This window comes from Ovis canadensis, chromosome 5 (genome assembly GCF_042477335.2).
Source record: "Ovis canadensis isolate MfBH-ARS-UI-01 breed Bighorn chromosome 5, ARS-UI_OviCan_v2, whole genome shotgun sequence".
Classification (NCBI taxonomy): domain Eukaryota; kingdom Metazoa; phylum Chordata; class Mammalia; order Artiodactyla; family Bovidae; genus Ovis; species Ovis canadensis.
In genome coordinates this window covers 58,716,684-58,936,300 of record NC_091249.1, presented here as the reverse complement: position 1 = coordinate 58,936,300, position 219,617 = coordinate 58,716,684, and the positions used below count along the sequence as shown (strand labels likewise).

Here is a 219,617-nt window from a genome sequence, read left to right as displayed (position 1 = left end):
GAAATCTGCATGCAGGTCAGGAAGCAGCAGTTAGAACTGGACATGGAACAACAGACTGGTTCCAGATAGGAAAAGGAGTACATCAAGGCTGTATATTGTCACCCTGCCTATTTAACTTATATGCAGAGTACATCATGAGAAACACTGGACTGGAAGAAACACAAGCTGGAATCAAGATTGCTGGGAGAAATATCAATCACCTCAGATATGCAGATGACGCCACCCTTATGGCAGAATGTGAAGAGGAACTAAAAAGCCTCTTGATGAAAAAGAGGAGAGTGAAAAAGTTGGCTTAAAGCTCAACATTCAGAAAACAAAGATCATGGCATCTGATCCCATCACTTCATGGGAAATAGATGGGGAAACAGTGGAAACAGTGTCAGACTTTAGTTTTTTGGGCTCCAAAATCATTGCAGATGGTGACTGCAGCCATGAAATTAAAAGACACTTACTCCTTGGAAGAAAAGTAATGATCAACCTAGATAGCATATTCATCCGTGTAGTCAAGGCTATGGTTTTTCCTGTGGTCATGTATGGATGTGAGAGTTGGACTGTGAAGAAAGCTGAGCGCCAAGGAATTGATGCTTTTGAACTGTGGTGTTGGAGAAGACTCTTGAGAGTCCCTTGGACTGCAAGGAGATCCAACCAGTCCATTCTGAAGGAGATCAGCCCTGGGATTTCTTTGGAAGGAATGATGCTAAAGCTGAAACTCCAGTACTTTGGCCACCTCATGCGAAGAGTTGACTCATTGGAAAAGTCTTTGATGCTGGGAGGGATTGGAGGCAGGAGGAGAAGGGGACGACAGAGGATGAGATGGCTGGATGGCATCACTGACTCGATAGACGTGAGTCTGAGTGAACTCCGGGAGTTGGTGATGGACAGCGAGGCCTGGCGTGTTGCGATTCATGGGGTCGCAAAGAGTCAGATACGACTGAGCCACTGGACTGAACTGAACTGAACGTGTCAGACATGTTCTAGATTCCAGTGAGCTTTCAATGTAGTGGCAGACATGAAGTGAAAGTTGCTCAGTCGTGTCTGACTCTTTGTGACCCAAGGGACTGTAGCCCACCAGGCTCCTCTGTCTGTGGGATTTCTCAGGCAAGAATACTAGAGTGGGTTGCCATTTCCTTCTCCTGGGGATCTTCCCATCCCAGGGATGGAACCCAGGTCTCCTGCACTGCAGGCAGATTCTTTACTGCCTGAGCCACCAGGGAAGCCCAGTGGCATACATAGACATTAATACAAATACTTGCAGAAGTTTTGCAACAGCAAAGAGATTCTACCATAGGAGCAGAATTCAGAAATAGAGTTCCCTGAGGAAGTGACCTTTGAAGTAAGATTTGAAGGCTGAGAAGGAGTTAACTCCGTGAAGAGGAGGAAGAGCTAAACATCTGTACACAAGACTATAATGGCTCTCTTGGCAGCATTCCAGTGCTTCCAATTCAGGGGTCCAGGTTGGGATCTCTGGTCAGGGAACTAAGGTCCCACATGCCACGAGGAGCCTCAAAAAAAAAAAAAAACAAAGATTATCATGGTTCTTAACATTGTCTGGACTTGGGAGCTTAAATATGTGCATACGGATGCCTGTGTTCCATCCTGACATTCTGATTTGATTGGTCTGGAGTCCCTCCTATGCATTGGGAATTTTCAAGATTCTCAGGTACTTCTGAAGTACAATCCAATCAAGGTGGAGAATGGCTCACCTATTGGAACACAGGCTGAAATGTTGAGTTGTTTTAGCATAAATCTATACAGGAGTTGGGGACAGGCTCTCATTTACTTTACATGTCTCTGTACTATTTTATGTTCTTACACATAAGGATGATAGTCAAGTTCCATATCTTCACTGTGGCAATCATTGCATGGATGTATGTCAAATTCATTGAACTGTACACTTTATGCTTTTTTTTTTTTTTTGGCCATGCCACAGTCCATGGGACATCTTAGTTCCCAACCAGGGATCAATCTGGATCCCCTGCAGTGGAAGCACAAAGTTCTAACCACTGGACGGCCAAGAAATTCCCTGAACTATATGCTTTGAATTGGTGTTTTACTGTATGTAAATCTTATCTCAAAAAATTTGAATTTTTAGAAAATGAAATCAAGACTCCAAGACAGGCTTCTGCCTTTCATCTGTGATTTACTGACCACTTGTGGCAGCAGTGCAGTCCACGCCAAGGGTAAGGAGAGCCTGAGCCAGTATGTGACAGAATGGACATCAAGGAGTCAGGTATCAGAGCCATTGTAAATTGCTTGTATGTGGCCTGAAGGTTAAGGAGTGTAGGTTTCAGTCTAAAAGAAGTAAGAAACTACTAAAGATGTAAACTGTGGAACAATGGAAAGTGGTCAGATTCTGGATGTATTCCCCAGGCAGCTTTCCAAACACTAATTGGTTAAAAGGATGTGAGATGCACTGATAAGGGGAGGAATAAAGATGACTCCTAGGTTTTAAACAGAGCTACTGTGGATTGCGATGAATTTGTGGAGATGAAAAAGGCCTGGACACAGCAGATTTGGTGGGAAAAGGAGAGAAAAATCAGTGTTTCTGCCTACTAGGTATCCAGAAGATGATAATGGCTGAAAGCGAATGTGTGAGTTTGGAGTTCAAAGGAGAATGTGATTGGAGAGAGAGGGATCATATTTTATAGACTGTATAATACAGATCTTCCTTGACTGAAGGTGGAGTTGCATCCTGATAAACCCATAGTTAAGTTTAAAATACTGTAAGTGTTAAATACATTTAATATAGCTAATCTACCCATCATCTTAGCCTAACTAGCCAACCTTAAATGTGCTCAGAACTCACACATTAGCCTACAGTTGGGCAAAATCACCTAACATAAACCCTATTTTATAATAAAGTGTTGACTATCATGTAACTTATTGAGCACTGTACTGAAAGTTCTAGAAGGTATTGTAGGTCATCATAGAACCGTTCAACTTCAGCTTCTTTGCATTAGAGGTTGGGGCATAGACTAGGATTACTGTGATATTGAATGATTTGCCTTGAAAAAAAAGAGATCATTCTGTCATTTTTGAGATTGCACCCACGTACTGCATTTCGGACTCTTGTTGACTAGGAGGGCTACTCCACTTATTCTAAGGGATTCTTGCTCACAGTAGTAGATATAATGGTCATCTGAATTAAATTCACATTCCAGTCCATTTTAGTTCATTGATCCCTAAAATGTCCATGTTCACTCTTGCTATCTCCTGTTTGACCACTTCCAATTTACCTTAATTCATGGAACTAACATTCCAGGTTCCTATGCAATATTGTATTTTACAGCATCAGACTTTACTTCCATCACCAATCACAACTGGGCGCTGTTTTCACTTTGGTTGTGTCTCTTCATTCTTTCTGGAGTTATTTCTCTACTCTTCTCCCATAGCATATTGGGCACATACTGATCTGGGGAGTTCATCTTTCAGTGTCCTATCTTCTTGCCTTTTCATATTGTTCATGGGGGTATCGAGGCAAGAATACTGAAGTGGTTTGCCATTCCCTTCTTCAGAGGACAACATTTTGTCAGAACCTACCATGACCTGTCCATCTTGGGTGGCCCTACACAGCATGACTCATAGTTTCATTGAGTTAGATAAGGCTGTGGTCCATGTGATCAACCTGGTTAGTTTTCTGTGATAGTGGTTTTCATTCTGTCTGCCCTCTGATGAATAAGGGTAAGTGACTTATGGAAGCTTCCTGATGGGACAGACTGACTGTGGGGAAAACTGGGTCTTGTTCTGATGGGCAGGGCCATGCTCAGTAAACCTTTAATCCAATCTCACCCTACTTATTTAACCTATATGCAGAGTACATCATGCAAAGTGCCGGGCTGGATGAAGCACAAGCTGGAATCAAAATTGCCATGAGAAATATCAATAACCCCAGACATGCAGATGACACCACCCTTAAGGCAGAAAGCGAAGAGGAACTGAAGAGCCTCTTGATGAAAAAGGAGTGAAAAAGTTGGCTTAAAACTCAACATTCAAAAAACTATAAGATAATAGCATCTGGTCCCATCACTTCATGGCAAATAGATGGGGAAACAATGGAAACAGTGTCAGACTTTATTTTCTTGGGCTCCAAAATCACTGCACGTGGTGACTGTAGCCATGAAATTAAGACGCTTGCTCCTTGGAAGAAAAGCTATGACCAACATAGTCAGCATATTAAAAAGCAGAGACATTACTTTGCCAACAAAAGTCCATCTAGTCGAAGCTATGGTTTTTCCAGTAGTCATGTATGGATGTGAGAGCTAGACCATAAAGAAAGCTGAGTACTGAAGAATTGATGCTTTTGAACTGTGGTGTTGGAGAACTCTTGAGAGTCCCTTGGACTGCAAGATCAAACTAGTCAGTCCTAAAGGAAATCATTCCTGAATATTCATTGGAAAGACTGATGCTGAAGCTAAAGCTCCAATATTCTGGCCACCTGGTGCGAAGAACTGACTCATTTGAAAATACCCTGATGCTGGGGAAGATTGAAGGCGGGAGAAGGGGATGACAGAGGATGAGATCATTGAATGGCATTACCGACTCAAATGGACATGAGTTTGAGCAAACTCTGGGAGCTGGTAATGGACAGGGAAGCCTAGCGTGCTGCAGACCATGGGGTTGCAAAGAGTCAGACACGACTAAGTGACTGAACTGCACTGCACTGCACTGAAAGTTAAAAGCAGAATGGCTTATGGAATAAAACTTTTAAGTGGATCATCACGGAGTGGCAGACTGGGAGCTGCAGCTCTCTGCCACTGCCCAGCATCACCAGAGAGTAGCGATGCTGCAGATGGCTAGCCCAGGAAGAGATCAAGATGCAAAATCTGAACTACGGTTTCTAACAAATGTGTCACTTTCACACCATCATAAAGTCAAAAAATTCTAAGTCAAACCACCCGAATTCAAGATCCTTCTGTACCTGGCATCTGGAGCCAGGGAACTGGATGAGGCCATGAAGAACTTAATGATAAAGTTGGAAGAGATTCTTTAAGTCACTTTCTCAAATTTCTCAAGTGAGGCCACTGAGACGTGGGAAACAAGTTCAATCCCAGATCACTAATTTTTTTGGAATCTAAACTGGAACCAGAACTCAGGTATCTAATACCCAGGCCAGAGCCCTTTCCCAGATAGTTCATTTCTAACTCCCTTTTAAGAGATTAGGACAATTCTAACTGGTTTTTTATGCATGCATGGCAAGTTTACAGAATCTCTATGTCCTTGAAGAAGTTACCTTTACCTCTTAGCAGAGATGAAAGAAATAATTATAGTCCACTGTGTCTCCAATACATCACTTATTTAACAAACTGACCTGGCTTCCAAAGCAGATTTTGATTCTAATTACCCTAGGCCTGAAGCTCATAACTCTCATTTTTAGTACCAACTTTGTGTCTACATGTCCATTTATACAAGTAATAAGATTAAAAAGCTACCGGTCACAGATGTCACCTCTCAACAACCATTCTTGTCAATCTAGTTTTAACTTATAAACATTTCAGATCCCTGAAATTTCTAAGTAAAAAGATTCTTAATTATCCCAAGTAGTAATAAACTTCCAACTCCATTTGACACAATTCAACACACTTAAGCAAACGCATGTCTTCTCTTTGAAATACATTTGATAATGATCTACCAATACAAAAACTGTGCATATGTCAAGTGACAAAATGGAAGAAATACAACATGTAATCAAAAACCCCAATATCTTCCCAGGGACTGGGGAGAGAGTGACAAATTCAAGACTGCTATCTAATCCTCTAGATATTAGATTTCTATGGACTTAGGGGAAAATGTGTGCTTGTAATCTCACTCTGAGTGAGAGGAATAGACTTAAAGTGCTATACTTATTGTCCATGATTGTGATTCAAAATAAAAAGGCTTTGAGTAATAAAAAAAAAAGGCATGTGTGTTTTTAATATCACAAGAATTAAAGACTATACAAAAAACTAGAGAAATGTAACACCAAATGACATTACAGTTGTGCTTTATACTCTTAAGACAAACCTTCCAAATATGACAGTGTTGCTGTTGCTGCTGCTAAGTCGCTTCAGTTGTGTCTGACTCTGTGCAACCCCATAGAGGGCAGCCTACCAGGCTCCCCCGTCCCTGGGATTCTCCAGGCAAGAACACAGGAGTGGGTTGCCATTTCCTTCTCCAATGCATGAAAGTGAAAAGTGAAAGTGAAGTTGCTCAGTCGTGTCCGACTCATAGTGACCCCATGGACTGCAGCCTACCAGGCTCCTTTGTCCATATGATTTCCAGGCAAGAGTACTGGAGTGGGGTGCCATTGCCTTCTCCAACGACAGTGTTAAGTTAGTTAAAAAAGGATATATTCCTATTGGGTTGCATTCCTAAGTCAATTTTTCAAAGCCCATTTTTATATCTAATCATTCTATTTTACTGGTTAAAAAAAAAAAACTTCTGAAAATCGAAAACTCAATTTTGAAGTTTGCTAATAAAAATTTTCAGAAAGATTTCATAAATACCTATTAATTTCACATGTATGACTCTTAATCATTTCCTCCATTAAATATTTGTGCTGGAATAAAAATGAAAATGCTGACTCAACATGGTTACCTTATGCAGCCCTTATAAGTTAAAATGTGCAAACTTAACAGACACTTTGAGTTCTTCCATTTTATTTTTAAGATGGCTCCATTTCTTAGGACAAAACAATACAAATACAAGAAGCAGTTCTTGGGACCGGCTGAGACCACATTCATCTGCCCTCTTAAGCACAAGCTCAGCTCCCAAAAGATAAATCACAAATCCAAGAAGTTAGGAAAAAGTGTAGACTAGGAATTCTAATCAAACAAGAAAAATCAATTTCTGACACTGGTATTCTAATCATCGCATCAGTATTAATACAAACTCAATCCTTTCTAGTCAGGTAACCAGTCACTCCATTCCTAATCAAGTGGTCTTACAAATCCAGAAAGTAAAAGAATTACATGAAGGTGTAAACCAATATTCTTCCTTTAAAGACACTGCAATATAGAAATTATTTTTTGTAAGCTTTTCTTGCTGAGTTCTGCAGGCGTCATGGTACCTCAGAGCCCCAATAATCAAGCAGTTCATGACAAAAGATAAAAGTAAAAAAGTAGACACAGAGATCTGTGAAAACTTCGCCCATTTTGCTGTAAGTATCCATTGATCGATTTATCACTTCAGCAGGAATTCCAGATAATAGAAGTGCAGCTGTTAGCACTGTTGTCTTTATCTTCTTTTCACTCTGCATAGAGAAAGACTTGAATAAATATTACAGCTTTCAGAAGACCACTTAAACTCGATAAAAAACATCAGTGCTGTTATTTTTGCCTGATTTCAAAACTGTTAATGAAGTTTTAAGACATCAATCAATAATATATTAACAAACATTTACTAAGCATATAATATGTAAAGGAACAAACTGCTTGGCAATAAGGAAAAGACACTATTCTTGCTATCAAAAGTTTAAAAAAATGTCCTATCTTGGAGGTTAGGATATAAATTTAAGATATATACAAAAGTTTAAGACAAAAATAGGAAAGCATTCCCAGACAGGACATAAATACTTGCTAAATAAATGACATGGATAATGTGTGCTATAGTGGCTCAAAGGAAATAGACATTACTTCAGTATTTTATGTACAAATAAAGCATAGAGAAGGATTTCAGGAGGAAGCAGAATTAAAAAGCAGGCCTTCAAATTAAAGAAAAAAAAAAACAGGCATTTGAGAATGAGCAAGATTTAGAGGAGCAGAAGTAAGTGGATAAATCTAATTGTAGGGTTAAGTCTCATGACAACAAGTCAGAAAAGTGATAGATGTTCTGCAGGACAGTCAATCATTTGTAACAGAATCAAAGGAACATTCTGTAGAGTCAAGCTTAACTGCCATGCAAAGAATTCACGTTTGATTTCATATGTAATAGGATGTGTGTGTGTGTGTGTGTGCACACAAGCTCAGTCATATCCAACTCTGTGACCCTATGGACTGTAGCCCATCAGGGTCCTCTGTCTAGGGGACTTTCCAGGCAAGAATACTGGAGTGGGCTGCCATTTCCTTCTCCAAGGATCTTTCCAAACCAGGGATCGAACCCACATTTCCTGTGTCTCCTGCATTGCAGGCAGATTCCTTACCACTTGAGTCATCAGGAAAGTCCTATGCAATAAGATACAAACATTTATTCATTAAACATTTATTTCCTAGTATAATTTTCTAGTCTCATTCTTTAAGAGATTCAAGGCTGAATTTTCATTTAATTTAATGATTCGGTATCACCAAATCCAATCACATGGTGCAAAAAATTTTAAAATATAAAAAGCTGTAGTTATCCATGGGGGAAATCAAAACTTATGTCCACAAAAAACTCATTCAAGAAAGTTCTTAGTTGCTTTAGTCATGCCCATCAATGGAAAATTAGATAAATAAGTGGATATACTCAGTCAATGGAGTATTACTCAGAAAAAAAAAGACAATGATTCTACTGATGCACTCAACAATATGGATGAATCTCAAAAATACAATGTAGAATGAAAGAAGCCTTGCATGAAGTATGTATTGGAACAATCCCATTTATATTAAGTGCTAAAACAGCTAAAATTAATCTATGATAGGAAAAAGAAAATCAGACCTTCATGGTACGGGAGCTGGGACTGTCTAGAAAAGAGCATGGTGGAACTTCCTGACAGTAATGTTCTAAATCTTGAAAGGATTTGGGTTTCACAAGTTGTCAAAACTCATTAAAGGTATAATAATAAAGACTTGAGCATTTCAATGTCTGGAAAATTTACCTCAAAATAAAGAAAAAGAACCATAAAGAAACACTGAATTTTTGTTGATATGTAAGCTGAAATGTGTAGCAGAAAAATATGTTGATGTCTTCATCTACAACATACTTTACAATGCACCAAAAAAAGAAAGATGTATTTTTAAAGAGTGACGCATTGAAGAGGTATAGAAAACTGAGTAAATATATGATACATATAATGAAATTTTCATTACAGAATCTAGGTGCTAACTAAACGGGTGTTAACTGCATAATTCTTTCGATTTTTCTTTTGAGACCTATTATAGCAAAATGTTTTATTAAAAGAAAATTGTACAGTAATTTCCCTTTTCACTCGCCCATTTCGCTAGTAACCAATACACACTCTATCATAAATAACCACTGTTAATAATTTCATGTAATATTCTTCCACAGTTTCTTTACACATACACAAGCAAAATAAAATACACATCATTTTCCTCCTTTTTACAAAAAAAGGAGTATACTACAGATGCTAGTCTATATTTTTATCTTAGTATTTCTTGACAAGCTACCATTATCAGCAGATGGAGACCTTTATCATTCTGAATGGATACATCATAATTTTTTTAAACTAGTCACTTATTAGTAGACGTTTAGGTTGCTTCCAAACTTGAGCTACTGGAAAACTAAAATCAATGTTTCAAGGGCAAACGTTTAAACAAATGTTTTAATTAAAATTACATTCTTGGAGAGGATCAATAAATATATATATATATTTATATCACAAAAACATTTCAATTAAAAAGTGAAATTACTTATCCTTCTTTACTCTTACTTTGAGTATTTGACGATACGACCCCTCAAAAATATGTTTCAGATCTATTAAACACACACACATGAGGTCTATCAGTGCATTGAGGCTCAGATGGTAAAGCATCTGCCTGCAACGCGGGAGACCCTGGTTTGATCCCTGGGTTGGGAAGATCTCCTGGAGAAGGAAACGGCAACCCACTTCAGTATTCTTGCCTGGAGAATCCCAGGGACAGAGGCATCTGGTAGGCTATAGTCCATGGGGTCAGAAAGAGTCGGACACAACTGAGCGACTTCACTTTACTTCACTTCACGCAAACAGTCAAGTAGCCATTTTTTAGCAAAAATCTCACACAAAACACAATTACTCAAATAAGCTTATCTTCTATACTGGCAAGCCAAGTCCCATAGTATAACTATAGTCAAGTGGACCAGGTCAACAATGATACTCCTCATAATTCTGCTAAGTATGGCCAACTGTGTTTTGCAAGTTATCAGACCCTTGGCATTAGAGATAAAGTGCCCTGTTATTAAGTGCTCAGGAAGGACCACACTAACGGAAGATAACTGAAGCCATTTTTAAATTAACTTTCGCTATTAGAAACGAAATGTATTACTAAATTTACTAAGTAATTAAACACTTTTTTAGACAAGTACTATTCAAACTCTGTAATGAGGCTTCCCCCCCAGTCCATCGTGGACTAACATTTTTTGTAAAATACAATAAAAACGTTACAGTAATGTCAAATTGCTATAAAAGTTACTAATTACTTTTCGAACTGAACTTAGTACAAATAGTTTGAAGATCCACAGTGGTGGGCCAAACAAATCTGAATAGCACTGATTTAAACCATAAGTATAAATACTTTTTTAAAAGTTCTTAAAATCAATCTAAATATATCATCCAATTTAGAAAAAAAATTAATTTACCTTGGGAAAATATTTGTATAGTCCCATGTATGCAAGTTGTAAAGTAAGAAATGGAGCAAATATGGACTGTGAAGATAGAAGATAAAGTTACATATTTCCAACATAATCATTCAAATGACAATAAATCAGACTAACAGCAGCGATAAAATTCCAAGCAAAAACACTGTAATAAAAATTTGATTTTAGTGGCTGAAAGCAGTCTTGTTTCTGCAAAAGGGTGACAAATACAGAGCTGTGATTTCCTTAACATAAAGCGTGTTTCTTGTGTTTTATGAGGGAGGATACTCCTTCGATATTCCCCAAAATGCCTCTCTCTCAAAAACTGACCTTTTAAGTAATTTAAAGTATTTGGTGGCCACTGATGTATACTACATTATGCAGAAACATCCCTCTCATCTAGAGGTATTTAACTGACAATTTGAAAGCACATCTATTGGGGGGAGGGGGGGCTCAGCTCTGCTGTTCCCCACCCCAGCGCTAGCCCAGCTTCCCAGGTTGTTCTCAGGGGACAGCAGGCTTCCTGCATCCTTCCTCTAAGAAGGCAAGTCTGGGATAGCCTAGGGGGAGTGGGATCACTCCCACTTCCAGTCCCTGGCAGAGACTTGAGACGAAAGCATCACTTAATAAAGACCCCTGAAGCCAAAAAAAAAAAAAAAGAAAGCACATCTAAAAGGCTCAGGACTCAAAACAGATGCCATATATTACCTCAGTCACACTTTGGGGCAAGAAATGAACTCATCTCTGGCCCTCAAATAATGAGGTGTTTCTATTATAGATAAAATAGCTTGGTTATCTCGCTTCTCACACAATGAAACAGAAAATATCAAAATAATACTTCAGTTACATTTATTTCTAAAACTAAAATATAATGAAGGGAGTAAAGGAGTAAGCATTACAAAATGGAAGAATAGTAGGAGCAATGATTAACAGCTGAAAATCCGACAGCAAGAAAAAAGTCCAGAAACCCAAAAAACCTCAAACGAAATGAGGCGCAAAAATAGGACATAATTTTAAAAACATGGAAGTGCAGAGGCCTTTCCATAAAAAAGATAAAAAGCTGCTATACATCTCACTAAATACTGAAAGCTACAATGAAAATTTGTCATCAGAAAAAAAAAAATCTGTTCAACAGAATTCTCTTTAAGAAAAAACTGGCATAAAGAGAGACTTTTAAAAACTTTTTTGCTTAATAACATTAACCTTAATTATCTGAAAATTTACTTATGTGCCTGGTACTTGGTAGGTATTCTTAAAATGTCTACTGAATGGAAACACCTCAAAGAGCAAGACACTGATCTACGAGTTGTGCTTTTCTTTTCTTCACATATTGTAAAACAGTAAAACACACCCTTCCCCTTCACTGAACAGCCACTGGCATCTAAGGGTACATGATGGACTGCTATTATGGTAACAGTACAACATTATAAAATGCTGAATGCCTCTGAACTCTAAAAACATTACATCACGTTCAGGACCAAAACTGCATTTTAGTATTTCAAGTTATCTGAAAAGCAGTAATTAATATATAGGATATGTAGGTAATTTACCCTTTGGTTTTGGAATGAAACTGCCTGGGTTTAATCCCAGTTGTCACTTAGTAATGTGACCCTGTACAAATGATTTCACCTGAGTCTTCATTCCCTTCAATCTACAAAACAGATTCAAATGCTACCTGGCTCATAAGGATGAGGTTAAATGAATTAATATATGTAAAGCACTTAAAATGGTACTTAGCATATAAAAAGATTTTAGCATTATCATCAGGCTCTGTATTTAACTGGAACACTTCACTCTGTACCTAAGGCAAACAGAATTTTATAACACATCTCCAAACAGTCACATGGATCACAAATATTACATTAATATTAGAAATGAATCTTATGGATTAAAAGCACTCATTACTATAACCAATTTTCATTTCCCACTGTTTCTTACCAAATATTTGCAGACAAAAGCTCTAACTCCAAAGGCAAGAAGAGCACAGCCCACCAATCTAAATATTCGAAAAGAGTCAAATTCTTCTGTTGTATTTCCATCTTCTTGACTGGGCTTTTCACTAATCAGCTGTTTCCTTAGCTTCATTGCTTCTTCAAATCTGGAGAGGTACTGTTCCAGGCCGTGGTGAGAACCCCTCTGGACAGAGTCGGCTGTCAGGTCCCCTCTGTTCCGCTGCCGGAGCTCAAGGCTTATATCATTACTGCACTCAGAAGGGCTAATGAAAGAGTCCAGTTTGTCTCCCAGCTGAGTTCCCTTTACCTCGGCCACTCCACTGTGGTCAGCCGGTCCTGTACTGACTGAATCACCCAGCACTACTCGCTTTGAAACCGAAGGAATGGTGAGGGAGTTCAGTTTATCACTGTCCTGCTGTTTTGATTTTGTTTGACTTTCTTCTTCTGAGAAAAGAAATTTAGAAGCCTTAAGTATTACATACTGGCCAACATCTTTCTTATTAATATTTAAAAATATGCCACTAGAGCTAAAATTTGGCAGTCTCTGAATTAATACTGATCCTTCATAAAGAAACAAATTCCTTCCTCCACACACAAAAAATGTCAAAGACAGTATTCTTTCAGAGGATATAACCCAAATTTTGGGGACAGAAGACAAAGCTAATAGACAAGTTGGGAAAGAGGAACGGAGATATTCTAAAACAACTATTTTTAATATTACATTTCTGAATCCAGAGTCCGATCAGCACAGGGTGTGGCATATCCTCCTGCTACCGGTTTGCATAACCCTTCTACTGTAATCTAGGAGACATTAGAAGGTACTTCAGCACTTTTAGGATGCTGTTCTAGTTTAAAACAAAACAAAGGGCGGGGAACCTTTAATGACAGACAAAATAAAAATCTCAAAGTAAAAGAAAAAAGAAAATGCTTTAAGAAAGAATATTCTGCTATTAACCATTAAAGGAGAAAATGTGTCTCCTAACAATTGTTCTAGAATTTGAAACACGGCTCTTACCTCTCTTGGCAGTTTTCAGTGGCAAATCTGTGAACTGTCTAAAAATTCTGAGTTATATATCTAAAGCCCCACAGAGCAAAAGTCACAAGGATCTAAGGAACTTGCAGCCAGTGACTGAAGGCCAAATATTAGAGGCAACACTAAATAGAAATGTAAGAGTGTACAGTAAATACAGGGGAAAAACCAATTTTTTTAAAGAAACCCATTGTACATGTCATTGGGGGAGAAATGAGGAACTCCTTTCAGTGCTGAAGGCAGTTCCTGACATCATTCATATCAATCTCTGCACATTACGAGATAAGGCCTCACATGGGCACGTTTCCCTTGTTGGGTCTCTAAAGAATGGTCGCTCCAATTTTTTTCGCCTGTTTAAGAAGGCCTGCAGATGAGTGTCGAGGGCACCGCACAGACACCCGGATATGGGGCCGTGGTTCACGTTGGACAGACTACAGGGGCAGTTCAGTAAAGACAAGCTCATGAGGGCCGACAGAGCAAAAAGAAGGCAGACGGTAAGGAAGGCACTGGAAGGGAAAGCATTGACAAGGGAAAGAAAGACAGGCAATCTTCCTGACGGGCACGGTAGGTAGAGCAGTCTGGGAATAAAATGTGCGCCCTTCAAGAGAGGCGAGGGGGTGACGAGGGCAGGGTTGGGGCCGCCTCAGGGTCAGTGCGCAGAGAGTATACCACGGCAGAGGGTCTCAGGATCGAGAGCATTGCAGTTTGCGGCGGAAAACTAAGGAGAGATACAAGAAACGTCCTGCGGTGAAGAAGTGAGAACCTGGGACTTCATCAAAGGGGCGGGGCCGGAGGAGAGGTCAGAGAGCCGGGCTTAGTCAGAAAAGTCAAGGGGTGGAGGAGGGCAAGGAAGAATGATCCCCGAGACGCAAAAGGGATGGGCAGGAAACTATGGGGAACGGAGGTTCTCACCCGCGCTGCTCCCAGGCCTGTGAAAGCCCATGATTCGGTTGATGCGCTGTTCCGAGTTCATGAGCAGCTTTCTCCGCCGCAGCTCCGCCCGACGCTGGGAAGCCGACAGGCCTGAACCAGCCGGGGCCCCCGGCCGGTCCCCGCTGTCGGTAGCGACGGCGGCCGGCTCCATCTTCCCCTCCACTGTCCAGGAGTGGTGGCGATGACGTGAGCGGCAGCCGCGGCGCCCCAGACTTCAGACTGGGCCGCAGGCCGCGCGTGCCCCTACCGCTGTGGACCCGCCCCCCAGAGCGCAGGGCCGCACATGCAGCGTAAACGGGCGCGCCGCCTGTCGGGACCAAGCGCGAGCTTTGCGCCGCCATCTTGAGTAAGGGCATCCTTGGCCGCTCTAATTCCTCCCACCTGGGCTGGTCCTTAATGCTCCTCCCCCGCCATCGGGCGCCGTTGCCGTTCACTCGGAGGTGAAGAAACCCGGCATCCGGTTTGACCCATTAGAAACATGTGAGCAAGGAATAGACTCCGCCTACCTGATGCCAGGAAGCAAAATGGAGCTTGGAGTGGCAGGCACTGGTTTCCAGTGACCTTCTTCGGGCTCGCTTAGAGGCGTCAGGAATACGTAACTTCGAGAGCGACGCTTTATGGAGCGTTGCGGCTGGGATTTGTTCTTGGTGCTGATTCCTCATCTTCAGCAGTGCTTCTACCAAATGCATGCCTGTTTTGATAAAGACTTTCCCAGTGAAGCCTACCCTGTCCACTCTATATTGTCGCCCCGACTCAACACTCTCTGTTCTCCTTATCTGCCCTTTGTCCTTAACAGTTATAACTGACTCTCAAGCTGAATGTACTTTTATTATCTGCTTCCCACTTCGTAAGATATAAGCTCCATGAAGACAATCACTGTGTTCTTAAATCTAGGGCTGCAACTCTTAGAACAGTGTAGGCCCTCAACAAGGGTGCCTTATCCATTACACCATGTTGACAGCATACAATAGGGGCCCAAGAAAATGTTTTAATTTGAATTTTTTATTGAAGCAAAGTTGATTTATAAGATTGTGTTAGTTTCCAGTGTACAGCAAAGTAATTGGTGTATATATGTGAAGGTGTTAGTCCTTCAGTTCTTTCCAACTCTGTGTGGCCTGCCAGGCATCTCTGTCCATGCTATTCTCCAGGCAAGAATGCTAGAGTGGGTAGCCATGTCCTTCTCCAGGGGATCCTCCCTACCCAGGGACTGAACCTGGGTCTCCCGCGTTGCGGCAGATTCGTTACCATCTGAGCCACCATATGTATGATGGGCTTCCCAGGTGGTGCGGTGGAAAAGAATCTGCATTCCAGTACAGGAGACAAGTAGGTTTGCTCCCTGGGTGGGGAAGATCCTCTGGAGTAGGAAATGGCAACCCTCTCCAGTTGCCTGGAAAATTTTATGGACAGAGGAGCTTGGCAGGCTACAGTCCATGGGGTCACAAAGAGTCAGACACAACTGAAGCAACTGGGCATGGCAAGGCAAAAGGGCTCTGGGACATCTCAAGAAAAATTTCCCCTGGTATCAGAACTTTACAAGGGCAAGTCCATCTCCATTTTAAAAAATTTTTGTGTGTTATTTTTTGCTTTTCCTTACCATTAAAAAAAAAAACCACTCTACCCCATGCCTAGCATTGAGAGCACTAGATTAAGTTTACCTGAATAGTTGCACAAATTTTTCTTTTAGAGGAAGTGTCAAAACTTGGCATTTTCAATGAGTTTTATAAAGATAAAAAACTATTTAGGCTTATTTGGTATGTACACACATATACATATATACTTCCCTATATTCTTTTTAAAATTATTCTTCCCATTATAGTTTGTTATAAGATACCAAATACAGTTCCCTGTGCTAGACAGTAAGTCTTGGCTGTTTATCAATTTTATATATGAAAGTGTGCATCTATTAACTCCATTACTTCTGATTTATCCCTCCCCTGCCTTTTCCTCTTTGGTAACCATAAGTTTGTTTTGTTTGTTTCTAAATAAGTTTGTTTAGTTTGAATTTAAATGAGAAGGAAAATGCAGTTATAATTTATATATAATGATGAATCCAGCCTGGATGGCAGGCATTATCATACTGACACAGTCATTATCATATTGACACAGTCAAGTATAATTTTAAGTGTGCTTTTATAGAGGAAGGAGCCCACAAAAGCAAAGTACTGCTACAGCCCACAAAAGTTGTAATGCAGCCCTGGTGGGCAATAATGACTAAGTGAATGAGTAAATGAGTGAACTGAATCCTTGTCAGCTCTTGAGAGATGCCATGGTCAGATCATATCTGAGGCTGCAGAGGGTGAAGCAGCCCAGTGTGTCCCCTGCAATGAAGCCTGCTACATGAGCTTGCTTCAAGTCAGGAAGCCTGTGAAATCCTGACTAGATAGAAGGTAATAAAATACTCTTTTAAACTGTTTAGTCACTTGACCCTTTCCCAGTCAGAAAAGGATTTTGAAAAAAAGTGTAAAAACAAATGGCAATCTTTTTTTGGATTCAACAAAAAAGGAGCTCAAGTATAAACACTGAAATTGAACATTTCCTCTTTGTTTGGATGATAGCTGAATCTCCAGGGACATGCCCTAGTTAGTAATTTTAAAGCATTAGAAAAGGTTTCCTTGCATATCTGTACAGATATACATCTCTCAGGGCCAGACTGTGCCTTTAAAAATTCTACAATTGAAATAATTAATTCCTGGTAATAAATGTGCAGAACTTGATAAAGTCCTGATGAGTCATGGTCAATTACAATTTGGGGACTTCCCTGGCAGTCTAGTGGTTAACACTCCACTTCCACTTCAGGGGGTATGGGTTCAATTACTAGTTGGGGAACTAAGGTCTCATGGTAAAATAAACAAATACAATTACAGGGTAAACAGGTTTTTTTTTCCACTTGTGATAGCATATAGAAACCAAGTTAATATTTTGATTTAGATAGATGTGTTGATGTATGATGATGAAGTCAGGTAAGAATTTAAAGGGCCAAGATTTCATATTACATGCTTGTTTCTGGGGAACTTTCTCTATGAGGTTTCTATAGTTATTAAATTTCCTAGTGCTTCTCAGTGGTATGATTCCTTGCTAAATGATGTGCATACTTAACAATTCATGTCTCCCTTACTACAGAACTTTACAAGGGCAAGTCCACCTCCTCTTTAATTTTTATGTGTTATATCTTGATTTCTTTTCCTTAAAAATATTTAAAATCTATGTTTTTTCCCCATTAAAAAAAAAACTGACCAATTTTACCCCATGCCTAGCACTGACAGCACTAGATTAAATTTACCTGCATAGGTGCACAAATTTTTCTTTTAGAGAAAGTGTCAAAACTTGGCATTTCAATGAGTTTGTGATTTTTATTTGACCCTGGCATTGTTCTTGCCTGGAGAATCCCAGGGACGGGGGGAGCCTGGTGGGCTGCCATCTATGGGGTCGCACAGAGTCAGACACGACTGAAGCGACTTAGCAGCAGCAGCAGCAGTAGCAGCAGCAGCATTGTTAAGTTAGGCTAATATTGATACTTTATTGACTAACTGTAGCTACAAAGCTGAATAGAGTCATAAGTAATAAAATAATTCAGATTCTGGGGTTAAAAGTTGGCAGTAAGTTCATGCTTGGACACTTCTCTACTACACACAGCAGCCAGTAACATTTAAAAACATAAAGGGAAAAAAATAGGACCTCAAAAACAAGAGAAACATTTCAACAGATATGAGTATCTGAAACATAGCACAGGTAGCTAGACAGGTGCCTGTTGGGCTACAGATCCAGAAACAGGCAGTGATGGCACAATCTATGTGTAAGAGGAACTCAAAGTGTTCCACATGAGACAAAGGGATGGACAGGACAAACTCATGCTTGAGGTCTGTCTGTGCATGCTACGTCAGTCGTGTCTCACTCTTTGCAACCCCATGAACTGTACAGGCTATACCTGCAAGGCTCCTCTGTCCATGGGATTCTCCAGGCAAGGTATGAGGTCTGCCCTCTCTGGAAAATATTCAAAATATCATTTTCTATTGGATTTCAGCTTAATAAATAGAAAAGCAGAAGACAGGGCTGTTGACTTCCCACTGTTGGTGACGAGAATGGTGATATCCTCAAGCATAATAGGAGCCCTAAAACATCACCAATAGCCCTGGTTTTTTGAAAATGCAACTAGAAAACCCATAGACAGGGAGAGGGAAAGCTTGGACAGAGAGAGATGTGCTAAACTGAAAAGAATAACCCTCTCAATCAAATAAGCCGAGAAATCCAAATTCTAAGAAACATGAAAAGCAAACATTCTAACGAACATTTAAATTCTGCCACCCAAATTAAAAATCAGAATTGGAATTCACTCCAGAATTTTATGTGTGTTAGTTGCTCAGTCGTGTCCGACTCTTTGTGACCCCATGGACTGTAGCCTGCCAGGATCCTCTGACCATGGGTCCTCCAGGCAAGAATACTGGAGTGGGTTGCCATTTCCTTCTCCAATGCATGAAAGTGAAAAGTGAAAGTGAAGTCACTTAGTCGTGTCCGACTCTTCGTGACCCCATGGACTGCACCCTTCCAGGCTCCTCCGCCCATGGGATTTTCCAGGCAAGAGTACTGGAGTGGGGTGCCATGGCCTTCTCCAATTAGACTTACAGTAGGCATCATATCAGTAACAAAAGGGACACAGGACAATAGAGTAGTAACTTGAACATATTGAGAATTAAAAAATAAAAAATTTTAAACCCTTTCAATCTAGAATTTTAAACCTAGCTGTTCTTGAAGAGTGAGCATCTAGAATTAGGATTATGAAATCCCAGACTCTGACTTAGGTTTAAAGCATCTTCAATAGTATTTTTCCACTGACTTAATCTGGATGTACAACATAGAACTACTCAGTGACTGTCAAGTTATTCAATGTCAATTTAAATACATAACCACAGTATGAAGCTCTTTCAATTAACTTTATTGAATAGCCAAATCGATAAGTTAGCACAGTTCAAACGATTATTTGCATGGGTTACAAATGACTTTTTTTTTTTACAGGAAAAAAACAGTGAGAATTACAAACTGTAAAAAGGAAGACATCTTGTCTCTAACATTGCAGAGAAGCAAGATTTAACACAGCACATTGAATATCAGTACATATTTGAATTTGAAAACAAGAATTTAATGTTACAATATTATACACTACTTTACAAAATTAAAATTTCTACATAAGGATTATACTTGTAATAGTTAACAAAATCCTGAAATCACATTTGGTGGTCCCCTAGATAACAGCTGTTATGCATCTTTGATTAGAAGAAAAATCTTTTATTCTAATTATTGTAAAAGTCTATCAGACTCAATACATTAAATTAAAACAATGAAATATAGGCTAACTAAATAAATGGTACAGCTTGAGTGAATTATTAATGTGCCAGACTTACAGAAATGTTATTTTAAAAATCCTAGAAATTAGAAAAATAGAGTACTTTTTATGGTAGAACTGCCACTCAGATTTAAACACCAAGATTGCCCTTGTCAATCACTTCAGTAGTTGTAGATCTGTAGAAAATTCAAGGATCTTTCATAATTTACAACTACAATAAAAAAAATACGGCAGAGTGTAGATATTAGTTGCTTTACATCAAAAAGTAATACAAGATGAGATAGCAGGTAGTGCCCTACTTAAAAAAAACTAAAGTAACACATTCAATATTGCAAAAAATAATTGCTTAATATCAATATCTCCAAAAGATTCATTCATTCCCTCATTACTGGGAGAACAAATATTGTGAATTCTTACTAAAGTTATGTTTTTTTATGACCTGGCTATTATAAAATTATTCTGGATTGCACATGTTATGCAATATCTAAAATAATTTTTTAAAAGTAAATTTGTGAAATATACCAACAAAGCATGTGGTAATAACAAGAGTCATACCCACTTAGGGATGAAAGTGAGGCACAAGGAAGATTACTGTCCCTAGGAGCACAAACTTTCCCCTCTGGAAGATTTATTACTACTATTAAAAAAGGACCTACAATATCAACATTTAAAATTCACATTATGAACAGAATTTTAGTTATTTTAAGAAACATCAGTGCATAATAATGACTCTCAGTTTCTTTAGAAGAGGGGAAAATAGAAATGCATTCTAATTAGCTACAATTTGAAAATTGCCTCCTAATAAAGGAAGCAGCTTTCAAGAAAATTTCCAGTTCAATGTATCACTTGCATACTGAAAATAAACCTTAACACTGCTTAAGGGAGATAATATTTTTATAGAACACAATTATTCTGATCTGGCTGGCAAGCAGTAGTATATACTCTAGTGGGACCTATTTCTTCCCTAACCCAAAACAATTCAGTTAAAGTCAGCTCATATTGATGTAAACCTGAAAGTTACTATTTCATTGGTGATCATGTAAGATCAAGATTGTAAACACATTTTTCTAATCCATTAAAACAAAGAAACAAAAATCTTTTCATCAAGTACTACTCATGAACAACTTTTACTTCAAAAAGTTCATACAAGACAAGATGAATCATTGAAAACTGGACCAAACTCTTTTTAAAGATATTCTATCACACCACTTTAAATATACAGATGTATAATTTACCTATTTGTAAACAAAATTCACTTAATAGTTTTTACTATAATATTTCTCTGGCCAAATCAAAAAGCAGTATCTTGAGCATGTTCAGAAATCAAGTGTCTTTTATAATCTCCATATATCGGATTTGTGTGATCTTAATATCCACTAAACCAAACAGCGGCATTCATGCTTTATTAAGTTTGAATGTTAAGAATAAATCTTATGAGCAACTTCCAATTTAATTATAAAACTCCTTAGAAAATGTTACTGATGAATTTGAGACAGCATTTAAGAAATCTTTAATTTCTTTCATTCATACTCATTTCACCAATATAATGCTTTTATTATACATCACAGAGCAGAAATGTACCAAATAAAACCCACTTAAAGGATCAAGATAACTAAGCTTCTCGTCTCCCGACTATTGCCAGTCCCAGCATATTTATGAAGACAGCTCCGATTTTTTTCACTGCAGAACAAGACAGTGTGTCCAACCAAGTCTTCTGCAGTCAAATCAGAAAACCACTTGAGAGTTTTCACTCCAGATCAGTGACTTTGTTCTTCAAGTATAGAGAATACTGACAAAGCTTGACTGTATCACTTCATATTCTTCTCAAGCTAGACTAGAGTTAATTTACTCTAGTTTTAGTTTAACATGATGATCCTTTTTCTTCCTTAAAAAAAAAAAAAAAGCAAAACTCTGGGGGATGGATACTAGTTTTCCAACATATGATTTACTTCAAAAATCTTTTTATTTTAAAAAGATCATTTAATCCTGTGAGGTTTTAATTGTAGCAGCCAAAAATTCAGAAAAAAATGAGAAATATACATTTGGAACACAGAAGTCTTTATTTTATAAAATGTACTTTGCCTCTGTGATACTGTCTTACTTCAATCCATAATAACTCAAACATAATTGGCAGCAAAGAACAAAGGTCATTTGTGTGATCAATCATATGCAGATATATTTTGATTTGAAAAATACAGTATTTCAGAGTTGCATGTTTGATTCTCCGCTGTGTTCCTTTATTTGCTACAGTTTGTTGAAATCACAGTGAGAACATATAATCATCACATTAGTCCACAAACCTAACAGGAAAGGAAGGTATTACACACTCTCAGGTGTTCTGTGTTATTGTGACTTTCCTTTGAAATTATTAAGTCGAGTATCTTCATTTGTTCATTTATTCACTTGCTGTTGTATATGCAAGAGGAATTCATAATATGATAAAGCAGATTCTGTTCTGTCTTCTACCATGTTTTGAAGGAAGTTTGCCTTCATTGGACTCTCATCTCTTAGGAATAAAAGACAAATATTTATATATATTAGACAAAATGTAATAGTAAAATAAACAGTGGATTTGTCACAAAGCTTTGACATCTATTTTGCTAATAAATGGATATAAAGCATAACTTAATACTACTAACTTGTACTATTTATTGAAAATACAATTTTTTTTTTCTATATCCTTCTAGAGTTTACAATAGGTTACACATACCTATGATTCAACTCAAAGGTTTCCTTGCAAAGCCAAGCAAACTGCTTTAGTATTGACAAATGACAAATTCAACTTACCTTATTACATAAAGTATTGGGTAAAATGGTCTCTGCTCTCTAAGCCAAGAGATGAAAGCTATTGTTCTGGCAGACTCTGGTGTATCAAGTTCTGGAAGGTCTGTCTGTTAAACAAAAACCAGCAACATACAACTTATTCTAAATTATCATCTGTAATACTTTTCAAACTTTATCTTGTATATGAGTCACCTGAGGATCTTACTGAACTGCAGTTGATTTAGGAGGTCTGGGGAAGAGCCTAAGATTCTACGAACCACGATTTTCTCACTACCCTAAATGGTAGGCAGACTTTTTAAAGGAACAGATAATAAATATTTCAGGCTTGCAGGTAATTTGGTCTCTGTTGCAACTTCTCAACTCTGCCACTGTTCCACTGAAGCAGCCATAGTCTATATACTGTAAGTAAATGGACATGGCTATGCTCCACTGAAACTTTATTTACAAAACCAGGTGGCAGGCCTCCTTAGGCATAGTTTGTCAGACACTGATCTAGACGAAAATGCTACCTCTTATCTTCTGATTATGACATCTAGAATTAAGTGATCCATTCAGACAGTTATTACAAATATAACAATTTCTTATCTCCTCATTACCTAAAGAGCCTAGTCATCTAGATCAGCCATTAAGCTAGTGCTTATCCCAGAAAGAACCCTTTGTCTTTTAAATACATAAATCTCCTAATGACTTCTATAAATGAAGTTAAACCCATAAATATGACCAAGATGCAGACATAAAATATATTCCAAAGTTGGTGACAAACTGATAGTTAAAACCAAAAAGTATGACATGAAATAAGACCATGTTATAATTAATTCAAACTTTAAAATTCACAACTATCTAAATGTTACACAGATTTAATGTGTGCTTTCTCATGTGTTGTTTCAAGTATTCCTCCATAAGCAACAGCGCTCTTATTTTTACAAATGAGGCTTTTAGTGACTTATTCAAGGTTACAGAGTGGGTGACAGAGTCCAATATTACGTTCTCCAATAATCAATATAAATCCAACTGATTTGGTCACAAGTCGTTGACTTGTGTGGCAGTTAGCTGAGTTCTTACTCTAAAGCAGCAGTTAAAAGGACTCTGCCAAAGAACAATGAAACTACTTGCAAAAAACACAAAACACAGAAACAGAAGAGCCCTAACACTAATGCCAACTCCTGCCAACAGCAGCACACATTTTTTGGCCATTAACTACGTTCATTACTTTCTCACTAAAATAGTATACACATATAAGAACAAGCAAGTCAAAAATGCAAAATAACCTATAGAATGCCTCTAAAATACAGCTATGATTTCAAAATAGGATGTTCATGTTTTTGCCATCATTTGAAACATCTTTTAAGCCTACCACCATCACTATAATTACAGTCTTACCATGGTCTGTGGAATTAATGCATAGTTTTCAACTCCTAGAACTTGGCTGAGAAAATTCTGTCCACAATTTCTTCCAACCCAAAGCATTAGTACCTGGAGACAGGAAGAAAATTATTTTGAGATACAGCTTAACAGTGAGATGTTGACTTAACCTTTAATCACTGACTGTGTTTTAAAAGATCAAAAAGGGAAGTTAGTTTATCAAAACTGTATAGCCTCCAACTAAAGTAATGATAACTACTATTTACCACGACAGGACACTGTATGCTCCGCATGCAAGGAGACTATGGAGGAGAAGGTGGCGAATACAAAACTATATAGATTAAAGAACACATAATCCGTTAAGAGAGAAACTAAGAGGAATGAGGGTAGTAGTGTACAGAGAGAAGTCAAGACTACTCACAGAACCTGCATCCATGAGAAAGGCCCCATCCCTGCTCAGCTTCTCCACCGAAAGCTGAAGAATAGGCGGCTGAGGTATAGTGCGATCATTGATGCTGATTGCTCCCTTAAAAATTGAGCAAAAGATTAAAGCTTTTAGCTATAACTATTAGGGAGCCACAGTTAAATAATAAAAAGAAATTTAATGAGTGTTACCTTTGAGACTTTGGAATTTATTTAGGTAAATCAGAATTATTCATATTTAAACATAAAGACGAGGAGGAAATATGTATCGTTTATCTAAACAAAGCCATCATGATCCCAGTCAAGCCAAATTACTCTCTGATCTTAATTTATTATTTTAAAAACTAACACAATAAATGCAATCAGTACTCATGTATCCTGATTAGATACATTAGTGACATCCAAATAAAGTCTGGAATTTAGTTAATGATAACAGATGATTGTGTAGTTTAGATCATATATACATCCTGATGTAAGAGTAAATCTAATGCAAATGAATTTTCTAGTTCTCTTCAATTTAACATTTATTTAATAAGTCCAGAAATGGAAGTTCATCATTTATCACTGACTATAATACTGCTATCTTAAAACATACACCCTTAATTATTCGTAACTACATCATTTTTGACCAAAATTTGATTTAAATACTAAAACTTGGTACTTAATGATTCTTATCTAAGGGAGAAAGTAAATAAAATACTGACCTATCAAGAGGTACTACCTTCAGCAGGCTTTAGCTCTACTAGGACCTATTAATCACAGTACCTTAAGACCTCTGGCCTTAGGGCATGTGGGGAACAAGAGAGACTATAGCCCAAATACAGTCAATCAGAAATTAATGTTAACTAAGAAAAGAAAGCCTTGTCCTTCCCTGGTGGTAAAGATGGGAAGCTATCAGTGGCTCTGTTTTCTAGAGCCACTGTTTTTTAAAGTGGCTCTGTTTTTTATCTAAGCTCTGTTTTTTAAAGGCTGGTCTGAAAGAATGAAGCAATGCAGAGTCTATGAATTTGAGTTAGACCTGAGTTTAGTTTAGACCCTCGCCTTTCCTGTGGTTTCTATTTGAGTGCCACATCAGTCAGTCCCTTCTTTCCTAAGCTCACTTGCAAAAGAGAGTCCTGATAAATATACCATTGAAAATCTTAATAGTGCTTGTCTCTGAATGTATATACTATGAGTGATTTATTTTTCTCCTGCTGCTGCTAAGTCGCTTCAGTCGTGTCTGACTCTGTGCGACCCCAGAGATGGCAGCCCACCAGGCTCCCCCGTCCCTGGGATTCTCCAGGCAAGAACACCGGAGTGGGTTGCCATTTCCTTCTCCAATGCATGAAAGTGAAAAGTGAAAGTGAAGTCGCTCAGCCGTGTCCAACTCTTCTTGACCCCATAGACTGCAGCCTACCGGGCTCCTCCATCCATGGGATTTTACAGGCAAGAGTACTGGAGTGGGTTGCTGTTGCCTTCTCCATTATTTTTCTCCTAGTGGTTTCCATATTATAGACATCTAACATACTGTGTTTGTATTTTTATGTTAATTTGCCACTTTTTAATTTGTGCAAAATACAGGTCCAGTCAGTTGAACTTGTCAAACACAGGAGTAATCTTAAGTCATTATTTGTGTAATACAAATTAATAATGTCATCAACAATTTTCATTTGCTTAGAAGTTATCTCCATATATGCAAGGTACCTTAAAATATTTAAACTCAAATGTTTTTAACCAAAATATTACTTCTAACATATATATTCTAACTTGACTACAATATATTATAGAAAGATTATGATTTAACATTTTCATGCTTGCAGCTTTAACTCTAGTAAATTTCCCATCAAAGGAGAATAATGCTACAACTTAAATATTTTCTTTTCAATTCAAGAACATTATTACACTAAACATTGACCTGGGCATTCAAGTGTAATTTCACACTGGATACTCCTTTCAGATCAACCTGTTTAAATAAATTTTAGGTTGCTCTAGTCAATTTGACAATGTCTTCATTTACTTAGATCTCTCTAAAGATTCATCTGAAACAAACAGTAAAGTTTATTACTTTAATAACTTAAATAAAAGCACTATTTTCAGGAGCTTCCCAAGTGAAAAGCTTGTAAGTAAAAGTGAATAAAAAAATGAATCAATCTTACCTCATCTGAGAGATTGTCAACTCTATACAAACTGGGATGAGTTGTGAGCATAAGGTAAACCAAGGGCTGATTTTTCACTTGACACATAGCAAAAATGCGTTCATCTAGACGTGCATTTGTCCCAGTCTGAAATGATTTCTATAACAAAAAAAATACCCATCAGAAAAAAGGTATTTAACAAATACATATAAAATTTTGCAAATATCAGCTGTTAAAAGAATATCTTCAAACAGAATTAACAAATTTACTGTTACTTGTTCTTACAAAAATATATTTAATCAGTCACACACATCTACTAAATTGTGGCTATATCCTCACCTAATGACATATTAATTATCTGACCATGGCAAAATCATTCAATCTATCTGGCGTCTGCTTCCTAATCAATGAAATAGATCTAAACATTCAATCTATCATAAAGCAATAGTAATATAAAAATCTAAACAACAGGACAAAAAGGATAAAGTTACATTGCAGATGCCAAAAAAAAAAAGGCATATGAAGTATGAAGAACTAAAGATCCAAGTATTCTGTAAAAGCTGAGTGATGATGATTGGTGGTTAACTATCCTCATCTCTCCCACAGCTAGAGAAATTAAATAATGTATAATAACAAAGCTCACAAATCAACCAAGAAAATTAGTAATTTGAAGACAGCTACTTAGTAGAATAGAATTAACAAGTAATTGTCAGTTGCAACTGGAATATTAGTTCCATGAACACTATATCAGAGATAAGGTTTGGGGCATTTCTATTGATGGAAAGGAGTAGAAAGAGGCAGAGAGATAACAGCAATGAAACTTTGCCTTAAAACAAATGCACTGACTATAAATAAGGAAGATTAGAAAACGCTGTTAAAGAAAGAATACTATAGGAAATGAAAGATGTTCCATTCATTCATTCAAAAAACTACTTACTGAGTGCCTATGGGCTTCCCTTGTGGCTCAGCTGGTAAAGAATCTGCTTGCAATGCAGGAGACCTGGGCTCGATCCCTGGGTTGGGAAAATCCCCTGGAGAAGGGAAAGGCTACCCACTCCAGTATTCTGGCCTAGAGAATTCCATGGACTATGTAGTTCATGGGGTCGCAAAGAGTTGGACACAACTGAGTGACTTTCACTTTCTTTGGTTCTCTCTGTCCTGGGGCTCTACACTTACTATTCAGAAGCAGTAATTACCCTAAACTCTGTCATCTAATATTTCACACCAGAAAGCGCGCAAATTACTGATGTTTTATTCCTTATGCATGACATTAAAGGTCACCTATCCTCAGGCTAAAATAACAGGAAGTGCACCATGTGCATGCCTCTTCTTCCAAGTTTTGTTTCTCCTCACATACATCCTCCAGATCCTTTAGGTAGTTAATTTTTTGTATTTTTTCCTTTAAGTAGTTAATTTTTTGCATTTTTTTTCAGAGTTTATAAATTATTATCTATGAGAAAGAGGTTCACAGGACCAAAATTTTGGCTGTTGACACTTTCACTGTGTTAGTTTCTGATTTTGATTCTTTTACCTGTTTAAGGAGAGCCAGCACAAACAGTGGGAAAAGCCGGAGAGAGAAAGGAACCATGAGTCCAGACTGCTGGTTACTTAGGGCTGAAGAACGATAAGCTGACAGGGAGTCTATGACGGCATTCACTAGGGCATCACGAGCATCACTCAGACTGGCCGTCACAGACCTGTCAACAGCTAAGAGAAGTTGAAGTAGGGACAAGAGAGAAAAAAAGATAGGAGTTTAGTTACCCCACTGTTAAGGATAGAAAAGCTTTTTTTAATTATACAAACTTTCTCTCAAGTTATTACATACACAAGGAACTAAACACAGCAGTTAAAAGCGCATAATTTGGAGAATCAAACCAACCTACGTTGAAATATTGTTTTGCTATTTCCTAGCAGTATGAAAATCTGGCAAGTAATTTAACCTTTATGAGCCACAGTATCCTTATCTGTAAAATGTATATATTGGAAATACAAATGGAAAATTGTATTTCGCCAAATCTAAGATGCTATTAATTGTAACCTATCATTTTATGTATCACTGAGAAAGAAAAAGACTGCAATTAAACACACATGCTTTTTTTTCGTAGCACATTCTTTCTTAATAGAGAATTTTTACATTTACTGAAAGAACAACTAGTTACTTAGATGATCTTCATCGTGTTATGCCACTCTATTTTAAGCTTTTCTATACACCCCCCAATTTTTTCCAATACCAAAAACACTGTAGTTCCTTTGAAAACTTCTCAAACTGTAACTAAACTCTATTCATGTGGTATCAAAAATACACTCAATGAAGTGACGTTATTAACTGCTATGACCAAATTTATATATAAGCAAAAAAGAATGAAGACTACTATTACATTAACTAAAGGATTTTGACAAAATGTGAGGGGTAAAAAGTACATATTGGGATCAACCAAATTTAGTAACAGAACTAATACTTGCTGTGAAGATTTTTTAAAATTCACAAATACTGCCTGACATATAGTTGCTGTTGTTAATAATAATAAAGATATAATAATTACACTGTTACAAAAATGTACTAGTTCAACAAAATATAAAGGCAATGGACTCTCAAATTTCTTAGGTTACAATTTTTAAATTTTATCACATGAGACTAAACTGAAGTTAATTATTTACCATGTTACATTAAAGAATTTTTTTTCCCAATAGGAAATTCAAGAAAATAGGTAATTATTCCTATTACAGGCATTTGAGTTTGAAGCAAATTGATGATTGAATTTGAAGCAAATGGACTCACTGGCAGTCATCCCTGAAGAAAGGGAGCAAGAATCAAGATGACATTAAGCTCCATGTTTTTGAAAAACGGATCCAAAAAGAAAACAAAAAAAAAATTCAGGAAGGCAACTCTGACACGGAAGACATTAAGTAAAACATGGTATTTAAGTCCATAGCAGGTAGACTGTGACGCAGAATATAGTTTGCATGTACGTGTCTGTATGCGTGTGCATGCGCTCAGTTGCTGAAAAAACAGTTTTGTGGTAGCCTAAGGCCAGTAAGGGAAGAAGAAGAGAGTAAGCAGGAACTGTTAATTAATGGGCAAGAGGTTCATCCAGGGGTGATTGAAATGTTCTAAAACTAGACTCAGGTGATGGCCATACAAATCTGTATACAAACTCATACATGTATATATGGAGTCATATACTCAAATGGGTTAAGTGATAATTATATCACTTATATCTCAACAAACTGAAACTAATTTCAATAAAGCTGTACAATTTAAAAAAGAAAAAAAGATCAGCTTATCTGCTGCTGCTGCTAAGTCACTTCAGTCGTGTCCGACTCTGTGCGACCCCAGAGACGGCAGCCCACCAGGCTCCCCCATCCCTGGGATTCTCCAGGCAAGAATACTGGAGTGGGTTGCCATTTCCTTCTCCAGTGCATGAAAGTGAAAAGTGAAAGTGAAGTTGCTCAGTCGTGTCCGACTCTTAGCGATCCCAGGGACTGCAGCCCCAGCAGGCTCCCCCGTCCCTGGGATTCTCCAGGCAAGAATACTGGAGTGGGTTGCCATTTCCTTCTCCAGTGCATGAAAGTGAAAAGTGAAAGTGAAGTGCTCAGTCGTGCCCGACTCTTAGCGACCCCAGGGACTGCAGCCCCAGCAGGCTCCTCCGTCCATGGGATTTCCCAGGCAAGAGTACTGGAGTGGCAGCAGACCCATGTATTCAAATAGTTACTTGGCAGGCAGACACTGAATCTTAAACACTGAAATTCTAAAGCTAATTATTTAAAGGAAGATACAAGTATATAGATTTCTCAAATGCTACTACTTGTAATATGTTTACAATAGGTAATAATTCTTACCCATATTGGCCAATAACCCTGAAATTGCTTGAACATCGGCTCCAAGAAATACTTCATTTAAAGTTGAAACTACCGGCAAACACAAAGTATGAACACGAATTCTTCTTTCGCCTTTGGAGAAAACATACAAATAATAGTGAGGGAAAACAATATTAAAAAACAAGTTTGTATTAAAGTTACTCAGAAAAATCACTTCAATTTGGAACCAAACAGGATTATGTGTAGTAAGTAGGAATAGTATCAAAACAAACTCTAAAGTGTTATTTTTTTACTACAAAAATTTTTTCAAAGTACCACTGAAAAGACAACAGAGATCATATCCAAATGATGATAACATGCTAGCTTCTTAAAGATTTCTTTTCTGAATTTTTTGATTAGTTTATCCTTTTTTGTAAAAGCAATTTTGGTAAAATACATATGATGTAAGAAAACACTACTCCAGGATATGTTCTACAGTCTGTTTTGATATTCAAACTCCAGAGAAATTTTATAGTGTTCTTTTTTTTTTTTTTTCACATATCCATACATGACTACTGGAATATAGTGTTCTTTTTAATCACAGGAAAAAAAAATTAAAAGAAATCCGCTAAAGATATTCAGCTGGTCAAATTAAAAATAAAGTTTTCATTAAAAAAAAAATTCAACAGTCAGAATACTTCCTCTTTGCTAATTACCCACCCAACAAAAATCAGTAAATACAAGAAACAAAAGTGAAAACCATCTGAGAACCATAAAATATCAAATATCAAGTGAGTCTCTTAAAAATTTTTAACGAGTAAGATCTTGAACACCAAAGAACAAGCAAAAAACTGGAATGGATACCCACACTACAACCTGTAGGGACACATGAAGACTAAGAAACCCTTACCTAGCAGGAGCTTATATAAATTATTTTTAAAGAGAAGTAATATCTATGTAAAAGGGTGACATTATTTACTGCTTCTATTCTAGATAAAAACATTGGTAACTAAAAGAAATAAGATACAACGTTTAGCCTATCATTGACAACAACTATTATATACTTAGATACAGATAAACTCACAAAATAAGAGGCTGATATTAAAAGGGTATTGAATGTGACTACAAATTGGTAAAATATTTCTGAAAAGAAACATGGCAGTATCAATATTTTTCTAAACATCTCTATATTTCTATTTCCAATTCAACAAATCCATCTTAGGGAAGTTTTTAGATGACAAAGATTTGTGGACATGGATGGAAATTATAATCACATTTTATTTAGGTTATTCCTAGAAAACATTAGGAATAACCTAAACTAATAACTGGTCCCATCACTTGATGGCAAATAGATGGGGAAGCAGTGGAAACAGTGTCAGACTTTATTTTTTTGGCCTCCAAGATCACTGCAGATGGTGACTGCAGCCATGAAATTAGAAGACGCTTACTCCTTGGAAGAAAAGTTATGACCAACCTAAATAGCATATTCAAAAGCAGAGACATTACTTTGCCGACTAAGGTCCGTCTAGTCAAGGCTATGGTTTTTCCTGTGGTCATGTATGGATGTGAGAGTTGGACTGTGAAGAAGGCTGAGCGCTGAAGAATTGATGCTTTTGAACTGTGGTGTTGGAGAAAACTCCTGACAGTCCCTTGGACTGCAAGGAGATCCAACCAGTCCATTCTAAAGGAGATCAGCCCTGGGTGTTCTTTGGAAGGAATGATGCTAAAGCTGAAACTCCAGTACTTTGGCCACCTCAGGCGAAGAGTTGACTCGTTGGAAAAGACTCTGATGCTGGGAGGGATTGGGGGCAGGAGGAGAAGGGGACGACAGAGGATGAGATGGCTGGATGGCATCACTGACTCAATGGATGTGAGTTTGAGTGAACTCTGGAAGTTGGTGATGGACAGGGAGGCCCGGCGTGCAGCAATTCATGGGGTCGCAAAGAGTCAGACACGACTGAGCAACTGAACTGAAGTATATAAAAAGATATCCAACATTATTTATTACAGAAACATGAAATAAAACTAAAAGTGATACATTATACTTTATTAAAAGGGCATAACAAGCAAAAATACCTCAAACCAAAAATAATAAGCAAAAACTAAACAGATAACAGTAAATGTTGGTGAGAATGCAGAGCAGCTGGAACTCTCATACACTGTGAGCACAAAATGGTACAGCTGCTTAGGAAACAGTTTGGCAAGTTCTTAAGAAGTTAGGCATAAGCTCACCATACAACCCAGACACCCATCAAAAACACTGAGAAGTATTTACCCAAGTGAAATTATAATTTATGCTCATATAAAAATCTGTACGCAAATGTTTATAAGGGCTATATTTGAAATTGCCAAAAACTGGAAACAACTCAAATGTACCTAAACTAGAAAATAAATAAATAACCTGGGTAAAATGGAATACTATTTAGGAATAAAAAGAAACAAACTACTAGTAGTTGAAACAACTTGGATGAATTTTAAATCCACTGTTTTAAGTGAAAGAGCCAGATATAAAAGGTTTACCTACTGTATGATTCTATTCATAAAACATTTTTGCAAAGGCAAAAGTATAGGATCAGAAAACAGATAACAGTTGCTAAGATCTGGGGATGGGAGACAGCTGACTATAAAAACACAAGGATATGTTGGGGGTAATGGAACAGATTGTGATACTTTAATAGTCAAAACTTGTGGAATTGTAACTTCCCTGGTGGCTCAGATGGTAAAAAATATAGCTGGAATAGAAAGAGACACATGTACCCCAATGTTTGTTCATCACAGCACTGTTTATAATAGCCAGGACATGGAAACAACCTAGATGTCCATCAGCAGATGAATGGATAAGAAAGCTGTGGTACATATACACAATGGAGTATTACTCAGCCATTAAAAAGAATACATTTGAATCAGTTCTAATGAGATGGATGAAACTGGAGCCGATTATAAAGAGTGAAGTAAGCCAGAAAGAAAAACACCAATACAGTATACTAACACATATATATGGAATTTAGAAAGATGGCAATGATGACCCTGTATGTGAGACAGCAAAAGAGACACAGATGTGTAGAGCGGACTTTTGGACTCTGAGGGAGAGGGAGAGGGTGGGGTGATTTGGGAGAATGGCATTGAAACATGTATACTATCATGTAAGAAACAAATCGCCAGTCTATGTTTGATGCAGGATACAGGATGCTTGGGGCTGGTGCACAGAGAGATGATATGGGGTGGGAGGTGGGAGGGGAGTTCATGTTTGGGAACTCATGTATACCCGTGGTGGATTCATGTCAATGTATGGCAAAACCAATACAGTACTGTAAAGTAAAATAAAGTAAAAATAAAAATTAAAGAAAAAAAAAGTAACATTAAAAAAAAGAAGAATATAGCTGGAATGGAGGAGAAAGTGTACAATTTGCTCAGTCGTGTCCGACTCTTTGCAAACCCATGGACTGTAGCCCACCAGGCTCCTCTGTCCATGGAATTCACCAGGCAAGAAGAAGGGAATGGTAACCCACTCCAGTATTCTTGCCTGGAGAATCCCATGGACAGACGAGTCTGACAGGCTATAGTCTAATGGGTCACAAAGTGAGCGTATCTCTTTCTATGCGGGTAATAGCTGTCATTGCCAATATGATAGGCTTAAACATCTTATTTGTTAGTTATCAATGTTTTTATATAGAATAGAAGCACTAAATAATGTTACCCTTTTAGCCGGTATTCAGTTCAGTTCAGTCGCTCAGTCATGTCCAACTCTTTGGGACTCCATGGACTGCAGCACACCAGGCCTCCCTGTCCATCAACAACTCCTGGAGTTCACCCAAACTCATGCCCATTGAGCAGGTGATGCCATCCAACCATTTCATCCTCGGTTGTCCCCGTCTCCTCCTGCCCCGAATCCCTCCCAGCATCAGGGTCTTTTCTAATGAGTCAGCTCTTTGCATCAGGTGGCCAAAGTATTGGAGCTTCAGCTTCAACATCAGTCCTTACAATGAACACCCAGGACTGATTTTCTTTAAGATGGACTGGTTGGATCTACTTGCAGTCCAACGGACTTGCAAGAGTCTTCTCCAACACCTCAATTCAAAAGCATCAACTCTTCAGCACTCAGCTTTCTTTATAGTCCAACTCCCACATTCATACATGACTACTAGAAAAACCATAGCCCTGACTAGACGGACCTTTGTTGATAAAGTAATGTCTCTGCTTTTTAATATGCTATGTAGGTTGGCCATAACTTTCCTTCCAAGGAGTAAGTGTTTTTTAATTTCATGGCTGCAATCATCATCTGCAGTGATTCTGGAGCCCAGAAAAATAAAGTTGGCCACTGTTTCCCCATCTATTTGCCATGAAGTGATGAGACCAGATCCCATGATCTTAGTTTTCTGGATGTTGAGCTTTAAGCCAAGTTTATCACTCCTCTTTCACTTTCATCAAGAGGCTTTTTAGTTCCTCTTCACTTTCTGTCATAAGGATGGTTATCATCTGCATATCTCAGGTTACTGGTATTTCTCCTGGCAATCCTGATTCTAGCTTGTGCTTCATCCAGCCCAGTGTTTCTCATGATGTACTCTGCATAGAAGTTAAATAAGCAGGGTGGCAATATACAGCCTTGACGTAGTCCTTATCCTATTTGGAACCAGTCTGTTGTTCCATGTCCAGTTCTAACTGTTGCTTCCTGACCTGCATATAGGTTTCTCAAGAGGCAGGTCAGGTGGTCTGGTATTCCCATCTCTTTCAGAATTTTCCACAGATTATTATGATCCACACAGTCAAAGGCTTTGGGATAGTCAATAAAGCAGAAATAGATGGTCTTTTGGAACACTCTTGTTTTTTTGATGATCCAGCGGATGTTGGCAATTTGATCTCTGGTTCCTCTGCCTTTTCTAAAACCAGTTTGAACATCAGGAAGTTCACGGTTCACATACTGTGGAAGCCTGGCTTGGAGAATTTTGAGCATTACTTTACTAGCATGTGAGATGAGTACAATTGTGCAGTAATTTGAGCATTCTTTGGCATTGCCTTTCTTTGGGATTGGAATGAAAACTGACCTTTTCCAGTCCTGTGGCCACTGCTGAGTTTTCCAAATTTGCTGGCATACTGAGTGCACTTTCACAGCATCATCTTTCAAGATTTGAAATTGTTCAACTGGGATTCCATGACCTCCACTAGCTTCATTCATAGTGCTGCTTCCTAAGGCCCACTTGACTTCACATTCCAGGATGTCTGGCTCTAGGTGAGTGATCACACCATTGTGAGTATCTGGGTCGTGAAGATCTTTTTGGTACAGTTCTTCTGTGTATTCTTGCCACTTCTTAATATCTTCTGCTTCTGTTAGGTCCATAACTTTCTGTCCTTTATCGAGCCCATCTTTGCATGAAATGTTCCCTTGGTATTTCTAATTTTCTTAAAGAGATCTCTAGTCTTTCCCATTCTATTGTTTTCCTCTATTTCTTTGCATTGATCACTGAAGAAGGCTTTCTTTTCTCTCCTTGCTATTCTTTGGAACTCTGCATTCAGATGGGTGCATCTTTCCTTTTCTCCTTTGTTTTTCACTTCTCTTCTTTTCACAGCTATTTGTAAGGCCTCCTCAGGCAGCCATTTTACTTTTGTGCATTTCTTTTTCTTGGGGATGGTCTTGATCTCTGTCTCCTGTACCGTGTCGCGATCTTCTGTCCATAGTTCATCAGGCACTCTATCTATCAGATCTAGTCCCTGAAATCTATTTCTCACTTCCATTGTATAATCATAAGGGATCTGATTTAGGTCATACATGAATGGTCTAATGATTATCCCCATTTTCTTCAATTTAAGTCTGAATCTGGGAATAAGGAGTTCATGATCTGAGCCACAGTCAGCTCTTGGTCTTGTTTTTGCTGATTGTATATCAAAAAGATAGGACACTGAAAGATGAACTCCCCAGGTCGGTAGGTGCCTAATATGCTACTGAAGATCAGTGGAGAAGTAACTCCAGAAAGAATGAAGGGATGAAGCCAAAGCAAAAACAACACCTAGCTGTCGATGTGACTGCTGATAGAAGCAAGGTCCGATGCTTTATGTAAAGAGCATTATTGCATAGGAACCTGGAATGTTAGGCCCATCAATCAGGCAAACTGGAAGTGCTCAAACCGGAGATGCAAAGAGTGAACGTTGATTCTAGGAATCAGTGAACTAAAATGGACTGGTTGGGTGAATTTAACTCAGATGACCATTATATCTACTACTGTGGGCAGGAATCCCTTAGAAGAAATGGAGTAGCCATCATGGTCAACGAAAGAGTTGGAAATGCAGTACTTGGATGCAATCTCAAAAACGAGAGAATGATCTCTGTTCGTTTCCAAGGCAAACCATTCAATATCACGGTAATTCAAGTCTATGCTCTGACCAGTAATGCTAAGAAGTTGAAGTTGAACGGTTCTATGAAGAGCTACAAGACCTTCCAGAACTAACACCCAAAAAAGATGTCCTTTTCATTATAGGGGACTGGAATGCAAACGTAGGAAGTCAAGAAACACCTAGAGTAACAGGCAAATTTGGCCATTCATTCTGTAATGAAGCAGGGCAAAGGCTAATAGGGTTTTGCCAAGAGAATACACTGGTCATAGTCAGGTATTACTTCTCTTTAAAAGTAATCTGTGGAACTATATATTAAAATGGTAGATTTTACCTAGTTCAATTATATATTAGGGGTTTTTTTAATATGTTAAGAAAAATCAATGAGAAAAAGGACCAGAATTTTTTGGTCAAATAAAAAATAATATCTAGATTCAGAAATCTATCTATTTTACTTTTATGGTATGCAATATTATTATAATCATAGTACAAAAAGTGGACATCTCTAATATTAATAGTTTTCATTAAAACATCTATTATATACTTTTTATAGATTTTGGCAGGGCTGCAAAAATCAGTAGACACAGCACAGTAACACTTTTCAAAACTTTTTTTAGGAGACAAAACAGAAATAAGGTGAGAGTTGTGAATCTTTAAAATAATAAAAATAAATTTAACCAGCCTTCACATCATCTTTTGGACAAAATATATTATAAATTAATTAGCACTAAACAAATTACACCCTTAAAAACTGTTTATCTTGCATTTGAACTCCTTCAAGGCTTAACTCAAATGTCACCCTCTGTAAGACCTTTCCTGGAAACCCCATCTTAAGAGACCATCACGTCTCAGCACCTTTTAAACCCTTTACCAGCTTTCTGTTTCTCATTAACTAATGTCATTGTATAAGAAATTACTATTTTACTGATATATCCTTTTTATTGTTTGTCTCCCCTACTAGAATACGGACTATGAGAAAAAGGGTTTTAATTCAGTTTGACTACTGTGTTGTCACATTTCAGATACTAAGTAGACTCTTAATAAATATCTGTTAAATACAATGCTTGAAAAATTAAACACCAAATATCTTAGCTTTATCAAGAATAACAAAACCTCTTAAGATTAAGAACACTTTTTTGGCTTAACAGAAACGGTAATTTCTTCCAAAGAAGATGGATTTTATCACAAGCTATAGAGTACAGTGGCCAATTCAAAAATCTTACCTTTGCTCCATCATTGTGCTTATAATTAATAATACTGTATTTTAGACATAATTTTGTTAAGAGGATAGATCTCATGTTATGTGTTTTTGCCACAATAAAACAAACAGAAAAACTTACCTTTGCTGGATGTATACAAGAGTGCTGACTGAAAGGAAACCAACTGAGTGTCAGTAAGACTTTCTTCCACTGACATCTGTACTGCATAGCCAGCATCTGGGTTTACATTGGGCAAAGACAGCAAGTCTGTTGACCGAACAAAGAAGTTCCCATGGAAAGTATGAATGGAAAGACCTAGAAAAGAAAAAGATGTCCAAACAATTAAAGTTTAGATGTGATATTGTGGTTTATAAAAAAATAAATCCTCAATCTTCACCCATTCCAGGTACACAGCTCCTAAAACCTTTAGAATTCCCTAAGTGTTGAGGATTATAAAGTTGTCTTTTGCTATGGTAACTAGGTGACTTCTAGAAAGGAACTAGGTTACCTAATGATGGGGGCTGGCTACCAGAGGATTCAACCATTTGATTACAGAGGATTAGAACTTTCAGTTTGACATTCCCCCTACCCCTACCCCACTCAGTACTTCCAGGGAGGAGAGAGGTGCTTGAGAGTGAATTAAGCAGTCTTGACTATGTAATGAAGCCCCATAAAACCCCATAGGACAGGGTCCTTAAGAAAGCTTTGGGATTGTGAATGGAAATTTGGGAAGAATGAAGCTCTCAGAGAGAGGAAGCAAGCTCCAGAAACTCCAGGACCCCACACCCTTTTCCTTTCCTCATATCTTGCTCTATGCATACTGTCTCTTTTTTTGTTGTTGAGCTATATCCTTTTAAAATAAACTGGTAATCTTTACTCAGCTATTAAAAAGAATGCATTTGAATCAGTTCTAATGAGGTCGATGAATCTAGAGCCTATTATACAAAGTGAAGTAAGTCAGAAAGAAAAATGCCAATATAGCATATTAATACATATATATGGAATTTAGAAAGATGGTAACGATGACCCTATTGCAAGACAGCAAAAGAGACACAGATGTAAAGAACAGTCTTTTGGACTCTATGGGAGAAGGCAAGGGTGGGATGACGTGAGAGAATAGCACTGAAACATGTATATTACCCTATGTGAAATAGATTGCCAGTCCAGGTTTGATGCATGAGACAGGGTGCTCAGGGCTGGTGCACTGGGATGACCATGAGGGATGGGATGGGGAAGGAGGTGGGAGGGGGCTTCAGGATGGGGAACACATGTACACCCATGGCTGATTCATGTCAATGTATGGCAAAAACCACTACAATATTATAAAATAATCAGCCTCCAATTAAAATAAATAAATGAATTTTTTTAATTAAATAAAATAGACTGGTAGTCTAGTAAATACAATGTTTCTTCTGAGTTCTATAAGTCACTCTAGCCAATAATTTCAACCAAAGGAGGGATTTGCTGGAACCTCCAATCTATAGCGAGAAGCATAGGTAACAAATTGGACTCACAACTGGCTTCTGAAATGTGGTGGTGTGGTGTGTGGGGAGGCAATTTTTGTGAGACTGAACCCTTAATCTGTGGGATCTGATGATATCTCTAGGTAAGCAATGTCAGAACTGAGTTAATTGCTTGGTAGTATGGGGAAAACCCACACACTGACACTGGAAACAATCATATTAAATAATACACAGTAGTTAGTAAGAATGAGGATGGGATAAAAGATAACTTCTTAAAGGAATTCAAATTTTCAAAATAACTTTTTTCAATAATAAGTTGACAATATCTTCCAAAATGCTAAATGGGTATTTACTTTAACCATAGTAATTCCATTACAAAGAATTTATTCTACAGATAGAATCATTCAAGTTCCAAATTTATATGTGCAAAAAAAATTAAGCATTACTGTTTGTGTCATAACAAAAAGAAAAATCACAAAAATCTTTAATGCTAATCAGTAGGAAAATAATGATATTTACAACAGTTAGAACTGGACACGGAACAACAGACTGGTTCCAAATAGGATAAGGAGTACGTCAAGGCTATATATTGTCACCCTGCTTATTTAACTTATATGCAGAGTACATCATGAGAAACGCTGGGCTGGAAGAAACACAAGCTGGAATCAAGATTGCCGGGAGAAATATCAATCACCTCAGATATGCAGATGACACCACCCTTATGGCAGAAAGTGAAGAGGAACTAAAAAGCCACTTGATGAAAGTGAAAGAGGAGAGTGAAAAAGTTGGCTTAAAGCTCAACATTCAGAAAACAAAGATCATGGCATCTGGTCCCATCACTTCATGGGAAATAGATGGGGAAACAGTGGAAACAGTGTCAGACTTTAGTTTTTTGGGCTCCAAAATCACTGAAGATGGTGATTGCAGCCATGAAATTAAAAACACTTACTCCTTGGAAGGAAAGTTATGGCCAACCTAGACAGCATATTAAAAAGCAGAGACATTACTTTGTCAACAAAGGTCCGTCTAGTCAGGGCTATGGTTTTTCTAGTAGTCATGTATGAATGTGGGAGTTGGACTGTGAAGAAAGCTGAGCGCCGAAGAAATGATGCTTTTGAACTGTGGTGTTGGAGAAGACTCGAGAGTCCCTTGGACTGCAAGGAGATCTAACCAGTCCATCCTAAAGGAGACCAGTCCTGGGTGTTCATTGGAAGGACTGATGCTCAGGCTGAAACTCGAATACTTTGGCCACCTGATGGGAAGAGCTGACTCATTGGAAAAGACCCTGATGCTGGAAAGGATTGGGGGCAGGAGGAGAAGCGGACGACAGAGGATGAGATGGCTGGATGGCATCATTGACTAGATGCACATCAATCTGGGTGAATTCCAGGAGTTGGTGATGGACAGGGAAGCCTGGCGTGCTGCGATTAACGGGGTCGCAAAGAGTCGGACACGACTGAGCGACTGAACTGAACTGAAATACTAGTTAGAAGTTAAAATACATGAGATTTTAAAAAAAGCATGATAGATCTACATAATTAATATTAATAGATCTTCAAGACTTGCTGAAAACCTGTACAATCTTATTTATGCTACTGCATTATACTATGTATTTTCCATGAAGTGGTACATATGTATGTAAATGCATAGAAAAAGTAACACAGCAATGTGGTTATGATGACATAAGGCTGGAGAGAAAGTGAAATAACACACACACAGTTGATACAAAAGGACTAGCTTCATCAATAATGTTTTCATTTTTTATAATAATAGGTATATATTTTGCTTGTGAAGTAAAAACCAACTTTGCAACAGTAATTAGGAAAAAAGGAAGGATGTAGATCTGTATATATAAAAACAGAAAGCATGTACAAAAAAAGAAGCCACATGTGACCCTCACTGCTTTTACTTGAAGGTGAAAACTTATACCCAGGTTTATATATGCATGGGAAAACTTTTCAAGAGCATATGAGAAACTCTAAGGCAGACTATACTGGCTTAATTTCTCATTTTACATCTTTTTGTAGTGTACCTTTTTTTGGTAGCTTTACCAAGAGCATTTTATTTCATGTGAAATGAAATTTATCATTAAAAAAAGAGAAATTTAAGCAAATTAACCACAAAGATACAGTAAATTAAGCACTATAGAAAGAAGGCATAGGTTGGTTTGTATGCCCAAGCTTTTTATGCAAAGTTAGGTACATATACAACAGCTTCTGTCCTGACAAGCAGAAAAAGTCATAAAAGCACTTCTGGGATGTACATTTCCCTTAATTTAGAGCCAGTATCTGCAGAAATAATCATGTCTGAGGTCCTTCAATCTTGGATAGGATACAAGTAGGCCCTTTAAAACATAAATGCTAAAAACCTGTTAGAATTAAGAAGCAAGTTCAACAAGAGTGCTGGACATAAGATCAATATGCAAAGGATTAATTATCCTTATAGGAGAAAAAAATTTTTTTAATAATTCTATTTGAAATATAACAGAAAAAATATTTAGGAATAAATCTGACAAAAGAAACAAAACCTACATTCTAAAAACTACAACATATTGTTGAAAAAATTAAAGAAGAGACATACCATGTTTTTAGATGGGAAGACTTATTGTTAAGATGTCAATATTCCCTCCAATTTCAGTTCAATTGCTCAGTCGTGTCCGACTCTTTGAGACCGCACGAACCGCAACATGTCAGGCCTCCCTGTCCATTACCAACTCCCAGAGTTCACCCAAACCCATGTCCAATGAGTCGGTGATGCCATCCAACCATCTCATCCTCTGTTGTCCCCTTCTCCTCCTGCCCTCAATCTTTCCCAGCATCAGAGTCTTCCAACGAGTCAGCTCTTCACATCAGGTGGCCAAAGTACTGGAGTTTCAGCTTCAACATCATTCCTTCCAATAATCACCCAGGACTGATTTCCTTTAGGATGGACTGGTTTGATCTCCTCGCAGTCCAGGGGACTCGCAAGAGTCTTCTCCAACACCACAGTTCAAAAGCATCATTTCTTTGGCGCTCAGCTTTCTTCATAGTCCAATTCTCACATCCATCCATGACTACTGGAAAAATCATAGCCCTGACTAGATGGACCTTTGTTGACAAAGTCATGTCTCTGCTTTTTAATATGCTGTCTAGGTTGGTCATAACTTTCCTTCCAAGGAGTAAGCATCTTTTAAGTTCATGGCTACAATCATCATCTCCAGTGATTTTGGAGCCCAGAAAAATAAAGTAAGCCATTGTTTCCACTATTTCCCCATCTATTTGCCATGAAGTGATGGGACCAGATACCATGATCTTAGTTTTCTGAATGTTGAGCTTTAAGCCAATTTTTTCCCTCTCCTCTTTCACTTTCTTTGAGAGGCTCTTTAGTTCTTCTTCCCTCCAATTTATCTACCTATTAAATGAAAGCTCTATCAAATACCAGCTGGCTTCTTTGCAGAAACTGACAAGATGAAACTAAGAATCATATAAAAATGTAAGGAACCCAGAATATCACAATAATTCTGGTAAAGAAGCAAAATGTGAGAGGACTCAAACTTCCTAATTTCAAACTTACTACGAAGTCACAACAGTCAAGAAAGTTTGGTACTGGCATAAGACAGACATATAGATTAAAAGAATAAAATTCAGAATCCAGAAATAAACCCTCACATTTACGATCAACTAATTTTCAACAAAGGGACACAGATGACAAGACAATTCAATAGGGAGAGAATGGTATTTTTTAATAAATGGTGCTGGGACAACTATATCTACATGCAAAAGTATGAAGTCAAACACCTACCTCATCAAAAACAAAAATTAACTAAAAATAAATCAAAGACTTAAACATAAGAATTATAACTATAAAAATCTTAGAAGACAACATATGTATAAATGTTCATGACTCTAAGTCAGTGGTTTACTGTTATGATGTGAAAGTGAAAGCCTCTCAGTCATGACTGACTCTTTGTGACACCATTGACTATAGTCCATGGAATTCTCCAGGCCAGATACTGGAGTGGGTAGCCATTCCCTTCTCCAGGGGATCTTCCCAGCCCAGGTATCGAACCCAATCTCCCGATTGCAGATGGATTCTTTATCAGCTGAGCCACCAGGGAAGGCCAAGAATATTGGAGTAAGGGTAGCCTATCCCTTCTCCAGCAGATCTTCCCAGCCTAGGAATCGAACCAGGGTCTCCTGCATGGTAAGTGGATTCTTTACCAACTGAGCTACCTATGATACCAAAAGTACAAATGAAAATGAAAAAAGATGATTAATGGGACATCACCAAATTAAAAATAATTGTGCCTCAAAGGGTACCATTAAGAAAATGAAAAAAGATGGACTTCCCTGGTAGTCCCGTGATTACCAATCCACTTGCAAATGCAGGGGATACCAGCTCAACTCCTGGGCTGGGAAGACCCCCCATGCCATGGAGCAGCTACGCCCGTGAGCCCTAAGTACTGAGCCCGCATTTAGAACCTGCAAGCTGCAACTACTGCAGCCCGGGGCACCTAGAGCCTGTGCTCTGCAGCAAGAGAAGCCACCGCAATGAGCAGCCCGTGCACTGCAGCAAGGAGTGACCCCTGCTTGCCACAAGCAGAGAAAGCCCACGTGCAGCAAGAAAGACCCAGAACAGCCAGAAATAGAGACAAATTCAAAACAAAACTCCATTTATGCCTTTGTAAATGTTTAAAAAAAGCGCCCCCACCTTTGGTACACCGAATCCTCATGACTGCCTCGAAGCCGATCTTCCGAGTGAGGTATCTCTGCAGTTCCTTCTGCAATTTCTGTACTTGGACTGGGCTGTGTTGATGGTGGTAAGAGGGATAATAATAGACACTACCTGCTGAATACCGAGAAATACAGCCTGAAAGAGAACACATAATCCTTTTAAATTCTATCATTACCTACTATTACTAACACAAAGTAACTACAAGCACTCGAACTGACCTTTCTTTACCTTCCAAGACACTGTCAAAAAAGAATTCGTTCCTTTAAATAGTAATATAGACATTTCCCTATTATAAACGTTCAGAGAAGAAGACTACCAGGTTAATTATAAACTAAACTGACTTCCCAAGGGGATAAGAATTCCTTCACTTTGTCATCTATATCATCATAAAAATTCCATTTTGACTTTCACCTGGAAAAATAATCACAAGGAAGAACTTACCCAGAGAAGCCAAATCAGAATACTGTCCACTGAGAAGGAATAAGTCAACAGCCACCTGCTGACCAGAACAGTCCAAGGCTAATTTCTTATAGAAGTCAGTTGATGGTGTCAAGTGAATTTCCTATTAATAATTACAAAGAGAAAACATTTTAAATCATTAAATTGTCATAAAATTTATATATCGTCTCATACATGCCACTGAAGTAACACCAGAGATGGAGGTTCAATCCCTGCATCAGGAAGAGCCCCTGGAGGAGGAAATGGCAACCCACTCCAGTACTCCCGCTGGGAAAACCCCATGGATAAAAGAGCCTGGCGGGGTACTGTCCATGGAGCTGCAAAGAGTTGGACATGATTGAGTGACTGAGCGCACACACACACACCATGTATACTGAGGGTTAACAATTATCTTTAAACATTCTATAAAATCCTTTATGTTTTGTAATATTTTCTCTTTTTTTCAGTAAGAAACATGTCCTGCTTAAGAATTTTCTAGTTTGCTTTACTTTTAAAAAGGAGTATACCTATTATACTTATTTTGATACTCTTTTAAATGCTTAATGCTGGAACTTCTAAACAATTCATATGTAATACTTTTCATCTATCCTAAGAGATAAGTACAATTGATACTTTCACTTTATAAATATAAGGAAACAGAGGGGCAAAGTAATTAAGTAACTATTCAAGTTCACACATTTAAAAAGCAGTGAAACTTAGGCAGACTTATTCCAAAGCTGACACCTTTAATCATTACAGTATATGACCACATTCTCATCTTTTGAGAAATATGTATCTTAAAATTAGTTTACACACACAAGGTGCTCAAAAACAATTTAGGACAGTCAATTTAACAAACCATGACTAATTTTACTCATCACACAGGGTCTACCTTGTCCCTAGCAAGCATATTCTCTTAGTTTCCCTGACTTGCTCATCAAAGGCAGGTGACATTGCTGTTGGTACTTAGTTGCTAAATCATGTCCAGCTCTTTGTGACCCCATGGACCATAGCCCACCAGGCCCCTCTATCCACAGGACTTCCCAGACAAGAATACTGTAGTGGGCTGCCACTCCTTCTCTAGGGGACCTCCCTGACCCACAATGAATCCACACCTCCTGCACTGGCAGGCGGACTCTTTTACTGCTGAGCCACCTGGGAAGCTACACACAAATTTGCTAGCGGTCTGCTAAAGATCTAACGTAAGGTAAGAGTGAATCAGACAGAAAATAATGAAAGAGAAATGACTACATAAAACAGAAATGATTATTCATTTCCTTATATTCCCTGTTCTTCATAACTGAAAAATAAACTTAAAATAATCTCTACAGTCGAAGGGACAAAACACCAGCATAAATCTTATCATACACTTGATGACTTTCTAACCTTAGCAGATGACCTTTGGCTGGGTTCCTCTCGAGGTTTCAGGGCTCCCACCCCAAGAGTTGGGAGTTGTGTTTGAAAAACAGACATTCGACCACCAGTTGGGGACATCAACTTAAAGGCAGCCTGAAGAGCTGGACCCAAGGCACTCTGAGTCTCCAAGGTCTTGGTGAACATTTGCGGCAAAGTTTTCAGTAAATCTTGGACGAGCTTGTAAAATAAAGCAAGAAAACTCAAGAGTGTTACAATAAAAAAATTTTTTTTCCACAATAAGTCAGTAAGTGATACAATAGACAGGACATTGAGTCATGATGATGGTCAGAGAATCTACAGACGGTACAGTAAACAATGAAGTTGGTCAAATGACAAGAAAGCCATTTTAAGTCAACATTATAAATTGGCAAGCAAGACAAATCAAAATTGGGGCCTTACAGTTCTTGCACATGCAGTAGTCCAGCAAGACTATAAGTCCAAAATATATCCAAAAGAACCATCACAGTTTAGAGATTTGACATATTTAAATGCCATGAAATATGGCCTTCACAATCACCTCTATACACTTTATTCTTTTCGGTTCCAAAGTGTATTTAACTCTCCCCTATTGCAAAATCTAAGATAGCCAGTAAATTTGCCAACTAATGATATTACTACAAAAGAAAAAGAAAACAAAAAAAACTGCCTCTTCAGGTTAGGTTGTACAAATAAAGAGAGTTAATGGGAAAGAAATACTTTGCACTATGGCAAAGTCACCATTGCCAACAGCTGAGACCATAGACTTGCTAGTTAAAATGTTACCCCTATGGCATATATGCATGTACAGGGTAGACAACATCCCCCCTTCAGACACATTCTGTTCACCTCTCACTGTATTATGTCATGGCAATTTCCAGGCAGGTAATAAGAGTTTCTTCTGAACTGACCTCAATGACACTCTGTGAATCAGAAAAGCAAAGGGCACTGAAAGCAGCCTAAAGTGCTTCTACGTAGTGACCAGAAGCTTATCTCAGCAACCCTCCCAATCTCCCAAATGGCTGGCAAGGCAGGTTTCCTGCATCTTATCCTCCTTAATGGAACAGACTTATCTTCTACCCTATCACAAACTGATATAGTAAACTTAAAAGCAATCAGTTCAAGGGCAAACTCAAAAGCTGTTCATCAGATGAATTTTAACTAATTGCAAATATAAAATGCTACACATCCTAGAAATGTCACAGAAAGAAGCAAAATTCTACATAAAGTTCATTTAAAAAATACATTCCTTCAACATTTCAATTAAACGTGTCAGATAGGAAAGTGTCCCTTACCTCTTTACTTTCATTTAAATTTACTAATAAGTTCTCCGGCATAGGTATAAAAACATCTGAAAAAATAAATAAATATTTCTTTTAAACAAAACAACTATCACAGATGTTCTAAATACGTAACACTGATATAATTAACCACCCCCACACTTAGAGAAAAGCCATATTCTCTACTTTCACAGCAATGTCTACCTATGTTCAAAAAGTTACCACAAGCGCTCTGTAAGGTTTGTACAAGTACTTTGCTTCTTAGATTAAGACAATTTAGAATCCTGCCTTAGAATTCCTGCTTAGCCCCAAAAGCAGTCAAAGAAACACTCTTGGCATTAAAAAAAAAACTTTATTAAGACGACACACAAAAATTCTGTCTTGAAATAGAAGTAATACAGCCCACTAACAACTCAGTCATTCATAAAGTGGATACTTTCTCACAAAGAAGACTACTATCCTACTCAGGGCTATAAAATTAAGTAAATTGCAAGGTATGCTAAATGGCCACATCAGAGGAGTTTTCCAACGTTCTAATTTATTCTTGCTTATGTATTAAATACCCTTATCTGAAAGGAAGCAAACTGGCAGGAAAATGTAGGTGGTGATGGAGTATTTAGAGGGGGTCTCAATTTTTACATTTTTGTACTGTTTCTCATTACAAAATTACAAAAATAAGGCTCATCATAATTCTTATAAAAATAATACCAACAGATAATCTGAAACATCAATTATTTAACTATCATATAAAAAATCTGTCTACTGTTTTTTTCTTTAAAATTAAGATTTTAATAAAAGTTTTGAAATATAATTCACACACCATGAAATCTTCTCGTGCAGAAGATACACTTCAGTGATCTTTTTACTATATGCAGAGTTGTACAACTGTCACCACTATCTAATTCTAGATCCTTTTCACCATTGCAAAAGGGAACCCCACACTGATTAACAGTCACTCCTCACTTCCCTACCAACTCCCACAGCTCTCGGCAGCCTGTAGTCTTCTGGTCTCTGAACAGGTCTATTCTGGACATTTTATAATAATGGAGTCACACTATGAGGTCCTTTGTGACTGGCTTCTTCCTCTTAGCCTAACATTTTCAAGGTTCACCCATGTTGTTTTTTACTGCTGAGTAACAACATTTCATTATATGGATATCCTACATTTTGTTTATGTTGGGTTGTTTCCACTTCTTGACTGAGTTGTTAAAAAACATTCATGTACACATTTTTGGGTAGACATGTTCTGTACCGTTTTAATAATTCATATTAACAATTTTAAAAATTGAAATATAGTTGCTTTCCTATTAAGTAAAATTGCTGGGTTATATGGTTAACTCTATGTTTACCTTCTAGAGGAACTGACAAAATGTTTTCCCTAATGGCAGCACCATCTTCCATTCCTACTACTAGTGAATGAGGGGTCCAATTTCTCCACACCCTTCCGAAAACTTGCTACTGTCCTTTAAAAAATATTTTGCTATGTGACACCCAGCAAGGGATATTCATCAGCTCTTGTATAAAATTGAGAGGCTGAACCATATCAGTAAATTCACAACTTGGCCCATTATCAGAATCACCTGATATGTGATTTTATTTTATGCCAAATAAGTAGTTGGAGAAATATGAATAGATAAGGGAAAGGGGAAAGACTGACTTGGCTGCTCTGTTATGAGATCTGGAACAACCAGGACAGAAGAGGGGCTCTATTCATCTACTGCATTTCAAAGATGTACAGCCAATTCTCATAATCCATAGATTTTATAGTTGTGAACATACCTATTTATTAATATTTGTAATCCCCAAACCAATACTCATGGAACTTAACCAGTTATTCAGACATGCTCAGAGTATCAGAAAATTCTGGTTTTGAGATTTTTTTTAACTGCTGTGATATAGCATTTCTTTGTGGTTTTCATTTGCATTTCCCTGGTAACTCATGATATGAGCATCTTTTCAAGGGCTTATCAGCTAACTGCATAGACAGAATGTTGAATATGGCGTACCAGAGACAAGGCTATTCAAACCCTTTGCCCACTTTTTAATTAATTAGGTTGTCTTTTTCATTCAGTTGTAGAAGTTCCTTGCATGATCTAGATATATATTTTGATCAGATATATAACTCGCAAATATTTTTTCTCATTCTGTGGGTGTCTTCCCTTTCATGATGGTATCCTTTTGAAACACAAAAAGCTTTAGTTTTTAAAAACATTTTCATTTTTTATATTATTGAAGTATAGTGGATTTACAATGCTGTCCTAATTTCTGCTGTACAGCAAAGTGACTCAGTTATACAAATATATATTCTTTTCCATTATGGTTTACCATAGAATATTAAATACAGTTCCTTGTGCTACACAGTAGGACCTTGTTGCTTACCCAAGGTTCTAATTTATAAGAAGCCCAATTTACCTATTTTCTCTTTTGTCGTTTGTGCTTTTGGTGTTATATCTAAGAAATCACTGCCTAATTCAAGGTCACAAAGACACCTCTATGTTTTTTTCTAAGTTTTATAGTTTCAGTCTCATATTCAGATTTATGATCCATTTGGAGTTAATTTTTAAACTGTGATAAATACATATAATACGCAAAATTTATCACCATAACCATATAAAAAATTTTGTCATTCTTTTTAAAATTTTCATTTATTTACTTAATTTTATTTTTGGCTGCACAGGCATTCTCTGGTTGCCGTGAGTCAGGGTTACTCTCTAGTTGTGGTGCTCAGGCTTCTCATTGCAGAGGCTTTTCCTGTTGCAGAGCACAAGCTCTAGGGCACTCGAGCTTTAGTAGCAATGGCTCATGGGCTCCAGAGCGTGGGCTCAGTAGTTGTGGCACATGGGCTTAGCTGCCCCACGGCAAGTTTTAACTTCCTGGACCAATGTCCCCTGCATTAGCAGATGGATTCTTAACAACCGGACAACCAGGAAAATCCTCACCTTAACCATTTTTAAGTGTACAAATTGTTTTCCATAGCACTGAACCATTTTATACTCCCACCAGCAATATACAACAGTTCCAAAATTTTCACATCCTTACCAGCCCTTGTTATTTTCCATTTTTAAAAATAATAGCTATTCCAATGGATGTTAAGTGGTATCTCGTTGCGATTTTGATTTGTATTTCTCTAATGACTAATGATGTTGAGCATTTTTTTGTATATTTATTGACCATTTGTACATCTTCTTTGGAGAACTGTCTACTCAAGTTCTTTGTCCATTTTTGAATTGTGGTTTATTTATTGCTGAGTTGTATGTATGTTTGTTAGTCATTCAGTCATGTCCAACTCTTTGTGACCCCATGGATTGTAGCCCACCAGGCTCCTCTGTCCATAGAATTCTCCAGGCAAGAATACTGGAGTGGGTTGTCATTCCCTTCTTTGGGGATCTTCCCAACCAAGGGACTGAACCCGGGTCTCCTGCATTGCAGGCAGATTCTTTACGGTCTGAGCCATTAGCAGCTCTTTTATTAATCCTTTATCTTATGTATAATTTGCATATACATGTGTTTTCTCTGTACTTCTGTACCTCTTTTTACTGTCTTGATAGTTTTCTTTCATGTACAAAAGTTTTTCACAGGGATCAAGTCCAATTTATTTATTTTTTTCTTTTGTTGCTTCTGCTCTTAGTGTCATATCCAGGAAATCACTACCAAACCTAATGTCATGAAGATTTCCCACTGTTTTCTTATAATTTCAGTTCTTACGGTTAGGTCTTTGATCCACTGAGTTGTTTTTTTCTTTTAAATATGGTTGAAGATAAGGGTCTAACTTCGTTCTTTTGCATGCTCAGTTTTCTCTGAACCATTTGTTAAAAAGACTGTCTTTTCCCCATTGAATGGTCTTGGTATCCTTATCAAAAATAATTACCATATATGTGAAGGCTTATTTCTGGGCTTCTATTCTGTTCCACTGGCCTATGTCTGTCCTCAAATACTTCCTGAATGAGATTTAACATTAACTTGTTTTTGTTACCTTGTTCAGAATTCACTTTACCTCCATAATTCTGTTTCCTCTTCTATAAAGTAAGAACTTTGACTGAAAAACTCTCACAAGTCCAAAAATCTTGTCACTATATACTCAAAGTTTTCCTCAATATAGTAGAATCATACCAAGTGATCTGAATTGGCTGAACAATCATGAAACATTTCTAAAACTAAAGTTTCCTCAGTTCATTAATTTAAGTATATAATATATACCTTCAATATCTGAAACTATTAGCATCTGAGGTTGAGAGAGACCTTCTTGAAGACTGTAGAAGTGGATTGTACTATCAAATGTTATGAAGCCAATTTTTGTCCTGGTGTTGCCAGGAAGCCTAAAAACAAATTCAGAAGATTATTTTATAAAGTTTTATGTTATACCTAAAATATCTGCAAAGAGTTACGTACAAACATTTGCTTCTATCCTGTGGAAAACGTCCCAACAATAATGTTTTTCATCCATGCAGTGTTTAATCACCATGGAAATACATACTACTCCAAAGAAAACACTACACATAACCCAAATAACCAACAAAACCAAGCAGTAATATAGCAATCCAAAACTCATTATACCTATATAAAGCTATATTAATCACTTAGCAAATGACATATAAAAAACGGAAAGGATACACGAAAGTCTGTAGATGATTTTAACTTATAAAAACACTTCAAAAAATTACCACATACCAACTCTAAAATGTAATTTACATACTGCATCTTTTTTTTTAATTGCTTAAATTTATTTTTATACTGCTTAATGCATTCATTTCAGAAGATCAGCAAAAAGACATTTTAAAGAACTTAAATATGTACACCTTAGTTTTACAAGGGGAAAAACAAACTAGTTTTCATTCTTGGGTAAGTTAGTGAACCCTCTCATCAACAAACAATTCTTATATACAACCTACAATATTAAAAGCAGAAATGCCGCTAAGAACAAAAATGCCTGCAACCAAGCTGAGAGAGTTAGTCCATTTCTGATGAGATTTGTTCCTGAACATTCTTCCTTACCATACATGAGCACAAGAATATTTCATTACACTGAAAGGTCATGCTAGCTTTCATGGGTTATACTAAGCATGTAAGAACCATTTAAAGTACAGATGTTTTAAGAGGCTTAAGAGAGATGACCAGCAAATGCAATGTGTAGACACTGTTCAGATTCTTTTTCCAACAAACCCACAATAAAAAACATTCTTGAGACAACCAGGAACAAAAATTGAACTGGATATTATATCATATTATGGAATTACTGCTAATTTTGTTTGATGTGATTCTCATATTTTAGTTAGGCTTAAAAATAATTCCACGTATTTTTAGGTAAAATGCTATGCTGATTGAGATTTACATTAAAATACTCTAGGGGAAAAAGCAGGGGTAGGGGTAGATGAAGCAAGAACAGCTGAACGCTAAAAATACTGAACCTGAGGCTAAGTGCCTGGAACTTCACTATATTCTTTCTATTTACCACATCCTTGAAATTTTTCCATAATAAAAGAACAAAAATAAAGTAGTTATTTCTCAGAGAAAGGGAGACCTACAGTTAACTATGGATTTAAGTGGACTTTTAGAACATAATTACATAGCTTTTAAAATATATTTTGGAACTACTTATTCATTTTATTAATATAAACACTGTTTCTAAATTAACCAGTTAAGATACTTACAAATCCAGATTGTCTAACAAACTCTGGCAAACTGAATTCAAGTATCCAGTTTCAATTGCATTGTGAGACACATCAAAAACAAAGAGGTACACTGGAGGTTGAGGTGGTCGTAACTGAAGGAGAAAAAGGATCTCATTAAATACAGTTAATAGGATTTAAGTTAAATTTACCATTTGTCATGTCTACATATAGCAAAACAATAAGATAAACCTTATTTACAGATCAAGTAGAGACTATAATAGTAATAGATGAAGAAAATAATATAGAAAGAAGTTTTTTTCAGATGCATACTTAGAAAAAGGAAAATGAGAATATGATTGTCATCTGTCAGAAGAGTGTTTTTTCTAGGACAGGAAGGAGAATACATATAATCAGAAAGCTTTTAGGGTGGTCCAGTGACTATGACTCTGTGCTCTCAATGCAGGGGTCCAGGGTTCAATCTCCAGTCAGGGAACTAGATCCCACAGGCCAGAACTAAAAGAGCCTGCACGGTGCAGCTAAGAGCTGGTGCAGCCAGGTATTAGGTTGGCACAAAATTAATTACAGTTTCGCATTGTTGAACTTTGTCATTTGATATTGGAAAAATTTTTAAGTAAATGTGATTACGTTACACATCATTTGCACATTTCTTGCTTTATAATTTTTGCTAATAAATTATTACTTGTTAATTGTGTATGTATTTTAGACTACGGAAATTGTTACTAGACAAAAAGCGAATTCACACAATTTTCTTATTGGAGTTCAAAACGGGTCATAGAGCAACAGAGACAACTCACAACATCAACAATACATTTGGCCAAGGAACTGCTAATGAACAGTGCAGTAGTGGTTCAAGAAGTTTTGCAAAAGAGATGAGAGCCTTGAAGATAAGGAGCACAGTGGCCAACCACTGAAAGTTGACCACAACCAACTGAGAGCAATCATCAAAACTGATCCTCTTACAACTGCACAAGAAGTTGCCCAAGAGCTCAATGTCGACCATTCCATGGTCATTTGGCATTTGAAGCAAACTGGAAAGGTGAATAAGCTAAATAAGTGGGTGCCCTCATGAGCTGACTGCAAATCAAAGAGGCTGTCATTATGAAGTGTCATCTTCTCTTATTCCATGCAACAAACACGAACCATTTCTCAATCGGATTGTGACTTGAGACGAAAAGTGGATTGTATACAACAACCAGCAACTATCAGTTCAATGGCTGGACCTGGAAGAAGCTCCAAAACACTTCCCAAAGCCAAACTAGCACCAAATAAAGGGTCCTGGTCACTATTTGGCGGTCTACTGCCAGTCTGATCCACTACAGCTTTCTGAACTGCAGTAAAACCATTAGCTCTGAGAAGTATGTTCAGCAAATCGATGAGATACACTGAAAATTGCAACACCTGCAGCCAGCACTGGTCAACAGAAAGGACCTAATTCTTCACAACAATGCCCAACCACCTGTCACACAATCAACATCTCAAAAGTTGAACAAATTAGGCCACAAAATTTTTGCCTCATCTGCCATATTCACCTGACCTCTTGCCAACCAACTACCACTCCTTCAAGTATCTTAACAACTTTTTACAGGGAAAACGCTTCCACAACCAGCAGGAGGCAGAAAATGCTTTCCAAGAGTTCGCTGAATCCTGAAGCATGGATTTTTATGCCACAGGAATAAACAAATTTATTTCTTGTTGACAAAAATGTGTTGTAGCAGTTCCTATTTTTATTAATAAAGAGCTGGTTGAGACTAATTAAAATGATTTAAAATTCAGGGTCTGGAACCATAATTACTTTTTCACCAACCTAATTAATAAATATTTTTTAAAAAGAAAATCTGAGAGTATTGGCAATGTTCAATTTCTTGACCTGGGTGGTGAAACAGTGGTATTATGATTACTTGGTAACCTATATATTCATGTTTCATAGGCTTTCATCATATTTCACAATTTAGAGAAATTACCATTCTGGAAATGACAAATCAAGTCAACTTGAGCTGGTTATTTAACCAACACATTTCAACCAGTTGCAGAAAAATGTACAAGTATATTTTAAACTTGCAGAAAAATGTACAAGTATATTTTTTAAATTGCAGAAAAATGTACAAGTATATTTTAAACTTCCAAGCTCAAATATTTGCCTTCAATTCAATAAAAAGCATCAAATAATCACATTCAGAACTTGATGTCTAGTATACTTTTATATTTTTTTGCACATATCACTTGCCAAATTCATAGAATCTGCTGTCCAAGAAGTGAGTCTGGAAGAAGCAACATCTCTTGCAGACCTAGGCAAGTTTCCAAATTTAAAGGAAGCCATTTTTACAAAAGCTAAGGGGTAAAGAAACGGAGGAAAGCCAATTCAAAAAAATAAATGCTTCTGATTTTTTGGCTTTAACTCAACAAAGGCACAGCTACATAAAGAAAGCTATTAACAGCCATTTAAGTGTCACAAAAACATTTTCTATACTGAAATTTCCATGTGGTGAAAACAGACTGAGTCCTCATAATTTCTATACTAAAATGGCCCCAATTGACCAGATAGAGAGTATCCCATAAAAATACACTAAAACAAAAACAGGATGAACAGTACTTAACTAAGAGTTGTTTGTGATGATCAAAAAGATATATGTGCTTTGTAAAATGGATAGTACTAATAAACATTAGGCATAATTATTATCTTTTCAAATGCAAGAACTCAGATACTCACACAAGTGTATCTGTAAGTACTTACAAGAGGATACACATCACATTATTATTTATAATAGCAAAAAACTAGGAGAGACCTGAAAGTATACTAGTATGACCCCAATATTCTATTGCAGATTTCTGAATGGATACCCAAGAAACATAAACAGAACTTCACATATACTTTTACTTTCCAAACTTACCCTTATATACAAATTAACTATGTTTATAATGAACAGGATAACTTTTATAAATTAAAAATGTAAAATTTTATTAAAGAACTATATGGTATATTTAAAACCCAGTATTATGAAAAATTTATGCTATATAAAAAGTGAAACTTTACCATGTATTCTGAAGGAGCCATAAACTCAATTGTAGCATTTTGAACTTCAGGTCTTCTGTGAGGTTCTCCATAGACTCTGGTCAAAGGGTTGTACATGAATTCTTCAGGAACTACATGAATTAACAACATACACTGTTAAAACTGAAAGGATTATGTTTAATACAACTTGCATTTGGTTGTTTTCTTAATTTAGGGATTCATATATAATTCAATATAAACTAAATATTAAAAGCTAAACGCACTTTTTTTTTTTAACTTGGCCATGCTGTGAGGCGTGCGGGATCCCAATCAGGGATTGAACCTGCTCCCCTTGCAATGGAACCACAGAGTCTTAACCACTGGACTGCCAGGGAAGTCTGGGTTAAATATACTTTATTTCTGAGTTCCATTCAATTTCTCTCCATAATGAATAGCACTAAGTATGTTTCGCTTTTACAATTACAAGTACTATGACTTTTCCTATTTTCTAATACCCTTTTTCTCTTAATTCCTGGAAAGCTGCTTTCCTAAAATAAGAGGATGATAAAAACTCATTAGGTGATAATTATTTTCTTAAACGCAAGACTAAACTTTGTCTTAAATTTCACAGTGGTAAAAAGATATTAACATTTGACGTCGTTTACAGACTCTGGTTGCCCCTGGAAAGCTATGGCAAAAATACTTCAAAGTATTTTTAGGGTTATCAGGGTATGGGGCATGGTGAGTTTCAAAAGTTATTAAGACCTCTATGGAATATCAGCTGCCTTCTGCTTAGTGCTCCAATATTTTCTAAATTATTGCATCTGTCTTCTCAATAACTGTTTAAAAATTCAAATCCCAATATATGCTGAAAGGTAAGCTATAGTTCATGAAATGCTCTGGGCTGCATATGAAAGTGACTTCAACTTTTATTACAATTTAATTTCATATACCAAAGCACATATACGTAAGATTTTAAAGGTGTACTAAACACTATACATACAGGTATTTTCTGAATTATTACAGAGTAAAAAGAATGCTCTTTTTCTATCCTCATTTTCTTCTATTCTAAAAATACAAACAGTAAAAGTGGTTTTCAAAAATCTCAGAAGCTCCTCCATTTTCCAATGCTTAATGAAATCTCCTTCTAAACAGATTTTTAGAAAAATTGAAAACTTAATTTTCAACGTGGATATCAGCATGCCCTTCTTCCCTCTCTAATCCTAAGAGAATGCTGTTAGTTAGGTGATATTTCTCAATATATAAATAGTGAAACAGTTACTGAAGGATATCTCCTCCTCATCAATTACTGAAAAAACTACATTCAACTAACCTTCTAGCACTGCCCACCTCCCTTCATACAGCAGTGAATGAAGCTAATGGCAGCTATTCTGTGGACTTATTTTTCTTTCACCCTAGAGAAAAGGCATGGGACAATTTCTAAATAAAAATATTTCTTAAATTATAGGCTTAAATAATACCATGAAATATGCCATTTATTATATGCCCAATATAATAAATGTAAAAAAGTGGTATCAAAGTAATATTACCATATTTTTTTGCTTAAGAAATATGTAATCATTTATATATAAGTATAAATGCCTAGAAAAAAGTAAAAAGAAGTTATATATGAATGGAAGGATTACACATAAATAAGACAGCAGGTTTTTTTAAATTTTTTTTGCTTTTTCAACTTTACATTTATATTATCCAATTTCCCTACAATGAATACAATAATATTAATTTAAAAAACATACCATCATTAACTCGGTAACATAAGTTACATTTCCATCTCCTTTGATCAAGAAAGCTGACAAAAGGGTTGATGTATGTCCTGCATGAACGGCATCTCACAATTGTACTAGAGGTAACCACAGGCAATTGCTGAGAAAAAAAAGAAAACCCACAACTAATTTATTAAAGACAGCAATCATCATGTCTAAGGGTAAAGCAATTAATCCATACAACTGTTACAATATTATAATTTTCGAGGAAAAACTAGGGTAAAAACTGTGTCCAACCTGCCACACAAAATATTATGTACTTGACATGTATTGATTTTTAAACTCTAGTGATTTTCCCCAAGACTATTCTCATTAAATTTTGCCTTTTAAACAGTATTTATTTTTTCATTAAAAGTTTACACTGCATATACAACACTGTAAAGCAACTATACTCCAATAAAAATTGATTTGAAAAAAGTTGACACTGCAAAATCAATATAGTAAATTTACAATGTATTTCTGAGATGAATGGTGAAGGATCAATCAACATTCTAAAAAAAAAAATCAATTAAATTATTAAGAAGTTTCTTCATGTTACATTAACAGGCTACTAAGTTCTCATAAAAGAACTATCACAAAGTAAGTTATGGTTTAAATCATATTTAAATGTTTTATTTGACTTGGCAATTATGCTATTTAAAGTTTATCCTACATATAAAAAGATCTAAAGTCTTAAAATCAAAAATCAATAAAGGCAATACAATCCTATTACCAAAAGGAGGTTGGTTATGGGAAAGTCACTTCACTTATGTACTGATTATCTCAAATGTACATGGTCACATGTCAAGGTCCTAAAACCTTAGGACAAAAGTAGAAGGCCTTTTTTGTTTTTCTTCCTTTTTTGAGAAGCAGTTTCTCAAAGCAACAGACTTTACTCCAAGAATAGAAGAACTGGGAGAATGGGTAAAGCATTTTAAAGGGTAAACAATTTATAACTTATACTATGGTTCACTTATTTTCTTCAGTACATCTATCCTACTCAGTACCTCCTGAATTTTTTCAACAATATGTCTATTTTATCTCATTGTAAAAGTGTTTGATAATAATCTTTTTAACTGAAATACAAATCAAGGAATTTGTCAATGGTCAAATTCCTAAAGACAGCTCAAACAAAATTCTTGATTATAAAAGATTCCTTACCACTATGATAATTTTCCACATTTACTTTCACTAATAAAACATACCACAAGGTCTTTAAAAGGATGAAGCAGCAGTCCCAAAGGAAGTTTGGCTTTATTCAGTAAGGCCTGAGTCTGAGGAATGCTAGTCAGTGTGCAGCGAAATAACCTATATCAAAGTAAAAATCATGTATCAGTTATTACTATGACTAGTTTGGAACAAAAAATTTTCAGAAGATTTAAAAGGTACACATTGTAACACTGGATCAGATTATAAATGAAGTATTTCAACAGGCTCTCACAAATTTTATTCTTTTAAATATTTAAATCCTATTCAGAAAGAATACATTTTATATAACAAAACACTTTCTTCTCAGTTTGTGCATAAGACAGTCTGGACTATCAAAGGACTTTTTCTTTATATAAATCTAGATTGCACTGGAATTACACCGACTCGATGGACTTGAGTTTGAGTGAACTCCAGAAGTTGGTGTCTGGACAGGGAGGCCTGGCATGCTGCAGTTCATGGGGTCGCAGAGAGTCGGACACGACTGAGCGACTGAACGGAACTGAACCCAAATGTAAAGTTATGTGTATTACCTGAAAGCTCAGTTTTGTATTAGGTTCTAAAAAGACTGTTTAAAAATAACAAATTCAATTTATCAGAAAGTCTTCATATCTTAAAAACTTCATGAACTTACACTCACAACCAAATTTAAAAGAGAAAAGCGTACTATAATTATGTTTGCTATGAAAAATAATTTAAAATAATAGCAAATAAAGGATTACATAGAATCAAATCTCCACACTTCGGACTTCGAAAATGTAATAGAGCCACCATAATGATAATGAATATCATAGTCCCATTAGAGTTGATAAGAGCAACTATCAGATCAGGCATTACAACCTTATTTCTTTACTTAGAACATTCCAAATATCAAGTAAGCAACTAACAAAGTATGTTTTGTGCATGGAGACTACTTTCATAAATTAATACACCTGCATAGCTTGCTCAAAATACATGAAGCTCAGAAAGAATCTGGAAGCCTTTTAGAACAAGTAAAATGTCAGATTCAATAAGAAGTACTGTCTGAAGCCTTACTCTGGGTTACAGTTCAGCTTCTGGATATCTTCATGCAAATTTGGAACTGGAGGCTGCAAAGGTGTCGATGGAAGCATGTTTCTTTCTTGAAGAAGATTGATAACTCTTAGCCCCTCTGGATGTAGGCTTAATCCACTCATACTTGCAGTTAAATGATTAGCACCTAAAGGAGTCTAAAGAAATATAACTTCAGAGTAAGTAGCCTTTACAATGTCTTCCATTGAAAAGAGATGCATACATTAATAACAAAACTGTAATCTCAATTTCCTGGTCAATTTTTTTGGTTCTGGAGACATGTAACAGGACAAAGGTCTTATGAAATATTCATTATCATTCTAATTTGGTAAAAAATGTTCATTGTACCTTCAGAAAATGCTTTCAGGTGAATGTAGTTTAAATCAAAAAGCAGAATACAGGTTATAAAAAAAAAGTATACCTGAGTAAAAGCCTGTGGACCACTTGGGTAATTCAAGGAAGAGAGTGGTATTCCTGTTCCTGTTGTACTAGGTGGTGGTGTGTTCTGATAACCAGGTGGTAAGGAGGGATATGAATATCCAACACTTCGGCTCATTGTGGGATTCTTATTAGTAGGCTGTGATGTTGCTAGAAACAAGGTAACTTTTAAGTTCTATTTTACACTCCAAAGTACTTTAAATCAACACATAGATCCATTAAATTTGTAACTCCAAAATCCTTTGGGTAACTTAATACTTTAACTCATCAATTTTGTAAAATAAAACAAACACTAGTAACAAAGAAAGAGCAATGATTAAAATCTAGCTAATGTGGTCTGTATCTATAAACACACAAAGGTTAAGTTTAGTATACTTAATTTACTCTCATGCCATGTGCTAAACATTGTATTCAGACTAAAATTTTCATTCAAAATAACTTTAATTGAAATATAGTAAATGTTCAAATGGATAAATTTAAATAGATCTAACTGATAAAAGTACTCTATAGTCATAACATTATAATAATAAAGCCCATAATCCCAATTCTAAAGCAGGGGGCAGAGGGGAACCTAACAAAAATTCTAAATCCATAGAGACAGAAAATGCTAACAGGAGATACCATTGCACGACCTAATTATTAAGTTTTCTTCTCTGTTTTCTATCAGGAACATATTTAAAAAAAAACTTTCATAGCATCTCACCCAAGAAGCCACCGCCTTCAATTTCATCATAATTATTGTGAACCACCATAGATCCATTATTGGTATTTGATATAATACCTAAGGAGGAAGTTTATTAACAATATTTAAATTAGGACCAGTATTACAATTTCTGCAAGATCTGATCTAGTATTTAAAATTTATGATAAAATGCTGGAGAGGGTGTGGAGAAAAGGGAACTCTCCTACACTGTTGGTGGGAATGCAAACTAGTACAGCCACTATGGAGAACAGTGTGGAGATTCCTTAAAAAATTGCAAATAGAACTACCTTATGACCCAGCAATCCCACTTCTGGGCATACACACCGAGGAAATCAGAATTGAAAGAGACACATGTACCCCAATGTTCATCGCAGCACTGTTTATAATAGCCAGGACATGGAAACAACCTAGATGTCCATCAGCAGATGAATGGATAAGAAAGCTGTGGTACATATACACAATGGAGTATTACTCAGCCGTTAAAAAGAATTCATTTGAATCAGTTCTGATGAGATGGATGAAACTGGAGCCGATTATAAAGAGTGAAGTAAGCCAGAAAGAAAAACACCAATACAGTATACTAACACATATATATGGAATTTAGAAAGATGGCAATGACGACCCTGTATGCAAGACAGGAAAAAAGACACAGATGTGTATAACGGACTTTTGGACTCAGAGGGAGAGGGAGAGCGTGGGATGATTTGGGAGAATGGCATTCTAACATGTATACTATCATGTAAGAATTGAATCGCCAGTCTATGTCTGACGCAGGATACAGCATGCTTGGGGCTGGTGCATGGGGATGATCCAGAGAGATGTTATGGGGAGGGAGGTGGGAGGGGGGTTCATGTTTGGGAATGCATGTAAGAATTAAAGATTTTAAAACCAAAAAAATAAAAAATAAAAAAAAATAAAACAAACTGAAAAAAAATAAAATAAAATAAAAATAAAAAAATAAAATTTATGATAATGTTCCAAACAACAAATAGCTTAAACCACATCCCAGGAAATGTCACATGTTGAAATAAAAATTTCAAACAATATAAGATTCTAAATATACAAAATGTATAAAAGTTTCAAATAACTTTATAAACCTCTAAAAAGAATGGTACTTTGTGGAGTTTATAAAATTATATACAATCTGAAAGTTTTACCAGTTGCAAGAGCAGCATTAAAAACTTCTAAGGAGCAGTACACACTACACTAAGTCACCAAAATCAATACTATTTAAGAATGAGGATAAATAAGGATGAGATACACTATCTATGAGGGTAAAAACCTTTAAAAAAATACAGAACAGAATAGAATCTAGAATTAACTTTAAAGTGATATATAGTAATTAGAACAATTGCTTTAGTCCAACAAACTAAACTAATAATAATAATTTATCACTAAAATTTATTAGCTCTAATTCAGGTATAGAAGAAATCAAATTAGTGAATAGCATCACCTCTAGCACCTACAAATAAATGTGTTAACTTTTAACAGTCATTTTAATACCAAATAGATAAGTTTAATGACTTCAATAAAGTTATTAACTCCTTTCCAATTCTCAAGACCACCACGACTTTACCCATGAGTTGATATATTAATAGAAAATCTTGGTAATCTTGTAGAAACAAACAAAAACCCTGAACATATTTTTATTTTATTTATTTACTTTTGGCTGTGCTGGGTCTTAGTTACTGCACAGGTTTTTCTCTAATTGCAGCAAGCAGGGGCTACTCTCCAGGTGCTATGTGAGGGCCTCTCATTGCAGTGGCTACTCTCTTGCAGCAAATGGGCTCTAGGGTGTGTGGGCTTCAATAACTGCGGCATGCGGGCTCAGCAGTTGCAGCTCCTGTGCTCTAGAACACAGGCTCAGTAGTTGTGGTGCTCAGGTTTGGTTGCTGTGTGGAATGTGGGATCTTTCCAGTCAAGAGATCAAACCCATGTCTGCTGCGCTGGCAGGTGGATTCTTTACCACTGAGCCACCAGGAAAGCCCTGAGCATATTTTCAGTTGGCTAAAAGTTTAAATACTTATTCTAGCTTGATTTTCAAAATTATCATGTGAGACACTACTTTACCATTTTGTTACTCATTGTTAACACGATCCTTTTCAAATTATACACAGGTCAGTTTTTTTCCCTACTAACAATACTAAAAAAAGGAAACGGTAGAAGAAAGTACAAAAATGGTAATATTGATGTACTGTCGTAGAATATGGGCAGTGGCTCTTCGCCCCCTTCATCTGTTTTCCTATTTCCAATCTTGTTACAATGGTTATATTATACCTAAAATTCAATTTCTTACTTTACGAAACATTTTAAGTTAATAAACTTGTATTTTAAAGTTACATCTGAAGATAATGGTTTAAAACTATAAAACATGAAAATGTTTTTACATTTTCCTTTTTATTAGGCTTATAAATGTTTGTTAACAGTGGCAGTCTGTTAACAGTAACAGTGGCAATCAAAAACCTGCTTCCATGAAAAAGAGCTGATGTATTAAAAATACAGCTTCAACGTCATGTCCAGAAAAGCAAAAGTCCCCCTCTCACCTCCCTCTACCAAGAGATACGTGACTTTATAGCCATGATTTTTAAAATCTGCATAGTAACAAAAAAAGTTAACAGTGATCCCAAAGGCTAGTCCACAGCTAGTCACAGAATAGAGAAAAGGAAAACTGAGTAATTTTTTTAAACCCTAAATTCCTAAGGGGCATCTCAAACCAAAACAACCAGATTTTCTGAAAAAATATGGCTTGAATGCACAGAGTTCAAATAATATTAATCCTTCCACCCTGAGTCAAAACTTTAGGACTTGACTTGGTTTTTGTCCTGCTTACCTTCTTGGTTGCTAGTTGAATTAAATGAGGGCTGGGGCACAGTTCTAGCTGTCAATTTCTGAGGAGTAAGGCCCCTCACTGGAGGTGGTCCTCCAGTTGGAGGGGGGCCAAGAGGAGCTCCTGGTTGAAAAGTAGTAGGCAGAGGTGGATTCGCTAAGGGCAGTGCAGACCCTATGGAAACAATGGTTTTTCACACATCACTTAAGAACTTAAGAAAAAGGCCAAAACAGCCTTTTACCAAATCTAAATAACTTCCAAATTTATATTTTCATTATAAACCACAAATTACTACAAATAAGTTAACTTCCCAGATTGACTGTCTAGTTTTATATGCATACTTTACACATTTCCAAATCTCTACCATAATTCTTGTGTGTGTGTGTATGTGTGTGCACGCGCACAGTCAGTTGCTCAGTTGTGTCACTCTTTGTAATCCTATAGACTGTAGTTCATGGAATTCTCGGCAAGAGTACTGGAATGGGTTGCCATTTCCTACTCCAGGGGATCTTCCCAACAGAGGAATCGAACCCGAGTCTCCTGTGTCTCCTTCACTGGCAGGCAAATTCTTTACCACGGAGCCACCTGGGAGGCCACCATAATTCTTACCTGCCAATTGTTAAAACAATATAAAGTCAGGATCAAATCACTTATAGAGTAGACACAATGCCCTGTTTATTGCTTAATTTTTCATTAACTGGTCACAGAGCTTCAACAGGCCATGTCAAGTATTGCAGTAGATATTAACATGAATAAAATTTTATGGAGTACTTATCAATATAGCCCATTCGATTACCATCAATTAGGGTTAGAGTTAGCTTTCTATAACTACGAAGTATTCTGGTTATCCTAAATTCTCCAAGTTTTATTTCATTTTGCTTCATTTTTATTGGGGGTATAACCTGTTAATATTAGATAATAAATGTATACACTGTTTAGTGTTTACCTAGTAATAATTAAAAGCAGGTTACTTTCAATAATGACTTACATCCTATATTAAGAATACTCCCTAGGCTTAAAAATCAGGAAATGATCCAAAGTCTATGTATAAACCTTATGAAACACTGCTATCCAAGATGCTTAAAAGTATCCATCAAACTAAACTAAAAAACATCATGGCATTTGTCCTTGTACCTACCAGTATCTCACTGCCTCAACTTCACCAATTTTCTATTAGGATAGTTAAGTTCTACTCTTGAGGAAATTCTGTGTGATATGGAAAGTTCCAAAACCCACAACCAACTTCTCATTTGCCAAAAAGGAGCAAATAGTCTACAAAGCTGATAAAATACTACTGATTAAATACATGTGATTTAATTTTTCATTATAATACTTTTTTTATCCTCTGAATTTAATATATTCTATCTGTGTTTTGAAAAAGTGAAGGAATAAGGACACCAAATATGAAAATTTTCAGTGTCTCTTCAACATTGTTGAATTCTCCAGTGCTAAGTAGCTTCAGTCATGTCCAACTCTTTGTGACCCCATGGACTGGAGCCCGCCAGCCTCCTCCGTCCATGGGTTTCTCTAAGCAAGAATGCTGGAGTGGGTAGCCATTCCCTTCTCCAGGGGATGTTCCCAACTCAGGAACCAAACTGAAAAACGATCTTGCAACAAGACTAGTCAGTGCCCTGTTGTCAAAAGTGAAGATAAAGATTACTGCCATGGAACTCCCTTATCAAAGAATAGAGACCAGTCAAAGGAACAAAAGGGCAAGGTACGTTTCCAACTCAGCATGAACAAGAATGTATGATACATCTGGCTACAAAGATGTAACAACCTAATGTTTAACAAAATACATGTGAGCTTATTGAGATTTTTCACAGCTTAAGAGGAATACTGTTGAATCCAGAATAAGCTACATTTCATAAAATAGACATTATTTTTTCAAGCTGAATGACCCTTATTTAGAACACCAATAGCTAGAGTTTCAGAATCTGGCTCCTGAGATCTCTAAAACTAATTACATGCTAAAAGGTGGCCTATCAGAAAAGAAAAAGTTAGAGAATTTTAATATGTGAACTATATATTTTACATAACTTAGATACAATTTTGAGATCAGACAATCAGGCACCTACCAACAATGATGAAAAAAGAGGTAAAAATGGGGAATTTTTTGAGGTCTCGTTAAGAAAAGAGAAGAGCAGTCATATAATTCTTTTAGCAGTCATATGCTTCTTTTACACAGAAACCTTCCTAAATTTTGGCATTTCCTTACATCTCTGTCACCACATCTGTGCTATAATCAAGGTGCTCTACCTGGGGACACCTCAGGGTGGTCTTCCTTCTGTTGTAGCCAAAAAAAAATTTCAGATTATTGATCACATGGTTTTTAATGAGAGGCTACACTTACTTCCAAATAGTTTTTATTTATTTATTTATTTTTAAATATTTATTTATTTGGCTGCATTGGGTCTTAGTTGCAGCATGTGAGATCTTTAATTGTGGTATGTGGGACGTAGTTGCCTGACCAGGGATTAAATGTGGGTCCCCTGCACTATGGACATGGAGTGTTAGCCACTAGACCACCAGGGAAGTCCCCCAAATAGTTTTTAAATAGTACTTTTTCCTAACCTATTTTCTGTGGCTTTGGGCAAATTATTCAAGCCTCATATTTCTTATCTGTAAAACATACTGCTATAAAACTTAAATAAGATAACACACATTCAAGTTTGGTAAAATGCTGAAAAATAACAAATATTCAATAAATGTTATCTACAATTCTTAATAAAGAAGTGAATGTTATTAATTTCAAATGATTAATGCTCACTCATAGTGTCAAATAAATAAGAATACAAGTAATCAGAAGGATTTTGGTTCTAACAATGATGGGTCAGAAGATCTCTCCAAAGAAACCAAGTTTCTAGAAGCACCCTTAATCTTTATAAGACCAAAATGCATTCACCAAGGTTAGTGGCTAATCAAGAGGCTAAGAAAAATAGATTCAGCAGTTAACAAACTATAAAATGCCTGAAGTACATGTAGTATCTAGATGCAGAAATACATATTAACATAAAAAGGTAACAACTGATAATACCATTTCACTTGAAAACTTTTCCTAGTTCATTTCCTTGAGGATGTGTGCTGAACAGAATCAATCTGCAGATCCCAATACAGAATCTGAATTAACAGCAAAAAAGCAACAGTAAAAAAAAAAAAAAAGGAATAGTGAAATAGTTAAATGAACCTACTTTTGAACCACATATGACCAAACAATGAGGTTAAAAAGATTTAATGATCAAAGTGAGTCCAAGAATACATAGCTTTCTTCCCAAATTGATGTACAGATTCAGCACAATCTCTATCAAAATCACAGTTATCTTTTTTTTCCCCAAACATTTACAAGCTGATCCTAAAATTCTTAAGGAAATGCAAGGGACTGAGGACAGATAGAACAATCTTGGGGAAAAAAAATAGTTGGAGGAGTCAATATTTCCACACTCAAAGCTTACCATAAAGCTACAGTATAAAAACAGACACACAGATCAATGGAACAGAATTCAAAGTCCAGAAATAAATCTTACATTTATGATCAACATAACCCTTATTTTCAACAAGGGTGCCAAGATTATTCGATGGGAGGAAGAACACACTTTCCATTAAAAAGTCCTAGAACAACTATATATCCACATGCACAAGAATAAAGTTAAATCCCTACCTACTAACACCATATGGGCTTCCCTGATAGCTCAGTTGGTAAAGAATCTGCCTGCATTTCAGGAGACCCTGGTTCAATTCCTGGGTAGGGAAGATCCCCTGAAGAAGGGATAGGCTACCCATTCCAGTATTCTTGGGCTTCCCATGTGGCTCAGCTGGTAAAGAATCCACCTGCAATGCAGGAGACCTGGGTTTGATCCCTGGGTTGGGAAGATCTTCTGAAGAAGGGATAGGCTACCCATTCCAGTATTCTTGGGCCTCCCTTGTGGCTCAGCTGGTAAAGAATCCACCTGCAATGCAGGAGACCTGAGTCCAATCCCTGGGTTGGGAAGATACCCTGGAGAAGGGAAAGGCTACCCACTTCAGTATTCTGGCCTGGAGAATTCCAAGGACTATACAGTCCATGGAGTCACAAGGAGTCGAACATGACTGAGCAACTTTCACTAAAAACACCATGTACAAAAATTAACTCAAAACTGATCAAACACCTAAACGTAGGAACTAAAGTTATAAAACCTTAGGAAAAAAACACAGGGATAAACCTCTGTGCATGGCTTTCTGACCAAAGATGTGCTCAATAGTACTCCTCACTCCAAAAGTAAGTCTGTTTTCACTGCCCCTCCAGGATTCTTGGATTTCTAGAGTCAAAAATTGTCTGTGCCCTTAACAAATAGATAAGCCAACCCTTAGATTAAGTTCAAAGAGAGACCACAGGGATTGAGCTTCCCTAGAATACAAGATGGAACCTTGCTAATGTAAGTATTGGCCAGTCCTCAAGGAAGTGATTCTGCACATATACCTGAAACCCTAAAATATCACAGGTGACCCAAAGAAACTCAGATAATACCTTCAAAGGAAAGAAGCAAAGCAGAAACAATCATGATTTTAACCCAAAAGTTACAGAAATAATCTAAAGATTAACAGTCATCAAAAAAAAGTGATAAAGTCTTCCATATGATTTTAAGACTGAAATAGTAATTTAAACATTTAAAATAAGCAAAATTTTCCCATTTCTAGCACTCCTATAAGAACTCTACCTGATTTTATGAAGTTGTTTTGAAGTGATGAATCTCCAGAAGAAACATATTGAGGGCTCATCAAATTTGTATTCCCAGTCATGGTTGGTTGGGATGACGCACGAGGACAATGGTTTGTCTGTGACAAATAGTTATACTGCCAATTCGAAGGTGATGGTACACTGGCTCCAGGAAGAAAGCTACCAGAAGGCATTGGTGTAGCAGCTGGGTTCTGAGAAGTAGGTAGAGGCATTTGGGGACTAGGACCACTACGGAGTGAAGGTGTCACTGGATGAGAAGCCACAGGTGGTCCATAAGGAGCTTGTCCAGGTCTCTGATAATTACTTAATGGGGAAACAGTCTGGGAACCACCAGAGTTAGACTGTCCAGAGACTGGATTCAAAGTCTTTGCTGGTATTAGATGAGGGTAGGATCCTGGAAGCTGAGAATTATACCCTTGGCTCACTGACACTTGTGAAGACATCAGGGCATTCTGGACAGGACCTTCCAATAAGAGCAGGAAAAATTAGTCTTACAAACAAACCAAGCAATACTTAAAAAAAATTAGTAAAATATATGGTACTCTTACAACTCAACAACAAAAAGACAAATAACTTAATTAAAAATGAGCAAAAGCTTTAAACAGTATTCAAATATACTTCCAAAGACAAAAACAAATGGCAAAATGTTCAACATTATTAGTCATAAGAGAAGTGCAAATCAAAACTACAATGAGATACCACTTACACTAGGATGGTTAAAAAAAAGAAGATGGCAAATAACAAACGTTGACAAGGATGTGGAAAAACTGGAACCCTCCTACTTTGCAAGTGGAAATGTAAAAGGAAAACAATCTGGCAGTTCTTCAAACTGTTAAACAGAGATATCATATAATCCAGCAATTCCACTCTTGGTCTCCATAAAAACTTGTAGACAAATGATGACAATATTATTATTTTTAATAGCCCAAAAGGAGAAACATCCAAATGTCCACTAACTGCTGAAGATAAACAAAAGGGGCATAACTATACAATGGAATATTACTTGGTCATAAAAAGGAATGAAGTACTGATGGCATGCTATAACACAGATGAACCTTGAACAGGAAAAGCCAAAGACCCAGAGGTAGATTTGCGGTTACAACAGCTGGAAGAGGGAATAGGTAGTAACCGCTAATGGGTATGGGGTTTCTTTTTTGGGGTGACAAAGATATTTTATATATTAATCTATTTTTTAATTTATTTATTTTAGTTGGAGGCTAATTACTTTATAATACTGTAGCGGTTTTTGCCATACATTGATAAGAATCACCCATGGGTTTACATGTGTTCCCCATCCTGAACCCCCCTCCCACTTTCCTCCCCATCCCATCCCTCTGGGTTTTAAAGGTGGTTGTAGCAATGGTTGCAATTTTTAGTTAAGTACACTAAAAAATCATTGAACTGTACATTTAAAAACACTTTCTTTCATTTTATTTTTGGCTGCATTGGGTCTTCACTGCTGCACACAAGCCAAGGCAACTCTCCAGCTGCAGGCTGTGGGCTTCTCACTGCGGCGGTTTCTCTTGTTGCAGAGCATGGGCTCTAGGGCACATGGGCTTCAGTTGCTTTTAGTTGCTCCGAAGATTCCACATCTTCCAGGACCAGGGATGGAACTCATGCCCCCTGTATTGGCAGGCAGATTCTTAGCCACTGGACATTATGGAAGTCCTGACTGTACATTTTAAAGCTGTTATATATTAAAAAAATTAATCTCTAGAATCACCACTTCTCAGGAATATATTGTCATTTCTGCCCATAAAACTAGAAAATGAAAGGAAATAAGATGAATATTTTTTAAAAGATGGCACTCACACAAAAGTAACTCCTGTGGACTCTTTACATTTAATAACAAAAAAATACTTATCTTCCAATCATGGATTGAGGGGTCAATCCATGCAACCAACATACCAATACCATTAGTTTAATTTGAGCGCTTTCATTAATTACACAATACTTACACAAACATACACAAGTATATATATATAGGAGAGGTAGGATTGGGAAGCCTACAAAAGCATATACACATAAGTAATATGTATCTGGGGAACGCTAGTCTATATGCATTCAGTTCAGTTCAGTTACGTCCGACTCTTTGTGACCCCATGAGCCACAGCACGCCAGGCCTCCCTGTCCATCACCAACTCTTGGAGTTTACCCAAACTCATGTCCATTGAGTCGGTGATGCCATCTAACCATCTCATCCTCTGTCGTCCCCTTCTCCTCCTGCCTTCAATCTTTCCCAGCATCAGAGTCTTTTCAAATGTGTCAGCTCTTCCCATCAGGTGGCCAAAATACTGGAGTTGCAGCCTCAACATCAGTCCTTCCAATGAACACCCAGGACTGATCTCCTTCAGAATGGACTGGCTGGATCTCCTTGCACTCCAAGCGACTCTCAAGAGTCCTCTCCAACACACAGTTCAAAAGCATCAATTCTTCTGCACTCAGCTTTCTTTATAGACCAACTTTCACATCCATACGTGACCACTGGAAAAACCACAGCCTTGACTAGATGGACCTTTGTTGACAACGTAATGTCTCTGCTTTTTAATATGCTGTCTAGGTTGGTCATAACTTTCATTCCAAGGAGTAAGCGTCTTTTAATTTCATGGCTCCAATCACCATCTATATGCATTACTCTGCCAAAAAATTTTTTAAAAATACAGGTATTCTTTCAGAACAAAAGAAACAGATACACGTTAGTTGCCTAATTGTTTATAATAATGAAAAATTGGAAACAAATTAAATATTCATCAGCAGGAGACTGAATAAATTGTAGATTATTCACACAACAGACTAATTATCAATAAAATGAATAAACCAGATGTACATCTACCAATTTAGAAAAACTACAAAAAGAATACTGAGAACTTCCCTGGTGGTCCATTGTTTAAGAATCTGCCTGCAAATGCAGGGGACATATGTCTGGCCTCTGGCGCAGGAAGACTCCGTGTCCTGAGGAACAGTGAAGCCTGTGTGCCACAACTGCGGAGACCATCATCCTGGAGCCTGAGTTTCACAACAAGAAAAGCCAAAACCGCCCAAATGAGAAGCCCACACATCGCAACTAGAGAGTAGCCCCTGCTCACTGCAACTAGAGAAAGCCCTCTAGTAGCAACAAAGACCCAGTACAGCCAAGAATTAATAAATAAAATATTTAAGAAAAGAATGCTGAGAAGAAGGAAGTTATAAAGAAAGAAGTATGATATCTTTCTTACACAAATCTTTTGATTATGAAAATTTTCATACATAACACAAAAGTTTAAGACCACTTTTTGCAGTCTCCCACACACAAAAAAGTGAAATATCCATAAGAAATATATTTGATTTATGTATTTATTTTGGATTGTTTGACATTTTCCGACAGAAAATTTTTCTGTCAGGAATTCTCTGACAGTCCATTGGTTAGGAGTCCATGCTTTCACTGCAGAGGGCCAGGGTTTGATCCCTGGCTGAGAACTAAGCAACCCCAAGCTGTGCAACAGTCAGTCTCACACACACACACACACACACACACACACACACACAAACTTTCTTTCTCTCATAAACATGATATGTCTCTCCATTTATTCAGAACTGTTTTTTATCTTCCAATTATATTTCATGCTTTTTTTGTAAAGGTGAAGTGAAGTCGCTCAGTTGTGTCCGACTCTTCACGACCCCATGGACTGTAGCCTATCAGGCTCCTCAGTCCACGGGATTTTCCAGACAAGAGTACTGGAGTGGGGTGCCATTTCCTTCTCCAGGGATCTTCCCCAACCAGGGATCGAACCTGGGTTTCCCGCATTGTAGGCAGGTGCCTTTACTGTCTGAGCCACCATCTTCCTTTAAATTAAATGTAGTTAACTTGCTGCCAGGGATTCCGCAGTTTGTAAATTACTATGAACAGAACATTTACTTTCACTTCTAACTAGTAAAAGGCTATCAAGTATTCAAAGTACCATAAATGCCCAATTATAAGGTGAGATTTTCCTCAAAAATTATTTCTCAAAAAAGAAGGCACCATACAAGTCTCTACAAACGTTCTCATTGTACAATAATGCTTTGTCCTAGTGGATTAAGTGCTTCAAAGAGTAGGTACGATAAATTCAAGAGTTACAAAATCAATAAGCTATAAACTATCTTTTTAGTTAAGAAATAGAAGACAGTTAAGAATGGAAAATATTGCAGGATATCACATGTAATAAAGGTTAAGTATTGTGAGGTTACATTACAAATATATACATATATGAATATGTATACTGGGTCACTATTTAAAATGTATTTCTTACTGTAGATTATAGTCAAAGTCTGAAAGCCTGTGATCAACTGATACCTTTGAATCTTCTTTTATCCCTCTATGATTTATTCCTTACACACCCTATTACCTTTTAAAACATGGATCAGATCAACTTCCTACTCAAAACTTCCAAAGTCCTTATCTTAGCTTATAAGATCCTCTATGTATAAGATCCTCTATGTCCCTGGCTTCCCTTCTGGTCTCACTTCCAACTTCCTTTGTTAAAAAATATTGAACATTCATTTTATTTTAATGAAACAGTGCCAGGATAATACATATGTTGTTTCTGATCTGGAAGTAAGTATCCTGTAGTCTTCTGATTCTATTTGTTTTTTCCTGTTCTTGCAGCAAATTTTAATATAAAGTTCAATTTTCCTTTAAGATTAGGTTTAACAGATTATGCCAGCTCAGACAAGAAAATAGCCAATGTCTTGAACCACAGATTCATTAGTTCTATACGTGTCATATTAATTACACATGGTTCTTTTCTTATTAGGCTGTTCCCATCCTAATTTGATTTTGCTTTCAGTTAATCATATCTGATCATCTGTATGGGCCAAGGGGTCTTTTAATCTGTTATCTCTAATTCTGGAAAGATGTCTATGCAGGGCTATATTTAAACCAAGTTGGCGCAGATTTGCAGTTCTAAACAAACACACACCATTATAACTACCTTATATCAGTGTATCATATAATCTAAGATGACTTAATAATTTCCACTAAAGACTAAAAACCCTTTTTAAATATATACATACAATAGAACCCAAAATCTTTGAGTGTAACTGCTTCTGGTAAGGTCACTATGTCAACTGACATCAATTACTCTAACAGCTAAAGGCCTTTTACTATTCAAATAATTTCCTACTGTTTCTCTATACTCAGCTCCAGTCACATTCACCTTAACGCTCCTTCAACAAGCTTAAAAATGCTTCTGCTTTAGGGTTTGTCACTGTTTTCTCCACCAAGAATACTATTCCCCTAGATATAATCTCACTCCATCTCTCCATTCAAGTCTCTCAGACAGTCTCCTCACACAGGCATTGTCTGAACACTACATCTAAAACAGAAACTCTTTCATTCTCTTCCCCTCTGACTCTGTCTTATTTTTCTTTCTAGTGTTTACCTGACACTGTGTTATTTATTTATAGTATCTACTTCACTGTAACATAAGCTCCAGGAAGGCAGGGATTTCTTTTGTTCATTACTGTATTCTCAGCACCTAAAATGTGCCTATTACATAGTTGCGTTTGTTGAATGTGTGCTCGATATGTGTTTGTTGAATGACTCCAAGAATAAATATTATAGCACAGAAACTCTTGTACTTTGAATAATAAAGTACCACTTGGGGAAAAGTGAGAATCTAATAAAGGATAATTTCAATTACTATAGTGATCACATGATGGAATCTCTTAAAGGTAAAGAAACTTTTCCACAATACAGCACCATAATGTTGCATATTCTTGTAAGCAAAACTTCTAAATAAACTTTAAAAACAAAACACAAGCCCTTTCCTGAAAAATTTAGTCCTAAAACATTAGGCAAGGTAAGCATTCGCATATGTGGAAACTGGAGTAGAGTAAGGGGGCAGCGCAAGCAATGACAGAATGGTGACATACCCTTGTTTTTGTTGTTCGGTTGCTAGGTCATGTCTGACTCTGCAATCCCATGAATTGCAGCATGCCAGGCTTCCCTGTCCTTCACTATCTCTCAGTTTGCTCGAACTCATGTCTACTGAGTCGATGAAGCCATCATCCTCTGCTGTCCCCTTCTCCCGTCCTCAATCTTTCCCAGCATCAGAGTCTTTTCCAATAGTCAGCTCTTTGCATACAACGGAACTGATCAAATAAATATATATGAGATAATGGGAGTAAGGTCTCTTACTCTCAGAGAAGGAAGTCACAAACACGGAAAAGGGAAAACGAGAATGAATCCAATGGTAGTGGGACTACAACAGAGACTACAATCGAAACTCATGGACTTCAATGGGTATATAGCAAAGATTCCCTAGCTCCGTCTGCTGAGACTGAGAGCAGAGACATTCTAATAGCACTGATCTCTCAGTACTTGTATTCTTGGTTTCTAAATACTATTCTCCATTAAAAGGAATCAAGGCTGATTCATGAGCTTGAAAAGTACAAGATGAGCCTGCAACACCTTACTGAGCCAGAAAGCAAGAAAGTGCCCAAGAATGATGACACATGACAAGAGGATACATGAAGACAGCCTAAAAGAGCACCCATAGGCCAAAACTGAGATAACCGAAGCATCAGTATAAACAATGATAACAGGGTATAACCCACTGAAATCACTGAAGTCATGAAATCAGAAGACATTGGCTTCTTGGCAAGAAAGCTAAAACAAACCTAGCAGAGACATCACTCTGCTGACAAAAGTCCGTATAGTCAAGGCTGTCTTCCCAATGGTCATGACGGTTGCGACAGCTGGACTGTAAACAAGGCAGAGTGCTGAAGAACTGATGCCTTCGCACTATTGTGCTGGAGAAGACTCCTGAGAGTCCCTTAGACAGCAAGTAGATCAAACCAGTCAATCTTAAGGGAAATCAACCCTGAATACACATTGGAAGGACTGAGGCTGAAGCTGAAACTCCAGTATTTCAGTCATCTGATGTGAACAGTCCACTCATTGGAAAAGTCTAACCCTAACCCTAACCCTAATTTGGGGGTAGGAAATCCCCTTGATACTGGAAAGACTGAGGGCAAAACAAGAGGGCATCAGAGGATGAGATGGCTGAATAACATCACTGATGCAGTGGACATGAATTTGGGCAAACTTTGGGAGATGGTGAGGGACAGAGAGGCCTGGCATGCTGCAGTCCATGGGGCCACGAAGGTTGGACAACACCACACTGGAATAGTCCACACCAATAAAATAAATGAATAAATTAAAATTCTAATAAGAAATGAGATATTTACAAAGTCTCAAACTACATCTCCCAAAATACTTTTCAATTATAAAGGAGAAAGGAGGAACATGACTGTGAAGAAGCTTGGCAGACACCCTTCTAATCAAGTGATCAAAGTGAACATCACCAATAATGGGGGAAAATGAAATCATGTGCCACCTAATGGGATGTGATGAGAATACAACACCTTTTCTGTCCTGCTAAAGTGCACAGTCTAAACCTAATCATGATGAAATATTAATATATGACAAACCCAAACTGAAAGACATTCTGCAAAATAACTGGCTTGTAATTTTCAAAAGCATCTAGGTCATGAAAGTCAGAGGAAGACTGAGAAACTGCTTCAGGTTGAAGAACACTACAGAGGCATGACACTAATGCTAAATGTGACTTCGGACAGGATTTTTTCGCTAAGGGTTTTATTGGGACAACTGGTGAAATCTGAACAGGGTCTGAAGATTAGACACTAGTAACATATTAGTGTTAATTTCCTAATTTCTTAGTTGTATTGTAGTTATTTAGGACAATTTTCTAATGTGTAGGAAATAAAAAAGCATTTAAGAGTGATGGGACACCATGTTAGCAATTTACTTTCTGATAGTTCTGGGGAAAAAGTTCTTTGCAGTGTACTTGCAACTTGTCTATAAAGTTGATGTGATAAAACTTTTAAGTAAAAGCAAATGAAGACTTTTTAGGTGAACTCTTTAGGAATAAATTATGTTAGGAATAAATATATTAGGACTGCCTACTTAAAAAGTTTCTCCAAATCTATTTGACAACTTGAAACTTAAGAGTTTTGCTAAATTAAGTTAAATGATGGAAAAAAGTTAAATCATTCCCAAGTCAAATAAGATACTGGGAATATAATTTACTGAACATAGGTTTCCTTTTATAGAGAAACTAAAGATATTTAGGACTATTAATGTTTGGTAACACACTAAAAGAATTTTCTTCCTCTAAAAGAGCATATAAGTTTGCCAATCTACAGAATGCTAATGTAGAAGACAGTTCATAATTGCTTACTTCTTGGTTTTCACTAGAAACTGAAGTTTTTAAAGGTTAAGAATCCTAATTAAACTATGTAATTAAAACTACTAAAAAATTTGAAGATATAAGGAATAGAGATGCATTTTGTTAAGGAAAAGGACAGTAATTTTGCACAGAAGCTGGTTATTTCTAAATGGGACAGAAAATAAGGGTCAAATTAATACAAATATAGAAACTTGTAGAGATTTAGAAGAAAAAAAATCTTTAGGACAGAATTCTATGGGGACTTCCCTGGTGGCCCAGTTGTTAAGACTGCGCAATTCCACTGCAGCAGGCATGGGTTCAATTCCTGATCACGGAGCTAAGATCCCTTATGCTGCAAGGTAAGGCTAAAAATAAACAAAAAAAAAAAAAAGAGAGAAGAAAAGGAAGAAAGGAATTCTATGCGTAATCAGAACTATGATTGGAATAAATTTAGTTGAGTAGATAAATTTTAATATTAATGTAAGAGGATACAAAGCCTCTTAGTTTTATTTCTTTCTCTGTTAAGAGGACCAAGTTTCTTAGAATACTGACCTGCTTTTAATACCAGATTGTAAAGTTTCTTTATCTTTTAAGTAATCTGTTATAACTTTCTACATTTGCCTTGGAAATCTAAAGTCACTTGGTTAAGTGAATAAGTATTATTTCACAGTGACCTATGACATTGTTTTTAAAAACTTTTTTATATTTCTGACAAAATTTTCAAAGATCAAATTTATATGAAGTTCATTTGACCTCCAGTTAACTTTGAGGTTTTCCAAGAAGGCCCTTGGGGCTTCCCCAGTGGCTCAGCAGTACAGAATCGGCCTGCAATGCAGGAGACACAGGAGATGCAGGTCTGATCTCTGGGTAGGGAAGATCCCCTGGAGAGGGACATGGCAACCCACTCCAGTATTTTTGCCTGAAAAATCCCATGGACAGAGGAGCCTGGCAGGCTACAATCCATGGGGTCACAAAGAGTCAGACACGATCAAAGCGACTAAGCAGAGCATGGCACAGCAGAAGGGTCCTAGAGAGAGAATCGTTTTATCTTGTTATCAAAGAAAGATATAAAACTAATTAGGCTCATTTGATATGCTAAATTACCTGGGAAGCACTGTCAATGAATGATAAACCTGTTTAAATTTATATTGTATGGGTAAATTCTATTAATATAGACATTCTAGAAATAATATGGAATACCTAAAAATCTGGTATGTCCTAGTAAATAAAATGTTATCAGCCATAACTCTAGTTATTATCCTAACATATTGTATGTCACAGTAATAACCAAATTCATCTGCCAATTACACTGTAATCAGATCTTTAACCATGCCTTTTAAAGTCTTCTGTCTTGGGGCTGGTGCACTGGGATGACCCAGAGAGATGGTATGGGGAGGGAGTTGGGAGGGGGATTCAGGACCCCGTGGCGGATTCATGTTGATGTATGGCAAAACCAATACAATACTGTAAAGTAAAAAAAAAAAAAAGCCTTCTGTCATCCACAGACAGTTATTGTTTTACTCTGCTGCTGCTGAAAAAAAAAAGAGGCTTCATCTTCAAGAACACTCACAGAAAGGACTTTCTGACGAGCACAGGTTTCTGACAACTTTCAGATAATACTGCTGAACTGGTAAGAAATTAAATAGTTACAATGGGAAACCTGATGACTTCATGAAACTGTTAACAGAAGATTAAGATCAAGTACTAAGTACATGATGAATATAATTGGGGGGATTTTTTTTAACCAAAATTATTACTGATTTTTAATCTTGTGCTTTCTAAATACAAGGAAACCCTTCCCCTCAAGCTAATTATGACTTACAGCAATTTGATAAATTACACTTTTGTAAGTACAAGTGAAACATTTACCTTTTCTCTCTACTTGATTCCCCCAGAAACTGGAAACTCTTAGGTTCTCAGCAGCCTTATCAGATGAATAATGAAGATTACCTCATGGCAGGTGCAGGAATCTCAAGATATTCTGGAGATCTTGAGAAGGGAAGAACCCACCCAAATCTCAGGTATCACACACTGAATCTTATAGTACACCCTTAATCTGGCTTTCTTGGCCTTGAAAGACCTTGAAGCGTTCAATATGAAATTCCTTATGAAAGTTCCAGCAGAGCTGAAAAGAGCCTATATGATCACTTATGTAAATAATCAGGCCAAGTTTATTGAAACCAGATTTGTTTTGCAAACAAATTAGCTTTAATCTGGCCATATTTGATGGAAACTAGGGTAATTTTAGACAGAAAATAATATATTTCAGTATATGTTTTGCTGAAGAGAGCACTAGAAAAAAATATTTCAACGCATATTACGTTTTAGTGTTGTCTTTAAAGTTTTTCTATATTTACTGCCTAAAGACTCACTTCCAAAATAACTTTGTTGTTATGTTATATTATTAGAGAATTTAATTACAACTTAATTGAATTTTAAGAGGACATTCTAAGTTTGTTTCTGGAGTTTATCACAGTAAATTATCTTTGGATGAGGATCAAATCCCCATAACCTGCAACCAGGATATTATGTATATTGGAAAAGACATCAGATAAAGGACTCTTTACAGCCACACTGGGAGGCGCCATATCAGGCTACCTCTCCTAAACAGACTGCAGCTCCTATTTCTGACACCCAGCTCTGACTAACTTAGGCCAGCCCTACCAGACCAGGATGAGAAGAAAACATCTGAAGTAGAGAGCTGACCCAAAATGCTGGACCAGACTTGTACACTAATTACTCTGACAACTGCTCACACTTCTGCTTACAAATCAAATATTTTTTTCTTGGGCTTAATCATACGCCAAGTTTCAAAAGTCAGTATGTTGGGTTTGTGGCCAATTACCAATGTCCAGTACACCTCGATTACCTTTGTGAATTTCTCCTTTTAAAAGCACTAATCGGATGGCCCTTAGAAATTTTATTTTAGAAGAAACTTGAGTACCATGCAAGCTACCATCAATATTACTAAATGGGACCCTGTTACCTGGCCAATTTATGACACTTGCTCTGAAACTGGCCACAAAATATATAACATCTCCTTTTTACTAGATGTTAAGTATCGGGTAGCTCCTGATCCCAGTGGATTTATGGAAGAAGTTTATGGCCTTGGCTCTCCCTGGGCTGGTTAGGAAGATGCACAACTGGTTTCCAGTGGGCTCAAGGTCATCTACAGGCAGCCTTGGAACCAGGCCCTGCCAATCTGCCTTCAATTCCAGCATGCTGGGTTCAATGTTTTCCAATGGTATGACCATTTAGCTACAGAATTAGCTATTTCCCAGTTGGAATATAAGATATCATTACTTACATAGAGGCTTTAACAAAATTTACTGAGTAGGCATTGAATGATATTTATTAAAGCCAGTAGCTTGCTCAATTCAAAAGTCTACATGACGAGAAAAAGTGGTGCTACAGAATTGTAATATGACCTTTGAGATTCTAATTGCTTCCCAAGGGGGAAATTGTGCTGTAATACATACTGAATGTTGTGTATCATATTCAACAGTCTTCTGATATAATTCATCTTGAAAGTCGAGTCTGACTCTTTGTGACCCCATGGACTATACAGTCCATGGAATTTCCAGGCCAGAATACTGGAATGGGTAGCTGTTCCCTTCTCCAGGGGATCTTCCCAACCCAGGGATCGAACCCAGGTCTCCCACATTGCAGGCAGATTCTTTACCAGCTAAGCCATGAGGGAAGTCCAAGAATACTGGAGTGGGTAGCCTATCCCTTTTCCAGTGGATCTTCCCGACCCAGGAATTGAACCAGGGTCTCCTGCATTGCAGGTGGATTCTTTACCAGCTGAGCTACCAGGGAAGCCCAACTCATCTTAAGACACATGAAGAATCAGATTTCTACTCTGAATAATCGTCTTCCCAATTTAGGGGAAATAACAGAAAAATGGATTGGTTTAGGAGGCTCTGGCTTAAAACTTTTAAACTACTGATCACATCTACAGTTTTCTATGAATTAATGAACATGCACAATGAATGTGACAAGATGAAACTGGCATATATCCTACTAGACAACTTGAAATTAACCATTGGTCTTTGCCAGATATCTTACCAGCATAACTGCCTAAAAGGAAAGAAGGAACCCGGCTATTAAGACCCCAACATCAAGGAAAATGATAAACAGGGCAGGTAAGCCATCACTGTAGCATCAAGGGACCAAATATTTGATTACCTAATGCTTTCTATCAAAAGATGAATGATTAAAGGGAAATTAATGAAATAAAATTCCTATTTTATGGCAAAACAAGAAAATTTTAAGTATAAATTTTTTCTGTCTGTCTGGGACTCCTCCCTTAAGTGTGTAATGTATATCTGCATTAATCACACATACTTAGGAGATAACCTTCCTTATTAATCTTGTAAAGAGTCATGATGATTCACTACTAGCTCTGTACATGCAGATCTGGATTGTGTAAACTGTCAATACGTCATTTGAAGTACAATCCTTTGTCTCAAAAAGGTATATGACTGTACTTTGACTTCTGACGGGGGAATATTCCTCAGAGCTTTCTAAAAGACTATCTCCCGGGTTATAATCCTCAGGTTGACTGGAATAAATTTTTCCGTTTCTTTCTTAGATATTAGCCTATTGAATAATTTTATTGTCAACACTATATTTTATTCCAAATGGTTAGGAACATACCATTCATTGCCTAATTGAAAAGACAGATTTTATGAAGAATCTTCTGAGCACACAAGGTGAGCAAGGTCCAATCCATCTGTGTCCTCAAGAAGCTATGCTCCGAACAGGAGAACAACCAGCTGAGGACAACAGAGAGTAAGATCTTAAGAGACAACAGGAGTTACAGGAAAAGGACTGCCAAGGGCGTCTGCAGAGAAAGGAGCAACATGGGCAATACCCCATGGCCATGAAACAGCATTCTGAAAAATCAGTGGGGCACAGCAGAGTCAAGTGATTACGTCAAGCATCTGAAGCAAGGCAAGAGGTTAGGACATCAAAAAAACCTCTTGGGGATTGCAGGAGAGATTGGAAGATACTGGAGTCTACAGCAGTAATCCACGTAAGAAATAACTGACCAAATAGTAGTAGTGGGAATACAGAGATCTTTCAATGAAAACATTTGTAAAAAGTACAATTATAAGCAAATTTGGGTCATCTGGATAGAAACCAACATCTCACAGCCTAGTACTGCCACAAGATTTCATGGCTCACTCTAATATTTTTATTTATTGTTTCATCACAGGCCATTATGCTAGAGGTCTTTAAGCCAAGTACAGTCAGTGAAAGCCAAGTATCATCAAAATGCACAAAATAAGCAAGTCTTACAGTATATCAATGAAGAAAATGAAAAGAATATGCAGTCATAAGACTATAAGGTAGAAAGACAAACACAAAAGAATCTGCTTTGGGCTTCAGTGGTGACTCAGTGGTAAAGAGTCCACCTTCCAATGCAGGTGACACAGGTTTGATGCCACATGCCTGGGAGCGATGAAGCCCACACACCACAGCCACTGAGCCTGAGCCCGGAGGCCCCAGCTACTGAAGCCCACGCGCCCTAGAGCCCATGCTCCACAACAAGATAAGCCGCCACAATGAGAAGCCTGCAACCAGTGGGTAATCCACTTGTTGCAATTAAAGAAAAGCCCACATGCAGCAACAAAGACCCAGCACAGCCTAAATTAATAAATTGTATATAAAAAACAGAAAACAAAAAACACAAGAATACTAAAAAAAAGAATGAACCTGCTTTGTAGTAGTCATTATCATAGATCCACTTATAGTGACTTATAATGTAAAAATTGTCTTTTTACATATGTATCAACTTGCAATAGTTTATTAGAAGTGCAGTAGTAAATGTGTAATGAAGTTTTCACCAAACAGTTTTAATTATATTATTTTGAAGTCATTAATTATACAATCTATCAAAATAATGGATCAGTGATTTTAAAGGGGTCCAGAATATACCACTGTGACATAAAAATTATTTTGAGTAGAGGGCATGAGAATCTGCCTAAAAGCACTTACCTGCCTAAAAGCGCAGCCTCCAAAAATAACTCAAAAGAATTAAGTTGTCCCACACCTAAACATACGTTGTCACAAAATGATCAAGTCTCCCATTTATTCTACTAAGAACTCATTTATTTCTCCTAAAAATCATTTTCCATAACTGCTCTTTTCTCTCTCCTCTTCCCCTATTAAGATGGTATATAAGTCCCAAATTCTCGAGGCATATTTTTATGAACCCTCATAATGCGTGAGTAAATTCTGCCTTTTCTCTTGCTACCCTGTCTTTTGCCAGTTTAACTCACAGGCTCACAGGCACTAAAACTAAGAGGGCAGAGGAAAAATTTTTCTTCTCCAACAACCTGAAGCTAGTTTCATCTTAAAAAAAAAGAGAGAAAAACAATAACTATAATAGTCACCCAAATGATGTTCTAACATGTTAAAAATATGAAGGCCAATCAATTTTGGCTTTAGTCAAACAATCTATTGCATTATGTATTAAGTTTGAATTATACTGCTTTTGTTGTAATGTTCTTAATTTGTTTTTGTTTTACAATGGTACAATAGCTAAAACATATGGAGTTTATACCTAGTTTTGTATCTGTATAAACACTTTATAAAAATTAATTTAACACTGAGGTTGCAAAGAAATATTTAGCACCGACACATTACTTAAAAAAACTGATAAAGGAAACTGAACTGATAGGATTCGTGGAATTGAATATGGAGACATAATAAATCTGTGGAACTGATGTGGAATTGAAGAAGGGAAAGAACCAAAAATGACTCCCAGGACGGACCTGTGCAACTCGGTAGATGACAGTGCCATATATTAGGACAGAAGGGGGAGAAAAGAACTGGGGAAGGCAAGGAATAACAAAACAGAGAATGAAGAATTATTTTAAATATACTTTAAGTGTCACCAAGAAGTTCAAGCGGAACTAGAAAGACATCTATTTTCAGTGAAAGAGATAGGTTTCAGCTTATGATATAACTTTGGAAATCACTGGCATATAGTATTTGATATCACAAGAATTAATAATATCATGCAGGGAATATGTACAGAGTAAGAGAAGAGCCAGCCGCAGAAACCATGTGAAATAATACATGTTTACTGTTAGTTTTTAAAATGCTATTTATTATGTATGTATTTTTACTGCACTGGGTCTTCACTGCTGCACACAAGTTTTCTCTCGTTGCGATGCTTGGGCTTCTTGTTGCAGTGGCTTCTCTTGATGCAACTCGCAGGCTTGAGAGCACGGGCCCAGTAGCTGCGGCATACAGGCTCAGCTGCTCTGAGGCATGTGGACTCTTCCCCAGACCAGGGATCGAGCCCATGTTCCTTGACTGGCAGGTGGTTTCTTGACCACTGGGCCACCAAGAAAGCTCATATTGTTTTGTTTTGTTTAGAAAGGAAGAAAAAGAGGGGAACTAGGTTAGAAAGCTCCAAAGATCACCAACATTTTAGGAAAAAGAAAGCAATTAGAAGAGAGGAACGAAAAATATTTTTTGTAACTTAATAACCAATAAACTATTTGTGGCCTTATTAAGGGCAGTTTTGGTGGATGTATAAAGTAGAAGCCAAATTAGAAATTATATTAAAGAAACAAATGAGAGATTAAAATAAATGCAGGTGACTGCTTCTCAGTCACCCAACCAGAAGCTTCAGAAACAAAGAGAACCTAGGTTCTACGTTAATAAATTCCTATTTTATACTTGATGGAATCCCAGAACCTAAACTAGTAAAATTTATGGTCTAAATTTTACTACTGTACATGTACTGGTGATTCTCACAGAATTACTTTATGAATTTATTCATATTACTTCACAATAAACTTTATGAACTTTATGAATCCACTGATACATAAAAGTGATACTCTCAGAATGGTTTCCCCCTACATTCCAAGTAAAACAAAGACTTGAGATCTTGTATTCTTAAACAACTCATTCACCAATCCATTCAGTAAATACATGCATGTGCTCAGCTGCTCAGTCATACCTGACTCTTTGTGACTTTATGGACTGAAGCCTGTCAGTATCCTCTGTCCATGGGATTTTCCAGGCAAGAATACTGGACTGGTTGCCATTTCTTCCTCCAGAGGATCTTCCAACCCAAGAATTGAACCTGTGTCTCCTTCACTGGCAGGTAGGTTCTTTACCAGTGAACCACCAGAAAGCCCCAGTAATATACAATGAACTACTACTTGCCACGGACAGTTTATACTTTCTACCTACCATTCATGAATTCAATGGACTAAACCAGTTCAAATTAATTCAAGGCTCTCTTGAATATGGTTCCATTAGTTATGGCGTCCTACATGAAATTAAATAAAAGTTACAGAAAAGTAGCCAAATATTCAAAACATTGTGCTTTAGATGGCAATGTTTTACTTAACTTTTGAAAAGTTCCTTCTGTGTATGTGCTTTTAAATACAATATATTTGGAGGACAAGTCAAGTATAGAGAGGAAAAAAAAAAAAAAGATTTAGCACCTCTCCCGGTTCATCAAAATACACTCTGATCACTTACAGCTGACCAATTGACACTATAAGTGCAACAAACGGATGCTACTGCATGAGGACAACTTGTGGATCAGTGACTAAATATAACGGCTTTAAAAAAAGCAACCAAAGGGGCAAGGGCAAAGGCTAACAATCAAAGCGGGGGAACTGGCAATTTCAAGATGTACAAGATATTCATGAGATGTGATGCTGAAATAGCAAAGAAATGGACTCAAAATTAACAAAAGCGAGGGTCTGGTCATGTATGAATTATAATCCAAAGGAAACTATGCTGGGTGGCAATTTCAAAAAATATCAGAAAGTGTTTATCTAACTATATATATCAACCTACACAAAGAAACCAAAGAAAAGGTTCTGTTCCTTGATCCAGGCATAACCACCAGGCAAGCTGAATAAATAAATAAGACTGCCAAGTTTAAATCTAGGTTCTACAACGTATTAGCTGTGTAACCTCGAATGATTGCTTGACCATTCATCTTCGTTTCCTGGTCAGCAAACCTAACAGTTCTCATATCACAGGGCTGTTATGAGGATTAAATGAAATGATGCTTATAATATAACCTAGCACAATGACTAGGAATAGAGTAAGTACACGATGAATGCTACTTCTTATTGTTACTATTTTATGTCTTTAGGAACTCCCAGCCTATCAGCAAACTCCAAACAGAAGCTCAATGTAGTAAGTTCTATGCAAAGTCTTATGGGCTCCCCTGGTAGCTCAGACAGTAAAGAATTTGCCTGCAGTGCAGGAGATGAGGGTTGAATCCCTGGATCAGGAAGATCCCCTGGTGAAGGAAATGGCTACCCACTCCAGTATTCTTGCCTGGAGAATCCCATGGCCGGAGGAGCCTGGCAGGCTATACTTCATAGAGGCTATAGTCCTTGGACATGACTGAGTGACTAAGCCTGCACACGTGCAGTCTTATAGGACTCCAAAGTTACTGTGCCCACTGAAAACATTAAAAGGAACTCAGACACAACAATCAGTGTTAGAGATCACATGCCAATTTTAGTCTCAGCACTAAAGACTTCATATGGGACTTCCTTCCCTGGTTGCACAGTGGATAAGAATGTCTGCCAATGCAGGGGACACCGGTTCAATCCCTGATCTGGCAAGACCCCACATGCCTTGGAGCAACTAAGCCCCTGCACCACAACTCCTGAGCCCACGCACCCTAGAGCCACAAACAGAGGAAAAGCCCACCACACAAATCAAGGAAGACTCAGCGCAGCTAAAAATAAATAATATATTTTTAAAGACTGCCTATATTAAAAATACACAATCGTAATTATGGTTTACCTCATAGAAACTAAAAGAGATTTACATTTCTGCCATGCCTAAAATAGAGATATGAGCACAAGTCTAGCATTTAAACTGATGACTAACCCATACATCACATTCTACTGTTTCAGCTGACAATATCAGACACAACTTGGTGACCGAACAACAACACATATAAACATCCACAGAAAATTTCACCAGAAAGAAAACAGTTGAAAACGAGCTCAAATCTTATAATGAACAAGTCAATACATATTTAGTGACCTAAACTGCAAATACCCAATTCTAAAATCACTCAATAAAACCGGTAATTTCTTAAATGTGTTAGACACCATGTGAATCTGCTGGAGAGAAGATGATGTGCAAAAACAGATATTCTTGCCCTTACAGGACTTACAGTCTAGAGGGAAAACATATTATTTTATAAAATTATAATGTAACAGGGGAATGAATCTGGATGGAAGAGAAAATGTAGAATATTCTTCTCACTCTTAACCGATAAGAGGAAAAGCTGAGTATTACATAAATATTACAAAAAATAATGTTAATAAAACTACAGTTTCTAACTGCCTTGACAAATTGACTCAAATAGTCAACAAAGGAGCTAATTACAAGTGGGAGTCATGATTTGCTTTTAGTCTTTATTATATGGTAATCAGATGAAAATCTGCCAGTTTAAGTAGTCTTGCAGTTTCACTATCAACTTCTGCAAAGGAAATGAGTGCACCCAAATCTACACAGAGACTTAGAAAAACCATTCCAGACAATTTTTGGATTGTAGTGCAATGTAACAATCAACCACAGAAAGAAATGTCCAGATGTGTGAGGTATTCTGCAATATAGTAACACTATACAACACGAAAGTAAGTTACAGAAAAACCAAAGAGCTGACTACTCAATCAACTTTAAAATTAAAAATGGAAGACCCAACTAAACTGTAATGTGTAATTTAAGCATGCTACATTAAACCTAAAGCATGAGAATTCAATAGTATTTAAGCAGCATAAGTGCCTAGAAAGAGTTAACCAAAAAAAAAATTAGATACGGCACTGAACTTTTTTTTCACCTTTTAGAGAAATATCCTTCCCTCCAATTCTCCACCACATCCCTACTCTCTTTATTATTAGTGGAGTGAACAATGTGAACAATAACGGAACCCAATACAGGATATTGGACATTTTACTGAGAATACTTTAACAAAAAACTTTAGAAATAGGGTTTATAAAAAGAACGTCAAAGTTATACCTTAACAAGGTTGTATACCATATGACCCAGCTATTCTACTTTTACACATTTATCAAAGAATACAAAAGCACTAACTCAGAAAGATCTATGTACCCCTATGCTGACTACAGCATTATTTACAGCAGCCAAGACATGGAAATAACCTATTTGTCCATCAATGGATGAATGGATAAAGATGTGATAGACAGACACACACAATGGAATATTAATATAATTCAGCCATAAATAGAAACTGCAGCCGATTATACAGAGTGAAGTAAGCCAGAAAGAAAAACACCAATACAGTATACTAACACATATATATGGAATTTAGGAAGATGGCAATGACAACCCTATATGCAAGACAGGGAAAGAGACACAGAAGTGTATAACGGACTTTTGTACTCAGAGGGAGAGGGAGAGGGTTGGATGATTTGGGAGAATGACATTCTAACATGTATACTATCATGTAAGAACTGAATCGCCAGTCTATGTCTGACGCAGGATACAGCATGCTTGGGGCTGGTGCATGGGGATGACCCAGAGAGATGTTATGGGGAGGGAGGTGGGACGGGGGGTTCATGTTTGGGAACGCATGTAAGAATTAAAGATATTAAAATTTAAAAAATGAAAAATAAATAAATAAATATTCAGGGGAAAAAAAAAAAGAATGAAATCCTGCCACTTGCAAGAACATGGATGGAACTTGAAGGTACTATGCTAAGCGAAATAAGCAGACAAAGATAGATAAATACCATATAATTTCACTCATATTTAGAAGCTAAAAAAACAAACTAAGTGAACAGACAAAATAAAACAAAAACTCACCAATACAGAGATCAGATTAGTGGTTACCAGAAGGAGGGGGTTGGGGAAATGAGTGAAGGGGTCGAGTGTATAGTGATGGATGGTAACTGGACCTGTGGTGGTGATCACTTTGTGGTGTATACTGACGTTGAATTATAATGCTGTACACTTGAAGCTTATTTTCTAGAAAGTGGTGGTATATATTTGCAGTCCTATGGCTCTAAGCAAGCTGTGTACATGGACTCCTTTTTTATTCTCTTTTATAATCCGAAGGACAGAACTGGAGCATGCAACAAAGGTCTGCTGGACTGGATCAAATCAACACAGTGACAACATCTGCAGTACAGCACACACAATGGCTAAACTGCTTTACCATTTCAAAATTATCAAAACTATACTTACATATAAGTTTGCAAGCATATTTGCAGGATTTACCATTTAAAGCTCGTGTAAAAGTGCAACTTAAAGAAAAAAACACAGTCATATGGCATCATGCTTAAGAGTTTTGGCCTTAAAGTAAATGTCTTAAAATAATTTCATCCTCAGTGAAAATGTAACTAAATAGCCTAGAATAAAAAAAAAATAGTTTACATAATCTGTTACCATAAGTTTGAGAAAAAACAACTGATTCAATTTAATACCATTTCAGTGCTTACTCTCATTTAGTCTTGCTACTGCCTACATACCTGCCTACTCAGAGACATTTTTTAAAGTTTTTTGGGGCCTTCTTTGTAAAGAAAACAGTAGTCTCTAAAAACAATGTAAATTAGCTATTTTAGTCCGTGGCTATTTTCTCGAATTTCACAGCAATCTTAGATTTCAATGGCAAACTGAAGCATTTTAATATTATTCTACTAGTTTTGTTTCCAAGAACTAAAGATTTATAAGTAAACTGGTAACCTGGAAAACTGTTGGGAGAACATCTGTCTTTATTATAAGTTCTTTATAATCATAAAGAACTTAGCAAATCACAACATAGGACAATTTAAAGAATCCTAGAAAGAGTATAAAATTAGAAGACATCTTCACACCGAATGACAAATTATAGTGCCACATGTACACTCTGGTCAGAGGTTCAGAGACTTTGTGTCCAACCACTTTCCAAGTGATGTAATGACCTCTGGAAATCAAACAGGAGAGCCTCCCGTTCTAAAGTTGAAAAACTGAACAGGTGGCCTGGGTACAATTCGGGGAAGGTTCGAGGAGAGAGGAGCAGGCCCTAAAGAGGCAAAGCATAATCCTCCATTCATCTCCGCAGATTCACACTGAGTACGACCCTCACCCTAATGCAGGCCTGACGGGACCGAAATGAATCAGACCCCAAACCTTGCTCTCCAGAAGACGCGGGTGAGGTGGCGCGGAGGGAAAGGGCACATAAACAGATCCCATGAGCCTTGCATGCGAGTTCTGAGATACAGACGGGAGTCTGTGTTCTTTACCCATGTATACCCAGGGCGTTATATACAGCAAGTGCTCAGCAACTGTGTGCTGAACAAAAGACTAAATAAATAAATATGAAACACTAAGACGAGTCTCGGTCCCTGTGGCTCAGCCTCCCAGTTCCAGGCGCTACTGACCCTGGCAGGGAAGTCACTCTCGCCTACTGTCCCCTCAGACGCAGGCAACAACCAAAGGTTAACTCGGGCCGGGGCCCAAACTTCGCCTTCCCTAACTCTCAACACCCAAAGGCACTTACCGTTCGTGTAGGGAGACCCCGAGGCAGAGGCGGCCCCGTTCTGGGCCTGGAGGCCGGTGGAGGCGCCGCCAGAGGCAGGTATCCCGGGCTGGGACATGACGACGACGTTTATAGGGGTCTGGCCGGGGTCTGCGACAGCCCCAAGCCGAGAGTTGAAAAACGACGGCTGGAAGCCAGGGAGGGGGCTACCGACTTAGGACTGGAAGCCGGATAGAGAGAGGGCGGCGCAAGGAGCCCTACGCATGGCGCCGCATTCTCCCCAGTCCGCAGGCGGTCAGAGCTCGGCCTGGGGGGCGAGGCTCGGGTGTCGGGCCGCTGGGGCCGAGAACGCCGGGATGGGAAGCAGCAGCCAAGCGGAGAGGGACCGAGGGAGGCCCCGGCCGGAACTGCCTGTCAGCCGCTGTGCGCGCAGGCGCAATCGGGACACGTGGCACTTCCGGCTCCGGCCTCGCAGCGGCAGCTGCGGTCGGTGAGCTCTTCTCTCCCGCGGGGCTGCCCTGAAGCCACCTGACAGCTCCGGGTGTCCCGGCCCGAAGGACCGTGCTCGGCCTCTCCTGCCACGTCACTGACTCTCTCCGTCGGCCGGAAGTGGCGTGTGTCACCGATACGGAAATCCCCGCCGTCGTGAACGCGGCAAGGCCGGGATCTGAGGACAGTCAGGGTTTCAGTGGCAGCTTTGGAGGGGTGGGACTGACAGTTCTTCTCCTCCAGTTTTTGTGAAGATTACCTGAGAGGACAGACTTCATTGTCCTTTGTTGAAGCTAAACCTCAGGTAGCTGAACCGATTAATGTTTATTACGGTATTTCATTTCACATTTCATCATATTCCAGGTGTAAATTGTAAGGGATTTTTTTTTAAAGGTTAATTAGGTATAAGTGTTCAAAGTAATCAAATCGAATTGGAGGCCTTTGCTTTTTGACCTGAAGATTCAAAAGTAATTTTAATTTTGAAACTCGCTGATTCATACAGCAAGTCATGCCAAAGTTCATTAACATTTAAATAGCAATTTTATTTCCTCTTCTAAGACTTTACAGTAAGGTACAACATTCAGACTTCCTTTCTAGGCAAGGTGACTTTTTTCTTGCAAGTAGACTTTTTTTTTTTTACTTTTGAGACTAAAGGGAGGTAGAAACTGGAATGATGAGACAACATAGTTAATGACATCAGTGATCACGGTAGCCACCTTCCTTATACTTAGGTTTTTCCAGTTCTGAGCTGATGATAAAGCCCTTCTTTATAGATTTGTATTGTTGACTAAAATGTCATGCCAAGGGTTTCAAAATCTGTGAAAGGTGAAATACATCTTAACCATTCTTAATATCAAATGCCTACTATGGAATGTTATATTACATACAAAAAGAGTAAGAACTAAACTGCTGTGAGAGGCTGGAAAACAGTAAGAATTCAAATAACTACCTGTTAACTTTTAGCTTTTTTTTTAACATTTGCCTCAGATGTGTAAAAATATGTTTGCTGTGCATGAAATTGAAAAATTCAACCTCTGTCCAAGATACAAATACAAAGTCTTTAGGATGAAGATGATACTTTTGGTCAAAATGTTTTTAGCTTAGGGCCCCATAACAAAAATCCCAAAGCATATGTCCCAAGACCACTTGAAAAGATACACAATCACAAGCCTCTCAGTGGTTTTCAGATACATAAACACAAGTCTATTTTCTGAGAAAATAGACCTCAGAAACTGAGCCTCCCTGAGCTTAGACAGTGTTATCTTAAAAAGAGCAAATCCTTAAGCCTGGAGTCAAACTGGCATTAGTTTAATTCTTTTTTTTTTAATGCAACATTTTAATGATCTTGGTTTACTAACCTTAGCATTGGAGTTTGATTTGGTTAAATCAACTTTTCTTTGGACTTTGTTATGTTTAAGCAATATCTCTGAACAGCAAAAAAAAAAAAAAAAAAAAAGGCAACAACTGATGAAGAATTAGCCATTTTAAAAAGCAAATAACCTCTGGTTCAATCAGGTTAAATAAACATAAATAATTTGCTAATAAGTAAACAATGCTTTTTCTAAAATGTGTCCCACCCCTATGTATCCCTGTTGCTATTATCACCCCCACTCCAAAAACAATAACAAGAAACAAAACTATGGTTACGTCTTTCAAGTGTTTCTTACATTTTCAGAGTAATCAGCTTTAAAATATTGATGGAAAAGGCATTATTTGTCATCTGCACACCCTGAGGAATAGTAGGAAAGTAACTGAGTAACTGAGATGAGAAAACATATTTAAACAGTTAAGTGCTTTTCGTATTTAAATATTATCCACACAGTGCCAAAGTGCCAGATCCTCTGGCTTCTTAAAGTGTGGCCACATAAATTTTACGGAAAAATTATTACTATTACCAGTTGTTAAACGTATTGATATTTCTTTGATCAGTTATTATATCTACTCTATACTACCATACACTTTTCTAAACGAATGTCAATAATATATTCTACTTTGTAATCCTTGATTTCCAGAACAACAGGACCCTTCTACCACATATGCCTCTCCACATACCTATGTATCACATTTCTGTACATTATTTTCAGAGCCTTCAACCCTGTTCAAGAAAATTATAAACAATAAAATAAGTGACACAAAAGTGTTTCAGTAAAGACACAGCATTATAATAAGAATATTTCATTGACTTAGATTCCTTATTTAGACACAAAAAAGGGAGATGCATTCCTAATAAAATTTGCTGATGTGCAGAAGTGGACTTGGGCTGGCATGAGCCTGCTCATAACTACTGAACTGTCAGCTAATAAGCAGGATCAATTCTGCTTATTTTTCAGGATAATGGAAATTATTTTAGGTCTTCTAGTTATTTTTTAAAGTTTGTTCTATTTCAAACAAAGAACTAGTTTCAATTACAAATATCAGGTTTCTTTTGAAACTGTCTTGTGGTTCCATTTTAGAAATAGTTCCTTTGGCCTCATTTGCCATTCACAGGACATCTGTTTGTATCTGAAGTCAGTGCTTCTGAAGGTACAAGTTCAGTTATCCCACACCAAGACAGTAAATTGCTTTCTTTGAAAACTTCAACTTTATGTAGTTCTCACTGCCCACTCTAGTTAATGGTCTTTCTGCTTTCAATCTCTCCCACCCATCCTTCATGTTGAACTGAGCTCCGAAGTACTGATTCCATTTTTATTTTCCTATACCTCTAAACCTGTAATTGCTCCCTTTACTTGCTCCATCAAGTTAAAGTTTCTCTGCATGCGTTTTCTCTTCTCATTCTGAGTAAAATCCAAAGTCCAACTCATAGCCTTCAAGGCTTCAGATCACTCAGCCAGCCTTGTTATTTCTCTCATTATCTTCTACACTCCCTCTCACTCACTACTCCAGACACACTATTAGTTTTCTTAGACCTAAAGAGACACTGTACAAAGAATATTTCATTGACTTTGATTCCGTATTTAGAAATAAGGAATCTCTCTAGGCATACAAGCACAAGTCTGCCTTAATTCTTATTTGCATTACCTGGGATGCTCTTCCCCAAGACACTCATCCAGCTCAATCACTCACCCTTTCTTTAGTCAAATGATACCTTATGGTGAGGCCTTTTCTGAACACCCTGTACAACAGCATACTCTTGCTGCTGACTTTCTATCCCTCCCACCATCCTTTTTTTTTCTTCACAGCACTTACCAACATTGTTATATATTTGTGTTTATGCTTATCTTTCTTCAGTGGAATAAAATTCTATATACCTCACGACAGTTTTAAGGTAATCATATTGATTTCATGTCTGTCTGCTTGGTTAGACCATAAGAGAGCCCAGGGCCTGTGTCCTGTTCAACTCTGTATTCTCAATACATGGTTTGGGGCCTCACACTTAACAGGTGTTCAATAAACATTTTTGAATGGATAAATTTAAAGTGTCATCTCTTCCAATCTTCTATTTGGAATATTTTGACCCTCATTTGTTCACTACTATAAGTTCCTATTGCACTTGGAGACTAAATCACACCAGAGTCGGACACGACTGAAGTGACTTAGCAGCAGCAGCTTCACTTATTTCTGAAGTATCATGTTCTCTAATTCTTTTATTTTTAACTATTATGCCACATTGTGTCCCATCTGATGCTGACCTGTAGGGTAGCTGAAATACTGTCAGCGTCTGGTCAGACCTTATCTCCTCTGGGTAGCTGGTACAATGTCAAACGCCAACTCTTTCCTTATATATCTCTCTGTCCCTGCCTATCCACACATACTCTGGCACCATGGTATCAGAAATATGAAATATAAATTCCCTTCTAAACTATCTTTTCACCATATTCTCTACTGGATGACCTCACCAGCTCCTTCATTAGTTGATTTCTTCACTCATTCAACCAATACTTATAAAATGGTTTCCGTATGACAGGCACCAAGAAAAAACAGAACAGGACAGACAGGGTCTCTTCCTTCTGTGGAGTTTTCAGTGGAGGAAATGCAATAAAAATGTAAATAAATATATCTTTTTACATTTTGAACTTAATACATGCTGTTGCTGCTGCTGCTAAGTCACGTCAGTCGTATCCGACTCTGTGCGACCCCATAGACAGAAGCCCACCAGGCTCCTCTGTCCCTGGGATTCTCCAGGGAAGAGCACTAGAGTGGGTTGCCATTTCCTTCTCCAGTGCATGAAAGTGAAAAGTGATGAAAAGTCAGTCATGTCAGACTCTTAGCGACCCCATGGACTATGAGCCTATGAGGCTCCTTCGTCCATGGGATTTCCCAGGCAAGAGTACTGGAGTGGGGTGCCATTGCCTTACGTGCTGTTGAGGTCCTGGTAATAAGATAGAGACTAGGAAGCAGGGAGTTGATGTGGATAGAAAGGTTAGGACAAGAGGTGACATTTAAGCTGTCATCTAAAGGACAAGGAAGTTAGCTATACAAAGGGAGAATATGGGGAGAAGTAGGACCCTGGGCAAAGGGAACAGCACCTACAAGAGCTCAGACACAGGAATGAGCTTGCTGTGGTGAGCAAGACAGAGTGGCACAAGCTGAGATTGAAGAAATATAGGAAGCAGAGCAGCAGGAGCCTTATAAGGCATTGTACAGACTTTATAGACTTTGGGAAACAACTGAAGAATGGTAAACAGTAATTAAATTCATGCTTTAAAATGAATGCATCAAAAAATCAATCCAACAGCTGGGAAGATAACCAGTCAATGGGGAAAGAAGAGCCGCTGCAGTAGCCCAGGCCACGGACGATAGTGACTTGCAGTGAGGTGGCTGTAGGGGAGATAGAAGTAGACTCACTAAGCCAGGCTAAAACCTGGAGCTTTGATATTTCCTTTACTCTTGCTACCAACATGTAATCAGTCGTGTGTAGGTTCTGACTTCTACAATTTCTCACAGCTGACTCTATTTCTTTGTTCCCACTGACCCAGCACTGCCCCATACCACCTCTCACTTCTGTGACTGCAGCTGTCTCATTACTAATCTCAGTTTTCAGTCCTTACCTGTTCTAATACAACCCACACACGGCTGCCAGAGCAAACTTTCAAAAATATGATTCTGACCCTGTTCCTGTTCTGCTCAGAACCTCCAAAAGACTCTATAGTTTGGGAGTCTACATCCCTGGTAGTCCAGTGGAAAGCTATTTAGTCAAAGCATAATGCTTGCCTGGTGCTTTTCCCATCCCTGTTCCTTTCTGAATGTTATTCTCACATTATGATATTATCCCTGCTGGATATTAATCCCCATTTTACATATGTAGTAACTGAAACTTCAAGTGGTTAATAATGTTAGAACCATAATCTGTAGCTGTACTCTATTAAAATAGTCATTAAAATTAATGATTTAGAAGAATACTTGATTACATTGAAATGTTTTTAACTTTAAATGCTTTATAAAACTGTTCATAGTATGATTATAATCTTATAAAACTGTTTATATCTGCGAGGTGTGATAGAGGGTGATTTTTGTTTCCATTTTTCTTGACTTTCCAAACTTTTTAACCATGACTGTGTATTACTTTTGTCATGATAATAGTCATCAAAAAGCTCAAGGGTAAATATCTTACATATCCTGTAAGGCTCTCCTCAAACACTGATATCTCCTGCCTCTCCACTCCCTCACCCCTACCAGAAGTTTGTAGTTTGTTATCCTTTCTCTCCTCCTACCTTCTTTTATAGTCAGTTGTGAATTAACACATCTCCCAGCCAAATCAAAAGGTCCTGGAAGAAAGAGACTGTCTTGCTTATTGTCATTCCCCCATTCCTGATCGATTTACAATCTATTGCTGAAGTCAGCAGGAATCATAATTTAGATTTCTATCTAAAGGCTAACTCAAACGCCAAGGATATCAGGAATATCTTTTCAATTTCTGGAAAAGAGGTGTGGCGTAATCTTGAGAAGCCCGGTGAAGTGCCTCAAGCCACTTAAAAGTATTTATTGTGGGGGAAGAAAGGCTCAAGAGGGAGACAATATATGTATAATTATGGCTGATTAGCATTGTTGCATGGCAGAAACCAATACAACACCATAAAGCAATTATCCTCCAATTTTAAAAAAGTATTTATTAAACCAAACTGAAGACTAGATCAGTGGAAAGGAGAATAAAGGGAAACCCAGACTAGAACAGCAGGCTCCTCCAACCTAGACCAATCGACTCCAGGGAAATTCTTTAACCCTCTGAGGACAAAAATGTACCAGAGTCCTTTATACTGAATCACTTGCTCGAATGTATTCAGCACCTATAGTATGCCAAGCACTGAAAATATGTTCAACAGGAGAAAAGGCAGATATGGTTCTTCACCTAAGGAAGCTGATAGAATGCCTGTTGGGGAAGCTATAGATAAATAATCATACATTTTAATTGTAAAATTATAAGCAAGATGATTTCAATCAATCATAAGATAAATTGCACAGTTACTGGGGAAACCTGAAATAAAGGGCTTAACTGAATCAGAGGGAGTCTGATGAGAGAGCTATTGGTGCGGAGACCTGAAGAGTGTGTAGGAGTTAGCCAGGTGGAGGGAGATATCTGCGGAAGCAGTTCTGGCAGAAGGATGACAAGTGAGAAGCGAGGACCAATGGAGTAAGTCATTTCCTGAGGCTGGGATGAAAGAGGGGGAGAGCCTGTAATAGGCTTGTTGGGAATCTATCCAATAACTGCTTCAGTCCCCAAGCACCTCCTTGTTCTGTCTGTATCCCCGAGAAAGAATCGTAGGCTTGGGAGCAATCTTGGAAGCACTGCCATCACATTTTCATTCAAGGCACCCGAGTATTCCTATTTGAATAAATTTAAGAAAAGTAACATCCATGAGCAAAAAACAGCGGAGTCAAGACAGTCTTGAAGATCAACATTCTTTAGTAAAGAACGTTGGAGTAAAGATAGCCTGATGAAAGCTCAATACATTATCTGGCACATTTCGTAAATTACTTGTTGAACTCAAGAAACAGGTGCACTTTGAAAATGTAATTTATTATTATTTTGTAAAGAAAGAAAGAAAAGAGGATGTCACGTATAATTTCCCCAAGCTAAGAACCGGTGTTACCTTCTCTGCCTGAAACTCCTTCAGGCCTGTGTGGGCAGCATGTCCCAGCCCAGAGCGCAGTCAGCCACGGGACTGTCCGCGGAACCGCCGGAAGGCGGAACTGCAGGTGCGCGGCACTGCTGTCCTGCGAACCTTCGGGAGTGAAGCACCCGCCGGCCCGGAAGGAGCTAACGCGAACTAAGGCCGCGGTAGCCATCGCTCTTTGCAGTTCGGTGTCGGAGTGAATAGGGCCGACTCCAAGCAAGGAATTGCGTTTTCTCCAACCGCAGGTAAGTGGCGGCCTCTCGTCCCGGGAGAACTGGCTGGCGGCAGCTGTCGATCCCGGGGAAGGAGCGCCTTTGGGGCTGGGCCCACTCGATACCCCTGCCTATAGCAGGGCGGGGAAGGGGCTCCTGTTTTTCGCCCTGGAATCTGGCGGCGGGAAAGACGACAGGTTCCTTTCGTGCTTCGCGGGGCCACTCTGACGACCATCTGGAAAGGACACCACTGCTGTCAAATGGGTTATTTCAGGAATCAAAGAGATGACTCTGAACTGCAGCCAAGCCCTTGCCTTTAGCCTCAGTTTCCTTACCAGGTAAGGTGAAGGCTGCGGGGATCATTGACAGCTCAGAGGCAGTGACGCGAGGTGTTGTTTTCAACTCTCCCACATACTGTGGGGACAAATCGAGCTTTCTCTACTACTAGTAGTTAACGTTTTCCCATTGCCCAAGTCCCAGTTGAATGGGGAAAAGATACACTATACTCTTGGGGGAAAGCTGCAATTATTTACAGACTGTCCCAAGAGTTTCCAACAAGGTTTAAATACTTTGACAACAGCTGAAACTCTTGACATCGTTGACCAAAAGAACCAAACTCGTCAGGAATTTTAAGGTATTAGGTACATTGGACACAATGAGCTGAAGAAATACTTTTAATTTGAAAAAGTAAACCTATTATTAGTTGCACATTTTTATCTCACACTGAAGACTGTCCTGCGTTCAGTGTTAGAACACCAATTAGAGTCGCAATGAGGCAAATGAAAAAGGGACAGGAACATTTGTTGTCTACTATGTGTAAGGCGCTAATGTACTTTTTGTTCATTACACGAACCAAAAGGTTTAGTTCCATACAGCAGTCCACTGAGGAAGTAGTAGTATCTCTATTTTACAGATGAGGAATAAGGAAGGTTTACATTTTGTTAACAGTTAGTGGTGCTATTTCAAAATAATCTGTATATCAAATATTTTAGTGGACTTGCATTGTCATCAAAATATTTTTAATTTTTAAAACTTTAGGATAGTTCTTTGATGTTTCCTGAGTTTGTGGAAGAGGAAGGTGTTGCCATCATTTTAGGAATATTAGAGAAGCAGTCATTAATTATGCAGATTAGCAGTTTATATAGGGTACATTTTAACTCCTTTGCCTTGCACTTTGAGCAAGAATTGAGACCAAAGAATAGGCTATCAGAAATGGAAATCAGTGCAATATATTTGAAGCTTATAAATCAGAATTCTGTAGTAATGATTATTTCTCCACCCTCTTAAGTACACTTGCTGAAAGTCATTTAAATTATTTTTATGCAAAACGTTACTAAGCAAATAATTTTCAGATCATGGTATTAAAAAGTACTTTCCCTGTATGTAGCTTTTAGTACAATTTGAGTTAAAAGTATTTTAATGATTGAATTAGCCATTGCTTATGTCAGTTTTTATTTTAATTCATTATAGGTGTTAGTACTTTTACGCTTTTTTTGACGTGAGCCATTGTTACAGTCTTTATTGAATTTGTTACAGTATTGCTTACGTTTTTATGGTTTGGTCTTTTGGCCACGAGGCATGTGGGATCTTAGCTCCCCGACCAGGGATCTCATCCACAACCCCTGCATTGGAAGGCCTCTAAGTCTTAACCACTGAACTGCCAGGGAAGTCCCTCACAGCTTTTTAAAATACATAGTTTTTTCTCTCTTCCTCTTAAAAAAATCCAACTTATATCTGTCATAGATTTAACCTTATTTCAGTCGAGCATCACTTTTCCTTAAAGAAAAATGGAGTATGTACTTTTTGTTCATTACATGAACCAAAAGATTTAGTTCCATTTTTATAATGGCTAAACATTCAGTCCCCAAATGTTTTCTTGAGTTTTTTATTTGCATCACTATTTCAGAACTTTAAAGGATATAAAAAGAAAATCTAATAATTTTAGGGGTGGGTATTTAAAAGCAGTCTTATTTTTAAACATTCAACATCGTCAATGTCCAAACTTTTAGTATGGACATTGGCCCTCCTTATCCATGGATTCTGTTTCTGAGGATTCAAGAATGGATGGAAAATATTTGGGGAAAAAAAATTCCAGAAAGTTTGAAAAAGCAAAACTTCAATTTGCCAAGTGCTGACAACTATTTACATGGCATTTACATTGCATTTACAACTATTTGCTTGTGTTAGATACTTTAAGTAATTGAGAGATTATTTAAAGTATATTAGAGGAAGCGCGAAGACTGTATACAAATACTATGACATTTTTATATAAAGGACTTAAGGAGAGTGTGTGGGGTGTAGAGGCCTGGAAACAATCCTCTAGATCCCCAAGGGACCAAGGCCGATGGCCTTGTTGAAATTCTACAAAACATGGCCAGAATTTGGCCTTTGTATTTCTAGTACTGTTTGAAACTGAGAGAGGGGTATTTATAGTTCCTAAATTGGTTTACAGATAGTATACTTATCTTATAGAATTTGTGCACTTTGTAAGGCTGACAAAATTGTGTAGAAAGTTGTGATCAATCTCTTCTACTGAAATTTCCTTACCTGGATTTGAAAGAAACTATTCTAGTGGTTTTCTGGTGACAGTGATGTTGTTGTTAATATTTAAAGTAAAATCAGAACATCATTAAAAATCTTTTTCTTAGTAGTAATTAATATTGAAGTTGATTTCAAAATTTGCATTGAAAGTTCTGTGCTTTGATTTTCAACCGATTTAGCCTAAATTAATACCACCTTATATGGTGTATTCAAAGTATTTTCATGTATGTTATCATATTTAATCATTCTTAACACTCTGTGAGGCAGGCGGTATTTCCCCTACATCGAAGAGCAAACTGGGGCTCATGAAGATTGGCTTTCCCAGGATGAAATTACAGTATTTCAAAAGAAGCACATTTAGGACTTCCTGGTGATCTAGTGGTTAAGACTCCATGCTTCCACCACAGAGGCACAGGTTCAATCCCTGGTGGGGGAAGTTCTGCATGCCATGTAATACGGCCGGGTAAGAGGCAGTGATGCACATTCAGTTTAGATTTTTTAAAATCTAGGACATCCATTCTACTCCATCCATTTTACCACAGCTCTACCATGCTTTGCTTCCCAAAGTTATTAATGTATTTACTCTCGAATCCTATTCTCAATAGGATTTATCTCCTTAGAATATCCTAGTTTTTATTTTCTACCAGCACTGCTTTTTGGAGTATTTGTATCTTGTCATCTTATGTTTATTTTTTCTCTTTTTTAAAAGTTCACACCTAAATGATTTTGCTAAATTACTTATATTGTTGTTGTTTAGTTGCCAGGTCATATCCGACTCTTTTGCAACCCCACAGACTAAAGCCTGTCAGGCTCTTCTGTCCATAGGATTTCCCAGGCAAGAATACTGGAGTGGGTTGCCATTTCCTTTTCCAGGGGATCGTCCTGACCCAGGGATCAAACCCATTCTCCTGAATTGGCAGGTGGATTCTCTACCACTGAGCCATCTGAGAAGCCCAAATTACTTTGTTGTTGTTCAGGCACTCAGTCCTGTCTAACTCTTTGTGACCCCATGGACTGCAGCACACTAGGCTTCCCTGCCTGTTGTCTCCCAGAGCTTGCTCAAACTCATGTCCATTGAGTTGGTGATGCCATCCTACCATCTCATCCTCTGTCATCCCCTTCTCCTCCTGCCTTCAGTCTTTCCCAGATCAGAGTCTTTTCCAATGGGTCAGTTCTTTAATTTTTTAATAATAATTTTATTGAAAGAGAGTACATACCATAAAAGATAGTTGTACATATGCTACTTAGCATTGTAAGTGTACAGTTGAGTGTTTTTAGTTTAATCATGTTGTGCAACCATCACCAGTAACTCCAGAAATATTTTCATCACCCCAAAAGAAACCCAGTACTCATTAGCCACTCCCAATTTCACCTTCCCCCGAGTCTGACAACCACTAATGTACTGACTCTAAAGACTTGACTATTCTGGACTATTTCATATAAATGGAATCATCCTTATAAGTTTAATGTGGCAAGGCTTTCAGAAGTTATTTGTAATCTGTGAATTTATTTTCCATTACACCCTTTGCACTGATTTTCGTATTACTTGAGTAAGATCACTTTTCTAATCTGTGGAGCGATTTTTCCTGTTTGGTGTTCATGCAATAAATAAATCTGCTGACGTGTATATGTTTCCTTGTTCTTGACCTTTGCTTTTCACATGTCTTAATAGTGTATCCATGGTGTTGTGTAACCTGTTCTCAGGGCTCAGGTATCTGATTGCGGCTAAGTAACTTTTACTCTTAGTTGGCATTTTTACCTCTACTTTAAAATGACTAATAACTCCTAGGCTTGTTTTAAAGATCTCAGAAGCCATGACTTTATAGAAATATAAATATCTCATTAATTTCTGAAGAAGAGTTTCCCCATATATGTTATCAGTTATCTTGGGACAAATTTTACAAAAGCAAATCCTTACACCATAAATGCATTTACCTGCATGGCTACCCTCTCTACCCTCTTACCCTCTCTACCCTCCCTGTCTCTCACCTACCAGCAGTCTTCTCCAGTGAGGACTTTGCACTTGACTCACAGTCCTGCTTTCTGTAATGCTCCCCTCCAATCTTCTGGTGATTCCACTGCCTGTCAGCGTGGACAGTACTCTGGAGCTTGCCACCACTCAGACCTCCCTTAAATTCTGAGCCCACATGTTCCTCCACTTTGCTGGCACAGTTCTGACCACCTTTCACTTCTTGCACCCTTTCACTACGTCTGCATCTGCCATTTTTAGCTGAAGACTCTCCCTCTGTCCTTCCAGTTTTATTCTGTGAGAAGCCTGCTTTTGATCCCCACCCATTTCCCCTCTTTGTCTACCTTTGTAACTTTATCCACGCAGCCTGAACTTCTGATCAGACCACTTCAGCCTCTGACACTAGTGCTCTCAGATTCTTGTTCCCCTTTTCTGATTTGCTCTTCTGAAGTCCCTAATACACATTTGCTCCTTATTCTCTAAAGCTGAGCACTGCTGGGGCGGGGCTGGGGAAGCAGCGGGAGGGATAGAAGTCCGTGCAGACTGGCACTGCTCTGAATGTTTCAGTCTTAGCAATTGGCTCTTTTTAGTCATCTTTTAACTTGATCTTTCCCCCACAGTAGCTATTCTAATCCTCAATCTGCTCCTCAGAATTTCTCTACACTCCTTCACCTTTCCTGGCCTTCCTTCCTTTTCATCTTAGAGAAAGAGAGCATGCTCTCTGCCCGGGCTCCTCTTGAGACCTTGCCCCTTTTGGTCAATTCCTTCTTTCTCATCTTTAACTTATTCCTTGCCACAAGCTACTTCCTTTCAGTTTATCAACATTATCAAGCCTCACCCTCCCCTAAGAAGAAAATCTCACTTCCCTCACCCAAATTATTTCAAATTTTTTGCCAGAAGAATTTCCTCACTCCACCTGCTAACTTCCATCTCATTCTGTTCTCAATAATATTAACAACAGAGGCCACATTTTAAATACTTACTTTGTGCATTTTGTCTTGTTTGCTCATAAAACACCCTGAGAGATGGTAATTTGCTCAAGGGCACACAGCTCTGCTAGACCCCTGGCTGGAAGCTGCTCATGCTCCCAGCAGCTGCCTCCGTCAGCAAAGCAAGCAGTGACACCTGTGCATATCCTGTGACTGACTGCTTTTCTTGCCTGTCTCTTCTAGTTCTTTTACCCTTCCTGGGTTCTGTTGGTTCTTCCACCCGTATCTGTACCTTGAAGACTATCTCAAGTGAGAATTAATTTCTTCCATAGCATTTGGCAAGGAGACTTTAGGCAGAGATGATGGGAAAACATTCTGATGCCTGGAAGGATAATGGGCAGATGTTTTAAGGTAAAGCACAGGTCGCCAGCAAGCAGTTTACTTTAGCCCAGGGAAAGCTACAAGTAGGGAAGTGATATGTATTATAAGCTTGGAAAGGTAGCTACAAGTAGGATGTGGAACACTAGACCAAGGAGTTTGACTGTATCATTTCTCAGCTCACAAACCTCCAGTGGCTCTCCATCCACAGGCAGAACGGCCATATAATTTAACACTTCAATCAGGACCCTTTTGAGAAGGGAAGCACTATTAATGATTACACTGAAATAACTTTACTGAGACTGTCCCCAGCCAACTTAGAGTTACAGTCACCCTGACTATGCAACAAGTCTGAGATGACAGTTTGGTGAAGCTACTCTGGAGGGCATGTACAACTGGGTAGAAACACATTTTGATGTTAAGATGGTAGTTTAGGGAACTGACCATAAGGATTTTAATCAGGTGGCTCCTGTGAGAATCAAAGAAAATGCAGAAATTGATAGAACTAAGGAATGACTGGCCATGGGATGTGAGGCAGAAGAAGGAATTACATGTCAGAGTCATGAGCTGGAGTAATTTTAAAATGTTATATAATGATTTAAATAACTTTAAACCTTTAAAACTATTTTCATAAAGCTTTAGAGAGCCAATGCAATGTAAGGAAAAGGGGATGGATGTGGAAGTCAGACTCATGTTTGAAACGTAGATGTGCCAATCACTAAAAGTTGAATTTTACTTACTAGTAGCTTCAGCTTCTACAAAATGGAGTCAATAATGTATTTATTCTGAAAGGTTGTTGAGGTGTTTAGTGATGATATTTGTAAAGTGCCTAGTACTGTAGGCCATGTAGTGGAAGAAATAATAGTAATAGCAGCTAAAATTGAGTGCTTCCTCCATACTCAATTCTAAATGCTTTGTGTGTAGTAATTAATCTTCACAACAACCATCTCAGATAGGTATTGCTATCCCCATTTTACAGATGAGGAAAGTGAAATAAGTTACTTAAAATATTAGTAAAGTCTTAGCTCCAGAGCTGCTGCTCTTAACCTCTAGACCATACTGCTCACAGAGGTTTAATAAATGGTAGCTGGTATTTTTTTGTTTTGCTCCGTTTTATTAAATTGAAATGCAGATTCAGCAGTTTCTTATGTTCACATATTAAAAGTAGCCAGCATGAAAACCAAATGTCTAAATTTAATCTCAGATTTGTTTATCAATCTGGCTTCTGCATCACTAATTAGCACCCATTGATTTTAACTCTCAGTCTCAATCCCCTAATCCCAGTTACATCATCTAACAGTTCCTGACATTTTGCTGTACCCATTCAGGCTATGGGCACCCAATCACCATCCAAGAAACCTTTCCTTAGCTGTACCCTGCTGTCACCACTCCAGTGCTCTTGCCTGGAGAATCCCAGGGACGGGGGAGCCTGGTGGGCTGCCGTCTCTGGGGTCGCACAGAGTCGGACACGACTGAAACGACTGAGCAGTTGTCACCACAGAGCTGTGAAAATAGGATTCTGAATGTTGAGACAAGCAGGACTGGTTTTCTCTTGTTTTCATACATAATATAAAGTGTTACTTGTGAGCATAATATACCTCTTTCAGGATTCCCTTGTGGCTCAGCTGGTAAAGAATCTGCCTGCAATGCGGGAGACCCCAGTTCGATTCCAGGGTTGGGAAGATCCCCTGGAGAAGGGAAAGGCTCCCCACTCCAGTATTCTGGCCTAGAGTATCCCATGGACTGTATAGTCCACGGAGTCGCAAAGAGTCAGACATGACTGAGGGACTTTCATTTCACTGTACCTCTTTCTGTTAGCATGCACACACATACCTCATGTCTTTTTTTCATTTATAATTTCTTTTTGGCTGTGGTGAGTCTTTGTTACTCCATGGGCTTTGATCTAGTTGCAGTAAGCACGGGAAACTCTATAGTTGAGGTACACGGGCTTTTATTGTGGTGGCTCCTCTTGTTGGGGAACATGGGCTCTAGGGTTCACAAGCTTCAGTAGCTATGGCCTGTGGTCTCAATAGTTGTGGCTCCCGGCTCTACAGCACAGACTCAATAGCCGTGGTGCACAGGCGGGCATAGTTCCTCCCCAGTTTGTGGGATCATCCCAGCTCAGGGATCAAACCCGTGTCTCCTGCACAGGCAGGAGACATAGGATTCTTTACCACTGAGCTACCAAGGAAGCCCACCTCATCTCTCTGTTATTTATTTTTATTGTTTTGTTTCTATGCTCTTATGATCATTACTCCCCTAGTAGCTTAGGATTTACAATATGGGCATTTCCCCCCCTCCCCTTGTGCTTGAATAATCCTTGAAACTCTATAGGGTGAGTTATTACTATTTTAGATAATATCCTATTCAGTTTTAACATTTTTTAGTTGTACTTGTGTAGCTAATTTATCACTCTATAACCTTTTTGAGAGAATGAGCCATGTTTGTCATCAGTATTTGTATTCCCCATAATGTCTAACTTAGGACCCTGGATGTAATATGAGCTAGGTGAGTATGTATTGAATTAGAAAGAAAAAAAACTCAGCACACCACTGCTTTATTTGATTCTCTACAGTGAAAATTATTATAATTATAATATATTATACACCATAACATATATTAGATTTTATATTAAATATACTTATATTTAATGTAAAATTAAAATATTTTAAATTATTAAAATTTTCCTTCAAAAAGCATATACCTAAAAATTTTCAGAAAAGATAAGCCACTTGTATATAGTTTCTCTTAAGTCTCAATTTCTCCATGACCTAAAATGATAATAGTAGAAGAAGTTGCAATTTTCAACTTATAAAATAATAACTTCTAAGAAATTAGAGATACCAAGGGAACATTTCATGCAAAGATGGGCTCAATAAAGGACAGAAATGGTATGGACCTAACAGAAGCAGAAGATATTAAGAAGAGGTGGCAAGAATACACAGAAGAACTGTACAAAAAAGATCTTCACAACCAAGATAATCACGAAGGTGTGATCACTCACCTAGAGCCACACCTCCTGGAATGTGAAGTCAAGCGAGCCTTAGAAAGCATCACTACGAACAAAGGTAGTGGAGATGATAGAATTCCAGTTGAGCTATTTCAAATCCTGAAAGATGATGCTGTGAAAGTGCTGCACTCAATATGCCAGCAGATTTGGAAAACTCAGCAGTGGCTACAGGACTGGAAAAGGTCAGTTTTCATTCCAATCCCAAAGAAAGGCAATGCCAAAGAATGCTCAAACTACTGCACAATTGTACTCATCTCACACACTAGTAAAGTAATGCTCAAAATTCTCCCAAGCCAGGCTTCAGCAATACGTGAACTGTGAACTTCCAGATGTTCACTCTGGTTTTAGATAAGGCAGAGGAACCAGAGATCAAATTGCTAATATCTGCTGGATCATGGAAAAAGCAAGAGAGTTCCAGGAAAACATCTATTTCTGCTTTATTGACTATCCCAAAGCCTTTGACTGTGTGGATCATAATAAACTGTGGAAAATTCTGAGAGATGGGAATACCAGACCACCTGACCTGCCTCTTGAGAAATCTGTATGCAGGTCAGGAAGCAACAGTTAGAACTGGACATGGAACAACAGACTGGTTCCAAATAGGAAAGGGAGTACGTCAAGGCTGTATGTTGTCACCCTGCTTATTTAACTTATATGCAGAGTACATCATGAGCAACGCTGGGCTGGAAGAAGCACAAGCTGGAATCAAGATTGCTGGGAGAAATATCAATAACCTCAGATATGCAGATGACACCACCCTTATGGCAGAAAGTGAAGAGGACCTAAAAAGCCTCTTGATGAAAGTGAAAGAGGAGAGGGAAAAAATTGGCTTAAAGCTCAGCATTCAGAAAACGAAGATCATGGCATCTGGTCCCATCACTTCATGGGAAATAGATGGGGAAACAGTGGAAACAGTGTCAGACTTTATTTTTGGGGGCTCCAAAATCACTGCAGATGGTGACTGCAGCCATGAAATTAAAAGACGCTTACTCCTTGGAAGAAAAGTTATGACCAACCTAGATAGTACATTCAAAAGCAGAGACATTACTTTGCCAGCAAAGGTCCGTCTAGTCAAGGCTGTGATTTTTCCAGTGGTCATGTATGGATGTGAGAGTTGGACTGTGAAGAAAGCTAAGCACCAAAGAATTGATGCTTTTGAACTGTGGTGTTGGAGAAGACTCTTAAGAGTCCCTTGGACTGCAAGGAGATCCAACCAGTCCCTTCTGAAGGAGATCAGCCCTGGGATTTCTTTGGAGGGAATGATGCTGAAGCTGAAACTCCAGTATTTTGGCTATCTCATGCAGAGTTGACTCATTGGAAAAGACTCTGATGCTGGGAGGGATTGGGGGCAGGAGGAGAAGGGGACGACAGACGATGAGATGGCTGGATGGCATCACTGACTCGATGGATGTGAGTCTGAGTGAACTCCGGGAGTTGGTGATGGTCAGGGTGGCCTGGCTTGCTGCGATTCATGGGGTCACAAAGAGTCGGACATAACTGAGCGACAGAACTGAACTGATGCGACTTAGCAGCAGCAGCATACACCAGGTTAGACTGGCCTGGAAGAGTATTTAACTCTTTGTAGTTAGGTTGCTGTAGAATTATTTACTCACAGTTGATGTTTAATGTCATTGCTATTTAATATTGACTACGAAATCCCACTTTTTTTTCCAGACCCTATCAGATTTGGCTATGTCCTTCATATTTGACTGGATTTACAGTGGTTTCAGCAGTGTGCTACAGTTTCTAGGTAATGTTGGCCCTTTGTTCCCTTTTGTTATCCCATTTAATCCTACTTATATAAAAGTGTCTTTTATTTGTCTAGAGCCGCTTTATATGTAACCCAGTAGTCACGGATGTGGGCTTTGGAATCATACAACACATTCAGCTACTCATTATACCTGTTATGAAGTAATCTTAGATAAATTGCTTTCTCCACTTTAGCCTTAATTTCCTTATGTGTAAAATGATTAACAATTCCTACCTCCTAAGGTTGTTGATCGGAGAAGGCGATGGCACCCCACTCCAGTACTCTTGCCTGGAAAATCCCATGGATGGAGGAGCCTGGTGGGCTGCAGTCCATGGGGTCACTAAGAGTCGGACACAACTGAGCAACATCACTTTAACTTTTCACTTTCATGCACTGGAGAAGGAAATGGCAACCCACTCCAGTGTTCTTGCCTGGAGAATCCCAGGGATGGAGGAGCCTGGTGGGCTGCTGTCTATGGGGTCACACACAGTTGGACACAACTGAAGCAACTTAGCAAGCAAGCAAGCAAGGTTGCTGATAAGCATATTACTAGCAGGAACAGCTACCATTTATTAGCCAGTTTCTATAAGAGCTTTACATCTTTTATCTCAGGTAATCCTCACAGGAATCCAAGACATTATTATTTTTGCTTTTTTAATAAAAATTCATGTTCCATCAAGTACCTCATATATTATAAATGGCATTTTTTAACCTAAATGAGACTTGTTCACCCAGAGATTCTGACTAGTGATTTTCTTCTCTTTATAGATTTTACAGATAGGAAAAACCTTCTTTTATTGACACCCTTGACTTCTCACATTTTTCAGTGAAACAGATAGGAAAAACCTTCTTTTATTGACACCCTTGACTTCTCACATTTTTCAGTGAAACAGGCTTTATTTTCCCCCCAAGGACAGACTTTTCATTAACTTTTATGTTGGGATATACACAACTTTACCATTGCAATAATTAACGAAAATATTTCTAGTCCCGTTTTCAAATTTTGCTTTAATTTGAATTGGCAGAAAGAAAAGCATTTCATGTAATTAAAAATTGATAAACGTAGTTCAAACTGGCCACAACTGTACTTATGGGATGATATCTTCTATATAAATATTTCTTTCTCCACAAACATAATCTTAACTGAGGAAGTAAATTTTGCTTGGGAAATATAAATTTTGACTACTATATATTAAAAGGATAAAAGTATAAGATCAAGTTTTGTCACTGTACTTTTATTTCTTAGTTGAACCTTAATATTTGCAAATTTTAAAAAAACTCAGGATGTTTTTCTTGATGTTTTAAAAATAAAATTCATCACATTATTTTTATACTGTTGCTCTACCACAAGTCAAATGTCAGATCTCGCTATACTACCTCCAAGAGAATTCTTAAGTGTTTTGTCACATATTTGTAAGAACTGGGTCAGTTTATTTTGCTGACGTTTCGGATTATAACAGGTTGGAATCTGTATCTCAGTTTACAGAACAATGAATCTATCCTGAATTATGTTGAAAAGGCAAAAGGATTGCATCACAGTCAGGAACAAGAAAGTTAATAGTGCTAATATCAGGAGGCAGTGTAGAGAATTGGAAACGAACCAAAGGTCTGGCATCAGACATGGGTTCAAATCTCAGACCTGACTTCAGCATTTGAGTAAATAAGTTAATTGAGTCTTCATTTCTCCTCTGTAAAAAAGACAATAATGATGCCCCTATACAGAGTTGAGGATTAAGTGAAATAATGTATGCAAAATAATGTATGCAAATGTTTAACAGTGCCTACCACAGAACAGAAACTTAGTTCAATCCAGTTGAAAGATTAAATGCTCTAGCTGTTCCCCTTTGGAATCTTATCCAGTACACCTTTACTATTTAAAAGCTAGGGTGGTAAGACTGAGTACATTGGTTAGAAGCAATCTATGTAGAAACCTTTTAAGAAATAGAAATGTTTAAAGAGATTATTAGTCAGTATTCATAATTAAAGGAGAGCTGTAGTATCCCAGCTCAAATGACTGTGGAAGGTAATTTTCTCCTTAGGATCCAGGTTGTTGGTCAATAGGTGATTAGGACTTAAAAAAAAATTTACTTCTTAAACTTAAATGTGGGTATATAACTAAATGTTATTTTGGCATGAACTTAGTAGAAAATGGATAGCCCAATCTATAAGTGCCTAATATCTTAAAATTTTCACTTACTGATTAAATTTTTTGAGTTGCTACTGTGTTCCCTGTCCTCATATACTCCTATGAAATAGAGTTCAATACTACTACACACCTATTAGATGCCCCGAATTCAGATGCTGACAATACCAAATGTTGTCAATACCAAATGTTGGTGGGGATGTGGAACAACAGGAATTCTTATTCTTTACTGGTGGTAATACAAAATGGTACAACCACTTCGGAAGACAGTTTGTTGTTCTCTTATGAAACTAAACACACTCTTACAATTCAGTCCAGCAGTTGTGCTCCTTGGTATTTACCCAAAAGAGCTGAAGACTTACATCCATCCAGAACCCTGCACAGAGATAGTTACAGCAGCTTTAGCCATAATTGCCAAAACATGGAAGCAACCAAGATGTCCTTTAGTGGGTGGATGGATAAATGAACTGTGGTACAGCCAGATAATGGAATACTATATAGCATGAGAAAGAAAATGGGCTTTCAAGCCATGAAAATACATGGAGAAACCTTACGTGCATATTACTGAGTGGAAGAAGCCAATCTGAAAAGCTATATATTGTGTGATTCCAACTACATGACATTCAAGAGAAGGCAAAAATATGGAGACCATAAAAAGATGAGTGGTTGCTGGGCAGTGGGTAGAGTGGATATATAGGCAGAGTACAGAGACTTTTTAGGGCAGTGAAAATATTCTGTATAATGATGGACATAAGTCATTAAACTTCTATCCTCTTTTAGGGGAGAGTCTATATATGTGGGGACAGAGGTATATGGGAAATATCTGTACCTTCCTTTGAGTTTTGTTGTAAACCTAAAAGTGCTTTAAGAAAAGTCTTTAAAATATATATATAAAAAGCTCAATATGGAATTCTGCAATAAATGTCAGTCTACTGTAAACTAGTTGGTGCTGTCTTTCTCTATCACTTTAGCTATCAGTGCTTGATTGATATATTTAAAATCATTTGCTTGGATATTTTTGTTGTTGCTTAGTTTTACACAGTCATGTGAATAGTTTAACCTTATTCTCAGGTAAATTTGACAGTGAACTAAATTTTTTTACTGAAAAAAACTCACTGTAGTTTTGACTGTCAAAAATAATTTATTTTTACCTGTGAAAAAAATGAAAAGAACTCTAATTGTTCTTTTGGTCTAGCTTCATAAATATATAATCTCAAGTATTTTATGTTTCTCTAGTAGAGGGCAGATATTTGTCAAGGGACAAATTAAAACAGGATTTAAGTTAAATCATCAAGGGAATTGGCATTTTGGTATTGCAAGATAAGTTTGGGTCACACACATTCATTGATTCGGGCAAAGTTTAGTTTTATAATGATCTGACGTCCCAAATCATAATAGATTTAAAATAGCTCTTCAAAACTAAATATAGGTTAGAAATCCAAGCCTTTTCAGGCCAATTTATAAAATCTTAAGACGTTCAAAAGGTTAATAAGTGTCTCTTCATCAAAAATCTGGGGTAATTGGGAAAAGTATCCAAATAACTAAACTGTGAAGATTATATTATACTTTTATTTAAAGTCATTTTATTTCTATAATCTGTGTCGGATATCACTGACTAATCATAGCTCTTACTCTGCAGGATTATATAAGAAAACTGGTAAATTGGTATTTCTTGGATTAGATAATGCAGGAAAAACAACATTGCTACACATGCTAAAAGATGACAGACTTGGACAACATGTGCCCACGTTACATCCCAGTAAGTATATTCTCCCATACAGTGTATTACCTGATGAAGTGATTCCAATTCATAGGCCCTAACCAAAGGTTTTGTTTGTTTTTTGGTGGATAAATTATGATCATGTCATTTTACTTGTTCTTATTATAGTAAATGATAAGTGACCCAACTCCAGGGAGTATATTTAGATCTTGAAATAATACTCATATCATCTTATAGTTAGTATACCTTTATCCAACTAGAGGAGTTAAAAAGTTATTGTCTCAGGGATTATGATAGTATATTCAACCACATATTGTTTAGGTTATAAATAGTCAGCATTACCTTTCTTATACAACCTAAATTTCTTTCACATTTTAGAACTGTACTATTTTAATCATTATTCAGTGGACAGATTATAGTCTTACACTTTGCTGTAGCTCTTAACTTATTAACCAGTTATTTTTCTAGTTCTAACAACCTGAACTGTTTCTAACATAAAGACCATAGAATTTTTATTCCAAAAACCGGGCATATATTGATACACTTATAGAAAGTTTTCTTTTATTTTGTGTTTGGCCAGGCCCCATGGCTTGCAGGATCTTAGTCCCTCAACCAGGGATTGAACCTGAGCCCACAGCAGTGAAAGTGCCAAGTCTTAACCACTGGACCACCAGGGAATTCCCTAGAAATGTTAAAGTAATTAAAAAATAATTCACTGTGCTTTCTTTTAGAAAGCCAACTGAAAGACATTAATAGTGATTCTGTAAATCACTTAATATGTATCATTCTTAATAAGATTATGTAATAGGTACTGTTGAGAGAGTCAAGTTAAAGTGACAAAATTAGTCACTTTAAAATTAGAAACAGAAGTCTAATTTTAAAATACCTGTGGGGGACTTCCCTGGAAGTCCAGTGGTTTAGAGTCTGAGCTTCCAGTATGGGGGCACATAGATTCAGTCCTTGGTTGGGGAACTAATATCCCACATGTTGCATGGCACAACAACAACAAAAACTTATGAACTTGTTTTACTGTTAAAAAGACTATGAATCAACTACACAGAGAGTTCAAGACAAGCTAATCCACAGATTTTGAAATAATGAGTGTCGGCCTTAAAAATGAGTATAAAGTTGAGAATTGGGCTAAAAATTAAATAATACAACAGTTAATTTAATTCCGTAAATATACTAAGAACAAGGAAGGAAAACAGAACAAAACAAACTACCATTTTATCTTTAAAACTGTTAGTGAGTCAAGTTGGAAAAGAAGATTTCATAAAATTGATACTTTTTTTTTACATTAAAAAAATATACTTTTTACATTAGGGGAAGAAAGTGGGGCTTGACAAATAAGATTCTGATACAAGAACAATACTGGTAAAGAAAAATCATGGTGAAATTGAGTATATAAAATTATCTGCAAAAATAGCAGAATTGGAAGAGATTACACAGTCTTATATTAGGTATAAGTCATTTTTAAAATTTTATGTTCTTTTTAATATATTCAACAAATATTTTTTGAGCACTTGCTTTATGTCAGACATTGTTCTAAGTACTAGGAGTAAAAACAGTGGCACAAAACAGATGTTATCTCAACCTTCCTGCATCTCATATTCATCTTAGCTTATATTTTTCCGTTAATCAAAAGCATTATGTATACTCTCTTCATCAGCACATATACTAAAATTAGAAAGACACAGAGAAGAGAAGCATGGCCCCTGCAGAAGGATGACACACAAATTTGCGAAGCGTTCCATATTTTTAAGAATGAAATTAAAAATACTCTCTAACACCATACCAAAAATAAACTCAAAATGGATTAAAGATCTAAATATAAGACTGGATACTATAAAACTCTTAGAGGAAAATATAGGCAGAACACTCACTGATGTAAATCTCAGCAGTATCTTTTTTGATCGACTTCTAGAGTAATGAAAATAAAAATAAACAAATAGGGTCTAATTAAGCTTAAAAGCTTTTGTATAGCAAAGAAACCATAAACAAAATAAAAAACAAGCCACAGAATAGGGAGAAAATAGTTGCAAAGAGACTGACAAGGGATTAATCTCCAAAATATACAAACAGCTCATGCAGCTCAATGTCAAGAAAACAAACCACCCAATAAAAAAATGGACAGAAGATCTAAATAGACATTTCTTCAAAGACGACGGATGGCCAAAAGGCACATGAACAGGCATTCAACATCACTAATTATTAGAGAAATGCAAATCAAAACTACAGTGAGGTATCACCTCACATCAGTCATAATGGCCATCATCAGAAAAATCTACAAACAGTAAAGGCTGGAGAGGGTTTGGAGAAAAGGTAACCCTCTTACATTGTTGGTGGGAATGTAAATGGGTACAACTATTTTGGAGAAGAGTGTGACAGTTCCTTAAAAAACTAAATATAGAATTAACATATGGTTCAAGAATCCCACTCCTGGGCATATATCTGGAGAAAAACCATAATTAAAAAGATACATGCTCCCCAGTGTTCACTGCAGCACTGTTTACAATAGTCAGGACATGGAAGCAACCCAAATGTCCATCAGCAGAGGAATGGGTAAAGAAGATGCAGTACATATATACAATGGAATGTTGCTGTTGTTGCTGTTTAGTCAACTTAGTTGTGTCCAACTGTTTGTGACCCCATGGACTGTAGCCTGCCACGCTCCTCTATCTTTGGCAAGAAAACTGGAGTGGGTTGCCGTTTCCCTCTCCAGGGTCTGTTTCTAACCCAGGGATTGATTACTTAGCCATAAAAAAGAATGAAACAATGCCATTTGCAGCAACAGGGATGGACCTAGAGATTTATCATATTAAGTGAAGCAAGTCAGACACAGACAAATATCATATGATATCAGCCATATATGGACTCTAGTAAAAAATGATACAAATGTACTTATTTATAAAACAGACTCACAGATCTTGAAATCAAATTTATGGTTTATCAAAGGGGAAACAAATAATAAATTAGGAGATAGGGATTAACATACACACCACTACATATAACATAGATAACTAACGAGCCTACTGTATAGTACAGGGAACTCTACTCAATATTCTGTAATAACCTGTATGGGAAGAGAATCTGAAAAAGAATGGATAAATATATATGATTCACTTTGCTGTACACCTGAAACTAACACAATATTATAAATCAACCATACTCCAATAAAAAAATTTTCTTAAGAATATGGGAGAAAGGTAACATGTATCTACCCTATGATCTGACAGTTCCACTGCTAGATATTTATCTAGGAAAAATGAAAAAATATGTTCACCAAAATCCTCATACAGGAATATTTGTTACACCAGCTTTACCTGTATTAACTCCAAACTGGAAGCAGTTCAGATGTCTTTCATAAAAAGATGCATAAACAGTGGAATTCTACTCAACAAAAAGAGGAATAAAGTCCAGATCCACACAATGCATATTATATTGCATGGAAGAGGCTGGTCACAAAAGTTATATACTATATGATGCCATTTATATAAAATTCTAAAACAGGCAAAACAAACCTGTGATGACAGAATCCAGATCAGTGCTTGCTTCTGGGAGTGGAGGTGTGGACTGACTCGGCAGGGGCCAGAGGGGACTTGCTGGAATGTTAACAGTGTTCTGTATCACAGTCAAGTTGGGACTCATTTTATAAAGCAGGGAGTGTACCAGAGATTGTAACCACAGAGACAGTTTGCCAGCCATGTCCAAGCATTATCTTTTCCTAATGGAAATGATCATGCTTTGAACACAAATTGTATTAATTATTCAGCTGGCAGTCTTCCTACAGAATTTTTTAGCAAGATAAACTACTCTGGGGTCTCAGCTATACTGAATAGTTAACAATTGTACTGAACCTTTCACCATAATTGTAGTGGCCTGCTTTTGTCCGTGAGGGAATAACGGAGGCTGGAATTACCCTCTCACTAAAAATGACTAGAAAAGTGGACAAAAATATACACTACAACTGTTTTCAGATATTGGGCAATAGCTAGCACAGGGCTATGATTCCTGAGAAAAGAAAAACAAACCCTTGTCTGTTGTAAGGTTTATCACAGGGGTTAATCTTAAGACCATGGTGTAGGGAAAAGAAACCCAAATGTAACCCAGTAGTCTAACTGAATTGAGGAGACAAGAGACCAGAATTTGGGGAGGCTGAGGTGACTAGAATTTGCTGGGCAGATTACCACAGAGCAGACAGCTCTGTAGAGAAAGAACTCCAGAAATGTTCATGGCTGAATACCAATCTGTGCATACATAGGGTAAAACTACACACAGCCCATCAGAAGAACAGTTATAGTGAAGCGTTCATTAGCCAGTTCATTCCCAGAGCTCACACGGAGCTATGAATCCATGTATCCACCAGCCAGAAAGAAGAGACCTTGTAGACTACTCCAAAAAAGCACCTCTTAGCAATGAGGCTAACGCAGCTCCAAAGTGAAGGCTGCTTCAGATCTGCTGCAACAAGACTTGAAAACTGATCTGCAAGCAGCTTAACTGCCTGCCAGAGCAAAGGAACAAAGTCCAACTTACTTTGGGGGGTTTTCGGGGGGGTTTTTTTGACCCTGCGCTGGAGCTTGCAGGATCTTAGTTCCCTGACCAGGGTCCCCACAATGAGATGGCTGAGTCTCCACCCCTGGACCAGCAGAGAGTTCCCAAAGTCCAACTTTCTTGAAAATGATAAAACAAAATCCAGCATCCAATAAAAAATTACTAGACATGCAAAGAAGCAGGAAAGTGTGATCCCTAAATACAAGAAAAGTCAATCAGCAAAAACAGACTGATGGCACAAGTCAAAAAGATAATGGAGTTAGGAAATATGAACACTAAAACAGCTGTTATGAATATGCTCAAGGATTTAAGGGAAACACAAACATAAGGAGGAGAGAAAGGTTCAAACCTATCACTAAAGTCCCAGAAGGGAAAGTAAGGGAGCAGAAAAAATATCTGAAGAAGTAATAGCCACATTTTTTTATTATAATTATGTTTGCCATTAAAGACTATGTGTGTGTGTGCTTAGTCACTCAGTTGTGTCTGACTCTTTGCGAACCCCATGGACTGTAGCCCGCCAGGCTGCTCTGTCTGTGGGGATTCTCCAGGCAAGAATACTGGAGTGGGTTGCCATGCCCTCCTCCAGGGGATCTTCCCAACCCAGGGATCGAACCCAGGTCTCCCACATTACAGACAGATTCTTCATGGTCTGAGCCACTAGGAAGCCCCAAAACCATCACCTGTGAAATATAACAGCCATGAGAGAATACTGTTTTTCCACCTTTATCATTTAAGATGAATTACAGGAAAAATTATTAGGTTAGACCAGTCACTTGAATTCACTTTAAATAACTGTCAGTTTCAGCTGGATAGAGGAGGAAAAATAAGTTGGATTTGTGGTGGGCACTGAATACTAGAAGTGAATATTACCAATTACTTGCATTATACTGGCAATATGAAATGGAATATAGTAGTTATAACAAAGAATTCCTTTTTGATTTGACCTTCTTTGCAATTAAAGTAATCAAACTTTAAATGGCAGTATATGCCAGAAATGGACTTCTAATTTTCATGTTTTTAAAACATTTTGTATTATTATTTAGCTTCAGAAGAACTAACCATTGCTGGCATGACCTTTACAACTTTTGATTTGGGTGGACATGTTCAAGGTGAGATTCTACTACTCTTACAGCTGTTTTATTTAATAACAGTGTGACCATTACGTTACAGTGCATGAAATCTCATTTTATTCAAGGAAAGCCAGAGTAGACTTAAAATTTAGGAAGTATCACCCCTAGATAAATGCTTTAAATGCAAAGGATGATTTTATGATACTCCAGTTTAAGTCTGAATTGCTTTTGGTGATAAAGCATATGAGTAAATTTTCACCTCCATTTTTTCTCTTCTTCAGCCCACCTCTCTCTTACTGTCATAATCATGTTATAAGTATGTTATTGCTTCTATTGCTCCATATGAAAAGCCTTCATTGGCTAACTCATTACCTACAAAATAAAGGCCATATTCACTGACCTGGTATTCAGGATTTCTAAGACCTGATCGCACTTTACTTTTTGAGTCTTTATTTCCCACTCTTCCTTTGTCATTTTCTTGACTCCAACCAGACCAGACTGTCTTGGTGTTTGTTCTTCCACCTCTGTGCTCATGTGGTCTCCATCAGCACACAGGTAGCCCACTTTCAGGGCTCAGTGCTAAGTGTGGCTGCCTCCCCTGAGAAGCCACTCCCAGCTGGGAGTGCTCTCAACTATACTTACCTAGCAATTAGTACATTTGTATACATGTCTAAAGATTGGAATGACTTCTTATTTCAGACTCTACCTAACTTTCTGGGATTGAAATGCTAGTTACTTTTTAATATCCCCACAAGGACTTAGCAGTACCCACTACATAGTAATTCATAAATAATGAATACTACAAAGGTTGTGGCTAGAGAAAGCACATTTGAGATATACATCTATGTTTAAAATATACATAAACTAATTCCTAGAATATAGTGATTAGATTTAGAACCTAATGGAGGTTGAGGCTTCATCTCTATATGAAGGTGTATTATAAAGCTGAAGTCTGGAGAGAAAAGTTACCTTCCTCTAGGGCACCCTCAAAAATATTTTTTTTTCTAAAAGAGAATGTCATGGAAAAAATTACCCTAATGGTTTCATAAACTTGTGCTATGAGTAGAACAATTTGCTTTATTTTTTAACAAGTCTGAACCTGATACTAATTTCCTTCTGTCACTTACTCCAGACTTGATCACTAGCAACTAGAAATGTCAAAAAGAAATGGATACTGCATATAACAAATAGTAGTGGTCCCGCTGATGAACTTAATGTGCATCCTTGTCCATTAGTAAGCAAATATTAATTCTTCTTCTGACATGGGTAAACTGGGGCAGACTAAAATATTTGACTTACCCAAACTAAGGAAAACCTGTAATTTCTTCTTTGGTCATCTGGAAAGACTTTGGCAATACAGGGTAAAAGATTAACAAGTACATAGTGATGTAGCAGCAGCTAAGGGCTAATTACACTTGGTATCTTGTTGGACTCTTCCGTCAAACCATCTGCCAGGTTTGACCAGCAAATAAAATCTAACTCCTGATTGTTTTTGTTAGCTCGAAGAGTGTGGAAAAACTACCTTCCTGCTATCAATGGCATTGTATTTCTGGTGGATTGTGCAGACCATGAAAGACTGTTAGAATCAAAAGAAGAACTTGATGTAAGTTAAATAATTAAAACTAAACAGTTGAATCACTCTGGTAAGCCTGAGAGAATAGGTTAGAGATGTAGGTATGAGAGTGTAGCTTTTCTGCAGCCTCTGATGTAACTCCTGACAATTTGTGGAGTTCAGAGATTACTTAGAATGCAGAGGGAGTACCTTGGAGTAACTGTGGCTATTGAGGAGTACTAACAAGATTTCCTTCCTGAAGGCTTAGGCTCATTCTATGCAGTGTGTGCCCTTACAGTTTATTTCATATCTGCTGCATTCCTGTAGTGGCTTGGTCTTAAGCCTCTGGTCCTCCAGGTGGTTTCTCCAGGAGTTGGCCAGAACCTGGAAATGGTATAACATGCTATCTTTGTCACCATTCCCAGGAGCGATCAAGGCCATGTGTAGCCACCTCCTCTCCCATCTCTCAGGTTACATGCTTCATAAAGGGGCTTAGGAGCAGTAGGCAAGGCCAGTGCTAGACCTGGGCCCAGAGAAGGGAGGTCCATGACTTGATGGAAAGTTGACCCGACCATGCTTCTACCAAGAGCAAGCAAACAAGTACTTATTCATGTGGAAAAGTCCTGGTAAGTTTTATGGTCATGGAATAGAGCTGGAGAATTCCTTTGTTACTACTTTGTGCCAGGCACTATGCATATTACCTCATTTAATTCTCAGATTAACTCTGTAAGGTAGGTGCTACTATTGCAGATTCTCTTTGAACTTCAGCAAGCCTTATTTGTCTAAGATCTCACAACTCAAAAGCAGCAGAATTAGAAATGAAACCAGGTCTGCACACCTTCAAAGTGTTGAGTCTAGTCACAGTGAGCATTTACAGAAGGAGACAGAGAGGCAGAAGAATTGAGCTACGGGATCGTTGAGCTCACTTTAAAATGTAGGGAAAGTTCACCAAAGAAAGCCAAACTGCCAGGATATGATGGAGAGTGAGCCCTTGATGCCCATTTGCTGTCTTGTCACAATGAGCCCTTTAGATGGTTTTATATCAACATCTTAACTTTCATTTTGCCTTGTTTTTTTTTCAGTCACTAATGACAGATGAAACTGTTGCTAATGTGCCTATACTGATTCTTGGGAATAAGATTGACAGGCCTGAAGCCATCAGTGAAGAGAGGTTGCGAGAGATGTTTGGTTTATATGGTCAGACAACAGGAAAGGTAAAAAAAAATTGACAGGTGTGAATACTTCATTCAGTAGTACAAATATCTTTTTATTTACTTTTAATCTTCTGAAAAGGTCTGTTCCCATAATACCCTTAACAGTAATCATGCTTACCAGTCTAATTGGTAGTCTGGCTTCTTTTTTTAATTGGGATATAATTGACATACTAGTTTCAGGTGTCCAACCAGTTGTCTTTAAATTACTATTGTCCAACCTCACAAGCCCAGTTTCATTTTCTTCTTAAAAACCATCATTGGTACATTTGGGTCTTTTTTGAGTGTCCTCATTTATTTTCTTCCTACCACTGAATGCAGTGAAACCTTTTCTTCAGTTCAGTCTCTCAGTCGTGTCCGACTCTTTGCGACTTCATGGGCTGCAGCACACCAGGCTTCCCTGTCCATCACCAACTCCTGGAGCTTGCTCAGACTCCTGTTCATCGAGTTGGTGATGCCATACAACCATCTCATCCTCTGTTGTCCCCTTCTCTTCCTGCTTTCAGTCTTTCCCAGCATCATTTTCCAATGAGTCAGTTCTTCACATCAGGTGGCCAAAGTATTGGAAGTATCACCAACCTTTACTTGGTGATATTAAAAAGGTCACAGCCTGTGCATATGGGAAACTTAATGAAAGCTTTCAAAGTTTTGTCATAATTTTTCAGAATTAGCCACTAAATAATATATTTGAATGTTTAAGCATACCAGTAGTGTGTTTGGACCCCCGGTTCAGTGTTTAAGTCCAGAGTTCCCCACAGATAAAAATGAAATGTATACTTGGCTATAGCAGAGTTATGGGGTTTTCAGAACATACACTTCATAATTAAGCTTTAACACACATTATTTTTGCAATCATTTTTACTGGGGTTTGTTTTGGGGAAGGACCTGAGTATTGAAAAATCCCAGAGTAGAGCAGTATGGCAGCCTGTGGAAGGAAACTGTTATGTTAGATAAGGTGGACTTTAGTCTGTTTTCTGTGTCTTCTTTTTAGTAAGTCAACTCCACATTAATTTTAAGAATGGCCTTGTTAGGTCATAAATCTACTCACAGAATGTTTGTTTTTAATATTAGCGAAGCCAGTTGTCCCAGGTAATTTTGAAGTCACAGATTATTTTCATTCTTGTGCACCTCACAGGCTCACTTCTATCCCACCGAATGGACATCTGTCTTACAGCAGAGTGAGAGGAGGTGCCCTATGTGTTTAGGGGAAGGGACTTGGGTGACAAACAGCCATGGCTTTATCACAGTCACCCTTTGTTCTAAGATGTACGAACTGCAGCTCTCCTAGGGAGTAGGTCTTTTATTTCATTAAGAGGTCACCCAACATAATGCCCATCTTCTCTCCTAGGGCAATGTATCTCTGAAAGAACTGAATGCCCGGCCCTTAGAAGTTTTCATGTGCAGTGTGCTCAAAAGACAAGGCTACGGAGAAGGCTTCCGCTGGATGGCACAGTACATTGATTAACACCAGCCCACATCAGTTCCAGGTCTCACCATTCAGGCCTACTCAGAGATTTGATCACTCAACATGCATAACTTGAATTCAATAGACTTTTATTGTTGGTTAGAAAACAGATGTTTTTTAGATTATTAATATTTTATCAACTTAATTTGAGTGAGAATTGAAAACTGATTCAAATAAGTTTGAATATCACATATTAGCTTTCTAATTCCATAAAAATACTTAGTTTTTACAGTTTATAATGTGACATTACCCCCAGCACCATTTTTGAACAGCAACTTTCCAGACAACATTTGAAGCACTTTTTAATAACATGAAACTACAACTATCAACCATATTTAAAAGCTCATCATGTTAAATTTTTTATGTAATTTTTGGAACTAGTTTTTAAATTTTAGATTATATGTCCACCTATCTTTAGTAAGCAGTTAATAATAAGCTTTTATGACTGCATGATGCCTTACAGTTTCAATTGTTTTTTTCTCATGCAAACGTCATGCAATAAAACAAACCCTAGTGTTTGGCATCCTTGTTGGGCAAATGTTTCATTTTAATGTGTCTTATCTGGCTAGTATGCTCTGAACTTTTGCATATTTAATATGTTGTGGGGAAAGGAGATTGCTTTAGAATATTTAGGGTAATGTTTAAGTCCCTACAGGCTTTTGCATTTATCTAGAGACAAGTTGTGTTTGGTTGCACCTTATACCACATTTATCTCTGAATCATGTATATTTTCATCTGTAACACTACCATGACCAGTGCTGATGGGGTCCATGTCCTACTCCCTGTGGGATTGGCCTTCTGAAGAAAAAGCACGTGTTCTGGTACAACCCAAGGTTAATTTTTGGTTTGATGAGCCAATCCCAGTTGTCTAATTCTGACGTGCTCCAATCTTAATGGCACCCAGTTTGGTAATCTGCCTTTTCACCAAAAATAATGACAAGCACCAGTCTCCCCACACCTAGAGGTACTCCCCAGTCTTACTTAATGGTACTTAATGGGACTCAGCAGGGCAAGTGACACGTAGGGTGTTGTGCAGTTGCATGTTGGATCCTGCATCTGAGGATAAAGAAAGCGTGTTCTGCTTCAGCTGTCACTGAGATATTTGAAGACTTTGTTCCTGTCCTATGGCTCTTTTGCATTTTGGGCATATTTTATTTCTTGGTGGAAAGAAAATGAATCCATGTATTTAATTTTCTTTTTTCTTAGTTATTCTCAACCAGCTCTTAACTTTACAACACAAAGGCTTTTGTTTTTTGAACCATGCTTGCCACATGATAGCGTCTACAAGCCTCACTGATAAGATTTTCTAATCAGATTTTGGTTAGCTTTTTAAAGCATTTTAATTTTCTAAGAAATTGAATTCTTTTTTCCCATATGTCTGAGATTCCCATACTTAGTTGAAAGACAAGTGCCAAATATTTATTTTTAAAGACTCTCAAGCTTAAGATTTCCTCTCTTGGTCATAAACCGAGGTTTTATAGCATATTCAACCAACTCTATTGAGAATAGATTGCTCCAGTTCCATCAAGAGTAATTTTAATATTAGAATTACTGTTTCCTCTAGCTCTTGTCCAGATCAGAGTTAACTATAGTCCTTTCTGTCATCAATAATATAATATTGTATATGAAGCAAATAAGGATTGAAAGATATGCCTGGAAGGAATTACTAGTTAGCTAAACCAACAAGGTCATTTCATCATGACATTTTGTTTTAGGAATTTAGCTCTTCTGTTTCATTTTCAGCTTCCTTCTAAAGGAAAATAAAAAAGCTTTCTCCCTGCCTAAAAACATCAGTAACACCAGGGAAAAGTAGGAAACGACATTCAGCCTCTTGGTTATTCTGCCAGATATGTTTAAAGTTCTCATTTCTAATGTCTTGACTGAACAGAATTAAGCCTTATTCAAAGTAATTGCCTCTTGTTGATGGTATCTGTTTTCAGTATTTACAGGGACACGCTTTTCTAAGTATTTCCTAGTATCTATTGTGATGATTGAGAAGTTAATTATCTGTGTTATAAAATCGTTTAAAAGAAAAAGCTTACTGGTTTCTCTAGAGGGATTTGCTTTCTGGCACAAACTCTCTTGTTCCAGAACTCTCATTCCAGGTCTGTCACTGGGATCAAAGGAACAGAGTCACTTTGTGGACCACAGCTAAACTGTGGATATTTTCCCAATGATGTAAGAGTCTTCCAGAGTCTGAACCTCTGAAAATGAAGCGGCACTTTCCTGCCATCTCCAGGGAGATGGGCCTCAGAGTTCGCCAGCCATTGGGCTTGTCATCCAGCTCTGAGAGCTCCTCAGACAATGTAGAGTCACTGCTTCCATCAGGAGAAGCAATTTAAGAGAATGCCAAGAAATGGCAAAGGCACGTGGGAAAAACATATACTCTGTATGTGCCTGTGCAACTGTGTACATTTGTGGAGTATTTGGGGGTAAATGTAGTTAATTTTGTTCTTCTCTCTACAAAGTGTGAAAATGTAATTAACACTATTATATCCAAGTTAAGACTGGATTCCATATACATCAGGAAGTGTTCAAAAGATGTTTTAAAATCTTAAGTCCAAAACTAAAAACAGATGGCCTCAGCTGGCTTATGTATTTTTAAAAAGATTCTTAACCTCGCACCTGTTTCAATGACTGCTATTAATTATACTTTTCTGTAACTGGTTAAATTGATGGATTCCAGTTTACCTTGATGAATTTTTAGATTGGAGATTATACTAGCATTTTTAAAAATTGGGCACAGATATTCCCTGAAGAATATGAAAAATATTCTTCACTATTGACTTGGTTAACCCAGTATCCTTGAGTGCCAAAGAAGTATGAATTCAGATATTGCCTGCATAGATCTAAATTTTGGTTTAGTGTGCCTGTGTACATATACAACTTTACTGTGGTTTACAGCATAAACACAGAATGTTGTTTCTCTTCTTTAGTTTTCAACTGGCTCACACTACACGTAGTGCTTTCCAGCACATAAACTACTTGTAAATCACTGAAATAGAGTAATAACTGTGATAAAAGTGTTTCTTCTGCAAAATGATTTGATTAACCACATTCAAAATCTAGCATTTTCACAAGTTCCATCATTAAAAACAGAATACCTCTAGTTGATGATTTGAGCTTCAGCAGACAGGTTTACATTTTCTAAACCTGTATTTAGTATGTGACTCAATGTGGCGTTTCAGTCTTGTTAGTCACTTACATGACTGAAGTTTGCAAGGCTTCTATTGCCAAATAAATTTTGATCAGAGTACACTGACAAAGCTAATATAAAAGAAAGTCTCTCAGAATATCGTGTGTTGATTTAGAGTACACTGTTTGAATCATTTTAAATATATGTAAAAGTTGGTGAAGTTTCTAAAAAATCTCCACACAACATGAAAAATTGAGATTAGCAAATATAAATTTCTGAATAAAATTAATAAGGAATTAGAGGTTTTCTATAAACCATTAATTTTTTTTGTTATAAATAGTAAGAGTTCAGACAACATATTTTAAATTAAGGACTAAATTCTCAGAGCCCAATATTAATGTTTCTGGTCTTTCCAATCATTGTCCTTTTGAAATGCACATTAGTGCTTTTTAAACAGAAAAGAAAAAAAGAACAAATTCTTAAAACTATGGGGCTGTGCCTGTGTGTAAAGTGATTTGGATTCTGTTAAAACCATGTTCCTACTCTTGAACCCTATAGCCATTCCCCCTCACATACTCCAGCTCATACCTGGAAATCCCTGAGTATAAACGGAATTGACCTCTCTTGATTTGACCAACTACTGACCATCTATTGATGATGCAGTTTGAATCAACTAATTTTTGTCTTTACAATTTAAAACATTAAATAGATAATATATTTAATACCTCTGATTATTCTGGGCTTTGACCACACCTTTAAACAGAATCCAAATTAATCACAGTAGAGGAAGCAAATTTATTCAAAGTAAGCTTTGTTTCAGGAGTACCCCCACTCCAAATGGATTTTAAGACAGAAATGGGAAAGGCTTTTGGGTGATTTCATGGAGAATTATTATCTTTGGAAAAGATTCACGTCAGAATGGCCAACTTCCCCTGCGTTTCTGGATTCCCTGGTGCTGCTCCTAACCTGAACTCATAATCTATTGCCATACTGAGGCAAGAGCACTCAGGGTGAATGTAGTCAGGTAACTTTCAAAGTGATCAAAGTGTTTCCTGTGGTGAGGCCTTTAGCATTTGGCTGGATGCAGAGTATGTTGAAGTGGTAAGTCGGTGATAAGTTTTTCATCACTAACCTTGTTTGCACTTTTGTACACCACTGCTTGCACTAGTATCTTAGTGTGAATTTTAACAATTGTTTTACAGTGTATACAGATTGTTAAGCATTAATTTATATAAAGATGTTTCTGTTTACCTTTATGTATTTTACAAAGAACAGCTATAATAGATGGTTAAATGTTCTTGAATTGTGTTTGTGTTATTTTGATTATGTTCTATTATCTTTTTACCCCCTATGCTTTGAGTGTCAGAAATAGAAAAATAAAATAATTACCTGGTCTTTGAAACACTCTGGTGTCAGGTCCTGTTTTTATCATCTAGTAGTTCTTATTGTGCTTATTAGAAATTTCTTGAACTTTGAAATTACTAAGGTTATAGAACGTGCCCTCTGTGCAAGGATTCCAAGAAACTAAAGCATACTTTGCTTAGACTAGAAAAAGCTTATAAGCACACTGTAGTAGGACTTACACAATGCTGACTCAGTTGAAATGTGAAAAATAAGCAGTTGGTTGGTTTTATCTACATCAAGGTTTTCAAGCTCTAGTATGCATCAGAATCTCCTAGGGGTGGAGGAAACTTTAAAAAAAAAAAACCCACTGCAGAAAAAAAAATCCCACAAAAACTGATTCAGCAAATCTGGGGTGGAGTGGAAGGCAGGCATACAACTCTTCAACAAGTTTCTCGGGTTTTTCTGATGCCAGAATGTGTCGATTTTCATTTAGGAGAAACAGTAATATACCACTAAATACTAACAACACTAAATGATCATTGGCTAATCAGTAAAGAAAAAAAAATTTTTTTTTTTTCCTGACAATTCACTTACTAGGAAATCCTGCATCAATGTAGGGCTTCCCTGGTGGCTCGGTGGTTAAGAACCTGCCGGCCAATGAGGAGACACAGGTTCAGTCCCTGGGTCAGGAAGATCCCATGGAGCAGGAAACCGCAACCCACTCCAGTATTCTCCCCTGGGAAATCCCATGGACAGAGGAGCCTGGTTGGCTACAGTCCATGAGGTAGCAAAGAGTCACATACAAATTAGCAACTAAGCATGCACGCACATCACTGTAACCTGTAGCCGGTGGTTCTCAACCTTGGCTACAATTCAGAATCACTGAAAGCCCAGGTAGCAAAATTTTTTCAACTCAGGTGATGCAAATGAAAAAATATCATTTTGGTAAGGATTATCAAGCTACTTTCGAGACTTAAATCCAACTATAAGACCTTTCTAAGGACTTCCGTGGGGGTCCAGGGGTTAAGAATATACCTTGCAACACAGAGGATGCAGGTTTGACCCCAACTGGAGAACTGAGATTCCCACATGTGGCAGAGCAACTAAGCCCAAGCCCCTCAACTACTGAGCCCACACACCAGAGCTAGACAGTCCATGCGCAGCAACGAAAGATCCTGCAGGTCGCAACTAAGACCTGATGCAGCCAAATAAATAAATATTAACAAATAAAACTTTATATAGCCATTCCTTTAACCTTTCCACTAACAATGTGCAGGATAACATAAGGCTTTGTGCTAACTCTTTTAACATAGCCAGTCATGATTCTATTACTGTTGAAGTAAAGTGAAGTCGCTCAGTCGTGTCCAACTCTTTGCAACCCCCATGGACTGTATAGCCTACCAGGATCCTCCATCCATGGGATTTTCCAGGCAAGAATACTGCAGTGGGTTGCCACTTCCTTCTCCAAGAGATCTTCCCAACCCAGGGATTGAACCTGGGTCTCCTGCATTGTAGGCAGACGCCTTAACATCCGAGCCACCAGGGAAGTCCAATTACCATTGAGTCCATCAAATAGAGATTTAGCATGCACTCAAACTATTTGTTGAACTGAAACTAACAAAGTAGACAGTGAATGTACTGAAGGCATAAATGCTAAGAAAATAAAATCCAGTTTATTCAGACATTTCTCCAAATAAGACATACACATGGCTAATAAACATGAAAAGATACTCAACATCACTCATTATTTAAAAAAATGCAGATCAAAACTACAATGAGGTGTCACCTCACATTCATCAAAATGACCATCATCAAAAAGTCTACAAACAATAAATGGTGGAGAGCGTATGGAGAAAAGGGAACTCTCTTGTACTGTTGGTGGGAATGTAAACTGACACAGCCACTATGGAGAACAGTATGGAGATTCCTTAAAAAACCAAGAATAAAACCACTATATGACCCAACAATCCCACTACGGAGCACATACCCTGACAAAACCATAACTGAAATATGTACCGCAGTGTTCATTGCAGCACTACTTATAAGAGCTAGAATGTGGAAGCAACATATTAACATGTCCATCAACAGATGAATGGATAAAGAAGTTGTGGTACATATATACAATGGGATATACTCAGTCATAAAAAAACATTCAAGTCAGTTCTAATGAGGTAGTGAACCAAGAGCCTATTATACAGAATGAAATAAGTCAGAAAAACAAATATTGTATATTAACGCACACACATGGAATAGACGGTACTGAAGCCTACTGCAGAGCAGCAATGGAGATGGAGACACAGAAAAGACTCGTGGACCCAGTGGGAGGAAGAGCGGGGACAAACTGCAACGTGTGACGGGAACTTGGAAACACACATCACCATAAGCAAGACAGTCAGTGGGAATTTGCTATATGATGCAGGGAGTGCAAACTGGTGCTCTGTGACAGCCTAGAGGGGTCGGATGAGGCGGGGAGGCGGGAGGGAGGTTTAAGAGGGAAGGGACATATGTGTACCTATGGCTGATTCATGCTGACGTATGGCAGAAACCAACACAACACTGTAAAAGCAACTATCCTTCAATTAAAAACAAGCTTTTAAAGTGGAAAAAATCCAGTTTATTTACCTCATTTTCTTGAATTTAGTTACATAATATCCCACCAGACTATCTGATGGGCTTCCCAGGTGGTGTGAGTGGTAAAGAACCCACCTGCCAATAGAGGAGATGTAAGGGACACGGGTTCAATCCCTGGGCCGGGAGGATCCCCTGGAGAACGGCATGGCAACCCACTCCAGTATTCCTGCCTGGAGAGTCCCATGAACAGAGCAGTCTGGGGAAGCTACAGTCCATAGAGGCTCACAGAGTTGGACATGACCGAAGCAACTTAGCAAACCACACAGCACAAACTATCTGATATTTGTACTAAAGGTACAGCAATGCAACATCACAGCCCTCAAAAGAGTGTGAAAAGCACCTTGTGGGGAACAGGGGAACTAGGAAACTGTAAAAGAAGCCCTTTGGGTGGTGGCCACCATCCTCCTGATTGAAAGGTGAGAACAACTTAGAAACCTGATGATTAAAAACAAAGGTCCCAAAAACAGGCCCTTATAAGGATTTGGCTGGGTATTAAGTTAGTTGACAAAGGTCAAAGCCTGTGTTTACAAAGCCTCTTAACTTGATTTGTTTAAAATTAGACACCAAAACTCAATAATTTTCTGGCTGTTATGTGGTAAACAAAGGAAGCCTCGCTTTGGAATGTGGATTTTGATTGGAGGCAGCACGGCGAACCATTTAACATGCTTATTAAAGTCACTGAGTTCAGTGATGGCACCGTGTCACTACAAACAAGCTGGTAATGTTGCAAAAAGAAACTGAAGAGCTTTCTTACCCGATCATATTGAAAGGACCTGGGTTAATGGGTAACAGTCCTCCAGTCAAAATCTTCAGAGGTGTCGTGTTTCATGGCTGTTAAAAGTAAACAAGGGGAAGAAATAATTGGAGGTGAGGTACAGGTGAAGAGAGAGAGAACACTTGGGGGTCGAAATGAAGATATTTGTTTACTCCTTTCTTGAGCTAAAAGGAATTGAATGTGAACCTCATCAGTGGAGTTGTAGTCTTATTTCATCCAGGATTAGGAAAATCCCAGAAACTAGAGAGATTATAAACATTACCATTACAGCACCGTTTAGGGTTCTCTCCTAGTCCTTGGGTTTGTCTTGAGGTCTCTAGACCCACCTCGTGACTAGGAAGCCACACCAGATCGACTGCAGTCTGAAGAAAAGCACACTGACTTCCCTCCATTCTATGGACTTCTCTTTCGAGACCCAAGTGGGCAAGAGACTTTCTTTGAGTAAAACACAGAATAGGTGAGTTCCAGCCCTGTTCTGGGCCCCAGAGCTGATTTGCAACTAGGGGGTCCACTGCAAGGGGAAACAAGTCTGACAGTTCCTGAAGGAAACCATGCAATGCTACTTTCTTTTCTGACTTCAGGGTAGTAGACAGCGGGGGAAAAAGCTATTTTGAGACCAGTCTGAAATTTTCTCCACATCAGCTTCTATTTGGGACCAGGTTCAGAATCCACAGTTCTCTGGCACTCTGATGGCAGGGGGACCCCTCTTGGATTTTGAAGCCTCACTCTGCCTTCCTGTTTGGAGAAGCAGTTTCTGATTACTTGACATGTTGGCGGCCTTGCTCACTGCTCCATGTGCAAGGCTGGGCTGGGCAAAATACGAGGGAGGGTTTTACCTAATCACCTACTCACTGGATTCATTTTCTCTCTTTTACACATAAAGCCTTATGTGTGGAAAACTATTAGTTATCACCAGGTCTTTTGCAAGTACTGTGCAGATGTTGGGTTCAGGTTGGGACAGGTGGCCACACTTTGTCTGCCCGTCCACGAGCCAGTCAGTCAGTCAGCTGGCATTTCAACACCTCCTTGCTGGGGACTTACATGGAACGATGAACAATGGGCAGCCATTTGCCCAAGGGACCATGGAAGGCAAAAGGGAAAGGCCCTCAAACACCGAGGTTTCTAAAAACGGGGCACCAGAGCTGAATCTTGAAGGCATATATACTATTTAGTAAAGAAGGGGTGAGCAAGGCGAGTGTAAGCAGACAGAACAGCAAAGACAAAGGCACAGCAGAAACAGCATGCTGTGATTTCGGGCTGGTAGAGCTCAGAGCCTAAAGAGGTGCTGTGTGGGCAGCATATTAGACAGATGTCAGTGGAGGAAAAAACAAGAATGTGAGACCTAAACTGAGAAGGCAGGAGAGCAGGGCTGCCCTTTCCCATCTTTCAGCCCGTTTTTCACCTGTCAAAGTAGGCTACTTCTAACACTGATTCCAAATCCAACGGTTTATGATATATGATCACATTTTTCAACCCAAGGCAGGAGCCAGCAATCCACCAGGAGAGCCTGCTCATGGGGCCATGAGATCAGCAATAGGCTATTTGAAGTTGGGAACAACTGTACAGACATGTGTCCCCAAAATGCCACACTGAGCATGCACAGCAGAATGTGTGCTAGTGACAACAAGGAAGACACAGGTTTGGGGTCAAATTAAAAATTACACAGGGTGGATGTTGCACAGGGAACTCTGCTGAATGTTATATGGCAGCCTGGATGCGAGGGGTGTTTGGGGGAGAATGGATACATGCATACCTATGGCTGAGTCCCTTTGCTGTCCACCTGAAACTATCACAACACTGTTAACTGGCTATAATTCAATATAAAATTAAAAGCTAAAAAAAAAAAAAAAACAAGCTGGAACTGTTGACACAGCCAGTATTGCCAACCTATTCAATAAAAGACATCAGGCTAAGGGGGTGGAGGGTTGGGGCTCCCTAAGGGTACTGCTGGGAGCCAGGAGCTGAGACCCCAACTGTCCCTCTCTGATCCCCCTTTCTCCACGAACCTCTTACCTAGGGGCTGGCTTTGCCTGCACAGTGTGGGGATCTGATGGTTCTATCCATCAAGCAGGAGAGGCATAACAGAAGTAGCTGAGGAGACTACCATGCCTTCAAATCCCCTAGTAAAGTCCTGAAGTTGAAAAGTCAAGTGGGCAAGGCATCCTAACTCCTCACACAGTCCAAGGACTGTCCAGTGAACACTGGACCAGACTTGATCTCTGTGGCTCCAGGGCTCAGAACAGCCTGTGAACAGAAACATCACGTTTCAAGGCAACAGTTACAGTTGAATTTAAGACGTTTTAAACTTAATATGGATGGCTTAGCAATGGGTTGCTTACAAAATGACAGGTTCTCAGTCACTAGAATTCAGAGGCTGTCCTAGAGAAGGTGGTGGGCAAGACGAGCTTTCATGCCCCCACAACCACCTAAACCCTGAGGTATCACCCAGATGAGGCTCCTTGGCTGAGGCCCGAGCAGGAACCAGGATTGATAACGCGGGTCGGTACTGGTCCCGTACCCCTTCCTGACCAGAAGGGAAGTGCTCCTGGAGGGCAGAGGGGTCCCTAAGACTTGAGCATCCCCTCTGGTTCTCGATGGTCCTTCAGGGCACACTCTTCCCTTTGCCAAAAATGCATTTAGGAGTCTAACAGTGGACGAGGCAGCTATCGGGGACCGCCCACGGCAGCTCCTTCCGTAAGCTGAGGAACATAAATAATTACGGCGGGCATGTGGGAAACAAGGTTTTGTATACCAAGCACCTGTCACCATAGCCAGGCAGTCACCCAGGATCCCAAAATAGCAGCTCAGAATATCCACAGGTGACGGTTTATTTTGCTGAGTCACTCTTCCTTTTCGGCTTTTCCTACAAACCCTGCTGCTCTTCTGAGTTTCAGGTTAATCCCAACATTCAGTCCCTAGCAAGGCAACGTTCCTTCTCTGCAACACGGGGTTGGGTGAGGGGGCGGGGAGCAGGAGAATTCAGCCACCTGCCGCCTCCCGGGTTATACCGTTTTAGAATGGCCGCGGAGGAACCCCGAATGCTGGGAAGGTGGGTGTGTTTCAGGCCCAGGCAGCTGATTGGCTCAGATGTCACGTGAGCGGTGTCCCGGATGACTGCCAGGTGCTTCCAACCCGCCCTCGGCCGACCCCCTACCCAGCCGTCACGTGACCTTCCTCTGCCCTGCCCCCAGAACACAGGTTCCCCGGTTGAGCATGGGGCGGCCGGTGAGAACAACGGAGCTAAAGCGAACAAATCCCTCTGGGCGCCTGGCCTCTCTAGTCAGCCTGCCGGCGTCAGGGCGCCTTCTGCCTTAACCTCCGTCCCCCTCCTCTCACAGTGGTTCCTCATTCTAATCACCGCACACCTAGGCCCGCTTTGATCCACTCTCAGCCACCATGCGTGGGGGGCGCGCAGCGGGAACTCTCATCCTCACTTAACAGATAAGGAAACTGAGGCCCAGAAAGGGCCAAACACAGTCCTTAATTCTCCTTTACCCCAAGGCCCACACGAATCCATTTCTAGTCACCTCCTCATGTGTGGTGCATTCCTGGAGGAATTTTCTGGACTTGAATGGCCACGAATAGCTAACGGTAACCAAAGATGGGGGTGGAATAAGGCGGATTGCCCACTGAACACAAACCCCTAGACCTGGGCAAGCCACCCTACAATTGCTGTTACCCAAATCACAGAGCGTGCCCCACACCCCCAGCCCTCCCAGAGAGGCGTGGGCCCCACTTCCAAGCCCGCAGGACAGATAATGTACCTTCCTTCCATTGCCCACAGGTCCTGCTCAGCACTTTGCCCTGTCACCATCGGGGCTGGATCTGGTGCTTCACTTCCATGTTCACACCCATGGCTACTGCTTTGCTCCTAATGACCCCTCTCCTGGTGACATGAATCTGTGGCCACCGTGGCATTCTGACGTGATGACCCTAAGCTGCTTCCTGCTCTGGCTCTGCCCAAGTCCAGCCTGGAGGCTCTCGGTAGCCCCAGTCAGTCCCACCTACCCAGTTGGCCTTAAGGTAAAAGGGAGGGCCCTGTCAGGCTCTCACCTCACCCTCACTGACCACATCCTCCGACCATGGGCTTTCCCACCAGGACCTAAAGAAATCGGTATCCCCAACGTCTTCTATCTGACACATGGAAAAACTGAGGTACATGAAGTCAACAACAGAAGACTAGAACCTCAGTTTCCTGATCCTGAGTTAGACATACTTTCCTAAGGCGTTGTACAAAAATCACTATGGGGATGGGGTTAACAATAATAAAAAGAAGCCTCCTTGAGTTTGAGTTGGGGGACCCAGGGGAGTCATGGATACTCTAGGAATGCTGTTCGGCTTGTGAGATCTTAGTTCTGCAACCAGGGAATGCGACCCCAACAGCGCGAGCGCCAAGTCCTAATCACTAGACCAGCGGGGAACCCACTTTTTCAATGTTTTAGAATGGTTTCTTTTTCCTTAACATGGGCTTCCCTGGTGGCTCAGATGGTAAAGCGTCTGCCTACAGTGCGGGAGACCCGGGCTCGATCCCTGGGTTGGGAAGATCCTCTGGAGAAGGAAATGGCAACCCACTCTAGTACCCTTGCCTGGAAAATTCCATGGACTGAGGAGCATGGTGTCGCAGAGTGGGACACGACTGAGCGACTTCACCTTCACTGCCTTAACATCGTGTTTGTTGTTACAACAAAGCAGTTGCACATTATTAAATGTAGCAGGTGCCCCCCCCCGCCCCCGCCCCCGCCCCCGCCCCCGCCCCCGCCCCCGCCCCCGCCCCCGCCCCCGCCCCCATATAGGATTCTTTTTTTAAATTGTGGAGAAAAAGAAAAAACAAAAACAGGTATAGTCAGGCATCAAGGCTGGGCAGCAGATGGCGCCCCAGATCCTACCTACCTTGCAGGAGTTTCATCAGAACAAGGGAAGTTCAGGGCGGGCAGAGGAAGAGTCCCTCCCCTCTGCCACACAGTCTGTGTGTAACTGCACCTGGCTTTGGGACTATGGGATTAAAGTCTGTCTCCCCCACTGGCCTGATCTCTGCATAGGGCATTTGGTCATCCCAGTGTCCTCAGGGCCCAGCAACTGATGCACCATGAATGCTAAATCAATACGTGCAGGAACGAAGTGGCGGGGGAGTGGACACTCCTGGCCTCCCCTTGGATTCTTGTACATTGGCTCATTAATGATTATTTTATATTGATTACAGGTTCAAGTGATCATATTTTGGATATAATGGATTAACTAAAATATATTAAAATTCATTTTACCTGTTCCTTTTTACTTGTTAAAAATGTGGCTACTAGAATTACCTCTGTGCCTCATGCTTCATTTCTATTGCACATTGCTGCTTCGGGCCCACCAGTGTTTTGCCCTTTCCTGCCCCACGGCTATCAGCTGGGTCAGCTCTGCAGCTGCAGGCCTGGCAGCAGGCCCCCTGCATCACTCTTCTGGAGCACTGTGTAGTGGGCCTGGCTCTGGGAGGAGGGAAAATCTAGGGTGTCGAGCCCAGGGCAGCTGGCCCATAGAACCAACAGCCCCAAATCACAGGCAGGGGAGCTGGCCACACAGGAGCCCCCTCAGCCTGGGGACTGATCTACCAGCACCTCATGCTGACTGCGGTTGATGCTAAGTGAGCCCTTCTCACTCTCAGCTGAGCACCCTGAGAGAATACATACGTCTCAGTCAGACAAGGTTCCCTGATCCCCAGGCATGGGGCCCCTCAGTGAGGAACACCTTCCTCCACAGTTGTTCAAAGTACACCAGGTTTATTTCCACCACCTTCTGCATTGTGGAATCATAGAACTTTGGATCTGGAGGTGCCCTTGGGGACTCACTGTCTACTCCATCAGTGAGGAAATGGGGCACTTCTCTGTGGTTCACCACCAAGTCAGTAGCCCCCAAAGCTATATCCCTTGAGTCTCAGTTCAAGCTCCTTTCCACGCTCCTCCCCCTTGGACTCTCAGAGGAGGCTCAAGACCCTTCCACGCATAGCTGAATCCAACTTTGTTCTTGTGGACCCCTCTGTCCAGAGTGCTTGTTGTCCCTTCCTCCCAGCCAGCTCCCCTTGGGCAAGCAACTAGTTATCCTTCGAGCCTATGTTACCTGGAAGCTCTAGGAGGGCAGGGTCCTGGTGCCACTCACAGCATACAACACAGCATACCGGCAGAATGAGATGCATGCTCAGTAGACAATTGTCTCTGAATGAATGAATGCATGAATGATGTTGCTTCCTGTGCCCTCCCCACCTCATCCATACAGGCCTCCACAGTACCTCCCAGTTCCCTCATTGCCTCTCTGCTGGACTGTGAGCTCCCCAACGGCAGAGACGTTGGCTTTATTCTGCATAGTTTAGAGTCTGGTCCAAAGCAAGTACTCAGGAAATAACGAGTGAAAAACAAGCCTGGATTAAAACCTTTCCTGATCTAGGGACAAATACCAGACTGGAAGCAGTGAGATTCTATTTCTTAGGCTCCAAAATCACTGCGGATGATGATTGCAGCCGTGAAATTAAAAGATGCTTGATCCTTGGAACAAAAGCTGTGACAAACCTAGGCAGTATATTAAAAAGCAAAGATATCACTTTGTGACAAAGGTCCATATTGCCAAAGCCATGTTTTTTTCAGTAGTCATGTACAGATGTGAGAGTTGGACTATAAAGGCAGCTGAACATTGAAGAATTGATGCTTTAGAATTGTGGTGCTTGAGAAGACGCTTGGAAGTCCTCTGGACTGCATGGAAGATCAAACCAGTCAATCCTAAATGAAATCAACCCTGAATATTCATTGGAAAGACAGATGCTAAAGCTGAAGCTTCAAAACTTTGGCCATCTGATGTGAAGAGCCGATTCCTTAGAAAAGACACTGATGCTGGGAAAGACTGAAGGCAAAACAAAGGGGCAGCAGAGGATGAAATGGTTAGATAGCATCACCAACTCAGTGGACATGAATCTGAGCAAACTCCAGGAGATAGGGAAGGACAGAGGAGCCTGGCATGCAAATCCATCCCATGGGGTCACAGAGTCAAACACAACTTAGTAACTGAACAACATCAACCAGAGTTTCCTCTCAAACCTTCCCACTGTAGGTGGCTCAAGGGGTTCTGACTTTGATGCTGAATTTCACCTCTGGTAGTTTTGGGAAGCTCCATCATCCACTCTGAACCCCAGGGAATGGCAGCTGTGAGAAGTAAATCAAGTAAGCCCAGCCCCAGTGCATACTGAGCACTCACTATATTCCTTGGGACACCCAGGGACCACTCACTATTTCACTGACCCACCCTCTCCCACTCCCCAATGCAACAGAGCCTCACACCAGCCAGCACAGAAAACATTGCTTTATTAACTGCGTTTGCCAACACACGAGGATTGCAGAGGGGGTCCTGAAGCCACAGGCTCCAGTGAGGGCTAGGCTCTGGAAACCCCCATGAGTGAGCAGGACAGGATGGGACTGGGAGCTACGTGGGGGCAGGACCACAGAATCATGCAGGGCACGCGGGCACTGGCCACCCCGAGGCAGCCATACATTCTATTGCTCGTTAAGGGTAGCGAACATGGACAATGTACAAAAAGGAGAAATAGGTTTTTGCGTTAATGAAAAATACATTTTTTTTTCTACAAAGGAATCTTTCCTAATACAAGAAAATAAATATTGCAACATAAGCCAAAAATAATTTAAAATTGCTCTTTTCAATATATTTTCAGTATTTCTCTTGTATATTAACAAATGGCACATCAACTTTCTTTGAAACAAAGACAGAAGGTGTCTCCTCCTGTGACATTCATATCACCCTCCCACCCCGAGCCGATGTGGAGCACAGAGTGTTGTGCGTCTGAGGGACAAGGTGGCAGGAAGTGCCTTAAAGAACAACCAAAGGTCCTGGACTCCAGCCCTGGCTCTTTGGCCAATGTGGCCAGCTGGGCCGGGGCCATGGGAAGTGGCCTCCCCAAGGGCCTTGTTACAGGCATCCAGACCATTCTGCAGAGCTTGGGGTATAGGCAGAGAGGTTGGCCACATCTGGCAGTAAGGAAGGAATGCCAAGTCCAGCTGCTGCCAATGTCTGTCAGAACTAGGCATGTGATTCTCTAGAAACTGCCCTGGCAAGTCCCACTGTGTGCCCATACGTGACACACAGACACACATGCACATGGACACACAAGACGTGCCCTGGCACAAACTCACACATCCACAGCCCAACACCCACGTTTGGAAACCTGGGTGGCTTCTCCAAGGAACCTGAGACCTTCACACTGCAAATGTTCACACACTGTCACCAAGTCAGAGCTCATTTAATAAAATAAACCCTTCTAACCTTTCTTCTCTGCGTTTGTTCTAAAATACATTTATGATCCATAAAAATACTTTCCTTGCACATTATCCTTTCTCACTGTGAGAAGGGGGAAGGAGGTGGGCAGCAGGGACCAGGAGAGTGGTAAAGACCGCCGGGCCAACTTCCAGAGCAGCTTATGCCTCCAGTAAGTGTCTGCAGATACGGTTGCGTGAAAGACGCACCTCAGCCTCTAGGCTGGAAAAGGCCTCCTGCCACCTCCCCAGCTTCCCATCCTGACCTCAAAGGCAGCAAAACCACCTGTACGGTGGATGGGAAGCCGCAGAGTGAAGGGGCTGTGCTGGCAGCAGGAAGGCCAGTGGTGAGGGCCAGTGTCCTTGTCTTCTTTGCAGCCTGGCGGGCGTCCCAGTACTGGACAGCTGGCTGGCAGACAAAGCTCTTGGGTCTGGCCTGGCAGGCCCTGGGCAGCCAGCCTTAGAGGCACCCGGACTCCGTGCAGGACACGGGACCCCAGGGATAATTCAATTCAAAGCAAGAGCCAACTGAGAAGTGGGTTGAAATCTAGAGGCCAACTTGAGTAGAGGCCCTCTGCTGGTCTCCTGGCCTGGCCCACCCAGTCCAGACCCTGACCAGACCTACCACCTGCCTGCCCTGGTCCTATGCCCTACCTCGCCCCCAGAGAGCCCAGACCCTGCCTCAGGATGGATGAAGGGTAAGCAGGCTAGTGCTGAGTCTACTGGACCTGAGCACCCCACCTCCCGGCAGAGTTTGGTTGTTCTTTAAAGCTGGTCCCTTTGCTTCCTGTGAGGTCAGACCAGGCAATCCAGCACAGACAAGGTTGTTACCCGAGGTGACCCGAAGCACGGGGAAGGAAGAAGATCTGTTCAAAGGCAGTAAACAGAGAATGGGGTTAGGACGCTGCTGCTGACGCTGCACTGGCCACTACTACCAAGGCGCCAGGCAGACCAAACTCTACACAGTAGCTCATGCCATCCCAACGCCCAGAGTCCTCGAAGCCCACTCTGAGTCTGCTCCGACTGGACACATCTGTCCAGCCCTTTAAACTTAGTCATTATCTTTGTTTCCTGTTTTGATAAAACTCACATGAAACTCAGTGTCCATGACCATGCCACTGCCGTACCTTGAAAGTCTTGAGTCGGGGATGGGTGCTCAGCCTGCTCCCTATCCCACTGATTTGCGCTTTGTGTTATGTGAGGGGGATCCCCATGGTGAGACTTTTGCCACGCTGGTTTCACCGTCAGTCTCCTCGTGCAGAGTTTTAGGGTTCAGGAGAGCTCACAGTGGGCCCAGGATCCAAAATCCAACACCAGCAGCAGCAGAACAGCATCCTTGTCCGAGAGCTTGGGCTCACCTCCTTGGGTGTGTGCAACGAACATGTTTCTACACTTGGTTGCTAAAGAACTCCATTTTTAAAAAAAGTCCAAGTGACAAGTTGTCAGGTCCTGGCTGTGCTGTATTATGGTCAAAATATTCTTTGGCATCCACAGAATGATTCGACTGATTCACTGGACTTTTGCAAGGTTCTTGTTGGAGAAGTTCTGGCTTTACCAGTGGCAGAAGTGACCCAGGAGTAAGTCATAAAAGAAAAAAAAAATGTTTTCACTGAATTCCTTTTTGTTTTTCATTTGTTCCCTGAGCTATCACCCTGGGGCCACTCCACTGAAACTCTTCAGAGCTACTACCTGGGACTTAGAGGGTGGAGCGGAGAAGGCAGGATGGTGACGGTGGGGAGGGAGGGGCTGGAAGGGCACAGTTGGGGAAGGGGGTTAAGGCTCAGAGGGGAAGAGGAACCAGGAAGATCCAGCAAGACTTCACACAGCCCCGGAAGGCCATCACTAACCCATCCTGGGCCCCGGGATCCCACTGCTTGTTGGAAGGAGTTGTTTCCAAAAGGAAACCAAGGAAGAAGCTCATCACTTAGCAGGAAACTTGAAAAGGCAAACGGTCTGGTCTGGTCAGCTGTCTGGGAGTGATCAGACCTCAGCCGAGACTGGCCCCGAAGGAAGGAAAGAAGGAAGTTGGAGTCCCAGAGCGATTCTCTGTAGTGGGTGAGGCTGAGCCCCACGCCCCTGACCGGGCACTGGCCCTCCCTCGCAGCCCTCCGCCGGCACTGGCGGCTGGCTAGCTGGGAGTCCCCTGAGAAAATGGCACAGCTCAGGAAGGGCTCTGGGAAACCCTCCCCAGAGCCGCCGAGCTGGGCGCTGGCAGGGGCAGAGCAGCAGGGGAGTGGAGGGTCGCAGGGTGGGTGGGCAGGCCTCAGATGATGTGGGTTGACCAGGAACAGCTGTGGCTCCCTTGGAACCAGCAGGCCCTCTTCGCCCCCTCAGTGCTTTCTCGTATAAGCTCATTGTGCTTGTGACAGCGAGTAGACTCTGGCTGGGTATCACTTATTATACTTCCTTGGGGATCAGTGAAGTGCAGCAGGACCCCCCCGCCCCCCGATTGACCCCAGTGGGATTTGGGAGCAAGGCGGGGCAGGCCCTGGGCTGGCCCATCTGCCATAATAATGCCCAAACGACAGTCTGTGTCACCCAGTGGCAGCGGGCGGGAGTCCTGAGCTCTTCATCACCTTGCCTACATGTAGCCAGGAGCCCAGCAGTACTGTGTGGCCCGGGCGGGGACGCTGCCATGGCCGTGATGGTGAACAGACCAGGGCTGGTCCTTGTGGCCAGAGCTGTGGAAGGAATCCTAACATCCTAGGCCAGCACAGAGGAAAGACAATAGTGTGGAATTCGAAACTTTTTATATTAAAAATAAAACCACATCAGAGTGGCAGCCTCAAGGGTCTGAGACACTCAGCGGAGATTGGAAATGGCAGTTGTCACTGGGCTGAGGCCTCATGGGGGGACCAGGACAGGGGAAGGGGTGACTTAGGAGGCCAGTACCCCCATGCGGACCACCTCCTCAGCCCCTGCTTCCCGGGGACCCCGCTGCACCCCACTGTCCTCAGCCTCCACATCTGAGTCGCTCATCTCCCCATCAGAGAAGTAGCCATCAGTCTCAGTGTCAAAGTGTAGGCTGACCTTTGGCCTCTCGGCCACAGCAGAAGGCGGTCCCGTCCCGGCATCAGGCCTGGCACCTGGCGACCTCCGGTTTCCCTTGCTCTCACGGGGCAGCCGGAGCCGGCCTGAGGGCTTGGGACTTGCTGTAGGGCCAGGCACTTGGACATTAGAGTCGGCAGCCATTGGGGCTGCCTCCTCCGGGGTCTCGGGGGCCAGTGGGGGGGGGCTCTCGGGAGCTGCTGGGATGGGACAGTCCCCAGCTGTAGGACTGGACGGCAGGTGAGAAGGTGTTCGCCGTGGTGGCTTCCTGGCAGGCGGCCCCTGACCCCCTTTGCTGCTGCCAGTATCCTGGCCCCAGGGCTTCTTGGGGGGTTTGTCTGGAGTCGTCCGTGAACCGGGCCCATCCTGTGGTGGTTTCTTCTTAGCAGGCAGGCGGGTGCGGCCACGGGCCTTCCTGGCAGGGTCGCCAGGTCGCAGCGAGGGGTCCCGCATGAAGCTCAGCAGTGTCTCCTCATCCTGCAACAGCTCCTCGGACAGCAACCCCGGGGCGGGGTCTTCGCGGTGCCCATTGTTGAGCGACCACTCACTCATGGCCATGTTCTCTGCGGTGATCTGCACTGACTGCGCCAGCCAGCTGTTGAAGAAGGTGCCGTCGATGGGGAACGAGGTAGACAGGCCTGGCCAAGGGGAGGAAAGAGGCAGGTGAGATGCCAGCAGGTGTGTGAGCCACCGTCCTTCCAGAAGCCCTCTCCCACCCTGCCCTGCACACATCGCGGACCTTCCTCCCTCTCTCCCTCTATGCTAGACCCGGCCGAGTTAACCTGCTCTGTCCATCCCACCTGCAAACACGGAACACCCTTCTCCCCAGATAGGTGTCCTGCTCCTGCGGACTGTCTTCATTGTTTGAGGAGCAGAGTACAAAGTGAAAATGTGGGCTCCCTATTCAAAAATTATTAAGAATTTCAAAGTGGCTACAGTAGAGCATTAAACCAAGCGAGGGCCCTTGGTGACTGCACAGGAGCACACCCAGCCCTGCTCACCACCCCGCACAGCATCATCCTGGGAGCATAAGGGATAAGGAGCCCTCTGGCCACCAGGGGGCGCTGGGTTTTCATAAGTGTCGCTTTCCACAGCTTCCAAAGCAAGGACTTGGATAAGGGTGTCTGTCAGGGCCAGCTCCAGTTATGGGCTCTCCTTCCTTTACTGAGGTTTTGGGAGGCGGCCGCTGATGTTCCCATTAGATCACCAAGCTGAATCCTTCCTGAGACTGAGGCAAATAAAAGATGACCTGGGGCTTCGGTGCTAGAGGTGAGGTGGGGCTTCCACGCTAGAGGTGACCTGGGGCTTCCTTGCTAGAGACGAGGTGGGGCTTCCATGCTAGTGGTGAGGTGCTCCTCCAGAGCACGCCCCTTCCCTGAGGAGTGCTCTAGAGAAAGCATGTGATATCCTGGGAGACAAAGCCCATGTCCAGGAGCCCCTCTAGGGACACCAGGCTTAATGGGGCAGCAGTCAAGAGGTGTGTGACAGACAGCTGTGACAGTGAGATGGGCTGGGCAAAGACCACTCCTGGGGGGGTCTCTGGTGGCTCCCAGAAAGTTTGCAGGGGATGAAGGGAAGGCCTACTTGAGGACATTCTGGCAGAGGGGGACAGGGACAGAAAATTATGGCAGGCCCTCACCCCACAGCATGACTCAGGGTTCCTTGAAGGGCCAGGATGTCTAGAGGCTCCTGAGTTCTTGAGCCTAGCCTCTAGTCTACGAGAGGAACCCTTGGGAGGTCAGCTAGGGCTCCAAAACCCCAGTCTCCTCTATACCTGGAAGGTGGGAGTGCCTGGGCATGGAAGGGCCTGCCGACCCCTCCTGGCCTCCCACTCTGCAGCAAGGATGCTGGTGGTTCCCATGGCCTTTTGCGGGGAGCTGCAAGTGCAGTGATGGTATGAGTCTGGCTGTGTGCACCAGGCCACTCACCAAGCTGCCCCAGGACTGAGTCGGACCCTGCCTTCACTTTCTCTTTCTTCTCGGGGCTGCCCTTGGGGCCCTCGCGGCCTTTTCTTTTTGAGTCACTCTTCTTGCCCTTTGTTTTCCTCCCAGACCGCTCTGCATCAGGGAAAGAGAGAGCAGGAGGAAGATGGTTATCCCAAGCAGGCCAGACAGAACCAAGACCCCTGTGTGGAATCCCAGGAGAGCCCCATCACTTAGTGTCTCGCCTTCTGGGTCACCTCCCCTGCACCTCTGCGGCCCCAGTCCAGAGCCATGTGGGACCTGGGATAACTGTGGCTCCAGTGAGTCAGGGAATAGCTGATGTGGGAAAGGGGATAAGAGTCCCTGAGGGGCTTGGTGCGGGGCTCAGCGACACGAGGAGGGGGAAGACCACTCTATAGGACCTGCGCTGCAGTTTGACCTCCACGGACTACACATCCCAGGACAGAGTCCTCGTGGGCAGGAAGGCTGGCTGGAGGTGAGTGGATAGGACAGGGCCTCATGGGCTAGGCCACAGAGGTGAAGGTGGATAGGTCACTGAGGGGCCAACAGCCTTGGGTTCCCCTCTTAACACAGAGGTCAGCCCCCTGCCTTGCTCTCGTGGTCTGCTCTGGAGGTCAGACAGTTGACGGAAGACTAGGGGTACACACCTTCCCCTCATACCCTTCTAGTCCAGGACCACATGGGTCTGCGGAGTCACAGAACAAAACACAGCAGGGGAGAGACATGCTGTGGTGGGGAGCTGCCAGGAGTCTCCTCCTAACGTCTCAGCCAGAGGCTGGTGGGCTTCCTGAGTAAGCGCCTAAGAGAAAGTTGAGGAGTATGGGCCCAACTCCAGGACTCTGCCTAGCTCTGCTGTTCTCTCCAGGTGTAACCTCAGACCAGGCCTCAGTCTTCTCACCTATCACATGGGACAGCGCCTAGATACTTGGAGGGAGGCTTCCCAAGTCCCCCACCACACTCGCTGTGGCCTGAGCTCCTCCCAAGGGCATAGACCTTACACAGCTCAGTTGTTGACTCTGGTGGTGGTCCAGCCACTCTCCTCTCTCTGCTCCAGGCCTAGCCTGACCCACAGGCTCTACCTGCAGTGGCAGCCTCTGGCTTAAAAATCTCTCCATCCACCTATTTTTACTGCACGGAATTCAACATCAGAGCACCATCTTCTGCACTAAGCATTGCCCTCCTGAATATGTTAACACTCCACAAAGGGCCCTGTTGTTTGGCAACACCCACAGCTAACAAGACAGACCACTCTCAGAGCTCCTTTAACCTTTGATTTCCAGATCTGTTAAATGCATGTGATGGTAAAAGCCTAAGAAAGAGGAAGAAAAAAACCTATTGGCACAGGGCCTCAATCCTATCAGATGGGGTCAGAGAGGAGGAGCACATAGGTCCTCTTCCACCCCTGGGGCAGTTGCCTTCTTCAGAACCAACACACAGGCACACAGGGGTTCAGGGAAGCTTGCCAGCTTGGTCCCTTCCTGCCCTGGAACCAGCACAGAGCTGCTGAGACTTCTGGTTTGCACCTGTTCACATGCAATTCACTCCTAAACCACAATGGGCCCCACACTGCCTGAGAGTCCCGTGAACCAGAAAGCTCCCTGAGGGTAGGCCTGATGCCCATATCACATCTTTGCTCCTTGCCTGCCAACACACACCTATGACCCTGGGAGGCCCCTGCCTTGGCCCACTACCTAGGTACACAGGGTAAGGGTGAGGTCAGTGGCCCCTGACCCCATACACATGCCCCACCAGGCTCTGAAGACACACAGCTCCCTGGAACCCAGCCCCCTCGAGGGTGTGCTTACGAGAGGTGGCCAGCGGCAGGTAGGGGAAGCGCCTACCTCGACACAGATCCTGTTCGATAAGTTTCATCTGCAGGTGGAATATCTGCTCCTGGAGCTTGCAGATGGCATGTTTCGTTCTCTCGCGCCTTGTCACCATGTAGCACAGATTTCTAACCTGAGGAAACACAAGAGAGATTTTCCACCTTACTCATGGGTAATCACCTCAACCTCCCAACTCTGGGGGGCCATTCTGCCTAACCTGCCCAGGACACCTGGGAATCAATACCCAGGCCCCGAATGCATGCTCAGTCCTGAGCTGAAATTCTCTGATCTAAAACACAGGGCCAAGCACAGTCTTGGCCCCAGGGCCTGCAGTGAAGCCAGTGTGGGCAGGGAGTGCATTTGCAGAGGTCAGGCTGGCAGCTCTGCCTTCCTTCCCTAGGCCTGCACTTCCTGGCTGAGTCATGCCATCGCCCAAGGCCCTTCCAACTGCTCTCCCTTGAATGTAAATCCCCCAAGGCTTGTCACGGCCTGACAAGGTCACCAAGTCCATCCTTCAGCCTCCTGTCCAAGGCTTCTTACACATCAAGGAAACTCTTCAGCCACTAGCACCTGGGCAAAAACCACCTCCTATCCTTAGCCACAAATGACCAGTACATGAGAGCGCCCCAGCAGAAGAGCTCTGAGTAGAGAGGCGGTCCTGATGCACTGGAGTCCAGCCTGCAGCTGGCCCTTGTCCACTTGCTGCACTGGCCCTGAGCCAGGTCCACAGCTGCTCTGCTCCAGGCCCCATGTGCACTCGACCATGTTCGCTCTGCCAGAGACAGAACCCCTTCTGGGGAAGGGCAGGGCTGCTCAGACTACCTTAGGCCAGCTAGGAAGAGCCTCTTGGGGCCTGGGACACCATCTTGCTTGGCCCATGGGACAGGGCCCACCCTGCAGCTGGCCTGGAAGCACCTGAAGAATGTTGCTTCCTGTCCACCTGGCACCTTGACCCCGTGCGCCATCCCTCACTGGCTGTTCTCCGTGTACACCATCTCTCTGGGACCAAGTCCAGGCCTCCTCCCCATCAGGACACCACCTTGCTCTGGCACTGTCTTCAGATTGGGTCACAACCTCCAGCAAAAGTGACAGCTGACCACCAGAATCCTGGGTGCCACCAGGTTCTACCTCCAGCTGGGTTCCGTGTTCAAGGCTGGGTTCAGTGTTCATAGCCTTAAGCTGCCTGGGCATGACCTGAGGGTTCCAGAGACCCCGGCCTCTTGTGACCATGACTTCTCCCACCCTGGAGTAGCCATGATCAGACCTCCCTGCTGGCACAGGCCTCCTCCTCCTCTGCTCCCTGAGCCTAGCTGTGAAAGAGATGCCAGAACACCTGTGCCAGGCTAGCAGGCTCTGGCTGGGTTCTCACCATCACCACAGCCCAGACTGAATACCAGGCTCTCCTGTGGTCAGCACCTCCCCAAGGGGCAGCCACCTGGCCCCGCCTGTGAGCCCTTGCTCCAGCACACTGGCACCATCTGACTTCTTCACAAATCCTGGACTCCCTAGGACCTCCCTCCAGCCAACCTCCTCCTACATGTCCCTAGGCACAGGCTTGTGCTGGTCCCTGGGCTCAGCTGCGAGAGGTGCCATCAGAGTCCCCTTCTTCTGAGGGCTTGCTGCTCAGCAGGGCAGAGAGATGCTGACCAAGTACTGACACAGGCAACCCTGATCCAGACTTGTGGGTGGTGAGAAGGCTCCCTGGAGAAAGGGGAAGACAGGCAGGACCTCATCCTTCAGGTCCTGGCTCCAGGGTCACCTCCAGGAGGCTTCCTGTCCATCACATCTAAGCAACTCAATCTCATTCTCCTCATATTCTGGTCTCTTTCCTTCCCAGCAGTCATGTGGCTGAGCACGCACAGGGACAGTGGGGATAAAGGCAGCTGGGTGGATGCATGGCTACTTTGTGGGCCTGAAAACAAACTAGTCAATATATCTAGCCTAAAACCAGATCAGGACTACTTCCCATTTAAATACAGATGTAGTTTTCTTTCTTTTTTTTGACTTTTAGAAACATTAGAGCAAGGTTTCTCAAGGCAGGCCGGAATGAATTCCTGGAGAAGATTACCCCCCAAATCCCTGGGGTGGCTGGTTAAAAGCACAGAGTCCCAGGCTTGGGGGAGTATCAAATTCTCTGGGGGTGGGGCCCTCAAATATATATTTTTCACAGCACCACAGCATCTGAGAACTATTGCCAAGCTCCAAAGCAAGCTGCATGGGCTACTGAGTTTGACAGCTTAGCATGTATAGGAAGATAATATTCTAGTGGGTTTTGTTTTTTTTTTTTGGTCCTATTAGAAATTTTGATTATGTATACTTTACAATCAGAGAAGGCACTGGCACCCGACTCCAGTATTCTTGCCTGGAAAATCCCATGGACGGCGGAGCCTGGTAGGCTGCAGTCCATGGAGTTGCTGAGAGTTGGACACGACTCAGTGACTTCACTTTCACTTTTCACTTTCATGCACTGGAGAAGGAAATGGCAACCAGTGTTCTTGCCTGGAGAATCCCAGGGACGGCGGAGCCTGGTGGGCTGCCGTCTATGGGGTTGCACAGAGTCGGACATGACTGAAGCGACTTAGCAGCAGCATGCTTTACAATATAGCATGGTAGATGTGAATGAGATATTAAACATACAATATATTGGAGGTAAATGCTCAATTTTTTTCATGATAAGGATACATACACTACATAATCAGTAATGTCTGGAGACTTTTGCTATAGAAGATTCTGTGAGAATCCGAACACATTGCTACCCCTTACTCCCAGTTCACTATGGAATCATCAACTCCTCTAATTTTTCCTGAGACTCTCGGTAATATGGCTACCTGTAACTAAATGCTGTAAGATTCCTCTTTCGTGATGGTTTTTGGGGAAAAGCACTGCAACCATCTTAGAAGCCAACCCAGGCTATTAGACTCCTTACATTGTCTTTTTCTGATTATAAATATAAAACAAAAAACAAACAACCTAATCAATAAGTGGGCAGAACTAAACAGACGTTTCTCCAAAGAAGACATACAGACGGCCAACAAACACACGAAAAGACACTCATCGTCATGAATCAGTACAGAAACACACATCACAACTACAGTGAGATGTCACTTTACACCAGTCAGAATGGCCACCATCAGAAAATCTACAGACAATAAGTGCTGGCGAGGGTGTGCAGAAAAGGGAACCCTCTTATACTGTCGGTGGGAATGTGAATTGGTGTAGCCACTATGGAGAAAAGAGTATGGAGGTTTCTTAGAACACTAAGAATGGAACTACCATGTGACCCAACAATCCCACTCCCGGGCACACCCAGAGAAAACCATAATTCAAAAGACACACGCACCCCAGTATTCACTGCAGCACTATTTACAACGGCCAGGACATGGCAACAACCTAAATAAATGTCCATCAGCAGAGGAATGGGTAAAGAAGACGTGATGCACATACACAGTGGAATACTACTCAACCATGAAAAGGAACAAAACTGTGTCATTTGCAAAGATGTGGACGGGCCTAAAGACTGTCACACAGAGTGCAGTAAATCAGGAAAAGAAAAACAAATACTGTATATTAAAGCAGATATGTGGAATCTAGAAAAAATGATAGAGATGTTCTTAAGAGACACAGACGTAGAGAGCAAACATATGGACACCAAAGGGGAAAGCTGGGAGAGTGCAATGAACGGGGAGATTGGGACTGACCTACATATACCAGTATGCATAAAGAAGATAGTGAGAAGCTACTGTACGGCGCAGAGAGCTCTGCTTGGTGCTCTGTGGTGACCTAAATGAGAAGGAAATCCAAACAAGAGGGGATATAGGTGTATGCATGGCCGATTCACTCTGCTGTACTGCAGAAACTGACACGGCAGTATAAAGCAACTACACACCAATTTTTAAAGAAAATTATCAACATCAAAGAGCCTAAAAGTGAATCAAGTAGAAAAGTCCTCCAAAACTAGAGCAGGGATCAGTAATAAAAGTAGGTTTTATGATAAAGTTCCCCCCCCCCCCTTGGCCACGCCATGCAATCTTAGTTCCCCAACCAGGGATCAAACATGTGCCTCTGCAGTGGAAGTGCAGAGTCCTAACTGCTGGACCACCAGGGAATTCCCTTGATAAAGTTGTTTTGATAACAGCAAATTTGGCAGAGAGAGCCTGGACGTGGGCTAAGGAGGGCAGGAGGCAGGGAGGACTCTCAGCCGGTTACCTTAAGCTAGGACGGACCAGTGTAGGGGCATTCATGGAGCCTAGGGAGGCTACAGGAGGAGCGGAGCATACTGGGCATGAGCTGCTGGAGCTTGGGAGGCAGGTGCGGGATGGACCCAGCCTCCCGATGGGGAGGAAAGCTGCAGAGCAGAGGCACAATGAGAGGAAAAGCCTGGTGCAGTGAATGATCGCAGGGATCAAGGAACACTCAGAGAGGGGGCAGCAGGGCTGGATTATCGGGGATGGGGAGTCTGGTCAGAGCATCCACAGGAGAAGTATCTCAGACCAAGGGCGTGTTTACCTGTGGCGACCACTGCTGAGAAGGCTGGAGGATAAGGGTGGAGAAGTGGGAGAGATGGAGGCTGCTGGCAGCCCTGGTGGAAGGTTTTAGAATACGGTAGTGGCAGGGGTCTGGCCTGCCACTATGGTAGATATAAATGAGGTATTAAAAATACAATATATTGGAAGTAAATTGCTTCAAGGAAGCTCCAAGAGTGAGAAGCAAAGAAGTAAGAACAGTGAGGGATGACAGAAAAGGAAAGATAGGGACGAGGGTAGAGAAACCGATGATTAGAGGGATGTGGGGGAGGGAGGACTTGCTTTTGAAGATGGGAGAAAGTAAAATGGATTCAAACACTGGTGCAATCCTGGAGACAGAAGGGGATGAAGAAAAAATAGAAACTCCTGTGCTGTGCAGTGTGGGCTGGAAAGAGATCCCAGTGTGGGGCAGGAAGGGGAGGACATGAGAGGAAAGGGCAGAGAATGGGTCCAGAGGGCACTAGTGGGCAAAGGTTCTGGTCTGAGGAACAGAGGATGAGGTCTGCTAAGAGAAGGGGGAGTCCTGAGGGAGTGGGGGCAAGGGTGGGAACAGGTGGTGGAAGGAGAGCCCAGAATGCTGCTAGCTAATGCTTTCATCAAGGCTGGCTGGCAGGCACCTTGGGGTGCTCACCCACTCACTGCTATAAGATCCCTGCTGGTTGGCAGAGTGGCTCCTACTGGGTGAGGCTCTGCCCAGCATGTGGCCTTTGCACAGGCACAAGGGACTGGCAGTGAGCTACTGCCACAGGGCAGGAGTGAGGAAAGCAGGAGACAGTGGAGAAGGAACTGAGTAGGGAGAACAGGGGGCTTGGAGATCTGGGGCTACTGATCAGGTGAGAGGGCTTGAGTCGGTGGAGGGGGTAACGGGGTGGGAAAGTCCCAGAACTGGGAGCCGTGGGCTTGAGAAGCTAGAGGCTGGAGGCTACAGCTACCCCCTCGGCTTTAGTAGGAGGTCAAAGAGACACAACCCAGGCACTGAAGATAGTAATGGTGTGTGACAATTGACAAGGAAACACGCAGAGTGTGGGGGAGGCAGGACCAAGTCTCCTGGGGAGAGCTATGGACACGGAAGCCGGGGGGAGTTCCTACATGCCTATCCTCTGGGGCCAGTGTCTGAGAGCTGCTCCTGCCCTCTCGACTCTCCTCAGGCCAGGTAAAACCTTTAATAAGCTCCTGGTAATCAGGTCCAGAGCCACGGGCAGGAAGTGAGCCCTGTGTAGCCCACACTGCCAGCCTGGTTGCTAGGGGACACCAGCCAGTGTTTGTCAGGTTGATCGCTGCTCATCAGGGCTGCGATTTTTTTTTTCTGTCAGCCGTGAACAACTCTGAGAGGCTGCGGTAGCCAGGCGTTCCTGTGCTGCCTGCCAGGGCCAAGGCCTAAGGCTGAAATTTGAGGAAAGCACATCGTCTAGGCTAAGCATAAAATGGGGTTTCATGCTGGTGGCACCATGACCCCAGCTCCTGCTTCTCTCAGCAAAAGTCTTGCCTGGCCTTGGGAGGCAAATCAGTTGAGGAGGACCCAGGATTCCTGGGCCACAGCCCTGGGCCTGCCCTTTCAGTCCTCCCTGGAGCCCACCTTCTGAGCAGCCCATCAGCTAAGAGTCAGAGTGCAACAATAATCACCACTGACAAGGGAGGGTGGTGTGCTAAGCCCTGTCCCTGCCAAATTTCCCATGATTCAGGGTCAGCTATTCCCATTTCACAGACAAGGAAACTGAAACTTGGAGAAGCAGAAAGTGAAACTCAGAAGGCACAGAGCTGGGCAGTGCTGGAACTGGATGCAAACCCAGGCTCCCCACAGCCTCAGTCTCAACTCCTCCCCTGGATCCCTGATGGATTCAGCCCAAGCTGGCCCGGTGCCCAGGGACAGGCTGGATACTCTTGACTGTTGGCACGGGGCCACGGTCAGAGACGGAGCCTGCTGGACAGGCCACCGACAGTCATGGGTCTTTGCAGAAAGCCTCCCCCGTGGCACAATTCTCGGCCTGCTTCACTCACTCAAGTCACCAACGCGTGGCCGTGAAAGGTTTTGAGGCTGGATCGGAGTTGGGGTCAATGGAGCACACGGCTGCCTAACTTCCTCTCCTCAGCCTGCCAGGGCTGTGTACTTAGCTGCTGCCCTTCAGCCTGGCTTGGAGGCCGCTGGAGAAGCAGGGGCCCTCCCAAGCCCTCAGAAGCTAAACAGACTGCAAGGCTGGCCCTGCCTCCTCCTCCTGGGGGCAGAGTGGACTGACTCACACCTGACCTGGGAGGGCTCTGTGCCCCAACCAGAGAGGTCTGTGAGGTCGGGATCCCACAGCTGCCTCAGCATTCTAGCCGGTGACACCCTTAGCCCCTGGCCTCACCTGCACCAGCTGACAATGGGCCCGAGAGGCTGGGGGGCTAAGGAGGGAGTACTTTTGCCAAAGAGGAGTACAGAACAGAGAATAAGCCAACAACTCTCTGATGAGCCCCTCCCCTCTTCAGCTCCAAATTCAGCTCAACTCTAGAAAACACATGTTCCTTCAAGGCTCGCTATAGCCCCACTGCTCATCAGGGATGGCACCACAAACTTCTCAGCTCCTTCTCCAGGATGATGGTTCAATAGGTGGGCCCGTCCCCTGACCTCCTCACGCAGTCCAGCCAGGGTCAGACACGTGCTGAGCAGCAGAGATCAGGGAGGTCAGACATGATGTGTCGTTTGGAAACAGGAGGACTAAAAGCAGGGTGTGTGTACTACAGACCCTGGGGGTGGAGACCCTGGGGGTGGCCTGAGGACAAGTGTGGAAGCAGCTTTGGTCTCAGAAGGATCTGTCCCTGAGGGCCCTGCCGCATGGGGCAGGAGCCTGGGCAGCCTGGAAGTGGTGACTGCAATGTAGGTGGCCTTGCTCTCTGTCCTGGTTGACACTGTGGACAGGTGATCATTTCCCTGCCCCCTACCTTCTGGTTGCAGGCTGGCTTCCAGGCAGTAAGCTTCCTCCCTTCCAGGCCAAAAGGGCCATTTCTGTTTGACCAGGCCTCAGGGCAGATGCATATGGGGGTGAAGGAAGGTAGAGAAGCTGGGTCCAGATTCAGAGCCTCCACCTCATGGCCCCTTACCCCAGTCCTCAGCAAATGCTGAGTAGCTCTAACCAGTTTACAGTCTTGCCAACTGAGACACATCTGAGCAAAGTAGCTGCCTTAAGTCACACGAAGCCCCCAGAATGCTTCCACCCCTCCTGCTTCCTGGTATGGCCTGGGAGATGGTAGGCGTGTGTGTGTGTGTGTATCCATGGAGGACGCCCTGACATGACCCCTCATGCTCCAGAACCCTAGAAATGAATGTCCCAGAGAGGAGAGGAGAGGCCAGAACAGCACCTGGGGTTCAGAGGACTCGATCAGGGACCTGAAACACCCTGCTTTATGCTCAGGCTGCCTCCACCTCAGGGGTGGGACTCTATCTGGAGGGACTTTAGCTGGAGGAGTTGGGGAGGGGTGTCAAAAAAGCCAAGTTTGAGGGCACACAACACAGAAGGCAGGACCCTCTCACCGGTTCTCTGGGAGGAGGAGGAGGGATTAGAGGCTTTGCAGGGGCCTCTGTGCTCTAGGAAAGCAAGTCTCACTGGCCCCGGGTCTCCACAGCCCAGCCTAAAACCATGAAGTCTGCACACCTGCCTTGTCTCACTCAGCCCCCAAAGCTGTGTGCCTGGACCAAGGCAAGATCCCTGCCACCCGGCACACAGCTGAGGGGTTCCGGCCAACCCACTCACTCTATCTGGGCCCCAGGATGCCACCTCCAGGGTGAGTGTTTGGAATCTGCACCCGCAGCAGGACAGTCCCTGCTTAAAATCTTTCTGCAACTTCCACAAACACCGTGGTCCAGAAACACCCAGCCCCACAGGCTGTTGCTGGTTTCTGGCCCAGCCTCATGCCCTGGGCCTCTGCTCACATGGCTCCCTCAGTCCAGCACCCCAGGAGCTGCACTCACAGCTGTCTTCCCTGCTTTGGCAGCACATGCTGATTATACTGATTTAACTCTCTTGTGATGCCCCATGCCTCCCTGGCCTGACTTAAAGCTCCTGTGTTGGGACCAGGCCAGGCCCACAGAGACAGCTAGGAGTCAGATGCCTAGATCCTTTCCCAGCTCTGGAGTCTCCCAGCCTCACAGTCATGGCAGGCCCTCACCCTTGATCAGACCTGCAAAAGGGTTGGGACAAGAGGGACTTAAGAGAGCCCAGAGCTGGATCCTCCCCTGTTCTGCAAACTCTCAGTTATCCCAACCTGTCCAAGATCCAGAGGCCCTCAGCGCCTTGGCCAGAGCTCACGGTTTGAAAGCTGGTGAGCCACAGCTGCTCCAGGGCAGCGAGGGAGGGGCGGAAAGGCCTGCTGGGACACCCACCAGGCAGGCGGGCGGGCGGGGAGCGGCAGGGGGACTCACTCTCTCCAGGTCCTGCCGCAGGTGCGTAAAGAGCTTCAGTCGGCGGTAGAGGACGTCCTGCTCCTGCTGGGCCAGGTTGTCCACCTCGTCCGTCTTGGGCGTCAGCAGCGGCTGGTTGGAGTTGGCTTTCCTCTTCAGCTTCCAGTACTGGTAGATGAAGTCGACCAGTGCCTCGGCCAGGTCCAGGCGCTCGGCCACCTCGGCTGGCTCTACCAGCTCATAGAAGTCTTCCTCTAGCTGCTGCAGCCGCTGCTTGCGAAGGGTCACCTTTTCCAGGTCCTCGCTAGCTGGGCTGGGCTCCACAGGCTCGGATGTAGCCTCACCCCGTGGGCCCCCATCACTGTGCTCCTGGCAAAACGACTTGAACTTGACCTCATCGTTGTCTGCTAAGATAGTCCTCATTTCCAGGCTATGGTCAAAGGCGCATGTGACGTGGAATGCCGTGACGCAGGAAGGCATGGAACACTGGAGGGAGACGAAGGGCAGTGTGAGGTATGAAGGGAGCCACGGTGGGAGGGAAGAAGGATGGAGGGGCTTCCCTCAGGGTGACACTGGGAAGGTAGCATGCTGGTGAGACCCTAAACAAAACGGCTGCCAACATCCTGCAGGGTGTCGGGGGGAGCCATGCAAGAGGGCAGGGGAGCTCTGGGGGGGCTGAAAAGGAAATGGGGTACAGCATCTCAAGCCCTAGGGAAATCAACAGTCAGGGGACTGACAGCCTCTCTGGGGATGAGCTGCACTTCTGTGTGGACAAATGACTTTGGAATCTGAGACGTCAAGAGAGAGGCTGTTGATGGGTCCCTACCGCCTCTACTCCTGCAGCGCTATCTCGGATGGGGAGTTGTGCCCCTCCTTTGTCCTCTGGGAAGTGGGGCTGGAGTTGGGCCCCTTCCTTCCTCTCTCATCCAGGCAAGTATGGCCAACTCACGGCCTTAGTTGCCTGGGATGATGGCTGTGGGCAGCTGACAAGTGTTTCAGCGACAGCCCACCAAAATACTAGTGGGGCCCTTTATGCCGCACTCACAAGCCATTCTCAGAATCTTACAAACGGTAGAGGCACGTTCAGTATTTGCAGTGAGCACTGTTCCTGGAGACATGAGAGAAAGAAAGGCTGACCCTTCCACCTCCCAGCCGATAGACCAGGAGCATCAGTATCACACAAGAACTTGCTAGAAATAGGCAAATGCTCAGCCCCACCTCCGATCTACAGATTCAGAACCTCTGAGGGTAGGAACAGCAGTCTGTGTTTTAACAAGTCCTCTGGGTCATACTGAGGCACCCTAGAACTTGGGAGCAGTTACTGTTAACAAACTAGCGCAGCCCTGCCCTGTGTAGGGAGAGCCAGTCAGCTTAGCTGAAAGTAAAGTTTAATTTCTATTCCTCTCACATGTCCAGCTGACACAGGAAGTAAGGTCAACGTTCTTTATGAAGTCCCAAAACATTTGCTGTTGGGAAAGCCAGAGTCCCTGGTACTATAATGGGGTGGTGAGCCTGGCTCCCCAGGCCTTTACCCCATGCCCAGTGATACTATGGATAGAGGAAGGTCCAGCAGATGGGGAGCTGACTGTGGTCCCCATCACAGGCCCAACAGTGGTTGTGCCTGCAGCCTCGTGGGGCAGGCAGAGGGTGGCGGCAGTGGCCTGCTGTACAGGCTGTCCCGGACACGCCCCGTGGCATAGCTGTAGCAGGCTCCTGAGTGGGTTCCCAGGCAGCAGCGCAGTGGAGGGGCCGTGTACCTGGATGCACGTGCCCGTGCACTCCTTGCAGAGGCTGCAGGACAGAGCCCAGCGGCTGGCTGGGATATGCGAGATCTTGGTGATGGGCTCCATCTTCTCAGGGCACCCGATGCTGACCTGGGCAGGACACAGGGAGCTGCGTCAGGCCTCTCAGCCTTAGCCGGCCTCCAGGGCTTACCCAAAGAGAGGACTGTCTGCTGAAACAGGCGGTGGGCCGACAGGGCAGTGGGAGAGTCCCAAGTCCTATCTCCTGTCCCAAGGGGACCACTGACAAGCGTCAGTGTGTGCTCTCCGGTGGCTAGGCTTAAACAGTGACTGGGAGAGCACACGTCAGTGTGTGTGTGGCTGACTGAGTATACGAGTGCCCGTGACTGTGTGGGTCTCAAGACAGAGATGCTTCATGTGCAGGTGAGAATGTGTGCAAGGTCCCCTTCTCTTTTGTACCTCAGGCCTTTGTTAACAGCATCTTCAGAGTTATTAGAACCGGTACTCATTTTACTTATGTTTCTGGGCGGCAACTACAGGTCCCCACAGCAGAATCTCTTCTTGGGGACTTCCAGGGCTTTCCTGGCCACGGGGGATGTGCCTTTGTTCAGCCCCTCCCAGGGGGACAGGCCTATAACCACTCCCATCTCCTGGGCACAGCCCACCCCTCAGCCCCAGAGGCAGAGCCATGCCTGAGGATAGGAAAAGGGTCCCTGCCCAGAGATCCTGAACCAAAGAACCCCATAGGTAGGTCCTGGTTGCTTCTCTGTGTCTCTGCTGTGCCTCAGCTGATATACTCAGAGGTCGTCCCAGCCTTCCAGCTGCTGATGTGGGAGCAAGTGACTGCTGCTGACATAACCACTAAGATCACAGAAGCCTGCAAGGTGGGACCCAGCAAGGACTTTCAGACTGCAAGCCCAGGAAAGAGAGGGGCCACCTGCTGACCGGGCCACCTGGCTGGCTTCCGGGCACAGGCAGCATTGGAGTGGGGCCTCATTCTGGCTCAGGGCACACAGCAGGGGAAGGGCTGAAACGTCAGCAAATGTCAGCATTTCACATGTCAAATAAGATGGGAGCCCAAGGCCTCTGCTAACTCACTGTGGGCCCAGCCCATCATCCGCAGCCCCTCCCCTCCATCCCAGCCCGTCTTACTACTCAGTTTTAACCAGGCTCCCCATCTGATTTCCTTTTGGGTCATTTGGCTCACTTTTAAACAAGTGCTTGACTTTGCTTGGGACCACTGTCTAGATCTGGGTAAACCTACAACCTGCTCTCCCCTAGAATCAGCTGCCTGACTTCTGTCCAGCTCACACACCTACCACCTGCATTCCCCAGTGGCTCAAAATCCCATTTTCCCATGTAAACCACAACCAAGTCCTGCCTAAGTCCAAGGGTAAGGTTCCCTGTGGGCTGCTGCCTGAATTCTTCCCCGGCTGGACGTCTGAGATCTGCCATTTCTTGTAGCCCATCACCTTCTGTTCCCAGCGCTCTGCCATCTGGGCTCTGAGTTCTGTTCAGACCCACGTTCCCATGGCTGGGCCCCAGGGCCACCCCACCCCCACCTCTGCCCACCTCAGGAATCCACAGGGCGCAGCTGACGTGCACCCACTTGGTCCCACTTCTAGTGGGCTTCAAGGCTCCTCCTCGCTTCGGGCAGAGCAGGCACTTTGGCTGGACACCCAGAGCACATGTCCGGCACAGCCAGCTGCCCGTGGGCACCTTGAGGATCCCATAGCATGCCTGGGGAGAGAGCAGGGAGGACACAGGTCAGAGGCAGTGGCCAAGGTGCGTCTGCAGTGTGCATTCAGCTGCAAACAGCCCTGGCCCAGCCCATACTGGGAGCTACAGAGTGACGCTGCTACTCGGCCCCACCGAAGACCTCCTGAGGGACTGTAACGCAAAGGCTCCAAGGAAGCTCTGTGCAGGCACTGTGCACTGAAATTTCACCATTTCACAGTCCTCTGTGCAAGGGCTCAGCTCTGCCCTCTGCTGGGAGGACAGTCACTTCAGCAGAGGTTTCTAATCCAGGATGGATTTCAGGGGCATCCATGAACTCCCTTAAACTGAATACAAATTTGGGTATGTATGCTGCCCTCGGACAAGGCCCAGAGCTTTCGTCTTTTTTCACAGGGATCTGTGGCCAGGGATCCTTCTGCTCATGCCTAGGGATTATGGACCTAAGAGCTGCCGGGTATAAGGGATGTGAACAGGGTGAATGGGGAAAGTGGTGTACCACCTACCACCTGCCACCCAGGAGAAGCCCCTCTGAGCTCCCCAGGCACTATTCCAGCAAAAGTGGCTGAGGGAAGGCCTCAAAGTCAGGGCTAGAGTGGGTCCACTGAGTTCTAGTCAGTTCTTCTACATCTTCCATGAACTAGGCCCAGAGATGCCCCAGACCTACAGCCTTGGGGTTCAAGATCAACAGGGCAGCCTAGTCAGGCCGTACCTGGCTCATAATACTCATAATGTTAACAAATATGAACAGCCCTTACTGTACGATTCTAAACCAAATGACTCAGAGCAAGGAACTTAATCCTCAAAACGACTTACTTTTATTTATACTTGAGGAAACAGCAGCACAGAGAGGTCAAGAAACCGACCCCAAATCACACAGCTTGCAAAGGGCAGAGCCATGATTTGAAACCAGGTGGCCTGGCTCCAGGCTGTGCTCTCCATCACTACACTGTGCTGCCTCGTTGTAAGCTGAGGAGCAGAGGAGGACGGGATAGGACGGTCCGTGGGCAGAGTCTGAGGGAGGCTGGCGGCAAAGGACAGGAAGACCATCCAACAGGCATTACTCAAATCTGGCTGAGGGGGCTAAACCCTGGCACCGTGGGCACTCGCACCCTTCCCTTCTCCCCACTTGCCCTCCTTAGGGGCCTGTGCCCACAGCGCTGCGACACCCCTGCAGCCAGGGTGAGCGGTCAGGTGGGGGCCTGCCAGCACCACAGCAGCGGCTGCGGGGGCCGCCCACCTGGTGCACGCAGACATTGCACTTGTCGCAGAAGACCATCTCGTTGCCATCTTCGCCCTCGGGAGAGCGGCACACGTCACAGACGACATCCTCGTCGTACTCGATGCCCAGCCCCTCCTGCGTCTCGATGGCCCGCGCCATGTTCTGGTGGCACAGCGTCTCCAGCTCCTCCAGCACGCGCTCAAGTGTCAGTTCGTCCAGCCCCGGCCTCTCTGTGAGGAGAGCAGGGCGGGGCGTCAGAGCCCAGCCTCTCGGGGCAGGTGTACAGGAGCGTTTCTACCTACACACCGTGTTTACTGCCCCCGGCCCCAGTTCCATCATCTGAAAACCGACTGAGTTGGACCATGCAAAGGCCCGGGGACCTGGTATGGTACTGTAACTTCAGACCCTGCTTGTGACCACACACACACGCTTGTGTACACACAGATGCTATGGGGGTGTCTGTCTCTGGGATGCAGCCGCCACCATGGGGAACCCACTGCCTGAGCTGTGTGTATGGGGGGCACCTGAGAAGGTGGCTGAATCCAGCAGAGCTGGCTTTTCCTGGGACATGGTGGGCCTTCAGCCAGAAGGCCCATACCAGCTGACCCCAGCCCCATGTGTCACACTAGACTTCTAGGTGCTCACTCACTCTTCATGTAACAGTCAGACTTCTTAAGTGTGTGGGTGCACGCTCAGTCATATACTACTCCCCCAAACCCTGTAAATGACATGCCATTACAGCCTCTATCTGACAACTAAAGAAACTGAACCACAGTAATCAGTAACATAGCAGGGACTTTCCCTCAGATCTGTGCAGTGCCAAAGCCCAGCAGTGGCCAATGCCATTCTGAGAGCGAGGATGGTTTAGAAGAAAACCCTGTGGCCTGCCCCCGTCCCATTCTCACCTGGCAGGTCACCTACCCATCTCCTTGAGCTCCGAGTTGATGAGTTCCAGCCAGTAGGCGTCAATCTCGTCCAAGTCATAGCGGCTGCCCCCTGGCCAATCAGGCTGGGAGCCCTCACCAAGTTCAGAGCCACTAGGGGAAACCTGGGTAGGGGGGCCTTCCAACGGCGGAAGAATCCTAAGAATTCAAGAGAAGATATGAGGGGAGTGAGCCCTTAGCCTGCTACTCTTGCTGGATCTGAGGGCCACCCCCAGGGAGTTGGCCAACTTGGATGAGGGGCTAGCAGTAAAGTGAGGTGTGAGACTTTGATGCCAAGCAGAGCCTGCCTCCTTCCAGTCCCTCCTCCCATCTGCCCACCCAGCAGAGGCTGTAGGAGGTCATTCCCTTTGCCATCCTGGGCAACTCCCAGTGCCAGTCACTTTGGCACAAGTTGGATAGGGCTGGCTGGCCCCCAGGTCCTTCCGCATACCCTTTCAAAGCTGGGGAAAGGCCCCCAGAAGCCCCAGCCCCTCCTCCACCAGTAGGCTCAGGGACCCGAGGCCAGGGCTCCTCTGGGGTAAAGAGGACACACCTGCTACAGTCCCAGGGTCACACTTCAAGTCAGCCCTCTCTCAGGCCATGGCTCTGCCTTGGAGACACCTTGCAAGGGTCCTGGCTACAGGGCAAGCTCTCCAAGCCCAGCTCCGCCACTTAATGTGTGACTCTGGGTAAGCCACTTAGCTCCTCTGCGCCCCAGAAAATGGACCAATGATAACAGCACCTAGCTTCCACAGTTGGCATGAGGATTAAATGGATGAACACGTGTGGAGCTCTTAGAACTGTGCATGGCATGTAGTAAGCACTACACTCGAGTGAGCGTGTATTTTAAGACCTCTGGATATCACTTTGCTCCTTCTGAAATGGAATATGAGGGTTTTCTGCCTTGGGAGGGCACGGCTTCCTCTCTTGGCTCAGCTGTGTGCTGCCCCTCAGTTCCTAGTGCCAGTTCAGAATGCCAGCTCTTCCCACCCCCTACCAGTTGCCATGGTTATTGCTGTGGAGCCTGGCTTCCATCTGGCCAGCCTTGCCAGCACTGCGAGGCCCCTTACTTGCCCGAGAGGCCTCCTGGGGTAGAAGGCAGGGCTGCCAGGGGCTGTGACTCAGCGCAGACTGGGGAGGGGAAGGCAGAGACATGGCACAGCTTTGGGGAGGGCACTGGGGCTTCAGGAAGAACCCCGGGTGTCGGCAAGAGGGCAGGTAGGATGAAGGGCAGGGGGGTGCAGAATAGCCTCCAGGCAGGAGGGAGGTCCAGAGGAGACTGAGGGAGGCAAGGATACAAGGGAGGGGGCTTAGAGTCACCTTCTGCCACACAAGATGCCCAGATTAAGGAAGGCCCTGCTGTTGCTGCCAAGTCGCTTCAGTTGTGTCCTACTCTGCGTGACCCCATAGACGGCAGCCCACCAGGCTCCCCCATCCCGGGGTTCTCTAGGCAAGAACACTGGAGTGGGTTACCATTTCCTTCTCCAGCACATGAAAGTGAAAAGTGAGACTGAATTCACTCAGTCGTGTCCAACTCTTAGCAACCCCATAGACTGCAGCCTACCAGGCTCCTCCGTCCATGGGATTTTCTAGGCAAGAGTACTGGAGTGGGGTGCCATTGCCTTCTCCAAGGAAGGCCCTAGGCAACAATAATGACGTGATGCCCACCTCCAACCCCTAGACCATTTCAACTAGAAGCAATAGTATTTGCTTTGCAGGACTCTGAGTCCTACAAAGTTCTGCCTTTCCTTGGGAGGCTCTTACTTAAATTAACACATTCTTTCAAAAACACTGTAATTTTGCCACGACCCTGCTTTGTTTGTGTCCCCGGCCTATGCTCAGCTAGGGTTTGGGACAGCCCGAGAGCCCACCACCTAATGGCATAACTACCCATACTGTGTGCTCAGGATATACCTGGCCAGACCTCTTGGGGCCAAGATCACATTCCTTTCTCCGGGAAGCTGCGTTAAAAAGCTATCAACAGAAAAGGCATTTCCTGTGCTTCCTGGGGTGCTCATCTTCACCTGTCTGGCCTCTTCTGGCTCTGACTATGGAGGAAGCTCTCCTATCAAGGGTGATTTGACATCACCCTCAGTCAAGGCCTCAGTCTTGGCTGCAGCCAGTAGAACCGAAGTCAGCGGGGAGGAGACAGGTGGCTGGGCTGGGATCTGGGGGAGGAGGTGGCGGGGGGTATCGTGGGAGGCTCTCACTCCAGAAGACCAGATAGAAAACAGAGGCTGGTTTTGCCCTGGGCTGTCTCTCAGCCACCCCGAAGAACAGTACAGGCCCTCCTTCAGTTCATGATCTGACAGTGAGTGGTTCTCATTATCCAGAGAAGTTTAGGACCATGAGGCGGGTAGACCTGCTCAGGGCCAGGGAGGACTGGGCAAGAAAAAAGGGACGGAGGGGACCAGGGAGGCAGTGGGGGAGGGCAGAGTCAGCAAGCCAGGGTGACTAGGGCACGAGACTCTCTCTGGGCCACACAGAGGCAACCCAGGGCCTGTTCCTGTGGCCTGTGACTTCCTGGCCCAGCCCACAAGGCCCTGGCGGTCATGCAGGGAATTCCCCAGAATTTCCCAACTTCCTCCTCTATAAAATGGGGACAGCAGTGTGCCTTTTAGAGAGCTGATATGATAATTAGATGAGAAGATGAACTTAAGGCTTAGCACAGCAAGTTCTCAGGAACAGAGCTCCTGTAACAGTTCTGACCACGGCGCCTGCTGTGTTGGCTTCCAGGTGAGAGCTGTGCAGGGAAAGGTGGCCCGGCAGGTGGAGGTGCCAGGCTGCAAGGAGAAAGGGAGAGATGGGGCCCAGAGATATCTCCGTGGGAGCATCCCTCCCCTTCCAGTCTTATTCTCTCCAAAGAGCAGGAATAGGCCAGGAGTGCCTGGCTCTTGTCAGCCTGGACCTGTGTGTATGTGGGGAATGTACCTAGTAGGGCCAGAGCTGTGTGAACACATGCTTCCGTCATGATGTCAATAGATAAGACACCGACTGAAGCCAAGTTACTTGTGTAGCGGCATCTACAATTAATTACCCAGGCCAGCAGATGTTTCCGAACCAATTGACATCGACATGAGGACAGAGGACAAACCGCTGGGCCAAGCCTAATCAGGACTCACCCTTCTCCGCCCAGCTGATGACCTACCCCTCTGCCTTGTTACATGTGAATTCTCAACTAATCCTCACCACTACACTATCAGGCATATACTGTTATTAGATCAATTTTATGGAGAAGGAAACAGGTTCAAAGAGGTCAGTTACAGCTCTTTGGTCCGTAGAGCGGACAGGGTGAAGCTGGCTGGGAGACTGACCCACGTTTTTGGCCCTGGGCAGAGGACATGTAGAATAAAGTCTTTCTCCAAACTCCACATATACTCTCGTCTAGAGAGGCCTGGAGTGTCCCTGATTCTCAGAGGGCCAAAGATAAGAGCCCTTGCGAGCCCAGGACAATAAGCACTGCCCAATTCCCAATCCTCACTGGGCACCAAGTGAGGCTTAGTGTGTGCCTCGCCTCTGTAATCCCATGCCTAGCACAGGCCTGGCACCAGGCAGGCACTGGGTGTCTGTGAGCCCATCACAGGTGTGGCTGCCAGGGAAGCATCAGTGCCAATGTCAGGGGAGGTGACAGCTGAAATCTTTCCCTTAGACCCTGGCAAACTGGACCTAAGCGAGAGCCCCGGGGCTGCCAAGGCTGGGAATGGACTGTCAATTAACACAAATCTGCCCAACCCAGGCAGGCTGGTGTGTGTGGGGGAGGGGAGGCCAGAACAGCAGGCCCCTATAGCCCAAGACATGACTTGGAGGGTTTCCCAAGGTGCAGGAAGGAGCACTTGGCTGAATTCTGTCACTGGAAGCAAGGCCCATGGCCACGAGGCCACCTCCTTACATGAGCACAGGAGTCTCTCTGACCTACAAGACCACAAGGCTCCTGAGCCCAGAGAGGACTCAGCCCTGATCCAATCCTGATCCTAGGAGGCAGCGGGCCCTCCTCAGAATCTGATCATAGCAACCATTTTGTGGACATCTGGTGTGTGCCAGGCACTGGATTTCTTGCTCCCAAAAACTCTTCAAAAAGGTTTTAAGAAGCCAAGAGCATGGTTTGTCCCTATTTTAAGGACTAGTTAGAGGTCTGAAGATAGCCCCAAGACGATCTTCTGGCGGGACCCAGTTTGGAATGACATCAAGCTAATGTCGGCCAGTTTTCACTGAGTGTTCGTGTGGGCCAGGTCCTGTGTCCAGGGCCTTCCAAGCATCATTTCTCTACATCATCTCGACCACTGCATAGGGCAGGTGCTGTTGTTATCATTCCCATTTTACAGACGAGAAAACTGATGCCCAGGGAGACTACATTCCCTGCCCAAGGTCCCAATGAACTTGAGAGGCAATTTGAACCCAGGCTGTCTGGCTCCAGAGCTGAGCCCAAGCTCAAAACCTTGGCCTCAGAGGTAAAACTGCAGTATTTCTGGAACATGCAATGTTTTTTTAGGAACAAAAGAAACTAAGAATAGAGACAGACTAGAAAGGAATCGCTTGACTCGTCCTAGCCTCCCCTTCCTACGGCCCCCTGGCCTGGGCTGCCCGGCTCACCTCACCACGGGCTCTGGAATGGCCTCTGCCCCGGCGGGCACCTGCACACCTTTCTCCCATTCTTGTCGCCATGGGTCTGCCAAGATATAGTAGTCATCCGGGCTGAGCTGGTATGAGTCTGGGATCTTCATGGCTGTGATCAAGTCTGTCCGGAAAACCTGTAGGGAGACAAGGTGGAGGGAGAATGGTTCCAGATTGTCTCCAGGTGCTCTGCTTCACAGGCCAGGGCAGGAAAAGGTAAATGCTGAAAACCCACTCACTCAAAAATGAGAATACAACACAGAAGCAGTAAGTACAATAACCCATCTTCTCTGAACCCATCTCCAATAAACGTTGAATTGAACTTACATGCTCTGATCTGCTCAAGGACAGAGTCTGAGTGATGGATAGGAATGGACCTTAGAGAGAAGAGGAAAGATATGCGGAAAAGGCAAAAATACTGAGGAAAAAAATCAGTTGGCAGAAAGGCTTGTGTGAATGCAATACTGCCATGAAGTGTCTGTTTAGGGAATTTTTGTTGAAGATTCAAAATTATGTTTGTTGTTGTAACTGCAGTTACAAGTGCAAAAGAAGCCAGGCAACTACACGCCAGGGCCTCAGGCAAATGGCTGAGAGAGAGGCCAGCTCTGGCGGAGCCTAGAGGGCAGCCACCCGTGGGGCAGGGCCTCACGGTCCCCAGGAACAACGCCACCATATGCCCTGTTCAGTGGGCACTCCGCTGTGCCATGCTCTATGATGAGGAAGGAGAAGCGTGTGGAATTCCTTCTCAATCAAGCCCTTCCAAACCCCTCAGGGCCAGGCCACGAGTGGACACACCCTCGTGCTTTGGTTTCCTTGTGAGCACTTGCTCACTCAGGGAAACTTCTTTTCCCAAAGTTCTATCTGTGGCTCCCCACCCCAAAGCAACCTCCAAGCCCAGCCCCAGGCGCACTGGCAGTGCCTCATCTGTTCCAGTTGCTTGGCCTCACCACAAAGGGCTGCTGGAGGACTTGGTGGCAGCCCTAGACACTATGTGACTTGCTTTGGTACCAACTTTCCCAGTGAACATCACAAGTTAAAGGAGCGTTCATATCACAGAGAGAAAAGAAACCACTTTAGGGAGTCCCCCAGGTTTCAGACCCAACTCCAAGCCCACGCCCCTCCCTAGAAGACTCAGCATCCACCAGCCTTCCAGGGGTGGTGGCCAGTCAGTGGTGACTTCTGCCTGCAGGAGGCCCCACCTGCTGGCCGTCTGCCTCACTTCAATCTAGGAGACAGCTGAAAGGGGGCACCAAGGGGGCTCAAGGCAGCATCTTGCAGAAATCTAATCAACGTCTGCTTCTAGCCAGAGAGGGCCCTTGCTTGCAAAAGGTCAAGTTTCTTGAAGACTCTATTTGCCAATATAATTTAATTGTTAAGACTAACACCCTAACATTTAATTAGGGTGTCAGTGTGAAAAAATTAAAATGAGATTACGATTAAATGCTAATTACACAGAAGATGAAATGTGGCAAAGATTTCACAACCCGGATAATTTGCATATCTTATTAGCAAGTAGCAAGACAACTAATATAAGAACATAAACTCAGGTAGTGGGTGCTTCTGTGCTGTCCTTCAGCGCTCTCCCCACCTCTGCTAGCTGGGGCCAGGTTATTTCCCTCCGGGGCCCCCTGTTCAGGACCCACAGCAGACTGGTGACTGTCTCAAAGTTCTCCCAACCCTGGCAAGCCCTACGTGGTGCAACATCTAATGCCCTGTTACTCTGAATGCCATGAGGAACCAGCCTCCAGGGAAAGCCTGTCATCTTGCCCCTTCCAGAGCCCAGTGTCGCCTTGTGCCCCTCCAAAAAGGCACTGGTGAGTCTGAAATCTCTTGCTGTTCCCTTTTCCTGAGCTATAGTTCAAATGCGGCCTTGTGGGATCACCCTGATCACTGCAACTCAGGGTGGCCAACCAGCCAACAGAGCCACTTTCCAGCCCATGGTCCTGTCTCACTTCTGAGTACGTATACTCCCCAAAATTAACTGGTGGATGCATGTTCCTTGCTTCTTGTCATCTCTCCTGCCACACCTGTCCTGTTCTCTGCAACATTCTCAGGGCTTGGCAGGGTGGCTGGCACATAGTAGGTGCTTGATAAATAGTAACTGAGAGAATGATTAAATGGATGAGTGAATAAAAGGGCCCCTCTGGGAAGTTACCTGAGAAGTCTGATGACCCCAGCTGGCTCCTTGGCAGTGCTTTTTGAACCCCCATGAACTGGAGAAACACCTCATGGATACATCCAGAGCTGAAACAACCCAAGTACCTGGACCAAATGGAGCAAGAGGCAGCCCTGGTCTGTACGTGCAGACAGAGTGCCAAGCCACACCAGCAGGGGAGAGGTGGCTCTGTCCTGGGAACAGGCTTGGTGCTGATAACTCAAGAGCAGGAAAGGATCCCATACTCAACTCAGGTAAGGAGATTCAGGAGAGAAAAAGAGTCTGGTCCCAAGAGAGCTGCAAGCTTCATCTGGTGTGATTGGATGCCACTGGCCCCTTTGGGCAGAGGACTGATGGAAGCACAGGAAGGGCAGCACTATCTTACAGGTACTAGTCAACACTTAAAAGAACACGGCGTGCCCAGCACCAATCCAATGGCTGTCCTTGAATTAATTGTTAGCCCCTATTCCAACTCTGTGAGGTGGATGGTGTTACCATCCCTATTCTACATTAGAGAAACCTGGGACTCAGGTTAGTTTAATAACCTACACAAGGTCCTACACATTAGAAGTGGCAAAGGAACCCAGACAGACAACTCTGGAGCCATCCAGCACTCCTCTGCAACCTTGCCCCTCTTGGCCACTGGCTCACTGCCAATGCCCTTGAATTAACTCAAAGCCAAATCAAGGGGCTTCCCCAAAGGCTGGAATATGCAAATCAGATGGTGACCTCTGCAAGTTCCAAGTTCTCCAGCGGCTTTCCACCGTCTTCTCCCTGCCCTCAGGACGAGCCACGACTGCATTAGTAGCCAGTCTCCCTCCCGAGCACGTCTCACACTTGGCACAGGAGAGGACCCCACTGGGACACTTCTCCCTGCCAAAATGGGGGCGGTCTGTTTCACCCTCAGGGTGTTACTTCAGCCCACAACTGCTCTAGGAAGGCTTCTCTGATGCCAGGCTGGGTTCTGGGCTTCCTCTGGACTCCCACAGCCCCTCTACTGGTATCCCTTGGTTTCCTGCCAGGCCTTCCCCACTAGAAGGTAAGCTCAGTGAGGTCTGGCCAGGCTACAGGCTGCAACAGTGCACGCAGGGCCTGACACATGCTAGGTGCTAACTAAGGCTGAATGATTGAAGAGCCTCCCGTGGATCTGCCACCATCTTTCTGGGTAGCTGCCCGAGGATACAGCTGGGGACTGTACCTTCCAAAGGAACCCCTGAATACTCATATAAAACCTGTCCACAAACAGGGCAACCCAAACATCTTTCTGTCTTAAATCGCCAAAGGTTAGGCTTCCAAAAAAAGGCTCAATTATTCTCCTAAAATGCCTCTGAATTATTTACGAAAACTAAATAAATAATAAAATGGACACTGATGAACTGGAGGCCTTGCCATGGCAAGGAAGTTGGAAGCTAGAAAACAAGCAATTTTCTAAGAATGTGAATGTTTACTATTTTTCTCTTTTGGCAGAAGTTGACAAATTGTCTTTAAAGGTCTGCTGCCTAGCAACCAAGTTCTGCTGAGCTGCTTGGGAGACGTTAATTGTAGCTTCTTCGAACAGTATGAAGAATGTTTAAAGGTCTACAACTCTAACCTAGTAACCAATGTGAGTGCAAGAGGTGTCAACACAGCTCTGAAGATAGCTGGAGACCCTGCTCTGCCCAGACATGGGGAAGCTGCATGGGGCTTGCCTTCTAGTTCCTCTTCCCAAGACTGAGACCACAAGCACTGAAAAGTCTGTCTATCTTTCCGAGCCTATTTTCCCACGGAGAACCAAAAATGCGCTATGCCAGAAAGCACGTCATGTCTGAAGCCTGACGTGATCTCCAAAAGCAGATGAAGTCGATGACAACAGACAACTTTCAACTCTGCTATCCTCAGCATTCCTGTACATGATCGTGAGATTTATGAATAGTATTTGAACATTTCATCCTGGGACCTTGGTTTCTGCTTCCTTTTCTCAAAAGTAAAGTATTATATATCAGTGTATTTCAGACCAAGAGGCACCAAAGGGAAGTTCCGTTACTTAAGGAAAAGCTCCAGCACTTATCATAATTACAGAATACAATTATCTGTGTAATTATTTGTTTAACGTCCATCTCCTCTAATAATCAAGCTGAGAGAGGCAGAGACTATGTGTCCTGCTTATCATTGTGCCTATTTGTGGCACAGTGCCTGGCACACAGCAGGTATTCAAGAAATGTTTGTGAAATTAGTGAGTGAATGGATGCGTGAACCACAGGATTTGCCTAAATCCTATATGACTAAACTCTGAAACTTCCTCTCTTGCCTAGCAGGGAGAGTGAAGGCAGAGGGCTGGCCTAAAGAATTCTTCCAGGCAGAACTCAGGAACTGGTCTTGGTGGTTGTCCCAAAGCCAGTGAAAATGGCTTTGGCCAGGACAGCCTCTCCTTGCCTTCTATCCACATCAAAAGGCCCCGTGCAAAGCTAGGAATGGCCCCTCTCTCTAATCTCCCAAAGGATGTATGACAGTCTGTCTTGGAAGAGCCATGTAAAATCACTACCAAATGCCTCATTTGAAATTTCTGTGTTATTCTGAGCACCTCATCTCATTAGAAAGGACAGCTAACAGTGAAAAGTAATTGCCCTGCTGTAGCATGCTAGGTGCTACGCTAAACACTTTATATATACAATCTCACCTATTTCATATTCCTCCCACTTTACAGATGTGGGGACCAAGACTCAGAGAGGTTAAACCACTTGCCTGAGGTCTGCCCTGTGCTTTAACCAATGCAATCCTGCCTGCAAACCAGTCTGCTATTTCTTCTCTTAAAAAAAAAAAAAAAATCTCTTTCTTGGGCTGGAAATTGATAAAGTATCTCAGCCAAGAGCATACTTAGATACTTAAAATTAAGCATAAAACACCAGAGAAGGGCTCTGGAAATAGCTTCCCAGTCCTATTCAAGCTACCACTAGGCTAATTTGGTCATACACTTACACACACACACACACACTCAACATCTCTTTCTCTTTCACAAGGATAACAGCACTTCCTGCTCTTAAACAGGATTTATTACACACATTTCTTTTGCAAGACAAGTCCCAGAGGCCGGGAGGCCTTTCCAGCTGGCGGGAGCAGCAGTGTTTCTGACTGTATGAGAAGCAGATTCTGCCCCCCACCCCAGAGCAGTGGGAGGCCCAGTGGAAGGGCTCCCCTCACCGCCCGCCTGCCTGCCAGGGTAGCAGAAGAGCTGTTGGCTAGAAGCATGGCTCACAACCACAGGGTCAAGCAAAAAACAAAACCCTTTTCTGGGGAATCTCCTATTTACTCTCAAGTTTGGGAGCACTCTGCCTTTCACTACAACATATGCCATCACTGTTTTAATATACATATTGTGTCATTTCAAACATTTGGATAATACCTCTGCTCCTCCAGGAAAGCACCTTATTTATCCCATGGCTTTGCACCCCAACACTCATCTGGCCACCCTTGCATTCACCCAGGGTGGAAGGGGCCCATCTTCCAAAGCAATGGGTCAAGCAGAAACGCAGCATTGGGACTTCCCTGGTGGTCTAGCGGCTAGGACTCTGAGCTCCCAATGCAGGGGGCCCAAGGTTCGATCCCTGGCCAGGGAACTAGAGCCTACATGCTGTAACTAGGAGTTCACATGTGGCAACTAAAGATCCCACGTGCAACTGAAGATAGAAGATCCCACGTGCTGCAACTAACACCCGGTGCAGCCAAATTAAAAAAAAAAAAAAATTTTTAAAAAAAGAAACGCAGCATTCTCGCCCTCCACTTTCCTAGGGAGGGCCTTTCCTAGGGAGGGCCATCCTTATATAGGAACTTTCACAGACACTAGATCTGGAAGACCTCCACTGGGGGCAGAGGCTGTTCACAGGGTCACCTGTTTCTCCCAGGCCCTGTTCCAGGGATGAGAGGCTAAGGACTGGTGAAGGGCCCCTGCGGAACCCACAGAGAAGCCCCCCATTCTCTCATCTCGAGGTATGTACAGTTTGTCACCAGGGCCTAAAAAGGAGCCCAACACTTGCCCACCCGTTCTGAGACCATCCAGGCTTCCATCCCAGGCACGGCAGCTCCACCTTCACTTACGTCTGGGCTCTCCCCAACCCTAGACTCCACGGGCCTCAGGACAGGACAGTCACACCTACAGAACAGACACTGCAGGACAACACTCTACAGACAAGCATCCTGAGGTGCACAAAGAGACTATACTTGCTCAAAGGCTCACAGGTCCTCAGTGGCAAACTGGCTACATCTCCTGTAACGGACACTTTCCTGTGCAGCACCTGCATCCTGCTAACGGTCAGAAGACAAGCTCCCCAGGGACAGGGCCTGCACTTTCTATGTCCCTGGCACTAGGCTGGGCCTCAGAGGTGCTCTCGAGTGTTTGCTGAGTTTATTTTTTTTATTTATTTTTTTAAACTTTTTATTTTTACTTTATTTTACTTTATAATGCTGTATTGGTTTTGCCATATGTCGACATGAATCCACCACGGGTGTACATGCGATCCCAAACATGAACCCCCCCTCCCACTTCCCTCCCCACAACATCCCTCTGGGTCATGGGTTTGCTGGGTCATGGGTTTGCTGGTTTGCTGAGTTTAATCACTAAAGTCCTAAAGACCTATCTCCCTGCCCGTTGGCTGACTTCTGGGGACTCTGAATTCCTGAAAACACAGCTTTCTACCTCAAGAGAGCCTGTCTGGGGAAATCCTCACTTCTCAGCCTGCTCCTTTATCTGCCTCTCTGCCCCAGGCCTGAGGAAGACATGGCTTCAAAACAGCACTCTCCCAACCACAGTCTCCCAACCACCTGGCTTCCAGGTCTCTTCTCAAACTGCCCTTCCCACCCATGCCAGGCCGAGGGCTTAGCAGAAACCTGTCAGTCCCATGGCCACTGTGGGAGAAGGGAGGAGCTGTGGGTGATGCCACACCCACATGGCCAGCATTTGTTTAGGTCACTGAACCAGGCCGGAAGGCCTTCCCGTCTTCCCTCAACTTTCAGCGAGGACCAAGCCGGAAACTCCCATCTTAGCAGATCAGGGAAAAAGGCAGTTCTTAACCCTGGCTTCCAGCAGGAGGGCTTTGAAAAAGTACAGGTGTCTGGGGCCCTACTCCAAAGCATTCAAGTCAGAATTCTTGAAAATGGTATGGGATAGGGGTCTGATATTGGTATTTTATAAAATAATCCCTGGTCTGTGATCTCTGTCAGGCTCTCAGAGGTATGACCCACAAAGTTACATTTACAGTATTTAGTGAGACAGGCCAGGTCAGAAACACAAGGCCTCAGTGCAGTTTATGATACCAGCTCTCCCAGGCTAGGATAATCCCATCCTCTCCTTCAGGACGGGCCTGGCCAACTTAAGCACCAAGGTACAGAGCTCAGCTTTGTTGGGATCCCACTGGCAGGCAGAGTAGAGGAAGGCAGCAGCCTGTGTTCCTGGGGTCAGCCCCACCTTTTCCCTCCACTGCCAAATGGATCCTGCAGCCAACTTCAGACTAAGTGTACTGCCACCAAAAATCCTAAACCAGCCTCTCAGGAATCCCAGGGCCTGTTCTTTCAGCCCCGAGTACTAAGGCCTGCAGTCCCCTCTCAATCAGGCTGAGGGAAGCCGCCCACTGGTTAAGGGCCAGAATGAGAAGCTGGGCCTCAAGGCCTCGGCCCTGTCCAGGGTCCTGACTCCTGGTCAGAGCATTCTGTTCCAGCCTGGGGCCTCTCCCTCTTGTGTGCAGGGCGCCCCTTGATTTGCACCCTCAAAGTGCACATATCATCTCAGGGGCTGCCCTGCCAGTCCCGTCTAAACCCATTCCCTGCCCTTTTCATAACTGGCGGCTTCTCTATGGGCCAGTGCTGCTGTCACGCTAAATACTCCTGATGCTCAAATCCCCATTCATCACTGTCCGTCTTCAAAGATGAGGAGACAAAGAGAATTCCGAGTCCCATGGCTCTGCATGCAGCCACCGGGAAGAGACTCCTGCACCACACACATCAACTTGCATGTACTGAAGCTGGGAACTTGAACCAGACTGGGAGCAGACCGTGTGTACAGCCTGAAAACCAGCTCCCAGGCTTCTTATTCTGGGACTGAGTGGGAGAGACTCCAGAAGTCCTTTCACCAGGGTGTTGGAAGCCCTTAGTCCCCAGCACCAGCAGATTAGGAAGGCCTTTCTCTCCAGCCCGTGCATAGAAAGAGAAGGGACAGCCCAATGAAGAGATTTAGTGTGAGCATTATCTGCCGCCAAATCCTCGCTTTCATCTCCGCCTTCTCTAGAGCCAAATCATTTGGAAGCTTTCATCGATGGTTTCCTCTCTGCCCCACGAAAACTTGGAATTTATGCCGGCTTATGGCTCAGCCTCCTCGCTTAGGGGACGAGGGAAACCTCGCAGGCTGCTCTCCCGCCTGCTGTGGGAGGAAAAGCTTGTCCTTGGCGACAGTTCAAGACAGGGAAGACTTCCTCAGCCCTCCAGGAGCCTAGGACTTGAGGGCGTCAGAGGCCCTCCCTGCCCCTGCAGAGACTTCTGGGCTTGAACCCAGGGCTGTGCACAGCCAGTCCCCATTCAGCACCCGTGCAATGGTTCGATTCTATTTTTAGGTGGAGAAAGGTTCAAAGGCCCTGCGCAGGAAAATCCAAGAGGGAGGGGAATTCTCAGCGCCATGCAAATCACACTTTCCCCTCAGCCTCTGCCTGACACCTGTTTCCCCCTAGCCAGCTGGCCTATCCTGGTATTGATAGCAGCCTGGTCCCCAGGATCTCCGCCCAGAGCAGAGGCCCCTCCTCCTCCTGCTGCTTAAAGTGAGAACTAGGGGAAAGAACTAAGCCAGCCCCAGGGGCTCCCCGGAACTTCCCCTCCATTCTCCAATCTGAATAGCCCATGAAGGCAGTGAGGAGGTGAGATTCTCAGAGGCAGGTTCCTCAGCTTCAAAACAGCAGGATGACTACTGCCTTTCAGGACCAAGGAGACACAGAAGGTGGCTAGGGTTTTACTAATCCAGCCCAAGTAGTAACTGCAAGCCGCTGTAGCTCTCAAGATGAGGGTCGGGGTAGAGAGGTGGTCCCAGGGCCCTAGCACACTCTCCTCCTACTTCCCAATGCACAAGAACACAGCCTGTCCACCCACTGAGCAGGGCTACTGTTAGTCGCTCAGATGGGTCGACTCCTTGCGACCCCATACACTGAAGCCCCCCAGGCTCCTCTGTCCATGGAATTCCCCAGGCAAGAATACTGGAGTGGGTCACCATTTCCCTCTCCAGGGGATCTTCCCGACCCAGGGATGGAACCCTATTAAGAGCCTCAAGAACAACATCTTCCCATGCCCACCTCACTCCCAGTTTTTATTCCAGTCCTTACTGCATTCCTGGAGATATCTCCTTCTGTCTCCACCCCTCCACTGTAGGGCCAAGGGAGGACAGTTGGTTAAGGGATGGGAACAGGATGCTTCAGAACTCAAATCGGTGTCCCCACCTCCAATCCCCACAAAAGATGAGTCCCAGGGTAGGCCAACTCCGTGGGGAGTCCTTTTTCAAATGCAAGGTTCTGTGGAAGACACCCCTAGGGACTGGCTAAGGACAGCAGCTGCTGGATTACCACTGCTGCGAGGAGAGGAAAAGAGGTTGCCAGGCTCAGAACAAAGATATCCTCCTTCAGTCCCGGGCAGGGCCAAGTGCTTTGCCCTAGAACTCTGAGCCTTCCCACACTGGTGCTGTTGGCCCCAATAACTTCACATCTTGACTATATATATAACCTTAGGATCTTCAGTTTCCTTACTATAACAGGAGGGTTAACAAAAAGTAAAGTGTCCAGCCCGTGTGTGCGTACTAAGTCACTCAGTCGTGTTCGACTCTTTGTGACCCTATGGACTGTAGCCCGCCAGGCTCCTCTATTCATGGAATTCTCCAGGCAAGAATACTGGAGGGGGTTGCCATGCCCTCCTCCAGGGGATCTTCCTAACCAGGGGATCGAACCCGTGTCTCTTGTGTTACAGGTAGATTCTTTACCACTGAGCCATCGGGGAAGCCCTGTGGCCTGCAGAACAATGTCTCCCTTAAAGGTCACATTTAAAACCACCCCACTGGGGACTCAGGGCTCTTGCAGCCTCATCTGTTCTAAAGGTCTCTTCTGTGCCCACTGTAATGCACTGCAGACCTAAGAGGGAGCAATGAGGCTCTAGGATGTGATTTTTCAGGGGCTACAGGAGGCAGGGCCCCATGTCCATTTGTCTACCCACTTCCAAAACTCTCTACAGCCCCAGATGTCATAGACATCCCTACCTGTCCCAAAAGACAGGGTCAAAGCAGGAAGAAGTAAAGTGCAGGTGCAGGTGGAATGGGCATAATAAGGAGTGGATGACCTGACTGGAGGACTCTGAAGACGCCATCCTTCATCCCTACATCAGCGAATCCTATCACTCTTGCTTGGCTCAGCGTCCAAAATGTCCCATATATCCTACTGCTTCTTACTCCACTGCAATCACCCAGCTCTAAGGCCACCATAATTTCTCTCCTGGACAACTGCTAAAGAAGCCTCCCTGCTCCCACTCTTGCCCATCACATTCCCTCCCCCTCACAGCAGTCAGCGGGACCTTTAATTAAAACATCAGACTATGTCATTACCCTGCTTAAAATCTTTGAAAGGCTCCTCCCCTCACTCAGATCAATAGGAACATCTTTACAACAACCTACAACGTTATGAGAACTGGCACTCCCAGCCTTTCCTCTCAATCACTTCACTCGGCCACACTGGTCTTGTTTCGCAACGGCTACGTCCTCTTCCAGGAGCCGCCTCTCCCCGTACACCTGCAGTCCCCTGCACAGTCCTTCCTCTCCACAGGTCTCTGCTCCTCCACCCTGCCCCACTCCTCCACACCTCTCCACTTGTTTCATCTTTCTCCAGGATACTTGTCATTACCCACCTCGGAGGGCTTCTTCTCGTTCTGCCGGGGCCAACCCGATTTGGTGCTGCTGGGCAGTTTGGAGCATCTTGATGCAGATGTCGCATGACCTGCAGAGAGAGCACAGCCCATGAGGGGCCCCTGGCAGGCCAGGAACACCACCCTCCCATGTCCAGGGAAAGGAAACCTGTAAGGCAAGCTCTGGCTTGAATGTTCGGGAGGTGGAGACCTCTGCGAGCAGCTGGTAGACTGTCCCTGCTCTGGGCCTCTTCAACGATGAATGGGGACATGACGCCTACTCCACTCACCAACCAGGAGAGACTTGGGAGGTGAAAGGTAGCTGGACAAGGACTCAGTATTAGCTTTCTATGTGACCCAAGAGGGTTGCTCTAAAGTAGACACTTAAGCCTGAGCCCTGGCTCAGTCACTTATTAGCTCCTCGTGACGGGCAAATGAGTTAGTCTGAGCCTCAGCTTGCTTTTGTATAAAATGGGAGCAGAGAGTAACTATCCTCAGAGTTTTTGTGAGAATTAAATGAGACCACGCCTGTAAAGTCTTAGTACAGTCCCTTGCACAAGGCAATGCTTTGATAAACACTACCATTATCACTCGGGTTCTAAAGGCCCTTGTGGGACCACTAAGAGTGCATGTCACTCTATGGGTCACTCCACTCCAGTGGGTCAAAGGAGCAGAGCACAGCCTAGATGGGCAGTGCGGGGACTGGTGAGAAGGGAGTGTGCCACAGCCCAGCCCAACTCCAATGCAGATACAGGGCTCGGCTGCCAGGTGCTCCCCCTTGCAGGTGCCAGGGGCTTCAAGGGTTCCTTTGCCTGAAATAAAGTTAGAAGCAGAGGACACTGACACAGGCCACAGGCAGCGTGACTGCAGTCACAGAGGGCCAAATGCTGTGATCTACTGCCATGGGGAGGAAGAGCCAGCCAGGTCAGACTCCAGGGCCAAGCTGGAGTCTGAGCAAACAGACCCCAAAGGACAGTGAAGGAAACCCGGAGGGAGAGAGCAGGCGAGGACTAGCTTCTCACCCTAGTGCATGTGTTCCTGAGCCCTCAGGTTCCTGGGGGCAGGAGAACTCCAGGGACTCTAAGGGGGCCTTGAGGCTCTCCCCAGTCCCAGCTGCTCACCATATATGTGAACAAGCTAAGGTCTACAGCTGCAGGGCTCCAGGCCCAGCCTCTGTGGCAGTGCAGCCTCTTTCTCAGCCTGGGCTTTCACCTGAGGGCACCACTAGGTGGGAATCTTCTGGCAGCACATCTCTCCTACACAGGGCAGAATGGCACTCTTTACTCTGACTGGCTCATGCAGGCCCGGGTTCCTGGGGCATCTGAGAAGAGCTGCCTTCTGGTACCAGGGACAAACTCTCACCTAATGCAAACTTTCTTGCCTCCACATTTCAGGAGAGGTTCCCTAAGCCCCATTTTCTGTGTAAGAGTGTCCCCCTCTGTCCAGCTGACACACCCAGCTCCCACACAAGTCTATCTCTGAGATTCTATTGCCAAGATCCCATGAAGGTCAGGATCCTTCATTAATTTCTTCAGCAAACATTTACTGATCACCTATTATGTACTCCATCTAGCCGGATATGGCAGTCAGCAAATCATGACCTCTCTTACCAAGGGGCTTACTTTGATAAGGAAATGGCACTTAGTTAGGAAATAACACTGATCAGGCAATTATAATGAAGAGTGACAGGTTTTTTTTGCCTGTTGTGTGGACACTTCCACAGGGCCCATACAGCAGGGCCAGAGGGAGTGAGGTGTGTTCCTAGCAGCCCGGAACAGCACAGGCCAAAAAAGGCCCAGAGGGGAGTTGATCTGTTCCAACAAGAGCAAAACACATGGGGTTGAGAGCTAGAGGGTAAAGGGGAGCAGAGCTGAGGAGGACAGCAAGGCCCTGAAGGCCATGTTGGTGTGGGGATTTCAAAGGGAGCAGAGGGGCCCGGCCTGCTTTATGCTTCCATCAACATGGAGACCCTGGAGCAATGTCCCACCCCCCTAGTCTGGGCCTGTGGTCCTGATAATTATTCAAACACTATCCCTACAGGAGCCCCACAGGGAAGGCCTTACTGTCAGTGGTATCAGAGTTGTCGCTGCTGATGGAGTACTTTCGCCTCTTCTCTTCCATCTGCAACGAAAATAGGCCCCATTATACTCACAGGCGGCTTGGGAAATCTTCAACCTCTCAGAAAACTGCCCGTCAATCTGCCTCCCCACACTCAGCCCGCTGCAGCGGAACAGTGAGAACAAGGCCATGCCCTAGCCTTCTCCTCAGGCAGTCTCCCCCTTCTCTCACCCACCTACATGGGCCCTGGGGCTGGGGCAGGGGGCAGCATCTCTCAGCTCCTGAGCCCAGAGCCTCACACAACAGAGAATCTAGTCAAAGATGACAACGAAGGAGGACAAGGCAGGTCAGCAGCCCCAGAATGAGCAGTGACTTGGACCTGCCTCTGCCCCGCTCCCTCACCCGCCACGGAGTCCACTCTCACCTGCAAGCTGCAACTGGCGCCCTGCTGGAGGCAGAGGAGGGAAAACAGAAACAAGACAGGCTCTCCCAGGAGGACCAGGCTATGGGAGTTGAGGGGCAAGCCAGCCTGCAAGCACTGGGCACACATTCTGCACATCCTGAGAGCCGCAGCCAGAGTGGCGTGGAACTGGGGTGGGGCAGGGAGGCTCCAAGCTGGCTTCCCAAGCCACACCAGGGCCAGAGCGAATGGGCTGCGCCGCCCACCCTCCCCTCAGTGTCCATCTCCAGGTAACAATACAAACTCACTTTCCCTCCACTACAATGTTTAGCTTCAAGGTAGAAGGGCGGCTCTCCCACACTGAGTTCTTTCCCCTACCCATGCCAACTCAGCTATCTCGTGTTCCTAACAACCTGCGGAGTTGTGAGCTATTAGCTTCATTTACTGAGGAGGCTCAGTGCCTTGTCCTGCTAGTGACTTGGCTGAACTGGGATTTGAATCCACGTGGTCTGATCCCTGAGCCCACACTGAGCTGCCTTTGTGCCCTTGTCAGCTCCTGCCTGTTGGAAGTGCTTTCCTCCCCACTATTTCCTCTAATCCTGCAGAGTCCTGGGTGGCAGAGCCTGCCCTGGTCCCCTCTTGGAGGGGAGCACACTGAGAGACTTGTTAACCTGCCTTAGGTCTCACAGCTAGTCAGTGGCTGAGTCCCAATTCAGAGAACAGACCCAGGGCTCAGAGCCCACGGTGCTTTTCACCATGTTTCTGTCAGCCTAGACCCTGGGCTGCCTCACTGTACACAGCAAAGGACAAGGATCCAGTGTCAGTAGGGAGAAAGCCCAGCTGCCGACCAACAGGGCTGCCCAGCCCCACTGTGAATCCCATTTGCCACCTGCTGTCACCCCAAGTCTGCTCATGCGGAGCCCTGGGAGGGATCACCTTATTTTACTGTGGCCTTGCAGAGGCCTTAGGAGCATTGGCTCTCTAAGGTGGGGTGCAATTACCCAGAACTCTGAGCTACTCAGAAGGACCCTCTGGCCTCAAACTTGACCTTAGACAGGAGCTTTTCTCCACCCCCATGTCTCCCGAGAGTAGGGTTAGGATGGAAGGTTCATTGGGGCTGCTTGCTGTCCAGCCGCAAAGGTGGAAGCCAAGTGCTCTTCAGAGGGTGTGGAGGTCTGGAGGCATGCCTGATGGGGAGGAGCACGGATGCCAAGGAGGCAGGAACCAGAGTTGAAACGGCTAAGTACCCACTGCTTGGGGAGGGGCGCATCCTGGCACACAGGGACCCCAATGAGGCCTCAGAACCGGCCCTTGGTGCTGGCAGGCATGATGGCTGCTTCCCTTTTGCAGGTGAGGAAAATGAAGCTCAGAGGTTAAGTGACTTGCCCAAGATCACAGTTCTTGTAAGAGGTTTCTCTGACTCAGGAGACCATGCTCTTGACCTTGAGACTACTCTGCCTCTGTGCAGCCCAGTGGCTCAGGTCACAGACTGAATGACTGAATGGGGCAATAATACTCCACCCCCCAGATCCTTGCCCATCCTTGCTGTCCTCTGGGGTCTGCGTGCGACGGAGGTGACTGTAACACAACTCTGACTCCAGCCTGAATCTTGCCAACCCAGCTGTCGCAGGTAGGGTAGGAGAAGGGGGAGGAATGCTCTTAGAGCACCCATCTGTTTTCTTCTGAGATCCTCTACATGAACGGCATTTTTCTTCATTTCCAGCAAACAGGCACTTGCAAGCCAGGCTGTCCCATAATATAAAAGCAGCAGCACTGGACTCAGGGAGGCCAAGTACAAATCCTATCTCCACCCCTCACTAGACCAGGGACCTTGGGAAAGACACACCTCCCGAAAGACACAAATTGGATCTGGAATTTTACATAAATCTCCTGAACTTAAAATGCTGGCAACTGATTTAGATATTTAAAACACTTCGAGAGGGCCAAACTAAACACATCTGTGGGCCAGAATCAGCTGGTGAGTGAAGGAGAGCAGCATAAAGCCCTTAGCACAGTGGCTGGCATTCCATATGGGTGCTGGTTATTAATACCACAGCAGACTTGGGCCAGGTGAACAGTTCTACCAGCTGCCACCCAAAGGCCTCCTCAGCAAGGCAGTGAGCTGTGCAGTAAGGAAGGTTCCTGCCAACAGGACCCCTTGACTGCCAGGACCTCCTCCTACTGCTGTTTCCTGCTCCCCAAGACCAGTGTGACCTGTCAGCACACAGACCTGCACCCCACCCTCAGCCAGCTCCTCCATGAAACACCCCAGAGTCCTCCTGGACAGCGTGTTATTATGGAAGCAGATTTTGCGGCGGCTTAATTGGAATAATAACTAGGCTTCAGAGGGAAACCACTGCTTTGCTTCTTCTCTTTGAACCAAGTCTGTTCGAAAGGTCTCCTTGCCTTAGGTAAGCCTCTTCTCAGTGGGCAATGAAGCCTCAAATGAGGCCTGGCCTCCACTGCAGGACAAGGCTTTGCCCCATGACGTCCCTCTCCAACCCAGCACAGAGGACACGGAGGATTCTTACCAAAGCTAAAATCCAGGGCTACACGTGCAGGTGGGGGATGGGGGTGCCAAGACTTGATCTTGGCCTCTCGTTTTTCCTCTCTGCTGGCTCCCCTAACCTCTCCCAAAGCAAGGTCTGCCCTAGGAAAATATTCAGGGTCACGAGGCACTTACTTTTAGGGACAGAAAGTACCACAAAGGAGACTCTGGGAAAGAAGTGTCCCCTTTTCCTGCCATTGCTACCAGTCTGCTTGCACTCCCACACCTTCCCCAGCTATGAAGACACACACGGCTCTCCTCTGGGAGTGTGGATGTCCTAGAGTCCCCTCAGGGAGCCGCCTTGCTGTGGCTCCTCCACCCCACTGCTGACCCTCAGCAAGTGCAGTGGGCACTCCCTCCAGAACACACAGAGAATCCAGCCGCCTTCCCCATCTTTACTGCTTCTACGCTGGTCCAGGCCAGTCTCATCTCTCTCAGGACTCCTCATTCATCTCCCAACTTTCCCTACTGCTCCCTCATAATCCAGGATCCACACAGTAGCCAGAATGATCTTCAAAAAACACACATCAGATCATGTCATATCGCCTATTTCAAATCTTTCACAGGCTCCCTGTTGATCAAGGGCAAAACTCAAGCTTCTAACCATAAGACTTTATATGATCTGGTACCTGCCTACTGCATATTGACCACCAGCCCGTTTCCCACCACTTCCCAGTCGAACCAGCCTCCTTTCGTTTCCTGAAACAGTCTGCACCTCCAGACCTGTGCACAGGTGTGCTCTGTGCCTGTACTGGTCTACACAATCTAGGCACCTTGGACTTTTCATCCTTCAGGTTTCGGCTTAAACATCACAGAGGTCTACGCCAGCTGCCTTATCTACAGAAAGCCCACCACCCAGTTACTCAGCTTCTTTAGAAGTGCTTCTTAAGCTACTTGTTGAATGTCCTTCTCCTTCAGAGTATATGTTCTACAACAAGAAAAAGTGTCACTGTTTGGATCCTTGCTTGTCCCCAGTACCCCTTCGAGTTGTACCTAGCACATAACAGGGGTTTGGTACACATGAAGTGCTGAGTGTGTTCTTGTCTCCTCCCTCCAGAAGTGTGGGGCCACACAGCCCAGCCAGCCTGCTTGCAGCCTGTGGGAGCAAACACCCCAGCCCAAGATTTTGACCTGTTTGCACAGCCCGCCTTCCCCGTCTTAACCTCACACGTTTTCCAAGAGGCTTTATTTGGTTGGGCTCCTGGCTAATGATCAATGTCAACTCAGTAATAGGGCAGCAGTTTGGTGGCAGATGTTTTCTTGGCAGCAACTAGCCACTGGTCTTAGTGGGGACCTTAGGTCTGGACTTGAAACACCAATGCCCAATGCCAGCCCCCTTTAAAGACCTCTCTGCAAATAAACTCAAATAAACACCCTGGGCCTCTATTAACGCCCCTCCAGCTGACCCTGGAAACAGTGGGTCTTTCAGGCCTGCTACTGCAGCAGCTCCCTGGGCAGTTAAAACACCCCAACCTGGCCTCCAGCCTCTCCTCTTTGGGGGCCACCAGGCCTGCCCAGCCTGCCACCACACACAGCAGGATTTCGTCTTCCTCCTTTAAAAAGGGGAGGAAAAGGCTTTCAAGCAGGCAATTTACCATTCCAGACACAATCTTTCAAAGAGAAACAAAAACTCTCCCTGTCTGAGGCAGACCGCTAAGGCGTGTGTGTAATAAGATGCTAATACAATTTAATGATATTTCGGCTGGAAAACCTGTCCTCAGAGCCTGCTTGTGTCGGGAAGGCCAGACATTCAGAAAACAAGAGCTGCACACTCTTAAACCGTTTTAAATGGGGGTCAGAGCCCCACTCTTTCCTATCTCTCATTAACTTTAATGCCTTCTCAGGGACAGTAACTGCTGTGACAACAGTGATTTTGTACACATAGATCCTCAGACTTGCTTCTCCAATCACAGGGAATCCTAACCCTCCTCCAACACCCATCATTGCTCGCCTGTCCCGGGGGCACCCAGCTCCAACACACTCTCCACACCCACCCTCCAGACCCAGTTCTGAGGACATGCCAAGGGGATCCTGGGAGACAGAAAGGGGCTTTGTCTACTCTGTCCTTCAGCACTTTCACACCCTACCCTCCACCTCAGAGAGGGCAAAGTTCAGCCCACTCACTCCACGGATGACTGCCCATTGGCAACTGCAGGGTCCTTCTGGTTCCTTCTTCAGAGAAGGGAGCTGGCTCTCTGGTCTACCTTAAAGGGGAGAGGTCAAAGGTCAGCTGCATTTGGGTCCTATCCAGGTTATTAATAGTAAGAATAGCTAATACCAATCAAGTGCTTATCCCATGCCCGGCTTTGTGCTTAGTCTTCTTTATGCAACATATCACTTAATCCACACACCCACCATGAGGCAGGTACTGTCAGTAACACAGCTGCAGATGAAGAAACTGAGGCATGGAGCAATTGCCACAGCTGGTGACTGCAAAGCCAGCACTCAAACCTCGGCTGTCTGACCTTAAAGAGAGCACCTTGCCCCCAGCACACAGTGCACACATCTACAACTTGGAGTATGGTTGGGGTGCTCCAGACTCCTGTGGGTTTCCTGAGAATCTTCCTGGGTTCCTCACCTTTGAGACATAGTAAGAATTTTACATGGATATTCCCCTCTTCACAAGTCCAACTTGGCCTCCCCTTAGAGACCCCAAAGGGAAAACTGTGAGTCCCAAAAAGAGCCTGCTGGGTGAGCTGTGAAGAATTTGGACTGGAAGCCTCTGATTGGGTCTTGGGTGTAAGATAAGTACCTCCCTGATAACTGGAACAACGCTTAATCAGAATACCCTGCCCCCAACCTCAAGGATGTGGAAATCAGTGCCAAAAGCCTCACCTCAAGATTCTGGAAGGACTTGGGGGCTGGGGATCAGAGTCCCACCTCACCTGTCAACAAAAGCTAAGTGGAGATTTCCCACTGCCTCTTGGATCAGTGTTATTGGCCATTCAGCCAGGCCATTTAGGGAAAGGAAAAGCCCGTTGGATGGGAAATGTTCTGGAAACATTTGCTGCATCCTGAGCCCAAACAACTCTACCCTTAAACACTTCAACTCAAAAAGTGCCGGGGAGACCCTTGGCTAAACAGTTTCAAAACCAACACTCACTGCAAGTCTTGCTGCCTGGGGCGAGGACTTCCCTCAGTGAGGCATTTGCTGTGGAACCAAATGCTTTTCCACTCTAGACAACAGCCAACAGCACTTGGGACAACTAAGAGGCCTCCAGATCAAACAAACATCCCTTTTTTCCCCTACCATGCAAACTTTCTCAATAAATTATTCGCCCACTTCGGATCAAAGCCTGTTTTTGCAGCCTGTGACCTAAAAAGCAAATAGCATCTCTTAAACATGAAAGCCCTCCTCCCTGCCTGGGTCGGCTTTATTACTCATTCCTTCCTCTTACAGTTATTCTGTTGTTATTTTCCTTCTCTGCTTGTTAGATCGTTCTGCGAGTCCCAACCCGCCTGAGGAAGATGGGGCAGGAGAGATGGTGCCTTCACTTGGGGCCCTAAGGTGGAAAAGGAAGTCAGGGTAGGGGAGAAGCCAGCACCCTGGGAACCCAGGAAACAGGGCCAGGCCGGGTTGGCAGCTCCCTGCCCAGCTCTTCTGCCAAATGTCCTACTGGGAATTTTACCAGTGAAGGGAGGGAGTTAATGTCACCCTGGGAGGAGAGGCCAGGAGGCCCTACCACCACCCAGGCCCAAGACTAAGTCAGCAAACATAAACGTTAAAGGGACATCCTGACGGCTTGTCTGGCCTCAAAGCTCGGGGTTCCTCCCCCTTGCAACAAAGGCAAGGTAGCAGTCCGTTGGGTCCTCTCAGCTCCTCGGCTAGGAGTGCAAACGCGATGCCTCCCGACGACCCCTGCAAACTTAAGACCGTGTATAAAAACTTCCTGTCTTGGAATTCCAAAGTGGGGGACGACAAGAGAGAATGCTAAGCGCGAGGGCAAGGTTTGGGAATTTGCAGAGACCAGAGGCGCCGGATGCTTTCTGCCCTTGGCACTGAGCAAAGGGAAACACAACCCTTCCCGTCCCACCAGCCCAGGGCATGAAACCAGAAGACAAGATGCTAAGGAAAAACGTCCCGGCCGGCAGCAAAGGCTAAGGGGATTGGGATGGGGGTGGCGCGCTCCTCCAGCCTGCCCCTAAAGGTAGTCCGCGGGACAGCAGGCTGGAGGCGCCGGCGTGATTCTGACCGCGGGAGCCGGGAGGAGGAGCCGGAGGTGGCTGCGGGGGGCTCCAGCCCTGGCTGGAAGCATTTCGGGCAGGGGGTGGCGCCGGGAGGTGGCCTTGACCCGGGAGCGGAAGGAGGAGCTTAGGTGTAACGGGTGAGAGTAGTCGAGCCCCTTGGGGGTGGCAACTGTGTGTGGTGGGGGACAGAGAGTGTGTGTGGGGAGGGTGGGTGTCCTGAGCCTCTAGAAGCTACAGTGAAGCCTTCCTGCTTGTCTCGCAGACATCCTCCTTTTCTGACATTAAAGCTACGAACCACCAAGCTGACCCCCTCTCTCCTTGGCCTGAAGTACAGGGTATCTCAGGGGCCAGGGATAAGCGGGAAGGGACCGGAGGGAGCCACAAGTCTGCACCCAGGCGGAGAGGAGGCGGGCAGAAGCCGCTCCGCAGGCGCAGGCGAGTGGGTGGGAAGGAGGGAGGGAGAGGGAGGAAGGAGGTGAGGCCGGGAAGATGCCACTGCCGGGGGCGGGGCGGGGCCGCGGATCCGGGAGAGGGACTGCAGCGGTGCTTGGTGGGGGCGGGGGCTGCAATGTCACTCATTTGGGGGTCAGGTATGTAAGTCCCAAGCTCAGGGCGCCACTTGCCTACATCTTCCCAGTACCACCCAGGGATCGGGGCGGAGGCGGAGGGCAGGGGACTGCAGAACCGTCCCCTGAGCGGGACGCGAACCGGCAGAGTTGGGAGAAGGTAAACAAGGGCCACGCCCCCTGCCGTCGCCCCGCGGGCGCGCACCCGCCGCTCCGGCGGCCGCCGGTACATTTCCACTCCCAGCAGCGTTTCTCCCCCGCTGGACTCGCGCGCAGCCCTGGACGGTGGGGGGGTGGGGGGGTTGCCCCCGACCCCAGCCCGCGCCCCCCGCGCTGGAGCTGTGAACCCTCCATACTCACCTGGAAAGGGTATCCCCCGCCCCTCCAAAAAACTGCTTAATTTGTGCAGGGCCTCCGCGCCCGGGAGCCGAGCATGCTGCCCCCGCGTGCATAGCCCGCGTGCACCCAGCCGGGAGAGGGGGCAACAGGGCGGAGGCGGTGGCCCCCGGAAGGTGTCTGGGACCGGACCGGCTGCACGTGAGCCCAGCGCGGGGTCATGTGCACCGGCTCGACCCGGTTCGGCGCCCGGACGTGCTGCGTATCAACAAAATGAAACTCGGGGAGACAGGAGGGCAGATACCCCCGGGTCCTCCGAACCTACGTCCCCGGCCGCGCGACCTCCTCTCCGCACAGGTCTCCAGCCGCAGCCCCTCCGCCCAGCCAGAGCCCGCGGGGCAAGTTGCAGCCCAGGCGCGCCCCCGCCCGCCCGCGCCCCCTCCCCGGCCCAGGGGCGCTTTGCCGCAGTCATTAATAAAGAAGGTCGCCAAGCTCACCCTTCCAAAAGTTGTTGTTGCATGCGCCCCTCTCAGCCTCCCCGCAATGTACTCTTTAAAACACGACTGACCAACATGCGCAATCTCCCCTGTGCTGTGCATCGGCACCCCCCCCCCCCCACCCCGCGCGCGCGCTGGCTTCCTAGAACAGGCAGCCAGCAGGAGAGAGAGGGAGCGAGCGAGCAAGAGAGAGAGAGGGAGCGAGAAGCGCTGGCAGATCTGTTGCAAAAACACAAAATAACGCCGTGGAGATGCGCAGGGCCAGTCGCCGGGGGCTGGATCTTACCTTGCTCCGCGGTGCCCTTCCGAGGGGCGCTACCCACGGTTACGCGCCGCGGCTGGGGCCGGCGTGGGAAGGATGCTCCTGAAACCCGGAGCTCCTGGGGCCGGCGCGGGCGGGCGGGGGGCGCGCATCCATCCGGGGTCGTGGCGAAGGAGGTGGCCGGGGCCGTGGGGTCCCTGGCACCGCACCCTGGCCGGGGACGGTCAGCCCGCTGGACCTAAGCCCTTGACGCTAGGAGTGGGCGCAAAGTAACTCCATGAACGCCTCTCACCCACCCCCCCAAATAGCCTCCAACTGCGATGGCCGCGGTCGGCACCATTCACCAACCCCCCTGTGTATGTTTCTGTTTCTTTTTAAACCAAGACTTCCTTGTGATCTCTTTAGAAAAAAAAAAAAATGTGTTGGGGTGGGGGTGGGGTGGGGGCAGGCGGGAGGAGCGAGGGAGGGGGAGTAGCCACTTTTTTCTTATTCACTCGGATCTCCACTCCTGACCCCCCCCCCGTCGACCCCCCCGCCCAGTTGTTTGGCTCCAGCAGCGGGTTCAGGTAGCGTTGCAGGCCTCCGGGTGGAGGGCACCCTGCTGGGCCGCCCTCTTGCCTGCACCTCGGGCCTGTAGTCCCCACGGGCTCTGGGGCACCCCCAGCCCGCCCTGTCCCCAGGGCCGGGCCCAAGCGGCGGCTGCGCCCGTGCAAGTCCCATCAGGTCTGCTCACACTTCACACACTCACACACATACCCCGCCCCTCCACTCTCACTCACACTTTCTGCTCACACCCCGCCCCCTTCGCGCCCCAGACCGGGGCGACGCCCCCCGCAACCTTTAAAAAAAAAAAAAAGCAAGCTTATACTTAAAAAAATCTTTTGGCGCCATATTAATGACGTACTTAAAATTTGCCATTTCTCCCTGCGTCAAAAAGACGTTTCTTTGCAAATAACAGCCTGAAGGCGACACTCGCGGAGGGAACGAGGTTTGCACAGAGCACCCCGCCTCCCGGGGTTCCAGCGCTGGAAGACCCTCGCTCTAGGCCCTGCTGGTTAAATCGCTGGTTTAAAAATGCGAAACGAATAAATCGCGTGGCGTTTTGCAGCGCCAGAAGTGAGCAGAAAGTGCTGGCAGGAGCGGAGGGGAGGGGCGCGCGCGAGTCTGGGGGAGGGGGCGCGGCTCTCCTCCCCCACCCAGAGCAGATGGAAACTAACATCCCGGGCTGGGGAAACTTGAAATTGTGGGCCACCTCAAGAAGGAGGGGCGGTCCGTAGAGAGGGTCCCTCTCGGTTTATCGCCCCCTCCCCCCGCCCGAGTGCCTCCGGGCACCCGGCTTAGCCCCGCATTTCCGGGGGGTAGAGAACGCAGTGATGGGTGAGTGGGTGGGTGGCTGCACGTCCTGGTTCCAGTAGGAGTTTGCCCGAGGGTATCCACTTCCCCCTTGCTCCTTCCCACTCCCCTTAAAGGGTTAAAAACCAAGGGGCAACTTCCAAGGATTGGCACTTGGCGAGGAAGCGGGGCGCCCCTCTCCCCACCCTTCGCCTCCTCGCCCCTCCTCCTCCGGCTCCACTTCCCGACTTGACCTTGTGGTGCACAAACAGTTCGCTGGGATCCTCGCAGTTTCTGGAAGAAGAGCTTGCGCTCGCCAGGCAGGCGGGCTGTCGGGCGGCTCTCGGGCGCTGGCGGGGCCTTGGGTCCGTTCCCGGAGCCGCGGGCCACACCCACCCAGCCCGCTGCGCCCGCCGCACTCACCTTCTCTCGAGGAAGGAGCCTGGCTGGCCTTCTGGAAGGGGAGAAGTGGGGGGCAAACTGCAGCCTTCTCAGATGCTCCCAGCTAGGGAAGGGGTGGTCTGGACTCAGGCGGGGTTTGGGGGAGGGGGAGACCTGGGAGCCAGGCCCAATATCCTCAAAGCATCATTGCCAACTTTTTCTAACCCCTCCTTTTTGGCTATCCCTCAAACATGATCCAATAATTTCTTCAACCTCACCTTTGACTTTGAAGGCACGTGGGTGAGTTGTGAACTGAAACAGGAACCGCCTCCCCTCTCCAAGACTGAAGGTTGTTTATCCTTTCTTTTCCCTCCACCCCTTCTGTGGAAAGATAAATATTCAATTTACATAAGATGACATTTATGTGACAATTAAGAAGATTCCCTGATGGAATGTTGTGAACACATTTGCTTATAGGAGAAATAAATCCAATAATAAACAAATTCATAATAGCACAAATCCTCAGACAGGGCGGATTGTCTACACAACAAAGAGGGAGATGATGGATGCTGAAATAAGCACTTTTTGCCACAGGAAAGAAATACGAGCTCCAAGGGAGTCACTGCAACATTTCTCTTCCATGGCCTCCATTCACAAAGTCTAGGGAAGTTTGCCAGCAAGATTGAGGGGCTGGGTATCACCTCCCAATTAGATCTGCTCCAGCGTTCAGTAGTCAGTTGGTAGGTTTTCTGAACCTCAAGCTCAGCGCCCAGAAACAGGTGTCCCAGACTGTGAGCATGTAACAAAATGGTTAAATAGGGAGGCTCTAATTCTGGCTCTGCAGTTCCAAGGCTGCTTCATATGGGCAGGTGAATTCATCTCTGGGTCTCTTTCTCCTCTTCTGTAGAATGGGGTGGTTGGAGGCTTCCTGATGCCATAGATATATATATATATATATATATGGACTATAACTGTATAGCAGGGTCTGACTCAGTGTATACGGTGCACATTAGCACTTTTCCTGGTGCCTACATTTTGGAAGGGTGCAAATACACTCCCTGAGAGCTGTTAGCACTAAGAAACTGAGGGACATATACAAGATTTCCCACTGTGGGCCAAAGGGAAGGCCAGGAAAAAAACTGAATGATTGTGGACTTCATGGTCAAGGTCCAGATGGTAGCTGCATATCTGAGGTGAGAGTGGAGGTACCAAGATACAGTGGCACAGTTGAAGGGAACTGCTCTTGTTAGAGCTAGTTGTAAAGGGTTTACATGTAGGAGAGGACTGGACAGGCTCCTCCTCTTAGCCATCCTGATCCCATGGCAAGCAGTTATTAAATGACCTAGAGGAAGAAGAGGGAGTGAATGACCATTTATAGGGCACCTGATCTGGGCTGTGGACTGTTAGTCATCCTCCTTCATCCTCAGGAAAACTGCATGTTACCTATTCAAAAGATTTAGCAACTTGCCACCAGTAGAACAGCTAGCAAGTGGCAGCAGAACGGGCACCTAGTCCAGCGGACCCCAGGACCCATGTGCTTTCCATTTTACCACACTGCCAAAAATAAAAAGTACTAGCATGGCTGGTTTGACTGGGGATGGGAGCCTGATTGCTATATTGGCAAGAAATAATTGTATGAGCTGCACTGTTTCTCTGAGGTGGTTTCCCTGACTTTCGGTGAGATCCAGGTCACCTAAATAGTCCTTGGAAGGTACTTCTTGTTTAGGATGGGGTACTCCATTAGAATCCTTGACTTTGCACAGTTCTGTGCTACTATTTAAGGCTAACCTTGGAAATGTAAATAGAATGATTTCATGGAAGCTAATTATAACTCCTCAATCCTTGTTAAAACTTTCAGAAAGCATTCATTAACTTTTTACAGAAAAAAAAAAAAAGAGAGAAACTTGGCGTCCTTGGAGATGTAATCATTAATTATTTTCAACAAATATTTATTGAGTGCGTTCTGTATGTTAAGCATCATTCTAGGTGCTGGGAATACAGCACAAACATGATAGAAAAAATGCGTATTCTCTAAAGGCGGAGCCAAGATGGTGGAGAGGGAAGACACAGAGTCAGTGTCTCCTCACAGAGGATACTCACCACACTGTTGGTGAGGGACCTCTGACAACCAGGCAGACAGGAGGAATCCAGAAGCAACCAAAAACCAACACAATATTGCAAAGAAATTATCCTCCAATTTAAAAAAAAAAAAGCCTATTCTGACTTCCTAGTTAAAGGAAATACATAATTTTTTAAAGTTGAAAAAAAGCTTATATTTGAAGGTTAGTAGGTGCCATGGAGAAGAACTAAGTAGAAAGGGGAATAGAGAATGTGAGGATGCGGTTTAAATAGAGTCCTCAGGGAAAAGCTTGCTGAGAAGATAGCTTTTGAGTGAAAGGAGATGAAGGAATGAGTTGTGAGGGATTATGGAGGAAGAGCATTCTGAGACAGGGATTCTTTTTTTTTCTTCTTTCTTTTTTATTTTTTAAATTATGAAAGTATGATAACACATTTACAGGAGACTTCGAAAATCTCCAAGACGGACGGGTCATAGTGGAGAAGGCTGACAGAATGTGGTCCACTGGAGAAGGGAATGGCAAACCACTTCAGTATTCTTGCCTTGAGAACCCCATGAACAGTATGAAAAGGCAAAATGATAGGCTACTGAAAGAGGAATTCCCCAGGGCGGTAAGTACCCAATATGCTGCTGGAGATCAGTGGAGAAATAACTCCAGAAAGAATGAAGGGATGGAGCTAAAGCAAAAATAATACCCAGTTGTGGATGTGACGTGATAGAAGCAAGGTCTGATGCTGTAAAGAGCAATATAGGAACCTGGAATGTTACGTCCATCAATCAAGGCAAATTGGAAGTGGTCAAACAGGAGATGGCAAGAGTGAATGTCGACATTCTAGGAATCAGCGAACTACAATGGACTGGAATGGGTGAATTTAACTCAGATGACCATTCTAATACTGTGGGCAAGAATCCCTTAGAAGAAATGGAGTAGCCATCATGGTCAACAAAAGAGTCCAAAATGCAGTACTTGGATGCAATCTCAAAAATTACAGAATGATCTCTGTTCGTTTCCAAGGCAAACCATTCAATATCACAGTTATCCAAGCCTATGCCCCAACCAGTAATGCAGAAGAAGCTGAAATTGAATGGGTCTATGAAGACCTACAAGACCTTTTAGAACTAACAACATCCAAAAACAGATGTCCTTTTCATTATAGGGGACTGGAATGCAAAAGTAGGACGTCAGGAACACCTGGAGTAACAGGCAACTTTGGCTTTGGAGTACAGAATGAAGCAGGGCAAAGGCTAATAGAGTTTTCCCAAGAGAACACACTGGTAATAGCAAACACCCTCTTCCAACAACACAGAGAAGACGCTACACATGGACATCGACAGATGGTCAACACCAAAATCAGCTTGATTATATTCTTTGCAGCCAAAGATGGAGAAGCTCTATACAGTCAGCAAAAACAAGACTGGGAGCTGACTGTGGCTCAGATCATGAATGCCTCACTGCCAAATTCAGAATTAAATTGAAGAAAGTAGGGAAAACCACTAGACCATTGAGATATGACCTAAATCAAATCCCTTATGATTATACAGTGGAAGTGAGAAATAGATTTAAGGGACTAGATCTGATAGACAAAGTGCCTGATGAACTATGGATGGAGGTTCATGACATTGTACAGGAGACATTGTACAAAGCTTTCCTCAGCGATCAATGCAAAGAAACAGAGGAAAACAACAGAATGGGAAAGACTAGAGTTCTCTTCAAGAAAATTAGAGATACCAAGGGAACATTTCATGCAAAGATGGGCTCGATAAAGGACAGAAATGGTATGGACCTAACAGAAGCAGAAGATATTAAGAAGATGTGGCAAGAATACATGGAAGAACTGTACAAAAATCTTCACAACCCAGATAATCACGATGGTGTGATCAGTTATCTAGAGTCAGACATCCTGGAATGTGAAGTCAAGTGGGCCTTAGAAAGCATCACTATGAACAAAGTGGAGGTGATGGAATTCCAGTTGAGCTATTTCAAATCCTGAAAGATGATGCTGTGAAAGTGCTGCACTCAATATGCCAGCAGATTTGGAAAACTCAACAGTGGCCACAGGACTGGAAAAGGTCAGTTTTCATTCCAGTCCCGAAGAAAGGCAATGCCAAAGAATGCTCAAACTACTGCACTACTGCACTCATCTCACACACTAGTAAAGTAATGCTCAAAATTCTCCAAGCCAGGCTTCAGCAATACGTGAAGCGTGAACTTCCAGATATTCAAGCTGGTTTTAGAAAAGGCAGAGGAACCAGAGATCAAATTGCCAACATCCGCTTGGTCGTGGAAAAAGCAAGAGAGTTCCAGAAAAAACATCTATTTCTGCTTTATTGACTATGCCAAAGCCTTTGACTGTGTGGATCATAATAAACTGTGGAAAATTCTGAGAGAGATGGGAATACCAGACCACCTGACCTGCCTCTTGAGAAACCTGTATACAGGTCAGGAAGCAACAGTTAGACCTGGACATGGAACAACAGACTGGTTCCAAATAGGGAAAGGAGTACGTCAAGGCTGTATATTGTCACCCTGGTTATTTAACTTCTATGCAGAGTATATCATGAGAAACGCTGGGCTGGAAGAAGCACAAGCTGGAATCAAGATTGCTGGGAGAAACATCAGTAACCTCAGATACGCAGATGACACCACCCTTATGGCAGAAAGTGAAGAAGAGCTAAAAAGCCTCTTAATGAAAGTGAAAGAGGAGAGTGAGAAAGTTGACTTAAAGCTTTACATTCAGAAAACTAAGATTATGGCATCTGGTCCCATCACTTCATGGGAAATAGATGGGGAAACAGTGGAAACAGTGTCAGACTTTATATTTTTGGGCTCCAAAATCACTGCAGATGGTGACTGCAGCCATGAAATTAAAAGACATTTACTCCTTGGAAGGAAAGTTATGACCAACCTAGATAGCATATTGAAAAGCAGAGACATTACTTTGCCAACAAAGGTCCGTCTAGTCAAGGCTATGGTTTTTCCAGTGGTCATGTATGAATGTGAGAGTTGGACTGTGAAGAAAGCTGAGTGCCGAAGAACTGATGCTTTTGAACTGTGGTGTTGGAGAAGACTCTTGAGAGTCCCTTGGACTGCAAGGAGATCCAACCAGTCCATTCTAAAAGAGATCAGCCCTGGGTGTTCATTGGAAGGACTGATGCTGAAGCTGAAACTCCAATATTTTGGCCACCTCATGCGAAGAGTTGACCCATTGGAAAAGACCCTGATGCTGGGAGGGATTGAGGGCAGGAGGAGAAGGGGATGACAGAGGTTGAGATGGCTGGATGGCATCCCCGACTCAATGGACATGAGTTTGGGTGAACTCTGGGAGTTGGTGATGGACAGGGAGGCCTGGCGTACTGTGATTCATGGGGTAGCAAAGAGTTGGACACGACTGAGCAACTGAACTGAACTAAACTGGAAAATATACAACAAGATTACATATAGTTCCACTATATATTACAATTCTTTTTTAAGTAGATAAGATATTTAGTTGGGGTTTCAATATCAAACTCTCAAAAATTAATAGAATGAATAGACAGAAAAGTAGAAGGATATAGTAGATCTGAAAAGCTATGAACCAATTCAACACAGTTAAGATTTATACAATGTTCACATGACAGCAGGATACAAATTCAAGTTCGCATAGACTGTAATCCAGGACACACTGGAACACATCCAGGGACAGAAAATAAGGTGCAAAAATTCCATGGTCTGCAGGTATTGAAATCATACAGTCTATTCTCCTGTCACTGTGGAATTATGTTGGAATCAATATCAAAAGATATTTGAAAATAACCCACATATTTTCAAGTTCAATGTGACATTTACCAAGAGAGATTTTTGACTTTAAGCTAGGAATTCTTAATGTGAAGTCATAGACACCTCCCCTCCAGAGGTCTGAGTATAGAATTCAGGGAGTCTTCACTTTAGATGGGAAACAAATGTTATATTTTAATTTTCACTAGTTAAAATTTGGCATGCTCTTTGATTATGAAAGCAGACAGAAAATCACAGCACCTATGATATTGTTGCCAATAGAAATCACAGATATTGTTATATCACATTATAGTTGTTGCAAATACCTTAGAATATCATAACACTCATCACTATTTCAAAATTATGCTCTTAGCTCTTGTCATTTAATGGATTCATATGAAACATATATATTACTATATTACACATTTTAAAAATATTTTTAGGGTCTTTTCTTTGAGGGTGGGGAGGAGGAGATTCCATAGACTGTAGCCTACCAGGCTCGTCTCTCCATGAGATTTCCCAGGGAAGAATACTAGAGTGGGTAGCCATTCCCTTCTCTGAGGGATCTTCCCAACCCAGGGATCAAATCTGCATCTCCTGCATTGGCAGGCAGATTCTTTACCACCGAGCCCAGGGGAGCCTGCCACTGCAGGAGATGCAGGCTCGATCCCTAGGTTGGGAAGATCCCTCAGAGAAGGAAACGGCTACTCATTTCAGTATTCTTGCCTGAAGAATCCCATGGACCAAGAAGTCTGGCGGGCTACAGTCCATGGGTTTGAGAAAGTCAGACATGACCTAGCAACTAAACAACAACAACATTTCATTATAGTTGGTCTTTATAATTTATGAAGCTTATCCTATGGATTTAAAGATATTCAGAGTCTACAGGCATCATAGGCTGCCAAAGGGGTCCATGGCATGAAATAAAGATTAAGGACCACTTTCTCTACACAGAGACAAGCATTGCAAAAACCTTCAGGCAGGAATGTGCTTAATATGTACACATACAAGAAAGAGATTATATATGGCATTGTTAGGAATTTGGCTTTTGCTAGAAATAATATGGAGGATTATGAGCAGAAAAAGTGTGTATTCTGACACTCGATTGCACAGGTCGCCCTTCTGCCAGATGAAGGACAAACTGAAGGGGAAAGGTTGAAGCAGGAAGATCAGTTAGAAGTTCACCGTAATAAAACAGGTGGGGGATGATGCTTTAACTTGGACTAGAGTGTTATATCAGTGGAAGTGGTCAGATTCTGTATATAGTTTGAAGAGAGCTCTGACAGGGATTTTTTGATGGGGTGTGAGAAAACAAGAAGTCAAAGATGAAAAGAGTTTTGCCTTGAACCAATGCAAAGAGGGAGTTACGATTAACCTAGATAGGGGAAACTGTGAAAGGAGTAGGTTTGAAGGAAGTATAAAGAGCTCGCCATAAGACATGCTAAGCTTGAGGTGCATATTAGATATCTAAGTGCAGCCTTTCTGTAAGCAGCTTGAAATGCAACCTCAGCCCAGGGGCGAGGTCTGGGGAAGATATCACTTGAGAGTCATCACCAGGTAGATAGTATTTAAAGCTACAGTGATGTTTGCCATTACTTCATGGCAAATAAAAAGGAAAAGGTGGAAGTAGTGACAGATTTCCTCTTCTTGGGCTCTAAAATCACTGCGGATGGTGACTGCAGCCATGAAATCAGAAGATGATTGCTTCTTGGCAGGAAAGCTATGACAAATCTAGACAGTGTGTTGAAAAGCAGAGACATTACTCTGCCCACAAAGGTTTGTATAGTCAAGGCTATGGTCTTCCCGGGGGTCATGTAGAGTTGTGAGAGCTGGACTGTAAAGAAGGCAGAACACCAAAGAATTGATGCCTTTGAACTGTGGTGCTGGAGAGGACCCCTGAAAATCCCCTGGACAGCAAGGAGATGAAACCAGTCAATCTTAAGGGAAATCAACCCTGAATATTCGTTGGAAAGACTGGAGCTGAAGCTCCAGTAATTTGGTCATTTGATGCGAACAGCCAACTCAACGGTAAAGTCCCTGATGTTGGGAAAGATTGAGGGCAGAAGAAGAGGGCATCTGAGGATGAGATGGCTGAATGGCATCACCAATGCAATGGATATGAACTTGGGCAAACTTCATGAGATGGTGAGGGACAGGGCGGCCTGGTGTGCTGCAGTCCGTGGGGTCACAAAGAGTCAGACACAACTTAGTAACTCAATAACAACAACAAGTGATGTCTGAATCACCAAGAAGGTAGGTGTAGAAAGAGAAGAGGTCCAAGGATGGCATCCTTGGGCACTGCAAGGTTAAGCGGTCTGGAAGATGAAGAAGCAAGCTGTTGTTAAAAAAAAAAAGTATTCCAGTGTTTCTCCAAAGAAGAAATACAAATGACCAATAAGCACATGAAAAGATCCTCAACATTACTCATCATTAGGGAAATGCTACACTGAGGTACTGCCTCACATCCATTAGAATAGCTACTGCTAAGTTGCTTCAGTCGTGTCTGACTCTGTGGGACCCCATAGACGGCAGCCCACGAGGCTCCCTCGTCCCTGGGATTCTCTAGGCAAGAACAATGGAGTGGGTTGCCATTTCCTTCTCCAATGCAGGAAAGTGAAAAGTGAAAGTGAAGTCGCTCAGTCGTGTCCAACCCTTAGAGACCCCATGGATTGCAGCCTACCAGGCTCCTCAGCCCATGGGATTTTCCAGGCAAGAGTACTGGAGTGGGGTGCCATTGCCTTCTCCGAGGATAGCTACTATTAAAAAAACAAAAAAAGTGTTGGCAAGAATGTGGAGAAATTAGAACACTTGTATATTGTTGATAGGAATGTAAAATAGTATAACCAGTGTGGAAAACAGTACGGCCATTTCTCAAAAAATTAAAGACAGAATTACCATATGATCCAGCAATTCCATTTTTGGTGTGTACTCAAAGAACTGAAAGCAAGATCTTGAACAGGTATTTGTACACTTATGTTCACAACAGCATTGTTCACAATAGCTAAAATGTGGAAGAAACCCAATATCCATTGATGGATGAATGGATAAGCAAAATGTGGTATGTATGTATGTGTGTGTGTGTGTGTGTGTGTGTGTGTGTGTGTGTGTATCAGTTCAGTTCAGTCGCTCAGTCATGTCCACTTCCTTGCGACCCCATGAATCACAGTACGCCAGGCCTCCCTGTCTATCACCAACTCCCGGAGTTCACTCAAACTCACGTCCATCAAGTCTGTGATGCCATCCAGCCATCTCAACCTCTGTCATCCCCTTCTCCTCCTGCCCCCAATCCCTCCCAGCATCAGAGTCTTCTCCAATGGGTCAACTCTTCGCATGAGGTGGCCAAAGTACTGGGGTTTCAGCTTCAGCATCAGTCCTTCCAATGAACACCCAGGGCTGATCTCCTTTAGAATGGACTGGTTGGATCTCCTTGCAGTCCAAGGGACTCTCAAGAGTCTTCTCCAACACCACCGATCAAAAGCATCAATTCTTCGGCACTCAGCTTTCTTCACAGTCCAACTCTCACATCCATACATGACCACTGGAAAAACCATAGCCTTGACTAGACGGACCTTTGTTGGCAAAGTAATGTCTCTGCTTTTCAATATTCTATCTAGGTTGGTCATAACTTTCCTTCCAAGGAGTAAACATCTTTTAATTTCATGGCTGCAATCAGCATCTGCAGTGATTTTGGAGCTCCAAAAAATGAAGTCTGACACTGTTTCCACTGTTTCCCCATCTATTTCCCATGAAGTGTGTGTGTATACATATACATATACATATACATATATATATATATATATAATGGAATATTTTTCAAATTTAAAAAGGAAGGAAATTCTGCAATATGCTACCACATGGATGAATCTTGAGGTTCCTATGCTACTGAAATAAGCCAGTTACAAAAAGATAAATGTTGCATGATTCCACTTGTATGAGATACCTAGAGTGGTGAAATTCATAGAGACAAAAAATAGAATGGTGGCTGCCAAGGGCTGGGGAAAATGGGGAGTTATTGTCTAATGGATTTAGAGTTTCAATTTTACAAAATGAAAGTGTTCTGAAGATGGATTGTGGTGATGGTTGCACAACAATGTGAATGTACTTAATATCACTGAACTGTATACTTCAAAAAGGTTAAGACAGTAAAATTTATGTTATGTATATTTTCTCACACTAAAAATAAAAAAGAATTGGAAAAAAAATAGGAGCAATAGCATTCAGAGATAGAAGGAATGCCCTGGAAGCCAAGTGAAGAGAATTTTAGGATGGGGGAAAGCCCAATGTCCAAAGCTGCCAAGGGGTCAGATAAGGTAAGGACTGACGAGCGATCATCAGGCTCAGCTACATGCAGGCCACTGGAGCTTCTGACAAAAGCCATGCCAATGGAGGGCACAGGCTCAAGGTTAAACACGTAAAGAGTGGGGACATTCATGGTTGTTACAGCTGATTTCAAGGTACGGCCGGAAAATGAGAGGTGATCTGTATACACATGATTGTAGAAATGGGTAATCGTGTGTGTAGAAATTCAACTGAAACTACTTTTGTTGAGAATATTCCAGATGCCATGCATGACAGTGGACGCTACAGATACTGAGAGAAACGAAACACATTCACCACCTCCAAGAGCTCCTAAGAGTTCACAGTCTAGCAAAGTTTTGTGAATACATGGAATACACACAAACTTATATAGGTGGCTAACTACACACAGCCAGCCTGGGCACTCACTTTTCCAGTATAACAGAAATATGGTTAAAACTGTGGATTCCAGACTCAGGTAGTCATGGGTTTGAGTCCTATCCGCCAGTTCTGTGAATCTGCACAAATCTGTTTCCTTAATTTCCTTCTCTAAAATTAAGGATGTGATAATTTCCAAACTTTAGAGTGCCTGTGATGCTTGTTAAAAATGTAGATTTAAGGGCCTCATCCTCAAAGGTTCTCAATGGCAGGTATGGGGCAGGGCCTGGGGATCTGCATTTTTAACAAGCAGCAGGTCATGCTTCAGGCCCTTGGCCTTGAACCACACTTTTAAAAACACTGAGAATTTTCCACATGGTACGAAGCTTTGGTCTGGCATTCACTAATTGCTCATTCTATAACAGCCATTCTTCCTGGAGCTCTTATTGGGGACAAAAAATCTTTCTAATAACTTGCAATTTATGTCCAGAAGCAGAGGTCCAGCATACTGTAGGCACCCTAAATTGAGAAAATAGCATGATAATCATTCAAGATTTACTTATTGAATTTTTATTGAGTGCCTACTATGTTCTAGACAGTATTCACAGACTGCAGAGAAAAAAAAATCTGACTTGATAATTTGTCTGAGTCATCAAGTTAGGCAGAAGCACAGATGTAGCTCTCTAGCAGCCAACCTCTGTGCCAGGTGAGAAGTCACTAGCTGCTTAAGGCAGTACTTAAAGTACGCACACATAAAACACCTGGGATTTTGTTCAAGAGCAGATTCTGACTCATTAGGTCTGGGGTGGGGCCTGATATTCTGCATTTCTAACAAGTTCCCAGATGATGATGCTGCTGCTGGTTCACAGATCATGCCTGCAGTAGCACAGGTATGGAGGCTTAGGAAAAGTGGGTCACAACACTTAACCTAACAATAGAGTTCCTGAGGAATTCCTGGGAATCCTGAAGGGAAAAATGAAACCTGGGAAGATCACGTAGATGGAAGTGAGGTTTGTTCACACTGTCTTCTGTCCCCTCTGTTTCGGGAATCCGTCTCTCACCCTCCCACACACAGTGGCATTAGGTGGCCACCCCTAAGGGAGGGTGAACATTCATTCTGTTGGCCATTCAATAAATATTTCCTGGCTGCCTCCTCTGAGTCAAGCCCTGTGCACAGCACACAGTTTGGCATTCAAGGGAGGACAAATTCAGCAGCTTCTGCCTCCCAGACTCTAAGCAGGGGCTGCAGTTGGGATTTGGAACAGAGAGAAAAGCTGCCTAAGGCTGTGTCCATGGCTAAAGACACTGACCTGGCAGGATCCAGCCTTGGCTTCTTCTGCGGTGCCACAAATACATACTGGGGAGAGGGACCCCTCTGGAGCCCTCGCCAGCTGGTTTCAAGATGGTACTGACCAGCCCCAGGAGACGTCTAGATGATGTGCCAGCCAGGCCACCTGTCCCTTCGCAGACTCCAGCTCCAGTCCAGTGGCTACAGATGGCAGAGGGCAAATAAGACCCCTGGGGCCTTGAAACACCTCCCCAGAAACTGGCAGCAGGCAGTAACTCCAGACAAGTCAGGGGCCAGCTTGACCAGAGTCAAAGTGTGAGACACCCCACTCAGAGCTGACAAGCCTGGCCCAATCCAAGAACCAAAGGCACTGGGTCCCAATCAAGTTGAATAGTGTGAGAAAAACTCTGTTTTTTTCAGGGTTTCTCATGGGGTCGGGAAGAGTCGGACACGACTGAGCAACTTCACTTTCACTTTTCCCTTTCCTGCATTGGAGAAGGAAATAGCAACCCACTCCATTGTTCTTGCCTGGAGAATCCCAGAGACGAGGGAGCCTGGTGGGCTGCCATTTATGGGGTCGCACAGAGTCGGACATGACTGGAGCGACGCAGCAGCAGCAGCATAAATCAAAGTCCCATCCGACCTTCCACCCCCAGTCAGTGTGACAGTCTTACAAAGACCCTTCCCATGCATTTACAGATGAGTTCATAGCCACACTGAAGGTAACTTGGTTTTATTAGAAATAACATGCAATGCACTTTACAAGCACCCATATAAACAAGGCTCTATCTTAGGGTAGTGAGTTCCAGGTCAAGATTCAGTCTCCTAGGGATTTAGTCCCATTTAGGAAAATAACTCCTTAAGCATAGATGGGAAGGTCAAAGTAAAAACAAGCTCTCTTGGAGCCTGTGAGTTGGTCAAGAGAGTTTCTTTAAAAGGGCCTGGAGATAGACCTACATATAGATGAAAATTCACATGAGATGGGAGGATGGAGGATATTCTAGAGAGATGGGTGGTGGCTACCTGGACTATAGACCTCCCTTTGTACAGGAAAATATACTAGTATGCTTCTTGAGGATGAAAGGTGAGGCCCTATAGTTGCCCCAGACTGGAAGGAGAAGACGAGAATGTGAAGCTAATTTCCAGGAATCTCCCTCAGAGAGACCTTCTGATGTGGGCACAAGAGGATCTGTTTAAGAGCATCATTACAGCATTGTTTGTAACACTGAAAAACTTGAAATAGCTTGAATGTTTGTCACTAGAGAACTCACTAAATAAACCAAGAGCAAAAAGAAGACAGCATACTAAAAAACACTGTGTGGTTTTGTGCGTCTGATGTAGAAAGAGCCCCTAGAAAAGTGTTAAACGAAAAGAAAGTTTCAGGGTAGTATGTACAGTATGATCTCATTTACTTAAAAAAAAATACCTACAGAAGTCTACATTTTAAACTGAACACAGACACACAGATATACGTAGCTTCATATAAAAAAAAATGTAGTGTCTGGTGATTACCAGTTGCCTATGTTGGAGCAAAAGGAGTAAGGTTGGGGAGGGGGTCAGGGGCTGGGGTAGGGCTGTGGAGCTGGAGAGGAAGAGGTGACTCTGTGGTTGTCAGGGGAGTCTCAAGGAGCCCTTTGCATTTGGGCAGTGCTGGTTGCCCCACAGGAGCTCAGAATTCTCCAAGAGCAGAAGCATCAATGGGGTGGAAGGATGGACTCCTCCAGCCCAACCAAGGTTAGACCATGGTCCTGGCAAGCAGGAACAAGATATCTGCTCTCTAGTCTAGCCCCCATGCTGACCCCTAGGTGGCCTGGATCCTGTTTGGACTTCTCCAGCTGGCCAGCCTGAGGTTCTAAGTCTATTCCAGACGCACCCCCCATGGAGGCTGAACTCCAGGAAGGGCACAGAAAAGCGCCACTTGGCCTTTGGCTGGCTGAGGTTAGGGCATGAGTCAGGCTGCGCCTGGGAACCAGGGTGGGAAGAGAGACGTTTCTGAGCAACATGGCTTCTGGGAGGAACCCCCTCCTCTAACAGGTAGAGTACTTTTTCTTTCCAACACATCTGGCTTGAGGGTACCTGGTCCAGCCTGGTTCCTTAGGGAACAAGTGTAGGGGTAAATTCAATACCTGCTGGGCCCTACACAGTTAATGAAACCCCCTGAGTGAGGGCTGTAGCTTGGGTGAGAGAAGCAGATGGTGCTTGAGGCCAGGGCTTGGGCTCTGGGCCTGTGGGACGCAGATGTGTGCAGGTGCAGACCTGTTCTGTATACAGTTCCTATAGTTGGTCTGGCCTGGCTTCAGGCTATAGGGATGTGCTACACGAGGTCCCAGCCCTGAGATTACCACAGATGTAAAGGGACATACACTGGATTTGCATGGGAGTGTGTGTCAAATATGTAAATAGGATCAGGTCTCAGTGTGGAGTCAGAAGCAGTAGGGTCAACTGACTCTGAGATGCCACACCACAGTCAAGGATTCATTAATGGTGTTCAGACCTTGACCAGCCTCCCATTGCCAGGAAGTGTTCCAGGGTGCAAGGTGGCTGCCTTGGGAGCCTCCTGCAGGCACAAGTGAATAAACTATCCCGCCTTTAGGACTGTAGACAAAGAGACTTGTGAGCCTGAGGTGACCTTGGGCACTATCACTGCTGGACGTCTAGGACCTGCAGCTCTAACAGGTCGCAAGTTGCTTCCAAATGTGCTGGATCCCCTGCCAGGGCCCTGGGGAGAGGCTTGGACAGGAATTGGTGCTGGATGCCTGCGCAACAGAGATGCTTAGAAACAAGGGTATTCTTAAACTGCTCTCCAGCTAGGCCACATCTAGGCAGCTTATCCACCTAACACAGCTCCTCTAGGAAAGTTCTATGGAAGAAGGAAATCTTGCATTACCCTGACATCCAGCTAGGGCAGGAAAGTCAGTTTCCTAGGGTGCAGGGGAACTATACTTGGCAATGGGGACTCCCCTGGAGAGCTTCTGCCACTGGGCATCTAGTTCCTTATCTCCTTGATCTCCAACTGCTTTCAGAGTTCAAGGAGAGGCGAGCAGCTCTTAAGTGTCCAGTCCTTTGGCTGGACACTTAAGGGTAGGCCCAAGGAAGGGCAGGCACCATTCTTGCCCCAGAAGACCTCAAAACCCAGGTAGGGAGGTAAGATTCCTAGACCGGAAACAAGATGAGGCAGGACATGAGTCAGTGCAGAAGTGCCTGCTTTGGCCCTGTGTGTGTTTGGGGGAAAGGAAGGAGCCACTATGCGTGGAGAGAGGGGAGAGGGAGGGTCACATGTGCTTGTGTGTGCATGTGTACATTTGTGTGTACCCACCTCTGTACATATGTATGTGTGTGTTGTGTCATTGTGTCTGCGTGTGCCCACATATGCCTGATGCCACATCTCTGGAGTTCCCATCTCTTGTGCTATTGCCCAGACAACCTAAAAACAAGTTCCATATAACTTCAGGATTTGTTATTTGATGCATAAGATGCTTGCCCAGCAGATATACTTTTCTACCCACACTTTATCTAAGACCAAGTTAAAATGAGTCTGCATTATTTATGCAAACATAGGATGGCTAGTGAGCAAAAGTCAGACTAGAGAACCTTGGATTTATCTGGAAAGTTCTTATAAAAATGGTTCCTGGGACTTCCGTGGTGATCCAGTGGTTAAGAATACACCGGCCGATGCTGGGGACATGGATTCGATCTCTGGCCGGGAAAGCTCCCAGATGCCACAGGGCAACTAAACCCGCTTGCCACAACTACTGAGCCCACACTCTAGAGCCTGTGCTTTGCAGCAAGAGGAGCCACTGCAAGGAGAAGCCCGCGCACCACAGGCAAGAGCAGCCTCCCTCGCCACAACTAGAGAAAGCCCATGTGCAGCAACAAAGACCCAGCACAGCCAAGAGTAAGTATGAACACATCAAAATGGTCTCTGTGTGGATAAAAGATTTGAACAGTGTACATGGCTTGGGCAATGATGGCATTGATAGTGATGATGATGATGATAAAGAGATCCAAATGTAACTACCGAGCTTGTCATCAGCCCTTTATCTCACTGATGCACAACTTAAAATTGGGCAAATGACAAGCACTCAGCGAATACTAATTGAATTTATTTGCAGGCATTGAGAAAGCATTTCCACACATGTGACATGTGCAAATATGGAGCTAGATGACTGATAATTCATCATGGACAGAGGGCACTGAATGATAGACTGAGTTTAAAAGTCAGTTTATTAGATTGATGGCTGAGGGGTGATGAAATTATTAGATTGAAAGATTAAAGCCATGGAGGAATGATAGACTGATAAATAACTTGCTGATACTGGTTAGAGGGTAGGAAGAGAGATAAATTGTGGCTAGGTGACAGGTCAAGAAATCCATGGCCAGATCCACATAGGGAGGGAGAAAGGTAAACAGAAATGAAGTGAAAGAGCGGAAGAGACAGACAGGAGGCTGAGAGAGAGAACTGTCAGGCAGGATGATGCCCCCTAAAGATGGCTATGTTGTGTTCCCCAGAACCTGCAACATGTTACTTATATAGCAATAGAGACTTTGAGGATATGATTAAATTAAGAACCTGAGATGGAGGGATTATCCTGGATTATCCACGTGGGCCCAGTCCAGTCACATGTCCTCTCACTGACCTCTCTTTCACTGCGCTTCAGCCTCCACTGCCTTCTGTTCAGTCTCTCATCATGCCAAGCTCATTCCTACCTCAGGGCCTTTGAACTCACTGTTTTCTCTTTGGGCTCCTTTTTGTCACTCAGGCCTCAGTTCAAATGAGAGTTGATTCCCTGCTTCCAAATTTTTGTCCCGAAGCCTTGAGAACACTCCGTTCCTGGGACTGGGCTGGGGCAACAGGACGCCCAAGCTCCTAGGCTGTGCTGGCTGGCATGATCCCCAGCCCTGGGTCCCGCCCAATGCTGCGGGATGGATCAGCGTGCATGAGTCATCGAGCCACAGACACAGTCCCCTTGTTGGAGGGACCTGAGCAGTTTTACATTGTGGCAAACTCCTAGGGCCAGTGGCCCGACTGGAAGAGAAGGTTAGGAATTTCCCCAAGTTCTAAAGACTTACGTGGGACCAGGAGGGAACTGGAAAGTGGAGGAGCTGAAAGCGGTCTGCATGGATGATGCTGTAACCTCTCTGGGCAGCTCTGTGCCCACTTGAGCTGGGCTAGGCTGTGGAGGAACAGATGGCATGTGCCAGTGTCGATGACCCCTCCATTTACCTCACACTGACTGAGCACTTACTGTGTACCAAGCCCCATGCTGCCAGCCCTGTCCTGAAGGAGCTAACAGTCTAGTCTGGGAGCTAGGCTGGCTATCAAACTTTACAGGTCTTCTGGACGAGGGCTCGGCATCAGGTGACTCAGAAACTCACATTAGACTCTGCAGCGTGGAGCAGGTGGTAGCACTCAAAGGCAGAGAGCAGGCTAGCTGGAAGGGACTAGATAGGAAGGAAAGGCGATCCAGGCAGCAGGGTCTGCCTGGTGCTTTAGCCTTCTGGGGCTGCCATAACCAAGTGCCACAAACTTGGTGGCTTAAAACAACAGAAATTTGTTCTCTCGCAGTTCTGGAGGCTAGAAGTTTGAAATCAAGGTGTTGGCGGGGCTGGGCTCCCTGGGCTCCCTCCTTCCTGCTCTCTGTTCCTTGGTTTCTGGCTGCACAGCTGCAATCTCTGCCTTTGTCTCCACAAGTGTGTCTTCCTTCTGTGTCTGTGTCTCTGTCCGAATTTCCCTCTTCTTACAAGCATCCACATCGTATTGGATTAGGGCCCACCCTAATGACGTCATCCTAACTATATCTGCAGAGACCTTATTTCCAAATAAGGTCACGTTCACAGGTAGGGGGGTGGGTTACAGCATCAGTATATCTTTTTGTGGGGACACAATTCACCCCCTAACAATGGTCAAAGGCTTGGAAGGGCACGGAGCTCAGGGCCAGAGTGTTCTACTGTTTGCCATCTCCTCACCCACAACCTTTGTACACATTTCCCCTGGGCTTCTCATGGGTCCTAATACCTGTCTGGTATGTTCCCACCTCCAGACTCTTGCCCCCATAGCCCCCCAGTCCGAGTAGTTTTTCTTTCTTTATTGGCACACCCACATCTTCAGGAAGTGCTCTCAGGCACTGACCTGCAGGTGCTGGCTCCTTCCTCTGATCTCTGGGAGTCGTATGGTCTAACTGCAAGCTGTTTAGTCTACAACACAGTGCCCAGGTGAAGGCCTGGAGGCCAGCCCCTCAGCCGTTTCCAAACTCTCTCCTCACCATCCCTCACTGTCCCAAGACAGGGCTCCGCACCACTGAGCAGAACCACCCCACGCTGACAGCCCCAGTTGCCATGGTCTCCCTTGCTCTGGACACACTGCATCTTCCAGGAGCTCCCTTGGAGTTCTGAGGTTGGCCTCCGCTCCTACCACTTGGATCCCATGGAGCCCACTCGGCCCCACCAGTGACCCAGGTGCCAGTGGAGCACTGGCTACCTGAGGCAAGTTGAGGGGCTTCAAAAGGGCTCTCTGACCCAATCCCCATTTCCTTCATGGACTGCCCTGGGTAAGAAATTCCAGAACTGGCAAGTCTGACAGTACTTATCCCTGATGGGAACACATGCTTTGCAGGGTAGCGACTGTCTGATAGGAGTACCTGGGCATGACTTGGCCTCTGGAGCCTGGCAGCCTGGTGGTATCCCACTCAAGTCCTACAGGAGACTGCCACCCAGGAGCAGGAAGAGCTGAAGATGGGCTATTCTTCAGAGCTTTGTCCAGGCTGGGGGGTGGGGGAAACCAGAGGGAAGCCCTGTGGCCCAGCTGGCCCAGGCAGAGATGCACCCGAGACCTGAGATATGCACTAAGCTCAGCCTCTTCCTTCTCTGCAGCCCGCCCTCCTTTGTCCTGCACCTCCCGGGCAGAAGAACAGCCCCCTCCACACGCAGCCCCTGGGCTGTTAGTGACCTTTGGACGGGGAAGGACTAGGGCCTCCCGGGCTCCACACCCAGGCTGACACTTGCAGGAAGCACGGAGAGGCCCAGAGCTGTCTCTCCTCAGGCACAGTCCCACAGTGTCCTCAACCGGCCAATCCTGTTCTGCCCTTTCTTCTGTGGGGGAGGAGCTGGGGCAGGGAAGAGGGCAGAGCTAAGATCTGGCTAGAAGTACTGTTGCTGCCCCTGGCCCTCAGCCCCACATGTGCCCATGGAACTCAGATTCTGTGCAGAGGCCATGGATGAGACTGGACTGCTATTCCATTCATGCCGGAAGGACTGGAGGGTAGGATGAGGGCCATTCTCACCACAAGATCCCAAGGGTCCTAAAAAGCCTCTCTTGGAAGGATAAGCCAGCCACATCTAGTAAGGAACTATTTCAGTTTTGCCATAATCAAGTCTAGCTCAGCAGGGCTGCCTAAAATAGCCAGGTAATAGAAGTCAAACGTCTGCAAAGAGAGTTTGGCTCCTGAGGCCTAGGTGGCGGGGAGGCGGCGGGGAGCAGCGGTCCAAGTGTTGGGAGGGTAGCCTCAGTCCCTGCACCCAGGTTCCACACCCCTTCCCTCCACCCCAAGACATTGGTCCAGGCCTGGCCCCTAGTAGGTCCTGAAGCTAATGAAGCTTCTAAAATCCCTACTCTTACTAATCCAGTCACTGCTTACACAGTGAGTGTGTGTGTGTGTGTTAGTTGCACAGTTGTGTCCTACTCTTTGTGACCCCCGTGGACTGTAGCCCACCAGGCTCCTCTGTTCATGGACTTCTCCAGGTAAGAATACTGGAGTGGGTTGCCATGCCCTCTTCCAGGGGATCTTCCCAACCCAGGGATGGAACCCAGGTTTTGTGCATTGCAGGTGTATTCTTTACCATCTGAGGACAGTGGACATCAATAAACCCTTTTTAGATTAAGGGCTTTGTAGAGAATTTCATGGTACCCCAAAGAGGGTAAGGTATGCTCAGGGGTTTAGCTGAGGCTGGCCTGGAACCTGGTTGCTGATCAAAGAAGGCATCTCTAGGCCTAGCTTAAGCCCATGTAGGGGGTCCAGTTAGTGGCCAGAACAGTTGGGTTGTGTCTTTCCCCAGGACTGTCTACCTGATGGGTAACTGAGGACACCTTTGGTGGGGCTGCCTCCACTCCAGGAAGCACATCCTGTCAGTGGCCCTACTGGCCCATCTTGGGCTTGGTCCTCTCTAAGCCTGGTTTGACCTGCCCATTTCCCACTGTCTCTTTTCTTGCAGAGAAACAGGGAGACCAAGCAAGGCATGGCCTGGGCCCTGAGGCCCACGGTCTGAGCCCTGAGTATGGCACCTCACGCACATGGCCAGGAGGAGTGTGCAGACCATCTGGGGGTACATTTGGAGCATGGCCAGCTATCTTTGTTCTCTGCTCTTGTTCTGCAGCAAACCCTGCCATGCATCGTTTCCTTACCAGGCCCGGGGAGACCATCTCCAGGAGCATGATCCTCTAGCCCAGCACACCCCAGACTTCTAAGTGTTCTCTGGAGGTCTTTGAGCAATATTAGGGAGGAAGAACACTTACTCCCCCCTCCCTACCCTAGACTCCTCTGGGAAGCTCATGCCTCCCCACTGCCATCTGTGGGCTTCCTGAGTTCAGCCCACAGCCCCTGAACCTCAAAGCTTCAGTCTAACAAAGCAGTTAATATCTACTCCACCATTTGGTAGCTGTTTGAACGTGGACAAGGTACTTGACCGCTCTGTACCTTATTTACTTCACTTATAAAATGGAAATAATGAGGACTTTCCTGGTGGCCCAGTGGTTAGGACTCTGAACCTCCACTGCCAGAGGCCCAGGTTAAATCCTTGGTGGAGGAACTAAGATCCCACAAGCCATGCGGTACGGCCAAAAAGAACAATACATAAATAAAATGGAAATAATGATAGTCCTTATCTTGAAGGGTCATTGTGAGGATCAAATGAGACCACCCAGGGGCTGGCATTAATAAAGAGCAGGTAGTAGAGAGTATCACTGTTATTACCTGTGGGGCTCCCCAGGTGGCACAGGGTTGAAGAATCTACCTGCTAATGCAAGAGATGGTGGGTTCAGTCCCTGGGTCAGGAAGATCCCCTGGAGGAGGAAATGGCAACATGCACCATTATTCTTTCTGGAAAATTCCATGGACAGAGGAGCCTGGTGGGCTACTTTGCCCCTCTCTTTCAGCTCCTTAAGTCCAGTCTTGTCACATTCCTAAAGTCTGAACTGGGGTGAGCTGGTCAGGTCCTGCTTCCAGGTGAATGGGAGACAAGGATGTGTGTCTGAGTATCCTGCATCCCTGGTCCTAAAGCTAGAATAACTCTTCCAGAAAACTAGGATGCTGTCTCTTTGGTCACCACACTCCTAATTCAAGGGGATTTCAAGAATCAGCATTTCTGTGGTAGAAGCCAAAGTCAAGGAACGGAGAGGGTGAGAGAATAACTGAAGGTCACACAGCAAGCTCAGGCCAAAGCTGAGTGAGAGCCCCAATGGACCTGCCACCCAGCTCTCCTCCCTACCTGATGTAAGCTTTCTTTCCTTCAGAAACCTCAACAGAAGCCTCCTTTTGGAGCTTCACTTTCAGAAAAAGCAGCAAAGTGTGGAGTCAGTCCCCCTGGGCCTGGACCCACAGGATGACGGAGACGTTACCAGAGCTGATGATTCAACTTCCTGCCTTTTGAGAGCACCCAGACCACAGACGTCTTCTTGCTTGGAGGAGGGGGCGTCTCACTGCTGAGGGCCAAGCAGGGTGGGACAAGGCCCCACCACAAACCACAAGACAAGACAGTGCATGGGCAGGCTCTAAGGGGCCATTCTGGACCCCTGGCCAGCTGCTTCCTGCTACCATCTCTTCGGGTGATTGATTACTACCTAGGGTGACCAACTGCCCTGGTTTTAGCACCGAAAATCCCACATCCTGGGAAACCCCTCAGTTCTGGGCAAACCAGAAGGGTTGGTCACTTTATTACCACCCACATTTCTACAGGATGTGACTGCCTCAGTGACTCTGGGAGTCTGGGCCCCAGGACAGGGCATTCTAGAACAGGGAATTAGCAAACTACGACTGGAGGGATCTGGCCCTCTGGCTATTTTGAATAGCCCATCAGCTAAGAATAGTTTTTACATTTTTTAATGGTTCAAAACAAAATTAAAGGAGAATAATATTTCATGACAAGTAGAAATTATATGAAATTCAAATTTCAGTGTTCATATAGGAACACAGCCAAGCCCATTAATTTACATATTGTTTCTGGCTATTTTCACATTACAAGGCAGAGTTGAGCAGCTGCAAGAGACCATATGGACCTAAGGACCACAATGTCTAAAATATTCAGTCTGACCCTGTACACAAATAGTTTACAGACCCCTGTTCTAGAGGCAGCCAAAAGGTATGGTGCCTGATCTGGGCTGCATGTGAGCAGTGTGTCAGTGGGCAATGATGCTTGTGTGCAGAAACTCAGAACTGGAGGAGAGAGAGATTCAAGGCAATGTCTCCACTTATTTCTTAGACTGCAAATACTTGCCAACCCAATTCCAAAAGTGATTCAGGAATGACATCCCCATCCATTGCTAATAATTCTGCTGAGCTTGGGTTTGTAGGAGGCACCAGGGTCTGCAAGGTACATGCAATACCAGATTCTTGGCCCTACAGGCAACAGAGTCTTGCCCCGGCATCAGTGGGCCCTACTATCTCAGAAACCCAAATGTGAACATGGAGTCTGACAACTGGACAGCATATTTGAAGCTGGGACCATACTAGGAAACCCATTGTTCTGAATGTGGGTAAAAATAGTGAGACTCCATGTAGCGTGAGGCATCCCACAGTTGTCGTATGGTGCCATAAATACAACAGGGGCTCCATGTGCCTGAACAAGTCTCTCCACTTGTGCCATGGTTATCCCTCTGTGTAGCTGACTTAGCAGCTCAGGACTGATAGAGGGCTGGCGAGCTGTTCTCAGAGTCTACTGGGGAAAGTTCCCATCTGGTCTGTCTCTGAGCAGTTTCTAATTCTCGTGACCCTGAGTCATTGTTACTGTTAACACCTTCAAGTAGGATTTCTCAGAATTGGATCCTGCCCTCAAGTCAGTCTCTCTGGTCCAGGTCTCCAGTCCTTGGAATGACAGAACAGACTGCATCTCTGAAAGCCCCCCTCCATATCTTGGGAAAGAAGGTAGCTCCATTTAAGTTTGAGTCATGCTTTCTACACTTTGAAGGCTAGTCATTAAGAGCAAGGACTATCATTAGGATGCCAGGAAGAATTTTATAATAGACCGAGGTTAGTTTCTCGATCAGTTTGTTTCTAGCTATACATCCTCAGACTGGCTTCTATGGACTTAAGACTGAGATTTGGGGAGATTAGGGAGTCCCCTCATAATAGGTCTCTAGGTCTGTGCTGTGTATTCTGAGCTGTTGGTTAGTTGTCCCTCTGGGTCACCATCTGTAAAATGAATGATTTGGGAGACTTGCCTTCTCATGGGACTCTGAAGAACTGTTGTACCAGAGAGGAGGCCCTCTGTTGATTTCATTGTGGATATTCCTAAGGAGTTGCCTCAAGGCTGGTGCTTTAGCAGAGAGTGTGTGTGTGTGGGCAGGGGTGGGGGGGGTGGGGGGGGTGGGGGGGGTGGGGGGGGTGGGGGGGGTGGGGGGGATCAATTAGAACTCTTTTAGCTTTAAGTAATATGAAATTCACCCAAACCTGCTTAAGCAAAAGGGGTCTGTTTATTTGTTTGGTGGGTTTACATAATGGAAAAGTTCAGGGGCTTCAGGTACAGCTTTGTCCAGGGCCTCAAAAATGTCAAAAGGATCAGGTTATTCTTTTTTTTTTTTTAAGCATAGTTGATTTACAATGTTGTATTAGTTAGGTGTACAGCAAAGTTATTCAGTTTTATATATATGTGTTGTGCTGTGCTTAGTTGCTCAGTCAGGTCCAACTCTTTGCAATCTCAAGATCTGCAGCTCACCAGACTCCTCTGTCCATGGGGATTCTCCAGTTAAGAATACTGGAATGGGTTACCATGCCTTCCTTCAGGGGATCTTCCCAACCCAGGGATCGAACTTAGGTCTCCTGCATTGCAGGTGGATTCTTTACCATCTGAGCCACCAGGGAAGCTTTCTTTATCATTTCTGCTTTCTTTATCATTGACTTTGTTCTTAGGCTGTGATGGCAAGACAGCTGGAAACAGCTCCAAGATGACACCCTCACATCTCCACATGCAGATGAAAGGACAGCATATTTTTCTAGGCCACTCAAACACCTGGTATTCGTTCCAATAGACATCATGGCTTGGCTTATGTCACATGCCCATCCCTAAACCAACCATTATGCAGCTGTGAATAGCATACAATGCATTATGCTACTCTGATTGGCCAGGCCTGATTCACATGTGACTCTCAAGACAAGGAATCAACCACCTGAAGTACCCGTGCTGAAAATGACGAGAGGAGTAGTTCCTAGGTGAAAGTTAGGTGGCTGTTACCAGAAGAGTAGGGATGGACACTAAGCAGGAAACTACAACAGTTCTCAGCAGGGAACAGACATGTATAGGAGGAATCCTTGTGCATGGGTCTGTACAAGACATCAGTGGATGGATGCATAGCTCTAGGATACAAAATGACAATATGAGATACCTCCCACCTCCAAGAAAATGTTGAACTGCCTCAGAAACCCCAATATTGCCCACTCCACTGGACTTTGTGCCTCATAGTGAATCAGAGTATAACTGGGGTACCCTGAAATCCACAAGAGTTACCAGCCCCTGCCTGGAGCAGGGGTCATCAGGCCCCTGCCTGCTTAATTTCCTGATTGTATTGTGCTCTCTGTGAGGGCAGGGGCCACAAATTTCTTCCTTCTGTATCTGCAGAAGTATTTTTAGAATGAATAATCATCTTCAGCAGGTGTGTGGAGCTTGGTAACTTTTCAAACCCCTTTGACATCTACTATCATATTTGATTCTTTGTTCTTCTTTTTGGCTACCCAGGATCAGAACCCTCTTCCTGTGATGGGGAATTCCCCTCATTCTGAGGCTGAGCCTACTTCCCACCAGAGAGGCTGAAAGTACCACGTGCATGTTTCCCAGCCTGCCCGCGACTGGGCAAGGGCCCCTGACTTATGCTCTGACAATCAGATATACAGGCTCCAGATTGCGACCCGGGAGCTACTGGCCTGAAGAAGCACTTGGTGGTTATCGCGGGTGCAGCAGACCCACGTTCTGGAGCGGTGGAGACTGTGATACCCGAGGCGAGGGCAGGAGGCTACAGGCCAGCCGGCACAGCCTGGTGCACACTGGTGGGTGCTGCAGCGACAGCAGCAAGGCTCTGCCTGAGTTCTGCATGTGACTGGGGGCCTTGTGCGAAGCTGTGGAGTCTTTGGGGCTGCTTCTCTGCCCAGAGATTCTCTGAGCTGCTCAATATTCTTATTCTTTTTCAGCTTAAATCAATTTAACTTAAGTCAACTAAGTCAATCTGCTTAAGAATCGACTTCTGTTGCTTGCAGCTAAAAACTCTGTTAGAAATCCTTGAGACAAGATAACCACATAATTCCCTTTCCCCAGATGGATAAATTGAGGCTGAGACTGGCCCAAGCTCATGCAACAGTTTCTGTGGTGAGACCAGAACCCTGGACTAGGTGAGAGAGACGTACAACTGGCAGGTGGGAGCCCAGGCAAGGAAGAAATTTCTCACAAGTAGAGCTGCCTCACCTGGTAGGAAGCCCCCTGTTACTGGAGGCACACAAGCAGATCTGAGAGTGAGGGAGAGGCCAAACAAAGTAACTCCAGTTCACTGATTCCTCACGTTATTATCTGCCCAACTCAGATTCCTCTTTGTGAACACAAATGTATTAAAGTAAAAACACAACTCCTGGTGCTACAGTTTCAAATCCCCACAATCTCTTTACCAGCTTGCCTGTTTCTGGCCCAAAATACAACAGCTGCTAGTCCCATATCCCAGAGCAAAGTCATGGTGTTTATTGGCCTCCGTCACTTTAATGAAAAAGCCCCTACACCAAACAAATACAAGCACAGACATTTGCAACTAATTATGGTATTGCTGATCAGTCAAATTTCATTGCAAATTGCATGTTGAAATTGATAGTGGGCGAGTCATGAATAAACTGGCTGTGTGGAAAAGTGACATGGGCACACTGGACTAGATTAATAATTCAATTTAGACTCAGCCAGACACTCTGAAGAAAAGGAAAAAGCAGATTAGCATTGCCCCAAGATTGCTTGTTTACCCGTGTACCTCCTGCCAATGTGCCTTCTAAGGGAAGCTGATCCTCCTTTAGGATCCTCCCACTTTGGGAGACCGCAGGGCGTTGAGTATTCCAGCCTTTAATTCTTGGTTTGCAAAATTGCAGCCTTGAGTGGTGTGGGGAGGGGAAGATGGCCCTACGGCTCATCTGCTGTTAAGAAGCCCACTTAGGAGGCTTCTTGGAGGATGGATGCTTCCTGCTGCAGTGAACAGCTCTCTCGGTCTTCCATTTGCGGGTACTGGGCTAGAGGAACATAACCCACCTTGGAAGTCCAGGTGGGTTTCCCAGGTTAGGTATGGATCCAGAGGAGTAAGCCCAGAGAAGGTAGGAAAGGAGCCAGAGGGGCATTACAAAGCTCCCCACTTGCCCTGGGCAATGTAGGGTCCCAGAGAGCTAAGGAGTCCAAAGGAGAGACAATGCATCAAGTCCACAAGATGGAAAGGCAGTGTCCTCAGGATTGGGTCTTCCTTGAAAGTCACCATGTCCCTGCACTTGGGAAGGAAGCAGGAAGGAGACGCAAAGCAGGCAGAGTGCACAGGTGTGGAGGGGTAGGCTCCTGTATGCATGTAAGATGCAGCCACAGGAATGCTTAACCCACCCAGGAGTGCTTCCCCCTGAGCTTCTCAGCTATTCCAGATGCCCTGGCTCCAAAGACCCGTGTAGAAGGAAAGTCTTAATTTTTATCTTCTAATTGAGGTTTAAAACTCAAATGTCTCTATGGAAGTGGGCGAGCTCTGGACTGGGCAGACTTGGTAAGATTGGGCCTGACTGGGGGGGAGCCATGATTCAGCTTCAGGAGACTGCCTGGAGACAATATGAGTGGGAATACAGAAAAAGATTTAGGCCAGGGATATAAATTTGGAAGTCGTCAACAACTGAATTATATTTAAAGCCAGGACACTGGGGAAGATTAGCAACGGAGTGAGTGGAGATAAGAGGTCCAGGGACTGAGTCTTAGAGATGAGGAAATGTCAGCAAAGGGGCACTTAGTGAAGGAGCAGCCAGAGAGACAGGAGTGAAACCAGGAGAGGGGGTGATGATCCAGGCCCAAGAAGGGAAAGATGAACTCTCATGTTCTATGAAGAGGCAAGGAAAGTGAGGCTTGAGATTTAGCAACATGGAGAGTCCTTGACAGAGGCAGTCTTGCCATAGTGATGAGGGCTGATGGGAGTGGATGGGAGAAAGCAAGGGAAGAAAGGACTTGAAGGTGGCAAGAAGAGTCAATTCCTTTCAGGAGTTGTGCCATAAATAGAAGCAGAGAAATAGGGTGACAGTTTGAAGGGGATATAAAGCCAAGAGAAGGTTTTTCTTTAAGATGGAAGTATTTTTGTGTGTTGTTGGGAATAATTCTGGAGAGAGGGGAATTTTGATGATGCAGGTGAGAAGCGGATAAATGTTGGACTGAAGTCCTTGAATAAACAGGTGGAGATGGCATCTGCTGCACAAAAAAAGGGGGCTGTCCTTAAAAAGGAGCATGGGAAGGTTCACCCATATTAGCGAAAGGAAAGGCAGAGTTGACGAGCACAGATGCAGGTGGGTGGAGGAAGTAGCGGTGGCGCCCATGGAACTTCCCTTCTATTTTCTTAAACTAGGAAGAGGTTGTTAGCTGTGAGTGAGGTGGAGGAGGTGTGAAGCAATCGGCTGGAAGAGAGTGTGTGAGTAGACCTGGGGATGAAGTATGAATCCTGGGCAAGCCTTTAGGGCTCACTTAGGAAGGGTTGTGGTCATCGATTTAAAGTGAGGCTGTGTAACAAAAAAAGAAGGAGACTCACAAACACAGAGGACAAACTAGTGGTTACCAATGGTGGGGAAGGGCAACATAGGGGTGGGGAGGTACAAACTATTGCGCATAAGGTAGGCTCAAGGATGTATAGTACAACATGGGGAGTAAAAAAGCGTGGTATTAGTGTAAAGATAGAAACAGACGCACACAGTACCCGATCAAGTGGTTTTCAACAGTACCAAGGCAATCAGTAGGGAATAATCTTTCCCCTGGAATTACTGGCAACCCACTCCAGTATCCTTGCTTGGAGAATCCCATGGACAGAGGAGCCTGGTGGGCTGCAGTCCATAGGGTCGCAAAGAGTTGGACACGACTGAAGTGACCTAGCACGCATGCAAGATAATGAATTTTGACCCTTACTCACATCATAGACCACATACAAAAATTAACTTGATGTGAATTAAAGGTCTATAAGTATGAGCCATATACAAAATTACACATACAAATATAATACAAAAATGAGCAAAAGACCAACTGAAGAAGACTTTAGCCAAACTGATATTTAGATAACAAACACATGAGAAGATGCTCAACATCATTTGTCATTAGGGAAATACTAATTAAAACTACATGCTAAAAAGACTAGAATTTTTAAGACTGCCCATATTAAGTATTGGCAAGGATAGGATCATTCATTGTCCTGGAACAGATGGGTCTCAGAGGTACATGAAGAAACACTGGGGAATTATGGGTATGTTGTAAGAACACAGCAGAGTTTAACATCTCCGCAGTTGACAGACATTTAGGTTGTTGCCAGTTTGGCCTTTGGCAGTTGCAATGATTGCCACTCAGATTGTTCCTGAAGGAAGAATTTGCTCTCCAGTTGCAGGGAGTGTGATCAGCAGAAACCTGCAAGCTTCTTCGGGGTTCACTGGAGCTGCAGATGGTGCCTGTCTCTTCCCAGAGCAGCTTGTATTGTGTGAGGGAACAAAGAATGGATATGAAGGCTGGGCCATTTTTATCTGCTATAGGAGTGTTCAGATGAAGAATATTTGCTTCAGAGTTCCCTACCAAGATGGCCTAGACTTTGTTGAACCTGTATTAGAGTTTGACTTCTTCCACTCAATTCCGCTTTTCTCCCTTCCTTTCACAGATGCTGATCCCTAATATTCTTAATAAATTTCTTGTACCCTAAACTCCATCTCAGCATCTGTTTCCTGGGAACCTGACAGGGCGATTACAACAAAGCTTCTGTGATCATTCTTATCCATGTTTCCCGTCCTATAAACACTTTCTGTAGGATATTAGCATAAGTGTGGAATTGCTGGGTCACTGCTGCTGCTAAGTTGCTTCAGTCGTGTCCGACTCTGTGCGACCCCATAGACGGCAGCCCACCAGGCTCCCCCGTCCCTGGGATTCTCCAGGCAAGAACACTGGAGTGGGTTGCCATTTCCTTCTCCAATGGATGAAAGTGAAAAGTGAAAGTGAAAAGTGAAAGTGAAGCCGCTCAGTTGTGTCTGACTCTTGACTATGCAATTTTCAGCCGAATTGTATAAAGCTGAACTGTTTTCCAAAGTGAGTGTACGGGTTTATGTAGACTGACGTGGATGAATATTTTTGCTAATCCTTGGTATTGTGACTTTTAAATTTTATTCAACTTGATAAGTGTGTGATATCTCATCATGATTTTAATTTGTATTTCCCTGATTACCAAAGAAGTTGAGCACTTTTTAAAATGTTACTGGCCTTTCTCATTTTTCGAAGTGCCTATCTTTTGCCCATTTTTCCTTTTCTTTCTGCCAAGTTATTTTTAAATTATTACTTATTTATTTCTTTTAAGACCACTTTTTTTGAGGTATGATTGACATTTTAAAAAGCTTTACATGTTTCACCTATACAACAGGATGAATTCGAATTGCACATTTTTTTATTTGGTTGTCTTTTGTCATTAATTCTAATGAGCCTGTATATATTTTAGATAAAAGCCCTTTATTAATCTTGTCTCTTGCAATAATCTCTGCTATTCTATAGCTTGCCTTTTAACTATTAGTGTCTTTGATGAAGAGTGATTCATTTTATTAGTATTTCTCTTATAGTATTGCTTTTGCTACTTTGTTTAAGAAAATTTTCCTTACCCAAGATTATGAAGATATCCTTCTACATTATTATTTTAAAATTAAAGTTTTGTCTTTTATACTTATATACCCCTGGAGTTGATTTTGGTATATGGTGTGAGATAGAGATCCAATTTAATTCTTTTTTTTTCCTCCTATTTTTTGGCCATGCTGTGAAACATGCAGGATCCTAGTTCACTCACCAGGGATAGAAGCCCTGCCTCCTGCAGTGTAAGCCTGGTGTCTCAACCACTGGACCACTATGGAAGTCCCAATTTAATTCTTTTTTGATATGGATATCTAGTTGTTCCAGCCAAGTCTGTTTGAGAGTCCACCCTTTTGCCACTGCTGCACATGCCATCTCTGTTACAAATCAAGCATCTGGATTGGTGCAGGTCTGTTTCCATAATGTCCTCTCTATCCCACGGAATTGTGTGTGTGTGTGTGCTCAGTTGTATCTGACTCTTTGTCACCCCATGGACTGTAGTCCGTAGCCCGCCAGGTTCCTCTATCCATGTAATTTCTCAGGCAAGAATACTGGAGCAGGTTGCCATTTCCTTTTCCAGGGGATCTTCCCAACCCAGGAATCGAACGCACTTCTCCTGCATCTCCTACACTGGAAGAAGGATTCTTTACCACTGCACCACCTGGGAAGCATTCCATTAAAACTATCTACACCTGGGGCTTCCCAGGTGGCTCAGTGGTAAAGAATTTGCCTGCCAATGCAGGAGACACAGCAGACTTGGGTTTGATTTTTATGAGTCCAGGACACTGGCTGAGCTCTCTTAATAATTCTAATTACTGATAGATTATTTTTTAATTCCTCTGTACACTATCCTGTCATCTATAAATAATGGCAGTTTTGTTTCTTTTTCCAGTCTTTATTCCTTTTCTTTCTTCACTGTGCTGGCCATAACCTCCAATATAACATTGAAAAAAAGTGGTAGTAATGGATATCTTTGTTTTGTTCCAAATTTCAAAAGGAAAAACTTTCACTGTTTCACCACTAAGTACGATGCTTGCTTTAGTTATTTTTCAAAAGATAGCTTTTAGAAAATTAAGGGATTTTCTTTCCAGTTCCAATTTGGCAAAATTTTTTTAACTATTCTCATCCGTTTGATTTAATGGATGTTGAGTTTTATCAAATACTTTTTCTTTATCTATTGAGATAACCATAAAACTTTTCCCTTTAATCTGTTAATGTGATAAATTATATTGTTAATATTAAACAAAACTTATATTCATAGAATTAATTATAACTTGGTCATATGATCCTAATTTTTTAATAATACTTTTTTTATGATTTTTTTTTCTTTTTTTCTTTATGGCCATGCCACATAGCACGTAGAATCTTAGTTCCCTGACCAGGATTGAACCCATGCCCCCTGCATTGAAAGCTCAGAGTGTTAACCTCTAGACTGCCAGGGAAGTCCAATAATACTTTTTATATGATCCTAAATTTTGTTCAATAATACTTTGGTTAGCATTTTTATATCTATGTCATAAGTGAACATAAGTTCATAAATGCATGCATTCATGCCCAATTGTGTCCAACTCTTTGTGACCTCATAGACTGCAGCCTACCAGCCTCCTCTGCCCATGGAATTTTCCAGGCAAGAATACTGGAGTGGGTTGTCATTTCCTCCTCCAGGGGATTTTCACGATGCAGGAGTTGAACCTGCATCTCCTGTTTCCTGCATTGCAAGCAGATTCTTTACCACTGAGCTATTGCCCTTTAGTTTCCCTATATTGATCCTGTCAGATTTGGGGGTTAGGGTCATATTAGTTCCATGAAATGAGTTGAGGAGTGTAACTTTGGTTTTAGGGGAATAGAAACTTCTAAACTTCTAGAAGTTTTTGTATGAATGAAATTTTATTTTCCTTGAATGTTCACTATAATTCACAGGTAAAGCTATCTGGATTTGAACTTTTCTTTGGGAAAGATTTTAATTACTGATTCAATAAAA

At 43.0% G+C, this 219,617-nt stretch overlaps 4 protein-coding genes, 1 long non-coding RNA gene and 1 other non-coding gene across 18 annotated transcripts; 2 read left to right on the top strand and 4 right to left on the bottom strand.

The window, feature by feature from the left end:
• Positions 1 to 6,618: 6,618 nt before the first annotated feature.
• CAMLG (calcium modulating ligand) lies at positions 6,619 to 15,111 on the bottom strand. Its single transcript, XM_069592075.1, has 4 exons — positions 14,359 to 15,111; positions 12,403 to 12,860; positions 10,468 to 10,533; positions 6,619 to 7,228 (listed from the first exon to the last, which is right to left on the bottom strand). Exons 1-4 carry the CDS (start codon positions 14,528 to 14,530, stop codon positions 7,037 to 7,039), a joined length of 888 nt encoding a protein of 295 aa, XP_069448176.1. The 5' UTR covers positions 14,531 to 15,111; the 3' UTR covers positions 6,619 to 7,036.
• Positions 15,112 to 19,288: 4,177 nt separating this feature from the next.
• On the bottom strand, positions 19,289 to 90,630 carry SEC24A (SEC24 homolog A, COPII coat complex component). Of its 4 annotated transcripts, XM_069592069.1 has the most exons (23): positions 90,051 to 90,630; positions 68,308 to 68,790; positions 63,617 to 63,787; positions 60,787 to 60,864; positions 60,067 to 60,233; positions 59,631 to 59,803; positions 58,595 to 58,697; positions 57,384 to 57,510; positions 55,669 to 55,778; positions 52,656 to 52,768; positions 51,205 to 51,323; positions 47,023 to 47,078; positions 45,722 to 45,928; positions 44,339 to 44,459; positions 43,874 to 44,032; positions 37,863 to 38,036; positions 30,241 to 30,351; positions 27,932 to 28,107; positions 26,422 to 26,559; positions 24,285 to 24,389; positions 23,882 to 23,974; positions 22,505 to 22,608; positions 19,289 to 22,223 (listed from the first exon to the last, which is right to left on the bottom strand). In XM_069592069.1, exons 1-23 carry the CDS (start codon positions 90,145 to 90,147, stop codon positions 22,109 to 22,111), a joined length of 3,300 nt encoding a protein of 1,099 aa, XP_069448170.1. In that variant the 5' UTR covers positions 90,148 to 90,630; the 3' UTR covers positions 19,289 to 22,108. The 4 variants fall into 4 exon arrangements, with proteins under 4 accessions (XP_069448170.1, XP_069448171.1, XP_069448173.1 ...); XM_069592070.1 differs by lacking the exon at positions 60,787 to 60,864; XM_069592072.1 differs by lacking the exon at positions 63,617 to 63,787 and having other exon boundaries at positions 90,051 to 90,592.
• SAR1B (secretion associated Ras related GTPase 1B) lies at positions 90,471 to 126,609 on the top strand. Its single transcript, XM_069592074.1, has 8 exons — positions 90,471 to 90,822; positions 97,571 to 97,815; positions 108,284 to 108,359; positions 112,142 to 112,261; positions 117,817 to 117,882; positions 119,343 to 119,446; positions 120,478 to 120,609; positions 121,955 to 126,609. The coding sequence occupies exons 3-8, from the start codon at positions 108,302 to 108,304 to the stop codon at positions 122,069 to 122,071; spliced, it is 597 nt and encodes a 198-aa protein (XP_069448175.1). The 5' UTR covers positions 90,471 to 90,822; positions 97,571 to 97,815; positions 108,284 to 108,301; the 3' UTR covers positions 122,072 to 126,609.
• Positions 97,453 to 132,977, bottom strand: LOC138441302 (uncharacterized). Its single transcript, XR_011257302.1, has 4 exons — positions 132,717 to 132,977; positions 131,971 to 132,201; positions 129,937 to 130,013; positions 97,453 to 98,017 (listed from the first exon to the last, which is right to left on the bottom strand). It is a non-coding gene; the product is annotated as an uncharacterized lncRNA (long non-coding RNA).
• Positions 113,876 to 113,982, top strand: LOC138441967 (U6 spliceosomal RNA). Its single transcript, XR_011257525.1, has one exon. It is a non-coding gene; the product is annotated as a U6 spliceosomal RNA (small nuclear RNA).
• A 4,291-nt stretch (positions 132,978 to 137,268) lies between the features above and the next one.
• On the bottom strand, positions 137,269 to 188,092 carry JADE2 (jade family PHD finger 2). Of its 10 annotated transcripts, none has more exons than XM_069589782.1 (12): positions 187,850 to 188,092; positions 177,303 to 177,360; positions 175,243 to 175,331; positions 164,175 to 164,332; positions 159,583 to 159,743; positions 158,680 to 158,891; positions 157,278 to 157,445; positions 155,721 to 155,837; positions 153,985 to 154,449; positions 145,081 to 145,198; positions 143,225 to 143,353; positions 137,269 to 141,934 (listed from the first exon to the last, which is right to left on the bottom strand). In XM_069589782.1, the coding sequence occupies exons 2-12, from the start codon at positions 177,358 to 177,360 to the stop codon at positions 141,126 to 141,128; spliced, it is 2,484 nt and encodes an 827-aa protein (XP_069445883.1). In that variant the 5' UTR covers positions 187,850 to 188,092; the 3' UTR covers positions 137,269 to 141,125. The 10 variants fall into 10 exon arrangements, with proteins under 10 accessions (XP_069445883.1, XP_069445890.1, XP_069445882.1 ...); XM_069589789.1 differs by lacking the exon at positions 187,850 to 188,092 and adding an exon at positions 187,681 to 187,819; XM_069589781.1 differs by lacking the exon at positions 187,850 to 188,092 and adding an exon at positions 186,119 to 186,853.
• Positions 188,093 to 219,617: the final 31,525 nt, after the last annotated feature.

Excerpts from the sequence above, each read along its gene's own strand:
- CAMLG (XM_069592075.1), bottom strand. The coding sequence starts at position 14,530 with ATGGAGCCGGCCGCCGTCGCTACCGACAGCGGGGACCGGCCGGGGGCC. Across the intron at positions 12,861-14,358 it reads CAGGCCTGGGAGCAGCGCGG|AAGAAGAAAGTCAAACAAAA; the intron begins GTGAGAACCTCC and ends TTCTTTTCTCAG. Across the intron at positions 10,534-12,402 it reads CTTTTGTCTGCAAATATTTG|TCCATATTTGCTCCATTTCT; the intron begins GTAAGAAACAGT and ends CTATCTTCACAG.
- SEC24A (XM_069592069.1), bottom strand. The coding sequence starts at position 90,147 with ATGTCCCAGCCCGGGATACCTGCCTCTGGCGGCGCCTCCACCGGCCTC. Across the intron at positions 60,865-63,616 it reads TTCAACTAGCAACCAAGAAG|GTATTATATCAAATACCAAT; the intron begins GTAAGCAGGACA and ends CTTCCTCCTTAG. Across the intron at positions 59,804-60,066 it reads GTCCACAGGCTTTTACTCAG|ACTCCTTTAGGTGCTAATCA; the intron begins GTATACTTTTTT and ends ATATTTCTTTAG.
- SAR1B (XM_069592074.1), top strand. The coding sequence starts at position 108,302 with ATGTCCTTCATATTTGACTGGATTTACAGTGGTTTCAGCAGTGTGCTA. Across the intron at positions 108,360-112,141 it reads CAGTGTGCTACAGTTTCTAG|GATTATATAAGAAAACTGGT; the intron begins GTAATGTTGGCC and ends CTTACTCTGCAG. Across the intron at positions 120,610-121,954 it reads ATGGTCAGACAACAGGAAAG|GGCAATGTATCTCTGAAAGA; the intron begins GTAAAAAAAAAT and ends CTTCTCTCCTAG.
- JADE2 (XM_069589788.1), bottom strand. The coding sequence starts at position 177,856 with ATGTGCAGAATGTGTGCCCAGTGCTTGCAGGCTGGCTTGCCCCTCAAC. Across the intron at positions 177,361-177,721 it reads GCGCCAGTTGCAGCTTGCAG|ATGGAAGAGAAGAGGCGAAA; the intron begins GTGAGAGTGGAC and ends TTTTCGTTGCAG. Across the intron at positions 159,744-164,174 it reads ATTCCAGAGCCCGTGGTGAG|GATTCTTCCGCCGTTGGAAG; the intron begins GTGAGCCGGGCA and ends TTGAATTCTTAG.